General features: G+C 41.3%; 1 protein-coding gene across 1 annotated transcript; it reads right to left on the bottom strand.

The window, feature by feature from the left end:
• Window positions 1-40,348: 40,348 nt before the first annotated feature.
• Window positions 40,349-264,755, bottom strand: cadm2a (cell adhesion molecule 2a). Its single transcript, XM_071924623.1, has 10 exons — window positions 264,392-264,755; window positions 93,485-93,634; window positions 78,249-78,401; window positions 74,337-74,474; window positions 61,673-61,689; window positions 61,219-61,372; window positions 61,026-61,116; window positions 60,703-60,881; window positions 41,391-41,513; window positions 40,349-40,467 (listed from the first exon to the last, which is right to left on the bottom strand). The coding sequence occupies exons 1-10, from the start codon at window positions 264,450-264,452 to the stop codon at window positions 40,349-40,351; spliced, it is 1,185 nt and encodes a 394-aa protein (XP_071780724.1). The 5' UTR covers window positions 264,453-264,755.
• Between the last annotated feature and the right edge of the window lie 14,779 nt (window positions 264,756-279,534).

Genomic DNA, 279,534 nt, shown 5'->3' with positions numbered 1-279,534 from the left:
AGCATCCATCATCATCTGGCCTTGACCTTTTTAATAGCCATTGATCTGTTTGCCAGGCATAAATATTTATATTGAAGTCCCATTCTCTCACATGAGTTTTCACACTTGCACACCCACATAGACACGCATAGACTGCCTCAGACCTTATTGCTCATTATCTGCTTGATTAAGCAGTAGTGCAAATGTTATGAACTACAGTACAGTCTTGTGTGCAGCCTATTCATTTCACAATAATATGGGTCAATCCAAGCCAGAAGATGGCAGCATCGTCAAAAGACACTGCTATGACAAATAAAACTACCATTTGGGGAGATGTGTATATATTAATCTGAAAGAAAAGGTATTAATGGTTTAATCTATCCAGGGAGATTAAATTACCTAGATAGATAAAAGTTTGTTTTTAAAATTTCTGTCTCAGGATTTGAATAATGTGCTCCATGCTGCTTTTCAACCAAATATAGAGGGAATTTCCCCGTGGGGATCATTAATGTTTCATCTTTCATTACTTGAATGAATTTCAGGAATAAATTCAGTCACAATACTGGAACCTTACTGGCAGGACGGTTTGACGCCCTGCAGTTCAAATGTTGCAAGCCTCGTTCATTGGAAGGATATAAATAGTTGGAGCGATGCCAGTCAAGATGGCAATCATTAACTTGACCAAATCTGGATTTTAAAAACGTAATGTTAATCTGTATGCTCAAACATCCACATTTTGACAGTGCCTTTTTTAAACAGCCTTGATTAAATACTTTACTATCAGAGGGAACTGAATTCATTTCATAATTTAATATGGCCGAATGATCAGAAACCGTGTAGAGATTTAATGACTGCCTTGTGCAGAAACGGTGTCGAGCAACAGTGCGGGCGACGAAGAGAGATTTCATGAAGAAGAAAGAGAGAGCACAGGTCAGACGCGCCACGCTTCTCCCTCCTTTGAGCTGCAAGTGCCTGAGATGCTATCCATCCCATTAGCCATCATCCCACTCTGACCCACTTGCATGAGACTGCTCCTGTGGTACAAGCCTCATCAGCAGCCAGCCTGTCTACAGCCAGTCAGTTTACTGGCCTCGCTGGCCTTCCAACCTGATTGGTTACTTCAAAATTAGCCAGGCCTAGTTAGCTGCCATTCAGCTCATCCTGACCCATTTGTGAGCCTATTAGCATTCCAAGCCATTTGTAGGAGGCTGGTCCCATCCCAGTCACGCCACTCCTCAACACTGCAGGGTACTGCTCAGCTCTGGAAATGGCTTTGAATTGTGTGTGTGTGTGTGTGTGTGTGTGTGTGTGTGTGTGTGTGTTCATGCATGCGTGCCTCTCAGTATGACTTTGCTGATATTAGTTCTATTGAAATGAATCCCACACTGTCATTTTATCTGTTTCTCTGTGTAGCCGATCTCCCTAAGCTTCTCCAATTTCTCTCTGCAACTCTGTCCCATGTGTCCCATCATATAGCGTATGAAATTACAAACAGCATACAATCAATATTAGAATCTGAATGTAATCTTGGGAATTTATCGGGTTCATTTATCTGAAACTAGAACAGAGAACTTTACAATTCTATTGGGGCTATTTTCTCAACCGCATTCAACTCAAAAGCAAAATGATCAATTTTATTAACAGTCGCTGTTTTCCTATTATGAAGGTAATCAACAATAGACATGATTATTGATCCCAATCTATAGGCTCCTAGACATGCATTTGTACTGGTCATTATGGCTGGGGAAGGCTGCCTAGTCTGCCACAGTTTAAATCTACTGTTATTACTCTGTCATCACATATGGGCTTTTTATGGGTTTCTATTAAGGCTGCCATGTTATAGCAGGAATGGAGGACACCAAGGACCAGGTGGCTGAGTATGCTGTTTTCAAAAGACTCTGGCTGTGATTCAGAGTTGGGGTAAGCAGATTTAAAGAGAAGGTTGAAAATGTTTTAGAAGAGCATCCCTTTGATCGCTAATCAAGCCCCCTCTTGGGACATTCAGAATGTTGTCAGACTGATGTTTTGGTTCTGAGAAAGTGGCACCAGCCTTAACATTTGTTGCCAAAGCTAAATGCAAGTCAGTGGAGGATAAAAATGGTTCACTCAACTTCACATGCAAGTTGTACCGTTTTGACACATAAACGGTACCAATAATAAAAATAAGCAATAGTTATTACCTAACCCGAACACTCTGATTTTATTGAGAAATGGCTTTATTCCTCATAAAAAGGGGAAAATATACCCAAAACCAGTTGTATTTTTATGACATTTATTAAAAAACATTAACATTTTAACCGCAAATAGGCTAAATCCATCTAATATCATAGAATTAGAGGAATTTTTAAAGGGGATATACAAGATGCATTACAAACCCCATTGCCCCAAATCTTGCTCATAATAAAACCTATCAACCCAAGAGGCAGATCCTGGAGAAGGACTATTTAAGTATTCCTGATGCACCACCTAAGTTCAGAGTCAAGCACCTGCACAGCACAAGTCTGCCTACAAATAACTCTCGCTGTGTACTTTTTGTCTTATCTGAAGAACTTATGCACGTAGCTTCAGTCAGCCAACTCTGAATTGGGGCCATAGTCTAGATTAAAATAACAACACTTGAGGACTGTGGAAGGGATTTGAGCATGGCCAAGTCCTTGTGGATGCAACCAGGACAAACACATTATGAGTGGTACTTCCTTACTCTGAATATTTTAGGTTTAGTGTGTGTTAGCTTCTCCACATGAGCTAAATAGAGTGGCAGAGGAGGGGAATGAGGCTTTACACTTCCGGCTGTAGCTCAACGTGAGCTCACTCTGCAGCGTTATTATTACGTAAAGCAGCAGGGATGAATCTACTCTTCACTCTCTACCAATCGCAGAGGTAGTGATTAGAGTTCACGTCAGGCCTCTATCACATTCCCTATATCATTTAGAGAAACCCACAGGCGTGTACATATATTGTAGGAATGCTCTATACTGCGAGGCAGAGGGTAAGGAAATGGACTTTTATTCCCTTCAGCAACGTTTGATTTACTGTTCTCTTTAAATGGCCACACTGTTTGAGAGATGTTGGTGTTTTCATAGCAAAGCCCAGGGGTATTTAGATATATCATGCTGTAAAGTAATCAGACATTTAACATGCAGTATGGAGGGGCTAAGAGAGGGAAGGCACCAAGCTCAAACCAAAGCTATCATTCTCTCACCTTGACATCATGGTTGCCATCATTCAGACGGAGCCATTGTAGGGTGTTAAAGCTGCAATAAGCGACATTTTCTGACCACTAGAGGGTGACAGAAACTGCAACACACTGGTAAACAAGCTCACAGCAAAGCCACTGCACTACGGAGGCCAGCAAAGGACAAACGTTGCAAAGCACAGTGCATAAATGCTAACAGCAAGTGTCGTCCACAGTTACCAGAACTTTCTCCCTCTTACATGTCCCACAGTGACAAGTGAAGAGGTAGGTAGAGAGTTTACTAACAACTGTACTCGCTTGCTTCATTGATTCCGCCATTCCGAAAACAATTTTCAGGAATATGAGGGGGTGAGGGCCACTTTTAAACAGCGAGGGAGGTGCCACGCTGCTTTTAAATATTGAAAAGCTACTGAATGGAGCGGGAGGAGCTTTGTTCCAGACCAGAATTTGACAGCAAACTTTAGAAAAGAGGTGATAATAGCAACACAGCTGGCCCATGTGTGTGGATATTGGTTTATATCATTGTGTCTCAATGAAATCTCCACATAGCACCCATTAGTTTCAGAATTGGTTGTAAGGTCTGATATCGCTTACTGCAGGTTTAAGGTCAGTGTTATGGAAGTAGGACCCAAAGCAGGATGATGCTGGATGTCTGTTTCTGCTTCAGCTGTAGTATTTCCTTCAGCAAGAGATGACTATGGTGTGTATATCAAAATCCAGGCTGGTACTGCTTGTCTTCATCAATCTACAAAATAGCTCATGTGATTAACAAGTATACAATGTGATATGCCGTGCAGTAGTGTGAAGTGCAGTAGCACAAACTGAGTGAGAAAACATCAAATCCTTTACGTTTTACACAATTAGGTAAATCCTAATTGCCAATTACTCTGATTTGTAATCCTAAAGGAATTTAATGGGTTCATTTAATGGTGCCATGGAGCATGATGGAGTATGGTAATTGGTTTTTATAAGAAGTGTAAAAATCAAGGTGTGCTTGTGAGGTGGGCGGTGCCACTCATTCACCAAGCCGTTCTTTAGAGTTTGATATAGGACTCTAGTTTTAGGTTTTCGAAAAGAGAAGTTTCAGACAGAATCTCAAACCTCAGCTCTTTTCCTGCGGATAAAAATAGACACACATGGAATTTTGAAGTGAGATGTTTTGGAGCTGGCAGCTCTCCTCTTAATGATGATGCCCTGATGATGATGTGTTTATATACATCCATCTTCAAGGGTGAAACTGAGAGGTAAAGAAAAAAAAAAAGCCATACAATCGCCCTTGCAGCTTTTTCACAGCTGTGGAAGTGGACGTCTCACTCTCCCGTTCTAACAAGGTCGGAGCTGTCAGGGAAGAGTGAGGCCGGGGAGCTAATATACTCAGGCCAGGAGGAAGAGTCATCCCTCACACACACAGCAGACGAGGGCTGGAGGAGAGAAGAGGCAGAGGAGGAGGAAGAACAGTGTGAGACCGAGAGAAGAATGGAGATGAGCGAGCGGAAGGGGAGAGGGGGGAGATTAGGACGAGTCAGATGGGGAAGACGGAGAGAAGAGGCGGCAAGATAATGGAGAACGGGAGCAGGGAGAGGGGGATGACGAGGAGAGAGGAAAAGAGGGAAGCTGGCTGCCCTACCCTACAGCAGTGTTGATATGACAGTTGTCTGAGGCCAAATCTGAGGCCAACTCATTCCACTGATAAATGCCTCTGGCTTTACCAACCTTCACACCAACAGATGCATGCACAGAACTTTCTCCCTGCTTTTCCCTTTGTGAGAGAACAACTCTCTCTTCATACCTCAATTTCAGATTAGTTCTATCTGAACTATCATTATAAATTGCATATACAACGCAAATAGCAATAGCTGATCTGTAACATACATGATTCCCACGCTGCGTTCTTACAAGACCTTTATCTTTGTGACAGTAGTGCAATTCAGCCATGTTGGTAGCAGCCAGCAGCACTCGCATGCTCAGTTTATCATTTTTGTGTTGGATTGGATGTGTTCAGTTAATGGCTAATAAATAAAACCAATTAAGCTTATGATAATGGGATGATAATTGGACGAATTATAATTAGTCACTCACTGCGCAACCAGCACTCTGATATTTCACTGGCTCAAGAGCAGAGAGAAATGGGGAGAGAGAGTGAAAGAGAGAGAGAGAGAAAGAGAGAGAGAGCGAGAGCGAGAGAGCGCTACCTGAGCTTACCTATGTTGCCTATGGGTTAATACTCGCATTATGTCCACACTATCTCACTGTGCAATGGACCCATATCAAGGCTAGCAAAATAACAAGGTAATCAATTAAGTTAACCATGCAATTAAGTTAATTAATTGCTTGTATGCCCAGGAGTTTCCTAGGGCTTGTGCTGTGGACCACATTACTACACTGGCCAGTGATTAGATTACAGTGTTAGTAATGCCATTTGAGGCTTAAGTGTGAAAGCCGCAAAGTGGAGTCCCGCTGGTTGTTGTAAGCCTCTATCTCCAAATTAACAATATAATGCATCTGACTGTATCAGCAGCACTAGTGAGGTGGGTGTGGGTAAAGATGGGGGCTTCAAATGGAGTGAGATAATTTGTCAAAGCCAAGGTAACACAGAGGTTAATCTCTTTCGACAGAATCTTCATAAAAATAAAGATTATTTCTGCTTTTGGTTGCTAAAACGGAAGAGCTACCTTTTGAAGTAAAACAAAATTGCTTTGACATATCACAGCTGATGGAAACAACACAGCGGGACCTCAATATCCAATAGACCCGAGAAAAAATGGCAATGATTTTGAGAAATGTAGCAACGGTTCCAACCCTCTAATTTAATGAAAATGTCATTGTTGTGATACAGTGCGTCTGAGATAACGTTCTCGTCTTTCTCTTTTCTGCTGGTATCCAGATTGAAAAGGCAGTGGCCATGTGGTAAAGTGGAACACTTCCTTTTGTAAGCAGTGATACTGTATATCACTAGCATAATGCACATAGAGAGGATATGAATGGCGAAAGAATAAGAAGAAACACAAAATCTATACATCACTTATAGACTCATAGAAGTGCCATTGTTCTCTATGGTCCGATTGGGCAAGCGTTGTGTTGAAAGCATGGCGGTTTGAAGCTGTACTTGGACCTTGTTCACACATTCACCTCAATAACATTGCTGATTCTGCAACTCAGAACTTCATCGTTCATCTTGATTACCGAATCCCAAAGTAAACAATCACTCCAAACCCCTCATCTTGTCATTTCATCTGCCATTTAATTCATGACAAACTGAGATAAGGTGTGGATGTGCAACGCTGCCGAGAACCAAGGACACAACAGAAAATGTGAAGATGCCACATTGTAAGTGAGTGAACATCGACCAGTACCTACCATAGAAAGCTACAGCTTTGAAGATGAGCTGTGGATTTCACAATGCAATATTCTTGTGAGACAAGCCGATCACGTGCTGTAACTACAAAAAACTTGGTGTAAACACACTCTTTTACACAACAATAGAAAATAGGGTCCAGGTTGACAAATACCGAAGTTACCCTTTAAGGGTTCATGTGGGGCGTGAGGAGAGACATATTAAGAGTGCCTTCTTTATAGGGCTGGACAATTAATCGAAATTTTATCGAAATCGCAATATGGCCTACTGCAATTTTCAAATCGCAGGAGGCGCAATATTTGTTAAAGGCGAAATGTGTGTCAAAATACCATTTTAAATTAAATATTGTTGTGCTGCAGAGATGTCCTGGCCTACACATCATATTCTACAGACTTAAGAAAACATCTTTGTTTGGTACAGATCCCCGCAAAAATCTCACCATAATCATTTTAATACGTTTTTCAATGAAAATGAGAATAATGATGTAAAAATTATCATTCCCTCTAATATCGCAAATCATATCGCAATTATATTGCAATATCAGTCAAAATAATCGCAATTAGATATTTTTTCAAAATCGTTCAGCCCTACTTCTTAGAAAGCTACAGCTTTGAAGATGAGCTGTGGATTTCACAATGCAATATTCTTGTGAGACAAGCCGATCACGTGCTGTAACTACAAAAAACTTGGCGTAAACACACTCTTTTACACAACAATAGAGACAGCAAGAAAGTTTACAGACTGCAGAATCCGGGGGATTAACACTGTTGTGCTCTTTGTGTCATTAAGTTTGCCTTGACTGCCAAATGCATAAGAGAAAAGAAAATTGCACACTTCACAAAACGTCTGTTTGTTTGTGCATGTGCCAGAGAGGATATTTTCCCTCTCAGCACATCTAGGATTGCAACATTCCAACCGAATATGATTTGTGTCAAGGTGAGAAGTACAACACACACACACGCACACACACTACATAATCACTTGTTTTCTAGTGATTCAGATTTGTCCTCCTCTGTTGCACTGCCAGTAATCTTGTAGTATTTCTCCATGCAATACTCAAGATAAGAGGGCTTGTCATTACTGTAATGTGCTGTGTTTGAGCACCGTGCCACTGTACCAGACATCTTTGGTGTGTTTTAACAGAACAGAAGGTGTCTCTCTTTCCAGTTTTCCCCTGTATTATAATGAACATGCTGACAGTTGAATTAGCATGGTGTCACTGTGGCATGCTTCACAGTCACGGGTGCACAGCTGTCCCAGACTGATAGCACACCCCACTCTGTTGAAGGATCACATTACAGCCAGCGAAACATGTAGGCTGGTACACAGTGAAGTAGGCTAACTGCACCCTTATTTGGACTCGACTAGTGTTTGGAACGGCTCCTTCACTGTGTTTGTTTTCACTGAATACATTAAATGATTTTTTTTAGTGTTAGTTATGAAAAACAAAGCAAAAATGAGGATTGAGTGGGGGGGAGGGAGAGGGGAGAGTGGAGAGGAAGGGAAGAGTTTCGGAGCTGCTTTTCATAATAAGAGGAGAGATATCCCCTCAGTCCAGCTGCCTCTACAGAATTAGAAACGCTTTATTTGACAGAAAATGTGCAGGAATTTGTCTTGGTGACATTGGTGCAGAAACAACTGACAACTACAGTCAAATTGACAACTTACAGTGTGACATAAAAAGGGTTTAAGGGTCCACAGTACATACTGACACACATTGTAAAGGGATAATGTAAGGCATACTGTATGACAGTTAGCAGACAATCCCTCTACATTCAATACATTCTATATCTAAGTATGTTTGACATTACTTGCCTAAAGATTCTTCCACTGAGAGCTCCAGGTCCAATCCCGTACTGGGTCTTCTCTGTTCCAGTGAGCTACACACACACACACACACACACACACACACACACACACACACACACACACACACACACACACCACACACACACATACATGCTCCATGATTGGGGACTGCACCTTACTCCTAGTACGGCAGGTGAGGGAAGTGGAAAAAATGCTTGTTTTAATTGAGTCCCCATGAGTAAGCTGGGGAAGTTCGCCCATCACTCACTAACAGATGGTTCCTATTTTTAAACACACACACACACACACACAATGGTGAGAACTACTCTTTTAATAGGCTCCCTGGGGTTAAATGTTATTTTGTGTTATTCACATGTTAGCATACACAGACACACAGTGTGCACATGTATGCTTGAATGCATGAACAAAAGCAGAGACACAAGCAGACTCTCTCTCTCTCTCTCTCTCTCTCTCTCTCTCTCTCTCTCTCTCTCTTTCTCTCTCTCTCTCTCTCTCTCTCTGTCTCTCTCACACACACACACACATGCACACACATGCACAATTCCAACATCATTTCTCCCATGACCTCATCTAAAAACTTACAATGTGAGCAATGTCTTCCTAAATATGAACCAAATTTAATGGTGAATGTTCTACCCACCACACAAACATTTTGTGTAATAGCTGAGTTTACTGAAAAAAGATGTATGTAGTTGCTTAGTATGAGAGCTTGGACCATTTGCAACAAAGTGCCATATAGGGCTGAACTGTCAGAATTGGCTTAAATAAGAGCGAACTCAGAGAGAGTTCAGAGTGAGAGTCTTTTAGCGTGTGAGAGAGAAATCTTTTTTTTTGTTATTGTTTTTTTTTTTTTTCGCCAGGGTTAAATCAGTTCATCAGGAGTGGTTTAATGCAAGCGGTCCAAAATGTTCTACTTTTTAGGCACTTTATCTTGTCCACTCAGCATGCACTTAGTGAGGCAATAAAAAGCAAGTTTGTTGTTAGCATCTCTTCCCTCCTCGCCATCTGATTTACTGCGAGAGACATTTTTTTTATAGAGGAAAAGTGCATTTGTGTTAGTTGAATAAGGACATCCATACCATGCAGAATTTAAACAATTTTAATGTACAGTTTTAATGTATCTCTTAATACTTTCTTGTGTACATATTGTACTGAATACACTGTATACTCTTTGTATACATTGTCATTTTAGCTGAGTGCCAAAGATTCTCTGTGACCTTGTGTGTGATGTAGATGTCAATCATATTAAGTCCCAAAGAATGACTGAAAACGTTTTTGACACCAGTCCCAGCGCAGTGCACTGTACATACCACATATATATCATATTAAGTCGGGAAGATTGACTTTGAACATTTTTGACACCAGTCCTGCAGCAAAATGACTGAAAAATAAACTAGAAGAAAGTAAATAATTGTGAGTGCCTTCAAAAATTAGCCAGCTGACCAATCAACTGGCACAAGTCAACATCTTACTTTGAGCAATTCTTGTTGCTGCATCTTGATATACATGATTTAACTGATACCTGATTTTAGGCATCATCAGGACGGAGCCTAATTGCAAAGATTGATATTGTATTAAAGTAACTGTATGATGGGCAGACTACAGTTGGTTCAATGCATAGTTCAGCTGGATCAAATCTTCATCAAGACCAGTTTCATTCTGGTTTTTGACAACCCACTGGATCAATAATGGGTCTATTAGAGAAGGCACCACTTTAAAGGTAGCAGGTTTTGTGTTGCTGATATTGTAAAAGCGGTGAAAAGAAATTGAAATGATCACAGATACTCAGACATGACAGCCGGTGGTTGTCGGCTCAGTTTGACTTGACTCTGGGTGATTGTGCTTTGTGGGTGATTTATTCCCCCAAATTGCTAGTAGTTAAAATAGGCAACAGAACTTTGTTTCCACGTAGTTCCTAAAACACCTTCCATTACAGTTCATTAATTAATGATGATAATTGATGATAACGACTAACCACTGGGAAAAATGGGGAGAATGGTTGGACTTTTTTTGGTGTGTGTTACTCCAGAAAGGTCACTTGTGGTCACTGGTGGTTTTAAAAGGTCATGAAGTCCAGATAGATGATGCGGGTCAGACCTCCATCAGTTCTCTTCTCATATTTAGGCTAATGTGGAGGAAATTATACTATTATACTATTCTATTCGTTATGTAGTAAGCACTGTCTCATTCCTCCATTTGAATGCTCTCTCTAGTCAGTAATTTTCCACTGGCCTGAGACTAACCCCAGTGTCAAGGCGACCCTGGGAAGCCAGTGAAAACCGGTTTATGCACAAGAAATCTCTTATCTCCAGAACCTGGCCATTCTATTCATCATGTATCAAGCATGATACCATTTCTTGGTTGAATGGAGTCTCTGTCTTCAGTAATTGGGAAAACGGCCTAGACGATCTTGCTGAACTGGTCTTTTGTGAGACACCAAAACTGTTATCTTAGCACTTCTGATGAATGTGGTCCAGCCCCCTTTGCAGACTGGATTTCACCTCTTAATACTGCAGGCAAACTACTGTTTTGCGCCTTTTTGTTCCACACACTTGATGAGTGAACATCTTGTGCCTTGCTTGCAAGCAATAAAAACGACAGAAAGACAACTCTACTCTTAGGTCTCTTTTATTACAGAAAACTTCCACCACAGCTAACACTTGGAACTCTCAACATATATCAAGTGATCCACCTCTATGTTCATTTCCCCACCGTTATGTCCAGCAGTCTTTTATATTCATTGCCTGAAAGTTTGCAAATGTGTGCTTTGTATGCTCCCTCCATGTTGTGGCCTCAACAAACCACTTATTGCTGTTTATGTTCAAGTGTGTGTGCCCCGCATTATGAAGTGCTCCCATTTGCAGTCTGCGTTCACTACCCTCGATGGTTGTACAGTATGTCTTTGGAATATTAGGACTAAGTGACACCATGGTCTGCACCGCCAAATTCTTTCCTTGCTCATGTTCGACAATACAAACAAACAGTTTTCTCTGCTCCAGGTGCCAAATCCCATGACTGCACTGTTTAAAGAAAAGCTACCTTTTTACATTTACAAATGGATGCATTATAAAAGAGGAAGCCACCCGTGTTGATTTACCCTATCAGTGTCACTTGCACTGTCAACACAATGATCAGTTTGCGACAAAAGATACAAATTTTGAGAGGCACATTACACTTGTTTAACAGCAGCATACTACTTGGTATATACAGTATAACTGACAAATAACAGAAGGCACATTAGATTATTAGAGGAGGATTTGGTAGGGAAATGTGTTGGCTTATATATTATGCACTTGTAGGGAAGCTAACTGGTGGCCATTTGGTAATGGGGAAAAACATGGAAAATGCACAAAGTTTCCTTGTTGGTTTTGATGCTGTTAGGAATAAAATTGTATAAAGCATTTGGATGGAGGGGCTATATATGTCATGATAAATAGAGATAGTTTGAGACTGTAATCATAAAGAATAAAGAAAATATGACATTATCTGTGAGTCACCATTACCTCCAACGGGAACTGTACGGCTGCGACGAACCACATGATGTGGTAATGCAGAATCATGGCTGTAACTGTTCTGAAAAAATGTGATAGCAGTGGGACAGGAAACATGTTGTGTTTTTAGCAATAAAACCTCCAATTTCCACAATTCTCTCTGGATAACTAAAGTAAATACTTCAGTCATGTAAAAGGGATTATTACAGTTTATTCAATCATGTAAAAATCTTAATCAGACTATTGCCTCACTCGCAGGATTGGCATTAGTTGCATTACTGTGGGCATGTAAACACAGCCAATACTGACACTGAACGTAACCTTTTTAATCACTTAAGTAAAACGAACTACAGGCAATCGAAAAAATAATGGAAACACATTTTATTGTAGTCAATTGTATCTGCATGTGTGGCTATTGTGTGAATCATTGTCTTTCAACATATAATGGTCAGTGCGCATCATTACATGCAGAGAACATGATGACAAGGTTTTTAGTATCTCCAGAAATTAGAATTTAATTTAAAAAGTGACATTATCTGTCCTTGGTGGCTTTGGGGTGCCGTATATTCACGCCTTGTGACTCTGCACCTGCCGAACAAGGACATTTTCTCCCAACTTTACTCTTGGGAGAAGCCGGTCTGGACTCTCCTCTCCATTATGAAACTGTCAGCGTGCCATGGCAGGGAGCTCACTGCTTTTAAAGAGAATGAGAGGAACTGATTTGATTGGCCATGATCGACGCCAGCCCCTACCACACCTACTGGTAATTTATCCCTTCTAATCTAACCCCTTTAACAACTGCTCTGCAGGCATGCCACTGCTGCGCTAGCACTTCTTCTCAAAATTACCAAAAATCTGTTGGTCACACCCAAGTGTAATTGTGGTGTCAACTTACACCATTGCCTGTGCTTTGTTTCATGAAAACAGGGCCCATTGAGACAGTTTTTAGATTGGCCATCCTGTAATGTTTTCTTTACAGACCTTAAGATAACAGAAGTCAAATCCTGATACTTTGATTTCTGTGTTGGATCTGTGTTCACGAACAAAACTTTAAAAATGTACTCAAACAATAAGCTTTAGGTGTCTCTATAGACTTGACTAGAGTCCAATTTCCCTCACTTCATTAGTGGACAATATTCTTCAGAAAATCTTGAAGACTCATACTATAAACTCTATTGAGCACCCCCTTGACCCTCGGCAATTTGCATATCCCTCAGACAAAGGGCCGGATGATGTCATAATTTTACTCCTCAACTACTTTTACATGCATCTGGGGGGTCGTAAAACACATCTAAGATTTGCCTGCAGTCTTCTCATTAGTATTCAACACAATCCGCCCTATGTGTCTTGCTGAAAGAAGCTGATCATTCAGACTTTTTAACTGGAAGACCCCCAGAAGGAGATGTTCTGAAGCATGATCCATTGGCAAGTTACAAGGGGGTGTGCTGTCACCTCTGCTGTATATGTTACACATGGACATATGCTGCAGCAAACACCAGGTGCAGCTCTTCAACATGTTTGCCAATGAAACTGCTCTTGTCAGCCCCCTGGAGAAAGGATATCACACACGAGGCATCACATCTCAACCTCATGACGTTGAAGACTGGGGAACTAAACTCTGATATACAGTACATGACCCTTTCCCAAACAGAAGCTGTAAGAGGGGAGGACATTGAGATAGTGAATACCTACAAATACAGTATTTTTGCTTCCAAACATCAATATCATTATCAAATTAGTTATGATTCCTTGATATAATTACCGCAAACGAGACCATGATTGAGATGATTGGTAGCCTTAATCTCATGTCAGTGGTATTGTTATTGCTAGTGTTCCTCAAAATTAACACCACATTACTCATAAACCCCCCTGCTTCCCGTTGCAAAGAGAATCTTTGTTTCTTCAGTCAAAGCTTTTCTCTTTGGCTTTACTGAAGAGGTTAAACATATTCAAAGTGATTTTTCAAGAGGCGTCACTTGTTCCATCTGCCATTGTGAGAAACTCTAAAAGCTTTAGCTCTGTTTGCGCTGGACAGTGGCCCCTTGCTGTTTCATAAAGCAATCTGCCTTTGTGCTGTAAAGTAATCCAGCAGATGTCCTGTGAAATCTGACTTGTGGCACACATGCACTGAGGCAGGTGGAGGCTGACAGTGTTCTCAGTGATGGTTTTGTTTGTTTGCAGTAAATATCTAATGTCTCATTAATATGGTGATGCTTTATTGATGTTAAAATGCTACACATAGCACCTTTAATGATAAAATACACTGGGACCAGACCAGGAAAGACATAGCAAAGAATGTTGCTCCTCAGGAAAAATAGCTTTTTAAGGTTGATAACACAATTCTTGAACTGTTTTTAAGTCTTTCATTGAGAGGATTGTTTGTTACAAGACAATGTGTTGATTAGGTAATTACTAGATTGCACAGAAAAACAAATTAAGGAGGGTGCTTGAGACCTGTATGACACTCATTGGAGCCCCTCAGACTGATCTGTACATACTGTCTAACTGCTTGACTAACTATAAAAACTGACAAGGTCTACCTTGACAAATTTCTCCTTTTTGTCGAGGCAATTCCAGATTCCCAGAAGGTTCAGGGTTCCAAAAGCTTTGCTAAAAACCTGTTCAACCATATGGCATTTCAAAACTCATGCATCCCTATCACACAATTAAACATGGTGAAGCCTTATATAGTAGATATAAAATGTTATATGCCTTTTCACCTTATCTGGCACTGTACCATCCTATATGGAGTTTTGCACTGCTTACTTGAACAGAAATGTGTCTGATGCCTTGCCCTTTTGATCTCTATTGATCTTAAGTAGTGTTGCATGCCTTTCGATTTAAATTTAGCTTTAAATCTGTTTGCACTTACACATTTGCATTTGGATACCTGCCCTGTACTCTGCATAATTCTGTGTATTGACATATGGATTATACAGAAATAATCTGCCTGGCACTTTGACATCCCCTTTTTCACTTTTGAACTTTACTCCAAACAGCTTTTAACTTTACTCCCAGTCACTTCTCTGCACTTGAACCATGTCTGTCACTGCTGCTGTTTCATATTGTACTTCATGCTTTTAAACTGTAAATGTGTTTTTCTACTTCATTGCCACTTGAATTATCTCAAGTATTTAAGTTTCTAACATAAATTAAAATGTCTAACCTGACCTCTATAACCTAATCTAAACTGATCAGAATATGGAGGTTCACACACACACACACACACACACACACACACACACACACACACACACACACACACATATATATAGATGCACAGACAAAGGTGCTGTGGCACACACACAAACACACACACACATGCAGTGTAGAGGCTGATCTAAACTGGGCCAGGCAGGGCCTGGGAGGGAGAACTAAGCAGGACAGAAAGTACAGCAGCCAAATGGAGAGGTGGAGCGGCCGGAGGGCTGGTGTGAGTGGGGAGAAAGGGAAGAAATAGGAAAAAGTGAAGAGATATGGGAAAGAGGGACATGAGAAGGCAGAGAAGGAGAACAAAGGTTATGTAGCCCCTTCAGCTTTAAACCACCTTGACCTCAAGAGTTTCTTTCTCATTTCACTCCTTACAGAAGTATACATTTATATTCTTCTGTGGCTAAAATGTGCAGATACACCCTATGGCGTTGCCCCCTAAAATTCTGTTTACGTTTTAAGACGATCATCCTTACTTCACCAAAAATTTCAACTCGACATAAACTCTGGAGGGTCTTAATTTCTGTAAAAACTGCTGATGGTATTATTCCAGTCCAGTGCTGGAACATCGGTGTATTGAGGTGCCGCAAAACGAATCCATTGCTTTAAATAACTAAAATGTGTTTACCTTTCATTTAAGTTAAGTTCTAGTAATATTTATGTCTAGACATCTTGTCAAGATTATGTCTCCTGCATACATTTCCAAACATGATCATATTAAAAAAGGTATATTCCACAAACCAACAGGAACACCACTGCGCTGGGTTTTTCTCTTTTTACCCACAAATCTTCCATTTCTTTGTCTTGGCACAAAGCTTTGAGCATTGAATTGTTAAGTCAAAGGCAGTCATGACAAAGCTTATGGCTGTAAATGAGTAAAAATGTCTTCACATGATGCTGGGGCATGCCTGCTCTTTAACAGCGTTTGCAGTTTGGCTTCTTATCTGAAAGTGTATTACAGAAGTCAAACAATAGGTGTTTGCTTATGGTCTAGCACTGGGTCCTTTTTGGCTCATCTTAATGGCACATCTTTAATAAATATTTATAGGGGGCATTGGGGGATATTAAAAAACATGACTTTGAGACATGCTAAGATGGCTTTATTCCCACGGAGATAGGGATCTATGTAGAGTTAGCAAGGGAAGGAGAGGATGAAGACGAGGCAGTCATTTGTTTGGTGATGGCAGGCCAACAGATGACTTTGGCAAGGACATGTTTGATGGACAATTGACCTAGAGAGTGGGAATATTTATTTACTTACTTTAATTTACTATCTAAATGCTCTTATCTGTTTATGGTAAACAAATATTTTATCAGCATGCAAAATAACACAATCATGCTGCAAGAACAGAGGTATATTTTTTAAGTGCAAGGTAAATACAGATATGTAAAGGTGATTAATTTCCACACAATTTTGAGTGGAATCAGATTTATATTTATTTGCTAATAATATTACATGTACCAAAATATGACAAGATCATTGGTGCAGACAATAATTACAAACCCACACATGCAACAAATTCACAGATGAAGGTAGAATCAGAACCTGATCAGATGGTTAGGGAGTGCCTCTACTGAGATGTATCTCTAATGAATCACAAAAAGTTGAAAGAGAAAAAGAATAAAAATGGGAAGACACCTGCACACTGTGGTGGCAGTTTGAGGTCAATTAGTGTCTTATCATGGCTCTTCTTTTTGGAGTTGGATGTAGCCTACAGTAATCTTTTGAAGCCCTTTTCTTTGTCATGATGAAAAAGTAGCAAATGTGATGTGAAGTCAGATGTCATTACTGATTACCCAGACAGCAAATTGACATTGAATCAACCTAGCATCAGTGTTAGGGCTTCAATGTTAACATTAAAATCTGACATTGATTCAACTTCATATTGTTCATTGATCTGAAATCTATACAACATTGAAAATTCGCTGAAAACAGACACAAAAATCTACATACTTTCAATTAAATTCCAATCATCTTCAATAATGGTTGATCAAATATTGAATCAATGTGCAATCAATCCCACTTTATATACAGCAAGGATTTTAGGTGACATACCAGCAGAACACCATGACAATTTCAATTTCACCTTAAAAGATAAGAAAAAATACCTTCAACAGGACGCTGAAACATTTTATTTGCAAGTCAGTTGCACATTTTACATAAATAAATAAATAAATACATGAAATTAAATAAAACTAAATACTCATTTTCCTTGGGCCAGGATGTTGGGTTCAGCCCTGTTAGTCTGTTAATACCGCTCAGGAGCATGCCTTGCAATTTCTGTACAATATCTGCAAAGGTGTGTTGTGTGATTTCCTTCCTTCTCTAAGGGACAAAATCAATCAAAGAAAGAGAGAGGGCCATTTTTCATTCTCAAATTGTATAACAGAGCTATTGATAAAAAGGAATAGCATTATACTTTTCAAACTGTTCCGCACTTCATCACACAATTGTCACCAAAAAAGTGGGGAAAAAAGTTACTTAAAGGAGTTACTAAATTGACACTAGCGTTGACTGAGAAATGACTTGTTAGTATCCATTTTTTACAGTTTTCATTTTTGCCTGTAACTCTGTAACACGTGTGTGTGTGTGTGTGTGTGTGTGTGTGTGTGTGTGTGTGTGTGTGAGAGAGAGAGAGAGAGAGAGAGAGAGAGAGAGAGAGAGGGAGAGAGAGGTAAAATACTCTAAACTAACAAACATAGGCAACATATGCCATTTTCTATTAAATAGAAAATGTTTCTGATTTCGGGAAGGGTTTAGGCTTTTAATTTGGCAGCAGCAGTTGGACTCAGTTTCTGCAGGGCCTGGGGTGGCTTGGACTTAAATGTCAGACTTTTGCAAACTTTGTTGATGCAGCAGCTTTTCCATATATCATAAGTGCAGTAACATACCAAAAGTTGATGTCAGACTACGCCTTTAATGAGATACTAAATGTGCATAGCTGTGCAGAGTGTAACTTTAATGATGCGGTTGTATCAAAACTTTCCTTGCGTGCCTGCCTTCCATCAGCTGCCTTGACTCAGGCAATTCCATACTGATGAGAGACAATGTTATACGTGTTCAGCTTGAGTATTTTGTACTGTTTGTATCACCAGTGTCTTCTCTACACTACCTAGAATAAACAGTTTACTGGAAGTTGTTTCAAAACCATTTGGCTATGAGTGTCTCACTAATATCCCTTTAAAGAAGTAAAATACCTCACACAAAGTAGACCAAAGTCTATGTTGTACATCGTCAATATGCTGTATGTGTAAAGAGAGGGATTGACTCATTGTAGTGACACATTGGTTTTAGTAGTGATGGCACATTCTAATGTTAGGAAAAAAAGGATTTCTGCAATATGTGTGTGATGTGTGGGTTTGACTCTCAAAGTGGGTTGCAAAGATGCAGGATAAAAGAAACTGATCCAGATATTACTCATGGTGACTACATACCTCAACAATGGCAGAAGATAAACAATGATTTCAAATGGCAACTAGTACAAAGGCAAGACAGAAATATTATCCATTTGTCCTTTAAAGAGTCATTTTGCATCCAGTTTGAGCTTCTCTCCACCTACTGCGCGATTTAAAAAAATGCAAGAAAGTGAAGAGCGGGGGAGAGGAAGGGGGTTTGGTAATATCTTTTTTTTACCAAATGACAGAGGACAATTGTCCTTGGATGCAGCTGCATCTCCAACTGTACACTGGCTGCCCATTTTAACCACTGGAGGGCAAACTGAGCCAGGTTTAGTGAGATAAGTACGGCACCGGCACATTTGTGCTAAAATATTGACAATATGACCAGTGTTGTTGTATTTCATAACTACATAGTACTAAATATAACCTCAAAAAAAAAGTGTTTACTGTGGAGTTACTTTTTAAGCTTATCATAAAATCTGCTGGAGCTTGTGTAAAACGATTCTAAATGTAAAAACAAATAATATATTCAGCATGTACGTCTTGTGAAAGAGTCCATACAGCCTCTGTGCTATGACACTGCTATGATGCTCTCCTCTCTGTTGTGCTCTGGAGTTGAGTGGAGCAGACAAAGTGGCCGTTACTTCAAATTATGAAGCAAAAAGAAAAAGGCTGTTTCTTTCATCACAGAAGCGACAGTTTCCTTGGGTTGAAGTTGATGAACCGATTCTGCATGGTTTGTTGGTAATTAAAGCGGATCAAGCTTGCTTCTTTTTAGATGCACCGACAATTACCACAAACACACACTCGATGCCCATGATAAGAGCCGGCAGCACTTAGCCTACAAAGAAGGTGGTTGACAGCCCCTCAACGGGTCCGATTAATGTATTGGCAAGACAGATGAATGGAGAGACTTACCAGCCTCATGCGTTTCCCCTCTGGTTTTTGTTTTATGTTTTCCATGTTACTGTTGATTCCATTTACAGAAAAGCTTTTATCCGTTAGCTTTGAGGACTCATCTATGAATACTGTAAGTGCAACAAGGGCCAATTTATACTTTGGAATTCTACGTTACGAGTTGTATGGTGTGGCAATTATATGTACCCAGCAGGATTCATTAAATCAAGATGCAGTTCTGATGATGTTTCACCTGCATCTGTGTGTTTGTCTATCTGTCTGTCTGTCTATCCGTCTTTTAGCAGGATATCTCAGAAACTTTGGCACGGATTTGAACAAAACTTGGTATGAAGGTTGGTTTTGGGCCAAGGCAGAACTGATTAACTTTTCATGTCAATTGGCCAAAAGGGGGCGTGGTCTTCCACAAAAAGGTGCATTTTTGTGCATTTCAGAACAGATTCACATAATATTACAACTTTGACAAAAGGTTGTGCAGGGAAGAACCACTGGACCATGCCTTCCTACGGTTTTTGTAATGTCTCTGGGTGAAGCCTTGCGGGGTGTTGTCAGACATGGCGGAGGTCTGTGCTCTACTGAGCACATTTTCTAGTTAAGGTCTGTGCTCTACAATATGGCCTTTGAAAAAGGCTTCATTTTCATAATTCAGGATTTGTACGATAACCTCTCTGCAGCAGTGCTGACAGGCAATGCATACTTGCACAGGTTCCTATAGTCTCTAGACTCTCGCTCAAGAGAGAATCTTTCCCTTTATCTCCTCTGTTATTTGCCTTATCTCTGCAGCCCATTGCCCAAGCAGAAAGACTGTGGGCCACCAGCCAATCACCATTTATGATACTTTCCATTCTGTCTCTCTTTACGCTGATGACATCTCGATTTTCGTCCCCAAAGACATATACACCTACCCGGATGTGTGCTGTCATTGTTCAGTTGATCACACATACTCAGTATGCGTTGACTCAGGTACGAGGGGACTGACTGACGGAACCAACAGTCAGTGTTTTATTTGAGATCTATTGAGAAGAATTCCCCTCCCCGAGACTTTCCCCTTTGTAGTGGCCGTTTCAGCTCGGTCATTAATCAAGTCATATCAGTGAAATGTCTCAAAAGTTTGCTGAAGTTAAATGCGACTCATCCATCACATTACTGAGAGGCTTCATATGAAAGAGATGTAGACATTTTTCTTCTCTTTCCCTTGTCAATGGGGGATATGATGCAAAGTTAGGTTCTACCCACACTTGATTAGGTGGCGAGGTCCTCGAGAAAAGAGAGCGGGGGATGAGAGACAGAGGGAAGAGAGGAAGAGTAAAGAGAAAGGGACAGAGCGATAGCGAAAGGTACAGGGGGTAAAGAGGGGTAAAGCAGGAGAAACGGAGAGAGAGGTGGAGAGAAGAGGAGAGAAATAGAGGGAAAGACAGATGAGGGGGGTGAAAGGGAGACTGGGCTTTCTTGCAGATAACATCGCTGTGTGATAGATTCCTGTGGAGACTAAATTGGGCTCGTGGGCTGAGAGGGAATCAGGCAAAGTCCTGACTGACAGGCAAGGAGAACACTTATCAGTGACTAGTGAGAGGAAATTGGACAGCTCCTGAATGGCTACATGACAAAGCTGCTCGTTATTGTGTGTCTCTCACACAGTAATCGATAATTCAAAATGTAGCATTCACCTCCTTGCCTAATTTGTAGTTAGGTTGCAAAAGATACCATTATAACTACTAGGTAAAAACATTCTGAGCAGCCCCCTACCACTAGCACATGGAACCATAGTGTATAACATTTTTCCCTTGAGGTTGAGGAAGAAAGATTTAGTCCCACATCTGTAGTTAAGAACTCCACAAGCTTAAAAAGCATTAAAGGTAGAGAGAGATCGAGGCAATAAGGTTTGATGGCGTTAATAACAAGGTCACCAGAAAGTCACTGGTCAACTCTCATTCTCCTCCTATAGTCTCCTTCGAGCTAATGCACTCGTCCCCGTGTTCACCTTGCTCCCTCTCTCTGTCTCTTCTTGTCTTTCTAACAATGATCCACCTTCCACTGTCTTTGCTTGCTGTCCCACTTAACTGGCTTTAAAAGCTCCGACCAGATGGCTCAATGAAATGAATGGTTATGTGTGTGTGTGTGTGTGTGTGTGTGTGTGTGCGTGCATGCGTGTGTATATGCGTGTGTGCAGTGACACATTCAGGGATAAGAGGGACATTAGTGAGAAGTGATTTGACACCCCATCAGGGAAAGACATTTCTCAGTCCTTCACCTCATCTCTCTCTCGCCGTCTCCCCTTCACTCTTTCAATCTTGCCTTTCCTCTCTGTCTGTTGCATGAATATCTATTTAGTTTTCAAAAAGCGTTATTTAAGAGTACTATCTGGCATGTCTTAGTACTGCAAAGTACACTGCAGAGCTAGAGAGAACAGAAAGGACATTGCATGTGCCATCCTTTACTGACTGAAATGAAATGGAAGTGTTTCATATTCTATTTTATTGAGTGACTTATTTTTTTTTAATTGAGCAATATTATTGCAGTTTTTCAAGTAATGCAGTTTCTTTCAGGGTCATATTTCTACAGATGCTATACAGGCATAGTTAAAAGGCTGAGCTGAACTTAATTCTGAATAATGAATTATAACTGAATTGTGCTTCAACTCTTTTTGATGTTGTGAAGCATAAATCACAGAAAGATAGCAATTATGATGTCATTCTACTTAATCTTTTCTATAAGATGAAGGGAAAGATAGAACATTCCAGTAAAATGTAACCTTTACATTACCACATTGTTCCGTGAACATCATACCCCATTTGCAAGAGAGTCATTAGCATATCAAAAAAATAACATAAGTAGTAATATATCATTCTCCACAGAAAGTAGGCTAACTTGTTAAAAAGTAACTTATAATAAGTACATAATGTTACTTTCATGATGTCTCTCTAAAACTTTGGTTATCAGAGGACTACAAATCCTATTTCAAGCTGAGTCAATGTCTGACATCCAAAATACCTTGGTAGAGGAAGCGTGAATACATAACTGAAAGAGTCAATTTGCTTTGACTCTCCTGGTGTACCTGCATGTGTCCTGTGTCTGTGGTTTGTGCCTGGTATACAAAGTAAAATTTGCTGTGACCAGAGGTGTAATGAAAAATTTATCAAAATATATAAGCATACAATACATGATAAAGAGGATTCATGGAGCATACTTCTCCACAGGGAATTCACTTCCCTTCTATGTCACAGACATATTAATCACCTCAGGAAGGGAGAGTGACAGCATGATAGTCTCATGAATTAATAAAGCTCTTGCTATACAACAAAGCCTTCTGGTTAATTCAAATAAGGTCATAACTCAGTTGCTTTTGTTTGCAAGCAGTCTTACACTCACAAATGTGTGTGTGTGTGTGTGTGTGTGTGTGTGTGTGTGTGTGTGCATGCATTCATTCATGCATGCACCCCCCCCCCCCCCTCCCCACCACACACACACACACACACACACACACACACACAAACACACACACACAAAAACAGGAGCAACCACTGCAATTATGTAGCTTTTCTCAGGGAGGAGATACCACAATGTTAATACTTATTATTCAGAAACAGTGGGGAGTTGTAGAGCTCAGTGGTCTACCCATTTTTTAATAAACAGCCCACCGCTGAGCTAAATCATATCAGTGTGATTGTGTGTGCCTGTGTTTGTCAGCATGTGCATGAGTGTTTGTATATAAGAAACACATAAAAAAAAACAAAATAACATGCATTTTTCACTATAAAAAGAGAGACAAATTAATTGCATAAATGAACTCAACTATTATCTTAGTGAATTAAAATACATAACATCAAAACGCTTTTTGAATTATGAACATTTGAACAGTTGCACTGTATGTTTCCTGTGCCACGGAAGGAGCAACAAGAACTTTTCATTTGCAAAGTGTGGTGGAGGTCCCATAGATGGGAGCATTGAGCTAAACTTCACAAGTGAGGGGGAGAAAGCGAAAAAGCCTTGTGCCCCATGCTTAGCCAGTTGTATCACCCTCACTTCACTAAGCAGCCCATGTAGTTGGAATCCTAAATTGAATAACTGCCCAAGCCCAAGATCCAAGCCATGGCTGTACAGCACTCTCCACACTGTGACTAATGTATCCCGATTCTATTATTGTGATATTACTTAAATATACAGTGTATAACTTTTCACCAGTAGGGGAAACTCAGCAGCCCAGAACACAAAGTGTGTCTCAGTGCAAAGAAAATTTGTGTGGCATACATCGTCCTAGAGCCATTCCTAATTGGCTCTTGAGTCAGTGCATTCAAATTTGTGAGCATGTGACAGTCAACTGAATCATCTGCAAGGCCATGGTTGACATTTAGCAAATTCTAAATTGGTCAGCCCAAATTACAATAGCAGTACAGTTCTGTATCATGGTTCAACCTGCCTCAGGAAACACAAATGTATCTAAAATGTCTGGTATATCGCTCATCTCTCACTCTACTTCGGGTGGTGTTACAAGAACTGTTGTTAGAGTTGGTACTAATTTGGCACTGACTTGATTAATTGAGAAGATGGCTGAAACAAGAGGCAAGAAAAGGAGCTAGAGCTATGTTTCCATACATACAGTGAGGGAAACATTTGACCTCATTACAGTTTTTTTTACAAACATTTTGACATAATTTACATAGCCTAATAGTTACATTGTTGCTTATCTTTCAAAAGTGGATTTGAATGCAGCACAGTGTCAATCACCTCACTTGTAGGCTGACCAAATGTAGGTAGAGAAAAATGCTTTTACTAGCCACCATGATTCATTTCTAGATTAATCCATAATAGAATATTAACTGTTGTATATGTATAACTTTCTGGGGTGGATTCTCTACAGTATTTAGCCAAGAGGGAGTAACCTAATATTTCAGATATCTAACCTAATATTTAAGATACCCAGTAGATGGCAGTGGCCCCTGAGGAATCTAGTTTGCTTGTATGTAATGATGTGCTACATTTGAGGTCGTAAGTCATAAATTCCCAGCTGGTAGGTCATGATTAAAACCTCTGCACCTTACAGTGGTCCAGCTCTGAAAAACCAGGGAAGATGCAGATGAGATTTTCTTTCCCCATCGTAAAATAGGCTACTATTCCATATGCAACAGCTAATGTTATGTCAGTGCCAGCTAGCTAGAACGTTAGCGGTAACTGCAGAAGCAACCATCCTGATAGATACATCCTGCAGTTTGCAGATGATTCTGTCATAAGCCTGCTGCAAGATGGGGATATGGGTCATGGGCCAGTTGATGATTTTGTTCAGTGGTGTGACAACTGCTTCAGTTGTTTTAGGGAATGTGGCCAAAAGAAAATCATCCCCACCCAGACTGTCAAAGGGCAGGGCTGTATGGAGCAGCCTACTTAGGCACCATAATTGATAATAAGCTGACGTTTCATCAGATTGCCACTGCATTATGCGAAAAGGGTCAGCAATGAACGCCTTCAGGGTGTGTAGAATGAATCTTTTTTTTATTATTCAATGGTTGAGTCCGTTGTCACCTTTTCTATAATTGCTTAGTATGGAAATCTGTCCTTGGCCAACAAAAACAAACTGCAGAATAGAGTTGAGGTGGCTGTCAAAATCACTGGTGTCAAGCTGAAGCAGCCAGCTGCCATCTTTGACCAGCGGGCTGTCAGGAAAGCCACAGCCATACTGGAGTGGCCCCTTCATTCCCTTTATGGGGAAATTCAGTTTCTTCTCTCTCTCTCTTTTCCTCAACAAAAGAAAGTACTAGGCTTAGAGACTATTATTAGAGACAGGTCATTATTTAGTAAAGAAGTGCGCTGCTCAAATTTATACAGCTGCCTTTTTAAGCCTGTAGTCTAATAATATTACTGGTTTAGGCAGCTGATGTCAGATACTACTACTTCTAATAATAACAATAATAATAGGATATCTGGCTGAAAAAAACCCACACAAAACAATTACGTGCTTTATGAAAAAAATGAAATTTATAATAATAATTTTATAACATACCAGTAGGCTAATAGAATATACTGGTCATCAGACTTGCAAACAAAGCATCAGTGCATCAAAACAGAATGAAACAAAAACTGCCAAAGCCATAAAAGTGAATCGAAAAAAGCTCTGGCTACAAAAACAGGAGCAATGCATCAAAGCATTTATAGTTATGTTTGCGAAATGAATTTCAAGGCGTTCGCACCAGTACCTGTATCTATGGCAACGAGTTAACATGCCAGTGTGTTCCACTATATGCATGCCACCGACTCTTTTTGGTTATATATTTTGTGATGTCTAACTAATGGTATTTTAGGCCATAAATATTGTAGGAATGTAGTAATTCTGACATATTTCTTTTTATTGGGGACAGGCCTTTATTTGCACATGTACACAACAACAGTCCCTGGTTACTGTTGGAGACTATTTGACACCACATCTTTACTGGAACTTTTACAGTATAAATATGTTAAAAGTAAGCTGGGTAGCATTAACAGTGTATGCCAGAATTTAGTACGTGTCAAGTTAGTATTACTTAATTTAGCTGTTTGTCTTTCAACATATTATTTGATACAACATCTTGCAGAAAATTCACAGAATTCGCTTTGCTAAATGGTACATTTACCAATACAAACTATGAGTAAATGTACTGTAGTTTGCTTTAGTTAATCTTAAGTTGTCAATATGGTACTGACTGTATATTTGTCTCTACGAAGTTGTACTGAGATTTTACATTGTTAAGAAGACACTTTGCGGTAGTAGAGAAAACTGCTGTACATGGTCTTAGCTGGCAGCCATTCACCAACAGACTTGTCTGTGAGCAGCCATGCAGAGTAATTTGATGTCCTGCAGCTTTTTAAAAACGAGGGTTTTTAAAGCGAGGGTTTATCAAACAAGTATTGTACCATTTTTTGAGGCGGCTCCCTAAATGAATGTGTGTAAAGAGCTGTACTGAGATGCTACAGTATATTTTTTCTGGAAGACAACAGTCCTTTTGGGGGATATTTTACTCAAGTATTGATATTGTCCATTTATACTTAGCCGTTGCCTATAGAGCTGTTGGTGTGGCAAGTTTAACGATGTCTGTAAGACAAATAGAAGTCACCTTACTTAAGCAGGCAAGTTATTGTACTTTTTAGGAAAGCATTTGCTCACTGTCTTCTTTTCTGTCTTTGATGCTAGTATTTCTTATTGAATCTCCATAATTTTATTGCACTTGTATACACACTGCAGTGATCAATACATCATGGCCAAATTTGTCCTCAAATGATATCCTGAGTCAATCACAGTTCTTGCAAATGTATTACATCCAATATAATAATATTAGATTAGATACACACACAAACACACACACACACGCACACACACACACACACACACACACACACACACACACACACACACACACCTACACACACACACACACACACACACACACACACACACACACACACACACACACACACACACCATCATATTCTTGTTTCCTGTGATCTTCTTTTCCCAGGCTACACATAATATAGGATTGTGCTTCTTACTACCACAGTTGGAAAAAACAGTATGGAGACACTTAAAAAAACCTAGAATCTAATTGTCAGCAATTTGCTCAGCTAGATTCCATCACTTTAAGGCCAAACATATTGCAGCACAGCTACTATTGTTTTCTAACCATAACTATTACCCTACTAAGCTTAATTAGCCATTCATGTATTCTAGACAGTCAATAATAAGCTTAAACAGGCCTTCATATATTCTAGATAGTAAATACGACTGCTACAGTTAGGTTGACAGTTGCTGTCATTATGTAATATTCAAAAACCTAATTTGAAATGATTAAGTTGATGAGTTCAGAATTTCATGGGAATTATGTATTGCTCAGTTTTAACTGAGTGCAAAGAGGCATACTGCTGTGCTGTTTTACTGGAAATGCTCAGGATCAATTTAATTAGTTGTCATGGCCACAATTCCACCAAGATTACAGTGTTTCTGCATGTTAACATCCAGGGTGGAAGCACATTTCATTCCCTGCTATAAATGAGCAGCCATTTTTTAAAACTGTTTTCTGGTGGAGCCTAAATTGCAATCACAGGGTTTTACAGATAACAGAGATACAGTCCTCATTTGTACGTGTGTCTACTGTGTCTGGATGGGGTTCAGCTCTAACTAGACTTGGCTAACACACTTATAGGATCCTGATGTGATTGTGCGGTGTGTGTGTGTTTGCGTGTCTGTACTACAGTATATTTTGCTCATGCAGTAGGGAATTTCTGTCATTTTCTGTCACTCTGTCACAAAAGCAGATCAAAGGGCAACATGGGCAAAGGATGCATAATAGGGCAGAAAATAGGCACATGCTGTAACCGTAATAAAAGATAGGCTGATGTTAGCTGAATGAAGTAGAGAGGGTACTTTTCAGGATCCGACTGTGGTGTCTTACAACAATATCTCACAGCAGTCACACCTATAAAGATTCCTTAGAAACACCATGGCAACAACATAAAAGCTGGACCCCTGCTATCAGACTCACTAGCGGGGGGTCTCTTGACAGAGGTGGCAGCATTTAGTCAGCTCAAAGAGGATGTGACATGCTTATCCCTCCTGGTCCGCAACATCTGCTTAATACTGACCCGTGTCTCACCGCACTGGCAGCAGCCCCTGCCATAACATCTGTTTAAAGGTGACCCTGACCCCTGCCTGCTACCTCGGTGTAAAATCATACCTTACTCTCGACATAGATCATTACCTCTGGCCAAAACAAGGAGGTGGTGTGTGGATTGAGATGCATCAGGAGTCAAAGCTCAGTGCAAAAACATCTGGTTCACACTGACCCCGTTGCCTCCCACCTCTGCCAAAGCATCAGCTTTCTCATTGTTACAGCTGGGCAGAGAGAAGACTGTCTTCCTGCTAGACCTCTACGCAAGGTGAAATAATTGGTGTGATACAATGAGCTTTGGGATTTGTACAATGACTTTAAAAAGATCTGCTGTTGTCTTAAATTCTTCATTCTTTCGGGGACTTGTCATTTCAATGTGATTTCTGAGATCTGATTCTAAAGATCAGATTTTATGAGGTCACCTCGCTGTGTGTCCACAACTGGCCTGAAAATGTCTTTTACACATCTCCTGTATCTGTATTATTTAAATCTGTGTCCTCATTTTTCTTGCCCTCCCTCTCCATCTCTTTGCATTGCTTGTATGTGCATTGCTGCTAGATTGTGTCCAGATTATGTAGAATTCTGATCACAATGCTAGCCTGAACACTTCCATATCTGGTTTTGAAGATTTGATAGTGAGGTAGGCAAAACCCGACTTTTATGCATCTCGACCTGTCACAATGTGCCCCGGCATGGTCGGATGATAAAAGTTGCATTGAAATGACAAACGGAACCGTAACCTCGTTTGAGATTCTTCAGATTAAGATTGGATTAAAAGTGATAAGGATGTGAGGCATGTGGTATAGAGAAAAGAAATCTTGAAAGCCGGTGCAACATATTCAGCTCTAACACAGCGGGGTGAAGTTATCCTTCTATCACAGATCAAGGTTGTGCTGATAGACTGGATGTCAGCCTTTGGTCTAATGCTGAGGTTATGCTGTATTGACCTTGAGGTAGCAGGGAACTTGGGTTGGATTTTATGTGTTCTGCTTGGAAACGCCTGCCCATGTACATGGATTGAGGGTGAGCTGTGTAGCTTGATCAGCAGTTCACCACCTGTAGTCGTCAATGCTTGGTCAGAGACCCAGATTGCATTGCATGCGGGAGGCCAGATCTTAGTTTAACTAATGAGGCCACATAAGAATAAGACTTTGCAGAGGAAGGTTCTGTGGAAAATCAGTTTGGAATATGGAGGGACTGCCATTAGGTCGGGATCTGCATCTGGTGTCTTGAATATCAGATATCGGATAAAAGACAGAGTCAGTGATTACGTCCAGGTGGTGACCAGAGACATGAACAGTTTTGAGAGTAAAATGATTGCAGAGGGTGATCCAAGTGATGCAGTGAGCGAGGCGTTAAAGGCGCGGAGAGTGTGATCAACGCTTGTTTATGGCATGAATGCACAGAGGAGCAGTACATAGAGAAAAAAAAAAATGGAATCAGACTGTTGATGTTGAGAACATGTTTGGAGATGAGAGATCCATGATATGATACTTCATTCCTCAATATTTTCCCGGAAGCTCTTATTCAAGGGTTGATGCTGTAAGTAGAAAAGGGTGGAAAGGTGAGTGGACCAATCATATATTTGGAATCTAATCTAATTCTGAATTAATGAATCTACTATTTCTTGTTTTGCCAGAGTGGACTGGAAATGACCGTAAACCTAACCCTACACCTAAACCTAACCCTAATGACATGGAAAAAATCCTTTCCTAAGACCTGAACAGTCAACAAACTCTCTATTTGGATGTGATACCAGCACTTTCTCCATCTCAGACACTTATACAGGAGTTGTCCTCTACGCATGTGAAGCAGGATTTGGATCAGACCAGACCATCAATATGGCCTTGCTTGAGTGGGAGTGATTAATGGTAACACTGCATTGATGATATTGTTTGTCAGAATCTGTTCTGATGTAAATGTAAAAATACAGCACATATGGAGGTTCACTGAGAATGTCATGTTTGTCCAGCTCATACAGGAAAAACAAAAGGGAGAGACGCTGGAAGAGAGACAGATTGCTGCCAGCCTTCCTTTTGGTTTGTACTTGAATCGCTTACATAACACAAGCTGTGAGATCTGATAGCTATATGTGTGTGTGTGTGTGTGTGTGTGTGTGTGTGTGTGTTTGTGTGTTTGTGTGCGTGTGTGCATGTGCATGAAAGAGAAACAGAATTAGATAACAGATAATTTGTTAAGAAACTGCTCACTGGAGATTGTAATCTGTTCGCTAATGAATTATGATAACTCTGTGGCTATGAAATGAGGCATGTCTGGGCACTGGCTCACACAAACACTCAGAAACACACACATACCTACGTGCACACACACACACACACACACACACACACACACACACACACACACACACGCCTCAACTCCCACAAAACTCTCTCTTTCAGCAATGTGCTTCCTCATCACTTGGAGCTATGCCCTTCTAAAACACCCCACAGTCTGGAATGGACAAACCTGAGCCCTTTTATATCCTCCATTAGTTGTGCAGCAAGTATAAATTAGCTGTATTACTGTAACCATGTCTCCATCCAGCCCAAGGCTTGCTAATGCTGCTAATGCACTCCTCCATAAACCTCGCACTTCACCATGATATACTCCCACACTGGCATCTCTCAGACAATGAGCTCCATAAGCATTTGGACAGACACGCAGTGATGTTTTGGCTCCATACTGTTATTACTTTAGATGTGAAATGACACAGTTGCTATGAGGTTTAAGTGCAGACTGTCAGCTTTAATGGGTATTTTCAGCCAGATCAAATGAACGCTTGGAAAACTCTGGCACATTTTGTCCAGATTATCATGATATTCAGTAAAGCAACCATTTGTCATATGTAGTCAGAAATTATGTAAGTGCAATGACTTATAATGAATCTGCAACCCACAAGCATCACCAGACTCAACACCAGACTTTATAACTTGCTGGTGCCTCTTTCCAGCCTTGTGTGTTGGATTCATGTGACTGTGCCTGGCTGTGGATTGCTCTTACAGGATGGAGCAGGAGAATGACTCAGAGCTGGACGGATAACTAGACTCCTGTTTACTTGTTCTTATTTAAAGGAAATATCCACCCAAAAAAACACTTTATCACTGTTACAAAACAGCCACTGGCGATGTACCTTGCATTTTTTTGCATTATTTAGTTTCATTTTTGTGTATTTTTCTTGTTCTACAACTGTCCAAACGTAGATGTCGATACATCGTGTCAAGATATTTCCAGCAGCTCTACGATGGAGTTTGATAGCAGAAAATGTTTCGGCTATCTAAAAACATCAACGGTAAACGTCTTTGGTGTCAGTCCCTCAGAAGCAAAGAGCAAGGGATTTTTTTCTACACTGACCATTTTGCATCGACATTCAACAATCATACAGGGAGAAATCCGTCATAGAAGAGCCAGAGATACTCATTTCTCCACCCACAGTAGCCTCATAGAATGCAATGCAATGCAGCCACAAGACATGTTGCTTTTGAGGAAGGGACATGACTGCAATCACAGACACGTCCCAATGTCCCAAAATATAGTTGTCTAGCTATATTTATATGCCCAAAAGTAGTAGACAAGGCAGGTTTTATATAACATAGACTTACATAGGGTTTTCCAAACAATAAAACAACAATAAACAAGACAAATAATATACAGCAAATACCAAATATGAATTAATAACAGGGTTACAGGGAAACAAAACACAAATACATACAAACACAATATATAAAAGCATGCAGCATGTGTTGTAAGAAGTGTGTGAAAATCTGACAGTGATTTTACCAGCCTCAGCTCTCCAGACAGGACATCCCAAAGCCTAGGGACCCGGATGGGCAAAGGCCTGCTCACCTATAGTCTTTAACCTAGACTTCAGCGAGGTGAAAAGGGCCCTGCTGGAGGATCTGGAGTGTGTGCATGGGCTCATATGGGGAAAACACCCTCAAAGTAAAGCTGGTAGTATGCACTTTAACCTCAAAGTAATTGTGTCATTTCACATACAAAGTAATAAGAGTGTGGAGACAAAACATCAAAGCCGTGTTTCTGTACAAACACTTTTTGATGCCATCTTGAGGCACTGCAAACAGGACATTTTGTGTGTGTGTGTGTGTGTGTGTGTGTGTGTTTGGCTGCACAGAATTGAGTCAGCCATACAGGGTCAGCACAATGACTGGACATCAAAGGCTACTTCCTTTCATTCCTGGTCTGTGCAGTGAATCATCCAGCAAGGTAAATGGAGATCTGGCAAAACAGAGCAGTGCAGAGGAGGAGGGAGAGAGAGAGAGAGAGAGAGAGCGAGAGAGAGAGAGAGAGAGAGAGAGAGAGAGAGAGAGAGAGAGAGAGAGAGAGAGAGAGAGAGAAGGAGGCATGACAAGAGAGATGAGGAAGGGTCGAGGTGCTGTGCTGAAGACAGGCAATATGACAGAGGATAGCGGGATCAGGGAAAGATTGGGCTGGGAGAGGAACGGGTGAAAGAGGTTGTGTGTGCTTTAGAGATGGGCCAGGGGATCTCGCTTCTGTCAGTCAAAGCCCAGACAGAGGGAGACATGGAGGGACTGTTGAGGGGTTTGAGGGGGAGAAGAGCAGGGGCAGGATGGCGGGAAGTAGTGGATGTGGCCGAGGGAAGGAAGCGAGCACGTGGATCGCGACGACGACTTCACGGGGAAGGAGCGTATTTGCATATGGAGCAGCTCGTACCTCCGAGACAGCACTAGCTCACACAGCTGGCAGACTGACAGCGCTGGGCAGGTGTGAGGCACGGCGTCACGGCACGCTCAGAAAGTGACACTGTGTGTGTGCGTGTGTGTGTGTGTGTGTGGATGGGGGCACTATTCATCTTAAACACAGCCTCTTGTGCAGCAGCCTTCAAGAAATAGAGACGTACCGTATCTGTTCCCTCTCCCTTTCCCTTTCCCCACCTCATCTATCTGCTTCCCTCTTTTCTCCTCTCCATTCCCTGCTTCGTCCTCTCCCCTCATTTCCTCTTCTCTCCTTCTCCCAGATAAACTAAAGGGCGGTAAAGCGCTTTATCGACTGAACAGTGAACCTTCATGCAATTATACGACAACCTATGCTATGTGCTTTTATTGATGGTTTATTTATTTTAGGACGCTGTCTTGGGATCTCAGCCTTGCCATGTATCAAAATGGCCCCGACTGCATGAGCATGTTTAAAGTGTCACTGTTGTTTTGCCAGGAGGCGGGCTTTCCTTCACTCTGAAATGCTCTTGCAGCGACAAATCTAAAGGAATGCTTCGATCAATATCCACCCTTCTTGCATTGTCTGAACAGCATTGTAATTTCACATCAAATTTAGAATAGGCAGCACAAATTCACATGGGCAATATAGTCTGTGAACCTTCTACTGTAGAATGTGGTTTAATGTTTTTGCATCCTGTTTTGCTCTGGTCCATTTTGATTGACTGTCAAATTAGAAAATCACTTTGTAAAAACAGAAAAATTAGGTCATTAACATTATATCTTTGTAAGCTGTTGTCACAAATAATACTCAAGCAGCAACAAAGCACAGCAATAACTTTAGACTGATGGTGTCTCTTTATTAGATACAAAGTTATCATATATAATTTACATGAATATTCCTGTATGACGGTGGTTTTGCAAACCTTTCTATAAAAAAAAATTATTATTTGAGAATACTAGAACGTGGATAAGATGTTGTGGCTTTCAGTGGAGCCTCTTTCTGCCAGAACATGATTTCCATTGAGAAATGAATCCAGTATTTATTACAGAAAGTCCATTGTAAATCATGTGCTTGCCATTGGTTCTCCCTATCAGCCACTTGAGACAAAAATAAAAGACATCTTTGGGGTGATGGCAATGAGGTACTTGACTGGCTTTTGGGTTTCTCAATTAAAAATTTGAAGCATTCAATTGTTGCAGTGCACCTGATGAAGGGGCCACTAAAGGATTATGGCAAATTAATAAAATCCTGCTCTTTTCTGGGTAATACAAGTAGGGGGTATTAACATTCTCATTAGAATTACATTTAAAGTGTGATTGACCGTGCAGTATCATGCTGACAAGGTTTTGAGTAGGTGTACAAAAAATACAGTGGTAGATTTGGGTATGAAGGCTCATTGGGCTAAGTTGCATGCTATTTACTCATGGCATAATGGCTTCAAATCTGTTTCTTAACTTTTGTTGCCCGTCATCCCACCTGTCTCTCCCATCTGTCCCATCTCTTTTCACTGTATAACGAAGCAGAGATGCTATAAACAGTAACCTTTAAACAATATAGTGGTAGATTGAACTTCACCAGGAGCATTTAAAACCTGTGAAAAGTGTCGACTGCAAACTCTGCTTGACAAAGGCGGGGATGAAAGCAAAAAACGTTCATCAGTTTTGCATGAAGAAGCCGGGTCTGTCAGGCCTCCCTTGACCTCCTCGTCCCAGTTCACAAAACAGCTCTGATTGAGTGATAATTCTGTTTTTCACTGACGCCTCACTTTTCATCAGGACACTTCTCCTTAAAGGTTTGTATTTTTACCTTGACAGTTGGGCTGATTGCAGTTGCTTTCTTCGGACCAACGTGACATCTCATTGCCATTACTTAATTCTCCCTCAGGGTTGTCGTCTTCTACCTCATTGAGGAGGGTCGATACAGTGCCTCCCCCTCCTCTCTATCAAGCTCAATTGCTCTTTCAGTTTCTCTCCCTCTTTTTCATATTCTTTCATCCTGCACGTCCTTCACCTTCCTTTCTTTCTCAGATGTTAGATGAGCAAAGATGGAAGTCACACAGTCAAGACTCAAAGCTCATGCATAGAAGTGGTCAGTGGACTAATGAGGGGAAAGTACTGCTTGGATAGCTGAGAGGTTAGCTGATAGCTGTAAGGCTCCACACATCAACTTGAATGCCATCATCACACTGCCAGTACAGATAGGGGACCACATGAACACAACATGAATCATTCCTGTTAATAAAAATGCATGAAAATGTGCGTCCCTGCATGTGTTTGCTTGTGTGAGTGTGTGTATGCGCTCACTGGTGCTTGTGAGAACAAATTTAGATGTTTCCAAAGCAACAATATTTATAGTACATCATCAGTGGTTATCTCTAGGTTTACAGATACTGCAGCGAGAGGCTTTCAAAAGGCAAATGATGACTACTAAGAAATAAAGGCAGGCTGGTACAGATGTTTTGGCAACTATTTATTCAACAATTCCATTTCATACATGAGAATGAGCCTCTAAATTAAATATAATAAATCCCACGGACAATGGGGGAGAAACACCTCCATTATGGTGCTATATACCCAATCAAGCCTTCTCAGTACAGCTTGATACGAAACCCCTGATTTCAGGGACTCACCATGGTACATCAGAAGCTGAATTAACTAACAAGGTGTCTAGCTCTAAGCTTGATCTTGCTGAGCTATACTGTGAATACCTTTTATTTAAGTGAGCAATGGTGAGTTACAACTCCTTCCATCTTAAGACTGATATACATAAAGATGTGTGTTGCTACAGAGGAAAACATAAAGGTAGAGAGGACAAAAGCATTGAACTACTTACATACCATAAGCTAGAATTATCATAACATTGTGTATAAACACGACTTCTATCTTGTGTTCTTGAAACTCCTTGTTATTTGCAGCATATTTCTAAATATTTCTCAATATTTCAAGTCAGTGATCATATCAAAAACAGTTTCTTAAATCTAACGTCCCAATGACAGCAAGATGACAGAATTACTGAATAATCACTGAATAATTTTATTAACATTGTGATAATCTTAAACTCAACAAACACATGGCGTCAGCATACAGGGACTAGCAGAGTGAGAAGTGCTCACAAGTCCCCATTTTAAGACAGAAAACAGAACCAAATCTCTGAATGAAATATATTCCTGAGATGCAAAACGAAAGAAACAGATATATATATATAAAAAAAAAAAAAAACAACAACACTACATGCGATTGTGTTTACATGTTGTTGTCATCAGAGTGACAATATGGAGATTGGGCCAATTCTAGTGTCAATATTGCAGAGGAACAAAGAAGTGCACTGAAGCCAATTTGTACAGCGAAGACATATGAAGGGCCAGGGGAGGAGAGATAATACCGAACAGCCCATGTCATGCTATCATCACTGCTGTGGAAAACAAAACCGGTAAACCGTGAGTTCAAATAAAATGTAAACTGATGCAATCGAAGAAAAGAAGCATTCTTAGATGGATTATGACTAAAAGTGGCAATTACTTTCAAATGCTTGCCTTTTTTAATCGGGGACTGAGAGCTGATATTCGTCGCTGATATTGTCTATGGTGGATATTAACTGAGCCAGTATATGTTGGAAAGCAAGGAGGCAACAGGTTTAAAGCTTAGTTTCAACTGACAACAAAGGAATACAACTAATAACTGTGATCCCAAGATGTAACAGAGCTACAGTTGATTCTGTTATAGTAAAATAGTGCATGATGGTATGTGCCAGGCTGTTAAAATAAGAAATAATAATAATAAAAAAAAAAAACAAGATTCAGGTTTGGTCTAACTATTATAAAAAGCCATTTGCAACACATTAGCTCATTATTGTCATGTCAAAACAGATATTTACATGTGGTTTTCAGCAGAAAAAAACACCCAATTTTTACCATTTACTTAGAAATATCCATCAAATTAGTCAGAGTGCATAATTCAGGAAAATGGCACAAGTTCCATTTCAAACTCAAACACTAACTCTCATCACTGCAAACCTGGTTAATGAGTATTCGTCACATAATATAAAACGGCCTGTTTCTCTGACTTTAGGATGAGCAAATCCATTTTACCGTTCTCTTTCCTCTTAAATGGATGTAGATGTAATGTAACAGAGATGTTGATCGACACAATGTCATTGATTTAAGACACAATGAAAATAACTGAATAAGAAAAGTAAAAAAACAAGACATTACATTGCTGTGTTAAATTTCTCTATATATAAAACGTGATACAGAAGGTTTCTAAACACAAGGACCAGTCTAGAACACTTTGGCCTGGATCTACTAAAAGTTTGTGGTTCTGCCAGTAAAAAGTGATACTTCTGATTTACTAACATCGTGCACAAGCATTGCAAAATATGGAAACTGTGGCACAGACTTTTTGCCTTTTTAACCTAATTAATATGCATTAAAATGTATCCTAATTAACATGTCAAAGGTGACAGGCAAAAATTGAGGAAGTGATTAATCTAATGACTCCCAACCTGTGATTTACCAACAGTGCGCAAGTTAACACATAGAGAAAGCACATCGTAACCTAGCCATGTTTCAGCCAGTGGACAAGAAAAAGCCCCAGATGGTATCAAAATTGCGCTGACCTAATTTGCATAATATTGTAAATTGGCCACCGAATTGGAGACAGCTGGGCCCACTATTTTATTGCCCTTGGTAATAATTTGCCATCTCTTAGTAGATCCGTGCCTTGCCTTTAAGTCTTCAGTTCCAGAGGCCATAGTGTTTATCATTCTTTCACAAGACACTTATATCGGCCAAATGTATTCCTGCAAACTCATAACATGGACCAATGCCAGGGACATATGGAAACAACAAGAGTGTATGTAGCTCATTGGGATATGTTACACCTTTGTCTTACCAAAGACAGTATGCCATGAACTTTCACTGCCTCCAACATAAGGGTAATGTTGCTTTTAATGCATTTCCATTGGCAATTGAAGGATTCAGTAAAGACAGATGGACATTTCCCTCTGTCTCAGTGGACAAGAAGACCGATTTGTCTTGTCCCTAAAGGAAATGATGCAGAAAGCACCAGGCCAATGTACAGGACATTGTGAAAACGTTTGCTCAGATTCATTCAGTTTTTCATTGAGTTTTTCATTAATCATCTTTACTTCAACACCAAATCCTTCGGATCTGTAGCACCTTGGAGCATGCCACAAACACAAGAAGCCACTGCGCTCCAAAATTAAGGGACAAATACACTTTCATAGTGGTTCTCTGTTAAATAACTTCAGTTCAAATAAATTAAACATGAAAAGGAACCAAACAAAAACATGCCAATGTGTATTACCAAAGTGTAGTTCTCACACATTATATACATGCCTTGTGCTAAAACAAAATACATTTGTTTTAAAGTTTTCTAAAAAGGAATATGCAGTGACAAATGAAAAAAAAAAAAACTTTTCTTGTAAATAGATAAGGTGGCTAATATACAAATTTGAAGGAATACGGGAATCCAAAATCTAACAGCAATTTTCACAATTAACCACATTTTAGCAGACACAATATACAGCTGGGAGCTTAGAACCATATGAACAAAAAAATAAAAAAACGAAATTGATTTTTATAAAAACATGATTAAGCATACACTTTCAAAAAAGATGCACTGTACTTTCCAGGATTGAAGCAAAGACTGCCTTGTCATCTGTCCATAACTCATTTGAATAGATGAACCATTCCCAAGGCAATCTAGTTGTTGGCAAAGGAACACAGTTTCTCATTTAGACATTTTTGTGCTTCTCTATTTGTCTTCAGTATTTAGTTTTGGGAAGGAGGCCCCTGCAGAGCTATGACCCAGCACTCTCACAATTAATTTTTTGCTTGAAGACCCCATGAAATGGAAATCAGAGTTCAGTTCATGGTGTGTGGCTCAGATAAAAAGGAAATACAAGCAGGAGTTATGCAGTCTGAGGGGTGGGAGTGAACAACCTGTCAGTGACAGTGATAACTAAATGCTTAACAGTAGCAACTGGTTACACAGTAATTGTGGAGGTGGCAATAAAAACAAATAAGCAGAAATGATATATGACTGTAGTCAAACCGAATTTATCACCACTTTTGCAGTAAAGCACTGATATCTTTGCTAAGATGCTTATCTGTGGTAAAAAGTAACTGAACAGAACCTTGGAAAGCCCCCAGTACCTCAAGCTTACAAAGAGGTATCAATCAAAATGTCATTCCTCTGAGTTCAGGTATTCAACACAATACATGTACTGGAAGAGTGAAGAAAATGATTTAAGTGTACATTTCCAGTAGGCATATTTTTGTATTGTTTTGCCCTGTATTCACTCCTTACAGTTTGGTACATTGCTAGAAAACTCAGAAAAAATTAAGTAAATTTACATTTCATGGGGTCTTTCAGTCCTACTTGAACCAATTCTTTCAATGTCATGACATAAACTTAAATGAAATTATTCGAAAGTGAAAAGCTAAACTAACTAATTGCAATACAATTTATACAACTCCAGAGAGAGGTGATTGACTCTCTTTGTACACCAGAGCCCATGGTGTGAATAACAAACTACTGTAAGCTGTCAAGAGGACACTGAAAGCGTTGGTGTTTAGCTAAACTGCGGCCTGAACAGTGCAGGAATATACAGACAAAAGTACATAGAAACAGCAGATTTAGCAAATGGTTTTATATATTTGATTGTGTTTATTTGATGGAGTGCTTCATCTAGCATCTCTTTCATATATTTTTGGTGTGTATTAATCTTAGCTTCTCTGCTCTAAACAATACCATACTACCCTTTACCCTATAAACTAATAATGAAAATCATATTATACACATATCTGACAAACCTTGCTACAGTGTTACACAAAACCTTCTTCGTATCTTACAAGGGTCAACTTTTTAATTACAAGTCTATTTAGAGGATGGGGTGGGGGGGGTGGGGTGGATCATCTAAAAGTACCATATTCAGTGTGATAGACATTTATAAGGCGTAAACAGCACAGATCCTCATTCAAATAAAAAAGACGAAATGCATAATCAAGAGCTGTGAGCTAAGCGATGAAATGATGGTCAAGATAACCATCCACAAAGCATTTACATTGCTACTGACAGACGATACATGAAGGCATTGACAGAAGTTCAATGGGCGTCTGTATTTTTAGGCACCGTGTTAATGTGAGATATGATATGTGTTTGTGGATGTGTGCGAACAATGGGGGAATATGTGTTTGGGTATCTGTTTGGACGGGAACGGCGGAGAAGATGAATAAGGGGTTGTGTAATAAGCAGTCATGGTAGATATACAGATTTCCAGATATTCATGTCGAAGATGAAGAAGAATATGAGAAAGGGGAGAACTCCAGCAGCAAATGGCAAGCTGCCTGTGAAAACCGGCTGCCAAAAAGACGAAAAGGAAAATAAAAAAGAAATGAGGGACAGGATGAAATGACAGAAATGGGCTCAACAAAAGGCAATAATTGGAAAACATTTTGGGGAACTTCTCTGTCTATGGACTGCCTGGGGTTTCCTCGTCGACACAACAGGGGCAGTGGTCAGAGGTGGAGAGGAAAAGAGAGAGATAGAGACAGAGAGAAAAGGAAATATAGAGATAGAAAGAGGAGAAGGGGAGAGAGGGGGAGCCGCACAGCTCCCTCTGCAGTCTAAATGAAGTATTCTTTCTTTTCCTCTGCGTGTGCGTGGTTGCCCTCAGCGTTGATGATGGCCGTGTCAGCATCGGGCGCATCGTCCGCTCCTTTGGCCTCGTTTGTCAAGTATGTTCCTATGGAAACAAAAAAAGAGAAAACCGTTATCAAGGATCGACTAGAGAAAACAAACACTCAGCATGGTGTTTGTTGCCTGAGGCAGGAAACACATCTGAAGACTACATCAGTAATGCTGCCTCACTTATATAGGATTACAAGCTAGGCTAGTTCTGGATATGAAAATACAGCAATGAGTGACTGTATAAGTCTTCATACTTTATCTCATCTACTGTAAGTATCAGGATTGGGGGCATTGATGAATTGAATAGAGAATGCATGGTGAATTCCAATTCAATTCCTGGAGTTGGAATTGGAATTGGAATTGCACCCAGCTCTAAGAATTAGAATTGGATTGTAATGGCAGGAAACATAATTCCATGAAATTCCATGAAATTCCACTTCCAAGAGAGGTTGTCTTGACTTGCTCAATATTATCAAGTCAAACATTATAAATCAAATAAAATACAGTTAAACAAATGCATCAAATACCACCTGGAAGGTACCTTTAACATTTTATGACATTCAGTATTGATAATACACTCATAATCATTTCAGATATGTGGTAAGAAAAAAACAACAAAAAAACATTCAATTTCACAGAATGTCATTGAATTAAATTAAACTTCCTGAAATTCCAATTCAATTCCAATTCTGTTTCCTAGGTATTTTCAAATTCAAATTCCAATTCTTCTGTTGAATTGGAATTGGAGTCATATAGGATTAGAAGCTAGGCTAGTTCTGGATATGAAAATACAGCAGTGAGTGACTGCCTACGTCTTCATACTTTATCTCCTGTAGTGCAGGTGTATAGAAATGTCTGGCTCATACATGGACCTTGGGAGTTGGGAAAACGACTCTGCTGTCTAATGGGACAGGTAGGACACGCTCCACTAGGCCCCTGAGCCCCGAGAGACCCGGGTCTGGTCTACTGTGGTTTTACCTTTATGCCTGGCCAGGTATCTCCCCAGAACAATGATTAAACACAAGGTGACAAAGACCACTACGGCCACCACTCCTCCGATCAAGGCATGGTCAGTGCCGTGCTGCCCCAGGGCGTTGGGATCTGGAGGGGGAGAGAGAGAGAGAAAGACAAAGAGAGCAGATGAAGGCGCGGGTTGGAGAGGTGAGGGAGCGAGGGCAGCGGAACGGCGAGAGACAGACGATACAAAACAGAGCAAGAAGGAAGAGAAGATTATTTCCAGCTCATTCCTGCTCTAATGATCATTCTGAGCTGCTGTCATTCCTCTCTCCCTTCACATCATGCAGTCAGAGCAGAGCTGCCTGGCTCTCAGAGAATAATGAAATGGAAAGAGAGACTGACACCGCGTTGACACACAGAGCCGCCGCAGACAGACACACACATTCACCCTGCAAAATGAAGGAAAAAGAGAATGAAAGAGGGACCGGGAAAAAGAAGTGAATAATTCAGGACCACCCCCATGGTGCCGGAGGAGTCCCCGACATGCAAACCAGGGCAGCAGTGGAAGAGTAGTACACAGTAAATAAATCATCACATGGAAAAATAAAAGAACAAAAGATCAATCTTTTTCTGTGTCTTGGCAAGGAAGAGTTGTTGTTAGGAAAATGAATTAGGTGTTAGAGGGTTGGTGCCGGTCCCCAGCTGTTGGAAAACCAGTAGAAATGACGGTAGAGCCATGAAAGAGTGAAGGATCTGTAAGATGAGCCTGTTCGCACTTCATCCAAAAACCCATCAAAGGTTTCCTTTTCTTTCACAATGGCTTATTTCCTATTTTTTTTCACCTCGGTTTGTGCCGAAAACGCCGGGCTTGCGGGCTATTCAAGGTAAAAGAGAAAGGACGTGACACTGAAACTGTATGGATCGTGTTTCACTGTAGGTGAAGCTAAAAAAAAGTTGAGAGCCAGAGGGGCGGGGGAGATGGGTAACGGAATAGCCTGTATTATTCATATCAGTCCATGACACCTGAGAAATTAGCACTCATCTCATTATCCTTCACCGAGCGCCAGGACCTGCCATACACAACCCTGTCATTCTGCGTGTGTGTGTGTGTGTGTGTGAGTGAGTGTGAGTGTGTGTGTGTGTGTGTGTGTGTGTGTGTGCGCGCGGCCTCATGATAGCTAAAATATGGCAATGTCAGAGGAGGGTAAGCAGCGATAGAAGGATGGTCTGGATATACACGTCGAAATATTGACACTGTTTCTCTTCAACGCTCTCCTTCTCTTTCTGTGTCTGACCATGTGACCAAAATGAACAGCTGGCTTGCTCTCGCTCCATAACTCTCCATGGTCTGAGTGACCAGGCCGTCACACTTCACTGCCTCCCAGTGGACACACACAAACACACATACACACACAGACACACACACACGCAGCGTGGTCTCACTGTGCTGTGGTTATGCTTGGTCAGTGGAGCAGAGAGTAGAAGAATGTTCCCTTGGCATCACCCAGCAGGGCGAGGACTCGGGTGTTTAGTTACACACATGGCTGTGTCTCTTCACCTCTATCTGTCAGGATGGTGTCTGTTTGTTACCACGGTACACACTGACTGACTGTCTGACTGCTGCGCCTCATTCCGGCTGTTACAGCCCAGCACAGACGCAAACAAGGCATGACCGCGCTCCTTCTACCTATAGAGTGCTATACGCTTCGGAATGATGTCATGTGCGAGGGGGGCGGGCTGTCAAACCCCCTCACACGACCAAAACATGATAACGGGCGGAGACTACCGCACTCACTTTTGTATAAAGCTACGACCTGTACTTGATAAACTGGAACCAACAGAAGCCATTACTTTTTTTTTGTTTTTTGTTTTTGAAATGCCTGTGACTACATCAAATCATGGTAACCTACAAAGGATAAATGCCTTTCATCTGAGTGGCAGATGGACCTGATTCATCTGTTCTTTGAGGCACTGCTGTTCACGGAGGGAGAGGAAGAAAGTGAAGCAGTGAGGAAATGCATAAAAAAAGAGAGGTTGATGCAGAGGAAAAGAGCGAAAATTCAGTCGAGCCGAGACAGAAAAGGCAAGACGACAAGGAGGAGAGGGACGTGGGGTAGAGGGTTATACATTTTTATGGCTCCAGAACACATTATCTTTTAATAAGGGCACAGACATTCTTCTCTGTGTGATTTAATATTAGAGCGTGGCAGAGCAAACTCCTCTTTTAATATTTATAATGCTCTCCTTGTCGCCTGGCCTTGCGAGTTGGGCTTGTTTAATAAATTAAAGGGGTTCAGGGCTTCTGTGAGCCACTACTTGGCCCAGCCGAACAAAAAGTGTTACTCTTAAACTGCCCCAGTAACTCCTTATCTGATCCGTTTCACTTACGCTGGCTCCATATGGGGTTACCATGAAAGCAAAAGTGATATTGATTGAGAATTCAACTGTGTGGGCTTTCAACAGGATATGTAGGCTACAGGTTGTTGTTGGTCTGTGTGCGTGTGTGTGTGTGTGTGTGTGTGTGTGTGTGTGTGTGTGTGAATAAATGGGTGTTTGTAGTGGTGCCTGTTATAAATAGATAGCATTCACATCAGTAGAGAAACACAGTATCCAGGCTACTGCTTTCCTATATATTATTATATTATATATCATGTATATTAATACATTCATCTGTTTCACTGATTCTAAATCAATCAATTACTGAACCTAATTTCCATTACTCTATATCAAGACATCCACTCTCGTGCTCTGGAAATAAAAATATCCAGAGTTATATTATCCAGTCCAGTCCAGAAATGTAATGATATGGTTAATGGTAAATACCATTAACCATATCATTACATTTCTGGAGGGCAAGTGACATGTAAATCAAAACAAAAGCATATATGTATATATGTGGCATTTCAGATGAAACCATAAATGCGTCACCCTTCATGACCGAAATGTTAGAAAACCAAACACGTCATTAGCCACAGATTGGTTCCAAGAAGGTGGTACAGACATGGGATGTGGAAATTATGTCCATAGCAGTATTATTAGTTCAAGTAAAAGCTCAATTATCCCATGAAGAGCTCAGCCGGAGAGGGAGGATGACACTATATGATTATATGATGGGCCTGGCCCCTGCTAAAATCAAGTCAATACATCCATACTATATATAGGCTACACACATGCACACAAACAGCAGCCTGATCTCATGGTAATTTCTGGAAATCATACAAGCAGTGAACTCTAGTTCCGTAAGCTTCGCATAAAAATTTGAATAGGAAATCTATTACAGAATCTCTGGGTGCAAAGCGCCTAAGAGGAAGGTTGGCTGGAGTGCTTGAACAGTTGGAAATTATGCCTGCAAAACCAAAAGGTCCCACATCAGCAGCACTGCCTATCAGCAACCAAACATGTACCATTAACGACAGCTAAATGTCTCACCAACTAAAGGTCGAAATCTTCTACCACGGGGCTTTTTCTTATCCTCAACCAGAGCAACTTTTCTAACCTAATTCTGAACCCGTTGCTCTTGCCTCAACCTAAAAGTTGTTTCTCTAAGGCTAACTACAAGTCAGTGGTTTTGTTGGCAAGTAGTTTTTGTTGCTAAACTTAACACGAGAGAAAATGTGAGCACAAAATCTTATGCACGCAAGATTCAGGACTAGTGGCAGCGGCTTGTACATTTTCATTAATTCACGCTGAAACCCGGAACATACTTTGTTGTATGTATTCTACAAACGCAATTATGAAAAGACGTTACATGTGCACGCACACACACACACACACACACACACACCTACACACACACGCACACACACACACTTGCACTATTATATTTGTGAGGACAATCCATTGTCAATCCAACCCCCTACTGACATAGCTTCATTTGAAAATAAAAATGTAAAAATGTTGAAACATGTTTGTCACTTGTTATGACCAGTCCTATTTTTTATTGCAGCTGGCTTGAGACTGGCCCGTTCCTAGCAGACTTAGACTTTCCAACGTGTTTTGGATTTTGTAAATTTTAGTGATTGTATGCAAATGTTTATTTTCTGTTTCTTCAATAGATGGAAGTATTCACCAGTCAAAAATAGCTTTGCTTGGTTAGATTTGCAAGATTGTAAACTGTAAACAATTTGCTGTCTCAATAAAAGTTGTTGATAAAAGATTTGAGGTGTTGTCTGTATCCATGACAGTCGTCAAACCAAACACTTACAATTACATTACTCGCCAAGACATCCACAGCTGACAAGTATGTAACTAGCACTAAGCTAGTTTACACTTGTTTACAACGGTGTGCCTCCAACAGTAAATTTGTGAACATGCTCAAGGCCGCCAAATAATCAGATTCCAAACACGCAAGAGCTCTGTATGTGTGCAGCTAATATGGCTCATCATGTCTCAGAGAAAGCTTGTAATGGGCAACCAATGTTAAAGATATGCCCTTCTCTCATTCTTCAAACACGGTGTTCATTGTCAATATCTGAAGGGCTTCAGAGGAAGCATTTTCCATTCTGAAAAGTACTGTTACAGCAGCCCTTTTGCCTAGCAGTATATCATCTACTGCATTGACTTTCCTCTAAAGCCATCTTTTAAATTAACAATCTCAACTGATCATTTGCAGTGTCCTCAAATCCATCATATCAGCAGGCTGCTTAAATGGTCTTTACATAGCCTAACGCACATCTCTCTGTCTCTGTGTCTGTCTCTCTCTGTCTCAGTCTCCCCCTCACTATCATATCAGTTAATATTGAAATTCTTCCCTCAAAAGTATCGTTTTCTCCTTTGGGAAGAAAGTTTTTTTTCCTTTCACTATCTTACATATGGCCCCATGAAGCACCGGTCTTAGTTGCTCGGATCAATAAAGCAGCAGCGAGCTTAAGCATGGGCTTTTAGAGCTGCAGTGTCCTTGTGTCTGTGGTGTGGGTCAGGGTCTGAATCTTCTAGTGTGTGTGTGTGTGTGTGTGTGTGTGTGTGTGTGTGTCAGTGTGCTGAAAGAGACGGTACTGGCTTGCGTTAATAGGAGTTCTGATTTCTCGCAGTGTAGACGCTGTGAACAATAAATAGCTTAGCAAGAAATAACTACTCTCACATCAGTATTTGAAAATCCGACACATTACATGCAGCGTTGAATGTGGAACATGGAAAACTTCCATATTACTGTGAATGCATGAATGTAGTTCTTCTGATGAGAGTGAAAGAGACACAATAGAAAGAGCGCCTGCAAACAGAGAGAAAGAAAAGAAGAGAAGGAGCGCCTGCAGACTTCCCTTGTTCAATGAGTCAATTATGCCCAACTTTTTGGCTGAGACTAGAAATTCAGCAATTTGCATCTAATGCTGGCGCTACTGCCAAGATGAAAGAGTCCCTGGAGGGTCTAGCACAGGGCCGTGAGACACATGTGGGTGCACTCTGACTTTTACACATAGAGTTGAATACGCATACTCATGCATGTGCGAGAGTCAGAAAGAGAGAGAAGGAGGAGACTTTACTTAGACGTGTGTGTGTGTGTGTTTGTGTGTGTCTTTGCACACTATTTCATGCTGGGTCAGAGTGGATTAATTAGATTCTGAAAACAAATTACTTCTGCTAATCATTCAATAAAGCCCACCCGTGGACTTGGACACTATCTTGAATATTCAACCACCTCCCTCTCCCTCTCTCCCTCTCCCTCTCCCTCCCTCCCTCAGAATGAAAAAAAAATTGTGGTCAGCAGGGTAACAGCATGAAGTTATAAGCAAAGTGAGATAATTAATCATATGAATTCATTAAGTCGCATGCAAGAATCAATCTATCAAAGTGGCTTTGTATGTTCTACAAAATCCACAGCGTCTTCAAAAACGCAATGAAATACAATGAAGGACGGACATTGGATATTGGTCATAAATTGCGCTATGCTTCGGATTATTGTTGAAGGATTGCATTGTGGGAACCGATTGTAGGACAGCAGCAACAGGAACAGTAGTCTACACAGAAATAAGTGATCTTGGCGGAAACAAGTTGCCATCACCAGCCCAATAAAGATCAGTCCCCTAAGGGAGAGAAATGGAGAGAGCGAATATAGGCTCAAATAAATGTTCATCTCAACAAATTAGACTGCCTCATTTGTGTGTGAGTGTGTGTGTGTGTGTGTGTGTGTGTGTGTGTACGTGTGTGTGTCTATGAGTGCTTCTTCAGAATTGCTTAAAGTGTCCTCTGCCATTGAGATTTAATGAATAGAGGGGCTATTACATGTAATTCATAACACCAGCCTCAGGATCTAATGATTTCTCTTTTTCTGTTCTACGCTTTATTCCAAATTGTTGCTATAATTCTTCCCCAAAGCGAGTTAATGTGACAGGTCATCAATAAGCTCGCCCAGCGATAAGTGGAAAGACCTTTGCATTATGTTTTAATTCCTCCTGTGCTCCTCAGCTTTATGGTGTAAAGAGTGGAGAGCGGGGGGAGAAAATGGGGAGAGGAAGGCAGGTACTCAAGCCCTGTTCAATATTTAACCGTTTTCCCCAGGGGAAGCTGCAACCGGAACTTAGCCTTTACGGTTTAAACACAGCGACCGAGCGGCTGCCCTGGACACCGGCCCTCAAGAGAATGTCTCTTTGACTCATCTCATGGCCTAGCCTATGCCCTCCATTTACAACAAGATCAATAGCAATGGAAGGGAGCAGTTAAGAATCCCTCCCAGGAATAAAAATTGTTCCTCCACTTATTGAGTTTTAACAAAAGGTTTGTCCTCGGTCTAATGCAGCCTGAATAGGTGAATGCGGGGTTAAAGACATAAAGATTCAATACCTGTGAATTGCAGTGTGCCATTTCTATTTATGACTAATTCCCACGAGACTGAACTCTGGCTTGTAACAGTAGTAAAACAGAACTAATTGATAGAATTCAAAACTCAAAGTCTCCCTTAAACCTCAGAAAGTTCTTTATTAAGGAGCTCCAGTAATTTGTTTTCTCTGCTCTGTGGCAGAGAAAACAAATCACTTTCTATTTATTTTTTCTCTGCTTACACTTTCTATTTATTTTTTCTCTGCTCTAAGTTTGCTAGATAGATAATATAGATAGATCCCTTCTCACCACTGTGCTTTGTGCAGAATGTGCAATTTGGCAATTTCAACCAGTTTAAATTTAAAAATGGAAAGCTACATTATTAGGCATTTTACGCTATTTCTGTCATTTCAGTTTTGATTATTGTGTTATTTTGTGTTGTTTAATTGCACAGCCTGCCCAAACGAGTTTTGAGTTTGTGTTTATGGATAGCTAGACAAATTCAAACTTTTTATATGCATGCTAAGCTCTCCTAAATTTCAGCAAGATTCTACGATTTAATCTCTTGTTTATGTCCAGTGTTGTTACTTAAGATGCAGTGGGCTTTTCACAGGCATTGGCCGGCATACAAAAAGTATCATACTGGCATGATCAGAGCAATGTTTACTGCATACGAATCAACAGAATGTGTTGCCACTTGCCAGGCAACAGCCACTGCGTATAGCCATCAAGCATTTTGTATCAGAAACATTGAAGATTAGATCACATAGTGTGGCATTCATCCTCTTGGACAGCTCATTACATAGACAGGATTTCTGATATACACAGCTTTAAGCAATATTCTCACCACTGGTTTGCAGGCATTTTTCCCCAACTCTCTTCTGTCAATTGTAATTGCAAATAGGCAAAAATATCTCCAGAGAAAAATGTTTGTTTGTTTTGCTGCACTTTACTTTGTATATGATAGCAGTTTGATTTTCAGACCACTGGAAGGAAAACCTCAGCAGGTGATGTCATTACTGATTTCCCAGACAGACAGTGGATGATTGACTGCTCAAAATCTCCTATGAGGATGTAAGTAGTGAACATGATAGATGTGATTTCTATTAGCCAAGACATTTTTTAGAGTGGTTGATTTATGATCGGTGGACTGATGTCTGTGAGATGGGTTAGCAATCTCAGCATAGATCAGCTGGATCAAGTCTCAGGATTCAGGAACCCAAACAGGATAAGCTGGGTTGAACTCTCTGTCCGTCAAAACTATGGACACGTCATCAGCCTGTCTGGACAATGGACAGCTCTCATTCAAAATGAATTGAAATGAACGGAGACGGACAGACACAACGGATCAGTGTGGCCGCAGCCTAAGAGTGGTCCTGTTTTAATGTTTAACTTTTCTTATGCAGCACACTCGGCCAGGACTCACTTGAAAAGGGAGAAAGCTTAGAGTAATCCTGACTCTTGAACCCTGACCAATCCCTTGCCTCTGCTCTTAAGTTCTCCTCAAGTGTGTAGTCGCTGCTATCGACTAGAAAAAATGAAGAAAGGCTCTTTGTATTTGCTTTAGAGAATACAGCCAAGCATAAAGCACTCTGCTGTAGACCATGATGGTTATGGATTACCATGGTAACCTCCACTGACCTCCATTGACAGTTAAAACTCCAGGTGGCGACCAGTCTTCTGGTATCAAATTGGGACAATTTAGCAATATCTTCCAAGTTATAGCATACTCTTTGATTAAGAGTCTCAAGGTTGTTGGTCTATTTCTTTACTTTTCATCCTCCCTCTCTTCTGTTTCTCACAGGAAAGAACTAATGGACCTAACAAAAGAGACCTTTTTCTGTAGGAGCGGGTAAATGGGTTTTATTTTTGCTGTCTTCCCCCGCAGGCAGAGACACTAGGCATGACTAATCGCTGTCTTCTCTGCAGTGGGCCTTTTTTCTGGGGCAATATTGGCTATAGGGGCTGGAGTTGGCCATAGGAATGCTGATTATGAGAAGTGAATAGTAAATATTTTAAACACCAAAGAAACCCTTGCGCTTGATTCAACCTTTCGGCTTCGCAAGGTCAAAGCTAATTTGCAAACCATGAAAAAGCATTTGGCAGATTTTAGAGAGCTCAGTGGTGGTGGGGGGAGAGAGAGAGAGAGAGAGAGAGTGTGTGTGTGTGTGTGTGTGTGTGTGTATGTGTATGGAGGTGTCTGATGACATTGTATAGACCTCTGATACTTAGCGAAAGAGTTATTACAGCCATTAAGGTTGGCTGGGCTATCGGGGTGGTGTGTGTGTGTGTCTATGTGTGTGTGTGTGTGTGTGTGTGTGTGTGGGTGGGTGGGGGTGAGAGGTGGCGGGGTGTATGGTGAGGTATACCTGCCAGCTCTTCATTAATAAAGTGAATCACAGTTATGCATCAGTCTTGGCATTATACAGTGTGGATGATAAACGGAGGAATCCCTTGCACAGCCTGGCTACTCTCCAGAGGTCAACAGCAGTCAGAATCACAGGCGTGGGTCATTGTCACATTTTCATTTCCCACTAGGGCTACCCATATAAAAAATGTATGCACTCATGCAACTGTAAGGATGAATAAAAGCTTCCATAAAATGGTGTATGATTGTATTGGCCAAAAGCATCCCAGTAAATGGAATTGTCACAATCAGCCAAATTAGTGGAAGAATTGCTATTACTGTTATAAGATGGCTTCACCGCATGTTTTGTATCGCACATTTTATTAAATATAGAACTTTTAGGCCTGAAACTACTGAGGAGAAGAAAATATTGCGAGGCACAAAAAGAAAAGTGCAGGCAGTTGTTTTCAATTCTGTGCCCGTCTGGTGCCTGTCATGCAAATTCTGCTCCTCCCTCGGACTTGGATTGCACTTGAAACATGATAATGAGAGGAAGAAAAAAAAACAGAGGGTTGATATCTTGTTGGTGGATTAAAAGCAATTTATCAGCATGCCTGACGTGACAGTAGACCAAAAACAATGCTTTTAACAAGTGCAAAAGCACTGGGGCCCACATAGACTGTTATTCAGGCTTTTTCATGACCAAAAAAGGACAAAGGTGGTAATAAGCGAGACAGTGCAACATGACAATGTAATGCCATCGCTATAGATATTGTACTGTCACTATTCTAATCAATATGTGCAAAACTCTGTATCAGTTAAATAGTTCAGTTTCTCAATAGCTCAGTTCAATAACCCATTCTTCTTTATTTAGGGTATCATTGTTTAATGATCTTTTTTTTTTAAATATTGTGATGTGAATATTTGATATATTTGGTGAATTCAGGTTTAATTTATGCTAATTAACATAAATCTGGCAAGATTTTGAATTAACATTTTTTTCCAGTTTGATGACATTTATGCTAACCACCAATCCAAAATTGCCTCTGGGCCCAATGACAGGTCAGCTCTGTGTCTCCATCCTGGTGAATATGCAGTCCAGCAGCATCACCTTGCCATGGTTGTCATGGCTGCTAACAAGGCTTATTAAGATCAAAGGCATAAAGACCACACTCTCGACTCTCAAAGAGCGCTAAAATCAGGGGAGATCAATTAAGGCTGAGGCTTTAACACTGAAGGTCTGGGAGGTTTAATACATGAATGACAATAGTTTTTTTTTTTTTTTTAAAGAAAAAAGAAAAAAAAACCTTGTAAACTTAGTTTGAAGCTGCAGCGCTGAAAGTTAACTGAACCAGCTTCAGACTCTTTGTCTGTATGAACTGATTGTGATTGAGGGGCTGGAAAGACACTAACATAAATACACATATACACCATTTACTAGCATTCCTAACTAGATCCAGTGGAATCAGGGAAAAACAACTACCATTCTGTGTGACTTCTTCATTACTGAAATATGCCAAATGAATTCATATGAAGGTTTCAATTAGAGCATGCATGTGCTATTTGTCTAAGGTGGTGGAGAAAATCACTGAAGTGGCCACTGCAAAGTTGTCATAGGACGTAGGAAAAACATATAGCAGCATTTGTTCCAATTAAATCTACACTGTTGAAGTTGTTTGTACATTGAACGCGGGATATTCATCACACTGTCATCTGAAAACGTCGATAAGAATTTTTCACTGTCGTATTGGCCTTATACTGAAACTAGTTTAGTGGCCCATTCATAAATCAACACAGGAAACAGTCAGATTTTACTACATTTTAAAGAGCCTGTTGTAAAGCAGTACTTTACTTTGCAGAGCTTTTAGCCTGCACACATACTGCAATACCCAGCAAGCAACTATCTTACAGTTAGGATGAACAGGATTACAATCATACAATTACCTTACATGATAGTGTTGCGCCCCATTATAGTAAATGCTGTATGTGTGTGTTTGATTATGCACATGCATCTACATAAAATTACATATAACTTGTGCCATGTTGGACCTTTTACATAGCAGATATACAGTTTTATCAGCATGTACTGGAGGCTCCACGGCGATCCACAAAGCCATTAGTTTCAGGTTGAGTGTCATTAACTCTTTCTCTATAATTTTTTACAGCCTCTTGCACTGCTAGAACTAAAGTTTGCGATATAATCTATTTTCATCAAGCATTCATACTTTTAGAGTCCATAAAGTAAGCAATATGGAAATCACTTGCAGCTGAATTGTTGTTTTAGATGGGATCCTAATAACTGTATCACCTTTTTATTGCCTTGCTGTGTCACTGGATGAGTTATACCCAAGGTGTGAAAACATTAACATTTCTCAAGGACTGATACAAATCCCCATGCCTGCACCTAATATACTGTATAGTCTAACACCTTAACACCTCTCACAGAAAAAGTGAAGAAATATGTCCGACCAGTTCTGCAACATGATTAACTGTTCACATTACCTTTGACATCTACCAATCATTCAATTTAATTTACTAGTGAAAACCAATATATCTAAACAAGTTACAGTCCTTCCTATGTCCAGGTATTGCTGCCTTTTTCTTTATATGTCCTCTCTGCCTGAACTGTTTCTTGTTGGAAGATGCCCCTCCTTGGCTGTCTGGTGATGCATTAATATAAAATACTGATAACACAGAGCAAGAGAGGAGAGAAGCCAGAGTAGTGTGAGACAGAAGAGAGGAAGGTGCCGGAGAAAGAACTCATCAGGGATTTGGGTATGCTGCACGCTGGCTATGTGGCTCAACCCATGTATTTCCTCCGAGCAGGAAGAAAACTTTATTAAAAGACAAAGCGGTACAACAGCGCAGTTGTTTGCTTTCATCCAGAGCCCGTGGAAAGACCTGGTAATCAATCAACTAGACACACAAAAGCCGATAGTGTAGTATCTTGTGACTGGGGAGACAGTGAAGGAGTCTGGTATTTAGATTCCCTGAAGATACACCAAAAAGCTCAGCTGCTCTTGTGTCTCTACACTACACAAACAGACATCAGAGGAGGATAGAGACACACTGATGGGGAATATCCAACAACGTGTGGAAGCCTGTTATCTAAGAGGGTCTTCAGAGAAATGTCGAGGGTAGGAGAGAAGGGGGAGAGTGAGGGGAACTTGAAACAAATGCTTGAAGAGAAACCAAAGCAGCAGAGAAAGAGTAGAACAGGAGGCAAGGCTGCCGGAAGGCTTTAAAAATGGTAATTTAAAGAAAGCAGTGTTGATGAGACGAAATTATTCTGAAGTAGAAGGGACTGAGGAGCAATGTGAAGTTGAGGGGAGCTGAGGAGAGGGAGCAAAGGCAGAGGGAGGACAGAAGCTAGACCCTGCGACGTCTCTGTGGAGAGAGAGAGCACTGACACTTATAAGAGATAGAGTGAAGGGGAAGGAGAAGTGATAATGAAACGAGAGACTGCTGGTGAGAACTTGGATTGATAATTATGAACAGAGTGAAGTGGGAAGAACACAGTAAGGGTCAAATCCCAAAAATACCCACTACCTGATCCTCCCTCAAGTTGAGCTGAATGGATGTTATCTTATTTTAAAAACTCTGTATAGTGTCCCTTAAGTTGATTCCCTATCTTTGGGAACTTCCTCTTGCGATTAAGGAAGATATTTCTTCTGAAATCTTCAAATCCAAACTGAAATTTTCATTGTCTTATGACCAACCCTAGAGTGTCTATTTCAAGACCGACACAGTCGTCTCCTAGCTTGGTTTACCTTAGCTTTGACAGCATTATTATAGGAACCGGCCGTTGGGAGCTCAGTCTCGGTGCTGCCTCTTGGTCTGTCTGCATCATTATACTCGCTGCCTGTCTGCTGTCTGTATGAGTGTGTTCCTGGCTGAATACGTCTGCTCCGAGTGTGTGGGTTGTGCTTAGCACAGCTGAGTGTGTGTGTGTGTGTGTGTGAGTGGCTGTCTGTTTGACCTTCCTCTCTTTCAGACCCCTGTTTTGCAAGCAGTGTGTCTACCTGGCAGAGGGCGCGGGTGCTGCCCCGGCTTTTGTGGACGTTGGCGCTGGCCGAGGTCCCATCTTTCTGCCTCATCGTGTTTCTCTTTGTCTTATTTGGTTTCTTATCTCATCGTGATTGTCCATGTCATTGTCCATTTTGGCCACTGTGTTTGCATCTATTTGCACACTCAGCCGTCCTGGTGGGGGATCCCTCTTTGAATCGGCCCACCCAAGGTCCATTTTTTTTTTTCGAATCAGGTTTTCACTGAGGGTCTAATGTTGGTGGTTTCAGGTAGGCTAGGCTATTGCTTAGGTAGGCCTGTTATGTCTTTTCAACATGCTATTTTGTGTCTTCTGCTTTATTTTGTTTCCTTGTGTTTTATTTTGTTGCATATTATATAATTTTGTTCTGTAACTGATTGGTAATCAGTTAGATCTAGTTAGGCTCATTCTCTGTTAAATCCTTTGAGACATGCCTGCGATGAATGAAGCGCTCTATAAATAAACTTGACTTAAATGAGAATGTAACCTGACCACCACTCATTTGACATGGAAATCATTATATTGGGAGATGGGTTTTGTAAGTGACTTGCTAGGGATTTGAGAGATAACTCGTATAAGATTGTTTTGTGCCTCCCCAACATTTTTTTTATTCAGTGTTCCTTCAGTAATATCCCATGTGTACATTACAAGCTAACATAAGGGATGATGTCAACTGCATTGATGCCCAGGGAAGAAAATAAATATCAGAGCGAGATTCTCTTGAAAAAAACAAACATGTTGTCTTTGCAGTAAGGTGTCCATGTGGTTTCTACTATGTTAACTCTCTAACAAGGAGAGTTAAAAGTCAGGATTCTCTGAGCACTGAAGCAGTATTAGGAGTCATGATGAGAAGTCCCCAGTGGCCAGACATTTTCAGTTGGACATGACATTTGCTTCTTTGAGGTTTCAAGGCACAGAAGTACTGAAGCCTTTGAAATGGGGGAAAGGACGGTGGATTTCAGCAGATATAATCTTTTTGGATACATAACCCGGAGTACCCTAGAGACATAAATGAAGAATTCTGGCTGGGGCTTTTCTTGTAAATAAGACTTTTTTTTGTAAATAGGCAACATTTTTGGCCTTTAATGAAACTCAAAACTTATTCAGTTCACTCCATACTCACGGAAGCCATCGTCCATCTAAACAGCATACAGTTCATGTTTACAGCTTTAAAGGGGTTAGAAGAAAACGCTGGACATAATGGCCCACATCAGACTAAAGACAGGCAAAAATCAGGACCTAGGAAGTAACTATGGCATTTGACAGTTTTCAGTTCTCTGTGTTGCTTGAGTGACAGAAAGTCTGCATATGGCAGGAATACTGATGCTTAAGGCGGTGAAGTGGCCGAAGGAGAAATAATAAGACAGAGAAGGAGACATGGAAGTGAGAAGGAAGTGGAAATACACAATGCAGAGGGTTTTTTTAGCGCAGATGCGTGGGGTGGTACTGTACCTCTGTTGCCAGTGACTGTGGGGTCTGAAGCGTGGGTGTCTAAGAGAGCGGTAGGATCTGGAGGAGTGGGGTGTGGGGGGGGAGTGGTGGATGGAGGCAGGGTGGTGGGGGCGTCTGGTGGAGGGGACAGACACACACACACATACACAAACACAAAAACAATACGACAACAAAAAAAACACACAGTTTACACATAGGGACAGTTAGATAAAACAATGACACAAACAGATCAGAGGCAAACAATTATATATAATAATGGGAAAACTGAAAATGGCAAAATAATGACACAATTAAAATGGTTAACGTAAAATGACGTAAAACATACACCTCCTGCAGTATAAACATTTCTATTCAGACATCGCTGATCCCTTATTTCAAAACGGATTAGATCGTTTCAAGGACCACCGGTGTACCTCGGTATTTCTTAACCAGCTGTTTTGTTGTGTAGTTCATGCACCTTGAATGACCCTGTCGCATCAGAATTGGGAAGTTGTCTCTGCTGAACTCTTTCAGGTGATTGACTATTAATGAATCTGTCTGGGTCAAAGTTCACACAAGTCGGGACAAGTTTAAGAAAACAAACACATGGCTATGTAGCTGAACTTCTAATGATTTATTCATCGATGGCAGACAACTGTTTTTTTTTTTTTTTTGTGTGTGTGTGTGTCTTAGCCTTTTACCGTATCTGCTGTAAAACTGCAGGCTATGGCTAGAGTTTTCTCAAGCAATGTTCAGAAAGGGAAAACACAGGCGCTAAGTTGGACGATATTCAAAGACTGTTTCCTCCATTGGTGAGAGTAGATTGTGGGTGTTGCTTGGGAGAAGTGCAAAATTTAGAACTGTGAAAAGATAACACTGTAAACACAATAATGGGTTGAGTGTGTTGTTCGATAGTCTTAGGCACGCCTTAAACCAAACAGACAACTGACAGGCTTTTCAGCTCCTGTTGATACAGTAATAGGAAAATAGTAATGCAGTATGTATCTATGAGTGTAAATGGAGCAAAATGTTGTCACTTGTGAGGACATCTCCATACTGCTTTTGAGTATTCCTACTTCTCTATATTTTCCCCGTCGCTGTGATTTAATTTGTCCCGTCTTTGAGTGTATGGGTGATTTCTGCAGCAAGAGGCCAGGATTAGAGTTGAATCGGCTGATGTCTGTGAGCCCTGAGGCAGATCCTGCACTGGGGACCTCGCACCGTATGAAAGTTAAGAAAGTTGAATAACACCAAATGAACAAAGGAATCTGGCATTTGCAAACGATCTATGCTAATGTCCATGCGGTCTAATTTTGAATAGATGTCTGCTAACAACCAGTGAGTTGAAACGAAAAACATCCCTATGCAAGTAAAAGTGGAGATTAATTTGACAAATTATATTGTATTTGACATTGTCCTCAACCTCAGCGCATTATTAAAATACATTTAATAAAAAAGCTTGGGAGTAGAGAAATTGGGTCTGTGTGTGTGTGTGTGTGTGTGTGTTTGTACCACTTTTTAACAACCTAAATAGTGGAACTATATGCACATTTATAGATCTAAAGCAAAGCGATTTGTATTCTCATACTACACAAATACATTGATCATATTTTTGGTGGAGGTTAGTGGACATCTGCTCTGAAAGACAGGGAACTATTATCCACTGGAGGGTAGTAATTAGCAGTGTTAGTTCTAAATGTTGTTAGATTGTCTGCCACCTTGTTTGCAGGGTTGATTTCAGGATTAAACAAAAAAGGGCAGCCAAGCTATCAGTGTCACGCTCTGTTTTTCACTTTGGTCTTCTCACTGGAGGATAGTGGTAAAGCTCCTTCATCCAAGGCGATGTGTCTTACTGTCGTGCATTGAAGCAACAGGAAAAATGGAATTGAAACATTGTGTGACAAAGTTAATGAGGTTACAGTACCACCTTGGGTTTTATGTTTATGTCATTCTGCTTTTTATGTTGGGGTAGAGGCTTTTAATTGGCTGTGGTACTCTTTCACGGGGCCCACTGTCCTGTGTGTCTGGGTGACATTTCAGCCTTAGCGTGAATCACTAAGCAGCTAAGTGCATGTCTTGAGGAGAGAGGCAAGAGAGAAAATGTCTCTTCGTTGGAGAGGAACTATTAAAAAGGCATTTTCCAAGAATTATGGCAGCAATTGTGAAAGGCTAAAAGGTGTGCTAATCACTGATGAAGGGTAGGAACAGACTGGGTGCCATTTTAGAAGAACAAGTAATGAATCTGGATAGGACTCTTTGACCCTCCCATACCCAATTACCTTTTTTGTGGCGCAGAATTTGTCAGTTTTATAGCATCACTGTCATTAAGTGCATTGGTTATTCTTGTTGTTACATTGGGCTGGCATTTGAAGGAATTGTTAGGTGGACACAAAGACCTTGGCACGTGGAACACGCACACTAATTAAACCTTCACAAGACTTGCTACTGGAGATTAGGCAAGGAGGTAGAGGTGGGTGAATAGGAAGTGCAAAATCTCAGAAAAAGTTCTGAAACTTCTCCTGTTTTAAGTGATAAAGAGCTGGGCTAGGGCTATTTAAATGGACTCATGAATTATAAAAGGACAGAATTGTGTATTTCTTGCAAGCTGCCAAATTGGTGATCTAAGTCAATATATTGCTATATCTCAGTGCAAGTTTTCCCTCAGATCACATTGTGCCTCTCACTTACCAAGGTCTTGTGTAAGCTCTGAGTTACTTAATATGATGTATTACATTTTACTGGTTACCTTTTCCAATCAGTAACAAGATCTGCTGGATACTCAAACACAGCAATATAACCTAATTACTTCAACTTACATTTAAGTTACATCAAAACACAATATGCAGTTAAATGGTAAATTAATTCCACTGACTGTAATCTGAATTAGTGCCATCATCATCCACAATCATTACCAAAACTATTTCAAGATGTACAAAATTATCATTGTGACTATAATTAATTTTTCTACCTCTTATTTCTCCCTTAAAAATATTTCTTTAAAAGTATCTGCAGCCTACAAAGGTATTTTCATTGGATTAAGATCAACTTGCAACCCATGAAGAGATATTTTGGGTAGATACAATTATTATTATGTGACTATTCTAGTCTTGTTTTGATCTGTGGTAAAAGTGTGCTGATAGTAGCAAGGAGTGTTGCTGTATCCATCATAGTTAATTGGTACACGGTTTAAAATCTATGCCACAAATGACATAAGCCCTACATAAACATGCAATCTAAGCTACCACAAGAATTGAATCAGCATCCATGAAAGTACTAATTGACTGTCTTCACGTTCGCATTTGAGTTATGAGTGCGCTATAAGCAAGAAGCCTCCTGAAGGTTTCTTGGTGTTGTAAAAAATATTCATAACCTCTAAATTGGTTATCTCCATTTTGTAATCTGTAGCCAGTCAACCGTCCTCCGTGGCTAGTACACAATTTATGTATGTGTTTATATTTCGCTCATACAGAATAATGAAAATTAATGAAACGTGCAGCATATGTATCAATGTCAGCATTCATTAACTGGAATAAATAACAGAGCACTTGGAATACAGTCTCATTAAATAATCAAATGTAACTTCATGTTAATTCATGATTTTCCTCTACCAGTGAGGCATCTGTTCTGTTGTTCGGAGCACAATTAGAGAAGAAGAAAACCTAGTTGATGCTTCTAGCGTTCCCCTACCTCTACTCCTGGGTTTTAAGTGTTACTGTAGCCTTGGCTATGTCCAGCAACAAAAACTTCATGAACTATTGATACTAACCTTGGTTGCATCCTTCACTTGCTCTACATCTTGTTATCACCATGGAAAGTAAAGAGAACACATTTAAAAACACTAGCTCTCGCAAAACATAGCTGTTGGTACCTGAGAGGTTTATTCTCTGACTTTTTTTTAGCAGATTAGATCTTCCTTTAAACAAGAAAACAAACTAAACATCCCCAAGCCGCATGCAATAATAATAATGCGATACTTTTATTGATCCGTTTCTATTTTGCCTCCAGTTGAAGGACGGTCTCGCTGAATAGCTGTCTGCCTTTTTTCGTCCCTCATCACACACTGTCTAAGTTCCTAAAACAGAGGGAAGAGAGAAGTCTCACTGCTCTGCTCTCTTTTTTAAGCATTATTACTTAATGCCAAAAGACAAATGCTATCTCTGGCTGTGGAGAAACGGAAGAGAGGAAGAGCTATCTGTTTTCCCTGACACTGAGTCCCTTTATCCTCCACCTCCTCTGGCGTTACTAGGAATTACTTATCCTTCCTGGTGATATTCCTGACAACGCAGCACTAAATTCTGCCTCCCTCACACATTTGCCTCCTTGTGTGTGTGTACTTGTGTGTGTGTGTGTGTGTGTGTGGAGGATCTGGGACGCAGGTTTATTTAAGGAAAGGCGTTGGTGGCATTTGTGTCACCTGAGGCCCTTATTCTCCCTGCGAGAGATAGTACCACTAATCACTCTTAGCACTGATACAGTATGCAGATCAGGAGGTGATACAATACTGGTTGTTGTGACGGAGTTTGGTGCTTGTGGATTAAAGGTTCAGGCAATTAACTGCATATGTAGCTCTATTAAATAAAGAAACACAGCTGAAGTAGAGTCTTATTATAGATCCTTCATCTGTCTTTAATCAGTGCTGGCAATATGAGTAACCTGTAAAGCCTCCCTGTTCCTTTCCCTTTGCTTTGCTACACTGCATGTGAAAATAACCATATGAAACGTGTTTACCCACATATCAGCCTCTCCTCTGAACTCACCGTAGACGTAGAGTACATATTCGGCACTGCTGGTCCCTAGGTGGTTGCTGGCTTCGCAGCGGTAGGTGCCGTTGTCTGTCTTGTTGAGAGAAGTGAAGGTGAGCTCCCTCCCCTCTACAATCATCCTCTCCATGTCCGGAAGCTCACCGCCATCCTTTGTCCACATCACAGGATCTGGCCTAGGAGGTAAGAGAACGGGTAAGACGATACCAGGCTGAGTAGCAACAACTGCTCTTCTAGTGAAAGCGAGGCGTTCTACTTGTACCTGACTGATGCATTAGATAAACAATTGATATTATTGATGCATGTTTGGGGTGACTTACGAGGGGTTTCCTTTGGACACACACTCCAGCTTCAGGTACTGACCCTCTTGAGGGACTGCAAGGGAGTGGATGATCTCCACACGAGGGGCATCTAGGAAAGACAGTCGTGATTTAAAAGAATTGCATGCTAACATATGTCCATGCGCACATTCAATGTGTGTGTGTGCGCACATGTCTATGTGTGCATACTCACAGTGGACCTCCAGTACTTCGGTGGCTTGCTGTGGTGTCTGTGCGAGTGCCACATGGTCCACTTTGCAGGTGTAGGCCACTCCGTCATCATTCCTGTCCACGTGCAGCTGCAGAGAGCTCCGTACTGTAAATGTCCTCCCACTTGCATTCACCTCCTTGGCACCTTGGGAGAGAGTTGCATGCTGTCACTGATGCAACACATTCATCCTGTAGGCTGTGATGGCCACACTTGACCCTGACGGCTCTGTGTTCAACATCAGATTTACTCCTGCTTTACAGCCAGAGGAAGACTTCATAGGAGTCACTGATTAGCAATCAACAACATGTTGATTGTTGCATCATGTTGCAACATGCACCCAAGTGAAATATACGGATGATAAGTATGATTATATATTCAATACACAACAATTCTGCAAAACACCACGGTGGGCTATTGAATATTTGACACGTGACACAAGTAGGTGTTTCTCATCTGGAGAAGAGATCACAGCCCTTTATGCATGATTGGAGTGAGTCTAACTACGCTGTCTTTAAATATTCCACCTGATAACACCAAAGTGCTATAGTAGCACAGTGTTGTTGTAACTAAGAGAATCGCCGAACAAAATATTTAATTTGTGTGTTGACTTGGCCCCTGTAGACAGAAAATCATCCAGCCTCAAGTTGGTTGATGCTTGCTTGGCTTCTGCCATACTGCCTGGTGTACGAGCGCAAATTGTATTTCCCTCATGCAGGGCTGTTGGGGCTCTGTGCCGCTTAACAGTGCATACCGTAATTCCCCTAAGCACTGTGCATGGCAAAAAGTGTTACACACGAACAAACAAACAAACGAACAAACGAACAAATGCATGAATGAACGCCCACACAAAGCCCGGCTCTTAATAAGTGTCAAGACATAACAGCTCTATTTAGGGGTGAACTGACTCCTTCAGAATTCTTGCCCTAACTCTAATACTGCATGGGGAAGAGGGACTACAACCACTGTTCACACACACACACACATACCTACACACACACACACACACACACACACACACACACACACACACAAACAGTTCTTAAACAGTTCGTACTCATTGCTCTCAAATAGCTATTTTTTTAATTTTTTATTCTCCTGGTCTAATTAATGGAGTTAATTAATTAACTGGAGTTCAGGAGCAGGACAACACTGGAATGCTTCCCTCTCTCCCACTCTCTAAAAGAATCTAGCGTTGTTCATTAATATTCCTCCAAAAAGACACCTACGCTCAATTTCAATGATCATTAAACTAGCAGTATGAAAGCCCTTACTGAAAAACATGTCTCCAGTTCATTTGCAATCACATACAGCTATGCATCGCACAAAAAGTTGAGAATTGGAAATTGCAGCCACCTGATGGGGATATTTTTCTGGAGACAAATGCTCTCCAAATGACTCTGTTTCTCCCCCAATTTATGCTTCATCAGATTCACTCAGTCTGTGTACCTCAGCACGCATCTTCATCATCTCTTAGATGCTGCTTTGGCATCTCGGTCCACTGACAATTCTGGTCAGGGCCGTAATCAAACCCAGCCACCTCACTGCAAGGCTGGGGCTCCTTGAAGGTGATGTCCATCTTTACACCGTAGGCCTTTTCAACTACCTCTGACCCACAAGACCATCTATGCCTGTGGCTGCCCGAATCCACTGCGCCCACACACTGTCCAAATCCCACAACACACTCTCATGCCAGATTTCTGCCTCTCCCCCTCATCCTCCTACTACCTGACAACCAGCAGCCTCATCGGGACAAAAGGATTACCATGGCCAAGCATCCTTTTCTGTGGCAATCAGATGTTTGGCAGTAACTTCAGTCAGCCTGGTTGCAAAGCATCATCATGCACAGTCCTCTACATCTGCACAATCTGCTCTCGGAGCTTTGCCTGCAACACCTGTGCTGTAAACCCAAGCAAACAGCTGACTGCTGGTCCACCTCTCTATCCCCATCAACACCCCATATCCTTGCCAATGCATCAGAGAACTCCCCCCAACACAGCTTTCTCCCATTATCTAGATGATGACCTGAATTTTGGTTAACATCCCGATCCAATCATTCCCCTTTCAGCTTCCTATGTCTCCACAAGCCTGATGTCTGCTTTAGATGAGCCCAAAGATGTTTGATCTCTCTTTGACCAAGGATTAAAAAAAGTTTCATGACCAGCCCTTTTGATCACCTACCTTTTCCCATCCAGCACATTAGCTCCCTTGAAATTGTGCCCTTGGACTAATCTTATCGGCCCCTCACAAACCCTCAGCTCTCCACATCAACCCTGAGTGGCAGTGTGGCCCGCTGGTTAGAGAGGCCCCCGTTTTTCACCACCTCAGCTCAGAAGATCAAGAGCCTTGACCAAGACATATTACCTATGAAGTACAGTAAAAACTATCAACTTGGCAGAACTAAGGCTCTTTCATCTTTGGGTAAACCAAAAAAGAAAGAGAACCAGAAGAATGAAAAAAGTAGCTGAATTATTTTCATTCTTCTACCTCTTCCATCTCCCATCTGCACGTAGCCTTGAACCCCTCAATCAGGGTTTGGTTTTATAGCTTCACAACATGGGCCCCATTTCCACCTGAAATGAGTCTTGACCCTATTAGGCTTTAAATTTCTGGGCCACTCCCTCTGTATTGGCACAGCATCCGGCAATTCAAATTTAGGTGTCCCAGACCAAAACCCACTGCTGCTACATTCGCTCCAACGTTCGCACCCACCAGTTTGCCCACAACTTCATTGCCAGCACATAACCATCTACAAGCAAGTATTTCGTGGTGTGCTCTTCTTCTGTATCACATTCACTCAACCACGCCAGTGTTTCGGAGTTGGTTGTTCTGCCCACATCGTGCCAGCAGCCAATCTTTTAAACGATATCAAGCCCACACATTCACAGTTGTCCCTGGGTTGTACTTCAAAAATATATTCAGTTGCCCTGCTTTGTGAAATTGTATTTTGGCCCAACATGTCTCTCTCTTGTTCTGTATTCTCATCATAGCAAACTTAAGAGAGCATCAGTGTATGTACAGTCTCTCTTACGTTGGTCGCCTTTGTTTGTATCTCCTGAAGAGATTGTTTACGCTCCATATCCTCCTCTCCTCTGCTCTCATCTGCTCCACTTTCTACGCATCCCACCCCACAATCTCCTCTCTCTCTCTCCACTCTGCCAATCATCCATTCTGCTCAGTCACTTCCCCCAAGTGAGGCAATGAGCCCGCCTCCCCTAGAGATGAATGATTGACAGGTCTGCAGTGTTAGCAACACCCAAACAGACAACAGGAGAGAGGGAAAATGGCAGGATTTCCTCACAAAGAAAAGAACTGTAGAAGACATAACAGAGAGAAAAAGAGGGGAGGATTGGAGAGAAGCCATGCCACTCTCTCTTCCTCAACAGTTGAGAAAGATCAGTTCACACCAGCTGGGTTCGCAAAACTTGACAAGAGGAGGGCAGAGGAACGCAAGGGGATAAGTACACAAGAGGCCATCATATTTAGAATACCATGGCTTGCTTTTGCAGTTGGAAACATTCTCCTACCATTTCTATCAGTTATGCCAAGTCCTCATGGTCCCCCCCCCCTCCCCACCACCCACCCCCCACCCTCTCTCTCTCCATTAGTCAACTTATCTCTTTTCTCTACTCCTTACTGCTCTCCTTCTCTTCAATAATCCTCTTCTCTCTCTGCAGTGGCGTCACCTCTAGCAGCGCTGGAAGGCTCAGTCCATAGATATGCTGGTTTCAAGATCTGTATACAGAACACACTGAGAACAGCAGTCTGATCCCAATACCTCCTACATCTCCAGATTTTCATCCTCACCCCATCCTGTTCCTTCTTTTTGTCTGTTTCCTCTCTTCTCTAATATTTGTATCTCAGGGTTAGGGTTAGTGCCACTAATGTCAGTTCAGCTGACATTGTGTAAATGAAAAAGTTGAAAACTCACATTTGCCTGTTCTCCTGATAATAAATACTTTGTTTCATGACATGCAGTTTCTTTGGTAAAGAGCCAAAAGCACTTTGCTTGAAGTAGATCTAGTGTCCTCATCTTACAACCTTGCATCACATTGCCCTTGCTTCAACTGGATTGTAGATTTAAACACTGCCTTATCTAGAAGATATAGTGATCTGAGCTTTCCTTCCAAATCAACACTTTTTACCTCCGCCAAAGAGGTTATGTTTTCAGTGCCGTTTGTTTGTTTGTTTGTTTGTCTGTTTGTTTGTCTGTTAGCAGGATTACGGAAAAACTACTGGCCCGATTTTCATGAAACTTCGTGGAAGGGTGTAGCATGGGCCAAGGAAGAACCCATTAAATTTTGGAGCGGATCCGGATCCGACTCACGAACAAGCAATAATAGCACAAACCTTGGCGCAGGTCTGCGCTCTCCGAGTACCCTTCTAGTTTAATTAAGCGATCAAACTTGGAGCCAAAAAGGTTGTTAAATCAGATCTTTCACCAAACGACCGTTAATAAAGTCTTGTTCATATTTTTGCCTCAGCACTATTCTCAAGAGATGATTTGAGCTTGAAGTGTTTTATTTCAAAAATGTGTTGATTCAACATAATCGCTTTTTGTGATTGCCATAGGATTTACATTACTGCTGCTGATAGATACAGTATAATTAATCCATGTATTTACAACATCTGTGTGTGTGTGTGTGTGTGAGAGAGAGAGACAGAGAGCAAAATGGAAAGCATACAAGAAAGTTTCTGAGCACAAATCTTTAGCGGATACTAAAATGTTTCCAAGATTTTGTCTGAATGGGCTCAATTAATCCCCCTTGTGTGAGTTTTTGACTGCGCTCACATGTTATGCTGTTCAAGACCAGAATTCAAGGTCTACCTCAATAGATGTGATTGGCACTCAGGGGTGCTCCTGTAGCAGCGACGGGGCCCAGTGTACTTTACCCCCCATGGAAAACCTTTACTGTTTATTGTTGTAAATTAACTTTCAGCAAAAATCAAGATTATTTAGTTTCATGAGATTTCGACCTCAGAAGTTTTGTACTCCAAATGCTTTCTGAACTAAAACAGTACTGGTCTGATTAGATGATGAACTCACTCCAAATATAGTGCCCAGATTCAACTGTGTGACATAAGTGTCTAGAGCCATTTAAAGTCTTTTAGACCACTTATGACTATTTGAATGCACTCTGATTGCCTTTGTGTGAGTTAGGGTAAGAGCTCTACAAAAACTGACTTTCTAGCACAAAGTTTGAGTTCATCAATACAGTATCATCATCTGTGCCAAAGTCTTCTAAGACCCTCTTAGAGAATATAATAACAGTTGTCTACCAGCAACTAATACGTCATTGTTAAAGTATGTCAATCCATCTACCATCTACATGCTCCTGTATGACTGTGCATGTGTGTGCATGAATGTGTGTGTGTGTGTGTGTGTGTGTGTATGTGTGAATGTGTGGAGAGAGGTTTAATTGGTCCATAAATATCCTATCACATTTTAAGCACAACTTAGATGAGCAGCTGACATCTTAGCTGTCATTAGAGCTCAGGCTTGTCAATCAAAATGAGTCAACCTGCCAGTCTTGTATACACACGATGTCTGTACATATGCGCGTCATTACCAAACCTATTCTTAGTTCATCACACCCGATCACAGCACAATAAAAACTATTCATTGTGCATTATTAATAGAAATGTTTTTTCACAATACATTTATTGTTACAACAACTGTTCAAAACATCTATATTTGGGCAAATGTCTTTGTAATATGACATCAATGAACTGCCCATTTTTTAACCTCAATGTCTTCTTGCTGGTGGATGTAGAGATCATGCAGAGTTTTAGTTTTGATTTGTCATTTCCTTTGAATGAAGATTTCCCACCTGTGCCAACATCGGACACCAAAATTTCATTTGGGCAAGTAAGGCAAATCTCCGACGTCTCAATTAGGGAGGATGGCTCTTCTCTGTTGCAGCCCTACTTTGTTATTTAGGATAATGGGATGGGTGTATTTTTACATAAAAACCATGCCTAGCATAGCAAAATAAATCAATGAATAAAAAAGTGTTCTAAGGTGCAAATGTGCATATTTTACACAAGATCTTGCTTAAACGCATGATAATTACAAACTTTTCAAAGCTCACTATACAAAAAAATGTTTGCCGTGTGGATTTCAAACTGGTAATGTTTCTTTCTGATAGGAATAAAAAAGGTTCCCTTCCCTCCCATTCACTTGTGGTACCTCTCCTTAACCTAAAGCCTGGCAGGACTTGTCTGTCACGCGGTCTCACTGTTGTGATCTGTGGGTGGGGACTCAGCGCTCAGCATCCTCGGTGTGAGCCAAGATAGAGCCTTAGAGGATTAGAAATGGAAATGACAGGCGTAAAGATGTGGGGATCTGACCCTTTTATGTCATTTCACATGGAGAGACGGACAACCCAAGAAAGAAGGAAGGAGGGTGAGACGGGGAGACAGAGGAGGACTGCTGGGTTGGAGGAGACATCAACGACAACAGCTACAGAGCTGACTAATCCTGGCAGCAGGGTTCTGAGGGCTGACTCAACATTATCATCTCTCTTTCTCTCTCTCTCACTTTCTCTCTCTCTCTCTCTCTTCCCCTCTCTGAATCGCATCCCATGTAAGATTTAAAACAATTTTTGCATGGAAGAACAATGGAAAATTGCCTGTGGGTGGGCGTGAAGCTCATTAAAAACATTTAATAGTGGAAAATACTCATTAGAATAAAATAAGATGCACAATACAAATAGCACCACAATATATCATGTCTAAAGTGCTGTGCGCTTTCCTTTGCCTGTCAGTGGAGCTGCATAGCAATAGGTACGACTACACTTTTAAAACACTCTGGATCTAATGCACAGAAGGCTTCGGCTGCAGTGAGGTGTGGAGGTGATGCGTTGTGTCCTCCACCATCTTCTCACTTATTCTGCCTACTGCTTTTGTGCGCTGTTGAGGGAGCTGGACTTGTCGGCAGCCTGTAAGCATCCTCCCTCCTGACCTGTCTTAGCAGTTCTGCTCTGCTCTTAACTGACGGGTGACTACAACCAGGAAACGGTGTTAAATGTTAGGAGACTTTCTATCAGCGCCGGGCAGACCCTTATCAGAATGTCCTTTCTGACATGGAAATCCCTGAGCAGTCGCAGCTAAGGAGTCTCTGTTGTGCCTCGATGTAGACAGTTTCCACTTGCCCTCAAAAGCAGAGGGTCTGGTCAATCTCAACGCCCCGGCATTTGAAACCGGACATGCGCTCCACCTCCTGGATACTGATCTTAATGGGCGTGGGCAGTGGGCAGAGCGATCTGTTTCCGTCGCTGCTAAAGCGCATCTCCTTGGTTTCTGCCACAGTGAGTCCGCTTGAATTGGACAAGTCTGTTAACCTTACGACCGCGCTCCTTCCACGCTGCGAGAGACTGAGGATCAGTGAGATGCACCGCTACATAGGCATACTTAATCACGGTGACATAACTGTTATGAAAGAAAGAAAAGGTGGTGGGCTGTCTACAGGAGTGTGTTTAATAAAAGATACATTTTCCTTTGCTGTGCAGAGAGCTTTTCTGCTTCTCACGCTGGCACTTTCTTGGTCGGGGCGTTAGACAGTTGGTGAGCTCGACTAGCAGCGCAGGAGCTTCAAAGTGTGATACCACAAAGAGAAGAGAGCCAGAGAGTTTTACCTCATCCAAACTTAGTGCCTTGATGTTAATTAATATACCAATAGATCTAATAATCCTAGAACAAAATGTGTTTACTGGTGATTGCTACAGATCTGATTTCAGACAGCGGCTGTGTGTGTGTGTGTGTGTGTGTTTCTGTGTGTGTGTTCATGTGCACATGCGAGATAGAGAGCGAATATGTGTTTTTGTGTGTGTGAGTTAGGCATCTTTTATTCATGCCAGCACTGTGACTTGCAGGAGCCATCTTGAAATTACATCTTTAATGACCATTGATCCACTCCACCCTTGGGAGCTGGATAATATAAATGTGGTCCCAATGCAGACTTTTAAAGCAGTGTGCAAGGTTGTCTAACAGCGTTCAAACGACTGAAAATGTATGAACTAGAAAACTTTTTTTTTTAAAAATTCCTGAACTTAATTCTTACTCCGGCGTTCACAATGGTTCTAACCTCAACATCATCCTCTTTGAAATAAGCTCCAGGAACTATTTCGCCTCTTCAGCTCCCACAAAAGCTCCTTCCAGGGCCAACCTTAGAATAATGATGGTCACCTTATTCTGTTCTCAGTCATTGTAGTCAAGGACAATTACCCATAACCGAAGAAATAGCCTGCGCTATTTCAAAAGGTTCTTCAGTCACCGTTCAACTCTTCAATGAACTAGCGGACTTGAGTGATAGCATATTGAAAAGTCAGCACACAACCTCCTAAGATAGTGCAGGGTATGTCTTCAGTAATGGTTCCTTGTCCTTGACTAACAAGATTGACAATAGAATAGGGGTGTGACCCCTGAGAGAATTTGAATCAAATCCATTTTTTTTTGTTTTTTTTTCCCTTAAGCCGCCTTGGAATAGAGCTATCGAGTAACATGATGAAGCAATAACCTCTACAGTTTAGGTCAGAGAGGATGATAATACTAGTCCGATAGCGAACAGCCCCCCACCCTTATTTGAAATAAATATTCATTTCATCTCTGCCTTGCCTGGTCTCCACACAGCTCCCTCTGGTTCAGTGGTGTGTAAACAAGTGCTACATGTGGTGATATTGGCAGAGGTCTCCCTGGGTTACTGTGTGTAACTGAGATAGAAATATATCATTACTGGGTGGGGACTGAGGGGATCTGAGGGACAAAGAGACTGAGAAATAAGAATATTGGATTCCCTTCCACACACACACACACACACACAAGCATATGTCCTTACATGCAGGCTGTCTGCTCCATCTGTCTATTTTCCTCACACAGATGCACAGACATGTAGACAGACAGACAGACACAGACACACACACACTTAGCATAGGGTGTCCGTTAACTGCATGTGGATGGGTGATGGACTGCTCCAGCGGCTCTGCTGGTAATATAATCTTCTCTATTCCCCCAGATCCCACACCAATATGTCACAATTGTCATTTATTCCCAGCATGGAAGCCCACAATCAGATGGCTTTTCACATCGCACACATCCTGATCCTGTCAGGATGATGAACAGTTGAAGTGCTCGCATGCACCTACACGTATGCATACATTGCACATTAACACTTGTTTGCATGCTGTGCGCATTCTTTTCATGTTTTTTTATTTTTTATTTTTTTTAATGGTGTGAACCAGTAGAGAACCAGAACAGACAGAAGAAGAAGAAAATAGATTTGAGTGTCTTGCTGAGTGGGGTCTAGTGAAGCCAGTAGGAAATCTGGAAATAATTGATGTCATGTTCTTCTGCAAATGTTTTTCTCCATTTAAATGCAATGAAGCACACACACGCACACGCACACACACACACACACACACACACACACACACACACACACACACTTCCTCGTGGTCCTACTTAGCAGATTAGTCTATGCCCAGATAATGCTTCACACCTTCTCATAACCACAAGAAAGTTAACCAATCAGTAGAAGAAAAGCGTTCATGGTGTGACAAAGAAGCACTAAATGTGTACATGCCAATCATTGAGCTGCATGTCCTCAAACCGTCTCGAACATGCATCACACTTATTGGCCAAAGAATTGCTAATTAAACACAGACACCTAGTTGTAAGGACAGACAAGATGTAATAAAAGCCCAGAATATAATTAACTATGTTGACAAGGGCAGCCACTGAGGGAAAAAAGCATAGCAAAAAAGCATTTTGATTAGAGGTTGAATTTAACTATTTCTAGATCCTGTTTGAGTCGAGAAGCTAAGCGTGACATTCAGAGGTGTTAAAATTAGATTGTGAATTTGTCTTTGCTCAGTCCAGAGCAAAGACAAGCCTGTGAAACCTGATGACATTGATCCAGTATCATCCCCAAACTACTACTCAACTAACACTTAAACAGAAAGTTACAATGATATCTGCTTAAAACTGTTAAAACTGTGAGGAAAGCTAGCATTGATTTGTGTTTATCTGCTTGCTCATCTGGACCCTGGGAAACCCTAATGCTAGACAGCAGGCTGAGCTGTCTGGGCTTAAGCCGGGGTAGAAAGGGTAGAAGGCTGGGCAGGGAGAGCTTTTCAGGGAATTCAGTGAAGGCCTAAAATCAACTCTGATAGAAATTCTTGACAAGTTCAACAGCAGATCTTACAAGAATCTTCTAATCTGACATTTGTATAAAGTCTCAAAGCTCACTGCATTCAGTTCTGGGACAATATTGCAAAAAATACTTTTAGAGAGAGAAGAACGAATACATAACATGATTTTCTTTCTGAGAATGATTTCCTGATTTTATTCTGGCCTCTTCAGCGATTTAAGGTGCTTACAAAATGTCTCGCGTTTGTGATTGATTTCAGCAATTTCAGCACCGGCTGACTGGTTTTTCTGTTGTAATCTTTATGCAATACCGAATAAATTTATACACAGGGAGGATCAGACCCAGAACGCACCTCTCTAAATGTCCTTCCTGGGTAAGAGACTGAACACTGGCACCGTGATTAACTGATGCAATGTTGTAAAAGGTCCAAATTAAAACTACACGTGTGCCAAGTTGAAGAGAGAATTATAGCATCTGACCTTAATGAGAAATCATTTCCACTAGAGACCACCATCACTTCAAACCACCAAGGATATCTTCTGTACCTGTTAACTTTCTCTGGTAAATTAGAAGAGCATTATGTCTGGGCTACATTACCATTTGCCTTCCAGGTACCTCTTCTCTCAGTAGTGGGCCACTGGGAGACACAATAATCAGCCATGGAGACACAATAAGCCTGAGAGGAAAATACTCGCTGTGCTAATTGGTACATATTCTATTTCTATAAGCTTCAGTTTCATCAGAAGGAGTTGTTTCAGGGAACAGGGCTGAAACACTGCCGCAGAGTTGGGGAGTAACAAATTAAATCGGCCACTATAGTACATTACATTAACACAGCAATTAGATTATAAATACTTTCAAGATAATATGTACTACTTGTGGGTTTACTCAGAAATATGGCATTTTGATTGTGAGCGCATGGTTGCAAACATTATTTTATACTGTACATCTTACACTAATGCTTGATAACAGATACAGATAATAAGTAATGCATAATATCTGAAGAGGTGTAGGTTAACGATTTGAATGGATGATGTGGGAGCCAAGAGCCACCTGTGAAGTGAAGTTAGCCAGTGTTGGTGAACATAAGGCTGGATCGTCATTATTGTTATTGCTATTATTAGCTCACTGGCTCACCACTTATTGAGGTTAGAATGAAGTAAAAATCGTTAACAAGGTTTGTCCAAGTTTAGTAACATTTTTATAGCAAAATAATCTCATAAAATGGGACTAAATGTGTTGCAGGGTGCAGTCAGAGCTTCAAGTGTTACCAGGGGAGAAAAGAAACCGACAGCTAAAAGTTTTAATTTGCAAAACTAATAGGCCAAGACCATGCATGTTTTTGCTGAAATTATTTTTGTCGTTGTGTAAGCAGGGAAATGAACTCAGGTTTGTGCACTGTGCATCCCAAATGCCCCTCATAAAGGGAACTATACTACATTCAAATTGGGCATTTAGGATGCAAAACACCTGGCCGCTTATTATTCTCATTACTGAGTTTAAGTGATCTGTTGGATTATACAAAGATCATGACAGCGCCTTCACAGCACTGCATTGTGTTTTGGCAGTTTTTCAAAAAAATATCAACCTCTAATTCTCTATTCTATCTCTTTGTTTACAGTTGCAGTCATTTAAATTGGAAGCGGGTGATTTGCATTTTGTTACATCATGCCTTAATCTGCCTCAAGAAACACCATAGAGACCTTTGAAATAGTTGTGCAACTGTTGTGATGATCACATCCCAACATCTGATGGGACACAATCTGTCCTGCTGGGTTCCACATTTTATTTGATACAGTACTGCATCTGTTCCTCTCTTTCTCAAAAACCATTCCAACTCCATCACTCCATTTGCTCCTAGCCTTCTTTTCCTCCATGTCCCTCCTCTCTCTCTCTGCATCTCTCTCTCTCTTCCTTTGAAGCAATTACAAAGTGGATGGTTCATCAAATAGAGGAGAGCGGAGCAGAGCAGAACAGAAGCAGAGTGGAAATGAGGTGTGTAGTCCAGTCAGTGTGATTTAGAGCAGCCCTCTGATAACAAGGGAGGTTAATGTATCGGTCTCAGGCCAGAGGACACATGCTGAATCTGCTCTATTAGAAACAAGTTGTTTGGAATAAAACTCACAAAATACACTGTTTGGACGTCTGCTGCAGCAGGTTTCACAGTGTCAGTTTTATGAATACGAGTTCATTCAGCTCATAAAGGCAATTGTTTTTAAAGTATTTTCTGAAGCGTTATGCTCCCCATGTACTTGTCATTTACATAGCGAATCATATCATATCATTCAGCGCTAAGCCACGTTGAAATGTCAATGTCAATGTTTGACTACACAGTGAAGACGGGGCTGATTCTGGGAAGATAGGATTTAAAGTTGTGGGCCTAACTATCCGCCATTTGAAAATGTAAACTGTAACGATGTGATTGATAGCATAGAATGACACAACATTATGATACTTTTTAAAGGATATTAGGTAACCAAAGTGCTTGGTTGACAAAATGCTAAAAGATTATATGGATTGGGTCCAATATATTTTTGAAACATTGAATGAGCAACATCAAATAATGTTTTTTTTTCTCAAAATACATATACAGTTTTAGAATATAAGGCTTCAATTCAACAAAGCATGAGTGATGGAAGGCACCCGCTTGAAAATGCCAAGGCCAAACCAGCACTCAGCCCTTTCCTAAAGCAAGGTTTCTAAGTAAGCATTCACCCAAGATTATGGCATAAGGGATAATTACATCTGATCCTGTGTAATGATAATTGTTTCCAAAAAAGCTTTGCTATTCACCATAAACGGGTCGCTCTGACAAAACCTTTGACATACAATTATTATGATGACATAATAACACTCCACACTATATTTCATATTCAGTGTGGAGGCGCAATGCATCAGACTCCAGCCACAATGCTCTGTATCATAGGAATAAGGTGTAGACACAGATGCTATGTACCTTTGACCTCCTTTTCATTCCTGAACCAGCGCAGGTCTGCGGCGGGCTTGCTGCCCTGGGTGATGCAGGTCAGAGTGATCTGGTCTCCCTCCAGGGCGGGCTTTGTCAGGCCGTCGATCTCCGGCTTCTCTGGCACTCCTAGAGGATGGGAGGGAAATATTACAATGCATAATATACACATACTAATAATGCGATGCCTTATTGGTCCCCATGGGGAAATTCTCTTTTCTCCTGAGCCCCCTGAGGTCAGAGCTCAGGGTCAGCTACAGTGCTGAACCCCTGGAGCTGGTAAGGGTTCGGAGTCTTGTTCAAGGACACTTCAGCAGGGCGGACATGGAGGCTTGAGCATGAGTCATTCAGTTGAAGGGCAGGCTACTAACCACTCGGCCATCCTGCCACCCCCTTCTTTAAGCGTAAGATAATAGTGGTTCTCTTTCTTTTTGTGATGACTAACCTTGCTTTAGAACTTATGCAGCGTAGGCTGATTATGTGTGTGTGTGTGTGTGTGTGTGACTGTCTGTGTAGTGGCATGCGGCAACCTTCATAACTAGGTTTTCGATTAGAAATTAATTTGCACTTGAAGACACAATAATCAGAGCTGCTGCTTCACATCACATCATTGGTTGTGCAAAAACTTTTTACAAAATCTCTTTCCCATTAATATTGATAAATACTAAGAGAAGCCTTGGTAAAATAAAACATTTATTTATTGATATTCAAAATGATGGATGTGTTTCTAGTTGAAACAAAAAAAGATTAGTCCTTTTTGTTGGGTTTACAGTGCATACTAGACAAAGGCTAGACAGTACGCCACTATGTGTGTGTGTGTGTGTGTGTGTGTGTGTGTGTGTGGGCGGGCGGGCAAGCAAAGGCTTGTTCCGGCACGAGTGTGACCAAAGGAGAGGCCATGAGGTTGTGCAGAAAACGTTAACTATTGACCTTTCCCATAATGAGTGTTTTAAGTGTGTGGTGTCTGCCCATCCAACGTCAATGAGCAATAAGTCTGCCTGAGGCGTACTGACTGAAAGGTCTATCAGTCAATGACATTGACTGACTCTGGCCTTGCCTTTCTCACCACCTCCTGCAAGGGTTATTACCAGCATTGAAGATCCTTCTTTTTTGTTTTCAAGCCTGTGTAGGAAAACAGTACATACATAATCCTAGCAGAAAGTACTATCCATACTACCCACACTGTATACTGTATATATGTTAATAGCTGCTGCTTGGTACTGTAGATATATGGAGTGCCAAATAGCTATGTCTATCTCCATCTCACTAAATATTCCACTGTACATGGCAATTTCAGTGTGCCGTGTGTGTAGTGAGCGAAATAGGGTCAACGTATCACGTTTGTAAGTGTGTGAAGTGCAAGTGTCACTATATCTAACTAAATATAAGTATTGTAGTGTGTGCATAGAAAAGTGTTTAATGGTTTTTCTCCCAGATTGAATGAGAGCAGATCAAATACAATATTCCTCTTATACAATCACGTTCCCCTTGGGTGGCTAGAGGCTGCAAAGCTTTAATCCTGCTGCCTGTTTGTGTGTGTGTGTGTGTAAGTGAATGTGTGTGTGTGCATGTTTGTGTGCTTATTTGTGCATCATGGACTTGTCTGTGCAGTTGTGTGTTTGCCTGTGAAACGAGTGTGTTTAAGCACAACCAGTGGCATTTGCAAGACATCATGAAACAGAAATGAGAGCTCAATTTCTGATAAGAAAAGAAAACTGATCATACTGCTTTATGCTAATCTAATCTAATCCACTTTTTAAATCTACCTTTTCCAAAAGGTTTTTTTGGGAATACTACTTTATAACAAACACATTTGTTATTTTCTCTTTCTGTGTCACTTCAGTGAGTGGCTTCATGAAAAACAGGTTCTGGACCAGACTGTGGACCAGGGCAACATATGAAACCTACCATCAGTGACTGATATCCACTGTTCATCATAATGCTTAAGCATACCAGACATTTCTAATAAAATTTATATTTGGAGTAATTTGTACCATTCCTAAGTAGTATCTGAAAAACAGTGACACTTGCATTTGCAAAAAACGAAATTGCATAATGATACCTTTTAAAGATATATTTTTTCTATAATAGATAAGTGCCATGTCTACTTACTTAGCTAAGTATTCAGAAAAGACTTTTGGTGCCACAAAGTGAAGCGGATTTCATTGCATATAGCATTCAATTTAGCAGTTTGGCATTTTGTCCAATTCATTTTCTATTGACTTTTTCTTGTGCTTTCTCCCAGGACTCCCCGTCCTGAAAGAGTGGCAGAAAAACCAGGCCATTCCCCGGCCATTTTATGTGTTTATTAAATCTTCCTCTCTGTTTCTTCCACCATTGACTATTGTTCAGTATTGTAAAATTATTTTCTCCATATCCTTATTGAGCAGTAATCTTTAATGCTTCTAATGCTCGGAATGCTTGTTAACACAGAGAGCCAGCTAATGGTCCTGGAGAGCCTAGCACATCCATTAACATTAGTGAAAACTAATTGGCGAGATAATAAGCCCAGCGGCAGGAAATGAGACAATATTTGTGTGAGGCGATGATCAGAACACAAACATCGCTGAGGAGAGGGAGGGGCCTAAGAGTATGTTTTTATTTGCCTGTGTGCATGCAGGCATAACCAAAAGGCCGGCGGGTTTTAACCACGGCCAGTCGGTGAACATGTGTGTGTATGTGGTGTCTTAAAGAAAAACTCCACCCTAAAACGCTGTTATATGCTGTTAAAAAACAACATATAACTTATTCTTATTCCCATGTGTAACTTGCCAAATGTAAATGATGTGACTTTTTTTTTAGCTATCTAAAACATCTAACCCTAACCCTAACCCAGAATCAAAGAGCAGGAGCTTTGTTCTAGATTCACCATTTTACACCGACATTCAACAATCACACAGCGAGAAATCCATTGCAGAAGAGGCAGAGAGATTTCTCCACTGACAGTATAGCCTAAACAGACCAGAATGCAATGCAGCCACAAGACAAGCTGCGTTTTGAGCGAGGGGCGCGACTCACGCTTTTTCCTCGATAGGAAAAACTCTCACTGTCTTGCTCTTACAACACTGTCGCTACTGCTCTCTCCGCCTTCATGTATGATCCACAGCTGAAAGCAGCAAGTTCACACCTGTTGTCTGGGCGTTGTTGAAAGTCTCTCTGAGAAATGTAGGAAAGCACCGACTGAAGTAGAGGTAGACGAGGCTGGTTGAGGGAAAGTGTATACACCAAAGAAACACCACATGTTGATCCATCAGCATAAGGATATCTGAGGGTGGATTTTCCCCTTAAAGCAATATTCCACTTAGTTTTAACATGGGGGTTATTCGGCACTTAACCGCCATGAAAACCAGAATACAAAGTACTACAAGATCGGATGCAGCTGGACGAGTTCGTAGCTTTCAGACTTTTTCTTCCAATTTATTTGAATGAGGCCACGAAAATAGCCTGAAAACTGACATTTAACACGTTGGTGAACAGATTCAACAACTGTGATTTTCAATTGACAGTGGGTCCAACGTTGTAGAACTTAATTTCGCCAAATAGCATATAAGATAAAATAGCGGACGAATACCATCTAGCAGAGATAGTTCCTGCTAGGGAGACCGGATCTACTTTTATTTTTAAATACACATTTTTGTGTAAACCAAGAATAGAAATGCAAAATGACTTAAAAGCAGCATCTGTTGTTGAATCTGTTCATGAACGTGTTAAATGTCAGTTTTCAGGCTATTTTCGTGGCCTCATTCAAACGCTACAAACTCGTCCCAGCTGCATCCGATCTTGGTGAGTAGTTTATATTCTGGTTTTCATGGCGCTCAAGTGCCAAATAACCCCCCCATGTTAAAACCAAGTGGAATATTGCTTTAAGTGGGTGTGGGATGTTTGTGCAGCTCCTGTACTTACCTAGAACAGTCAGGTAGGCTTTGGCTGTTCTGACAGGCATGGTGAAGAGCGAACAGGTGTACATGCCTTCGTCCGTCAGCGTGACGTCACTGATGCTGATGGTCAGCTCCGACCACGACGCATGCACCAGCTCAATCCTGTTGTCCCTCAAGGCTAATCGGAGAGAGAGAGAGAGAGAGAGAGAGAGAGAGAGTTAGTGACGAGGGCTTACTGTATATCAGCAGCAATATTAGGAGGCATCATTCAAACACTTATTCCACACTCTAGATATAGTCCGCTCTACTGTAAACCCTCTCAGCCATTTTAGATATATGAAAATGTAATCTCCCAAAAGGCATGATAGGAATGAAAATCAATAGCACAATAACAGGCTGAGAGAGAGAGCCCTAATGAGAATTTGGCAAGACGTGAGAGTTGAAATGGATTTGTAGAAATTGGAAGGCTGAAAGACACTCCATGGTCTTGAAACTAGACGGCGTATTTTGACTGCTTCATGGCTGTGATACAGTAGGAATACACACACACACACACACACACACACACACACACACACTGAGATTTCAGCTTGTGGTGATGACTTGAAAATGACATGATATGTTCATGCCTGGCGTCTGGATTATGCTATATGGAAAAAAACAAGAAAATCACACAAAGGATTGGCTGCAACATGAAAAAGGACCGTGTGGATTTTACCGTTGAGCACGCTAAATATTTTATTCATTCTGTTTCTGTGGCCTCGGCTTCTCTTGAGATTTATTCAAGCCTTCCTTTCGCAAGTGCGACGCCCTTCTACAAACTTTATTCAATAAGAGCAGCCAAGGCTACTTAGCTTAGCCTTTCACTCTCCATCAAAGTGGCTCGGAGCACAACCCGTTCAAGTGTGTGGGAGATTGTATGTGTGCGTGGAGAGGACGAGAAAGAGGCATGGTTGTTTGTGTACAGAATGTGTGGCCACATGGAGGAATATCCTTATCTTATGGTAATTTGTAGGAAATCGTACAAAAAGCACTACACCCTGGTTTTGTAACCCGTCTACAAAGATTTGAAAAGTAAAGGCCATTACGCAGCTGTTTGTAGAGTACTTTGAAGACTGGCTGGCTGAATAGTTAGAAACGATGCCCAAAGTATCTGAAGGCCCAGCTTACAGAAACTGCTTGTCGACATCCAGAAGCCTTAAGCCAACCTCAACAACTAATTTTCAGTTTCAGTCACAGTCAGGGTGTCTTGATGGGTTGATCCCCTTATCATAAATATTGTATTCATTCTTTTCTGACAGAAAAGGAAGCATCTATATGGTTTTATGTGGGTTGAATGAGAAATTTTGGCATTTATTCTATTAATATATTTATTTATTCATCTCTTTACAGTGTTTACTCAGAACTGTGTGCTCTCTTTAAAAAAACAGCAAGGGAAAGGCTATTCTATATTGAGCAAACCAAAAGTAAGAAGAGACTAGTCTCTCCTGCTGTTTGTTGTTGTTAAAAAGACTGACTCAATAAATTGATGCAGTGCTGTACAAATGTGTGTCTGACATTGTTTTTTTTTAAGATAAGTTCAAAAACAGGTAGTGAAAACCCTTCCTTATACAGCCCTCCTAAACACTAGGCATCTACTAGGCTAATAGATGGTAAGAATAGAACAATAACAGGTACAATAAGTAACTACAGCTGTAACTAAGTAGGTAAATACTGAATGACCTAAAAACACTTCTGGTATTACAGATCAGTTCAAGTAACTACATTGTAGTTGTCACAGGTTTAGGATGGTAACAGCCTGAGTTTAACAGCTTAATTTCCAGGGAGTTGGGCTGCATTTTCTTCAAAACACCTTCTCAATTACCAAACTATGAAACTGTCTATATGTAAGATGTGACAATTATATCAATAATGACCTTGCCCAAACTCTGACAGACCACATAGTTTTCCTCTAGTTTTGTGGTACATTTTCTTAAATACTGGGAACATTCATACTGGTCTGCTCTAGTTTTCTGCGCTGAGATTCATCTCTGCTGAATGGCTGCCATGTATTTATCTGTATCTGTGTGGTGTAGTTCTCAGAAATACCAGATTTTTACCAGGTACTGTCTAATTTGTTGTTTCTTTTTCAGGTCTATTGCATGTTCTGCAAAGGTACCAGGTAAAACATTCCAGTTTACTCAGAAAGTAAGCTGGAACTGGACTGTGAAAGGAAGCATTGTTTGTTAGTAGTTTTACCTATTTAGTATTTACCTACTTAGTTGCAACTGTAATAACTTGGTTATTTACTGTTCTTACAATGTATTTACCTGGTAAATACCAAGTCCTTTAGGTGGCTGACAAAGGAACATTTACTCAGGTAGCGAGCTACATATTTTTATGGCGTGTGTGTTTGTGTGTGCGCTGCCATGATCACAGCACTGACAAACGTAGAGAAATGTCACTAAGCACACTATCTCATGTCATTTGGTTTGCCAAGGGATGGATGGTTTTGCTTGGCTGGCTCCAGGCTAAACAACTACAGTAAATGGCAGTAGTGCTACAATCAGTTTGGCTAAACGACAGCTGCTCTCTCGTTTATTATTGCATTTGTTCTGTCCCTTTCCATCCCTCACAGCACTGGTTATCTCTACATGCTGTATACGCTGGGCCTGAGCAGGCGTGACATGTTGATATGTGCACATGACATATCTTTAGGCTTGGCTGTGGTGTGAGTGCATCCCATTTTGTGTGTGTGTGTGTGTGTGTGTCTGTGTACACATGGGAAACAATGCAAGACCGCCGTATCAGTTTTACTCTAACGCACTGCCAGTTCGGCTAATGGGGAAACCTGTCCTGATAGGATAGTTGTAATGTTTCATGCAGTATGTATACAGACAAAAGTATACAGCTTGTCTGTTCAAAGAATAGACTGATTCTCGTTCCTTCTGTCTCTCTCTCTCTCCGTCAATCTCTCCTTCTCTCTCCCTCTCTCATCTACACAACCACCAACCCACCCACCCATAGACCTCATTCTGTCGACTCAGTCAGCACCACTAACCCTTGAATGTGTACAAGTTAAACAATGCTTCTATTTAACTGTTGTCTTATTTGCTTTGGGCAAGAAAGTATGAGGAAAGCAAATGTCAGAAAATACATTAAGCTGGTTCTGTCTGGATGAGGCTGTGCTGTTCCTTCCTTCTCCTCAGCAGCCCATTTTGGGGATTTAGGTGTTTGTTAGTGTGTGTGTGTGTGTGTGTGTGTGTGTGAGAGAGAGAGAGAGAGAGAGAGAGAGAGAGAGAGAGAGAGAGACAGACAGAAGGAAAGACAGACAAACAAGAGACAGAGAGAGAATTAACTAAACAATACATTTAGAGGTCACAAAAAGGAATGCAAATAGAAAAACTGTGATGAAACTGCATGTGAATTTAAAAAGAGAGGTAGCCCATATTGTTAAGTGACTTGATGAATTCAAAGGCAATTTGATTAAATAACTGGTGATATCACATTTTCTCTTCATTCATCACTTGCAATCGCCATTTAATGTTTCATGCGTGCAGCGTCAGGGTCGTTTATCGTTCAGCGCGAGGAATTTCTGTTACTTCCGCCAGTTTATCGTTTAACGTGAGTATTTTTTGTTGCATCCGCTCTCGTACCTAAATGTCAGTCAAAAACCGTGGCCACTGACAAACCTCCTTAGATGAGTCTGTTGTAGACGGGAGCAGTCGAGAGGGGAGCAATTTGCAGAGCTGCAGTGAGAGTGGCTTTTGATTGGCATTTAGGCATGACAGCCAAAGTAACAAAAATTACTCGCGCTAAATGATGAACAACCTGAATCGGAATTCTGTGGCGCAAGTGATGAATGAAAGGAAAATTTGAAATTATGAGTTATTTAATCAAATCACCTTTGAATTTATCGCGTCGCTTAACAAATTTTCAGTCCCTTTTTAAATTCACGAGCAATTTCATCACAGTTTTTCGATTCACATTCGTCTCTACACCTCTACATTTATCATTTAATTTTTGTACCTTTCATCCCTCATAAAAAAATAACAAACTACTGACAGTTACTTTCCCTATTTATGTAGGATGTGAATGTGCTGGGCAACGGGAGACTGAGTACAGCTATAAATCACAGTGCAGTGAATGAATATTGCTCACATTTCACAGTTGCTGACATTTCATTTTAAAATTTTATGAAACTACTGGCCATATAATAAAATACATTAACAACTTTTATTGTTCAAAGGTCAGTTTTCCTACTTTGGATAATAGTTGCCTACAATCACTCAACTCAACTTGTATGCTAAAGCTTGGAGCACCGGAGTGAATGATCTACTGTGGACACATGGATGATTTTGGTGCCTATATTCTCATTACTTAGTGCAACGGGTAAGCTGACCAACAATTTCCACAAAACTTGTAGTGTATTCCTTTAAGTAGTCAGTTGCTGCTCTGCTGATGCCTTCCAACAGCAGCATCACCCTTGGGCTCAGTTTTTCAAAACATATCTGATATTTATTTTTTGATCATTTAGATTGGGATTTGGATTCTACTTTTAATCAAGCTTAAATGTTGTTTCTGCTTTTTTTTTTCAAAACTCAAAAGGCAGAGATCAGGATTGTTTTGATGCCAAATATCAGGATCATCTTGATCCCACTGGAAGGGTGGATTCAGGGTGGATTTAGAGACATGAAAGGCATTATATATAACCATGAAATTATGATGTAACTTGTGAGGATGGGATAATGGAGCCATGAATATATTTTAAAAATAGTGTTTAATGTTTACATTTAATTAAATGAGCAAAACCTTCAAAACATGCTCTTGTCAACCTTTAAGGTTTTGTGTTTTATTAAGGATCCGTGAGTTAATGAATGCAAACAGAGAAATGGCAGAAATGGTAGAAAAAAATGTTTGAATTATTTTTTCCATTAAATGAGAAATTTGTTTTTAAGTTTTTCTCATGCCATGTATACTTGTGCAGATAAGTGAATAATAGTAACATGCAAACTTTAATGAATAACAGTAACATGCATCTTGCAATCATCTAGTTTTTCTGGCCTGCATGTAACATTTGTCCAACAGAAAATGAGATAGAGGTCTATTTAAAGACTGCAAATCTGGATTCTGTCATCTTGATCTTGTGGTTTCTGGAGCAGAATGATCTTATCTGATTTTTCTTGAAAAACGGACTCAAAATTAGCAACGTCAGTCTGATCCTGGATTGCAGGGGATTACAAAATCTGTATAACTGTGATCCAGATTAAACATTTTGGAAGTGGACACTGTAATGTACGTAGCCCTTGGAGAAAGGTCATGTATATACATTAATGGGAGGCACACACACACACACACACACACACACACACACACACACACACACACACACTAGTAATACTTGAGTTTCTCTATTCCACACACAACAAAATACAGTCCACTCCCACTGTTTTCTCTCATTTCCTTCTCTTTTGTTCTCCCGCCTTCCTCAAATACTTTCCTCCTCCCCAGCATTGTAACCTCCTCTTTCCTCCGTCTCTCTCTCCAACTTTAAAGTACGCCCCGTGGGAAAGGTTGGATATCGACAAGAAAAGTAGAAGAAAAGAATTCATCCTTTCCTTTCCTTCTGTGAAGGTGCTGCAGCTGTCTGCCGCCATCCATTAGAGACCATTAGTGCCGATAGAACTGACTGTGTTCGCATTGCATGGTGTTGTCGGCATCAAAGAGCGATTGATTTGTATTCAGCAGTAAGCGGTTAATGCGCGTGCATCCAGTTTTTTGCTTGTTTAGTACACAGGGCTTACATTGTGTGTGTGTGTGTGTGTGTGTGTGTGTGTGTGTGTGTGTGTGAGTGAGAGAGAGAGAGAGAGAGAGAGCTGCCTGTTTCGTGGACCTGATTGCCTTATTCTCACCAGAACTAACACAGATTACCTTGGGAGGTGAAAATGTTATAAGTTTGTAAAAGCAGATGCAGTTTGACATTCAGAAACCCAGTGAAGGGGGGAATATTGCTCAGCTGAATCCTAGTGCTGATGACGACTGGCCCAAATGAGCCGAACATGTTGAGGTGCACACTGAAACACAACTTTGCATATAATGCATCCATGAACGGTAAGATGTCAGGCAGTAACTGGCCATTCCACCAACAAGATTCAGATTCAGAGAGGGATATAACAGAGGCAGAAAGTGCCAGATATCTCTTTTAAAATAACTGAGGAAGAGGTAAAGAAAGATACCCCTTTGAGAAGAGAAAGTGAGACAGATAGATGTAGAGAGACAAGGTCAAAGATGTCTTGTTTCCTTGAAATGAGAACTGACTTTCATCTTCTCAGGGAAGGCAGTCAGTTGACCAGAGAAATTCTGACTGAAACTCCCTGTACTGTGTTTGCTATGGTGTTTATCATTTGCAGCTTACATTCATGTTTATAATCTTTTATCCATGTAGAATATATATATACATACAATTAACACACAGTGGATGAAAGAGGTTTTTGTCTAACAACCACAAATCTATGGCTGCATATGTGGCAGTTATCCAAGGCCACTGTCTCCCACCATGAAGAGCAGTAGGTGAGTAAACAGGGTGTGTGTGTGTGTGTGTGTGTGTGTGTGTGTGTGTGTGTGTGGAAAATAATTACATTTGCACATTAGAGGGGTGTTTATTGTATAGGCATACAGGGTGCATGCATAAGCAAACAGTCATGACTTTAAACTCACTCACTTTAAGCCTATTATGTTTGCACATTTCCCTTCCTTCCTTTATTTTCCTCTCCTCTCCTCTTCTCCCCCCTGCCATGTCCTCTCCTCTCCTCTCCTCTGCCTCCCCCCCTCCCACACTCCTCCCTTCCCCTCCCTTCATCTATCCAGGGACAGTATGTATTAGTATAGAGCCCTGGCAGGTGTTTGCTCATTCAAGTGACACAGTTTTATAATGAGAAAAGTGCAAATTTTAGAATATACATTCAGCTGCCTGTGTCTGGATGTGACTGTTCTCTTTTCCTTGTCAACAGCCCATCTGGGGACTTGAGTTTGCATGCGTGTGTGTGTGTGTGTGTGTGAGCAAGAGAAAGAGAGAGAGAGGGAGAGAGAGAGAGACAGAGAGAGAGAGAGAGTACAATGTTTATTGAAGTGCATAATGTATATTCTGTATCTCAGCCATTCCTCAACCTCCATTACCTGTTACACCTTTCCGAGGCACACCACCTTTTTAAAATGTGCCACACTCCATACAGTAATTGGCTTGCTGAGATTCTTCCTGTGACAGGAATGATTTTCTTTCATCAGTTTCTACCTGCCACGCCGAGTTCAGTGGGACACCTCCACCAGCCCCACTTCATTAAGTCCTTCTGAGAAGCGGGTCGGCGAGGAGACAGCCCTCGCCTATACACCCTATTGTATTTTGCCGAGGGATACATTTTTTCCCCTCCAGCTCAAGAAGAGAAAAGCGAGCACCTCGGTCTATAAGGAGGCACCTGTTCTTTCTAGGGTATCCGTTCAAGCTATTCTTAAAAAAAAAAAGGCGTTGTAAAAAAGCTCTGTAAGGGAAACGGACAGTGTTTGGAACGACACCTCTTCTTTTTAATGATGTTAAAAAAAAGGCCGTATTATCCTCGCAATCAATTCTTGGCATTACATTTTGTTATAAAATAGGCTTCTTTTTTCCCCCCAACTCTGCTGCTCCAGAACTTTCTCAGTGAGGAGAGAAACATGTGGTTTTGCCACTCAGTATGTGCTAATTATTCCCCTCTGTATTGTCTACACCTAGCAAGTGATAAGTGGCCGACTTCACTTATAATGGCAGTAATAATTAAATCTACTGCTCCATTGAACAAAGTAGAGTCTCATTTTCCCACTTTGCTGTTTCAGAGGAAATGGAGCTGACATTTGTGTGACACCTGTTTCTCTGAATACACAGAATCAATGACAACACATCTCTCCCTTTAATTGGAACAAGCTGCCTCCACCTCTAAATGTACTGCAAAAACAAGTAACTGTATAAAGTTTTTATTTTTATTTTTTTATTTTTTTCTTACAAAGGCTGAATATTTTATGAGACACAGACATGCACAAGGTCAAAGAGAAAGTTTGGCTTTGTCCTTCAGAGGTGATAACAGGGTCTGAAAGCCCTCATAAAATGCCTCCTTAATTCCTCTCCTTTATCCCACCAAGGCCTACATTCCCTTTCCTTTCCCTCCTTTTCTTCCCCTCATGTTTTATGGCCCTTGTCTTGGAGAGAGGGGACTTGTTAGGGATCTTTGGAGATTTACAGTCAAGTTTTTTTCTATCAGAGAGAACACCGTACCAATCTTCAGGCCGATATGAAAGGATGTTTCACAGAGGCAGTCTTCCAGGAAATAAAAAAAGACACAGCTGTCTCAAAGTTTAACTTCCTCGCTAAGATTGAGTTTTTTGAGAGAAGGTTCAGCTATCTGTTTAATACAAAGTCTGTCAGGCATTTCTTATTTTGATATTTACTTTGGAAAACTTTTAAAAGCCTATCCCCTAAATTGCTCAGGCACAGATACTCTGAATGCATCAAAGCTTTCATGGCTGCATATTGGGGAGGTGGAATACTTGACATTCCACATGCACACACGCATATGTGCGCTTGCAAGCATGCACACACACACACACGCACACACACACACATGCACACACACACACACACACACACACACACACACACACACACACGTGCGCACACACACACCCACACACACACAAACACCCAGCAAATTGATTCAGACAGCTGAATATTTGACATCTGAGGACCTGCATAGTTTCATATTCAGCAGTTTGGGGGCCCAAAAAGGACCAGTTGGCCCTTAGCTGTTCACCCATAACACTAATCTTAATGTTTAAACAGATTCAATCAATCCACAGATGGCATGGTATGAGCAGAGATGGGTACAGAAGGTATGCACCTTGGCAGCATCGTGACATCGACATTGCAAGTATAGATCAAAATGCCAGAGAGATATATTTGGCGTATACATAATATATAATCATGGTGAAATAACGCACCAATGCATAGATGTGCTGCAGTGCTCAGGTGAGACTATGAGTCCAGACCTTAGGCAAGGCTGAGTCAAGACCAAGACCAGAACTTATCATGTCTGAGTCAAGACTAAGGGGGCGATCACACCGAGAAGCGTCGCTACAGGCGCAGCCGCGTCAAAAACGCCTCGGCAGACTGCGTCAGGCAAAACAGCTTGGTGCGCCTGTGGAGCAGGGCTGTGTGTGCGACCGGGTTAAAGACCGTTAATATCAGCTTTTCATCTGTGTTTTCCTCTGTCCCACCGTTCCCACCACATCAAACCGCATCAAAACAGGAAGGAAAGCCCGCCTTCTGCTTGATTTGATTGGCTGCCTGGCCCAAATGTGACATTGACGACCGGTGCGACTCCGCGCCTTGTGCTGAAAAGTTGAGAATATTTTAACTTTTATGCGCGCCTAAAAACCGCCAGAAAAACGCGATGCGCGTCGCAAGAGAAGAGCACGCGCCAGGCGCGCCGTACCATAGGAAAACAATGGTTTTGGTGGCGACGCGTTTCTAGCGACGCTTCTCGGTGTGATCACCCCCTAAGACCAGAACTTATCAAATCTGAGTCAAGACTAAGACTTTCAGGGAGCGACACTGAGTCAAGACCAAGACCAGAACAATGCAAGTCCAATTTAAGATCATGACTGTATAGTTGGTAATTGTGTTGGTCTGCCATCATAGCGAGGGCTCAACATTTACATCAGTTTCTCTGCTAATATTTCATAACAAAAAACAAACTACTACATGACACTTTATTGCCCCTAACTTATTCATTATTTGTCATTATTTATTTGCCAAATTCTCACATCAGTCACGGTCGGGGAAATTATAATACAGTATAATAACCTGTATGCAAGAATATTGATGTAAATGAAGTGAATCATGCACTAGGCAATGTAATGGTTATGTTGAAGAATATCCATTTGAAAATAATTTCTCTACATAAGAAATATGCAGAAAGAAAGATGCAGCGACTGCTGTTAACTTTCACCACTGCTTTTGTTTACTTACAGCTATTCTGCCATTGCTGTCACATCAGTTGTGTTTTGGATAATGTCATAATGTATTCAGCACTACCAATCATGTGGCACATGCAGGAGAATATGATACTCATAGATAAACCAAGATCCTGCCAGAGTGTGTAAGTTTGGCCCCGGGAAGCAGAGGAGGAGGCAAACATGGAGAGAAGAGAGGGGGATGAAGGGAGTGAAAGGGATAAGGGAAGAAGAGGCAAATACAGATATGGGGAATGGAAAAGAAATGAGATGAAAAAGGCCTAGCATATTAACAGTGTTGAATAAATGATTTACATGTCATACTCCAGCCAGCGCTCACACACGACGGACAGAGTCCACTAAATGGGCCTGTGAATTTAGAATGGAAAGTAATTACACATAGGTCCCTTCTAGTGTGGGAATAAGGAATAAATTGTAATTATGCCTCATTTCAAAATTTCTCCATTGCAGGAAAAAAAAAGCTATTAACAAGTGCTGAATTACATGAAACCTAAAGAGCAATTTGTAAAGAGATATTACCCTCCTTTGAATCTTATAAAAGAGAGAATCCCTCTTGCCCAGTGCTCATCTCTCTCTTGCCTGCCAAGCACGGCTTAAGTCCCTCAGTGGTAAGTGATGGAAAGGACAAAATTGGCTACTTTTGGGACAATGACTCATTTGAAATTCAAACAATTCTTCACAGCCATCGGGACACCTTTGAGAGGAAAGGGAGACAAGAGGAGCCTCTTTCATCCGACTAAACGTCTTAGAGGTGAGCCTCGGCCTTGACATCAAACAACAATAACACCAAGACCCGCACCACTCAAAGGCCTGTAATGGAGTCAGCTGCTACAGTTGTCTTTGAAAAAGCAATATGTTTATGCTAATGCTCTGTGGCTGGCTTTAATAGAGGATGCTCTGTAAGTGACTCTTTTTAAGAACTCGCAGGAGAGAGACAACAAACACACATTCACAGAACACACACAAATACGTTAACAATTAACACATACACAAATACGTTAACAATTAACACATACACAAATACGTTAACAATTAACACATACACATATACGTTAACAATCGAGATGAATAATGCTGATGAATGAGACAAAGGACAGTATTTCTACCATTTCTACCAGAGATTTCTTAGGCAGTTACTTACATATAGTTGGTATAATAATCATCTTATCCCTTATGATATAAGTGGAAATTTTAGGTGTGCTTCTTGCTAGGTAGACTGCAATGCAACAGGCTTGTTCTTTCCTGCTGAAAGAGACATTTTCTGCAGACATTTCACATGGTGATGACTGCACTCCTGCATTCACCCTAAATTAAAAAATCTTTGGGGAGTGGTACATTTCTCCATTGACTTCCATAGCAAAGTTGTACAGGAAAACTCACTGAAATTTCACCATCTATATGTTCACATATAGTGAAATAAGTGAACCATGTTCCATATTGTGATTACAGGTTCTGGTTGAGTCAACCCCGTACCTTCAAATCCAACTAAGCTGCACTGAAGGAACCTGGTCTCAGATTTATTATCAAGAATGACAAAATTCAAACAATTCTGGAAGGAAAACATTGTTCAAAATCCCCAAAGTGCAATCTAAAGATAATGTCTGTGAAATGTTTGCCAAATGTTATGTGCCAATTGATGAAAAGTGGAGTACGTGGGGTTTACAAAAGAATTTCTTGGATATTTGAAGTTTGTAAGTTCACCTAAATTTCCTTCCTCCTTTGATTGAATACGGTACTTTGCACAGAACAAAAAGAAAAAATCTTTTTCAACTAACTGCAGCAGAGCAAAGTGTGCAAAAAGGCAAAAAGTTGGCAGGTTGGGGTTGTATTTTTGAGCAACTGTATGCTTGCCCTAATCCCCACCCTCTTCCTCCCTCTCCCAGCAGGCAGCAGGGGAAATTAATCTGAAACCTACTGTGCTCAAAGGTGTCTGCAGCTGAGACATCTTTCCTTTCTCACACTGCCAGTGGCACTTTGGAAACACTCACCATCTCAGTGCTCCCATCAGCATGTGCATCTGAATTTGCCACATTCAGCAAGACATCTCCCAAAGCACACACACACACACACACACACACACACACACACACACACACACACACACGTACACACACAAGCAAACAAACACATGACACATCAAAACAACACAATGCTAACCCAAAACAACACAATTCTGGGGTCCCGCTAGTCTCCTTTTGCTTTTCTGATGGTAATAAGAGAGTCCTTGGCTGCTTTTTCATTTCCAATCTCGGGGCTCTGCACTGGAAATGCCATGAAATAGACCCCCAAGCCTGACCCCTGGAGTGATGTGGAATAACCTGCAGAGAACACCAACTGTTGAATTTGATGTTCAGTACAGCTCTTTACTGCTGGTCTTTCAGAAAAAGGTAGGTAGGTGAAAATGTGAATAGAAGTGAAACGCTTTGCACACGCCTGCATTCACTGATACATACAAACATATAGCCACAGACACACACACACACACACACACACACAAGCGAACAAGGCAGCCCACTGGGCAGAAGGATAATGGAAGAAGACTGTGTAAATCCCATATGTGCTTAATCCAGACACTTACAAGAGAGTGTGATTCATACTCTATTACACTCTACTAATACAGCTGAGAGAGGCAGAGGGCACAATAATTTCAGCAGGCATGAACCAACAAAATAACAGCCATGAATCCTCTTTATGGAGACTTTAAAGAAGAGGGTGGGAAAGGTCAGGAATAAACCCTTTATGCTGATTAGCCATTAAAACATTGGTCTGTATGTCGGTGTGTGTATATTGTGTGTGTGTGAGTGTGTGTTGTGTGTGTACTTCGCTGTGCCCACGAGTGTGTGCAAAGATAACAAGGGTTTGCTTCCTTTTAATAGAAGACATTTCATTGTGGGACTGTGCTGGTCTCCAGTTTATATACTGCATATTATACAGAGCTTGGAGTGTTTTCTGCAGATCGCATTATTCTCAGGCTGTTTTCTCCCCGGATATGGGACGGCTGGCTGCTTCTCTATAATCCTGTTGATGAATATCATCCAGCGCAACACAGTTATGGCACTAAAGTCCCATATTGTAGGAACCCTTTTTTTCTCCATTTATATACATATATGATCAAAGATGTTAAAATGTGATTTTGTTTGAATAGTTTCAATTAAAGTTATTGCATTTTCAAAAGTACACACTTTTTTTACAGGCAGTTTCAGACTCCAGTAAACGCATCACAACTGGAATTGGTCTTGATTGGCTCCCCCTGAAATCCTTCCCATCAGGCCAGTTTGCAGCAGCTGAACTGGAAAGCCTCCACTCAGCTTTACCTCATTTGAACTAGAAAAGCTGCTGTTTGTCGGCCAATCAGGGTCCAGCATTGAGACTGTTCTGCCTATCCGATTCATTCAGTTTAACTAATTCAATTCAACTTTTAAACTACATGTCTTTGCTAAACATTATGAAGAGAAGTTAGCCTCATCCTGAGCTATAGTATGTTTGAAAACAAAATCCTGAAAACTGAATAATATAGAATCTTCAAGACAAACAGCCAAACAGTCTGCAGCATCCTCAAAAGCCAAACAGTGTTTGCATTTAAAAGAAAATCCCACCCTTAGATACTGTTACACTGTCAGATATCGATTTCTGAATTTCTAAATATAGCTAGTTAGCCAACTAGTTTGTGAGCATTGGGATGTGCCTATGCAACATGTCTTGTGACTGCATTGCATTATGGTCTATTGAGCTACTGTCAGTGGAACCTGGTGTCTCTTCGTCTTCTACGATGAATTTCTCTATGTATGATTGTTGAACATCGATGCACAATGACACCAAAATGACGTTTACTGTCGATGATTTAGACTGTTGAAAATTTTTCTGCTATCAAACTCTACTGTAGCTGTGCTGGAAATATCTCACTTTGACATTATATCTTCTACATCCACGGCAATAAGAAAATACACCACCAAACAACAACATGGGCCCAGAAATGCAATGTAAATTGCAAATAGCTGGTTTTAACAGTGTTCAAGTGCTTTAGGGTGGATTTTTCCTTTAAGTGAACACCAGCACAAGACAGCTCACTGTGAAGTATTCATGCTTTACCAAGCAGCACAAAATGACAACCTGTTAGAGGCTCTTTGATTATTTTCAACCACTGTAATGCACTGGCAGCATCACTCATTGAGCAGTAGCCTTGAATGTCTATTTTTCACATATATTTGCTGTGTATGTGCTCAAGGAGAAAGGCATTGCATCAAAACAGTTTTTTGATCAACCGCTTCTTGCCGCATGGGATGCGGTCCAGATTTCCTCCAAGGTTTTACATTGATCGGGTCCAGATTCGACATGAAGGTAAATACAAATGAATGGCAGCTACATCTCGGCGGTTTGGACAAATTTTTGGACTAATCCCAGCAGATCCTTCACTCCAGTGTCTCGCGCTCTACTACCAAGTATCCAAATGAACACAAATCTGAAAGTGAATGGACCTCCCACTCCTTTTTTTTAAATAAAAGATTCAAAACCCCCAAATGATTCATGACAGCTGGTGTTCACCGCTTATTAGCCTGTTCTAGACTAAACAGGGCACAAGGCAGAAACAGAGCTTCCACATACAGACTAATCTATTCTCGCTACCAACTGTTCTCCTTAGCGGAGGGGCATGGCTTGTGTGTGTGTGTGTGTGTGTGTGTGTGTGTGTGTGTGTGCGTTTGTGTATGTGGAAGGTTGACAGAGAAAGTAAGCAAGTAAATAATAACAACCATATATGTACCTGCCCCTGTTCCCATCCCCAGAGGACAGGTTTTAAACACTCTATGAATAAAGGCTTCGGTGTGTGTTATCTGTCTGTCTCTGTGCACTGTGCATATGCACTTACTGTGTAAATGGAACAGTTACAGGATAACACACACACACAGACATGAAATGTGGGACAGGTGCTACGATGCTGCAGAGGCAGCAGCTCGTACAAGTGACACACACACAGGGATATGAGGGGGAGACGATTTAAGGCTCACATTCCGGTTCCTATACCACACTACTCATGCAGAGGAATAGAAAGCAGCTCAAAACACCTATTCGCTCTCCCTTCTCAACTTCAAACCTGAAAAGTTGCATTTGTTGGTGTCTCAGCGGAAATTGCGCTTCACAGCCAACACAGACCTAACATAGGTGACACTTTCTAAGGCTGCATCTGTTGTGTGAACGCAGGTGTCACTCTGTCTGCCTCCAACTCACCCTTCTTGTCCCCGAAGAAGAGGGTCTGCTGTGCCGGGTTTGACCACTGGAGGGAGGTGTTGTCATTGTACTCCACACGGCAGGTCATGTTCGCCGTCCCGCCCTCTGTCACGGTCACATTCTGGACCAGAGGGTACTGACCGCTGATGCCTGCCACAAAACACACAAGAGAGAAAGAGGATATGAGTGTGCATCAGGACAGAGAGAGAGAGGGGGAGAGAGAGAGAGAGACAGAGACAGAGAAAGAGAGAGACAGACAGAGCAAGGTAGATGATATAATTTTGATTGATCGTTCGATTGATTTGTTAGTTGGTTGCTTGGTTGATTGAATTTAAGTAATAAATAAAAATGCACTATAACAATGAGCATACAGAATTAAAGCGATCAAGGTAACACAAACAGGCATGTGACTTATTTCCATTTTGGTTCATGACGATTTCTCTAAAAAAATCATGTTAAGGAAACTGCTATTCTGTCGTCGGAGGAGCAAATCGGCTCCACACACTGCAGGACCGAGGAGAAAGCAGGTTTATGTCTCTGGGAAAGCTAAACAGCCTAATTACCGAGCAAATGTTTAGTCAGGATGGCCAGTCACTACTGTGTGCTAAATTGGACCCTAACATAGAACACACAGGGGGCATTTAGCCCGCGGTACCAACCCTGAAACCTCAGCTACACAGGGAAGACCAATTAAAAACCATTCTCCATGGACGTGTGTGCATGTGTGGATGTTTGTGTGTGTGTGATGCCTGCATCCAACGAGAAAAATAGGAAGATGAATGACGTTATACAGGACTGTGCGACCTCCAAACCAAGTACAGCTAGTTTTCAGCACCATGGATAGGTCACTTTTGCAACCGCTTTTGTCAATAGCTGGCTGCCATTTTTCAGAACCATGGACAGCTCACACTGCTCTTTCCACCTCCTCTTTGTGTGTGTGTGTGTGTGTGTGTGTGTGTGTGTGTAAGGCTGAGGGAGCAAGTGAGCAAGTAAATAATAATAACCATAAATCTATCCCTGTCCCCATCCCCAGAGGACAGGTTTTAAAGACTGTGTGAATAAAGGCTTAGGTAAGACAGATTATTCATCCCCAGCTAACTCTCCCGTCTTCCCTATAAGCTTAAACCACCATCCCCCCTGGAAAGGATCATAAAAAAACAAACATATAAAAGCAAAGAGAGAAATGAGGAGTATTTAGAAATAAAGAATATTTAAATGGGCCCATCTTCCATTCCCGTACGATTCTGTTTGATCCCATTCCACCCAAGAGCTGCTCTAAATGTATTAAATCACGTTCCCCATGTAATTATCAACGGCCAATTTTGTGGTTTCCTTCCAATAGCTGATGATTGCGCTGGTAAGATAAACTGATCCTGGAACAGGATGCAGGGTGAGGTGAGGCCAACCCCATCATTGACGGACCTGGAGTGAAGGACGTGCTGAGAGAAGAGAAGATGAGGTGAAGGAGGAGAGGAGAGGTAGAGAGAGGTAAGTCAAGGAGCACGGGTCATTTCCAGTGTTGATTAAGGCCTCCCGAGGTTAATCATGCGTGTGAGAGATAGAGGGGGAAGAGGAGGGAAATGGAGGAAAAATGGATCTGAGCTATGGGAGGCGAGAAATATGTTTTATTCATGGAAGTTTTGCATGAGGCATGATCTGCCAACGATTTACCGTTCTCCCGCGCCTGCCCCTCGCTCTCTTTATTACTTCCTCTCTTTAAATCACTTACTTTTTCTCATTTTTCTCGCTCACACAGTTAGGCTACACGCAGCCCCTGTGTGATAGATTTTATTTCTTTTGTGCTGACCACAATGGGAAGTTAATGGTTAACTGCAGGACAGAATGGTCGCACTGATGATTTTCATGAGTCAAGTGTGGCACAATATGACACAATCCTAGTGTATAATTTAGGTTCATTATTGTAGTGGATGTGTCACTTTGCAAAATGTCAATGTGAATGGAAACACTCTGGCGACATGCTAGTCACTCTATTGTCAACTTTGTAATCATCAGTGATTTAAAAATAATCTGCTAGCTTGTTCTCCAAATGATCTGCCTTTGACAAACAAGGAAACATGGGAAATTACATTTAAATGATTTGATGCCAAGAGCAGAATGCTACACTTGCCTCCAGTGATGATGGGAGCCTCCAAAATGTATTTTATCTATTACAATTTCCCTTGAACACTAAAAAAAAACAAAAGAATATCATTACATGGCATTTGAACTGAAATGAAAAATAAAAAGAAGAAATAAATGGAAAGCTTGTCTACAGGACTTAAGAAAATGCTGTAAATGGTCAGTGTGGCAAGTGTACACTTCCTGATGCAACACACTATAGATGTGTTTTGACATACATTTCCGTTGAGTGTTTGGATTTCTAGATAGTGGAAGACATGGGAAAACAGCAAGCTGAAATTGAGTTGACTGAGTAGGTGCTGCAGAGAGAATCTATAATGCCACTGGAAGGATTTCCTCACAGCACTCAATTGCTTATTCTACTTATTCAATACTCCATACATTATAGGCATCACTCTGAACCTGCTCTCACTTTGTACTCTAGGTCTATTGTCAGGGATGAAAACAAAAGGTTAGAGTATTAGCTGGGAGAATACCATCATGCAATAATTTCCCTTTGACAGTTTCATTTTTAATCTTTTTCCATAGTCTCCTTGCGTTGTTGTCCTTCCCCTTCCTTTATTTTAATGTCCTGTCCTGACCCCTCATGTCCTGTCCTGTCCTGTCCCCTCCTGTCCTGTCCTGTCCCCTCCTGTCCTCTCCTTTCCTTTCCTGTCCTGTCCTCTCCTCTCCCCTCCTTTGGTACCAGTGACTACACAAGGTTACAATAGTCTAGGGATCTCTGTGCCTAAGCCTTGCTTCAGTGTCTGGTGCTACACGTCCAGAGGGACTGAAAGGGCCAAAGGGGCCACAGTGATGGTTATATTAGAACAGTGCAGCGCTCTCTGTGCTTAATTGGCCAGTGGAGTAGGTCCTTCCATTCTTCCCTCTGGCCACCCAGACCTGATTGAAATGTATCTCCTGAGGGAAGCAGGCAGCTGTTCTCTCCTGATTTCCATGTCTAAAATTAGCTCCTTACCTCACTTCTCCTCCTTTTCTCTGTTCTTGCGCTATCGTCTCCAGTCCGTATCCATTCCATTCACTTCCCTCCTTTCTTTTCTTCCCTCTCTGTCTCTTTTCCTCCTACATTTGATCCCTGAAGGGTGGCATTTCTATCACTTGCTTTGTCTCTCATTTCCATATTTCCTGTGTCTCTCAATGCTCCCTACTCTTTCAAATTTATCTTGATCCCCCCCTTCTTTCTTGTTCTTCAACTTCTCTATCTCTCATGGAGAGCGGGGTCAGTTTAATTGCCCTCCACTTTGACTGACATGCCAGGGCTAAGCCAGGTCAACAACTTCCCTATCTGCATGGCATTATGAAGTAATGACATAATGAAATTAGTTTTGCTGTATATTTAGCTTGGGCTGGATAATACATATGTGACCATAAAGGCATTTAAATGGCATGTATAGAGCAATGCAAGACCTGACTCGAAGTGATGAGCTAACTGCAGCGACACTGTTTGACAAAGCAAGGATAAAGTGAAATGGTGACTACTGCAATGCGAGTTACAGCTGCTTTACAGTGACATCTCACTCGCAGAAAAATTAGCAAATCATTATGTATTTCCCCTAGAGACACGGAACCAGAGCTCATTCACATACTTTACCCTCCTGTCCACACAGCTGTCTCCCTGGATGAGCTGAATCTTAAGTATGAGTGGGACCTCTCACTGCCCCTCCATCCCCCGTCCCCCCTGCGGATCTACATACGCACAAGGTTGGCCGCGGAGCTTCCCACATTCTTCTGGGTATAATAAGTGCAATCCTGCTGGGCAGATGTGCCTCCCTCCACACACTCTACTGCATCAAATAAGCTGGCGAAACATTCTATTATTTCTCAAAAGACCAAACTATTACTAATCCAAAGGTTTATACCTGTGCTCCCTGTAGAGCTATTCACAGCACACACATGCGCACACACATACAGTATCTCTCGCCAAAGCAAACTCCTGGACAAATAGTACTGATAAGAGTATCCAGGATGCTTCCGGTCTGCTCTCCGACATGACCTTTACAGCGAGAGCAGCTGAGTCTACTAACCTTTCTTACTTAGGCATTCAAGAAGCGGAGAGAGAGAGAGAAATGCAGACAGACAGACGGACAGCCTGGAGCTACTGACCTTTATACCAGGACTGGAGCTCAACTGAGCTGTGGCGCTACGCTGTATGGCTAGGAATACAGAGGATTCTAAAATGGATAGACCCCGTCGTCGGCTCTGATTGGCTGAGTCACCTTTGAAGCCACTGTAACATACCCGACAAATGCACACCTGTGACCGCATCACTGGAAATTTAATAGAAATAGAAATGCACGTACTGAAAATCACCACTCACACCTGAATTAGAACTGCATTGCTTGGTAGAAGAATAACATTTAATCATTATTTCTGCTTAATTATTATTGATTAAAGATAAAATACTTATTGAACATTTGTGTTTTTTTATTATAATGGTGTGTTAATGCCAAGGATGCGCGTTACTGTGATTTTAAAACATTGTTGGGCAAAACACTAAGTGAAGCTTTGTCTTAGCTGGTCTGAAATCACTGTAAAGCTTGACCTCGACTGGCTTATTGCTTAAATTGCCTCCTACTCAGGGGGTCAGGAATGACACACAGGAGATTGCATGGGACATGGCAGCTTGGCCATGTCCAGCCAGTGTCTGTAAGGTTACACAGGTGGCTACACAGCTGGATACACAGCTGGATACTCAAGCCTCTCAGACTGACTGATTCTGAGAGTCCGGGGCAGCAGGGTGGCCTAGTGATTGGAGAGACCGACCAAGGTCACAGGTTCGATCCTCACAACAGCCAATATGCATTCATCAGCCAGCCATGTATCCTGTCATAGTGTCCTTGAGCAAGAAACAGATCCCAGTTCAGTTGTTTTCAGCTGGATAAGAGCATCAGCTAAATGCCCAAAATATAAATGTAAAAAACAGAATTGTAAGTGTTAGCCAGACAGGAGAGTTTTGTCTGGGTAAGAAACAGTTTAAGCTGATAAAAAAATGTTTTTTATTGTTTTTTTGGCAAAAAAGCCTAACACATCAGAGAAGTATATCATCACTCCCTGCCCTCTCTCCTGGACTCCTCACCCACTGTGACAACTATCTCACTAACTCCTTCCTTTTTCCCATATACACACAATTTTGTTTATTTCTCTTTCTCTCTTCAATTTTGTTTCTTTTGCCTTTTTGCACCTTCCATTAACATGCATCTCATATCCACATTGCGTCCAGATGTAATTTATCCAGATTTCATAACATTTACACCTCACCTTACCACCTTCCCTTGCAGAAATGAGAAACGTAACGACAACAAGACAATAAACAATAAAAATACAAAACTATGCATCAGTCTTTTTAAACAAGAAGGCAATAGGGGGGTGCAACACTGTATGCACTTTATCTTTTAAGCCTCTTGAAAGCAGAGGAGAAAGCATATCACACAGCATGTTAGGCATGTGCATGGTCAGTGTATACGTTCTCTTTATTCTGGTTCTTACAATGAAAGTGATCGTGCGTGTGTGTGCATGTGTGTGTGAGAGAGAGAGATAGTGTGTGTGTGTGTGTGTGTGTGTGTGTGTGTGTGTGTGTGTGCGCGTGCGCATTCGTGATCCAAACAGATTTACTGTTTTGACAGTGAACGGTTTCCTGCTGTGAACAAATTGAATGCAACCCCTGCAGAGAGTGGAGTTACCTTTGTATTCAGCACTGGGATACAAACACCTCAGGACAGTCATTTCTGATCTGGAGATATGAAATTAATTATCCTGCACCAGACAGGCTGGGTATGGCAGTGCTGTTGTCATTTACATAATTAGACTGGGCAGCTGTTGGTGCTGCCATCACAAACTTGACGTCCAAATCAACCCCTGATGCCAGATCAACAAAATATCTCCTGTTTCTCCGGGGTGCTATCAAGTGTTGTTGTTTAAATGTGATATGTAGCGACAGAGAGACGTAGATGTGGAGGGGAGGGTGTGTGTTTTCTGGTGTGTGTTTGCGTCGGGGGAGGATGTGGGTGTGTGCCGTTTCCAGTGGCATCTGGGGTGTGAATGGTGTTGACAGAATTGTTCAGGTAGTGACAGAACATCCTGGAAGAATGTCTCCCATGATAGCACCTCCATGTGCGCACACGGCACTATAGAACACACACACACACACGCGCACACACACACACACACACACACACACACGCAACCACATATTCTCTCTGACAGTCCATTCATTTTCTTTAAACCAAGACAACTTTCTTAATCATTTGGTCAAGTTCAAACATGTCACAGATGAACTTTTGGGTGGTGTTGCCTTTCAGCAGCCAATCACATTTTAGCATTGCAATATATCATGCCTATTGCTGCAATGCTGTAGCTAGCAGTTAGCTCTAAATCTAAATACAGACTCACTCTCTACTGAATTCAGGGATGCTCAACCAAGGAGGACACATAACAGATATGGGAAAAACCTACATGTCAACATTTATATAAACCCACACAGTAATTTCAATTTGGTGACCAGACTCACTTCCAGACACCAATATTCTTTGCCCAGTATTCCTGCCCTTGATTCAGCCACATCCATTTAAAGGGCAAATATATGAACCTCTGCCCATTCTCCGCGTGTAAGCTGCTTGAGTTCAAGCTCACTCCGTCCAGAGTGGCCAGGGATCTCACTATCCTTTCTGAGCCAAGGGCAGGCATTTCATGGTTTTATGACAGAGGTAAACCTGGCCCTCATAAATACTTCACACACTGCTTTCTTCCATCTGGCAAAAGCAGGGAGAAGGAGCTGAGAGCAAGAGGTGAGCTAGGTAAGGACAGAGGCAGATATTTTGACAGAAAAGTGAAAGCAAGGAAGGAGGGAAGGGAGTAAGAAACTGAGATAACGTGCAAAAACAAAAGAGCAAGATCTCAAACACTTCATTCTTTCCAAAGAGAACCTGTTTCTCACACACATCTCGTTCTCTGAGTTGTTATGCAGCTGTGTGGGAAACAGGCTCTGAAATTATGCTGCCCAGACATGAAGGCATCTGATTTATGCACCCGTCTTAACAGTGATTAAGTGTGTTTCGCTATGTGTTTGTGTTTGGATGTATGCGTTTAAGTGCTTCTGTGTGTATGTGTGTGTGTGGGTGTGGATACTGCACAGGTTTGCAACTGCAATGTTACTAGTGAGAAGCGCTGGCTGAGAATGAGCAGGGCACTATAAACTTTAATATTATTTACAGTTAAGTCTTTTTAGAAATAATAAAAGCAGAGTTTTCGCTTTATTCACTGCTGCAAGGACACAGAAGGCAGGGATCTGGCTATGTAAGTTTGGCATCAAATATTCCTCTCAAGTCCCCTTTCAAATATTAGGCCAAGAAATGGCAAACCAATGTTAGCATTCAGACACACGTTTACAGAACTTGCCCAGTAGGTTTTATAAATTAAATGTCATAACAGAATAAAGTCAGGGAAATCAGACTTATTTCGGCCATTGAAATTCTCAAATTCTCTCAAATAGATGTGGAGGAGAAATGTGCTTGACTTCTGCTTCTTTTTCTCTCAGGAAGCAATTCACTTCTTATGCTTTCATATGGGAAAGAGAGGGATGATAGCAGGCTAGGGTGGCATTCATGAGGGAAATCAGACTAATCATTGCTGCCACCAAAACTCCCAAAGTCCCAAAATCAACATGACACAGTGTGATTTTCTAATGTTTGGTGATGTGTTGACAGATACAGTTCATTTAAGAGTGATCTGGGGAAATGCTTTCCCCCCCGGGGGGATCTGGGAGATTCGGAGGACAGAAAGTGCTGGTTTTAAAAGACGGCTCTTATCATTTGGCTTGTGTGACAGACTAACTTTGCCGTGACGTTCTTTTACCACAACTTGCAGTCGGGGCCCACAGTGTCAGGGTTGACACTGAAGATCTCGTCTCAAAGCTAAGCTCAGACTGGTCTAAACCAGCATGAGCACGCTGAATATATCATCTCCGGTGTGACTACTGTAAGAAATAAAATGTATACTGTGTCTTTTTAATGAATATTATACTCTGTTCTTTGTTCCCTTTGTCCTGCATAGTGGAGTGCCCTTTGTCCTACATACCATAATGATGTAATCAGTGCCTGAATGTATGCATGTTCACTATATATGGTCATGTGTGGTTTTGAGTGATCCTATAGGTGGACACATAGTTAAGAAGCCCGAACTTGTGGGTTGTCTTTGAGCCAAGTGGGTTTGGCTCTGTGCCGAGATTTTGTTTACTCTAATCTATATAAGTGAATTCTCTCCATTCCTTTCTTTGTCACTTTTTTGTTACTTGTCTGAAACACTGAACTGAACCATGCATGTTTGAATAAAGAATCCACGGAAGACTCTTGAACCTTTGCTTCTTCATTTTTTACCCACAACGGGTGAAGTTTATTTTGCTCTTACACTACCAAAGCTGATGAAACTAGGGATTGTGCTTTTAAATAGCATGCTACCCTTTTCACACCTTTTACTCCACCAATTACAGAAAATATGGTGTAAAATATAAGATAATTGCTATTTCCTCTATCTGTCTGAAACATTATATTCCCTAAATATCCGACACTCACTCAGCTACAGGAAATTAACCCATGATTTAAGGATTTGTGCTGCGCAGCGCAACGCAGTACAATTGACCTCAGATAACATGCATACTACAGATTCAGATTCAGAGCAATTTAAAGGGGTCCAGAAACTGTGCGTGCATGTGTGTCTGCGCGCCCCCGCGTGAGCACACACACACACATACTGTACAGGTGCCATACATGTGTGTGTGTTATGCTTAATGAGGTGCTTTTTCATGCTCATTTGCATGCCTGACAGGAACGCCATTATGTCGTCACATTTTCTAAAAATAGCCCCGGCTCCATCTTCCACCGGCACAAAATGTGTAGGACAGGAAAATTCATCTTAGTTGCTGTATAATGGGCTCCAGTCGGATGAGCGCTATATATGCTTTTACAAATGAGCACATACATGCAAGGCACCCTCACTCTGTCCCTCAGTCATTCAGTCACACACACACACACACACACACACACACACACACACACACACACACACAAACACACACAGATTGATGAGCTGGCACCATTAGGTGAACTGAGCCTTTATCTGCCCGCTGATCAGCATGAATCTTATCTGGCTTGTGTATGTGTTCCTGCCAATAGCCTCATTATAGGGGTGAGAGAGGCAAGCGGGAGACATGTGCTTGACTCTGATCTACGCAGCCTCTGTTTGCCCATTAAGGGTGCAATGGATTTCCTATATTGTCACACGTAGGCAGAAAGGGATGATGGCAGGGTGGGGTGGCCTTTGAGAGAGGATGGGTCACCAGTGAATTAGACAGAGATATTACGGGTGTATTGAAAGAGTGGAATCACATGGAGCTGGAGTTAGGCGCAGCGAGAGCGGGCTCAAATTATATAGAGACACATTAAGAAGCAGCAAGTGTATGGAGGAAAAGGATAAAATGGAGTTCCGGGTTTGGCGAGCGTAGGGAGAAAAATGTATACTGGTGTTGATGCTGTTGCCATTGCTGCTGCTGCTGCTGCTGATGATGATGATAGTGATGATGATGGTGATGATGATGATGATGATGGTAATGATGATGAGGAGGAGTAGGAAAAGGAGGAGGAGGACAAAGATAATATAAATTGATAAGTAAGGAGATAATGAGGAGATAGACAGACAAAGATCGGCACAGATATTTTGATGCTGTACAACAATTCTTCTATGTTGTGTTTGTGTGTGAGAGACAAAAAGAGATGGGGAAAGAGAAATAAGTAGTAGCCGTAGCCCCAAACACAATCCACTATTCATCAATATTAAGTACGAGTCATGAGTGATAATGCTGTTTGTTTTAGAAAAATGACACTTATCAAGTCCACATGATGGAAAAGGGAAAAGACTCCTCTCCATGTGCTTACCATTAATAATTCCTTTAATAACATTTGCTTCTTTGGTATGCTTCTTTGATTTGATGACTATTGTGTCATTTGGCTTATCATCACATCTCTGCTCAGGCAGTGTCTGTATTCAAGTCCTATGCTTCTTAGTCATTAGCCAATGATGGTAGCAGATGCTAAACAGATGAAAATTATAGTCCTGTTCGGCTAAATCCTCAGTTTTGAGAAGCGTATCTGCTGTAGCATACGGCTGAATGAAATCAGGTTATCTCCTCTCAAAGAAACACTCTGCCTCTCCTCTCTGTCTCTCTCTGATCTGTAATCTGTTCTCGCTGCCATCTTGCAGGCACAGTGGATTGATGCAAAAGATTTTGATCATTGTAGTTTACTGCCACCGTTTCTGTGCTTGGAGATGCTAAAGGGGAATATCACACAATTAAATACTTTGCTTATTATTCTCATGACCTAGAACTGTCCCCTTCAGTATTTGTGAACCTGAATAATTCACAACCAAAGACCGTATCTGTGAATCTTGACATCCAAATGAGTTTTATATTGTGGGAGTGCTATCTTTGCCAAACCAGAAAAGGTGTTCTGATCCCAAGCAAACCATTCTGTCACAGTCACCTTGTCCACTGTTTGCTATTCACTCTTTACATCACTGGCATCACAGATTAAGGGGCTATGGGTAAGTGAATAGTAAACAGCATCTGTTCACTAAAACACACTGAACAAAAACATAATAACTTATTTAAAAGCTAAATTGAAAGCTGACTCTCTGCCTTACATACAACTACAATAATGACGACTGCTCACTAGAAACTGAACAAATACAGCACAGCCAAACAAACTAAAACATTACTCTTTTGTTTAAAATGAAAAAGCCATTCTTTTTCAGTTTCTGAAGGTATCTGAGTTGAGTCAGAGGTACAGCAGCGAAACACAGCCACAACTCACCTCGCACTTTGCCTTTTGAAGCCATCACTGGAATCCCCAAGGCAGACAGGAGGGGTAGGATGGACAGCAAGAGAGGAAGAGGTGGAGAACGGAGAGGGAAAAGGACAAAGAAAGAGGACAGAACAAGTGATTAGATCACTGCAGGCAGGACAGCGTGCCAGTGTCTGATGCATATCTGCTGTAACGGCATCGTCTTTATCTTCATTGTCAATCACCCTGCATGAGTGCTGCTGATCGTTCCGCCCTGCGCGGGAATGTCCTGATTTAGCTCATCAACAAATTGAGACCTTATAGTATGGCACCTTTTAATTAGCCGTGTCACATTATCTGGATCTTGCGTGGAAACCCTTTGCTTCCTAACGAGCTTGCAAGACCCACATGGATATGGACGTAGCTATATCATGCTGTTGATTAGTGTATGCCGTGCTTCATTTGATTCCTGGTGGAAATTACATGCTTTATGAACATTTTACAGTAGATGAACAATTTTATCGCTGATGTCTCCATGGCTCTCGTTTTATGTGGACATAAGTGAATGATTTGTCTGTGTTTCAGCGTGTGTGCGCGTGTGTGTGTGCATGAGGATTTATGCATGCACGCACACACCGGCGCAGCATCATATTAGCTTGTGACTGACAGCACCGTAATCAGCGTGGTGTAGCAGAGACACGACCGTCGTCAGGCAGGGAATATGCCATGATATCAGAGGATTCAATGAACAGCGTGGCGAAAACCTTACAGGCCCGTTCTCCGCCATATATAAAAACAAGGAGAACCAGAAAACAAGAGACCTAACCAACAACACAGGCATCACCTCAGAGACATCCTGCTGGTGAAAACACAGAGGACAGAGAAATAAACAGCATAGATTTTCTGTTGGTGTGTGTGTGCGCGAGCATGTCTGTGTATTTGCGTGTGTATCCCGAGGGAATGACTCTTACGCTTCACACACACTGCTTTGCCAAATTGATGGATCTATTGGAATGCCTCCAGTGAGCCTGAAAACCTGCGCAGCTCTAAGAGACAGCGCCTGAAAAAGAATGAGAGAGGGAGAACAAATAGAGAATCCGACCGCAGGTGGCGAGTCTGCGGGTTATGAAAAGTATTGTGCTTTCTTTTCGATTACAAGCCCAAGTTTATAGTTCACTTCCAGTTGTGCACAACAGATATAGAATTTGTCATTATGGCTGATCGATATGCTGTAAATCGGTTTAAACGGAGTATCATGAAGTGGGCAGAAACTGAGCCTGAAGCCTCAACTACAGACACAAACCAACTCCTGGACTCTTCCACCTCTCTTTCAACACTCATATACATATTTCTTTTATTTATATTTGAGTGTCTGTCAAACCCACACTGCCGATCTCCTCTGGCTGACTGAGCTGATTTTTGTTAGTACTATTTCACTGTGTGCCAAAGTGAGTGGCATAGACAGATAGATATTGACAGAGAGAGAGAGAGAGAGAGAGAGAGAGAGAGAGAGAGAGAGAGAGAGAGAGAGAGACGCTTTCTGATCATTTCCTGTGATTTGCAATGGTTTACAATGCAACTCGACAATTTGCACACATCTTAAGCACTACAGTATATTCAGTGGCACACCACAGAAGCAAAACGAGAGAAGAATGCAAAGCAAAAACAATCATATAAAGCAAAAATGCTTGCGAGCACAAAACTTAAATACCCCCATCTTTCTATTTCTCTCTTACACACACACACACATGCACACACACACACACACGCACAGGCAACTCATGCAATTTTCACACCTTGCTGCTGTGTCACTGGTCAAGGGGGACAGGGACCAACAGAGAAGCAGGGCAGCAAATGTTACATCTCTCCTAACACTCCCTTCTACATGAGACTGATGGCTTGGTGAAATATTCACTCAGTAAAGTCTGACCTCGCTCTATTCCTGCCTTTCATCCCTGCTGTCTAGATATGAGTTCCCTGTCACAACTATGGCTCTGTGATCTCCCAGTTGATAGCCATATAAAAAAACCATAGAGCCTTGGTGGAGATGATGGTGGGGCGAAATATACCCATTACATTTTTTTATTTTTTTTACCTTTAGTCCTCAACAACAGCTTGAAGAGAGAAAAGGAAGGCCAGGAAGAAAATGATGGAGTGAAATGGAGGGAGAGCAGAAAAGATGGAGCATTGAGCAGAGAGAGAGAGAGAGAGAGAGAGAGAGAGAGAGAGAGAGAGAGAGAGAGGAGAGAGAGAGAGAGAGAGAGAGAGAGAGAGAGGGAGAGAGAGAGAGCATGCAGCGACGAAAGAGAGAGGAGAGAAAAATGGTGGGAGTCTTATTCACTACACTCTCTGCACTTGTATCTCTGAGTATTACAGTTACCAGGCAACCAACACAACAGTTCGGTAGGTCCTGGCAAGCTGAAATTGAATAAAACACTTTTCATTCCACTCTCTCATTCCCCCATTTTACCATGCCATGAGCAGAGTATTCCCAATCGATTACACAATGGCCGGCTCACACATGCTTTATTCCTGACTCAATGGGATATGCTTAAGATACATTAGAAAATGGCACCTTTATATTCGCACCTGTGAATATAAAGGTTCAAATTTGGTTTTAATCTATGTTGCATTCTAATCCCACCTCCTCTCTAATACCATTCCCGTTTCCCACTGTCTACTATCCAATAAAGAAATGCCATTGAAAAAAGAAGAAGATTCATCAGAAACTAAAGCTCTATAACTCCTTCAAACTGTGGTGTATAGTATACCCGCATTCATACAGTTGAGAGCAGGGGTAAGAAATTGTTTTTCATAGAGGGCTGCATGAAGAATTCACCATATCAATCCGTCCCCTTGCTTTTTTTAAATTTCAACTATGACTAAACTGAAATTCAGTGTTATGCTAGAAATATAAAACTGAGATTGAAGTACTTAAAAATACTTATTGCACTGCTTTTCTGGTCTGTTATTTCTGTTTCACATCTAATCAGTCAAGACGTCCGGTCGATTTTGTTGATTTCTAATCAAAGTTATTCCTTGGTTAATGCAGACAAACTACAACTAACTTCCTAGGTTAGAAACATGGAAAAGCTTTCCAATATCACTTTTAATTTATTTGGAGAGAACAAAGCTTTTGATTGAATGCCAATTTTACCGGATTTGTTTGCGTTGCTATGGTTGCAGTTCTGCTATAGTGTAGCCTATGGATGTTAGTTATAGACGTTTCTATGGCTGCTATTTTTGGCAGAAGCTTGGACTTATATTATATATATATGTATATTAGTATAATATTAGCTTGTAATAAAAGCATTTTACATCAGTATTTCAGAAGTAGCCGTATAATAAGTGGGATAATTTTGCAATTATGACCAGCTTGCTGTACGTTATCCCTTACTTAACTAATAACTGCATAATCATTATAAACAATAATAATTTCTTTGATTGAAGTACTGTATCTTGATTACTCAAAACTGTAACCTAAAGAGTAACAATGTGATTCTCTGATGGGCATACAGCAATAAAATCTTGGAAGAAGGCATTGAAGACAACGGCGACTGGGATTTTGTTCTGTGCGTTAGACTTGTCGGACATCCATCACGTGTGCTAATAACAGTGTCTAGTGACCGCTACACAGCACTTTTACTTTAAAAATCTGTGCTCTGAGGGTGAAAACTCACTGACATTTACAGGAGTATAAAAGAATTTGTAACCGGAGGACAGGCTTGATCTGTCCTGCAGGTCAAATATCGTCTGAATCTGCATTAGAGAAACTTGAGTGAGTACAGTTTCTGTTTCTAGACTCTCACCTAAAGACGCTTCTACTGTACATGTCATACACCTGGTCACGCATACCTGTTGGTATCAGCCAGGATACTGAGGTACGCGTACATCCAATTTGCTAATTTAAGTTTTGTTTCCATGGTAACACTCAGTACTTTCCGTGTATTCTTATGTACAGGAATATTTGTGATTGGAATATGAAGATGCATATAAACGGCTAATCCCAAATACGTACCTTAACCGCGATTGGACACACTCTACATAAGACAAATGAAAAGTCAGTGGCTGTAAGGTGGTGGAACAGAAAAGCCTTGAGCAGGTTGGGCTCTGTCTCTGTAAGTGTCAGTGGGGAGCCGTCATAAATAAACTGTGTGATAGTTCATACGGGCACCACCTACTGTGGCGCGTACACACACACACACACACACACACACACGCAACAGTGATCATGATATTCCCTTAGGGTATCGCTCTCCCGGGAGGACATGCGTTCTGTTGCAAGATCCATCTTTTTTTCTTCTCCTCTCGCTATTCAAACTATTCAACATGGTGCATGCTACTTTCTCTCTTTTACCTTCTTGCTCTCTATCACCTGCCTTTTCATAGCAATGCTCTATCTTCATATTAACCCTTCCTCCACCCACCTCTCTCTCTCTCTCTGTCTCTCTCTCTCTCACGCTTTGCCTCTCCTTGTATTTCTTTCCCCCTCAGGCGACCCTTTTACAGTAGCAGATATATTCGGAGTCTGACACGCAGTGAAAAGCCTATGGAGATCTATGTGTGCAGCGTGGCTCTCGGAGCTGTCACATGGCATGATGGAGAGTTTAGCTTATCTTTCGTACAGCAGCAGCTGTTTTCCCGTATGTTTGATGTACTCCAGGCCCTTGGATTCCCACCAACATTCCACCGGTGAGCAGATTGCTGTAAAATCTTAACACACTCTTTGTCACCTTATGACTTGGCTGTACATGGTGTAATCAATCTATGCATCCACGAGAACATAAAAAACACTGAGGGGAAGCGTACATCGTGACACAGATTGATGGCAATCCCGACAACACGTTTTTGGCTATTTCAATTTCAAGGGAATCGTCGGCGTAAAAAATTAGCTCTGACTGAATGTAAGCAAATGTATTTAAATCTTATTTGATTTAACACCATTTCGCTAAGGGCTGCAATTCATCTCAGGGTAATAAAGGAGATGGTAAACAGTGTTAATAAATGGAATCAAGCTTACTTAACGCAGCTTATTGCCACCATACTGCCTGCTTTATTAGATCTGTCTACCACGTCCTCGTTGTCTCACATTACAGGGAGACACACATCTGTTTGTTTTGTCATTTAATCCAGCATATTTGATTTCCACTGCTTAATGCAATTACACATACACACCATTTCCATGGTAGAGTCATCTGCTCATAAGCTAAACACACACATACACACACGCAAGTACATAAGCGCACACACACACACACACACGCATACACACACACACACACACACACACACACACACACACACACACACACACACACACACACACAGATAACACATATAAACACGTCAAAACATTCATTTCATCATAACTGAAGATGGTGACAGCAGCTATAGCAATGTTTATGATCTGAGAGAGACCTCTTTCCAGATTCTCTTCCTCTGGAAATGCCATCTGGTAAAATACAGACGTGCACGAAGCCTTCAGAGACGGCAATCTGGACCCCCAGCCTTATTTACAATTTCTCTCTTTTCAGTTAAACAGTACAATAATCTACTCTTGTATATTATATGTAAAACACAATATCAGTTTAATAATAGTCATTCGTTGAATACCAATTTCAATAAAATAATACGTATTCTGAGTGTTTCAGATGGAGTCTAATTTGCCCCATAGAATTTAATGGAAAAATTGCTATCTCTCTGAACTTTTCACTCTCAAAATAACCTAATAGCCTATGTTGTTTGTTAATAGTGGAATTTATTTTTTGCTATGAAACTGTGTGGAGCCTTCATCCACACAGCTCAATTTGCACAGAAGCAAGCCAAGTGATGCCAATGCCAATCACAAGTTTTGGTGGAACTTTATGTTAGTCATCTGCAGAGGTGAACTCTGTCAGTTGGTACATTTATAAAAAAGTACATTCATTAGGCAACAGGGATCTATTTATTTTCACAAAAGGTGAAAGCTTGATGAAAGCTTGATGAAATGATGATTTGCCAGACTTCCAGTTCTCCCAAAGTAGAAATGAATTTGCACTGCAGTATGTATAACAGAAAATAAGGCTTACTAGTTTTGTTCAACACAGTGTAGGTGTTGAAACTTCTTGATAACTGTAAAGGTAAGTGGTAACAAAAGGTTCAGTAGCAGTAGCTGAGCTGAAGCAGTGCCATAGTTAACAAGCTAGAACCCAGGTTGGCAGGTCCATGTGACATAGTAGGCTGAAGTTCAGATGATGGAGGCAGTCACCACGGAGAACAGAAAATGACTGATGCTTACACATGAATACAGAGAAAATAAAGTAACCCCCTTCAAATTAGGGGGCCTGAAAATAGTTTTAGCCTTTTGGGTTTTTCTTGTCTTGGTTTCCCTTCTCAAGAGATATATTTCCATCAAACAGATTGTATGCCTAAAATATATCCAGCTTGTATGTTACCCTGAGCCCCTTTAACCAAAAACCACAGACAAATATAGTGAAAATAGAGCAAGCCTGTGGTAACACCGCCAAAAGCAGCGGTTAGCAACAGCAGACTCCATGGTCAAGTGTTTCCAGTGGTTGTGTGGCATATGAGCAGATTTTCATTAACTTGTGCCAGAGTGGACCTGATTAGTTCTGCTTGGATGATGAGGGAGCCCCACTGTGTGTGGTTTGTGCCAAAGTCTTCTACTGACCACCTTCATCCAGGAATTATGGAGCTCCCCGTAAACAATGTGATGACCCCTTCTACAGTTTGTAGTATCCAAGCCAGACTGAGGAAGCACAGGGCCGGTCCCAATCCAAGATCTGATTTGGCAGAGGGAAAGCAGGATTACTGGCTCTATGCATCTGCTCCCAGCACAAGCCAGCGACTTTCAGGAACAGTACGGACATTTTAATAGATTCAAAACTCTGTTGTCAAAGCTGTTGTCAGAAAGCATTATCCATTTCATAATGAATCAGAAAATGTTTGTTTACCTCTGTGTTAACAGCTGCGTTGTTGTGCTGTGTATATTTTAGAGATGGGCTGTGACCATCAGGGCATGGCCTGGAGGCAATACACACAGATCATGTCTCAAGGGTATGGCAGTTTATTGCTGCTGGTCAATGGCCTCCAGCTAAACATGCAGCGAACACAAAAGGGCACCACACCTGATGGACTACCACCACTTTATATTGCTGTGGTGCTGAAGCGTGTGAAGTGAATGTAATAAACAGTAATGTCAAATTTCAAGTAATTTTAGAGCATTCCTATTGCTGAATTTACACACAGTGTATTTGGAGCAGGTAGGAGTTCATTGTCCCCTGCTCAAGGAAACTTTGCAACCGGCAGCCAATGAAAATCAACATTAATAAAATGTTACATATTAACAGCCATCTGATAATCCGGGGCTAAAGATGGCCAGAAAAAGACATGAAGTAAGGCCATTTTGCCTTCAAAATAAAGGCATGAAATTTGCCACTACAGGAAAAAGGAATAATTACGTATTAGGGTGTACAGAATAATATTACAATGAATATGGACTGGAACTCTAGATAAAAAGATGTTTTTTGCAAAACTGTATATTTTTGGCAGCCCTGTATATATGACATTGTGCAGAGGCTCATATACTGTAGCTATTAATACAAGCTGTGAAACTCCAATTCTATCGCTTTTAGGAACAACTGTACGACTGAAATAGGTTAAATAGACTTTTATGGGATTGTAGACAGTGTGTATGGCATCTGGACTAACCCTATATGATTATTAATACATGCTGTGAAAAGGACATTTTGATCAATAAAAAAAAGTATGCTGTATTTTCATTTACTAGTACATATCCCTCCTTAAATACATTCTTTATTTTCTCTTCCTGTTCTTTGTATTAGAAAAAGTTGAAGCACATGTTCATCAATATTATATTTCAAAGGTTTTGACCAGGAGAACTACTTTTTTATTCTAGCTGGCTTGACACTGGTGCCTCTGCACAACTTCAATGGGCTGCATACTAGATATGGCAGAATAGCAGAGAATGCTAAAAAAAAAAAAAAAACCTCCACAGCAGAACTCTGTATTTTAAGAGAAGAGGTAGAAGCACATAATATAAAAATTATTTGGAAAAAGAATATAAGGGGTTTTGTCATAAAGCTCACAAGGTTAGTGTGACATTATGGGCTGAGGCAAATCACAAAATCAAATCACAAAACCCTAAGCTATGGCAAAGTCCTTACATCTAATATAATTTACCACCAAAACATCCAAACATATCGACTACATTTCTGGAGACCAAGTGGAGCAATGACTGATGACTGACAAGGTATTATTATTTGGTCAGTGTGATAATTATTAGACACACAGCTTAGGGGGAACATTGCTCCTGAATGCTCCCCTGATGTGATTTGTTTAGATACGGCTTCCAAATATATTTCTGGCAATTTCTGCTTAATCTTTGCTCCCTATTATAATGATAAAAACTCCAACATCAAATATGGTCTCATTTAAGCTAAGGTATGACAAGTGTCGCACCTTGCCATATCCAATTCATGCCCATACTGCCATCATGGAAGAGTGTTTTCTCCATAAACATAATTCATAAATCTGAATTATTGGGTCAGTCTAAATATACCGTCTGACGAGAGCAGGTGGTAATTTTTTGCGCTGTGGTGTGCTTTTATGAATTGCTTACACAACATGCAAATGATCAAACGGTGGTGGATTTGTGGTGCTGCAAAAATGCAAATGGTAAAACCGGCCCGGTAATTCACGTTTATGAATAAGGAAACACTGTGCCGTGTCAGAACATATCGTCACTGTGACCCTGCTGGTGAGTTTCATGAATAACTCTGATTGGCTGTTGCAGGGACTGAACATGTAAGAGTCTGGTTACAGGATGGTCTTACAAAATCTCCTGTCTATGTACATCTAAGAGAGTGGGTTAGAGTAGAAGTGACGGATACTACTACTGCCAGTGATACTTACCCCAAACACTGAGTGCTGTGAATTTGATATGTTGTGGACAGAAGCGTTTTCACTCAAAAGATTCCACCTGACAACGCTTTTGTTATTACAAGAGGAATGAACACTTGACACGGGATATGAACGCGGTGTTTATTCTCTTCTCTAGGCCTCTTGATGATAATCCTTTTTCTGATATTTCAATCCAATTTTTTTTGAAGCAGGATGCTGTTTGCATGGAACAAATTTCCCACAGATCAGCGTGTTCATTGCTTTCTATCACTTCAAAGAGCATCAGATGTTATTATCCATCAGGTGAACATTTTTGCAGAGGAAAAAAACAAAAAACCTGATATTTGGACTGCAGGTTATTAAAGTATTAACTGACCTAATACTGGCTGGTTTTCTTACAAAGAAACTGATGATCATATTATGTGAAAAAGATTGCATTCTTAACTTTTTTAAGTTAGTCATGGCTTTGGCTTGCGAGTTGCATTGTCTGAGAGTTAAACTACAATAGACACAAAACTGGAAAAACTGTTAAAGTGTGTGTTGGCTGTGATCTTAATAAAATCGTCTGTCTTATGGTTGGAGTGCGTCGGGGAAGTGAGTGGCTTTAATGTCAGGACATTTCAGTTTACAGCCGCTCTGTCACCTTACTCCACAGCTGTTCTATATGAAAGGTCACAGCATGCACGGCTACACACAAACAAACGCACCTGCACATGCAAAAACATCCACACACACACACATACACAGCTACGCACAAATGCAGCGAATAAAACAAAAGACCCGATCCCACCAAACACATCGGCACACCTCGCAGGTCTTATTCGCGTGACATACATGCAGCGCTGCTATATATCACAGCCACCCATGCACCCAGCAGACCTCATCAGAAACACCTCACACTACGCAGCACATAAAATATCCTGCATAGCTGCTGTCCCCACGGTTAGCACGGCCTCATATATCACGCTAATTAACTAGGACTTCGTTAGACAAATCGTGAGCTTGGAATTATAAGGTTCTGTCTGGGTGGAGCGCAGTCGTGAGATACTGAGCGTGAAAGATGTGACATCCCAGGTGGGCAAAACTGTTATGTTCTTTCTATCTTTTTTTTTTAAGTATTTAACCCCAAAAGTTGTTTTTTTTTTAATGACACCGCTCAAGCCGAAGCTGCCCTAGCTGTTGTGGATGTTAGTGCTGGCCGTCGTCCCGTCTCTCCGCCTCATCATGTTTCTCTTTGCCTCATCTGTTTTCTTATTTCATTGTCATTGTCCATGTTATTGTCCATTTTATCGTTTTGTCCCGGCACCTACTGCACACTCAGCCGTCCCCGGTGAGGGATCCCTCTTTGACTTGGCCCGCCCAAGATTTCTTCCATTTATTTTTCCTCATCAGGTTTTCCTGGGAGTTTTCCCTTGTCTTCACTGAGGGTCGTGGTGCCGGCTAGGCTAGGGTAGGCAGATTAGGTAGGCTTGTTATGTCTCTCCAAGATGCTGTTTGGTGTCTTGTTGTTCTTTGATTTTGTTGCATACTGTATTGCATCATTTTCTTCTCTGATATTTGATTAGATAGATCTAGGTAGACTCATTCTCTGTTAAGCCCTTTGAGACATGCTTGCGATGAAGGGCTATATAAATAAATGAACTTGAACTTGACAAGCATATAGTAACATTCAAAGATGATGAATATGTGGATATGTTGATTAAAAAGAGTCAGATGGAACCTTGGAATTTCAAGCTTACAAAATGTCTTTGAGCTGCACCTTGCCGTTTTAACCTGTAGGCTTTGGTGCTTACCTCCAACAATATGTCAATGATAACTACTATGCTGATAGTAATGATTACTGCTGCGACTTTAAAATGGCCTATTGTAGGAGTTGTGTTGTTCTTCCATTTCTCCATTTCTCCATTCTCACAGACAGGAGACGACAAGTGAATTGTCCCAAAAGACAAAGAGAGCTGTTTTGCGGAGGATTGCTAAACATCTCTGCCACGGTCTGTACAGCCTTTCGTGAAATGGGGATATGTACATAAGGCAGAAAAGGGCCTAGGTCACATTTGGACTTATTTATGACGACGATTTGCAGTCAGTCAAATGCATGTATTTTTATAACTCACTGACCCTTTTAGTATGAAAGTATGAAATGCTTTACTGTTTGATGTTTTTGATTGCTGATTTTTGCCAGAAAGACATGCCTTGTATTACATTATCACCTCTGTGTGTATGTTGTGAGCAGAGCTGCATGATGGCTGTTGAGGTCTACATACGTCCGGAAGCTCGCTCTCTCTCTCTCTCTCTCTCTCTCTCTCTCTCACTCTCTCTCTCTCACTCGCTCTCTCTCTCCCTCTCTCCCTCTCTTGCTCTCTCTACTGGCAGGGAAACCTTCAGTAGCATGTAACAAGCTCTAGCCTGACAAACAAACAAACTCTCCCCAAACAGAATACATACTGTAAAGAAAAGAGTCGACATGAATTATGACCCTTGGGAAAATTTAGAATTCTGTGCTTCTGCATCAGGGTCCATGATATGTAAACTTATCAATGAATATTTATTATTTCCTTAGCTACTTGACGCATTCATGATCAATATGTTCTGGGCTGAGAACTGACAAGAGAGAAGCACCAAACACATCCCATGAATCCCCATAAGACGCTGTCTGTGCTGTAACTATAGCAGCAAACCATCTCCAAATCCCAAATCCACTCTTACCATGTTACTTTGGGTAACATAGCACATGACATTTTTATTCGCCATAGCGCAGTGGCTGGTGTAAGAGAAAGAGAGGAGAGGAGAGAAGAGGATCGGAGCTTAGAGGGGAAGATAAAAGAGGAGGGAGGAGAGGTTTGAATTAGCTCCTTCACGTAGACGTGTCATTACTTGACATCTATAAGACTCTACAATCGGGTCATCTCATAAAAACTGCCCTTTGGCTTCCCTATGATCAGGAAAAACAAACACACACACACACACACACACACACACACACACACACACACACACACGCATGTGCATACACACACGCACACTGGCCATAAAATTTTGCCATTTAAGGCCTTAAAGAAATTCCCCACGGGCTCGAGAAGCACATTTCAATTTCCACAAAGCACCCGAGGGATATCGAAATCATGAATCTCCCCAACGAGAAAAGTCAAACAGGAATTGCTATAGGATGATGGACACACACGGATGCGTACACGTGCGCACACGTACGCATACACACACGCTGTCAAACAGGTACTGCTGTTGGATGATGGACAGTCCAGGTACAGCCCATAACTCAGCAGATGCTTTTTGTTTCCACTGCTTCTTCAAATGAATAGTTTAGAAGGTGAAGTTATATTGTGATAGATGCCTTGGGGGTAACAAATGGCTTCCTCCAGACAAAGCTTTGAAGTGGATGCGTATGCCTGGTCACCAACCTGTAATCTCCAGCCATTCGTCACAGGGTGAAGGGACAGGAGGTTTCCAAGGAAAACCTCCAGATGATACAAGCTTCATTTTTTACCCTGTGCAGAAGTCAAATCCCTATGGGATAAGGAGTTATACTAGAGTTATGCTTTATTCAGCATGGGATGCTGTCTTTCATTCAAACATACGGTTTGTCATATATTTCTAAAGGGATTTTCTACTTTGTGGCCATATCCTTAGTGTTATTCAGAGAACGTGTTGAGGTGGGAAGCTTTTATCCTCAGTGGAGAGCAACACACTGCGTCTGGAAAATGCCTCCTCCCCTTGATAGTGAGACTTTGATCAAAAATGTGTCATAGCGTTTTGCTCAGGCTGAATTATTCAAAGGTCAGTGAACAAAGGCATGTTTGGGCTGTGTTGCATTACAAAGGCTAAAATGGTGGTAAATTGGCAAAATGTTCACTGTGTCTCTGTAGGGAGCTGACCGGTGAGCCCCACCCTCAAGGGACCATTTGGCATCAAACAGCACCCGCTCCCTGCTATTGTTACTGCTTCAATCATGACCAAACTGTTACCGCACATTTTCAAACTATCGCCTTCATCTCACTTTCTATTTAGGGCATTGTGTTTCTGTGACTTCCTGGCAGGTAGAGAAGCGAATAAAGACTTCTGAGCAGAGTGACTGAATGCTTAGGACCTGTGGGGGACTCAGCACCCTCTGTGAATGGTGCACGTGTGTGTGTGTGTGTGTGTGTGTGTGTGTGTGTGTGTGTGTGAATGTGTGTTTGTGAGTATATGAGCTTGTTAGGAAACTAAATTATTTTGTGTACATGCTGACATGCATGTACATGCAGATACGTGTGAAAGGCAATAACGGTAAGTGTGTGTGTGTGTGTGTGTGTGTGTGTGTGTGTGTGTGTGGGAGGGGGGCTTTTAATGATGGCAATGGGCCATCTAGGTGATAAGGACCAGAGCCTGTCTCAGTGGGCAGCCTCTCACTGGAGACTACACAGGATAAAGGCGAAGAAGAAAAGGCTCCAAGACAAGTGTGGTTTTATCCCCCTTTCAAGTGCATATGCCTAGTTTTCTCTCTTTTGTTTTGCATTCTCCGCCCTTTTTTCCCTATATCCAAAAGCTTTCTATTCTAATGAGTTTTTCAGTGTTTTTTTTTTTTTTTCCCAAAAACAATCAACAATACACCATACTCATGTTCTATCCCTGGGCGGGCCAGTGGAGAAGATGAGAGTGAGGAGAGGAGTGGAGGAGGAAAAAGTGGGGGAGGAGAGGGCAGAAGTAGAAGAGAATGGCTAACCTTGCATCTTTATTTGTGTGTGTGTGTGTGTGTGTGTGTGTGTGTGTGTGTGCGCGTGTGTGTGTGTGTGTGTGTTAAAGCATTCATTCCACTTCAATAGCTTGCATTATTCATACAGTGTTTGGTAAGAACACTCAAGCAAGTGTGTGGGTGATGTGCATTCACACAAATAAAAAAAAATAAAAAAGAGTACACACATATACCAACACACAGAGAGAGAGGGAAAGAGAGAGAGAGAGAGAGAGAGAGAGAGAGAGAGAGAGAGAGAGAGAGAGAGAGAGAGAGAGAGAGAGAGGGAAAGAGAGAGGGAAAGAGAGAGAGAGAGCGAGCAGTGCAGCAGGGTCTCTAATGAAGCTGGTGAGGTGAACAGCGCTGAAAACACATAGGTTTCCCCTGGGACTTGGAAACCAGCTCCAGCTATCCAGGTCAGCCAGGCCTCCTGCATGGATCCATTGCTCTGACATCCCCTGCTCTCGCTTCTCAGCTTCTCCAACACTTACAAATCAAAGTTCTTAAGGAACATGGCAAGGAATTAGCGGCTCAGCAGTGGGCCGTTTTCCACAAATCATCACGAATCATCTTTTCCACTTCCATTTTTTTTCGCCATGTTGTTTTTACTCTTCCCCTCTCTCCATCTCATCTTTTTCTATCACAGATCAATACAGGATACTCTCTCATTCCACTCTCCTATCCCTATGTAAAACTGTTATTCTGGCATGACAAGCTGTTATACACAGAAATTACATCCACTGTTGATTCAGCTATATAGGAGACACAGCTATAAGTCCATGAATGTTGGCTCTCAGTTTCTCTACCTGTGGAGTGGGTGTGAATGAAAACAACTTGGCAATAATCCTTATTTCTCCACAAGAGGCATCTTATGTTACTCATAGTCATAATGCCTTTCCAAATCAGTATAATACGTGAGGCGGGTATCTCCTGGATATACTTTTATTTTACTAGGCCAAATATCACTCTACATAATTTTCCATACTGGTACAACAGTGTATATTAACTGTGATCTGATTAGTATTCAATTAGGTTAGTTGGTTAGGTTAATTGTTTTGGTTTATTAAAAGCTTAACAAAATAAAGACAACATGAATTTGTGCTAAACTAAATGCCCAAGCTGTCCTGTAGATATAGGACTGATTAACCTTCCAGTCCTCAAACATACTGCATCTGATGTTACATTTTTCAGGTATTCAGACTGTATAAGGGGCGTAAAGTAACCATGTTCATAAATAAAATGAATGCAAGAGACAAATCAGCTGTAAAATGTCACTAGCAGACTAACTTTTGTTTTGGCCTAGCCTCAATTATATTCCAAAGGACATATTAATACCTTTGAGAGCTGTTTTGGTTTTATATATTCATGCTAGGTCTCAGTGATGGAGGCTCAGAGTTTTATGTTTGCCAAGAGACTAATCCCAAAATTTTGATCTGGTTTTGTGTGGTGGATTGTGGCCATTTTATCAAAAAGGTCTGATGTAGTTTGAGTCAATGTTCTCCCAGGTGTGCTGTTCTCCTCTACTGGCTATCCTCAAAGCTGCATCCTTTCCTGCATGCCGTTTGAGTCAATGACTCAATAGATGTATTATGTATGCAGATTAATCTGTTATGCAGTCTGTTACATTTCATACAAACAGAATATGGTGAAATTTTAGATGATTCCCTTGCTTGGTGTGACAAATATCTTCTTAATTAATGTCAATAAAAATAAAACAGGTTTTGTTTATTCCTGATTTTCATTGAGACCAAGTTACACAAGTGAAGACTGTCATTGCAGACAAATATGTTGAAATTAATCCCAATTATATATATCTAAGAATCATTGTTGGCCAGTAATCGGCTGACTGAGTGGGGCGGGACTATATGGCTCTCATTGATTGACAAAACATAAACGATAACACAAACTACTACTACGTATTAGTCTAAATTATAAATTCACTCTTAGTTTAATATAGTGAAATTAAGTCATATTTCCTAATTGGTGATTTTTATAGGAAAACTCTTAACATATATTTTAAATAAATGATGGAGGCAATAAATCAATGGAAGCACATATCCACAGGTGCGAGTGGGCTGCCACCAAACCATCTAGCAATCTAACCAAGGGCTGGGCAGACAGTGTAGGCTACTTTTTACAAAATTAAAAAAAGACAGTCCTCAACCTGTCACCTTGGCCATCAGCAGAGGAATGGAAACAAAACGCTGCATTGCGAATGGAGCAGCCACACATGATTAGTTAGTAACGGATTTGTAAACAACAGCAACCTGATAGCTCGTCTGCTGCCCTACACACTTTAACAGTAGGTAACGTTTTTACCTTGTGGTATTTAAGTAACATTAGTGGAATTATTTATCCGATAACAGTGTCGCAGTGCTTCAGTGCATTTAACTGAATTGAACTGAGTTGAATTGTACACGCGCGTCGTGGGTCTGTACAGGATCTGTGCTTGTTTTCATACCCGCTTCTGCAGAATACTCAGGTGCAGCTCTCCCTCTGTCTGTCACCAGAGTGCTGTTTCATGCTGATATTGGGTCTGTCCGGGCCAAGCTGCTTGGTATGAAGCTTTTCCTGTAGTTATATTAATGGCGGGTGTGAACATGAAAGATAGCGTCGAGAATTGTCCAATCACATTAGATCAAAAAACATAAAAACAATACCAATTCGCTGCCAATAAAAGTGGGAGTGTCTGGGGCGCAGAGAGCTGCGTCCCGTGGAAAATCTGAAGCAACCAATTAGAGAGCAGCCTCAGGTCACCTGCTTGCCAAAAGTTGAAGGACTTACATACACACTCATTTGGCCGGCGACCTTCACCCAGAAAGTATATGTATTCACACAGATACAATTTGGAACCAATTTTTAATGGATGCTGACAGGCGCTGACAGACTACCAGGCACATTGTATGAGTAAACAATTTTTATTTTATAATTATTTCACATTATCTAATTAATTTATGTTTAACATGTTTAAGTTGTTAGTCTAGTTGGAGGGGGGCGGTGCCCAAGCGCCCTGCATTAATGAACCGCCACTGCTAGGAATGATCATTGGCGACAAGATGCTTGTGAGAAAAACATAATTCAATCTATTCTGAGGTATAATAAAGAGTACTGTATTTTTGTTGAGAACTTTTGACACTGAAGTCTTGCATGCATCTAGCTTCATCCATTACCCTTTACACAAGGCTGGGAGACATGAATAAATTCCATTTCATGTCTCAACTTAATCTGTTAAGTTTACAGTTGAAACAGAAAAAATTTGTTCAATTACCAAAGACAAATTTGAACTCACCTGGGTCATTTTGAACAAATTGAACTGGAACTAATTCCTTCAGAGTGTTATAGTTGAACTAAATAAATAAAGAAAATGTAGACACGTTTGCCGCTTTTTTTTTCCCCCATCAAATTAAAGTTGACCTCAACATGCTCCTATTATAGCTATCCACAGGCTAGAGCCCAAGGGAGCTGTGTAAGGACAGGAGGAGGAGGAGGAGGAGGAGGAGGAGGAGGGGTGGGGTGGGGGGGGGGTGGGCACCGTAGTGCTAAAACGTGACTACTGGCTCCTGAGGAGGATACACACACACACTGCTTGTCAAAAAACACCATATCGCTGTCACACACACGCACACACACCCACGCACGCACAGACACACACACACACACACACACACACATCTCCTGTCTGTCTGTCTGTCTGTCTGTCTCCCCCTCTCTGCACAGTGGCTCTCAGCGCTGCACATTTATACCACCTCTCTCTCTCACTTTTCTCTCTCCCTCTCTTTCTCACCCATTACAAAGGTGTAAATTGGACACAGATAATTGAACATTACTATCCTGGGAGGTAGCTGGTGCCATCTGTTAAATGTCCGCCCCCAACATCACAGTGCACCACACGATGCACCCAAACATCCCAATGCACCATGCTGCACATTTGTGTGTGTGTGTGTGTGTGCGCGCGCGTGTGTGACTGTGTGTTTTAGAGACTCCCTTCTCCTTCATTTCACAAATACAGGAGAAAATACCCCCAGCTCACTGGTACTACGCTCTGCTTCAGACATGTATTTTAGCCCCTTTTGTTATAATAGCTGTGTGGGAAGTGCTTAATTTGTAAATCAGGAGGTCTGGCAACATCAAGAAGTGGGTGATCTGTAATACTATGTATTACAATAGTATTACAAGAAATGCTATTATATATTATATAACAGTATTTTGTAATTGCCCACAGAGGTGGAAATCAAATAGGTGCTAAAACAGAAGGGACAGATGCTTTATCCTATTCTTACAGAATGTGGCACTATGTAAGTCCCATATACAGTATATGATTACATTGTGTTTGGTAGCATTAGAAAGAGGAGAGTTTCTAGTTTTGTTTGATATCAAGCATGCCATTGCGTCGTAACGAGAAAATTATCCCAGCGCCAACACGCCTGGCCCTTGTATTTACAAAGCTTATATTTTCACAACACTATTATTCAAACCCTTTGTAATCAGACAAAGTTTGGACAAAATACAACATTTGGTTTACTGATTCTGAAAGCCCAAGTCCACCTCTTTCCAAAACAGTACAACACTCATCAATAATTAACTCCCGGTACCGGGACTGTCGGGTACAAGTGCCATAAAGATTATACTGTATGTCATCTGCCCAAGTTTCAGATCAAGCTTGTGATCTCACTAACTTGACAAAACAACAAATTAGTACAGCTTTGCAATGTCAAATTCTTTTTTTCCTCTCAACTCATCATCATCACACATTGCCTCAAATGATTATAAACCACAACAATGTACCTACAAAACTAGAACCACTGACTTAGGGTTAGGCAGAATACTTAAGCTTACAGTTTGCGTCATGGTTAAAAACTTTGTCGATAAAAAACAACTTTCTTCATGGTTATACCATTGGCTGGAATTTGTTACCTTTGGTGTCACCAATTACCCACTAATAGTGTCACACTATTTGTCTAATGGCTGGTATTGTTCATTTTTTTTGTAGAGAGTTTACACAAATACAGCCGCTGCATTCCATAGGATTCCCAACAACAACCCAATTATTGGAATGGCTAGAATATGATAGGCTATCCACACAAATAATGAGGGAGATTCTCTCTGTGAATTTTTGAAGAGCCCTTAATGGCCTCTCTCTCTCTCTCTCTCTCTCTCTCTCTCTCTCTCTCTCTCTCTCTCTGTCCCTCTCTCTCTCTCTCTCTCCCTCTCTCTCCCACACACTTGGCTGATTAGCAGTTGGCATTTTGTCTTGGCTATGTGCTAAATGAGAGCAGCAACATTACCATCTCAAAGATGCTCTCCTCGCCTAGCTAATGGTCAGGACACAATGGCTGCTCAAACACTTGATGGATCATTGAAGGATTATGCCATTTGGCTTCATGCCTTTATGCTCACCTCATCTATTGGTATGTGTGTGTGTGCGTGCGTGTGTGTGTGCGTGTGCGTGTGTGTGTGAGAGAAAGAGACAGACAGAGAGAGGGAGCTCCTGTAGGTGTGGACTCCTATGGATCTCTCAGTGGGAGCAATAATGCCAGGGAGCTGCAATGTCATATCCATCAGAGCTGACTTTCTGTCAGGGCCAGACAAAGGTGTTGACACCTCAACACCACGCAGTGAGTGAGGAGGCCATTCAAATGTCAGTTACCTGACACATAGCCATGCTCTCATAGATGGGTGGTAACCAGTGATTGTCAGTTGGTAACTCAGGGAAAAGGCCACTGCATATATAAAGCCCGAGAGGAGGAATCCACTGAGATTAAATGAATGAATATGTTTTCATCATCTAAAGCAAATATTCAATTGGCACAATCACACCTGTCAACTCTGGCAAATCAGTACTTATGGAAATGAGAAGGCTATCGCTATAGCAGCATGGTCATCAAGAGACAAATTCAGGTTGGCCAGTCAGGTGTGAGACACTTCACTCCTCTATCAAACTTTGTCACGGTTTACAGCGCTTGAGAAAATGCTGTTCATCTTTCAACAGTATGTAAGTAAAGTAAAAGTGAAGTTCTATTATTGTGAAAGTTTAAGTTAACTATGAAGCTTCACACCTTATACCTGCAAATTTTCACACAACTCCAACAACTTTTTAAAAATAACTATACCTCATCACCACGAATGCACCATGGGACTGTACAGAATCTGTAATTGTTTCATTTTTCACAGCTGATGGAAGAGCAAGATTAGATCTACAAAATTATGTTACCGCTTGTTGAATGGTGTTAGGCTGTTAGGCAACATTTTGAAGAAATTGGTTTCTAAGCTTTAAAAGGCTTTGCCCCACTCTTTCAATGGAGTTGTACAGTATGTTGCAATTCGAAAAAAACAGAAACTCACCATATGCTGAAAATGTGATTAAAGTAAATATAAATGACTCTATATTAAGAAGAAACATGATTAGAACAGCAGTGGGTTTTGGCTTGTCCTTCAACTTAAAATGGCAACCTGACAAGTTGATAATTGTCCAATTACTGAAACCATATGAAGCACTTGCAGTACATGTATTGTTTTATACTATGGAGAAGTAAGCTACGCCTATGATTAATTATCTTAACAATAAGCATGATAACCATGATAACCATGATAAACACACAGGAATTCAGCTTCACAGAATTTAGCCAGCTAATTAGGCCCTTTATTACTTAAATACACACACAAACACAATATTAACTAACTCAGGTAATATCACTGAAGCTTGATAATCTTATATAATAGAATAATAAATTCATACTTTGCATGGACCATGTCATTTAGTGATCTCTGTCTCTTTGGCATGATAAGGGTTTTGAAACCATTTTTAGAAGGTTAATGTTTATAGATTGCGAACAAACTTGCAAGTAGGACTAGGTCATCGTTTATATCTTGATGACTGCTTTACTGACAAAAAGTGAGAAATGACCACCTGCATGGTCATAAAAATGCAATGAAAGCCTTGGTGAGCTGGAGCATATCACATTTGAGATTGCAGCCATCACTTTGTCACCAGTTAATGTATATGCTGACATTATAGGGAGGCAACAATCAATTTAAGAGAACAAAGAAGGTGTTAAAAGGGCAAATTATGTGATATTTTGTGCACTTCTCAGCTTTCGGCTATACCTAATCCAGTTGCCTTTACTTTGGACCTTCTTGGGTAATTTAGAAAGGTAAATAATTCTTCTCATCTCTCAACAATGTTGATAGCTTGATGTATATTCTATGCTTTTTTGTCCAAAGACCGGTTGACTTTGCCTCTGTATCTTCTTCGCTGTCTTCAGAATAGGGCTTCCCACCCCATAAATATGCTGCCTTGTGAATAAAGCAAATTGATGCATACTTGGCCTGATGGAGGACAGAGGTAGGCAGAGTGGTGGAGAGAGAGAGAGAGAGATAGAGAGAGAGAGAGAGAGAGAGAGAGAGAGAGAGAGAGAGAGAGAGAGGGAGAGCGAGAGAGAGAGAGAGAGAGAGAGAGAAAAGCCGGTACTGTCTGCCAAGGGTCAGGGTCCAGGATTGTGACTGTTCTGCCATTGAGGACATCGTCTTCAAATTCAATCAATGAATACCCTTTTAACTAAACTACAGGGAAACTGAATAATATAGGACCTTTAAATACCTCTGAGTTTGTCTAAATTATACTTGGCCCTGGGTGGAAACACAATTCTGATTGGCTAGAGGGTCTTCATTACTTTTGTGTGACCAGACACCTCCACCAATGCTTTGATCATCTTTGAATTGATGTACTTGCAACATGTGGGCACTCTCCTTTCTCCTCCATCTACCTCCACCCCCTGAGTCACTCACTCTGTGCAGAACCCCAACAAATCTGTCTTAAAATCTCTCTCTCATCCAGTGAAGCCCTAAAACCTGTCTCTGCCAGCAGCCCTGCCTCCTGCCTGTTTGCCATCCTCTCCTCCATGCTCCAGATCATTGCTCCTGATCTGCTCTGTGTCCTGGTTACCATTATCAACTCCTTCCTGACATCTGGCCATCTGCCTTCAAATCAGCTAGCAGTGATGGATCGATTCAAGAATGAATTGTTCATCTGAACAACCCTTTAAAGTGAACAAGCTGAATCAGTTCGCCAACGGAAATCAGTTCAGTGACCGTGGTTGTACTGTGCTACGTACAGTTCTAAACAAGCTGACATGCTTGTAAACAAAAACAATGTTCAGTTGGTTCAGCGGTTCAGTTACCAGGAGTATCTAATTTCTTTCCAAAACTCTTGAATGTGATACTAACCAACTTTCTCAATATCTCTCACAGAATAGTCTGCTGCTAATGTTGCTTCAAGGCAGACCATTCTACTGAGACTTCACTACAGCGCTCCACTCCACTAGAGCTGCTCATCCTCCTATACCTGCCTGCTGCCTCTGACACTGTCAACCACCAGAAGCTCCTTGCTGCCTTCACTGACCTGGGGATCTCTTGGTCTGCACTCTCATGGTTTGCCTCCTACCCGTCTGAACTCAATTATAAGGTATTGTGGAAGGGGTGACTCTCTTGACTGCATCTCCACTGAGGTCCTGGGCCCCCTCCTCTTTTCTCTCCACACCCAATTGCTTGCCTCTGTCATCTCATCTCAAAAACTTCTACCACTGCTATGTCGACAGCGCTGAATTCCCTGTCCTCTGACACTCAGGTTTAGGTGCACATTTCTGCTTGCAGCTGGATGTCTGCCCACCACCTCAAGCTCAACTTTGACAAGACTGAGCTCCTCTTTTTCCCTGGGAAATCCAATCTAATCACCTCTGACATCACGGTGACTCCTGCCCAAACTACCGAGCATCTTGTAGAGATTCTACACAAACTGTTGTGCACGGCCCACATCGCACCCACAACCTGGTCCTGCAGCTTTGCACTCTACAATGTCCAACGACTCATATCCGTTCACAATAAGGACGCTGCCCAGGTCTTTCTTTCAAGCTTAAGTCATCTCCCTTCAGACCGGTCTCCTGAAGTACTCTCTTCATCGCCAACAATGCCTCCAAGGCTATTTCTATCATTCCTTGCAAGAAATGCTTTGTCTCTCCCTCCAATATTTTCCTCCTCTACTTGCTCTGATCTGCTCTCTTCTAAAGTTTAAAAATATCTATCTCACTTGCTGGTTCTTATTTCTTTTACCATTACTATTAGCACTTCTCTGTCTACAATGGTTATTGGAGAGTGACAGGAATAATTTGTTATGTCTGTTGTCAGGGTGCTATGACAAGGACTTTTGCACTCCTTTGCAATTCAAGGAGCCTTTATTGGCATGAACGTTATACAACAATATTGCCAAAGCATTGAAATTGGAACATCATCCTCCCCTCCCTGAATCCGTGTATGTGAGTGTGAGTGTTTCGAAACCTCGTTAGCGAAGGAGGGTTGCTGCGTATTCAGCTCCCATAGCCAGACCCTCCACTGCGGAGGGAGTATCAATTCGTCTATGTGTATGTAATTAGTTTGTTCAGATAATAAAACAAGATGTGTAGGCCTATATAGAGAAAAAAAGAAATAAAAAAGAAAATGACCTTATGGTAGATGGAATAAATAAGTGAACGTACATAAAGAGAAAATAGAAAGAGGATAAATATGAGTAATACAGGTTAATATACATTCACTAAATAACAGATATGATGTGACAAGGATAAAAAAGAATAAACAAACAAATAGCAAACAGAAGTAAAAAAAAATCTGCTAAGCTTAACATGTAAACTAATTTACTGTTGCACTCATTGTAAGTCTCTCTGGATAAGGCTACTTGTCTAAAATGTAATGTAAATGTAATTCCCTTTCATCATACACTTGCATATAATAACTTGAATAAGTGGGTGCCCATTTTAGCAATCAAGGTCTTGTGATTATGAATTTGAACTGCACAACTGTAGTGTACCTAAAAAATCTAATAAATTACAAAATTGGTGTTTTTTTCCAGTGAATGTCTTAGTTGCAGTTGTTCATTGGTGCAAGATTTGTTCAGTTTGAGAATACCCACAAAATATTTTGATTAATATACATTAGCTCATCGGCTGGTGTTCAGCTGAATCAGCAAATGCAGGTTGTGAAACACTGCAGGGAGAAATTTACATATAGTCAAAAAGGACTGACTTGCTAGTTATCATAGGTTCTAGTAACATTTTCCTCAAAAAACAATGAATGAACTGCCCTTATTTTTTCTATCAGTGGCATGAGGCCACAATTTAAGTGGGATTTTAAGGTACTCCATGGACACAACAACACTTCTACATGTCTGCATAATCCATTAAAATCATTTAACAGACACCTCAATGTGTTTTATCCTATAACAGTCCTGGCATTATAGAATCACATCTGACTTTCCTCTTAGCACTAACCATGTACAGCAACACAAAGTTCCTCTTTTATGTTTTTCCACCACCTTTTTTTGGCTTCTTATTTTTGGCAAGTTCCCATAATTTCAGGTCAATAACTATGATTATTCCTCTTGGTTTTTTCTCTCCTGACAGGAACTTTCAGGCTGCTCTATGTCTAACCCTAACAGACTATATCAGATAATAATACTCCACTAGCTGAAGGCAAGAAATTAGCCTTTTCTTCCAAATGTATTAAGTTGAGGCCATACGAAGCAATCAGATTGCTTACTTGAGAGAGAGAAATAAGAAAAAAATTAACTGTGCATAAATAAGATGAGTTTATTGGAACTGTACTAAAATGAGAGCCCACCTCCATGCCTGACCCACACCTACACAGTACCTGATAGCTTCTTAACAGTGAAAGTGCTTTGATTACATCACTCTGTGAAAATCTGATAATTTCTCTTCTTCAAAAACAACTTTCTGGTAGGTAGGAACAACACATATTTATCCTTCTTATCTGGAAAACTCTTCTCTCTGTACTCTGGAATACATTACCCAAGAGTTTATAAAGGTTCAATGCTCTGTCAAACCCGGTGCTAATGAGTTCTAGACACATACAGCGCTTTAAGTGCAGGATAGTTAATCAAGGTTGAATTTGATATGACACATGCTAATATCACAAGGCTTATAACAGGCTGATAATGACTTATGTGTGCATATACATGTGTGTAAGTATGCATGCATGTGTGTGTGTGTGTGTGTGTGTGTGTGATAACATGAACAAGTCCTGCAGCAGACATGCAGATAATGCAGATAAGTCTAGACACCTTATGATGTCTATGGTGTCATATAAAATAGAGAGTAATTGTGCGCGAAGGGGAGGGAAATTCTAATTAGAGTTATAAATAATGGAAGTCTGTATCAATTATCAATGATGTAAATCAGACACATAAACAGGCACATGCATGCGCACGTGCACACACACACACACACCAGGCCCACATATTATCTTTCTCTTTGGCTTCTCTCTCTTACACACACGCACACACACGCACACACACACACACACACACACACACACACACACACACACACACACATACTTGCTGGTAAACATGCACTTCCTTAAGACAAAGGCACTCAAAACTATTCCAGGATTTGTGTGACAATGTGAGAGGAGGGATTGGGGTGTTGAGAAAAAGAAGAGAGAGATGGAGAGAAAAAGGAGGGCAGATCTAGAATTAAAAAACTTGACAGTGTTGTTGCTAAAACTCATGCTATGAAGATTCAGAACTATTCAGAACATATAAAGGCACCTCGTATGCTCTGTAAGGACACCTTGTCTGCCTTGTTTGGTGCAGCTGAACCGACCACCCCAATCGAACTCAGGTGTGCACAAAACATTTGCTCTCTGGTCCACCGGAGAGAGATGATCTTGGGCCGTTTCCAAGTGAACGCTGGAGTGGTTGTTTGAAGTCGGCCCAAACACAGGAAAACAGCCAGGAAATCAAGCATTTAGTGAAGTTAAATGTCTGATTTTTGTTGACATTCTCCCACACTCCTCTGATGTCCTGTCGTAAACAGCCAAATGACTTCATAATACTAAGCAAACAAATGGCATACCAAATTGATTTATAATCAATCGCTGACAAAATTTTACTATTTTTCCCACAGTGCAAGACATGAGCCTCAGAAGCCAAATTCAGGTCAGACAATTGTTGTTGTTTTTTTTCTTCTTTGGTTGATTGAGTAGTATCTAATTAAGAAAAATAAAATAAAACAGTTCAATTATTGTGAACATTTAACACAGTTCTGAATTTTCACACAACCTTATTGGAGTTTTTGTTACACTCCCACAATCCTTCCTTGTATTCAGTCAACAAGATGATCATCTGATTGGCCGATCACTGATGTGATGCCCAATTGAAATTATGCATTTTATGGGTTTAATTTAAGTGTGGTTCTACATTATTGGGAAAGAAACTTTTTTTTCAAACAGGCTACTATGTTATGATACTGAACGACAGCTAACCTACCGGAGTGTAGCAATGTAATAGAGTGGATCTATTCTTCTTGATAATACATAAATGTAAATGATGTGGTTATCCTGATTATTCCAGGACTGTAGTAACTTCACCTACATGCTGCACTAGGCGCTGTGGCGACTTGTTTTAGCTTAAAAATTAAGTTGTTCACACAGGAAAGGGCACGCATGTTCTTTTTTTTTATTAACTGTGCTATATTTCTTTACCTGTTACTTATTCAGGGAAAACAAATCTTCTGATTCAGCCAAATTCTAGTTAACTATAGGTGAGAAAGCAAGATCAAACAGAAACACAACAGTCTTTTTAATTTCATGATGCAAACGCACACAAACCTAATTTGGGTGATTTTCAGTTTTTCACTTCGATTGAAGGATTACATGCTCTTCTATGCACTGAGAAAAAGATCTAAGATCTATTCACCAAGCTAAAAAACAAGGCTGTTTTTCTTAGTTCCTGAAAAGCTGACATTTTGGAGATACAAGGTTTTCACAGGACAGCGACGATATACAAAAAGTGAAAGGTGATTAGGTTGCAGTCAGTTCAAGACACCCAAGCTATTTAATTCCTGCAGACTGGGGTTTTGGCTTTCAGATATTTCAGAGAGAATGTAAATGATCCGAACTCTTGTGGTTCTCCACCACTGAACAGACAAATAGGCTACCTGTGGATAGACAAACACTCTGGCTCTGTCTCTACTGACATTTATAGTGCTATTGTCCTGGAAGCAAGAGAACTAGACACCATGATCAAACATCTCTCCTGTTTTAAATGGGATGTAGTAACCCCCCACATCAGCACACTTCCACTTAGACCTGCCTGTTAGTCTCAGCTGGCTGCTCTTTCCTCCCCTTAAGAGAACCTCTGTAAAAGACAAGTTATTTATTTTGTCCAATACACACATGCATGCAGCCATGCATGCCAAAACACACACACACACACATGTGAATGTACAGTACATGGACATGGAGACATGGAGAGAAACACTTGTGACCCTTCAACCCATTTGCCATTAGACCTGAGCAGGAGCAGAGAGGTTCAGAGAACTGATGCTGTTTGGTGTGTAATGCCAGCTGCTGGTGAGATTATGTTGGACTTGTACAGTATATATAATACATATTTATACTATGCAGTGGCACTGGAAGGGAGAGACAGAAGGTTAAACTTTTAGATAAGCACTAAGCTGTACAGGCCGGATGGTTAGAATTTGTTAGATCGCACACTTTTTGCCAATGAGCCACTGAGCTTTGAGAAAAAACTAAGAGGCAGCGCCTTGGACACACGAAGAGGCAGGGGAAATTCGCAGAAATAAACAGTTTTCATTGTTAATTTGTTTTCTAATTAGTTGTTAGTTCCAAAAAGAGAGAGAGAAAAAAAAACATCAACGGAGAGAAAGGAGACATCTTGATGTTTTTGCGAGGCATGGTTGATGTGAAACAATGCAAAATGTCTACAAACCAAGAACAAACAAAAGGAAAAAAAACACCTTCACAAAATTGTATCTTGCAGTGTGTCTGCTGCACAGAAAGTGTGATGCAGGATGGTCTTGGGTGTGCAATGTAAATGCAGAGAAAAATCTTGCCTCTGAAGTCTATTGATTCCAGTCTTCTGGCCCGCTGTGTGCATGTGTGTGCGTACAACTAGGTGATTGTTTATATCGTTGTGTGTGTGTGTGTGTGTGTGCGTGTGTGTGTGTGTGTGCATGTGTGTGTGTGTATGTGTGTGTGTGTGTGTGTGTGTGTGCCCTCTGCATCGATCTCCCACTTTGTTCCAATTATCAGTAAGGCTATGGGGCCTAATACTGCCATTCACACAAGCATTAGAGCAACAGAGGCAAACACATCTGAGAAAGCAGGCCAAGGAGAGGAGGGGAAGAGAGAGGAGGAAGAGGCGGAGGATGCAGAGCGGAGGGACAGGAGAGAAAAGGAGAAAAGGAGATGATACAAAGAAGGAAAAGAACGGTGCAAACAGGAAAGGTGACAGGAAAATGTAAGAAAAACATAAGAGATAAAGGAGGAGCTGGGAGAGGAGGGCAGAAGAGAGCAAAGGAAAGACAACAAGAGAATATCAGGAACAGACTGACAAAAAAAATGTGTGTGTGTGTGTGTGTTACGGTAAATCGATAGTTCAGAATCATGTTGCCTACTCACAGAGCCTCTGTTGTCCAGGATTACAGACTCCTGGATGCTTCTGGATGCTTCTACACCCCCCTCCTCCCCGCCACAGCTTTTTTTGGGGCAGGCGATTGGGAGGTGTAGGAGCCATCAGTCAAGGTAGAGCAGGATCACACTGTGTCTACAGCAGTGCCCGACCAATGATATATCTTATCTGGTCTTATGCCAATTTTGTTAATTAGAGAATACAAGCCTCTGATTCTGGCCATACATGTAAAGATAATTATTTTGTAAAAAGGGTGAATATAAAATAATTTCTTGCAATTGACCCTCACGTTTACACGCCAAAGGGCATTTGGCAAGATGCAATTAAAGCTTTTGAAACAATTTTTGGGCACTTCATGCACAGCTAAAGGAAAAAGTGGACGCGTGCTTGCAGTATTGGCTAATAATTAAGACCAAACACCAAGCAGTCAATACTTTACATCAAACGTTAAAGCTTTTGGATAATTTTGAATAAGTAAGCCAACAACACTGCAGTGACAAGTGTTAGATGGACTTAACGACTATCCAGACAGCATTCAATGATGACATATAGCATTAGCCTCTGCTAATATTTCTATAACAGAAGATCATGAAATCTAACTCTTTATGCTGGTGTGTTCAACAAATAGTCAGTTGATCGTTATAACCATAACTCTATGAACATGCAGTAGGTAAACCCTGTCACACACATGTCAAACACATGGTGAGGTGGGTCTAGGAGGGGAAAAAAATGCTTAAGCCAGGTTCACAACTGTATCCATAAGAATAAAATAATGCCATATGATCAAGCGGTTTTTGATCTAATCAGCAACTGAGTTTTTTGTGGGCTTGTCAGCATACTTAATGTACATGTTGTGACATGTATATGTGGTTGCCAGAGCTGTCAAAATATGAAAACCCATTAATCTTTTAGGACAAAAACCCAGACTACATTTTTTTAAAGGCTATTTGAAATCTGACTGATGTCTTAATTTTCATATGTTCAGGTCACTAGTACAATTGAGGTGAGTTAGTTAAAAAACAAACAAAAAAACAAAGATGGTGGCATTTGAAAACTCATTTTCTACAGAGCTACTAACTAGTAGCTCTGTAGAAACTGGAACAATAGTGTTGGTAGGTAGTAGATAGGAAACACATGATGCGGGCTAGAGAGATCAGTAAGAAAAAACAGACAGATGTGTTGCAGTGTACAAACCCCAAGATTTGTATTGCATTTCCCCTTTTATTCCCATGTGGTAGAATTTGTAACCTACAGTAATTTGGGGAAGATCAACCCCATTTCCTTTAGATGCAGTAAATGATCAACTGAAAAGGAGGACTGAGCAGACTTAAGAGGTTTTATAACATAACACAGCACAGAGATTATCTTCAAATTGGTTCTATATTGTTGCTGCAAGACATTAAATATTAATGCACATGTGCATTAATACACGCTGGCTGGCCTTTTCTCAGGGTTATCGCTGGACACCCACAGCGCAGATTAAAAGATTTATTGTTGTTATGGATCGATTTTTTTATTCCGCTTCGACACACAGTCCTGTTTGTGTGTGTTTGTATGTGTGCGAGTTGGTATGTGTGTACCAATGCCATGCAGCTACTTAGCAAAAATATTATGGGTAGTAAACCCTGGTTGGAGGTCATCACTGACTCATATTGGAGCGATTATTGATCAATCTATCCAGTAGGTCATCTGAGTTTACAACAACGTACGGGGCTATAAAGACTTGGTGAGAACCCTGAGCTGAATCCATAAGTGTTACGGCCGTGGCCGTACCCCCAGAAGATTCCCTAGTGTTTCCTTGTGTTTCCCCTTCCCTGTGTTCCCAGTGCTCCTGTCTGTCTGTCTCTCTCTCTCTGTCTATGTTTTGTTTGTGTGTGTATTGGCGTGGGCGTGGTCTCCCTTCCTCATTCTCCTTGCTCCTGGCTCTGCTCATCCTGCACACCTGTCTGCAATCGGCTCATCACCTCTCCCAGTCTGCTCACCTGCCTCTCATCAGCTCATCTGCCTGCAGTATATCTACCCCGGCTCTTCAACCATTCGTCGCCAGATTGTTGGTTCAACCACAGTGGTAGTTACGCTTCAAGGCCAATCTAGTTAGAAATCCCAGTGATTTTGTCTCTTTGTGTTTCCTGTGACTAACCAGCCTCTCTTATCCCAGGACCATCACCCGCCTGCCTGTCTTCCTGCTTGTCTCCCTGCCTGCCTGCCAGCAACCTCCTAGCCTCCAAGCTACCCCTGCCTGCCACGCTTCCCCTCATCCCACGTTCACGCCAAGCCCCGCTCCTCCCTTACAATAAAACCTTTTCCTTACCCACACCACCCTGTCCGTGTCCTGCGTTTGGGTCCCACCTGTGATCTTAACAATAAGATTAATACAATACAGACTAATATCATTCAGTGGCCAATATCAACAAGTATTGTAGACACTGATGAGGGAAGGGGAGTATAAAAAGAAAAAGGAGAAGCCACAATGCTCTAGAAAAGGAAAATGAGATGTGTGTGTGTGTTTGCTAGTGTGGATGAAAATCTCTCTTGTGGTTTGAGCCACATTGTTTGATTCCACTGATTCCACAGTAAGAGTCGCTGGGGGCTTGTTGCCAAGATTCAGCCAATTGAATTAGGGATTTGCCGTTCCCTCCTCAGTCCAACCCTCCTGACCATTTCCTGTTTCCAGGGATCCCAGAGGACCCCTCCTCTCCATTCAGCTGTGGACTGTAATTGTATTTAGGATGCCTGTGCAGAGCCCAATGGAATACACCAGAATGAGAGAAAGAGGAAGGGAGAGACAGAGAGAGATAGAAACAGAGTTGAAGGGATGACTAAACACGACAGGGGGAATAAAAAAAGAAGATAAAGAAAGGAGGAAATTCTTAAAGATGGAGGTCCTGAGAGAGAGAGAGACAGACAGAGAGAGAGACAGAAAGAGACAGACTATCCATCCATCCACATGGAACACAAGGTCATTGTTCTCATTAGGTTTCCAAGGCTGAATAACCTAGGGTGGTTGGAGACAGTTTGGTGTAAGTACTGCAGTATCCATGCTATAAAGCAGGAATCTAATAGGCTATTATAGTCAAAGACATTAGGGTGGGAGCAAAATGATTTTCCTTCACCCTCCATCCAATTTAGCAGCAGCCATGGAATTATATCTCATAGCTACTATTACATTTCAAGTCTATAGCATTAAAAATAGCTCTGGGTATGCCATTAGGACATATATTTTTAGATGCATGGCCTTGCATTAAATTACAACCAAAACAGCCATTTTAATCCTAATACATTGGGTTTTTTTTTTCATCCTAGTTCATGGACGAGATGTCTCCTGATAGTCTGGATGACAAGGTTACAGTTGAAATAATTGCATGAATTCACATCATGAGAAATGTAGAAATATCTCATCCACTGAGCTTGTACATGTAGAACGAGCACAGCCAATTCAAATCATCATGTCAGAACGGTTAGACAGCAGCCATTTTTAGGGGAATGCAACCAACAGAAAGACTTATGGTTAGTCTGTCCCTGAAGTGTCCCTTAGATTACCTGACAATGCAGCCTTCTGCCATGTCTGTACATCATCAGAGTATATGGCTGATGAAGAATCTACTGCAGTGAACAAAAACACAACCATTTCCATGCTATCCATTAAATTATATATAATGCAATCCTAATATTTACGTATTTTATACTTATTCAGCTCAGTATCACCTCACCTGCCTGAAGCCCTCTTGCTTATGATGCCTTGAAATTTTACCCTTAACCTATGTGGCAGTGTGTGAGTAGCTTCCAATACATTGATATGCATCCACGCAAGTATCAAGCATCTCATGGAGTTTGTGTTGCTATCACACATTTTATTTTTTGTCTTGCACGGGCCTTTTTTTGTCAGCATAGCAGTGGTAACTCTTCCAATTCTATAATTGCAGCTGCATTTCTATCCATGTTCTATGATTTCCACCAACATTCCCACAGTAAGGCGGAGCTATTGATTTGTGCTTTCTCTATCAGTGCAGCTTCTGTGACTCAAAACCTTCCTCTCTTTCTATGTGTGTGTGTGTGGGTCTACCTCCCTCTATGCTTTCACCCCCTGGCCCATATCCAAGGAGACCATAACGCTATCTTTGGTGGTGCCCAACAGTTTTGTCTGACATGTGTTGGTCAGTGTCTGTCCTTCTGTTGCGCTGCTTGGATCAAAGGGGGAAGCTACTCCACCCATCTGTGTCACATTTAATTTATCACAGGCAGGACCGGCCCTGCTTGCCTTGATGGTGAGGGCGTGACGCAGATATACATGCACGCGCGCACACACACACACACACACACATGGGAGAGGGATGGAGATGTGAGATGGCAGGAAGAGATGAAAGGAGAGGAGAAGATGCAGGTAAACTGACAGATTATGAAGAAAAGAATCAGGCATCAATATAGAGTTGCAACGTCCAAAGGTGAGAGCATATGGCATCAGCGCTCTTCCCCTCCTTCCTCCATTGCTCCAAATCTTTCTCTCTCTACTAAAGATGAGAGTCCTTCTTGGTCTTGCTTTGATGACCAGGTGCTGGGCAGGTGGTGTAGAGTGACAGGAGGTAGCTCTGCATGTGTGTGTGTGTGTGTGTGTGTGTGTGAGAGAGAGAGAGAGAGAGAGAGAGAGTGAGTGTGTGTTCGTGTGCGTGCGTGTGTGTGTGTGTGTTGTTGCGATAGAGGAAAATCCATTCCCACAGTAATGAGAGAGGTGCCAACTGCTCTTCCATCTGGCATTGAGAAAACTTTCTCTCTCACTCTCTCGTTCTCTCCTTCCTTTCTCACCCCCTACACTTCTTATCATCTGTTCATTTGCTTCTACTTCAGTATCATCTGTTTTGACATTTTCAGAAGATGTAAACACTCAACTACCCACACACACACTTCATCCTAGCCCAACACATTAGACCTGAGGAAATGAAGCTACACCTCCCACTGAATTTGAAATTGGTACACTGGCTATTTACAAATAGAGCCAATTGGCAAAAAACCTCTGGTTAAGAAATAACTCCCACTAAATTATAGTTGTGTGTGGGGATCTTATCTCTCAGGCCACACTATATTCCTGACAAAATTATGGGAAATTGGTGAATTTCTGCCTATCCATTTAACAGCCGGCTTGCCTATATATATATCTTAGGACCCCCTTGAAAACGAGATGGTACATCTCAAGGGGTTATTCCTAATAAAGAATTTCCATATATATACACTACCAGTCAAAAGTGTGGACGATTGAATGTATTATGTTTTTCATTATCATTATTAAAGCCATTTTGATCTAAAGGCTTATGCTTGAAATTTGTGCTTGAAATGCTTGTTTTATGAGAAAAATACAAATAGTGAAGTTGATGCCTATGTATGAATTGCTTTCCAAAGCCTTTGCCTTTCCATGGCAAAGAGCGGCTACTTTAAAGAATCTAAAATATAAGATAGTTTTGATTTGTTTAACACTTTTTTGGTCACTGCATAATTCCATTTGTGTTATTTCATAGTTTCAATGTCTTTACTATTATTCTAAAATGTGCAAAATAGTAAAAATAAAGAAAAATGTGTGTGTCCAAACGTTTGACTGGTAGTGTAAGCAAACCTCACATGCACGGAAGCTCACCGCCAAACCAGAAACAATATCAGTCAGACAACTGTCAACATGGGTTACCAAAGCGCTGAGCTTGTCAGTGCACATAATGTATGGGGAGCTTTATTCTGAAGTCGAGCTTGGGTGCCCCAAAATAGGTGCTGCATCATTCATCAGGGCAAAACGTTTACTGTAGTCTTGTGTTACTCAGGATTCCCCTTAGTCAGCCCCCGATAAAAATGAATGCCTTTACAATAGTTATTCTACCAGCAATAGCGTCTAAGAATAGACAAACACATAAATACATACGACTCACAGGATGGGAAGCATTCACGTACAGTACTGAATACATACCATACTCAGACCTTATTTACTCTGTTTTCCACTTCACATACCCCTCTCTCTCTCTCTCTCTCTCTCTCTCTCTCTCTCTCACGCTCACACACACACACACACACACACACACACACACACACACACACACACACACACACAGGCAGGCAGACAGGCAGACAGACATCCATGCATACGACACACATTAATTGACTTTCCAGCTTCCTCCCAGGCAGTTTGAGTGACAGGGGCCGCCAGGGGAGATGGGTAATGATGAGGCAGCTGGCAAATGGGCTGATGGGTAATGAGGGACCCGGTGCTGGCAGCCGATGGTTAGATGCTGAATTAAACAGTGTCTACTGTGTGCTAACCATGCTACATACATTCAATATGCTAGAATGTGACAATTTCAATACACGAAAATGAAACCATAATAAGGACTAAACACAAATTTACATCAGTTGCCACATTGTTGTTGTATTATATGAATGGCTAATCACTATTACTAATGGTTAACTACCATCACTCTTGTCACACAGTAATATTTACTTTTAGGCTCCTATTTCCTGGACAGCATTTTCTTAATATCCACTCAATCTATCCACTCAATCACAGAAATAAATATATCAACCTGGCATTCTAAATATAATGATGTTCACAAAATAGTCTCCTACTGAAAATTCACTATACTGAAAAGGGCTACCAACCAGCACTTACTGCACAATGTAGTCTGTTGCATGTGAACACACACACACACACACGCATGCACACAAACTTTCCATTCCCATCTTTCCAACATGACCTTCCGTCACACCATCTGGTCTTCTATCCTTCTCTCACTCATTATCATGTTTCACAACACTCATTCAACATCCGCCTCTTCTCTCTCAAATCTTCCTCCTCAGTTACACATTTCGCTCATGCATCCACTGTCAACATCATAGTTTATCACGGATTATCCATTTTTACATATTACTGATTGCCAGCAATTTAACCATAAATGCCACATTCTTTCTTCAACCAACAAAATAGTGGAAACTCTCACGTTGTTGGTAGCACTCCTTGGGTGTGAGTGTTTTGAGATACTGAAATGGTGCACTGAGTTACTCTTTGCTGTTACTTTTTACCTCTCCATACGTTTACATCTTCCTTGGCAGGACAGGTTTTTGCAGGAGTAGCAGAGTAGCCCTACCTAAAGCCTGATAAGCTTAAATAGCTCTCTTGGGAATGGAGGATTCCCCTTTAGCTGACTGGTAGATGTTCGGTATCTTCAGCGCAGGAAACTGGGATTTGGACAGGTCAAGTACAAAGAACATTATCAGTTGTCAGAGTGCACTAGGATTATTTTCTGGCCTACATACAGAAGTGCCAGCACAGATATGAGAAGACAGCGGTAATGACCACTATCTTCTCATAGGCCTGGGCCCATCATACATGATTGTGGGCCTTGGCCATACAATGATTTGCCATGAGTCATGCATGTCTTTAGATGACATGTTTTCTGTGTGCACATACTGCATTTGTGCATGTGAGTGTGTCTCTGTGTGAGTGCATATCTGCGTGCATGCATGTGTGTGCATGTGTGTGTGTGCACATTCAAATGACCACAATGCTGCACAATCTCCCCCGAGCATGTAACACTGTTGTGCTGACCCTGAATGAAACTCTTTTTCAGCTGGGGTCAGCACGAGTTGAAGTTAATGATACTCACCCAAACTTTTAGTAGAACTTTATTGGTTTTATATTCATATGGGTATCATATGGTTTATTACATTGATAAGTGTTAAGTGGTTCTAATTCCATTTGTTGAAAAGTTGAGTATATCATGACTCATGCAATGGCATAGAAATAATATATCTATCAAATACCCCCATGTAAGTGTAATGATGTGAAACTAGGCCTATGTTGGTAGGTTCAGCGCCGGTAGATAATGGCTCCAGAGTGGAAGGCAGATTTACTGCTTGGCTCTTCACACTCTGGTCTCATCCAACACCAAAGCAAGCCAGTTAGACCAGCAGCGCAGAGCCAATATTAAACCTTTCCATTGGACTGAATTTTATAGTGGTGGATGGTAAGATCTTATGAGGTACCACAAAGTATATTTCTCCTGGCGTTGGGTAGTTAAAGAGATAAAGGGGTGGTAGCTGTTCTTGCCTTGGGTGGTTAGAGATAGTGGTGGACATTGTCCATTGAAGATGCCCATTAGAATGATGAAGGGTTGAGCTTTCTGCTGACAATAGCAGAGACCTTCTATGTTCTCTGTTTATTATTGGCCATTATAGATATTTACTGCAGCCACCATCAGTGGCCTGACCCCTGAAAGCTTCCCACTAACCTCTAACTCCTAACTAGGGCCCTGTCTCCACATAACACCTATTTTTTAGCTACCACTAAACAGATGCTTGAGCTACCGCTGGTCAGGGCTTCTGCTGTGGGACAATCCAAACAGCTTTGAAGGGTGACGCTTTTTTGCTTAAACTTCTATGGTTTTTAATTTCTACTGCTTGGCACTCTGAACACTAAACACAGGCTCGACGTCAGAAAATATGCAGCAGTGCATCGTTTCCATTGTAAATGATGAGAAAAAGAAGCCAGCACTGCAAAGAGAGGCTCTCAGTGGACACACAGCCTTATCGCTCTATCTCAGATTTACAGTACAATAAAAAATCCTCATTAGGAAAGGCATAACAAGCAACTGACTAGAATGAGGCAAAGAATGGTTATCTAGATATACATATGCCACAATGGGCACCAGAAAGTTCGGATTGGGAGTGAAGTGCGGCTCCTTTCCCAGAAATCCTAATTCTTTGATATTCAGTGAGAAAAATATCATTTTCAATTTTCACTCCAGAGGACTGTTGAGTGTAAGTAGCATCACTTATGTCCAGTTACTTGTCAAGTAGAATGTTTTGATCAAGTGGGGGACAAATGGAGCTGGAGAGTAAGAGTAAGATAACAGACTTGGGTCAAGGCATACAGGAAATTGTGTGCTTACCTGTGGATGAAAGAGCAGTCAGGTAACAGCCAGGCCAGCAGGGAGAGGAAATGAAAGACAAGATGAGAAGAGAGGGGTTATAGTCACGAAACAAGCGTGCAAATGTGTACAGTAATCCATTTATTCCTGTTGTGATGGCTATTGGTGAAGAGGTAGAGGCTATCTCTATCATCACAAGGCGAAGCTGGACCATGATTATGTCTGTGTGTGTGTGTGTGTGTGTGTGTCCTGACACAGTATTGTAAGTGTTGACATCAAGGCACCAATGAGGGAAAAGATTAAATGTTGGGACCAGAAAACTGCAATGACTCCCCAGCCTTGATTGGCTCCTTTGATTGACTGGAGTGTGTCATAAGCTGGCAACAGCTGTTGCGTTTAAGTCCATTAGTTTTGGGGGAATAATACATCTTAAATGAATTATGTTCTGTAAATGACTTGCTGATCTCCCCCGGATTCAAGAGGAGAGGGATGATAATCCTCTCCGCCTCTCCCTTTCTTCCCCCTCTCTCCCTTTGTTTACACTAAGCTGTGCCCCCAGAGGAAGGATAAGAGGGTTTAGTGAGGGGTTGCTGTGTGTAATGTCACATACACACGCACGGACGCGGGCAAACACGCACGCACGCACACACACATTATACAGGATGAATGATTAGGACGTTACGGTATGGTCAAAGAATAAAGGAAATAAATGAGCGTACTGAAAATAGGCAGTTTGTGGGCAGTTTTTTCAACCGACATATCCTTATATATACAAGGACATTGCGTCTACATTACAAGTTCCTAATACAAGTCATCCCATCTGTGCTGTGTACTGATAGCCAAAGGACAAGCATCAACAACCATCTTAGCAGTGCTCCTCAACCCTATTTCCTCCAGAGAGAAACAGTCCTACTTAACAGATAATGTCATTTCCTTGTGTCTCACAGGGCTATTGATAGGCTGAGTGGTCACAGCCAATTTCGTGACGGGATCACAGTGTTCCTAGTTACGGTTAGACCCCACTGTGTGGCTTTTAAACCAGCATCGCTCACTGCCAGTGTCGAGGTGGGAGGGCGTGTGTGTGAGAGAGTGTGTGTGTGCAGAGTGCGGTATATGCATGTGGCAGGTACAGTCGATCAATACTCAGGTTGTCACAATCAGCTGACAGGAAAGAGGACCAATTGGCTATTGATGAGGCTGGACTAATCAAAGGAAGCCGGACATTACTTCCCAAAGAACAGAAGCCAACAGGGCCACAGGACAGACAGCCAAGTAGAACTTTTCTAAGCAGGCTGTATCTCTACTGCCTGTCTTTTCTACCGGTCTGTCTGCTTCCTCGGTGGAGAAAGGAGGCCAGCAGACAGACACATCGCCCGGCTGAGAGGAAACGCGGCTCATCAGGGACCCGGTGCGGGGCAGACCGCAAGGGCAGCGACGTGACTGCTGCACCCTTGGCTGAAACATGACTTTGAACCTGAGGCACGTTTAATAGCTGTCAAACTGCGTAAATCCCCGTTCAACATCAAAAGCGGTCTCTTGCGCCAGTTCTTACTTCTCCCCAGACCACATACTTTAGTCTCCTCTCAGAAGCCATGGGAGCGTGAGAGATTCTGACACACACACTCTTTTCTTCTACACCGCACAAATCTTACTCAATAGGCAATTTGGTATTTCGTACACAGTATAAAGTCAACAATGATGAATATTTAAAATATTTTCACAGATGAACCGATGCATGAAGTAATGACCTGATGTGCATTTCTTTTAACATTTTAAGGAGAATCTTACTCTATTAACTATAAGCTAATGAGGCTAGCATTGGCTAATATGCCACTGCAACATTAGCTGATGATTATCACTAGTTTTGTGAATCAAGTTCAACATATGGCTACTAACAAATAGTTTACTCTCCTCTGCATACAACATTATTCATAACATAACATAACATAACATCATTGGACTATGTTTTAAAACTTGCCTCTGTTCACTTTGTATCAGTACACACCGCAACTCGAAGGAACACTAACTGTCTGACCAACACCATGCGCTCAGTGTTGCCAGCTCTCTTCAAGGAAAGTAGCTATTGGCCACTCAAAAAGTTGTCACACTCTAATTTGCATATGAATATATTTCATAGGGGACAGGGGATGGAGGAGACTCCACTGTGTACGGGAAGCGCTGTGATCATCGGACCTGTCTGGATTAGCTAGTAGCGCAAATCTGAATCAGCTGTACCAATTTGCTGTAAAATATATTATTTAACCAATTTATTGAAAACTCTGTACTGCTATCTATCCCATAACAGCAATGGTCTTATGCAGTATTAAGAGTTTAATGTTGTAAGCTCTCAACAATTTTTCAGACATTGGGTGATAGTCTAAAAGAAAAGAATGAAACAAACTTACAGTATAGTTTGAAACACATCAAATCTCACTTAGCCTATTTATTATTTCACATTTTGCATTGATTGTCTGATCTACAACGTCCCAGAATTCCTCCATGTTTTCATGATCATATATAAAAAAATATATAATCAATTAACAAAACATCAAATAATAGAAGTAATAGATGAAAGGTGGAGATAAATTCTGTTTCAATTACTGGAAAGATTGATTGATTGGGCTCACCTCTATGAAATTGCTTTGGTTAGGCTACTGTGGTTCGTCTAACAGAAGGTAGGGAAGGTGTTGGTACTTATGTTTTGAAATACTGGCTACTAATACTAAGTGAAAATGTGACATTCATTAAATAATGATTCCTATATTGATGTTTCACAACATCTGTTGTGTTTGCTCATCAAGCCTAAGTGGAAGTTTGGTATTAAGTATAATCAATAGCTTCTTAATTAGAAATCAACCAGGAGACAGCTGTTACTCACTTAAAAGGCAAATAGGATATAACCACCAGATGTTTGACCGTGTGCGTATGTGTGTATGTGTGTGTGTGTATGTGCGTTTGTAGTTTTGAGGCAATAAATACAATAATATTTTTTTCTACTTTATTTGTGCTTGTTGTTTTTCTTCAGAGGTAATTTTGCCAATTTTTAAGAGGTAAAACTAAATGCTAGTAAAAAAACAGGCTATGTATTCCAGAGGCAAATATTGTGTGCGGTTATTGTGTTGGAGTCTTGTTGAGGTTTAGCAGACAAGAAAATGAAAATGTTGTAACTAAGTGAAATACTGCGTTAAATTGTTTTCCTACTCACATATACGGTATGTTCAGTGCAGTCAGGTATGCAATGTCTGCCCATGGATAATGAAAGAAAAATGGGATTTTTCATATAATTACAAATGTTTTTCATTGATCTAACTCATTGAGTCACTTCCAAACAATGAATCGCATTTATACACAGCACATTTTAGGCTTAGAGTGTGTTGCTACCCAGGACTAAAGGCTTAATCAATTTACTTGCTTGCTCCCTCTCTTGTTTTCTACGTTGAGTAGCTACCATTCGCAGGCCATACAAGCACAGGTGAAGGCAGCAGCAGCTAATGACTTTTTCCCCACACTTCAGCAAATGTCACACAGACTTATTTAGACTGTAGTTATTAGTTTTGAGCAATACTTTTCTATAAAAGTTTCTAATTCTGCCTTTCAAAAAGCAAGTCCCCTAGGGGTGTGGGATGGAGTCTAATTCAATGGATTTATAATTCAGAAAACCTGAGCAGTGTGTGGAAGGAATAGCATTCACTTAATAAAGGGATAATATTCAAAGGTTTCAAAGAAAAAACAGATTACTATGTGAAAATGCACACTGTAAGTGTACTGGGCATCATTTATAGGATACCAGCTGTAAATTCCAATCTGACTCTCATCAGTTTACATTCTTCCAATCTGATTCATAATCTAACTGCCTCTCTTTGGCACAATTAACAAGCAATATATTGGCTAATAATTTAGCATTTGGCTGATTATTTGTTGACATTCTTCATGAATCACCTCTACCGCCACAACAACAACAATTTAATAGATTCCCTTTTCTAAGTGTTGTTATCAAAAGGGTAATACGGAGTTAATGACAGCTAAGGAAATTAAAACAAATTAAAATCATCGTGTCCAGATGCTTCTGCTCAACTGAATGAGCCCCAAATTAGTCATTTTATATAAACGTGCGTGCACACACACACACACGCGCGCGCACACACGCACACACATACACAGAAATACACACAGGCACACACACTAATATGCACAGATACACACTGATACACGCATGCACACACTCACATGTAGTACACACATAAACAGTACATGCACACGTACATGCATGTGAAGACACACACAGCTGTGATATAACTAACTGTGTTTGTGTAGTTTCTGCAGCATCCCTAAAAACAAGAAGTATGTTGTGAAGGAAGATTTCCATGGAAGAAATCAGATATTGAATGAAATTGCTATTAGATGTCCATAATAAAGCAATAACAAATGAGAGGCAGTGCTATATGTGATTATTGGAACTGGTCAGGCAGGACTGAGGCTGCATGTGGGGATCTGTATCTTGCATTTACAGTAAATCACTGTATACTGGTCTCTCATGCGTTTCCTTGGGAATGCAAGAATTAATGCCTTTTTTATTTTCTAGCAGACGTTTGTTTTGCTGTTGAATTTATTGCTTTTATTGACACTTCTGCAGTGGCCATTAAAGCTGCATTATGTAACCTTTTCATGAATAAATATTGCCTTATTTTCCATCTAAGTAATGTGTTTGGGCTGAACAAGAGAAAACCCATTCATTAGCATGAGACCTAACTAATTGCAAGTTAGCATCTGCATGTAACAACCGTCAAGGTTTGGCTCAACTCAGCTCCCAGCCAGGTGTGCAAAGCTCTATGGGTTTGAACGTCGCAGGAGCCCCGCTAGTTGCTCCCAATGAGCAAACTCCAACCAGCACTAGTCAGCACCTCATAACATTTGTAAACTAACCATAGCCAGCAAATGGCCAGCTACAGAAATCCTTTGAACCAGCTCCGAGAACAAGTGCTATTTTTACAGCTTTGCAATGCTCACATTTTAGTCCATATGGGCATTTCACCATGTGGATCTATCTAACTGTGGAATCTATTTGTGGAGTAGCATGTGATTAAAACATTTATGGACATTTAGCACGTGATTAGAACATTTATCTAAAACTAAATGGTGCAAAGTGCAGTAGTTCTTGTTTTCACATCTTTAACCAACTGAACATACTGTATATATTTACACATACTGTATACTGTATATATTTAGAAAATGAAAGAGATGAGGTCCCTGTTCATATATAGTTTATTGGCACTTTTGGAATGCCTTTTGGCCAATCAAAATGCACAGCAGGAAGTACTTATTGTACAATGTTCCAAAAACTTTCAATGTGGCAACAATAAAACAAGGAAGGAAATACCAAATAGGATTGTATTTCATTGAACATGACCATAGATAGGGTTTATATTCCCAATAAAAAAAACAACTAAAAAACAAATAAATAAATTCATATTAGAGGAACCCTCAAAAACAAAAATAATCAAGATTAGCATTGGACATAGATAAAGGCAATCATTTTACTCCTCATTTTCTGAAAGGGGGCGGGATCCTGAATCCCTTATTTGGGCCGAAAAATGATGTCATGCTTGAGAGGTCTATTGTGACACTTGATGATCCATTAATAAATCTGTAATGGACAATTAAACAGTTTTAATTCTATTGTGTAGCCTGCTAATTCTCTATAATAACAGCTTTAATCTCTGTATTCAATTAGCTAATTAATTGTTGGGAACCAATTATTTAACAATATTGAATAATATTGTGGCAGGGCTGCATGTGTCTGAAGCCATGGTGAAATTGGAGCAGTATTTTCTGAGCAGAGTGGCAGGAGCTGGAGAGAGCCTTGACTACACACTGTCTCCCATGGATCAATCACTCTCACATCTTACAAAAGAGCAAAACAAGTCACAAAGGGCAATTTCTTACTATCATAAGGAGTGTCTTTTTATACTTTTTAAACTGCTAAGTCAATGTTTGTGATGCTGTATCGGCAACAAATTGTGGTTCTGTACCAACAAAGACTGGATGAACACTTTTTCATTCTTGGACTTGGGTTTGGTGTGCAGATGGCCTGGCTCTAGATTTCTCATTCATACATTTTGCAGTGACTTTCAAGAGAGTAGGACTGCCAATATCCACCCAAGCTGAGCTAAAGGGAATCAATTAAATTAAAGATTTGTTGTTCTAAAAATAGAATTTGGTGTGAATTTGGTGAGTCAAACGATGCATAATATATTCCAGTCCTCTCAAAATGAAGTCTGTGTACAAGACGCATGGTTGCAGCAGTCGTACAGTACACACCCTGACAAACACACACACTCAAATGTGCCAATATTGTGGTCTAAGATGACAGAAATCAGTTGAAATTTTGACAGCGCTATCCTTTTGTTCTGCCTGCTGCGGCTGTATCCGTTGATTCACCTCAGTTAACTACTCCTAATGGATAATGGCTTGAATGAGTCCATTAATCCTCTGATTCATGTCCTTCTGTCTGGCAGCATCAAATCCGGCATCATTACCTCCCATTACAGCCAATACTGACATTAGTAGCTGGTATACAGCAGCTATCTAATCACATTAAGAGTTTATGTAATTACAACCCTAAAAGACTTGATCTAATGGATGCTGCGGAAAACACGATTTGGGGGGATGAAGAATGCTTGCTGGAACTTACAGAGTTATTTTCATGGTATAAACTGAACAGGTGATGTTTGGCAAATGTAAAATGTTTAAAGGTTGGTGCTGCACGTAGGACTTTCACATTGTGTATACTTCATTTTTTGAGTGTTACATAATCGTTATATATGAATAAGATTGCTTTGAAAAAAACAGTAGCCTCTAGTGCTGCTCTATATGCTGCATTTGGGGTTTAACAGAGGCTCTCGCAAAAACTTTTGTATTGAAGGACATACAGGAAATCAATCAAAACTAAGGAAGAATAGTACACAAGTGTTGCTACAGGCTAGGCTGGCTGAGAATTGATCTCTTTGTGTGAGAAACAATACACTTTTTTTTTTTTTTACTTTCATCATTTTGATTTCATAAGTACCCTTTTTCTTTCCGCCTGTGAAAATATTTTATTGTTATTCTTTGGCATGAGTTGCCTTGCTTGTTCTTGAATGAGTAAACAAATGCAAAAGGAGAGGCAAGGCAGGGAAAAAAAACTCCAACACTCTGCTGCCCAATCTCACCCACCAACTGGGCTACTGCTCTGTTTTCTGGACAAAATCACTTGTCTGTGGGGAGTGGGGGAACTTAATTTCATGCCTTGTATGTTAGGTGAACATTAGACATTGGATGAAAGAAATACAAAAGAACACTGACCTAACCTGTCTGTTGTCTGTTGATGAAAAGTTTTACATTTCAGTTACTTGAATAGAACAGATCTAATGACAAATCTCCTAATGACAAATAATCATATGACCCTATGATTATCACAATTATCACACAAGCATCTCACAATTTCTAATAAATGAGTTAGGTTTAGGCAAGAACAGAAACTGTAATCAAGATAACGATTAATGTTAAAGACGGATACTTCTAGGTTAGGTAACGCCTGGGGTTGTGGGGTTGAGACAGGTTCTATCTTTGTTTTGATTTAGATTCCTTCCCCATCTTTGCGCCTACGGAGAACTATGAAACTCATAGTTCATGTTTATGTTTAATTGATAAAGCACTGCTCGCCACAATTCAGTCTGATTTCCTACAGATACGGCTCCTCTTCTTGCCAGATGGACAGGTGGGGCTTTCATCCAAGGCTCTGGTACAAAGATTCATGTACTGTATGTTGGACTTCAGCGGGGAATAAAAGTGCACTAGTGTGTTTGTGTTTTGTTTGGACCGCTTCTTTCTCTTTCATCACTGGAGAAGAATTTGCAGGGAGTGGTGCATCACATCCACATGAGTGTGCACACACGGAGCTGCCTGTAGGCTGGAAATAGGTACACTGTGCTGTCGATTTTCCCAGCATGACCTGCATTTATCTCAGTTGGTACGTTGCATTCAGGTGCACTTTGCTACTACGGAGACAGGAGTGAACTGACGCGTGCTCACAAACACACATACATATGCAGAGGCAGGCACACAAACATGCACAAGCACAGTAATTTACTCTGTCTTCATATCTCCCCTTTCATATCCATTGTGTCTGGACAGACTCCGCAGTGAATGACTGACAACTTAAAAATGCCTCAAACAACAGAGGAAGGGAATGTTTTATACCATAACCATCTGTGCCATACAAACGTCAATCAAAATAATTGAGGCATTTGATTTAAGATTTGTTATAGGTGCTAGTTTGCTTTGTGATTACGGGCTGAAAGGTAATAATTAGTGTCTGTGGTGCTGTCGTGGTACACAGGAAGGGGTTGGCAAAATTGCATATTTGGACACAACAGGGAACCTCATACCACATTAAATTTTGTGTTTTTCTTGAAGTGAGTGAAAATTTTTGTTTGCTTGTGTGAGACTACATGGAGCAGGTATGTTCCCTGCTTATTCCAGCTATGCAAGAGCTACAGTAGATGTAGATGCAACAGCAAACTGCAATATTTATAGAGCGTATAGAGACGATTTTTATGGAAAACAAATACAGTGACCTCCATTAATACACTTGAATCAATCTTCACTGAAATGTCTATGCTCTCAGATCCTCTCCATCTCCCTCGCTCTGCTGATATTAAGGAATATCAAACAAAACATCTGAAGTTCAGAGTTACAGGAACGGTGAGACAACTGGCTTTTAATTGGATGACTTGGCAGTCGGTTCATTATTTCACATTATGTACTATCAAATCTTATGGTACATAGAATGATCTACACTCACAGCGTTCATGCTGCAGCTTGCATTCTGGAGTGTAAAGTAGCTAAACAGAGCGTTGAAAAGCCACGACCTACTGTACTGCACTGAAGCACGCCTTGGGGATACATGGTTTTGACATTAGCACACACTCGAAAACGCAAGACTAGGCGTGTATGAGTGTACACACACACATAGACAGACATAAAGACACACACACACGCACGCACACACAAAATGATCATATTACAGTTATGAGCAGATTGTCATCTTCACGTGAGAGAGAGAGAGAGAGAGAGAGAGAGAGAGAGAGAGAGAAAGAGAGAGAGAGAGAGAGAGCCCAAGGAGCATCTATAACTGGCCTATTATTCGCAAAAAACTACAATCATTTTTGTTGCCTTCAAATTCAGAGTGTTCACTTTAATACTCTAATACAATAAAAATTCATTCATCCAAAACATCAGACTCAAACTGCAAACCTCAGTCAACTGTTTGGCCTGACAAATACAGAGAGAATTGTGTTGTGTTTTGCTGCCACAGTATCTGCCGCCTCCCAGCCATGGGGTGGTGTTGATGTGACGATGGGCTTGAGATAGTGTGAGGCTGTGTGCAGCTGCTGGAGAGTGACTCAGCAAGAGTTTAATGAAGGGAGAGAGAATAGAGCGATACACTACTAGAGCTGCAAAGCCACCGTGACCCGCATTCCCCTCTGTTAGTGCGTATATGGATGAATTTATGTGTGTGTGCGTGTGTGAAAGAGAGAGACAAATAAACAGAAAGAGATAGAAGCCCTGCCTGCAGTCCATTATCAGTTTCCATATCCCTCCTGCCATTCTCATCTCTTAGCCTTTCCTCCAACCACACGCTCTGCGGTTCTTTGCTTTCACCCACATCCCCTCTCTTTTTGCCCCATCCATAGTGCTTTTCCCTCTCCATTTTCTGCATCCACAACTATTCCTCCCTTCCAGCACTCACCCTCCCCTACTTCTGACAAGACAAGCATCTCAGTGCCTTGTCTGTTCAATATTTCACCACCGGTAGGAGGATGTTTTATTTACCATGCCTGGGACGCCTGTGGTGACTCACAACAGACAGGCAGTGCACAGTACAGTAGTTTGGGAGCAGAGGTCAAGGGGTTACAGCTGGGAGATCCGAAGTCATAGAAGACACCTGCAGTGATGCCAGGGGCAGCGTGTGTGTGTGTGTGTGTGTGTGTGTGTGTCACGCTGGTCATACAGAGAGGTCACAGCAAAACAACATCACAATTAGGTGAACACAAAAACTTTACCTGTCAGCCAGGATGAGAATGGAATATGAGAGACTCCTGTGTTGAAAACAGACCATGGAAGTATATGTGTGAGCTCAGATAAAAACAACCTCCCCCCTGATTTTTAGAATAGAAAAATCAGCAGCTGCTGCAGCTGTGACAGGTGGTACGGCATCGCTTCCCATTATAATGTTTCTTCTCTGGGTAAAGTAGGTAATTGATTTGGGAGGCATATCCATAATTCCATTATGTGAACAGACATACACATGTATCTGTTGAGCTGCAGTGTCTGGTAGTTAAGAATTACCAGTTGAAGTAAAAGTGTTCAGGGTCAGACAGACACAGATATTCCCAGTAATTGGCGGTATTTAAATGGCACCTTTCTCAGAAAGGAAGAATGGCTTTATTTTATTCCATGAAAACACCACATCTGTTGCTATAGTTACAGCAACACAAAGAACACTAACCTAGCAGCTGTGAAAAGAGGCTTTAATTTGCATTTCGAGAGAGATCGACATAGACACAAAGTTTATCAAAACAATGGAGGAGGCAACAAATCAAATGGGATACATCACACTGCATTTTCATTCTGCGCCTGGAAGCTGAAGCAGCATTTGGGGGGATAGGGCAGGAGGAGCAAAAACCTTTTGGAATTGACTCAATCAATTACTTTGAAATGGTAGAGAGATAGAGGAGAGAGCGAGAAAGATGGGTAAGAGAGAGAGAGAGAGAGAGAGAGAGAGAGAGAGAGAGAGAGAGAGAGAGAGAGTCTCAATGTGAAGGACCATCTATAACTGACCTATTATTCACACAAATATGTAATGATTTTGTTCATTTTTTGTGTTGTCCATCATTTATCCAAAACATTGGACTCAAACCACAAACCTCAGTCAACTGTTTGGCCTGACAAATACAATGAGCAAAATATGTGGCCATATATTCAGTTTATTGCATTCAGAGTATTACTGAATTCAATCTGAATGTGAGATTCCACAGAGCACTTCAGAATTTGTGTGTATTTTATACGCTTTTGTCTGGGGAAAAAAACATTTTGGTGGTCTTAAAATGTAATTTTCCTGAAAAATAAAGTGGACCCGCAACACTATGCACCACTGCAGCTTTATTCAGAAATATATAAACTAGAATAGACAACGTTTCAGCCACAATCAGCCTTTATCGAGTCTGTCAACAGAACCCATTATATACCTCTCCTGGTAGTATAACACACTTCCTCCCCCGAGTTTTGAAAAACCTTGACAAATAATCTTTGGGTGTCATGTCTTGTACCAAATTACTACCAGGGCCATCTCATACCATTGACATACACAAGTAAATACACACACAATAATAATAAATAATAAAAATGTATACCCATTCAAAACAAATTCTGAAATGTTACTTCAAGGCTTTTGTTGAAACCGCCAGCAGACAAGTTTTACATTAATTGTAGAAAGTAGAATCTGATTGAAATTGAAAAAGGGTATATATACGATCCAGGTGTCTTTTGTACATCTGGGGGGGGGGAAAGCAATTAAGGAGAATATGAGAAAACCCTGAGGAACTTGAGAGCCACCTTTAGAAACCTGACGCTGACACAGAAACCCAAGAGACCCAAGACTCAACTAGTTTAACAGAAAGCCCATGAGAATCTGGTAGATGTGCAGGAGGAGGAGGTAGAAAAAATGTGGAAAAGTAGAATGTAAGCAAAAAGGATAATTTAAACAATTTAAGATAAACAAAGAACTTGAACTACGGCTAGAACAGATGAACAGGACATTCAATTAATAGAGAAAGCTGTAACCTGTAATCTCAGATGTCAGTCACACCTAAACCTCCAACATTGTTCTATGTTGGGTTGGATGGAAACTATTAAGTGGAAGTCTGATAACGTTTCTGGCCCTGTTGCCAGTGGAGTGAGGTTAGCCAGCCTGCAAGAGTTTCTTTCTAGACTCGCCATTTTGTACCGACGTTCAACCATCAAACAGGGAGAAATCCATTGTAGAAGAGGCAGAGAGACCAATTTCTCAAAGTTGAGTGAGTTGGTAGAGCCTATGAAAGAAAGCACTTAGTGAGCAGACGACAGATACCTAACTCTCCACTCTGTTGAGAGATGAGGACCTTGTTGACGTACCGGAGTTGCTTCAATAATGGTGACATTCTGATGAGGAAACAATTCTTTTGCCTCTAAGAAAGATGAAAAGCTCAGTGCATCTCAAATTGTCATTGCGGTGACTCATGACGCTAGAAGAGTTTGCATTAACCAGTAATTGCCAGATCTAAAATTAAAGTGCCCTAGATGTTGTTCAGAAGAAGAAAATGATTGGTTCCTAGAGTTGGATTTGATCTTGTATCTGTAAAGGACACTTTGACTGATCACTGGATGATAATCAGAGTTAAAAAAAAAATCAGACCTGTTTAGACTTAACATCCGCTTTCCGCATATTCCTTCTATAAGCTATAAGTGAGCATGAATGTCTGAACATGAGCTGGCATCTTATGATGTTCTGTCCCCTAAAGGATGTTACAGTTTACTTTCATTTTCAGTCTTGAGCTGGTTCATATTCTGCGGAAAATAAAAAACAAAGGTGATAATTATTATATTTTACCTGTAACTATGCTCGACAAACTACCCACTGACTGACTTGAAAGTAGAGAAATAAGATATTGTACATTTGCAGCTGTGTTTTTTTTTTTGCATTTCCTCTATTCAATTTGTTTTCTGAGTCATGCCTATTTTGTGACATGCTATGAGCAATCAGGGCATATCTGGTGGATTACTTTTCGATGGAGCCATTCAACATAGGAATGTATAGATATACATTTTTTTTTACATTTGTTAGAAAAGCAATCTTGGAAATATAAACTATCAGGTGACGCTTATTTAAAATCCAAACAATCTATATGTAAAATAAGCTCCACAAATAATCTGATGTTGGTCACCCAATATTTTAGGAAACTTGATCTAGGCTAGGCTGCTCACCAGTTTAAATATAGATCGGTGAGGAATTTAAGAAAAACATAATTAAGTTTGGGATCTTTTGTTCCAGTTTGCTTCAGTTTAGAGAGTTGCTGCTGGGGAGGCACACACATTATGTGCTTTCTTTCAAATTCACAGTTTTCTCCTATGGTTTGTTTTTCTTTTTTTTTTATCTGTCTCACTTTGAACTAATAGGCTGCCATATACATGCTGTGCAGAAACCATTTTTAGCCCTATTGTTTGTATTATTTGGATGCTGAGTAACTATTCTGTTCCCTTATTCTGGTACATTTGTTTTGTTCTAGCATTTATAGGCAAAGCAACGCTGGCCAAGGACTCCTCTATTCCCACAAGGATTTTACAGAACCTTGTTTATATCCGGTGACCAGACCCGTAAAGAAGGCACTCTTAATATGTCCCTCCTCACGCCCCACATGAACCCTTAAAGGGTAACTTCGGTATTTTTCAACCTGGACCCTATTTTCCCATCTTTTTGTGTCTAAGTGACTAAAGGGGACAACAATTTTTGAAATTGGTCCAGCATTGAGCGAGATCGCTTCAGCCAGCAGCCGCGAGCTGCAATGTAATCCGACGGGGCAAATCGCACCGTCAATGTACGTCCACTAAAAGTGCTTGTTTTTGCCACTGACAGGCTCAGATTGTTATTATAAGTGTCTGACAACATTATGGAAAGAACCCTACAGAGAAATGAAATGTTTTTCTTTACCTTTCGCTTGATCCGGTCTGTGTGTAACTTCCTGCAACAACTCAACTCTCGCGAGACTTGAGCGAGACTTGGTTACACACAGACCGGTTCAAGCGAAAGGTAAAGAAAAACGTTTCATTTCTCTGTAGGGTCCTTTCCATAATGTTGTCAGACACTTATAATAACAATCTGAGCCTGTCAGTGGCACAAAAAGATGGGAAAATAGGGTCCAGGTTGAAAAATACCAAAGTTACCCTTTAACTGTGGCTCCTCGCCTAGAATGATCTTTACATACCTGTTAACGAGGCCCTCTTAGCCCTCCTTCAGACGCAAGGGGCGCTGAGAAGTGATGAAAAATCAAAGCTTTATCATGAGTCAATCAGGGCCGGTCTCCTCAGAGATCAGGACGTGATAGGTCAGCTGGTCCACGTAGGGAGGAAGGATCATTTGGTGTTGGAGCCCAACAAGACAAGTCTTTTCAGGCTCACGTCTGGGTATCAAGGCCTCTCTCCGCTTCTACTGACCAGACACACTCCGCCAGCTAATTACCAAGCCCATTGAGCTGAATAAGAGGGAAGGACAAAACCTGTCTGGTCTGGCTTAAGACATATAAAAGCCGCCAACGCTCAACCCACCATCGATTATATGGAGGCCAAAATTACTAAGCAGGTATGGAGCTCAGCACTGATTAGAAAAGAAAAGTTTGATAAGTGCACAGTACTTATGAGCCACAATGTTTTTCACATTTGTTTGAGAGCCATTACAATGATTCATTAATCAAGACATCAACTCATGCTACTTGAAACAAGTGCGCTTGCGCTTTTCAGGTGCCCGGGGGGGTGGGAGGGGTATGCATGATTGGAGTGAGTGAAACAATGCTGATTTTAAAAACCTGCTCACATAAGAGAATCACTGAACAACATATTTAATCCATGCATTGACCTCTAAAGCACCTCAAAATCACCTCTAATCACAAAATCACCTTCCTGGTATGTGGCTGTGCAGCGCACCAACCTACAGCTGGCTGATGCTTGTGTGACTTCTACCGTACTGCCTGGTGTGTGAGCACACACTGTATTTCCCTTATACAGGCCTCGTTGGGCTCTGGCAGCTTAAACAGCACATATTATAATTCCCCCCCAAGTACCACGCATTGCAGAAAGTGTTACACACAAACAAACAAATTAACGCACAAACTAATCAAGTCAAGGTACTAGAAATTCAGTGCAGTGCCTTGTAATGATATGAGAAGTTCTCTCCTGCAATGACTGACCTTAGAAAGTAACTGTACCAAATGCACAGAGAGTAAATATGCTATTTAATTGTTACTGCAACAAAATACCTGCAGCATATTAACATGCTTAACCACCAGGATGCAACATCATGGAGTGATTTGTGCCTTGCCATCTTTTCCTATTAAGTGTCCTTTTTTATAGTGTGCTGATAAACAGTGAGTCCAGCTCCAGTATGGAATGAGAGGCAAAGTGGAACAAAGGCTGCTAATGAGATCAAAGAGGAGAGCCGTTTCCTCCCAGCTTGATTCATTCATGACACCCAACAGTCTATGTGTGATATCACTTTCAAAGAGCTAGCCACATGTCACAAATTAGCTAGTGACATGCCTCAAATTAGCCTTTGTTTTCCGTTGAACCACACTGACTCTGAGTAATTGGGAGACTATGATGCAGCACCAGGGAAGATGAGATGAGTGTGTGGCAGATACAGTGTGTGCAGTGTGTGTGCGTGTGTGTGTATGTGTGTGTGTGTGTGTGTGTGTGTGTGTGTGAGAGAGAGCGAGAGAGAGAGAGAGAGCGAGAGCGAGAGTGAGAGAGAGAGAGAGAGAGAGAGAGTGAGAGTAGGAGAAGATGGGGTATTGGGCAATGATAACAAATAAAAGCATTGTGCTCATAAAATGTCATTTTAGTGAAAGCCTTTACGAGATAACTGAGAGATCATAGATAAGTGAAGGGCTGACTGAATGCTATTTCCAAAAGCAATTAATACTATAGAATGCCAAATACAGCACAGGCTATACGGTAAATATAGGTGCATTGGCCCATTAGAACAGCAGACAGTAGTCAATATTACCACAGGATAATTGGCAGGCTTGACTGACGCTCCTTCCAGTGTATATATTTATTTCTCAAATCAAAACAGCCTCTTCAGTATGATTCTATCTTTGTTCTGCTCTGTTTTCATGTATCCTTTTGTTACTTTGTTCTCCCACTTGCATTTTCTTCCGTAAGATCCCCCTCTCCGCTGTGTTGTTTCGCTGCAAAGAAGACACTGCAAAACCGAGCACAAACCTCGAGGTATTCTACTTAAAAAGGAATTTGCACACCACCACACAAATGCACAATAAACCACACAGGCCAACTCCGCATAAGCTACTCTCAAAAGAGCAGAGATCCGAGCCAAAAATTCAAACAGCACAACAAACACAAACAGCATGCAGATCCAGATGTGCAAGTGCCAAGGATGCAATGACAATGCAGATGTATTCGCTAGAAACACAAAAAGCAAAAGTAAGAAAGCCAACCACTACTGAAAGAAACAAGTTAGAGAGAACGTCTTGCTGCTATTGTCCAAGTATTGACCATTTTAATATCTAAAGCTACAGTACATTCAATATGAAATCACAAAGGCTCTTTTAACACTTCACGTAAAGGCAAAATCCACACTAAAATACTTTAACACTTAAAACATATACCTTGCATTTCTGGCCTATTTTATTGTTAAGTGTTGTATTTTTCTTATTCCCACTGAAAACTGGCCAAACGTAGACAACGTGACGTCACGTTAAGATATTACAGCGCAGCTACAATGGGGTTTAATAGCAGAAAATGTTTCAACTGTCTCAAATATCAACGGTAAATGTCAGGTTTTGGTGTCAGTCCCTCAGAATCAAGAGCTTGAAGGGCTTTCTCATCCAGACTGTACAATAAATCCTTCAGTTTGTGCAGTGGTTGGCTGCCAAATGCAGTTAAGGACAGTGCATTCAAATCAACCATGACATTTATTTTATGTAATATCTTGCGGTATTGTGACCGCTAGCTTGCAATGCAGTCCAGTGAAATTCAAACAAATCCAGGGAAATTCAAACAAAATAGACAATCTGTCTCCAATTCTGTTCAGTGTCAGCAACGTAAACACTTACTGGTGTTGCTTTTGCTAACTTGCACTGAGCTATTGGGAGGAAATTTCCAACTAAATGCGCACTCATTCATTCGTGACTGCATTCCATTGCTGTGACAGAGGTGGAGTGAGTTAGGGTCGCTGGTTTTGCGAGGGATTTGAGCAGGCTGCAGGCTGGAGAGGGACGCTGTGAGAGGACTGATGGGGGTACAGAGCCCCTAATGCACTTCCTTTTAAACATGAAGCTGCACATTAAGCTTTCATAGGCTTCCCACTGCTCCTCATATCTGGCATGCTAGCCGGGCGAGCTGCACGCACACACACACGCAAGTAAAGACAAACACGCTTACACGCCCATACACACACTACACACACATGCACATATGCACAAAAAACTGCATTTTTACAGACATTTTAAACAACAGTACAAGTGGACAGGGTATGAGCTCATGATTCTTCAGATAGTGACCACTTCTCCAAAATAAAAGCAATTTCTTAAGAAACGAAAGAAATCCTCTGTACATTTTTGGGGAGATGCTCACGTTGGAGTGATGAAATATGATGGCACTGACTAGCTCTTTGTGGTTTTACAATTGCATGATATGATCAATCAATAATAGACCTGATTTGTTTTAATATCCTCGATTATCACAAATACCTTTGCCCCCTGCAAATAGATTAGTATTCGATTTTCAGGGTTTGTTACTTGGATGTTAACTTGGCAATATTGTCTAATGTGTTCAAAGACTTTCTTTACAAAATGTGAAATACCCATTACCTTAAATTCATCATTCAGTTTTTCTAAAATATAGATGATTCAATTTGTCAACCAAGGACTTATGTTGCCTACTGTCCTTTAAAAGTATGCAATTTGTTTTTACTTTTTTCTATCAATCATACTGTACGAGTGGGTGTCACTTCTTGCAAATGGTGGATATCTCATTTTGGAATGAAGCTCTTCATTTGGGCCCTTTGGGAATTGAGGTCGTTCAGGAGAATCAAATATTAAGAGCACCGAGAGGCACTGCATTTTTTCGCATTCCGCATTCCATTTGTTTACGGGGAGTGAAATAACATCGTGGTGGCATTCATTTCTTTTCAGGAGGCGTTTTTCAGGGTCAGAGGTTCAGTCAGCTGAGTCTTCAGAATTCATAACAGCTTCACTAGCAGGGCAAAAAAACCCTGGAGATTTGGAAGTATTGATTGGGAGACTAGCTAAGAGAGCAAGCAGGTAGACACACAGTTGCACACAGACATCGACACATAGGCACACACACACACACACACACACACACAGGCCTGACCAATACAGGCTGTTTCAGTCCAATACTGATGTACTATTTTTTTTTTTTTTTTTTTGGCATATCATTTCTGATGCATCTGTCGATACAGAATTTCTTAGTGTGACAATGAGCAAATCTGAAGGCTATGTGACCACTGCACTGCTAAACTACTAAATAAATCACACAGCTCATTTATAGCCATTCAGCATAACCCACTAATTCACTATCACCCTATAAACACCCTTTTCTAGACCCGAATAGGTTTTTAAATTGCACTCATATTCCTGAGTTTTATAGAAATGTAGCCCACACACAGAGCAGAAGGGGCTGCTGTGGTTTATTGTGAGGATAGTCATTTTTATTCTAGTGTTGAGTCATATAATCGTGTTTTTTTTCTTAGAACAAGTGAAAAACTCATATAATGTCACTTGATTCAAGAAAATTATAGTGGAAACATTATACTGGAAGTGAAATGATGTCATCCCAATCTTATTTTAAGGAAAAATACGATTTTAAGACTCAAATCTAAATGACTTGTTAGGACGGGGAATTTTTTTGCAGTTTGTAGGAAGTGTATTGTGTGCCAGGGAGTGTGTAGTGTGTAGCAGGTATGTGTGTGTGTGTGTGCGTGCGCGCGTGTGTTTGTACAGACTTGGTAGCAAAGGAGTGTGTATTCTCAAAGCAGACAGCATCCAAGAGAGAGCTAATCCTGTAAGTCCAGACACGGAGATTGTGGCACGAACACACTGCCACTGCTGCAGAGAGATCTGCCAGTACGCCCCATGTCTCTCACTGCTTCTCACCGAGTCTCTGCACTCCTGTTTTATTCATGCTCCTTCTGGAAAGCAGAGACGCAAGATCAGGTGTCTACATGTGTGTGTGTGTGTGTGTGTGTGAGTGTGCCTCTGCGCGCATGTAGTGTGTGTGTGTGTGCGTTCGTGTGAAAGTGTTTTCTGCTTTTGGAGTATGCCTGCGCGCATCACCAGAGGAATCCATCCTGCTTTTGAGAGAGTACTGTATAATCAATGGTCAAAGAAAAAAAAAAAACATGGATTCTGCAGTAGGTTCACATGTACTGTATATATGTACTCCCACTGAACCTAGCCAAGCATGCACGCACCAGCATACCCTCCACACACACACACACACACACATATATAGACACACACACCTCCGCCGCCACCACACATACACACAAACACCCACGCAGAGTACAGCCTAAGTCATCTTCGACAAATGAGGTTGTTTTAAGTAGGATTGGTTTCCCGTGGCGCTGGGTGATTGCTCCGGTGTTAAACCAAAGTGTCGCTGCATCAGTGTGGAGGAGGGAGGAGGAAGAGAGAGAGAGAGGGCAAGGAGGCACGGACAGAACGAATGAGGGAGACAGAGGGAGAGGTCCCTACTGAGCAGTGGCTGTTGAGTGAATTTATTTGAGCTGTGGCCTCTCAAGTGAATCCCCTGAATGGGAGTAAATAGACAGCAGGCACTACAAGGCAGCCTTGCCTCATGTCAGCTGGTGAATGAAAGAGAGGAGGAGGAAGGCAACAATAGAGGAGGGCTAACAGGTTCACTACAGTATGTAGACATAACAAGGCAAGGCAAGGCAAATTTATTTATATAGCACATTTCATACCCAAAGACAACCCAAAGTGCTTTACAGAGTACACAGGTAAAAGCACAAGAAACAAATGATAAAAACAATAAAAGCAAGCAAGCAAAAGCACATAGAATAAAAACAATAAAAGCAAATAGGCAAAAGCACACAGAGTAAAAACAATAAAAACAATGAAACATAAAACAAACAATCAAAAGCACACAGAATAAAAAAAACAATAAAACAAATCAACAAATAAATTTGATTTAAAAGAAAAGTTATTAAAAGCAATGGTAAATAGGTAGGTCTTTAGCTTGGATTTAAAAGTAGTCAGCATTGTCTCAAGTCTTAGCTCTAGTGGCAATTTGTTCCACATTTGAGCAGCATGGAAGCTAAAGGCAGCTTCACCATGTTTAGTTTTGACTCTGGGAACAGCCAGTAATCCAGAACCAGCTGACCTGAGAGGTCTGCAAGGTTCGTACTGGATCAGGAGATCTAAGTATCTTGGACCTAAACCGTTCAGTAATTTATGGACAAGCAATAGAATTTTGAAATTGATTCTGTGAGAAACTGGTAGCCAATGTAGTGATCTGAGAACTGGAATTATATGCTGAGCTTTTTTGGTCCTTGTTACAACCCTGGCAGCAGCATTCTGGATCAGCTGAAGCTGTCTGATTGCTGTCTTAGACAGACCTGTGAACAGTACATTGCAGTAGTCCAGCCTGCTAGAGATAAAAGCATGCAAGTTTCTCTAGGTCATGTTTTGACATCAAGTTTCTGATCCTTACGATATTTTTAAGGTGATAGAAGGCTGATTTTGTTATTGATTTAATGTGACTACTGAAATTTAGGTCTGAATCCAGGATCACCAAGGTTTCTAGCTTGATTTTTACTCTTCAAGGACAGACTATTAAGGTGAGCACAGACTTTAAGTCTTTCTTCTTTGGCCCCAAAAACAATGACTTCAGTTTTGTCCTCATTTAACTGGAGAAAATTTTGGAACATCCAGCTACTAATTTGTTTAATGCACTGTCCCAGGGAGTCTATTGAACTGTATTCGTTTGGTGACACAGCTATATATATTTGCGTGTCATCTGCGTACATGTGATATGAAACCTTAAAATTTTGAATAATTTCAGCTGATGGGAGTATGTAAAGATTAAATAACAGAGGTCAGAGAATCGACCCTTGCGGAACTCCACACGTTGTTGGGAGACGCTCTGATGTACAGCTACCGATTGATACAAAATAGTCTCTGTCTTGAAGGTAGGACTTGAACCAATTTAGGACCATGTTAGAGAGACCAAACCAGTGTTCAAGTCTGTCTATTAATATACTGTGATCAACCGTATCAAATGCAGCAGTAAGGTCCAATAACACAAGGACAGAGACTTTACCAGAATCTATGTTGAGATTAATGTCATTCAGAACCTTGATAAGAGCAGTCTCGGTACTGTGGTGGGGCCTAAATCCAGACTGGAAAATGTCAAGGTAGTTATTTACTGCCAGAAAGTTGCTGAGTTGTCTAAAGACAACTTTCTCAATAATTTTACTAATAAATGGCAGGTTTGATATGGGCCTGTAGTAGTTTAGTACAGATGCATCCAGATTAGCTTTTTTTAAAAGTGGCTTGATTACTGCAGTTTTCAGGGCTTTGCGGAAGACCCCTGAAAGCAGGGAACTGTTGACTATCTGTAATAAATCTGTTGCCAGGCGACTAAAAACCTTTTTAAAAAACACTGAAGGCAGCAAATCAAGGCAGCACGTGGAGGGTTTGAGATGTAAAACAATTTCTTGCGAGTTGTGAGGTTTATGACATCAAAATGAGTCATCTTTACCAGATTAGTTCTAGTTGATTGATTGCTGAGGCGTATTATTTAACTTAAAGGAACATTTTGCCGATTTTCAACCATATCTCTATCTATCCGAAATCGGGATATAGTGTGAAAAACAACAACAGGTTTTTTTAATTCTCTGTGTCTCTGGGGCGCAGCTTCGAAATCTGTTGTACTTCCACGAACCAGTGACGTCATTGGTTCTCGGAAGAACGACAGATTTTGAAGCTGTGCTGGCTCGCATGGCTGTTATTCGAAGTACTTACTCATTTTTGTATGCCCGCATCTACAGACAGTCGGTTCGAGAGCCATACGAGCCGGCAAAACTCTGCCGGGTTTCTGCTGGCAAATGAACGGGGAGCTCTCGGTGCAGGCAACATGGAGGGAAGGTAAACATTGTTCATTTGCATATACTACCGACATTGTAATGATACAAAGCTGGCTGAAAATCGGCAAAATGTTCCTTTAAGTGAGGAAGCACTGATAGTTTGCCTAGCAAAAGTCATTACACGACTTTGTAGAATTGAATTCAGGAGGCATTGGTACTCGTGGGTTGGTGAGTTTATCCACAGTGGCAAACAGTGTGCGTGCATTATTATTCTCTGTATTAATGATCTGAGACAGGAATGATCGTCTTGCATTTTTCAGCTCTAAATAGTATTTGTGGAGACTCTCTTTGTAGAGATCATAGTGAATTTGGAATTCAGTTTTCCACCATTTACGCTCAGCTTTTCGACACATTCTTTTTTGAGTTTGGCCTGAGGGGTGTTCCTCCACGGTGCATTTGCTTACCAGAAGTGACTTTGACTCTCACTGGTGCAATTTCATCAATGAAATTCAAGATTTTAGAATTAAAATTGTCCAGAAGACCATCGACTGACTAATATATCGCTTTTTGACTGTTTCAGACCTAGTGCGAGTGTCCACTATGACAGTCATATCAAACAAAACACAGAAATGATCCGATAAGGCAGCATCAAGGACCATGACACTGGAGATATTAAGACCTTTGGAGATAACCAGGTCCAGTATATGGCCTTTGTTGTGAGTAGGCTCTTTTACATGCTGAGAGAGTCCAAAGTTTTCCAGGATAAAGGAAAGTTCTTGAGCATTCCTATCATTTGGGTTATCAGCATGAATATTAAAATCACCAGTAATAATTACACGGTTAAAGTCAGTTACAATAATGGAAATCAATTCTGCAAAGTCATCAAAAAATGTAGCTGAATATTTCGGTGGCCTATACAGTAGATATTTAATAGAATAGTTTTAGCATAAAGTATAACAGAGAGATATTCAAAGGAGTTGTATGTACCAAATGATTTTGCACAAGAACACATCTTTGAATGTAACGGCTACTCCACCTCCTCTTCTTCCTGCTCTAACTACATCCAGAAAGTTAAAGTTGGGGGGCGCTGACTCAATAAGAGCTGCTGCCCTGTTGTTTTCATCCAACCATGTTTCAGTAAAAAACATAACATCAAGTTCATGATCTGTAATAAAATCATTAATCAAAAAGGATTTGCCTGCCAGGGATCTTACATTCAGCAAAGCCAAATGTATTGTGTCAGGGTCAGGTTCTGAGATTATTGTCTGTTGGCGAGGAATAACAATTAGGTTTGATAATTGTGAAAACTGAGTTGGATACACCCTGTTACCTCTATCTCTAATCATGGCAGGAATTTTCGATATCACATGATCAGGGCTGATCTCACATGGATTGGTGCTTTGTGAGGGACAACTGATGGGATAAAATCTAGAATTACCGGTAGTTTTGTAAACAGAGTGAAACACTGAATGAAAAAAGTTGACATTTTTCAAACAGGAACCTGAGAGTCAGGAGATTTTACTTGATTGTACAGCAAGATCAATGTTCATAGATAGCAGCACTACACAAAAAAAAAACATTATGGCAGCACAGAAAGAAAATCATCAAGTTATTTATTATGATGAATAATATTTAATAGAAATACTTGGAGAAGCATGGGAAGAAAGGACCTTCACATAACACTTTAGCACTTGCAGTTCCCCATTAAACAATTCAGAAAATTGGTAAACTGAATCTGAGTGTTTGTTTGAATTACATTATGTCATTTTTTTTACATTGTCATTTAGCAGACGCTTTTGTCCAAAGCGACTTACAATAAGTACATTTTGTCAACAGTAGTCAAACGGACCATATATCTCAGTCTTCATCAGCTAAGCCTTCAACAGGAATAAGCAGCATTCATAGAATCAGTTTAATTTAATTATCCTGTCTTACTTTCACATATTTACCTGTCAACAGACTGAAGAATGGTAAGAATGAATAACTTGCTATAATGCTAACAGGCATTAAGAGGGATTCAGCCATACCCTCAACTACAGTTAGATCGCCTGCGTTAGTGTTGATCTTCTCTTCCCCATGTTGAGCAGCACCAAACATGCTATGCAGCAATCCTGGTATGTAATCATGGTTCTTTCCCTCTTTTCTTCACCCAAATTGTGTTTTTCTGATGTCTTTTAATCAACCGATATTGAAGGATAACGGTATCTTATAGGCTTTGTTTAACCTTCATTCATCCAGGGAAAGTAGACTGAACACACCTGCTCTTTTCCAGCAAGGAAAGGGGATATGGAAAAGTGAAAAAAGTAAACAAAGGGATAAGTACCCTACTGATCACTAATCAAGCCACCGCTTAGGACAGTCGAAAAGTTTTCACGCCACTGTTTTTGTTTCTGAGAAGTCGACACCAGTCTCCTGCTAGTGTTTCTTTAAGCTCTGCTGTGTGTTTTGTTCTCTAACCCTCTGTCTCTCTCTCTCTGTACTGCCCCTTCCACCCCTGCCATGCCTCTCTATCCTTGTCGTCTCTCTGTATATAAACGTGCTCTGTACAAGGTGGCTGTCCACGCCTCTGTGACTAAGTGACTGGCAGTGACAAGCGACAGCTTCTCTCTCTCTTTTGGTGTGTGTTTGTGTGTGTGTGCATGAGCGAGTGTGAGTGACAAAGAGCACGCGTGTGTGTATGTGTGTACTCCCGGCCCTATTCTCACTTTTGCTCTCTCTATCTCTGTTTCTGCCTCCTTTTATCAGTCTACCTGTCTCGCAACGTTCCAGCATCACATCCAAACACACACACACAAAAAAAAAAACAGACCCTAAAGCTGAAATGGCGGAGAATAAAAAAAGAAAAGGATACGCCCACAAGCCCCCATTCTTTCACTCTTCATAACTGCCTCCACAGACGTAACGATAATCTCAAACCTCTGGTATATACAGCTGCTGGATGTGTGTATGCACGTGTGTGTGTGTGTGTATGTGTGTGTGTATGTGTGCACGTGTGCGCGCGCACGTGTGTGTAACTTCTAATACTGTTCTCTAATGCGATAGATGAGTGATGACCGCTGGATGACACCGTGGTGGATGACAAAGAAAAGAGGAGAAACCTACAAAATCCAATGAATGTGTTATCTGTGTCAGGAAATACAGCATGTAAGAGGCTATAGGGATGTGCATGAGTGTGTGTGTGTGTGTGTGTGTGTGTGTGTGTGTGTGAGTGAGTGTACGCATGGTGTTTGTGTCAGTGAGTCTGGTTCTATGTCAGCTGGCACAGACAAGCATGGCATTAGGATTTTCAGATTTAGCTAATCTCAGAGCAGCCATTCTCTCTACCTGCCAGTTCAGCAATACAGCGACACAGCGGAGCTTCACAGCTGCCTTCTGCGACACACTGCATTTCTGGTACAGTTTGTTTACTGCTGAAATTGTTTAAAAAGTGTCGAAAAAACCCCACAAAAGAGCGGTATACCTGAACGAAAGAGAGAGAGAGAGAGACACAGAGAGTGTATGTGTGTGTGTGTGTGTGTGTGTGTGTGTGTGAATATTTTCCTTGCTCTGGGGCAGAGTGTACCCTGGCTAGTGGACAGCTCCTTGTGTAGCCATCTCATCCATCTTCGTCAAGAGTCATCGTCTCGGACAGCTGTTTCACAGCCCAACACTCACAGGAGACTCCACTCACCCACCTGCTCTCCCAACACACACACATACGCACACACACACACATACACGGGGGATAGGACAGCTATTTGTTCTACAGTACCGAAGCAACAGAACCTCGCTGAGCCAACAGGCTGCACTGCTGAGCCAACAGGCCTCCTAACCTCCTCCTAACTCTCCCAATGGGTGTGAGCGCCAGTGTGCTGCAGCAAGGAGATCCAACTGTGTCTCTGCTTATCACAGCGATTGCAGAAAAAACACACACATAACTGCATATTTGATGTTTTTTTGATATCTTGATTTTTACAGTTATGCTGACCTCACACTAGACGATATTTGAAGCGATTTCATAGTTTTAGACACATTTTCAAAGTCGGAGTAAAATCACTGCAGTTGCTGTGCGCTCCCATCACAACAAACTCAGTCAGAGCGTCTTAATGCAGTCTTTTTCTCTCGTCTTGACCGTTACGACAAAATCAAACATGTTTAATATTATCTTAAGTCTTTAGTCTTGGTTCAAAAGGTGTGTGATGGTCAGCGTGTTGTGTATGTGTGTGCGTGTAGATGGTGGAGGAGGGATATGCTGTACCTTCACTCACACTCAAACATCATAGTCCATTATCAGTGTTTTGAGCCTGTATAATCCTTCACATGCACTGAAAATCTGCATGATGCAAGCAAGGGACTACTACCAAATCTCTTAATGTGTGATGCTGCATGATTCTCAGTCTTAACAGAATCTTAAAATGTGAGCAGCTCTAGGACTAAAAACTCACAATTTAAGACAGATTGTTGTTAAATGTGAAAGTGTGTCAGACTAAATGTCTTCTAATGTATGGTAGGCATTACTTGGTCTATATGTTGAGAGAGTTTCAGAGACCTCGAGCCCTTGAAACCTCCACATCTTAAAAAACGCTACTGTACGATTTCAATAATGCAGTGGTGTCAATGAGAGAGTAAGCGTTCTTTTGTTCATTTCTGGAAAATAATAAGCATTATGCTGTGTAAGATACCACAGGTGTTTGCTTTAATGTTATCCTCCACCCCGGCGCAACCATGTTCCTCATCCTAAACAGATAATAAAGTCTCTGGATACAACCTGGAGCCTCTATCTCCCCCTCCATTCTCTCTCTCTTTCTCTCTCTCTATCTCCCTCTCTCTCTCGTTCATCCTTTATTGCTATCTCTAGTGTGCTGATGCTACAAAAGGGTAATCTGGACCATTAGGCCATGCAATATGAGCAAATTACTGTAGGAGAAATCAATTTGGGGAGAACGAAAAGAAGCAAAATGTTTGCATGTGTGTATGTCTTTGGAGAGAAGGAAAAAGAGAGAGGGGTGGGGTTGGGTTGGGCATGGTATGTAACATTCATTGGAGAAAGATTAGTCTAGGTCTATAAGTGTTGAATAAAGAGATTGAATAAAGAATAAACAGAGTCAGTGGATTAAGGCCCGGCAGCCAGACGGGCAAACTGAGATTAGCCCACACTTAAAGGTCGCACAGCTTTACAGGAAAGGGGGATGATTCCTAGGAGGAAAAAAAAAATGGCAAAACACAGGGAACATAATCCGTGACATTTTTCTCTCTTTGCTAGTTCAGCATGTGAATGTCATTACGAGAAGATATTTAAGGACCGTTGCCTAATCTTTGTCATTGAAGCCAAAGTGACACTGATCTGTTTTGACATGTTGTGATTTTGAAACGCCTAATCTTCCAGTAAGCATAGTGAGAGCTGGAGTGAGATAGAGGTGACTGACAGCTCTCTTTCTCTTTTCTCTCTCCCTCTCTTTCCTCTTTCTCACCCATCCCTATAAAACGAGTTCTCCAATTAGAGAGCGGTGCAGTAATGTCTCCTTCCCCAGGCCCTGGCTATCTTTAGAGAGAGATTAGACAATTGTGCTCTTCCCTGCATGCACACACACATACACACACACACACAAGCACTTTTCACACGTGGAATACAGAACTTTGCCAGATTAACTTTTTCCTGCAAAGGTAGAAGATCTGGCTTGTTCAAACAACTAATGACTGCTTTCCCGAGACAGACTGGTGGAGATGGAAATAGGAAACAGCTTATTCTGTCATTCTGTGGTGGTGGTCATTTATATTTTTACACAAATTAGCTCTAAGGCAAGGGATTTCAGTTTGCTAATTATCTGGGATTTTCCTCTGTCTGCTTAGGAAGCTGTTTTTTGTAATAACTGCATCTTTAACAGTCGCTGACAGCTGCCGACAAATTTCTTCTCATGCCTGGATGCTCAGGAGCTTGCTTTTTTTTCCCGGCATCAGTCCAATTTGGAGGCTTTTTTTTTTTTTGCCAACGAACACAACACTTTAAATGCTTAGGTCATGCATGCTTGATCCGATAATATGAGGGTTTTGTTCTCACATATGTCAATACGAGACTTTTATGGAAATTTTCACTAAGTCTCGACACGGCAAATTGCCAAAGCTGATTTTCCAGAATTTTGACTTTGGCTCTTATTCACTTATTGATGCCTGCATGGAAATGCTGTGAAACATTTACAGATGAGGGTGCATGTGTGAAAGGGGTGGCAAGACTGACAGACAAAGAGAAATGAATCATGGGTTATGTTGGGTCGCTGGAATCCATCATACTGCTCTCACGTTTTTGAAATTATTTAAAGTTTAGATGATGAAAAGTCAAATACAATGCAGTAATTCCTCATAGATAGCCTCAGACATAATTGCACAACCACATTCCCTGATGTAGCTTTCTCTTTTTAATATCATACATGTGAGGTGATGCAAATACTCCAGTATTTCTCAAGAAACACACTGCGTAGCCACTTATTGTCGCTCATGGGCCCGAAAAAGATGCTCTGAAGGGAGAGAGTACATTCTATGAGATTATTGCTTGGTGGAACACTTTTGCTGCTTTTAGCTTTAAATCACATTGCTGCGTCTGGAGAGCAGCTCGCTCCCTGCAGTTAGGCAGCAAAATGTGACAACAGCACTTGTAAGTTGAAGTTTCTATCGCAGAGACACTTTCCTGAAACTACTGACTGGTGGACAGCATTACCGTTTGATGTGGGGCCTGCCTCATGTGGCAAAAGGGACCTTTTGTGTGCATTCTTCAACAAAGGTGTTTGTGAACTGCGTCTCTGCAATTCACAAACTGCAGAGTTTTTAAATAAATGTGAATGAATCTCTCTTGGCAATCATTTCATATGGACTAGGTTTGGGGGAAAAATGAAAACCAGACACAAAGAGAAGGGCATCTAATAAGCTTAGAGTATTGGACACGAATATAGATGTTATGCGGGTGTTTCACCATTGATAATGTACTTCAGATAACTGTTCCACTGACAGACTGTCACTGAATAAGAGGGATCTTCTTGAAACACTGCTGTTGAAATGAAGAGTGGGAGAACTAGTGTCTATATATCAGTTTGAAACAAATGCGTTTGTCCTTCCTGTAGGACAGTGCCCTTTACTTAGAAACCTGTCCATGACTGCTAATGCCACGTGTGTTGTCTACTTGCTTGTGTGTGTGTGTGTGTGTGTGTTTGTTGTTCGTGCTATCTGCACGCTGAAAATTGCACTTCTGTTGGGATGTATCGCAATCAGAGCTCCCAGACAGCTACATGGGAAGTATGGAGGAAAACCATCAGATTATACCTAATGATTGATTACCTCATTCTTGTGGTGATTGCTTTCAGCAGTGTGCGTGTGTGTGCGTGCGTGTGTGTGTGTATGAGTGTGTATTTTTCTTTTGTCTACCTCATTTTAGACAGTTCTCGGAGCAACACGGGGATTATATCGCAAGTGACATTGTACGTTTGACTTGTCCTGCTTTTGCAGAAAAGGATAAACCAATGAAGGAAGTATTAATATTTATTTATTTCTGCTAAACAATGTTAGCTTATCAGAAAATAGCCTATGGGCATTACACCATGTCTTTGCACTGTGTGTGTCTGCGTGTGTGTGTGTGTGTGTGTGTGTACCCCAGCACAACTGTGCGTGCTTGCCATTATGTCAGCTGTCAGTGAGTGCAGTGCTGGGTAAGAATTCAATCACCATCACTTCAATCACCATTGCCAACACGATCACTTCTTCATTACGCCATGCCACTCCTGTCAGTCATAAGAAACTGCTCCTGGTAAAAATGAACATATTCCCACTTTGCCTTCCTTCTCTGTTCTCCCTTCTCCCTCCAACCGCTCACTCTTTCTACTTCTCATTCTCTCCCCTCCTCCATCTTTTAACCTTCAACCTTCTCCTGACTTATACTGCTTTCCTTATTTATATGAAAATGTACTTTCACCTCTAACCCACCACAGTCTGCCAACACTTAAACTGATTTGACTTGGTGTAGAAGTTACAGCCTTTCAAAGTTTGAAATATTGACCTTTAATTATAGCGCCTCAATCAGGCCAATAACTGTAATGTTTTTAAACTCCAGAGCGCTGTGCCAAAATGCATCATCCCTCCAAGTTTCATCAAAATTGCACCAGTGGTGTCTGAGATATTACATTTTGAGTTAAAAATTTTGCCCTTTAATTAAAGTACCCCCATTAGCCCAATCGTTGTAATCTGTAAGGACAGCTGGATGTGTGTAACAAGTTTTGTATCAATCAGACTAGCGGTGTAGGAGTTAGGGCCTTTCAAAGTTAGAAATGTTGACCTTTAATTACATCGCCCCCATCTGGCCAATTAGAGTATTTTTTAAACGCCAGAACACAGTGCCAAAATGTATCATCCCTCCAAGTTTCATCAAAATCAGACCAGCGGTGTCTGAGAGACCACCTGAGGTTTGACAGACAGACGGATGGACGGATCCGATGCCCGATCCATAGTCCCCCCGCCTCGATTTCATGGCTTTGGGGACAATTAACCTGCCAAAAATGCTACTAGGCCAAAACCATAGGCTGTTATCAATCTCAATTGCAAAATGCAGCTTTGACAGGTCAGGTCATCACGAAACATTATAGTACTAAGGATTGTTCATTGTTATCATTTTCTAGGCCATTTTCTGGGAAATGTAGGACATTTGCCCTGTAGTTTCCACATGTATTGTCAGAGGTTACACATAACGTTACACATACTAATGTAAATTCAGTATGATGTAGGCAGAACAAATTACAAAAAGCTAAAGCAAAAAAAGGGTTAGTATTTATTTTATTTATGTCACTTTATATTCTTCAATTTGGCTGTTAACACAATGACTATACAGCAGCTAAACAGCAACGGCTTATCACAAATCACAGTGTGTGAGAAAAGGGTGTGTGGGGGGGAAGCAGAGAGAGCAGAGAGAAAGACAGAGAGAGAAAGACAGAGAGAGAGAGAGAGAGAGAGAGAGAGAGAGACAGACAGACAGACAGACAGAGATAGAGAAAGACAGAGTGTGAGAGAGAGAGAGAGAGAGAGAGAGAGAGAGAGAGAGAGAGAATGTGCAACATGCTTTATGCCTCACGAGAGATGAGAAGAACACATTTCGTGCCCCGAGGAAAGATGGGAAAGAGAGAGGATAGAGAATGAGAAGTCTGAAAATCAGTTGAAGTGCAACACTTTGAAGAGTGCTGAACATAGATAATTATACATAATGTATGCTAACGTAAAGAGCTTGTACTTACATGGCTATTGAAACGTGCAAGAAGGGACATTAAAAAGCTTACATATGGGATGGGGGATGGAGAGCCATTCGTTTGAACAGCATCCTCCACCACACCATAACGCAGAGTATTGTACTATGTAATGCACTGCAATTACATATCGCTATTACAGACAACATATGCACGAGCCAAAATGATTCTTGCTGCCTGCCCATTGGACGGGAACAGATAATCACACATGCACACAGGCATAAAGACACGGACGCACACACACAAAAGCATGCAAGCTCTCACACACAGACACACACACACAAACACACACACACAGTGGGAAGCCCCCTGGTGGATCTAATTGAAGAGATTAGATGTTATCCTGTTATATCCCAGCCAATTTCAGCCCATAGCCAAAAGTAATGCCTGAGAATTCAGGGGTTACGGCAACCTCCACACACATCCTAGCTGTTCCCTTGGAAACAACAGCAAGACAGTCTATACCAACCTGCCTAATAAACTCTCTTCCTCGCTATCTCTCTCTCATTTATTTTTTTAAACCTTTTTTTTTTTTCCTCTGTCAATTCCTTATGTCTACAGTGTATGTCTCACTCTTTTTCATTTACCCATGTTTCATCCTCTTATTCCTTCATCTTTCTATCCTCAGAAATGAACTGCAATTTTTTGCTTAACACTCTGCTTCCAGACAAGCCGCAATCAGACACGCTAGAACTTTTTCCATGAAAGGATCCATAGCTTATAGCGCACAGAACTGACACTGTTTTGGGTCGGGGTTTGATTCTCACTGGGCTCACCCACACAAAACGTGTATTTCCTGTAAGTCACTTTGGAAAATGTCATGCAAACAAAAGCTGAATGTGACGGCATTTTCTGTGTCTGTAGCATGAATTGTTGTGAAAATCAGCCTGCCTAAAAGCAAGCACACACACACACACACACACACACACACACACACAGCTTCTTTTGAACGGAACAAAAGAAAGAGAGGGGGAAAAAAGCAAAAAAAATACAAATAAAAAAATATAAAAAAAACACACAGCAGGGTGAAAGATAGTTATAGAGAGCGCTTGAGTCACGTATCCCAGTCGTTGAGTGGTGTGTGACATGCTGTGCTCTCTCTGCAGGACCAGCGTTTAATTAGAGTCTAAAAATATGTCCACTATTAATGATTACTTCATGTTTATCACTAATGACTCCTCTGGTCTCCACTGGGGTGAACTGTGTGTGTGTCTATGTGTGTGTGTGTGTGTGGGTGCTGTGCATGGATAAGTAGAATGCAGTATGTACTCACCCATGACCTCTGAATGAAGAGCGAGAGAAACTAGTGTGAAGCACATAGTGAATGGAGGGATACAAGTGGGACTGAAAGCTTTGGTTCATGTTCAGCATCATCAGAAAGGTGTATGTTGGTTTCTATACAACACACACCAATACCTTATGTGTTTACGAATGTATGACCCCGTGTGTGTGGGTGTAGGCATGTGTAATTTGTCTTAATGTAAGTCCCATGTTGCCTGCATAGATGTCCGGCACAGCAGGAGTCTAGCGAGGCAAAGCTTGTGCTGTGCTTCGAATCCCGGTTTAATCAATGTGCATAAATTGAAAAAAATGAGCAAAATGACCAATTAGGCTAATGTTCTCACCATAATGCTCTTATTTGTGTGCTGCAATAACAAAGGTTACGATAACCTTGACACCACACACGCACACACACACACACACACTTGTACAAATCTGCTACGCACAGCAGGGTTGTGTTTGTTCACCCAACAGCTTGGCCTAACCTTCATACACCCTCTCCATTCTTCCATGACCTGGTAAAGGTCTCGCTTTGTTCTTTTTTTTGCACATGTTCAAGGATCTTTTTGGAGATTAAACTGGTAGATGGGTAGAGGTTGTTTTATGCTCAGTGATTTTGCCCAAAATCTTAACAAAACAGGGGAGATTTATACATGGCTGCTACTTCATTAGTTGAGAGCAGGGTTTTCTCTCTTCAACACGCTCTTCTTTTTCTTTGTGGGATGATTCATCATTAGTTAGACAAGATGTGAGCTGGAAAATCATTTGTCATATCACCGTAAAGATGGGCATACTTCAAGAATAGAATGACCTTTCCTCCACTACCAAATAGACTGAATGTGAACGGTAGGTGTGAAGTGGTCAATCACAATGATGTTCATTGGAGGAAGGCAAACGCATTAGAAAAAAAAAATGTGTGTACTATAGCCTACAGAAATGACAAATCAAACTGACTAAAAAAGATATGGCAAATGTTACTTTTCTTCAGACAAAGTACGACTTTATGTACTGTAATTTCAGCCAAACATTAGCACTGTAGGGCAGAGTTGAAAAGGTGATATTTCTTGGCAACGAGAGAGCATTTTTGCCAAAGGCGAAAATGACCATGGAGCGTAAGAGAGGTAGGAAAAAATCTTGCATGAAAACGGAGTCATGATCATCAGCTTGTTAGAGGAGAGAAATGGAGGCAGACGTGGAACATCAGGATTTTGGGCTCTGGTAGAGTGAAATTTAGTATTTACTAGCCCGGACAAATGATTACTAGCCCAGTATAGATAATGTAATATTCAAGTTTAACAAGGCAGGTCATGCTCTAAAATTATATACATGCATAAAAAAAAGTTTGTGTTCTGAGTTCTGATAGGCCGGCTGAGGCAGAGCCTTGTCACAGGTCTGTGCAGGGGTTTTTTGTTTCTTTTTGACCCTGGTCTGCTCATAGTAATTTATCCCATACGTAAATCAAACTGACCCCAAAACCATGCTTGTTTGGCACACGTGACAACATGAACATAATCCTTCACTTGTCTAACAAATTTGTAGCACCCCCTTCGGCCAAATGGCAGAATGGAGAAATGAGATGCATCATTCTCTTAAGTTTTGTGAAAATCCGATCAGCGGCATCCGGGATATTGTGTGTGAAGTACAGACAATTAAACAAAATGTTAAAGCCCCTCAGGCCTCAGACTGTAATTTTGAAAATGCTGGAACAGACCAATGACACGCATCATTCTCAGACATTTCGGCAAAATCTGATCAGTGGCATCAGAGATATTTTGTGTGACGGACTGGACGGACGGACCGGGGCAGATCCATAGTCCCTCTCCCAATTTCCCATTGTGGGGCACTAAAATGACCATGGTTTTGGGGTCAGTTTGATATGTATTGATTGACGTCTATGAGCAGAACAGGACTGCGTATGGGTCAAAAACACACTACAACACCCTGCGCAGTCCTGTGACAGAGCCCATGGAATTTAACGTGGAACCAAATACATCACTGACTGAGAAGCATTGAAATTTCTTTGACACCTTAACTAAATGTTGGTGTATATTCATGCATGGGATTAAGAACTTGCTGCCCAGCGTCACTCGCTCACCGGGCTAGTGTCCCGTTTCTGGCCTCAGGTGAGTGGACAAGCTTAATTTCATGCCCTGAATGGAGGGATAATTGCCAAAATCATACACTGACAAAGAGTTCACAGCAAGTGAGAAAGTCGGATGACATGTCACCAAGTTAAACAATGAATTAAAATAATACTGGACAACAATAAGGTCTGTCAATTGAAAGCTCTCTTTATATGATCAGCAGATTCAGAATTGAGAAGAAGCACTTTTTGCCAGTTAGTTAATATGCAGCAAGTTCAGCTGTTTTAAAAAATGGTAGCTGCCTTGGAAAATGTTGCTGCAAATTGATAATTAGCAATATTATATCAGACAAGTGCAACTGATATCAATATGCAAAATGAATGAACACGAAACAGTCCATAATGTGCATGATCGAACAGCATTTCCAAACAATTGTACTATGAATAAGAAGTAATGAGTAATGGATTTCAAATTTCAGTAATCATTAAGTGATTATTTTTACAGACATTTGTAAGCAACCCAGAGCATTTTCTGAATAATCCGCCCAACAATGTATCATGCGGCCGCACCATCCTTCCTGGTCTGAGTTTAGCTATAAGCTATCAGGCTGGCCTGTAATGAGGGCAAAAAGGCATATAAATCCATCACCGTCACGGCAAATTCTATGATTACTATTGATGCTGCTCATCAGGGATCTCATTGCCTCACCGAGAATGATTGGTTCTGTCTGGCAGGAGTTGCCTGGATATGCATGTGGCTGAAGACTCCTGTTAGACGATGTCTGAGTGTGTGTGTGTATGTGTGTACTGTGATGGTGGTGATGGGAGTGGGGAGTGGTGGTGGTGGTGGGGGGTTGTCTTGTGATTAATACTCCTATTTGCCATTGCCACTCCCTCCCCAGCCCTTCCTCGGTCCAAGGTTAGTTGGCAATATCTCATGTGATTCCATAAGAATATTGGACCGAGACCCGTAATATACCATGGCACAACATTGCAACTCATGAGCTTCAAGCTGCATTTTTTTAGTGTCTAAACTGCACACTAGATTTTTAAGTGTTCTGCGAGGTTAAGTGGTTTCCGATGATGGCACTCCATTCACAGAGGAACCTCAAAAATCGATCCATCTTGATTCAGGACAACATTTTAGAGATATTTCAATACTTAAATTCAATACATAATTTAAAGAAACATTTTATGATACGTCATAATAAAATAATAAATATTAACCTCTTATCCCACATGGTTTTCAAATAGCTTCTGGTAAAAGACTGAAATGATTTCTCCTAGCAATAATTTCCTTATAGCTGGTGCTCCTCACACATCACATATGCATATATCAGCATACATACACATGAATGCGTTCACAGCATCCATTACTTACAAAAGGCTATGGCCCATACGACCTATGCTGTCTTGTATGAACGTCTCAAGGTTAATTGCTATAGTATGTGTCAGTTCCAGACCCATAAGCTGTGGCTTTAAAAACACTTGGGAAGAGGAGATAATAAACAGTCTAGGGCAGAAGCAAGACAGAGACACAGAGAGCTCAATACCTCAAACTGTGACATGAATCCAATAATAGATTATGGACCGGTTGTGTAGCCACCTAGTTTGACATCATTAGCTTTTTTTTTTTTTTTTACAATGAGCATACTCATCCCTCATAGCAAAGTAACATCATCATCCATTTCTACCATTTTAGACAAGGAGAAAAATGTGGAGCAAATCACTGCTGTCGGGTGAAAACCTTGAATCTCCAAAATGCGATACGATCAACCTTGTTTTCAGCTTGATCACCATGCATTTTTCAGTTCATCCAATGGGTTTTGAAGGGTTTTCATAAGCCCATGGGGTTCTAAAACATCCTTAACCTTTAGACGACCATGTAATCCTTCAATTTAAGGTAAAACATGAAAAACTGGAGTTACGAGGTTTTTACCTGACAACGACGAAATGCTCAAGTCATTATGTAAGTGAGTTTCAGGGCAGCCTCAGCCTCTCCAGTAGCCTTAGGCAACATTTTACTTGGTAGTCCAACACCTGAGCCACTCCATGCAGTCTTGCCATTCAAATTTGTCAATAATTATTGATAAACAATGTTTAAACAACAATATCAAAATAAGTATTGTTTTCTAAGGAAAACCATAACCTATACATCTATAACTTATTTTATCCTGTAAAATAAGTTGTTTTCTCAACTTTAGATGAATGTTTTATTTTCCCAGACTTGGATTGCTTGCATATTCATAAATGCCTCTCACCATATCGGCCTAATGGACCTTATAGCATTAATCAATGTAGCATAATTTGTACCTCCAGAAGCCAGAAAAAGTTAATTTTCCAATAATTATTGCTTAAATGATAATGAAGTGTAAGAACTGTATCTGCGGTAGTTACATTGTGCTTAAAGTGGGCACAGGCATGGGATCACTGTGCCTACTTACAAGACTGTCACTACAATTCAAGGAAATCCTGAACAAACCCTTAAAAAGCCAAAACACACATTACCCCATTTCAAACACTTTCAAAAGTTAACCTTAAGTTTAATTTCAGTAAAAGAAGTACAAATCCCACTGCAATATCCAACAAAATACTGCCTGCATTAATTACCCTGTGATTAAGTTGCCTATCATCTGTCATCTGTCACACGGAGCTGTATTTTTTCCGCCACATTATCATGTAAATTAACGACTCTTCAATCAATTAACACACTGATCCTTCTCAGTTAGTGCTTTAGCTAATCAGAGATAATAAGAATTATGAAAAAAGAGATGCACAAATGGGTCTTCTCTTCTTTGAAAGCATTTGAATTTTCTCTCCTAGCTGGGTTTAAGCTTTCCTCCATCTTACTAACGACAAGTATCTGCTCCAACTATCTGTCTGTAAACATATTGTACATATCCTATTAAATCATATTCTAAACCAGTTTTAATGAGTACACTTATGCGCTCTCTCTCTCACACACACACACACACACACACACACACACACACACACACACACGGTGGAGGTACTTCTCAAACTCCTGACAGACTCCTTGCAGTGTCGGGCTCAGTTACTGTGCAGAACAAATTGAAGAGTAATACATTTTCCCTGAGGATTCAACTGTTTTTCTCGCTTTTTTTTCTTTCCTTTTCTCCCTCCCCACTCTCTCTTTCTCTCTCTCTCTCTCTCTCTCTCTCTCTCTCTGTCCTCCCTATCTCTATATTTCTGCCTGATGACAGCTTGATTAGGCAGAAACTGTAGGAAAGACGAGAGCTTGAGAATAAATTGATATTAATAACTGTGATTTGGCTGGCAGCATCTTGCCCAGCTATTTTCACATTTTGTTTATATTTGTGACATCATTCAGGAAAATGAATACTTGCCCAGGGGGAGAAAAAACAAAAAAGACTCTGGAATACAACTATGGTTGTGCATGATAATCAGGGGTAATTCTGTCTGCAATTCACAGCTGAACAATGATTTAAATGAATATACATCACCAGGGGACTGAGTCAGTATAGATTCACCAACATGCCACACATTCAGACAGGTGTGCCAAGGCAGCCAATTGAGGGAAGCCTGACCCTTGATCCCTATTTAAATGGACAATTACACAGTAGAGGAATATTCCCTCGATCAGGCTGTAGTTTACTGGCATTTGATCCGGAGCAGTGATCTGGCTGGTGGGTCATGGTGTGAGGATCAGACAGGCAGAGAGGAAGGAAGTCTAAATATAAATATGACATAAGGGCAAGAGACAGACGGACAGAAATAAAGACCCTGCTGACCTTAGACAGTACGTCTTGTTCTTTTTGTTGGACTGTATTCTTTCTAAGCATGCTCTCTTAGAGTCCGGTCTGGGTTTGGGCCTCCGCTGTGCGGACATCTGGACCAGGTTAGTATGATGCATCATCAATTCTGGCTCAGCGCCGGTACCGATACTTAACATTGTGTAAATCATTCTCAATGACGCACAAACACACACACACACACACACACACACTCACATATGCAGGCACCAACAGTGTCACACAATGGGCATGTAACAGCATCGACAAAGACACCAACACTCATTAATACTCATGAATACACATGCACACAGATTGACATGCACTTGAAGCTGTGCAAAAAAAAAGAAAGCTCACAAAATTCTCACAAAAGCCGATTCAAAGCCTCGCCAGGCGGGACCTCAAAGTTATGGCACAGACAAGCCGTGGACACGGCAGGTAATTAAGAAAACAAATGAGTTTAGCAGCATGCTTCACTCTCAAGGCATTTCACTTCATTTTAGCAAAAAAGCAAAAAAAGTCTACACTGGGAATCACAAATGGACTGAAAAATAACACCGAGGATAAGCACACGACTGTAGCTGCTGCACACGTGCATGCATTCGCAAACACACACACACACACACACATACAGGCATAGCAGAATGTAAATGAGTAGATAAGATGATAAATACTGGGAGCAGGGAGGCGTCATTAATCTTTGAGGAGATGAGGTGTAGTAATTAAGTTTGCTGACACATGGCAGACTCCCATAGGGAGGCTGTGACAGAGTCAGACAGGGGAACAGCGAGCCTCTCTACCCTTGCCCAACACCCTCTTAGTGGGGCGCTGAGGTGAACCTTCGCTGTCTGGCAACATGGCCGACTCCTCTCCTCCAATCTGCTCTCCTCGCCTTCCCCCACCCCTCCAATGTGTATTTGGACTTCTTCCGCAGCCCTTCTCTGTAACCCCTCTCACCAGTCTTGCAGCCCTTCTCTCTTTTGTGAATATCCTTGTCAGTTCTTAAGAGGCAGCCGATAATTTAACAAAGAGAGAGAAATCTTCTTTAAATATGCAGCAGAAAACCACTTCTAGGCTGTGAGACACCAGTACTAATGCAGCACACAGGGCAATAAAAAAAACGAGCGACACTTGACAGATGGTATAATAAAGATATAGAAACTGTGAAAGCCTGAAGCGAAAAGGGATATACTGTATATGATTCTCTTCCGCTACAATCAACTACAGAAAAACTGAAACTGTTCTGACATGATTCACAGTAACTGTGTGTGTATGTGTGTGTAAAAAAAAAAAAAAAAGTGTGAAAAAAGCTTATTTTATTTCAGCTTGAATGAGGACAAATCGACTGCTTGGCTGAAAGCATTGACATTCTCTGGCATTATCCTTAGTTCTCCACTTTCCCCTGTCAAAAGCATAAATATTCATATGATAAGAATTACCCCACACATTACAGAGAAAGAACAAACAGATTTAGATAAAGCTTACATCTAGGCACTCTTCTTTGTGTCTGTGTGTATTTGCACCTCTGCCTCTTTTCACTTTCTCTCTCTTACACAATACAGACGCATACATCCACCCAGATGTATATAAATCTTATATCTAGACACCCTCTGAGTCTTTAATGTATTTGTCTCTCTGCATATCTTTCTTTTCACTTTCTTGCTCGCACACACACACACACCAACAGGGTATTCGTGTTTGTCTTCTATTTCTATGGTAAATTTTGGTTTGGTTTTAGTCCTAATAGGGCAGCTAGCATATGATATAGTATTGAGAGACGATCTTCTAAGAGTTTCTGTTCTCTTATATGTGTTACTGCAGAACTACACTGCGAAAGAATGGCAAACCATCTCAAACAGAAACCAGGACATGAAATGAGTCCACTGGGTTCTGTTGGGTTGGGGCGTGAAAGTCAAGCTCAAGTACAGACCATATTGTTACCAGTCTGTGACACGGCCTATAACAACACACAGTTTGCTGCTACTGACCCAGCTAGCTTTTAATCACCCACCTGTACCCACAAACCCAACTAGCTATGTTTCCCCCAAGGCTGATTTCAGCACCTGATCATGTTGCGTCTCCATCTTCATCAGAGACGTCAGGATCGAAGGACTCCGACCTCTTTGTTCTCCGTCTTTAAGTTATTATTTTCAAGTTTTCGTCAAACTACACTGAAGTATGTAGAAATGTTTGCTATAGCTGGCTAGCTTGCTGAACACGCTTTCGTCAATTTGTGCGGCTAGCTAAGTTAATGTTTCAATCGTTGTAAGCTAATGGCTGTGGTCAGTTTCTTTCTGGTGGATATTCAACTGTCCTCTTTATTTGCTGTTCATGAACGATTTAGAAAGAAAAAAGCATAGAAAAAGCAATCTGTCTTTCCTGTCCCTCTGTGACTATCAAATAAAGCAGAAATGACGAAAAACAAACAAAGAAAAAAATAACTTATTTCTCTCAAAAGTGAAGTGAAACTTTGCGTTGGTATTTTTGTTGTACAGATGGCAACAAATCCTACAATTTAATCATCAGCTTTACTTGTGAAAAGTATTTTTGTCCACAATATTATCACAAAAGAACCATCGAATACAATAATTTACACAGAGCAGTGCAAAATAACATTGTTTAAAAATATATTCCATTTTAGTATTGAACATCCTTTTCATTGGGAGCCTGTGACTGACATATGCAATTTGATTTGCACTTCCTGTAAGCCAAACAAGTGTGACTTGCTTGTTATTCACTGGATAAATGCACACAGTGCCAACACAGCATCAAAAGTGCCTGCTGGAGTCCACTCAAACAGAGGAAATAATCTGCATGTTTTTACTGGCGCTATGTTGATTGGCAAATGCTTCGCTTGAGTTATTCAGTGATGTTGGCTTGTCAGCGTCGGAAATGTTGCATTTATGTTGTATTATCAAATTCAAAACAACAAAAACAGTCTGGCTTTGTGGAGGTGTGCTGTTGCAATACATTTTGAATCGTATGACTCCCCACAGCTCAGGATAGGCTTCTACCTCGTATCGCGCTCAGATCAAGGTGTATGGAATCAATGGTAGTATTGGTACAATTAAGTTAAAAATGTAAAAAAATAAAAGCTGTAAGAAGCTCCAAGTGTGATGACACCCCAGTTCTGTGCCCTTCTCCACTCTGTTTGGAATTTAAGCAAACTCAGTTGACTGCTGTTGATTATGGAATTCCACGACAATATCTTAGTTTGAAAGCTCAAGATGAAGGCTTTCATATACAGTACATATATCATCTCTTTAATCCATATAATGTAGTTTTCTATATCTTTGAATGGTGAAACTAGCACAAGATTCTGACTTGCTTGTCCCCCAGAACCCCACCGCACTCGAACTGTCAAATATATTTCAACAAATTGAATAACAATACTGAAGTAGCAGCAGGTTTTTGTTTCCTTTCCTTCATTTTTGGGTTTCCCGCTCCACCCAGCTAACCCACCAGTGCACAGCGTCTAATTGTCTTAACCCTCCATGATCCACTAACACATCTTCAAGAAACCCTTCAGGGGTATTTTTCTAGCGAGGAACCCTGAGGTGCTTACTGGCTCCATTTGTGTCTTAGAAAAACTCCTCCAAAAAACTAAAATAAATTCCTAATTTTTAGAGTGTGCATGATCTTCCAATATGACTTGGTCCCCCTGGCCAACTTATATAGAATCACATGCCTGATACGGGGAGTGGTTGAGGTTAGAAGTGTATCTTAACACCGTAGTTAATTAGCTAGCCAACCGACTAACAATGTTATCTAGATCAGTTAGGTGCTAGTTAGCTTTTGGCTTCTCTTTGGGGAGCTGGCATCTATCAGACATGAAACCAAGGTGTGAGAGTGAGAGGGGCGTGGGCACAAAGTGTAACTAAAGAGGGTTGATTATGCTAACCCGTCAGCCAAGGAATCCTCTCACCGACAACTGATTAGGAAGCAATTTGTTGAAGGAGAAAATGTTAGCAGAGGAGTTAATACCAGCTTTCAAATGTGGCTGGTACAGTGTGAACTGGGGGTCCAGCTTGTTCATTTTGTAACACCTAGGTGTGCTAACCTGTGTTTGAGTCAAATATTGCCTTTTATTTATTGTTAGCACAATACAGGACATTCTGATGGCTTCAGTAAGATATTTGCACAGAGCAGAGCCGTTGAATTTAGAAACACATCTCAACACTAAGTTAGCTAACCAACTATGTTATTTATTTAAATTTGCATGTCATCAGTGCATACCATGTGTCACATGTAACTTGGCATATGTACCATAGCTGCAAGAGCAAAGAAAAGTCACAACTGGACCAGAGTTGAAAATTTGGGTCTGATCTTGAGGTGAATGGCACTTTCAAGTGCAATTTGAGCTGATGGTCCTTTCCCAAAGGAAATTACACAATATTAGCCAACAAACTCGGGGATGTCAATTCAGACAGGATGAGTTTTACCTGAGGTTATTTGCTGGGCATTTTACAGGAGATAACAGAGGACAGAATTTGTCCTCCTGCTGTAAAACTAATTCTGTCCAAATACGGCTTAAGAGAGACAACGTCCACCTCAAGACTGTCATCTGACATGGATTTTTACAAAAGGTTTATGCCCAGATTCAAAGAGAGAGTTTTGAACTGCTGCACAGAGGGAGGATTGAGCTGCAGTTTACTGATGAAGTGACTAAATCATCAGATATGTACTGAATTGTTTAGATTTTCACAACTGCGCCCATTTTGATCTAACTGAAAATATGTTTGTGTGTAATTCCCCTTTAAAAGGAGTACATAGGAACCAGAATCACTGCAGCTCCCTGGGACTATTATTTGAGCACTCCATCTGTGTCCATCCATTCCTCATCCCAATAGAGGAACATGGCCTGCCTTGTCTAGGTGCTGCAGCATATTCATCTTAATAAAGGATGCAATCCTATGCAGAAATAAGCCATAAGAATGCATGGCTCAGAGGTGTGACTGACATTAATGCTCCACTAGTAATGGCAGTGACTCACACCAATGCAACAAGGCAGATGCCAGGTAATAAAACACACAGATACACACATACACACAGGCTGGGGATGTGTGTGAGGTGACAAACAGAGGGACTGACAGCATCTAGAGAAAACCCAGCGAATACTGATTACCTTGTCATCTTCTGATTGGTTAGTTACAGTGCCCATTGTTCTGCAAGCTGAAGAAAACAATTCTTTCCAGAGAGACGGAATAGGAAGAGAATGACGTAAACTCCTTCACAGCATACGAACACACTAAGGATTCTTTAAGCAAATGCGACTGAGTGGTCCTGCACTTAGTCTTTAGTTACCATATCACTTATTTAGTTGATGGATTGGAGAATGGAAGGGTTGGCCAACATGAATGAGCTGAACTGCAAAAGCACGGATATATCCTACACTGTGAAATTGCATTGCATGACACTGCACACGCACTGGAACGCACTGGAATGCTGGAATAATGAGAAAAGTCCTACTGTCCCACGAAACATGTCACAATTCCCTTGCCCCCCTTCACTAGTTTCATGCTCAGAGAAATCCAATCTATCATAATTACATGGATGTCTGCCTTTATTGATCACATGTTAGTCAGGCAAGACTGACAGTCAGCAGCGAAATTAAAATAGATGTGTGAGTACCAGGCATGAGCTCAGGGACTTCTACTCCACTTTGGCTGAGTGGCTGAGGAGTCTGCGAGCCTCTAAGTGTCACTTTGATAGATCTCTCTCTCTCAAACACACACACACACACACACTCACACACACACACTGATTCATTTGTATATGCAACCAGACATACAGATGTAGTAGATATGGTAGAAGTATGTTATTTTTTGTTGCATGTGTTATATGTAACGATGCAGCTGTATGTCCATTACTACTGTGTGTGAGGCTTCAGCTGTCAGCAGGCAAATGAAATTGTCAAGGAACAAATTGTTTGAATGTTAGGTACCTAGACACTTAGATGCTAGATGCATACGGGATACCTCATGATACCCCCCCCCCCCTCCCCCCTCCCCTCCCCACGCACACACGCACACACACACACACACACAAATCCCTAACACTAACCCTCCTAGCCTACAGTATGCGTTTCACCCTAATGATACATCACAGGCTTAAGATTAACTCTGAAGCACATGCATCATTATCATCATCATTCTCATCGTCATCATTACCTTCATTGTTTTCCTCCTTTTCATCATCGTCCAATTCATCATCACCACTATAATCATTCTGAAAACAGGCCTACACTTTTGCCACGCTCTCATGCGTCACCTGCATCTTCCTGGCTTGCCTTGGCGTTATCCAGAACATATTTTAATATATATTTTGTTTTATTTTGATTCATTTCATTTTGATTCATTAGCTCTTTTCATCTCCATCTCTTATTTGCTCCCTTCCTCAATAGGCTACCTCCCACCTAATTTCTCCATTCAAGGTGTCAGAGTGACTTCGTCATTCTGTCCGCAACAGCTGAAGTGAAGAGTGTACAGTGAAGGTGGACACATGAGTGAAGAGAGGAGGGAAACTGATAGATGGGGCTGCGATGAAGAGGTGAGAAAACATCGGAGGGAAAGAACGACTGAGAACGGCTGGAGAGAATGGGATGATGGGATTAAAGTGAATGTGAAGGAGGAGAGGAAACAGGGAGGGCGGGGGTTGGCAAAGGGAACTGGTAAGGTTAGCATAGCAAATAGAAACAGACAAACTGAGTGATAGAGAGATAGATATCAAGAAACAAATGACCCATAAAAGGATCCGGAGATGGTAAAAATTGAGGTTTTTATAGGTCGAACACAGCTGCGGTAACTCGGCTATAACTGCTCCTGCACAATAGCAGACAGGAGAGAGGAAGCGGGGGTGACTCTCTCCCAAGTGTGAAAGTGTTGCCATCCGACCAACAGGCAGATAGGCAACAGCCAGCTGGCCAGCCATGGCAGGATCCCCACACCCAGCTCTCACCTCAGCAGCATACTGATGGCTGAGAGAGACAAACAAAGTGTAAATGCTCCAGGTGTATGCGTGATCACACATTGCATACTGGCCAATACACACACATGCAACTGCACCCTGTTCACACACACACACTGATGAGTGAGAAACACAGTCAAAATTAACAAATTTGTGTATTCAGCATCTGTCAAACTATAGCTCAGAGGGGAAGCCAGCAGGATAGAGAGAGAAAGCGAAAGAGGGAGGGAGGGAGCGAGAGAGAAAGAGAAACTAAGCAAGTGGGGTACAGCTTGTCTCTGTCCATCTTTCATCTCCCGGGTTAGCAATGGACAGTGGCTCATCATTTAGTATGGGAGTCACACACAGACACAGGCAGGGAGGGAAGGGGGGGGGGAGAATAAGGGCCTATTTTTTTAAAATTGCTGCTTGGTAGGGGAAAGTGTTGTGCAGCAGCGCAGAGTAAAAACTGAGTAAAAACACATAAGATTTTGGAATCAGATATCATGAAAAAACAGAAGGGGTTTGAAACTGAGAAAAATAACGAGGCACACACAGGAGCAAGGACCTGATAAAGTTAAAGAATGGAGAGCGAAAAAAAACAAAACAGAAACGTCTGTGGATTCAGTGCTCAGTAGTTCTCTTTTCTCTCTAGATACAGCTGACATGATCTCTGTCGATATAAGGTCATTTAAATACAGAATGGTTTGCTCAAAAGTCCACACATACCCACACACTCCTACGAGGGAAAAACGAGAACAACGAAAATGTTTCAGATGATGTAAAAACTAGCCAGCTTAGTCACACACCCCTAGACACACACACACGCAGTGAAAAAGGTGAGAGAGTGAATAAAGAAGCGCGGGCAGAAAAAAAAGGCCTCTGACAAATTCAATTTGCCGGGGCTAGAGCCAGTGCATGCAGACAGGCCTATATTAGTATTACTCATATGATAGAGCAGCCCATCCATCACACACACACACACACACAGACACACACACACATACGCACACAACAGAATGTAGAGGAGAAAAGAGGAGATGAGAGGAAGGAGGGAGAGAGGAGAGAGTGGAGACAAGAATAGAGAGAACAATGCATCTAAAAAGCAACTTGCGATGACTGAACAGTGACTATGTGTTTATTTCTGCTCTGAATCCAGTTTTCTATTGTCCTCTGTATGTATGACTGTCTCAACGTAGCCTCTTTGTTGCAAATACGATATGTGTGTGTGTGTGTGTGTGTTTGCGAGCATGTGTGTGTTTGTTACCACTGACCTCAGGGGAAGCAAGATTATTAGAGCCTATTGTTTTGTGAAGGACAAAGCAGAAGGTTGCGCTCCCGTCTGTCTCCACCTTCCTATCCCTTCTGGGGAAGACGGTGACGTAACAAGCAAGGACGGATGCAGTATGAAACACGCACTTTACTGTATACCGCCATGTAGGTCACTACTACCCAGCCAAGCTTCTCCTTTCTCTCTCTCCTTCGTACAGTCTCTCTCACGAACAACTTGAGACAAAAAGGAGGAAAACGTGCGGAAAATGTGCTTTGCATTAAGAACTGAAAACCACAGACGCAGAAACACACAGTATTGTGGAACTGTAAAGGCCAGTAGGCATCATCACTGACAAAATGGCTTTGTGCTGGCTGAGGCATTGTTTTCCCAGGGAAAGAGCTGAGTCGTTTTTTTTGAACTTTGACCCAGTCTGCGGCTGACCTTTCAAAGCGCTTCCAGTCAGATTACAACATTATCATATATGTGTTGATTTACAAAGATGGAGTCTGTCTGTGTGTGTCTGAGTTTCCAGAACTGTACAATAAGAGCAATTACCAAGGCTTTTTTTTTATCTAAGCTCAGGTACATTGTACAAATGTAAACGAATCTTTGACCAGTGTCTTAGAAGTAAGTTTTTTTAATATCCCTTTCCACTACCATATGCACTTCTGTGACGATGTGCCTACACCCTACTTGAGCGAGTGCAGACACTTGTCATGTGTGAGCGCCTCAAGGGTGTGCATGTGTGCATTTGTGCATGTGTGTGTGTGTGAGAGAGAGAGAGAGAGAGTGAGTGTGTGTGTTTTCCTGTCCCCCTATCCTACTTTTAGATCTGGTTCTCTTTCTCATGCATGCACACTCATGTGTCCTTAAATACCGCCACCCCCCCACCTTACCTAGAATCTTTACAGTCTATACATTTCCATAATCTGTTTGCAAGATGAGATCTTTAATAAACATTACACACAATTTGCTGTCACACCATTCTGACCTGCTTAGGTACACACACACAACATCACACACAGAGAGAGAGGGAATCAGAGAAAGAGAAAGAGAAAGACTCTTTACTCTGTGCATCACTATAACCTGTACACACGCACCCCCCCCCCCCCCCCCCCACACACACACACACACACACACACACACACACACACACCCCCACTCCAACAGGCACAATTGCTTGGACACACAAATGTCAAGGTCACCTTCTGAGTTCAAAAACCATCACTTTGTTTCTAAACCAGTCTTCAAATGAATCCTGATAGAAGTCACTAATGCAATCAACCTTTTAACCTCAATCCCACACCTCCATTCTCCATGCGGGGTGAAGTGGACTGCGATGGGGCAAAGGACACTAACATGCCCCCTTAGCGATTTATGAGCGCACAAAGCTAAAAATCAATAGACTAACCATGGGTGTGTAGAATGACGTGCTTTCACACACACGCACACACACACACACACACACACACACACCCTTGTGTTGTTATACTTGGAGACAATTGTTTAACTTTCGTTCATTTTCCAAGCCCTAACACTCCTTAACCTCAACCATTAAATGCTTACTCCTAGCTCTATCTCTAACCCGATCTGTTTTTCCATAGCAACGTCTGGTAAATGCTGACAATTTTCTAGGTTCTCTGATCTTGAGGTGTCACATGACATTTTGGACCCAGCGAAATAGTGCACACTCACCCACACACACACACATACACACACACACATCTCTGTCTGTTCGGTGTCATCACACTGTTTGAATGGAGTGTTTATTGGCTCTCCGTGGTCTACAGTAAATCCTCCCTAGAGAGTCCCTGCCCCCTTCAGGTCAAACTCATATCACTGCTGTGTTTGATCTCAGCTGCGGACCCACAGCACAAAAGAAAAAGAGAAAGACCAGCACTACCTGTGCGCCGGTATTGGTATCAGAACCGTTCAGAGGTTCATACTGTGTTTGTTTATGTTTTGTAGATAGCTGTGTCTGGTTCTGGGAAGTTCAATTGTGGCAGGAGAAGTAATTAAAGCAAAACACAGATGACGCAGTCTGACTTTTTGAGGACACAGGAGGACAATGGTGGCAAGCTAAAAAGATGCCGCCCTGAAATTATATCGTAAAACAAACACCATATGAAAACCTCAAGTGAAGCCAGAAGATACTGTAGATCTACTCTCCGCAAAAAGCTCCAAGGCTCAGCCAATTCTCTTTTTCAATGGATTGCGAGATCTTCTCCAATCTTCTTGGATGTTTGAAGTGTCTATTTGCTGCACGTGTATTTGTGTGCGTGTGTGAGAGAGAAAAAAAACAGAGTGTATGTGCACAAATGTGTACCTACGATATATATATATTGTGTGTGTGTATATAACTGTGTGTTTCTCATTAAGTGTGTTTGTGCCAAGGGGCCCCAGAATGATCTAATATAGCGGCCGGGCTCTCAATTTGTGGTGTTTCTCAAGCCTATATTTAACAGCAACAAAGCCAAGACCCCAGACCACAGTTCCCTCCCACTCAATCTAACTCCATTTTACATCCACCAAAAGCCTCCACTTTTATCTCCAGCTATTCATCTGGGACACATATGGGGACCTTTCTGGAAAATAAATGACTTGAGGAATAGGCTTTGTACCCCCTCCCTCTCTGGCCTAGTACACAAAGGAATGAAGCGGCCAAGCTCTTTTTCATAACACCCTGCACAATAAAAATAGAGTCTACATACAAACCTTAAACCACACTGCGTGGTGCTTTGTTTGATTTGTTTCTAAGGAGAAATAATATTGAAATTCGCAATAGTAAAATAGAGGGACTAGGCGTATTGTAAGAACTTCTATTGGAGATGGTAGCTGGCAGTTTTAAAAGCTACATGACAGCTCATGCTTTTGATTGAACTCAAATCAAAAGGATTCAGATGTCTCGTACAGAGATTTCCTCATAAGCTTTGGCTGCTAAATAAGTAACAAGCTGATGTCGCCGCATCTCAGTTCACCGTGCCATCTCTTAACGAGTGGTAACTCACTTTTCTGTCACCGGTGCCCCCACTCTTGTCTTTGGCATGTGATTAGCCCAGTACCGTCACTGATGCCGGGAGACAGAGTCATCATGACAGTATGAACCCACTTTTGGTGAGTCAGGTCTGCCTAGCAGGGACGGCCATAAACACACAGGAAGACGTGCAGTCTCTGAGACTCTGAGACTGTGAGACTGTGCTACAGAACGCATTTAGAAGCCGTTACAGCTGTGTCCATGAACGTTACTTCTGTTCAATTTACCTTTTACATCTTAGACGTTCCAGCTGATGCTCTTATCCAGAGAGACACATCATTATTATTGAGTGGTCAAAATATGTGGAATAAGAGGCAATTACTACCCAAAATTTGAAAAAATAAAATAAATAAATTGTTCCGTATTTTTCTCTTTTCTCCAATGTCATAAAACTCACAGTAGTGCTTGGTGAAGAGGAAAAGACTGTGTTGCTACAGTTGTGTTTGTCTACAAAGTGAGAAATAATTGTTGATTTATTTCATTAATTTCTGATTTCATTTTTTTTACTGTATCTATAGATAATAGGAACATAATTTAACTTAGCATATAAAGTTTGATTTCTTCAATTTGTACCACTTGAAGCCTTGTATTCACTGTATTGTTTTTTGTTACTCACTTTTTTATCTATACAATGTACTTCTAAGGTAAATGTAAAGTACTGATTGTTTTGCACTGAAATGCTTTGATGATATTGGTTCCCTTCCATTCATGCTAATAAAGCTTTAATTTGAATTTGAAGTGAACTAAACTTAAATAGTGAGCAGGTACAGGGTTTGGTGAGCAGGTAGGGGTTGAGTTTGGCTGTTGCGGGGATCAAATCTGTGACCTTTCGGCTACGGGACGCTCTCTCTAGCTGCTACTCCACCCCGCCACGTCATGACTCAACTGTCTTTGCCCTGCAGAGTTCCCTGACTTTACTGATGCCCAGGTTTATTTTGGCTATTAGTGCAGCTAACATTGCAGTGTGGGTTTCTGTGAGCTCTGTTATTGCTGGCTCCTTCCACTAGCTTGAGGTTTACCCTAGAGCTACAATAACAGAAACGTGGCCTCGCTCGTACATACACACACTTTTCCTCTTCCCTTCCCTCTCTATCTTTTTCTCTCTTTTCTTTAAACTTATCTCTCTTAGTCAGTCACACACACACACGCACACACACACACACACACACTTGTGAGCACGTACAGACACCGTGACTGAATCACAGTTTCCTTAGGCCTGGATAGGTAGCTGAAGTTATAGCAATGTGATCTGCAGGGCATGGTGTGAGGTGTGTTTAGATAGGGAGGAGAGACTGTGTGTGTGTGTGTGTGTGTGTGTGTGTGTGTGTGTGTGTGTGTGTGTGTGTGTGTGTATAAGCAAGTTATGAGCAAACACAGTCTAGTAGAGAGGATGATAGGAGCCTGGGCTATAAGAGTATAGTAGATAGAATATATCTTGATTTACAAACTGATTCAAGTAGCCTATGGCCCACCACTCATATTGAGCTAACTTTTGCACACTGACATACAGCTTTACTGAACTATTTCAGTAAAATTAGTGTTCTAATAAAATTAAGTGAATGAAGTGAATTTGAGTATGTTGGTCAATTCTCAGGTTTACATTGTATGTAATCTGAATGGACTCCCTTGTTCAAACAGCTCTGAAACTGGAATGGCCTAATTATGAGAATTATTCAAAATTGTGTTGTGTCTTTTAGTACAACTGATGCCTTGGTGTTTGCCTATCCAGTCACAGATTTGGGTCTATTTGATGTGTTTGTTGGTGTTTTGATGTGTTTGTTGGTAGAGCCTAGACAAGCCAACTGCTCCATAGGCTTAGGCCTTTCCAATAACCTGAGGGCTGTGTGGGCTTGAGAAGTGTGTGTCCGTGTGTCCGTGTCCATGTGCGTCCGTGTGTGTGTGTGTGTGTGCTCGGTCTAATGTGGTTTCTAAAGGGATGTGACAGCTCCTGGTGTCTGCAATGAGAGGCCAGGCTAATCTAAGCCAGTGTGGAGGTTGTTTACACACTGAATTGTGATAAATCACACAAGGATGCAAGGTTGGAAGGAAACTGGCACAGACGGTGATGAGATTTGACAGCTTGCAAGTGTGTTGTATGTTTGTGTGATTCTATTCTATTCATAAGATGCAAAAGAAAAGTGTGACTCTGTTCATGAGTCTCTCAATGACTTCTGAGCACAATATTGGCCCTTAAAGAAATGGCAGTGTTCAGTGGCCTGTGTAACTGAACACAGACTGGTGCATCTCTCAGTGCAAAGGGCAGAGGCAACACAAGAAAGGAGCTGTACTGTCATTGGTCAGAAATGATGTCCCACAGCCTCAAGGGAATTCCCTTACATGCACATACGAACGCTACGCACGTCTATTCAAGCATTTAAATTAAATCACATGATGATAAAGCGAGAAGACTATAAGTACCACATCATGTAGAGTCTATCATCTCTGTTCCCTGGACTCTTTGACCAAGGAGACCACAATGCATAAGATCCCACATGGCATTATATGCAAAAATCTAGAAGAATAAGAAGAAAATAGTTTGCAGATGTGCCACAAGATTCATTGTGGGGTGTTTTGAAAAATGGATAGTCGATACAGTTTCAGAGATTGCATCATGGTAGGACAACAGCTTGTGTTAGATTTCTGTCTTTCTTTCTTTGCGTTTTCTCTTTCCCTCTTTCTCTTTTTTTTTTTACTTCATCATGAGCCAAACCAGTAGTTCATGGTTCCAGTAACCACTTAAAGAAAGAGAAAATAGAGAGTAGTCTCCACTGCAGGAGCAGACACATATCCCAGATGAGTAGAGCCAGACTAACGTGGACCAGATGCATGTATTTTGCTACAGTGCGGGTTTATTGCACCCCACCCTTGTTATGCATGGTAGAGTGCCCACTATATTATCCAATCAAAGCACACCCAGAGTGGGGACAATAGTATCACTTTTTCTGCTGGTTCATTTGTTACTATTCCTGTACTGAGGCTTGTTGTACATGATCAAAAGTCTGGGTGCTAAATGTTTTACCAGAGACAGCTGGGAGGGTGTGTGTGTGTGTGTGTTTGTGTGAGTGCCTGTGTGTGTGTAGGGAGGACAGAGGACACTGGGAGGGGCTGTGTTGTCTGTGTCCTCGTGGAGGAATGAAGGGTAGAACGAGGTTATGGAGGGTGAGTTGAGTTCAGCCCAGCAGCTTCATTAAACTGGGGTTAGGGGAGAAAGCAGAGGATGGGGAGGAGAAGAGGAGATAGACAGAGCAAATAGGAATGCCTTTAAAGCAAAAACACACAGGAATACCAACTGAAGCAATGTGTGTATGGCGGTGTGAGTGTGTGTGGGGGAGTCAGGTATGGGGCAGTGCCAATAAGTGAGGGCTCTGATAAAGTTTATCTTCATCTCTCTCCCATTATTACCTCAGTCTCACGGAGAAGACACTGGAGTGAAAACTCTCTCCTCCCTCCTTTTGCTCTCGGTTTCTCTGCTCACTCTCAGCTTTTCCTTGTTTTAACTCTTTTGCTCTTTATATCTTTTTTCTTTTGCTTTTTCATGGTGGGGTCTTAGAGTGAGTTTGAGTGATTTAGCAGAATCTAGGAACAAAAATGCTTTGTTTGGACGAGAGAGGAGATGTTGTTGTGCCATGGCATCGGTACATGCCAAGCAGCAATGATTCAGTAACCGTGTACTGACTCAGCAAGCAGAATATGCTGATGAAAATCTGGAGTTTGATTTGTGGAAAAACAAAGCAATTCTGGTGTTCTTGAGAGAGAATTTGGTAAGTCATCTAATTGTAAGCTATATTCAAAGCAATTGCCTTTAGCTAGGTAATGTTGCTACGAATTCAAGCACCGATGTGTCTCAAAAGCGCTGCCCACATACTGAGTGTAAATTTTCATGTGATATATAAGCAATGTTTCTAATGACATAACAGACATGGCTTGCTAATTGCATTAACTGTGTACATGAGGAGAACAAACAAGGGCTACTGTGAGCTCAGAGGGCGATGGGAGTGGTGCCGGTGGGGGAGGAGGGGAGTCGGACACTGGAGCCGAGCCAAGATGAGGATGTGCTCATTTAAAACCTCAATAATGTAAGACAAGAGGCAGCGCCAACCACTTCCTCACTCTGCCCCGCCAACCGAGCTGCATTAATCAGCATCTTTGCTGGTCAGAGTGAAAGCTGCCTGGTGCAGATAATCTAAAGCTAGCTTGGAAACAAAAACACTGTATTTAGATTTCAGCTGGCAACAATATTCAAAGATAAAAGTTATCTCGAAAAGCTATTTTGAGTTAAAGACACTGCCTATGAGGTGCTAGTGGACTGGAGAGAAGAGATGTGGGCTTGTGGCAACTGATAATTTAACTGTCAGATAATGTCATAACTTATCAAAATGTAATACAATGTCCCTCTAAACAGGTTGAAAATGTAATACAACCTGTTAATGTAATATATTAAATTGCATTATTACATTAAGCAGCGATTTCTACTTCTAAATGGCTGTAGTATATTTTTAACTGATGATGTAACAATAACATTGACTATTAATGGAACAACTCAAGTTATCGCGTTCTTATTCTTAGGGAGTTATTGTATTGTTAGTCAATATTATTATTACATCAGTTAAAATTACACATTTTACACATTTAGAATAATGTGTAATAATGTGACGTTATTACATTATTCAGCAATTTATTACATTGATGGGTTGTATTACATTTTCAACCCATTTAGAGAGACGTTTTATTACATTTTTACAAGTTATTACATTATCCAAAAGTGATTACATTATCAGTTGCTACAGGTCTAGTCAGGCAGCAGGCAGAGAAGTTCTATTTTTTTGAAGATGTTTGAATCTATTTATTTTGGCTTCCAATGTTTTGCTCTCTAGTTGAACCACATGCCTTTGTATATATGTGTGTGTACTCATAAGAGACAAGCAAATTAAAGTCAATTTTGTAACATTACTAACAAAGGCTATTCATTATCCAATAATATCCATAACCACAGTCTATCAACAACATTGTCATAATCAGTGTTTAATATTTCCAAACTCAGATTATGATCTTTTCAGTCTTGAAGTCAAGTAATTAGCAAAGCTCCTCCACACAAAGACAGACATACTGGACTGTAGCTACAGTACTGGCCTTGTAAAAAGATACTTTCCATCTACACCTGTCAACAGGACACAGTAATAACTGGGCTCACTAGATACCTAATGGTTAGGCATGGCCTGGGGTCTTTTCCTGTTCCTCTCCTTCACACGCCTACAAAAGGTGACACAGATGGTACAAACATGTCTAATATTAATGGAACCAGGGAAAAAGAGAAGGGGCTCTAGCTGAGTATTTAAGAAGAGGAATAAGAAATGCATCGTAATGAGGGGAATAAAGTAGACTGATGAGGTTTGGTGGAAAACAGCGAAGGTGTTGAGCTACATCACTAATGTTGGTGCAGGTTTAGCATTATCTGCATGCAAAGGCTCTTATTGATGCTCCCTGGTAAGACAAGATGATGTGCAGATATGCCGTATTTACTAATAGCCGCGCCAATTACACGCAGCTTTCTCCAGTTTTTTAAGACCTCTTATGCAAATCAAGTCAGTTTAAATGATGAAAGATCAGCGCGGCCAGGTAGCTCACGTCATCACTACCACCGAGCTCCTTGCAAACAATCCATCTTAACAAGTCACTTAGTCCCATATTCAGCCTTCAAATCGTATTTTTTCTTTAACTAAGAGAAAAATTCTGCCAATTAGCTGAGATAACTAACTTTTAGGAATTTTCAAGAATTGAGTATCTTGAAACAAGGCAGATCAGTACTATCAAGAACTTGATTCTACAAAATTCTTGAAACAATTTGATTTGAATTGGAAACAAGTGAAATTATCTAACGCCACTGGCAGAGTTTTTCACAAAAATTACGATTTTAGGACTCAATAATAGACTAAATGACAGAGTTTTTTGCTGTACTGGCTGCAGTGTTTCAGCTAACTGTTACCTGCTAAGTGCTAGCCTAAAATAGCCAATTATTTTAATTTCCATTGGTGCCTGGCAGTACATTTTAAAAGTGACACCTCACTTTGCACTGCAATATTGACAATTTATTGTTTTTAAGTTATATGGGTTTTTTTTAACAGTTTATTAAAATAATACAAGAATGCAAATGGTTTAGCTCTTGGCTGGAGTTACTCACTCACATGTTCATCTCTAACTGAATACAGTGTACTGAACAGGACATTTTTTTGACATATACCATTACACCCCTGGCGGGAACCTACAAGTTTACCTCCCGGAGCAGGCAAAATGGATTCTTGGTAGGACAAGAAAAAGGAGGGGAATAGTGCATTGTTTATGCCTTGCCGTTGGGTAGATAACATCAGGGGTGAGAGAAATGCAGGAGGGGGCTGTTAGGTTTTACAAGGGTTTATATGCTGCTGAGATGTGGGACTGTGTGCTCTGAAACATTGCCTGGTGATCTCCCCTGGTTAACACATGTTCAAAGAACTGAAATGGACTCTCCCATTTCTTTTCAGAAACTGAGTGAAAATGTCTCTCTGATGGCTCTCAGCCAGACAACCTGCCGGAAGCCTTTTAAAAAAGTTCTTGGCACAGGACAGGTTTTGAGTGTTTTTTACATCCTTGCCTACATAAATCGATTTGAGATGCTTGGAGAAGTTGAGACAGCATGATCTACTCCAAAAGTCTTGCAAACAGGCTCAAGGTGGACATAATTAACGTTATCACTGCATGGGTCTCGACAGATTAACAGCGTGTATGTGTTCACATCACTCACAAATCCATACAAATCCATGGCCCTTCAGAGTGCAAGGTTTCTCCATACAGTATTGACTCACCTAGAGAGAGAGAAAGAGAGAGAGAGAGAGAGAGAACAAACAATAGAGAGAGAGAAACAGACAGAATAGAGAGAGAATTAAACAGTTATCATTTACATGTATCTTATTCCAGATTATCTCACAAACTGCAATGATGAACATTTAACCACAGAATGTTTTTCCACATAATTGTTTTACTCTATGGAATTAACACTAGTAAGAACTGTTTTACAAAATATGTGCATTGCAATAATTTGTAAAACAGAATTGTAATTGTTGTGAATTATGTGCACATGTGCACTGCACCTACAAACAGATGCATCAATATATGTACACACACACACACACACACACACACACACACACACACACACACACACACACACACACGCCAATAATGGAAGTTCTTCTCTCCTTCATAATGGAGAGTAAACAATGGAGAAGATCAGAGGAGAGGCCATCCATCTTTTCCTACTGAGTGACTGATTTAGATTGTAGAGAAGGTGGAGAATGTGTGTATTAGAAAAGAAAGAATGTATGTGTGTGTAAAGGTGTGTGTGTGTGAACGTGCGTGTGTGTGGATGAGCTCCTGGCAGCTTGCAAAACATTGTGAGATATGGTTCAGTGTCAACTATCATTGGCAGCTCCAAATTATGGATGAGGCACCGCTTTCTGCTTATTTTGCATTGTATATATTTATTGTATTTGCAGCTGTTGACGGAGGATTGAGCAGTATGTAAATGGCAGGTCTAATAAATCCTTTAACGACAATTTTTACATTTCATATCCCGGTTCCACTTGTTGTAGAAATTACTTGTGTGTGTTTGTGTGTGTGTGTGTGTGTGTGTGTGTGTGTGTGTGTGTGTGTGAGAGAGTAAGAGAAAGGGAGAGGAAAAGAGGTAAGCATGGAGGGTGAGTGAGAGTGGAGGGGTAATGAGCCTTGGTCTGAAGTCAAAAGCAAAGTAGAGGCTCATCTCCTCCAATCAGACGATAGCAAAGCTAATGAAGCACAGAGAGAGAGAGCCTTAAGAAACCTTGCTCCAACTAGTGTGCCAACTCAGAGCCCACATATTGGCTTTGGCCATTCACATTAAACCTAACATTAGACAGCCGCGCTCACCTCAACGAACAAAGTGAACATTGGCAGGCGGAAAATACAGTCACATTTCTTCAGTAAACACATTAATGTCTGTGTGAATTGACTTTATGTCATCATGAGCAAACGTCCAGGCGCAGCTCCCCTCTCTAATGTTGCTGCTGGACACTGAGCTCAGTTGTACCTGCTGCAGAGAGGCGGGGGGAGCAGAGTGGATGGAGTACAGTCCCGAGGTTTGCAGCTGCACTGACATGGATAAAAACGCACTAATGTGTTAATGGACGCTTTACCCATCACTGTGCATCTGGAGCAAGTGCTGACAAGGTGAAAGTGTGTGTGTCTTTGTGTGTGTGTGTTCATGCGTGTATCTCATCGCATGTGCTTGTCACGTGTCGTTGTATTGCGAGCAGAACAGACATTATTAAGATGAGATGTTGTGTTGTCCCTGTGGAAGCACTTTGGTAAGCATAATGAAGGATCCATATATTTAGAAGAGGCTGATATATGGTCATAAAGGCTTATCCATTGATTTTAATTCCGTTATAAAATCTAGAATGCACGCATACTGTAGATTGCAGTGAATTGTATGAATTGCAATAATTAAAATAACAATTAGGGTTGGGCTGATCACTTCATAGTCGGAATTGGATCTGTATTCATAAAATAAGACCCAATACTCGTAATGGACTCGGAAAAAACAGAAGTTGCCGAAGTAGCTGCTGCTGACCAAAGCTACCTGTGTGTTTTCGGCTGCTCATAGGCCTAAAAGGCAATTTAGTATGGATGTGATTGCTTGAAATTATAGTACATAATTGTACATGGTATTGGTTGATTTACTATAGACAATTTCATCCAAATGCTTTCACGCTGCTAGGAGACGAGTGAAAACCCTTGTACACACGTCAGCTGTTTACACTAGGAAGTGGCAAGCTCTGAAGTTGAAAACAACTTCAGATTGCAGGAGATCATAGATGAAATATCCTGTAGCTCGTGCTGTTTTTGTTCGGGTGTTCTCTAAGGACTGGGACACGCATTCTCAAAAATAAGAATGTTTACATTCCCTAAGGACGATGAAAGGCGGCGTGTATTGGATCAATGCACTGAAGAGAGAGGGATGGGAGATCAGAAACCCTCACATTTACAGCACTCACTTTGTCACAGGTAAAGTTACAAAACCAGATCATTATACACTTACTTACAGTGAAGTTCACAACACATGGCTGCCTAAATATTCATATTGTGCCTAGCTAGCTACGTAAGCCTCCAATTTAGCAACCGCACAACCACCGTAACGCTATGCTACATCGTTATTATCATCAATACAAAACACACCAAAACATCATCACATAATCAAGCTATTCTAATTACACAGAGGTTATAGCTGTGTTATTGTTGACAACCTGAGACTGTGTACAAATCAAGCTGTCTGTATGTGTTTTGCCTCGCCTTGTTCTGTCCCCACTTCAGTTTTTATCTCGGTAATAGTGTGTTGTGTTTTTTTCACACTAATTTTGCATGACAAAGTATCAGACAGCGGAGGCGTCCAATGAGACCAAATGAAAACATATAATTTCTCCAGTGACGGAAGTCCAAACTAGATAACATGCTGAATATTTGTGCACAGAACATTTTCACGATGGTGGGAACATAAAGAAGCACAAAAACTTATTGTTAATTATAACGTATTGGCTTTGGGAAACCGCTGGTGTTTCCCAAAAGTTCAGCTGCGGTGGATAGCTGCTAAATCGCTGTATTTACACTGTGAGGCTAATGTACAGCCTCGCAGTGTGTTGTGTAGTCACTGTCCATTATCTTCCTCTACTAACGTTTCCGTGGAACCTTGACGGCGACGCTTTGGACAGAGCAGGGAACTCAGACAAAGCATATGACTAATAAATCTATTACCTTGGAGTACATCGCTGTTGTCAAACATATTCACAGCCTTGCCCTCGCAGAAAATAATATCTGAAGTCATGTTTTTGTCTGGACGCAATCCGTAGAGAGCCTGTGACTGCCTGTAAAACGTCTAGATGGTGAGAGAGTTGTGTTTTCTATGCCTCAATGTAAGCACTGAGGCACAGGGAGACAGTGAAGAAAAAGTGTGTGTGTGTGTGTGTGTGTGTGTGTGTGTGTGTGTGTGATTAATGAGAGAGAAACTGTAACCAAATAATTATTATTAGTAGTAGTAGTAGTTTCCCATAGGCTCGTCTGTGACACGGTGCCACAATATTGGCAATACTGACAAAATCAAAAGTTGGTCAATGTATAGAAATGGATCTAAATCGATCCCTAATGCACCTGATGTGCACATCACGCCATGTTTGTCAATTGGCTATGCGACGACCAGTAGCTCAATCCGATAGTCTTTGCTCCAAACTCGCATGTGTTAGTAAAAGGATTTGTAAACATTAACACTTCTTTAATCAGAGATGTGTCAAACTGCTCAGCACTCAGATAGAGATAGGCATATTGCCGCTGTTTATCATTGGATTCCACTGGACACTGCTGTCACTGTAGGTACGGACAAGTAATTAATCCTACTGAAATTAAAATTCACTCCCTGACAGACTGTGTTCCCCACCGGCTGTTTTTGTTTTTAGATTGCTGCGGACTACTGGGGAGTCTAACACTGATATGACAACAAACAAGAAGTACAGTTCTAAAAAAGCTGCTAGAGGCTAGCATGCTTAATATTAATGGTACAAACGGTTAAGGGGGATACTGAGTACATACAGAAGAGGAGTGTCATTGTGCTATTTAGATTTATATTAAACACAGTGAATGTCATTGAGCCCCATACAGGAAGAGGGTTTGTCTGAGACATTGATGGAGGAGTTCTTCCTCATAGCACAAGATGATGTGATTGTTTTGTCTCGGCTATTACTGGATGTAGAACTCTTCATGTAGCGCTCTTCAGAAAATACCAAAATATTTAACAATTTCATCGGTACTTTAAGCAACTTAATAAAATACTGCTGTCGAACAAAAATTATAGTGGGTACTATAATTTGAAACGGTCTCAACCACAAGACCATGCAGTAAAATCATTCCAGAAAGGCTCTGAGCAGCTGCAGGTTTGATAGCCTGAATCCTAATTTTAGTGATGGTTGCAGTCTGTATGCTTTTCACTTAAGGATTCTACTCGTCTTATGTAGTAGAAAAGATGAAGATTAGAAAAGTGTTCGGATGCTGTTCCATTCAGCAATCTAATTGAAGGCAGCCACTGCCTGAGGTTGGCTTCAGATACAGTATATTATGGTCTCTTTGGTCTATGGGACAGTAAAAATGTTAATTATTGCTTATGAATCTTACTTATTCCTTTGAGTTCATTAACAGCTTTCTCAATTACTTTAATTAGGAATGGAATACAAGATTTACTAGGGATTGAATGGTCTTGGTTACATTTCTTTGGCCATTTCAGTGGGAAATTTAAAATCACTGGGGCAGGTGCCAAAAAGCATACTGATTAAAAACTAAAAAAACATTTTCTAAAACTATTTGGCTGTTGGAAGTCAGCAGTGAGGAGACTGGTCATTTAATTAGCACCGCAACTTAAACCAAGATGGCCTTTGAGTTCAAATGAATCCATGACTGTGCCACTTGATAAATAAGGAAGTTCAAAATCGATTGTTGAAATCTTTGATGAGATCTCAGCCCTAATAACATAATTCTTACTTTGGAGAGTCATGGCAAATTCACTACACCTAATTACAGAGCGGAACTCAGCCAAAGATTTTCTGACCATTAGAGATTTGTTGAAATGATCAATATTCAACAAAAGTCAATATATAACCTGCATATTTCTAATCTCATATTCGAGACACCCATCACCTTTGGAGACGTGTGCACTGTCCTATTATTTTAAATGCCAAATTGTCTCATTTCCCACATTTCCTTGTTTTATGAAATGCAGAGGTAAGAGAGAAAGCATATTTCTTGTTGTGATCACAGAGCAAATGGACCATTTTTCAACATTTACAAAATTGCAAAATGGAATAGTGAGGAACCTCCTGCTGTGACACATGTCTCTGTTTTTTATTAAAATGATACATGCACTTTGATTGTGTAATCAGTATTTTCATAAATATTATGTGACAATATGCTTGGCTAACAGTTTTCAGAACTGTTATATCATGAGCAAACCTCATTGTGAATTTTCAGTTTAGTTTTTTCAGTTTACATTCTGCTTTCTGGTAGTTTCTTTTAAACTGGCGAAGCTTTTTTCCATGGTGCCTGTGTATGTGTGTGTGTGTGTGTGTGTGTGTGTGTGTGTGTGTGTGTGTTTGCGTGTGCCTTTGTGTCTGCACACACCCACATATGTTTACACATGTGTACACAGAAGCATGGGTGAGTATGTGCCCACCCATATGTTGTAAACTGCGTCTGAAAGACTTTTTGGATCTCACTGTCCGTGGAAGCAGCCTGAAAAGCTCGGCTCTACTCCAATCAACTCTGTCAGCAGCCAAAGACTAAACTCTGTACATTTCCACACTTTGTAGTTCGCGGAATGTTTCTCTGCTCTTCCCTACAAAAGCATCGTCCCTTTTGCCCTGACACAGACAATAGAAAATAATTGAATCCCTGAAACCTTGTTTGATGTCAAAAGAAAAAGGGACAGCAAAGCAAATATTTTTGTTTCTTTCAATTTAACTTATTCTTTCCGCCTGAAATGTTCTGCTAATAATGGCATGGAGAAAAAGTATGTCTTTCAAAAACGACTCGCAGTATGTGTGAATACCACAGAGTGAAATGACGCATTTATGGGCTATACAAGGACACTCAGTGCTTGGACATGCAGTCACTCAAAAAAAGTTTTCACTCACTTCTACTTTTGCCATTTTGTTGCATTAAAAATGTTTATTTGGACTTCTTGTCATCAATTAATTCTATCAAACTTGAGAGGATATGGTAAAATGTATGTGAAGTAAATTTCAAACAAAAACCTAGTTAAAAGTAAACGTATGTTAAACTAGTAAACATATTCACACGTTTTTTTTTTTTTTGTTTGTTTGTTTTCATTTAGGCTTAATTTATTTATTGGAAAAAATGTTGTATCTTATAATTACTCCCACCCATGCATAGTAGCTGGTAAATGCCGTAAGCATTATCACTTTGTGTTTGGTGTGCTGTGAGTGTGTGTGTGTGTTTGTGAGCATCAGTGTGTGTTGTTGCAGGGACAGGAAATCACACACTGATAAATTGTGGGAACTCTAGGGTCGCAATGAACAGATGGGGCCTGAATGTCACGCGCAGTCTAGGGCTTAGATTTCAGTCCCATGCAGACCACAGGCAGCACCGCTCCCCGTGTCATGCATCTTCATGCCTTTCCACATTCTCATTAAGGCTCTGATTCATGGGTTCCTGACTTAAAACACATATCTCGGTTTTATAGATATGTCAGGAGGAACGCAAGGAAAGCTATTTACATCCAGACTTGGGCTGCGCTGATCCTCAACTTTTATTTCCGAGATGCCAAGTTTTGACATCAGAAAGTTTTTTGGGGGAATGGGATTTTCAATTCATTTCACAGGTCTCCTTTTTAAGAAGAGCACTTGCTTCTGATTCAAAGAAATGTGTGTTTGCTGTTAAAATAGCCAAGCATGTAAGCTTCATAAAAGAGGGGACTTGGCGTATTTGGCTGTTTGATTAATGCCATTTAAAAAGTCAACTAGGCTACTCAAAGGCATATTAGCCTAATTGCAACTGCAGTATGACTAGACTACTGATGGAGTATGAATGATGTGAGAGGATATATGATTTTAATTTCTGACTGTGGTGTATTTCATCTTGAATTAGGCTTATCTTCTGCAGAAATTGGGTGTCAAATGTGTCAAAATGAAACTTTAGGCTGTAAGAGGTTTTGATGAATCATGAAGCCTTTGTATTAACCTGCCTAGCTTGTTCAATTATACAATAAGTAGGTTAATTTTGATAAGTTTCTATTGGGTTTAGGCGAAGGACCTGGCTATCAGCTAATCTCAGTTTCACATAGAAACACTGCTGACATCTTCAGCCCATGCAGAGCCAAACACAATGCAGATATACAGATCAACAGCGTAATTAATTTAATTTTACATTTCACTGTCAGAATCTATCTTCAGCGATCTGCTCCTGGCTACCACTCTTCTGGATAGCCTTAGGTTGCTATTAACATAACTATTTGTAAGGATATTTACTGCAATATCAGTAGATCTCACCCAGAGTGACATTCAATGTCTGTATTAAAGTGTGTAAGAACAACATTATCATTTGTGGTGCTTGATAGGTCAGGCCATGTGTCGTTTATAGATCACATGACAATAAATTAAATGACAGAGGAATTTGCTGTGAGTTTAATTATTATGAAAGAAATAGAAGTCAAAACTTGTTTAAAAAGTGGGTCTATTATTACACAGAAAAGATACTGTTGTTCTCTTCAAAATACCATTAGTTTTGCGAGATTTATTCCATCCTCAGGCATCGCAGATCCCAAAAGAAATTAAGCCAGGGTCGCAATCAGGAAAATCTAAGGACACATCTGTATTTTGGGTACAAGCCACCCCATACACATACCTGTCCAAGAGACACTTAATGCCAAAGATGAGAGGTCTGAATACCAACACATGCCGTTTTTGTATTAAATCCCTGCTGCGCTGAATTAAGTCAGCTCTGATTCACAGCATAAATGCCCTTTCAGGAATGTGCCTCCCCACCCACAATGCCATCAAATCAGATGCCTCTCACCCCTTGTACTGTAGCTACAATTAAACAACCAACTCACCCCCCACCCCCACTCTTCTTTCTCTCTCTCCCTCTCACACACACACAGCTACAGACAGTTAAACAGAGAGTGTTGGGTTACTGATAACAGCTCTAATATATTTCTAATGAGGCACCTGCCAGGCTGTAGAGCTGCTAATTCAGTGGTAGATTCAGCTGAACAGCTAGACTCTCTTCTGCTCAGCAGGAGACACAGACACGCACAGAGAGAGAGGAAAGCGAGAAGGAGAGAGAGAGAGAGAGAGGGATAGAGAAAGATTATAGAATTTCTACCTGCCAAACGGTAATACAGCTAATAAAACAATAATTAGGTCAAATAAAAAGAAAATGTGATTTGTACAGCGGCGTTCTTTGGCAGCATGACCAGCATTACAACACACATACACTGCCACAGACAACTACACACACACACACACACACACACACAAAACAACCACAATACTAATACACACACACACACAGTTCTAAGCCTCATTTAAAATGCGATCTGTATCCAGATTATTCTAGCGGGATAATGAACAATCCGATCACACCCTTTGCATTTACACCTGGTAATTATATGCGTTCTTGTTGTCTGTATTCTGTCCGCATTGTGATCAGATGTCATTTTTCGCACGCACTATGCAAAACAGGCGAGTAGGTGGGGAGGTGGCACCGACAACAAAAACAAACATGGTGGGCGCAGGGTCATTAGACACGATACTGTACAGTTTGTATCTACAGTGATAGGTCTTTTTTGACGCAATAGTGTTTGCAAACTTTGCAGCTGCTGTGAACGCCACTACAGCGATTCCTTCACTATGTACGGATGAAGGAGCGACGGCTGGTGGGAGCAGGTCACGCTGGAGTCCTTCGTTGAGGCTGAGTGGATGACAAACTTCAGAGTGAGTCATGACATTTCTACACCGTGGGTGGTACCGTACTCTCTCACAAATGCGACCACACTGTACGGATTGCATTTACACCTGGCTGACTCCGGCTGAGATCCGATCGCGACGTGAGCCAGACCACCGCCTTCAGACTGGCTCCGTTTTCCAGGCGGCCAGAAACAAACAGGTAAAAGCTGCTTCACACAATCACACAATGACACAATCACCGTAGGGCTGTGACTACAGTGTGGAAGATGACCAAGACCTGATATAATGTTTAGCTACAGGCATGTAGCAGAAATGATACGGGGGTTATGGTGTGCGACTGACACAATAGAAATGATAGGGGTGCAAAATATGACCTTCCAACACAATGATGAACAGAGGCCTATAGCAGGAATTACAGGTATAGATATGACTGAGGCTTCATAAAGGCAGGGGCATGAAGTCCGACTGCGAACTATAGCCCTTTCACACATGCAGCCTGTTCCGTAAATGTAACGGCACGCTGTCATGTGTGAAAAGGAGCCGGTGTCGAAATGCCAGTAAATCAGTTCTGCCAATTTCACTGCTCAAGACGTTGTAACGTTACCGGTAAAGTTCCGTATCGACTGTATGTGTGAACGATTAACGGCACGAGCAAGTGCAACGTTTGGACGCTCTGTTGTCGAACTGTAGGAGGGAAATACAAACCTTTACAAACCAAAGTAGCTTTACTTTTTTTGATGAAAAGTAGTGACAAGAGTATAGATGGTCTAGAGTATGACTGGCTCCTGGGAATGACAAGAGCATTGAATGTAACAACAGGACTCAGTGAGATCTATGACTCATTTGTGATCTGTACAACCTATGGGTCACATGTGTATTTTGCTTGTCTTTTGAGCATTTTATTTGTGTTATGCTGTCTCCCTCCTAGCTGGGCTTTTGCTTTCATTTCTGCTTCTGTTTTCCAATTCAGCTGTGTTCTTGATGTTTTTTAATTGTTGTTGTTGTTGTTTGTTTCTTTGTTCTTCCCCTGGGGTTATATTAGGGCACAATCAGTATTTTTCCTCTCTTCTTCCAGTGTTTAATCATTTTATACGTGCAAACAAATAAAGTCAACTTAACTAACACTGACTCGGGCCTAATTTGGATGCTGTGCAACACACAGATCCCCCCTCACTTCTTGCATTCCCTCCATCTTCCCCTCCTTTCTTCTCTACTCTTCCTTCGTCTTCACAGATTCTCTCTTGTCTGTACTATGTCGTGCATTTCATGTCATTCAGAGGGATTTCTTTCCATCCTTGCTACCTTTCTCTCCCCCCCCCCCCCCCCCGAAACACAGGTGTCATTATGAATGGCCTCACAGAAAACATCACCAGAGGCACAGGTGTGAATCCAGCATCTTTCTGCAAGGATTATATCAGTCACCCTAACACCTTATACACATCCAGAGACGCTTGTGTGTGTGTGAGTGTGTGTGTGTGTGTGTGTGAGTGAGAGAGAGAGAGGGAGAGAGAGAGAGGGAGGGAGAGAGAGTGAGGACAGCAGTGAAAAGAGCCGGGGTAAGAGTTATGTTGTTGTACCCAGAAGGGTGAGGTGACAGCAGGTTGCTAAAGAATTGATGAGTAGAGAGGGGACATGTTTCACCTAAGACATCTCCTACTGCGATACATGTCCTCCATGATGACTCGCTGTCATCAATATCATTACGTCCTGCTGAGGTGAGGTGACAAAGGTATCCGGTCTGTATCTGTCCTTCACGATCGTCTGCCAACGAACCGTGCGCATGAGTTTGCAAGGCGCAACGTGTGTGTGTGTGTGTGTGTGTGTGTGTGTGTGTGTGTGTGTGTGTGTGTGTGAAGGGCATGCGAGGATTTCATTTGGATGGTACAGTAAATTATTCAATTCATAATGGGCTTCTCCCTACTTATAGTCCATGCGTAACTGTCTCGCATGTATCTCAGCGCGACTCTCCTGCTGCTTATTGCGTCAGCCGAGTTCATCAGTTCGTCAACCTTGACTATCGACTTGAAGACTAAAACTCCACGTATAAACAAGAGACGACGCACAGCCATACCGGTGTGCATTTTAAAGCAGGCAAAAGACCTGGAACAAACACGCATAAAATAAAGATGGGAAATATGAATCATAACATCACCTTGAGTTCAGGAGATGGGGAGAGAGAGAGAGAGAGTTGGAAAACAGTTACAGAGTAGGAAGGCCCTCCGATAAAGACAACACCACTGAATTTCAGATATGAAACATGTTTAAACTGTTTCTATATACCATGCAATACTGTCTCCTGTAACCGGAACCAAGAAAAGGTTTCTATTAGTCAAATTCATGGATATTTTCTCAGGATGACAGTACGAGTGCTAGCTGTGTCTATAAATACAATGAAATGTTCAGCTGGTATTAGCATAGGTGCACACAAATTCTCAATTTTAGGTATTTAGGTATTTGATAGTGTATAAATGGCACATCAACTGAGCAATATGATTGTTGACAGGCATTTCACTCGTGAATTTATCCGGTGTCACCAGTGTCAGAGGTACCTCATTATTGCAAAATGTATTCATACATTGTTAACGCTGTGAAAAGACTAAAACAATTTTAGGCAAAATAAACCAAAACACTTCCATTTAGTAGGAATAAGACTTCAGGTGGAATGCCTCTTGGCCGATCATATCTCTGGTCAAAAATAGCTGTTGTGTAAAGCTCCCTACAATCTGTCAAAACATTGTATCAGCAGTCGCTCCGTGATGTAGCAAATCTTATTTCAGTGGTTGGCTGGAGGAGAGCTATTCCAATACTACTCCACTGTCCTGTCAAATCACTGGATACTCAGCAATAACAAGACCCCTTTGGCTGGAAACCTATGAATCAAACTCAAATCTAATAGTTCAGACACAAACCAAATCACAGCTGAAGGAAAGAGCCTAGTGGGGAACCTCGGTGGCTAGTGAGGGATATTTCTGGCTGGGGTTCAACTCTAACCCTCTGGCACGTGACGGCAACAGTGACTGCGCAAAGTGATAGAAGCTGAAAAAGATATACAAAATGGAAATAACAGAGAGCAGTTTGAAAAGGTGAGGCAGGAGGATTTGACATTATCCCGCTCTATCATTTTCTGTACTTCCCACCATTTCTTTTGCGCGCTCGTTCCCTCCGTCTCCACTATTCCTTTCTCTGGTAATGACAGCTTTAAAGGCTTTTTATTTCCTAAAAAAATACCTTTATTTCTCATCATAGATTCTCAGAGAAAGTGGATTTGGAGTGTTCCCTGGGTACCGACAGGTACGGTAAGTTTGTATCAAGGCCATTTAAATTATTCCTGATGAGTACCATGAAATTACAATACACTGGTTATCTAACACAGTGGTTCTCAACCTGTGGGTTAGGATCCCCCAGTGGGTCACAAGATACATTTTGGGGGTCCGCAAGATGATTTACGGAATAGGAAAAAAAACATATTTCTACTATACAAATGTATTATCATATTTTTTCAGATTTGTTTCTCAAATTTTTGCTTTGTTCTTGCTAAATATTGAATAGTTTTCAGCCTCACTGCCTCCTCTGATAATTAAGCGAAATGAGCTGAAAAGGGAAAATCATTCTTTGGTTGAACTGTTCATCACTCTGACACTTCTCACTCAAGTGGGCCAGGTACGCACTCTTCTCACAACAGGCTACCTTGAATAAAAAAAGAGAAGAGACCTCAGAGGCTTTGTACCTTTTCAGCTATCTACACTTGCGCATTCAATCAGTATCTCCAACTGGGACCCTTAAGGCCGTTTGAAAGGAGGGCAGTCCAGTTGGAAATTGTATGCTTGGCACTGAGTCTAAATAGGAGAAAGATTTGAAGTGTATATTCAACTTCTACCTGCTGCTTACAATCCTCAGTAACCATGGAAACAGAGAGGATTGAGAGAGGAAAGGTTGCTGTAATCTCTATATCACATCAGCACTAAGAAGACTGAACACTGGTACAGTTGAGATGTATGATGTATGTATGGATGGATCAACAAGAAAACCAATTACTAGAAGCCAGAATACACACAACATGTGCTTAACAAAACTAGACCCTCCCCTAACATCACCTGAAAGACCTGAATTCTTCACTCAAAGAGACGCTGAAGAGTTTGCAAGTTATCACTTGTGGAGCTGTGCAGGCTCACAGGTGTGGTTTTTCATGATTTATTCAAAAGAAAGATAATTAATATAATTATAATTAAATGATGTATATTAAGCTTCATTTAGAAAGTAGAAGTCACAGTTCGAGGAATGTTGCTGTGCCATGAGTTTTGATAACCTCAAGGGAATTGTATGGTAGCCATGCATTGAGAACACCAGGAACTCCAAAATGAATGCCAATTGATAATGCTTACCATGTTTACTCAATGCTGAAAACAGCTATAAAAAAATTAAATAATAATAATTTGTACAATAGGTTTGTGGCTTGGTCTTTATAAGCCCTTATAAGCATTACCTTTGATTTCCATTTCTAAGAAACAATGAAGCTGTTTTGTGATGTTCTCAATGGTGCAGTGGAAAAAGTTGAATCAGCAAACGTCTGGCCTCTGAACTCTTTCAACATCATCATTAAATACTGTATTTTTATTCTAGCGTTTCATCATGAATCAGTACTCCTAATAATTTGGAGTAGCTCAGCCTGTCAACATTATCCTCTTGAATGCTGATGAGGCTCTTTATATCTTCATTTCCTTAAGTCAGCAGTGATGTTTTTGGTTGGACCTCCAAAATATCCCTCAAACACACACACACACACACACACACACACACACACACACACACACACACACACACACACACATACACACACACAAACACACACACACACACGTTTGTAAGGCAGGAATGGCACCCATGGGGCAGGAATGGGGCAGGAATGGGGCAGGCCCATTTACATTTTAGACATTTAGCTGATGCTCTCATCCAGAGCAATTAAAGTGAGTACAACAGCATTTACCAATACACAGGATGTAATGTAACAATCCTTTGTGCCATAACCCCTGGCCAGCTTCCACAGAGAAGCCCTATTCAGATGTTAAAAACAATGATGTACTACTAACCCACAAATTATTTTAAATGGTTACCAGAGAGGACATCAGGCTACACTGTGACCGATCACCAGCACCATCAGACAACCAGCACCATTCACTAACCACTGAATCTAAATCTTTCCTTCAGTTGTAGAATAAACTGAAATTCCTAGATTGCCAACATTAAAAGCAACCAGTAAGGACTATTAGGGTCAAAGCAACAGCACCCAAACAACTGCTTTAATAAATACTCCTGTGTCCCTAGAAAGTTCAGGGATAATGGACAGGACAAATAAGATAAGGCAAAATCAAGTGCAAGCAGAGGAGCAAGGTAGGGGTGAGGGGAATGTGATTTAAGGGGGAGAGGAAGGTGAGGCTTTAGTGTCTTATTCAAGGACAAAAAATTCTGTCCTCTAGCTCCTCTACCACCCCATGTCAACATTGCTCTGCTTACATGCACCAAATGATCTAATGCAGTATTTTTCAAACTTTTTGGTTTACCACCTCCAACCTACTTGCAACCCCCAGCACAGGCTGCATATGCAGTGTAGTGAACAGTTCCACCAAAGAAATAGAATTTTTTTTTTTTCCTATCCCATAAATCATCTCAGGACCCCCAGGTTTGAGAACCGCTCATGTAATGATTGCCCTGACTTTGATTATGAGAGCAATATGCCAAGCCATTCAAATGCGCAGCAGAAAAATGTTCTGTTAATATCCTTATTTTCATGCAATCTTGTATATCGCACTTATTGATTGGATAGATTGTCGTGTGCCTCCTCCCCTATAGGCAGGCAACGTCAGTTATTTCCCTCCTACCATAAACTGCAGTTATATTCCTCCCAAGGTATTTCTGCTGCTCCCATGTAACTTTCCCGCAATTAATCAAGAGCGAAGAATCAAGGCATTAACACCGGATGCAACCATGGTAGTTGTAGATATTAACACCTCAAGCTGTGCTGGGCAAGTGTTGCTCTGATTGACAGGCTTACTACTGTAGGAGTTGGGGGTTGGGAAGGTTATTGATATTACAGCAGATATTACATTTTTTTTCATTATTATTGTTGTTTGCTTTCCACTTATTATTGCAGGTAAACATAACCATGAGCTGAACACTGCCACATAACTTGAAATAATCATAACTGTTTCCATTACACTTTGGACTATTTGAATTGGAGCAGTCAATAGGAGATTGGTGTTTACATTTCCAAACAACCCTCCAATAAAGCCACTGACATTGCAAAACTACTCATGTCTGCATCATAGTATCAATGCTAGCATATAATGACAAATAGCTTAAGGTGTTCAGACGACACTTCAGCATTCTGGTTACAGCAGGTTACTGTAACCGGTATATCACCCATTACTGCCAACAAAAAAGAGATGGCAGGACAGGAAAACACAGCCACGTTTTCGAACTTTAGCTCCTCTTGGGAACGGAGAGGATACAAAGCGCTGTACAAAATGGCAGCTGACATGATCCTCCACTTAAGGTCCACGGTGTGACGGCCTCAGTCTCACATCGTGTTGCTATTTTCTGACACGCCTTCAATACCTACAACTGCGTCGCTTCTATATTCCCACCATAATTACTCAAGGGCAGTGGTGGTGAAAGCAAGCCTCAAATGAAAAGAGCATGATAACGTCAAAGAAGGTCAGTGGTTCAGGGAGGACAGGGAGGGCTTGAATGTCATCGAGATCCTCAAGGGGACTGAAGTATTTTATCATTGTGTTGTGTCTTTCAAAAGCTTCGCAAGGCGGCGATACAGCAGAACAAAATCGACCTTGTGCGAAATCGGACTGCTGTCGAACACGGCGGTGTGAGCAAAATATGTCTGTGTACTCGCTACGACTTGAGTTCTGTTCTTTTAATGGCACTCCACATCAGATGGAGTATTTAGAGGCCCTGCTCACGCAGTCATACATATAAGTGTCACAACTTCAGTAAGCCTCGTCTCAAACTGATTCATCTTGGAAATGCGAAGAGGAAAGAGGAATGTGATGTAAGCAAAGGAAATAAACGGGAAACACGCGGCCCAAAAGAAGCGCATAAAAAACACAACCAATTATGTGACATAGTTGACCACTTGCAGGCGATGGTGTATTGGGAGGCAGTGAATGAAGCTGTGTGGAAATTTTGAGTGCTTCGGGTGGCGAGCCTGTGCACACTGCGGCGATCAAAGCCAATCCTACCCTTTGTTTTGTTTGCCATTTTGCCTGTCCGAACACGGCAAATTTTGATTTTGTTTGTACAATACTGCCGCCTTTACATTGTGTTTTTCTCATTTTAAAGCCGCAATAATGATACAAAGGCTTCAGCTGTTTTTTATACATGTCTCTATATATTGAAAATAACAATATAATGGGCAAATGCTAAGAACAATACCGATACTGAGCAATTTGCCACTTGAAATGGAATTACAAAATGTAATATGCAGGACCAAATTGAATTTGGTTTTTCAGTGGGGCTAACTTAATATGCAACAGACACACAAAACTGCTCTTGAATTAGAAATAAGCATAAACAACTGACACAAGCAGAGGGCTGGAAGACAGATAGGGATATTATCAGTTTTCTCCTTCACCCCTTCAACCTACTTTAGAGGTTAACTATGGCAGGGATATAATGACTGTACTGTATGTGTGTGTGTGTGTGTGTGTGTGTGTATGCTGTGTGTGTGTGTGTGTGTGTGTGTGTGTGTGTGTGTGTGTGTGTGTGTGTGTGTGTGTGTGTTTGTGTGTGGGCAAAAATCCATCCCAGAGTTTTTGTATTCCACAACTGTTTGCTGATTAAGGCATTTAGAGAAAATTAGCCCCACAGCCACCACAAATCTCTCTGCTCTTCTTTAATGGATGTTGCAAATCTCGCATTTCATTTCTCATTTGCATATGAAAAGCGTCACCTTCACTTTTCAATATCTCTACATTGCACATTCTGAATTTCAATTTAGTAAACGAGGGAGAGAAAACATTTAAGTACTGATATGTAGCATATTTTGTGTCAACATCTGCATATGAATTCCTACCCCAAAGTAGACTCTGAGTTTGGTGCGGAGCAGCCCATTCAAACCCTTGTGAACTCTCCCTCTGATTACAAATGAGGAGACAATAGATAGTTATGATGCTCGATCATCACGGATGATCCCTACGAACTTGTAGTATCATTCATCACTTCACTTTCTAACAAAATATGATGTTTAATGAGAAAAGGAAGGCATTATCAACAGAAGATGACATAGCCGGTGTTTCAGTCTGATGAATATTTGGCTTTCTGGGAGTAAACAATCATGCCTCAGATGGCTGCTGAGGCAGGAGGGAGGAATAGAGCAACTTCTGTATGGCATTCACAAAGGCCCCAACTTAATGGAAGTTTGAATTACCATTTAAATGGGATTTCTTTTGGGGGAAGGGGAGGCGTCATAGAGAAAGATAAATTACATTGTAAACAATGTCAAAACAGTTTAATGACACATATGAAATGAAAGTACACACCCCGTGCTTTCTTAGCTACTGAGTGATATAAAGAGTGGATTGAATAAATAACGAGACAGCCCGAGGAGAAAAGCGACTACGCAGACTTGTTTTGTCTCTAGCTGGGCCTGCACTTTTAATTGACTTGAATAAAAAACTCAATTACAGCATTCTGGCCACCGGAGGGAGAGAGAGAGAGAGACTGAGAGATAGAGAGAGAGAAAGAGAGGATAAGAGGGAGGGGAGGAAGCAGAAAGAGGAGTGAATGAAGCATGAGAGAGGAATGGAGGAGTTATTGGGTCAGAATGGCACCTCAGGGGGGAATCAGGGCAGCAGACAAGCTTTTATACAGGCCAGTCTGTCTGTGGGAATTACACCTCACTGAGAAGAGGAGAGAGAGAGACTAAAAAAAGAAAAGACAAGAAATATATAGAGGGGGAGAAGGTAAGGTGCTTTGTCAGAGTACTACCAAGGCTTTTTATGCATTTATTGTCATCCATCCTCTCTGTTATTCCATTGAGGCAGACTAAGATACTGATTGAAGGTGAGGGGCACTGAATCATGCGAAATCAGTAAGCAGTCCCACTCAGCTGCAGCGCTGATTTAGCTCCCAAAGAAGAAGAAGTCGACAGGCCTCGTACTAAGAAAGTATCGAAGTGAAGAACATCAATAGATAAGGAGGAAACAGAACAAATGGGAAGCGTGATGCAAGGAGAAAGAAATGGAAGATTCTTTGCAAAAAAAAAACATCTGGTAGTGATAATGTTAGTCTGATAATGCATGACTGATTGTGGGTCTATTGGCAGACTGGCAGTACGAGTGTATGTGTATGTGTGTATGAGCACATGCATGTGTACATTTGTATGTGAGGGTGGGGGGGGTGTGTGGGTGGGGGTGGGGTTGCGGAAGTGTGAGTCTTCCAGGTATCCCCGAAATCAGAAAACAACAGATTCTTTGTCAGCCTACAGCAGCCAAGGTAATATTTGTGGACAGTGAGCCAATATTTCCGTGGTGTGTGTGTGTGTGTGTGTGTGTGTGTGTGTGTGTGTGTGTGTGTGTGGACAGCGAGCTGCTGTTCCCATGGTTGTGTGTTATTGATTAGTCATCTCTGTGGGCAATAGGAGCTGTTATCAGGCCTGACATGGAGACAGACGGGGGTGGATGATGCATGGGACGGGAAAACTGCTCAGACGCACAGATAATGGAGCTACACACACACACACACACACACACACACACACACACACACACACACACACACGCATACACACACATGCTGCAAGCATGGACGGGTACACACTAGCACATGCTCCCACAGATTCTTGTGTACACAATGGACGTAATACACAATTGAGTGCAAATGTATTTGCGGGGATAGATTTGTTTTCAGCACCATGGACAGCACTCTAAATCTTGAACAATGCCAATACACAATGCACATGGCTAATGATTATCTATTGTAGGGCCCGCACCTAATATCAGCTTTTGGTCATGGGAGTTAAGTGTGGATGCCCTCAAGAATTGCTGTATGACTACCATGTGCCTCTAGGGGAAGGAGACAAAGTTGATAAATTAAAATGAGATAGTGTCCATACTGTGCTCACAAACTCATTGCTTCTCACAGTCATGACATAATGCTTCCAGGCCCGGTGCACTCACCTAGGAGAGAGAGAGAGAGACAGAGAAAGAGAGTATTAGAGTACTTAATGGTGTGAATCACTGTTGAAATATTATACTGGTCAATCTTGTTTTGATTGATCGGGATGCGCATCAACACACTGCATTTCAGTGATATCTGTAAACAGACAGATCCGCTGTGGCAAAACCAGAGAAAACATTCAAATCAAAACTGTATAATTCACAATTATCGTCAGTCTTAAATTTGTGTAAGAAGAATCTTGCATCGTTTGAAATGCAATTTCAGGTGTAATAAGCCTATCTCATTTAAGGATTGCAAAATCTCACGCTCTCTCTTTTCACATGAACACACACACACGCACACACACACACACACACACACACACATTTATAATAACATTTACATTTACACATGTTGTTTATTACATACCTAATTCCACAAATGAATTGCTTATTGCTTGCACTTAAGATTAAGCTGAAGTAGGAGCAAAAATTTTGCTTAAGGTTAGACTTAAGTTTGGGGTAAAAGTGACTTTGGTTAAGTGAGTATAGGGCAAAATAACAACAGCCATTAACTCAGGGTTTGCAAAAGAAAAACAAATTTGGTAAGAGTTGGGAAATATTTGAGTAACAATAAGACAATAAGACATTTGATTGTTACAAAACAGCTTTGGCCTTGCTGTTTGTGGTTGAAGAGCAATATTCCTGGCATTATGCTGAGCCTAACCCTAAATTACTGGGAACCTTTGCTTCTGACCATCTGACCACCCAGACCCCCACCACAGTGCATTGCACAATCAGATTGTGCAACAGATTTTCCAGTTCAAAAAGGAAACAAGGGTTTACTAAAGTAATATTTGACATACAGTACTCTGTAAGCAATATTTCACATACATTGTACTTTCTTATAGACACTATTACTAGACAGATTAACCAATTTCTCTTTAAAAGTGTAACTTAAGATGTAAGTTAATGGATCCTCTTATATACCTGCTGACCCATCATGTTTGTCCCCTCACTGACAGATGTGTGATGTGTGTGTAAATGTCAGCAGTGGAGCTGGCTGTCCTAGAGGGGCCGGCCATGAGCACACAGGGAATAGATTGCCATGGCCTGCACTCTACAATCCCCTCTCTCTCCACAGGGACAGGTAGACTCGTGTTTTTTTCCAGCCAACCATGAAAATACACAGAGGTCAAGCTTCCCACCATGCCCTCTGCTCTCCCTGATGGGATGGGCAGCGTTAGGTAAGGCCATGGACCAGCCGCAGAGAAACTGATCCACGATAAGGAATTTCAGCAGCACTTCAGCACAAAGCGCTGAAAACACGTGGGCGTCAAGTCATTTTTGCAACAGCTCAGCAATTTGCAGGTGTTATGTGGTAATGAGTAATAGTCATATCGTAGGTATTCACAGTAGGGCTGTACAATTATTTGTGCAAAATAATATGGAGCAATTTTAGTTTCCACAATTAATAATAACAAAATTCTGCCATACAGACGCACATAATCTTGTTTCATTTCACTTAGAATGCCTGCTGTTGTTGAAAATGGTCAACATGCTGATGAAGATGCAAACTAGTAACTGTGATTAATAATTGTGTAACCCTTCAAAACCAAGCAAAACAAAGTGTCATGTAGAAGGGAACAGAACAAAAAACCCATTCAGACAACCCACAAAACCAAACAAAATGTACATGCCAACTGATAGTGGGGAAACAAAAACTTTACTACTTCAAAACTTTTACACTTTGAAGGGCAACAATACTTTTCAGTACAAAAAACTGAGAAAGTGACTCTCCTGGAAAAAAACACACATGGCTCTAGAGGTTCATGTTATGTGGTACATGTTATCACAGATTAAATCTACAAAATGTGACGCATCTTGCAGTTAAACTGGAGAAAAATAAGGAAACTATGGCTTGAAACCAAGTTTCGAGATGACACATCTAAAGATTTGCTCTTCCAAACCCTCTCAGTGGAGTTCTACACTGACAACAAAGAAACTAAGAAATAGTCAGGAATTACTCAGTGACAAATATTTGGCTGATTAATCTATACAACTTAAATCGAAAAGAAAAATGTGATGTGTGTGCCAGTAGGGATTGGCTTGGCCAAAAAGAATGACGTGTCTCTTCCCTGATTTCTGCTGGTCAAGTTGCAGTCAGTCTGTCTGACAGTTTGAGTAGACAGTTTGAGTTCCTGTACCTGTGACATTTATACCCATGGAGCTCCTCATTTTCTAACACATAACAGGCTTGAAGAGAATATACTATAGAAATACCGTGAATCTTCACTCAAATAATGGTATTTCTTGCCACTTTTCTCAACACTGCTGAGATATTGTGAGATTGTCTCTGTGCCTAAATCTGGTACCTTGTATGTCTCACCTCTTCTCCCTCTCACTGGGGCCTAGCCTGCAGTCAAAACATTCCCTCTCCCATATTTAAAAAAAAAAAATCTCTCTCCTCCTTCCTCCACTGTCTCTTCTTATCTCAGCGGGGGCTCAGAGCTTTGGTTTGGGGCTGGCTGACTGCAGGATGGATCATCACTGAGCAGAAACCCTCCTTCGCTCCTCAGCTACGACAGGATGGAGCTCATTTTGCATCAACTTGTTTTTCAGAGAATTCAGTGGAAATTAAACAGTTTAAATGCATCCAGATAGCACAAAACACTGAGATGGAAGATGTGAGAGAATACAGAAATACAAAGAAAAAGACAGAGGAGGGAGAAAGAAATAAGAAAGACACATAGTCAATAAACTGCACATACTAGTGTGTGCATATGTTTTGTGTGTCTATAAGAGAGAGAGAGGGAGAGAATAGAGTAATTGAGAAAATGCTTTTCTATGTGGACAAAACAATCTATGCACATACTGGCAAAGTGAACTCCAGTTTTTGGTTTTACTGTTAATACACTTAAAATAACACTGTATTGTAAAATAATACTGCACTGTATTGTATATAACACTGGAGAAGCTCTTGATCGGTGGAGAAATGTGAAGTTAGAGAAAGCATTTTGTGCCGATGCGGACGTAGAATTATTCTTTCTCGACTGGTAAGTTAGCTTCCTAGCTAGTCTAGCTATGTTACTTATGTTACAATCCTATATGATATACAGTGTATTCTACTAAATGATGTGTCGATGGGCTGGTACCAGGTATGGTTTCCTGAAACGCCTGCAACTTAGGCCATCAATCAAATGAAGGAGCTGGAGATTCCTCTCCAATCCAATCTGAGATCTGGATGTAAACATTGCAGCCTTGTAATCATTAAAACTTTCCACACGTCTTTGAAGGTAATACATTTATTCAGCATGGTCATTGGGGTCTAAAAACATACTGTCTATAGAGTGGAATTGTGAATGTAAACAACTTCATGTTGTTTACAGGGAAAACTTTAAGTTGTCATAATTCTCATCTTACCCCAGAGGGTGAAGAAGTGGCTAAATATTTGGTCTGAGCATCAGCTTGTTACTCTAATTTATTCCTCTCATCACTAAATGTCATTTCTGCTGAACCAATATGTAATCAATAGAACAACAGACGACCTTATGTGAACTGCTGTCTATTGAACTCCCCTATTTCGTTTATTTATTTATCTGTGTCTGTCTACAAATGCCAATTAGGGAAAAAGGCTGGCAAGCGCCAATGCTCTAACCTTTCCCTTTTCAGTAGGCTAGACAGCCCTGCTGGAGGACAGGCTATTGTTTAGATAACACAGCACACACACACATACACACACACAGACACACACGCACACAGACATATGCACACACACAATGAGAGAGGTGGTAGAGAGAGAACAAGCGAGGGAGAGAGAGACAGAAAGAGAGAGAGAGAGAGACACAGGCGGACAGAAAAAGGGACGGGGAGACAAAGAAGCAGAGACTGATCTGGCTGTCTCTTTGGGCATAAACAAAGACTTCGGAAGGCTGTATCTGCTTGAAAATGCAATACGGACTGACACCAAGCTGACCCCACTGTCTCCCCTCATTATAACCTAAAGGAAAACAAACCAAAGAACCAGACTGGGGGAAAAAACACAAAAATGAGGAAAACAGGAAAGAGCTCATCACAACATTAGTATCGAAAAACAATAAGCCAGAATATTATGTAAGTGCCCAATTTTAATTTTCACCCAATGGAAACATTATTAAAATAACAGCCCAACTCTCTATCTCCCCCAATAATTAGTATGTCTGGCACTGGCAGTGAATGCATTCATCAGATTACATAAGCACACATGCACCCGCATGCACATGCACATGTGGATGTGCACGCACACATACCAAATTGTGTTAATGGCTAAATTAAGAGAATAATGAGTTTTAATGGAGAGGAAGATGGAGCAAGATATTGCATAACACTGTTTTGAATCGAGTCAACCAATCAATAGAGGGTCTGTTCTGCCTGCTTAGTCTGCGCCGCTCCTACCCAGAAATGTTGACTCACTCATGTTTTCGACTAAGAAAAGGTACTGGTTTCTGGGAGCTGTTGACAGCAGGGTTGTGTGTGTGTGTGTGTGTGTGTGTGTGTGTGCTTGTCCTACTAATGAGGAAATGAGGGAGAATGAGATGAAACAACACTGTGACGGGGAATAGCCAAGCCATTGTATTCCTCTTGTTTCGCCTTCTTTCATCCTGTGTTGATTCCCACAGTTACTCATCCCTAACAAGGCAACAGGCGCACCACTGACAGGTGATGAAAGGGTTTGACTGACAGCCGAGGTCTGATGCACAAAACGACGCACAGCCGTTCCATGGGGAGCACCCAGTTGCAGCAGAGCAGCAGGTCGTGAGCTAAGTAACCTCCATGGACAGTAAACACGATGCCTCTGCCGCCTGAGTAACAATAACCCTGAACCCTGACCGTTACACCATACGGTGAGTGACCTCGTGGCCCCCAACAGCATGGATGCTAATGGGACAGACTGTGTTGGTCAAAACACATTAGCAGTAGGAATCAAGGTCAAAAAGTCCCTTAGAGAAAGAAGCCGTTTTGAGTCTCCTTTCCTTTCACAGGTAGTGACACCATTGTGTTTGGAGAGACCTCAGACTGAAGTTCTGTTCTTCTTGCAATGTTATTGTATAGTGGTAAATGGTTGCTTTGGAAGTAAGGCTCATCCATAAAACACATGCCCTGCTGTCTGTGTGTGTGTGTGTGTGTGTGCGTGCGCGCAACACGTGCACGCAGGTGTATTGATTTTCCTCCCCTCCCCTTTCTCATCTTTACTTCTCTAGCATACCTTTATTTTTCTATTTGTTTGTGGACATTTTCTCAGTGTTCACTCTGATGGAAAATGCAATCTTGTCCTGTCCCCTTTCTTTCTTGCTTTTTTCATTCTTTTTTTCTGACTAATAGAAATTCTGTTAGTATGTTTGTATGGGATGAGAGATGAAAATGATTTTGTGGAGAGGGAGAAAGATGGCAATGGGAGGGAGGGAGTGGGCGATAAAAAAAATGGCAGAGGAAAGAAAATCGATGAGAGATGAAATATATCAGAACTCCTAGAGCAAGGTCAAGAGGATATGATCTCTCACGACGCACAGTTGTGCCTCACTGAGCCAGAGGGAGCGAGCGAGATGGAGAGAGAGGAGGGAGACAAAGAGGTGGGGGGGGAGGGGGGGGGCTGAGGGAAAGAGGGAATGACTAAGAAAGAGAAACGAGGGCGGGCGGCAGACAGACATACAACTTTTCATGAGAGGAGCCAATGTCCATTTATCAAAAGCAGCCTCAGCCGTCCTACTCAAAAACCTGTGTTTGTCTGGAAGGGCAGGGGCACTGTTACCACAAGCAGTGGACGGTTTGCTGATGTTGGCACAATAGGCCCGGTGTAATATGTGGAAATTAATCTTCCCTCAGTCAACTTTCTTCCCACACTAAGTAATTCAGCTGCTAAGTAGCTAAAGGGGCCAGATCAGCAGGCTGCATTTGCACCCGAGGCCCAAACCCAGGTTCCATATGCACAGACCATTAGAGTCCCACTCTCACCTCCTACAGAGAGCAGGGCCAGATAACATCTGTCTACAGCTACCTCCCTGCAAACACTCAACCAATTAAAGAGCCATTAGTGCATAGGCTGGGCAGGCGGTGTGTGGGTGTGTGTGTGTGTGTGTATATACGTATGATAGATGTGGACTTTATACGGTATGTGCACATTTACACATCCATTCAAGGGTGAGTGCATACGTACAACACACACACACACACACACACACATACACACACATATTTATTTACATGTAACCTTTGTCTGCCCCCTCCCCACCCACATGCTCAGTACCACCCAGTTGGCCCCACTCCCACCATGTATCATTCATTAGCCGCCCCAGTCTCCATCATACAATTTTAATTCATAATCGGGACAGAAGTAGGTCATTTGACAAACATGTCACATCTGCTCCGATCAAGGCTGCACCTCCTTTTAGCATCAATGTTTCATCCCTGTTTAGACATGAGAGGATAGGCTCGAGGTAGCAGCGGGCTGGAGCCACACCTGAAACAAAGGAGGTTGATGTTGATGTTGATGCAGTGATGACGCGCCGTCAGCATCTCACTAGTACAACCCTGCTGAGGATGTTATTATTACAGACAGTCCTGTCTTGTACTCCGGGCCTATTTTATGATGTGTGATATAGAGTTATGGTAGATGGCATCTCAATTATCTCCGGCATGTATACAGTTCCGTATGACAAAAACATAATCTTGACAAACCAACAACAATCATCACAACCTACGGCGGTGTCATCATGCCGAACAAAAGACCTTAATCATCAAATACAATATGGAAGATTAGATCCTCATCTCACAGTCCTGTTGTCTCGCCTCAGTGATTTACTGTGTATGAAATCTAGAGTATCTGCACAAGCATAAAGCTGGGTTAAAAGGTGCATGCAAATAATTCTTAGTGTTTGTTTTAAACTGTGTGGGATACCAGATGGTTAGGACTTACTGAATCAGCACAATTCAGATGTGAAGTTGCCACTCACGGAAAAGTATACTAAAATGACTTACAAACTCATACAAACTGTCTAAACAGTGTAGCAAGAACCAAAAAAAAGGGAAATCCGCACTTTCAAACAGATATCTTGATCATCAATCAATGACCTGACGAAGCCTACGGGCGAAACCTTGTCTTCTCAGTTTGCCAAGCTGGGGAAACATGTACAGTAAAATAAATCAATCAAGATATATTTTTGAGAGTGAAGTTTTCCCCTTTTTTTGGTTCTTGAATTAAGCCTATTTGAAATTGACGCACCAGAGAAGCCTTATTTTATGTCCATTTTCTTACCCAGACTTTCTTAGTTATAGACATTGTAGCACACATTGCATTGTCCTATATGACAAATCCCACCCATTTGGTAGTCCAAGGAGAGTAAACCAAATGCTTAGAATTATTTGCAGTTACTACCTAGCCTAAGTCTGAGCGTGTTTGCATGGTTGCATGTAGACACACAAGCATGGAAGCTATGGAATTGAAAAACATCAACTAAACACTAGATACCAATGTAGAAATGGCATTGACAGGATGAGTAGAGAAGCCATGGAGAGGAGTAAAGTGAAACAAAGAGCAGGGGCCAGATGAGGTGCAGACGCTCTCAGAGTGACCCAGGTGTCAGCTGGCCCCCTGTGGTGTCCCTGTCCCCCGTCACCCACCCAGGGGAGCCCGAGTGTCTGCTGTCCCCCCACTGCCCTGCCCGTCTGTCTATCCAATTGCAATGGCAACCCAGACACAATAACACGCACACAAACGCATACATGTACAAATGGTGTACGAAACGTGGCGGCTGCAACACCCTGGCTGTACCGCACGCTAGAGTCCCTGGAATATTTTACTCCAAGGTGCTTCACAATGTATAACAATGGTTCAGTGGTTTTCATTATAAGAGGTTTACATATTTGGCTAAAGGCTCATGAAGTGTTTCATGACATATATACACACGAAACATAGCAGCATGTTTGTAACACTTCATGTACTGTGATAACAGCACATTTTAAAATTAAATTTACAGGACCACTACAGTACAAAAATTGATAAGAAAAATTCAAATGAGTCACTGGCAGAATGCTTCCAGCTTATTCCTCTATTTATAGAGATGCTGATATTGTGCTCAACATATAGGACCATTAAAACGCTTATAATTCAGTATAAGAGTGGGATATGTGTTTTATATCGTGTAATATATTTGTCTTTATATTATAAGGGCATTTAGTATTAGAGTATTAGTAGTAGAGTATTTTTAGTGTGTTTTTCTATCTCAACTTCCCTATAGAGAAGTAAAGCCTTTTCCCTCTGAGCTTTAAATGCAACCACCAGTGGACATCATGCTGGCTTTCCACCACCATGTTCAACAAGAGCCACTCACTTTACTTCCAGACTGCTCCTAGCTGGTAATTTGTAGCTAACCTAACAATCTACAATGACTGCAGCATGACTATATCCTCTGAGTTTTAATTGTCAGAGGAATTATCAATGCCTGTGTGTTCGCTCCACTAAAAGGAACTTGTGAAATCGGCAATAAAATTGTCACTAACACTACTAACTGGAGAAAGCTGACATCCAACAATGTTGCTCTTGCTCTCTCTCTGTAAGTGAATAGTCTAGAGACCGAGGAGAGGGAATTGGGACTCTCTGCTTTAGCTCAGCAACAGAGCTCAGGGCTAATAGGCTCATACATGGGGACTAGGTGCAATAGTGACCATATCAGCTAATAGGAGGTAGGAGACACCCCTAATAGCCACAATTAAAGGAAACATTTTCGCATTAAAAAGGTGAGCAAGTGCCGGCTGCTTTAAAGGTTCACTTGAAACTAGATATGCAGCAAAAATATACAGATATCAATTCCAATTATAGTTTTTTCTGCTCCACGTCTTCATTCTAATGTGACTAGTTTGAGAACTAACTGACAGTTATTGCCAGAAAGGAACAAAAAAGCTCTTTCCCTGCAGACACTGAACACCACTTCTGCAACCCACAGTGGGTCCTCCTGACCCGGATTGTGAAAGACAGAGGAGAGGAGAGGAGAGAAGAGAAGAGAAGAGAAGAGAAGAGGAGAGAAGAGAAGAGAAGAGAAGAGAAGAGAAGAGAAGAGAAGAGAAGAGAAGAGAAGAGAGAAGAGGAAAGAAGAGAAGAGAACAGAAGAGAACAGAAGAGAATAGAGGAAAGGAAAGGAAAGGAAAGGAAAGGAAAGTAGGAAAGGAGGTACACTCAGACAACCTCTGTCTCTTCCACTTATTGTACCAAGTGGAATGTTTATCCATGCCTCAGTGCCCAACAAGAAAACAGCGGCAGTCATTCTCTCTCCCTCTCTCCTCTCTCTCTTTCTCTTTCTCCCTCTCTCTCTCTCTCTCTCTCTCTCTCTCTCTCTCTCTCTCTCTCTCTCTCTCTCTCTCGCCCTTTCATGCATGCATACATGCAAATACACACAAAAGAAGGGGACCTGAAAATTGAGTCCGGGTTTGCAGGAGGACACAGAGTGTGTGTGAGCACTTTCTACAGTCTGCCAATGTTGTTCACACTGATTTCTCATTCAAACAAAAATGTTATGTAAAAAGTAGGGCTGCTCACTTAAGCAAAACAAACCAAACAAGATATTGTCCCCGCATGGCACTGCATTTCACTTTTTTCTCTGTGTGCGTATGCATGCATGTTAATTGAGAGTTTAGTGGTCATGAAAGTAGCACTATTAAGTTCCTTCCTCATAACATCTTCCTTATCAACAACTTGTAACGCAGAAAACAAAACAATTACAGCTCCACTTGATGACAGCAACCAGGATTATGAGTGCTAATGAGCACAATCAACTTCCTCCACTTCAAGCGTATGCGTGTGTGTGTGTGTGTGTGTGTGTGTGCGTGTATACATGTGCATGTGTAAACATTCTGTTTCGTCTCTGCACTAACAGGTAGGTGGGTGTGTAAGATGACGCTGTATGTATGCATATGTAAATATCTTTACACCATATTGAACCTCTAGAACATTTGATCCATGCAGTGAATGCAAACAGAGCTTTGTGAATTATGTGTGCACACATAGGCCTATACAGTAGCTTTGTTGATGTTCAATGCAGCCGCAACCGCAGTGTGCTGTTGTGTGTGTGTGTGTGTGTGTGTGTGTGTGTGTGTGTGTGTGTGTGTGTAAGGGTGTTTGTGTATGTGAGCTCCAGACCATCACATTATGTCATGGTCCTGACTCCTGCGCTCTCCCAATAATGTCAAACACCATTGTAGACGTCAAATCCATTTGACTGAGACACAATGTTGATGAGGTGGCGTCTGAGTCTGAATTAGCAGTCATGCCTGTCTGCTCCAAGGGACATGGCACAGGCCATCACTCAGAGAGCATATTTCTCATTCACAATACCAACTGAGAATATTCAGCGGTGGATTATCTGAAGCAAGAGAGGCACAGAGCAAGTGACGCTTTTGATTATACAACAAGAGCCAGGCCAACTTGCTGGCACACCTTTAGCATGAACCCATATTGAGGATGTCATTACTCAACGTGTAAAAAGGAAAAAAAAAAGGCTAGAGATACTAACAACACATATTTCTCCTCCAAACACGAACAATCAAATCCCTTAGCTACTCTCTCCTTTGTTCCCCATTTAGTAGTGACAAGCCCAGACGGCGGAGGGAGGTGGATAGAGGAAGGGGAGCTGCCTGCCTGTGTCCTATTTGTAGCGGTTGCCAGACTCTATAAAATCCCCCTCTAGTTGTGGAGAATGTGTCGCCCACCCACTGACAGCCTCCTCAGCTTGACACACTCTGCATCGCCAGTGGGAGATAGTGGGAAGAGATATGCAACCCAGCTGGGTTAATCCTGTTACACAGTTATGCACAGACCACAAACTCACCTAGAGAACACATGCATGCATAAATCACACAGCAACACCATAAATAGTATAGCAGTTTTCCATGTTTTAAGCCTAAACTGCCGCAGTATTTCTTACCTGTTTACAACTGTAAACTGTACAGTGTTATGATAGGTGCAGACATGAAGTATTCTGTAGATGTTCTGTAAGATTTCAACGTTGATAATGTAGAACAACACTTATTATTCTCCTAGATGAAGATGAGTTGCCATGTTATATAATTAGTTGAAATATAAACTCAGGATGGCGTGAGTGAGCCCACATTACCGAATCCCCATTTATCACTCAGAACGGCTGATTCTGATGCAAATACATCAATCTCTTTAAAATTACGTGTGCTTGATTAATAAAAAATACCAATTAAAATTCAGAAACAGTCCTCTCTAAACCTGCGATGTGTTCAACCTCTTAAAATTGGCTGCAAGTTAGACATTAATATTCTTCAAGCACATGTTTTTATATTGAAAAAGAATGAAGTCTATTTAGAAAAGCAAGTGAGTTGGAAACAAAAATTAATGGGGAGAAAGTGACCATACACATACAATGAATTTCAATTACCTTCCTTTGCTGTCTAAGCTGAGGCGCAAACTCCCATTGCACAACCATGTACACACACCATTACTGGGTTTTGAAACCAAGAAGAACAGCACAATACAAACCGGGGAGCTGAAGATATACATGTGTGATGATACACTAAATGAGATTTAAATCTTCTCAGTATGAACTCATAACTCTCATTATCCCATAATTAGAGATTTTAAATTTATAACTCATAATCTCACAATTAGAAATTAAGAAGCATTGTATGTTATATGAAACTTAAGTAGGCAAAACAGCTCTAAAATAAATGATTATAGCTCTATTATTACAGTTCTAATGCGTTTTAAACCATACAATTTATTGGTGTTCTGAAAATCCAAACGTTTATCTTATGTGACTCAATGCACCACCTGTGCGTCAGGAGTCGCTCAGCAAGGCCAGCGGTCTGTCAACATCAGCAAAGTGAAATATTTGATCTCCTCCACTTCCTTTTAACATGTAAAATGCAGAGCAGGCGCAGACCTACGGTTTCTTCACCCCATGTGAATCCCTTTCTGGTTCTGTGACTCACTGTTGCCATGTGTGACCTGACACAAAGAACTTCTCCTCACTGTTTACAATAGAAACGACGCACTGCCGCCGAATGCTCCCAACAGCACTGGGAGCTTAGCGTGCGATTAGGGCTCGCAGTGCTGAGAACTATAAAGAAGAGCTAAAAAAAAATATTCCAACTTTTAGCAAAAGAGAAGCCAGCTTCATACGGGATTTCAGTAGTCGCACAGGAACAGCAGGAGCCATCACCACACGCTCCCTGTCCTTTGCTTTCACTTGACAACTCAATACCATTCTGCAACAATTTTGGCCTAGTACATTTACATTTTAGGCATTTAGCTGATGCTCTAAACCAGAGCGACCTAAATGAGTACAGCAGCAGAATAAGCTTAAATTCAGTCATTTTAATTCAGCTGCACATGTGAAAGGGTACAAGTGAAAGCATCCTATAAGCAGATGCTCACTATACAACTCACAGCCCTATACTAGCCCTTTCACCATCAGCAGTGGAGGTGCACACAGTGTCAGCTCCCTGTCACTCTGTCAGCTAGCCAAGTGTCCCAGTCCATGTTAACATGCAAGTCCCCATCCAGTAGGCATTAACATGCAGGGCCAGCAGCCGCTAGGTGGGCCTGAGCAGAGCCCAAGGCAGGTGGCAGATAGTCAATGTGCATGCTCCTAAATCATTCATGTAGCTGGGTGGAGGGGATTGTGTGTGCGTGTGTGTGTGTGTGTGTGTGTGTGTGTGTGTGTGTGTGTGTGTGGAGTGGAGTGGAGAGGGGGGAGGCTTCTATTGATGACACACTATAAGAATAGAACAAGTGAGAGGGAGATCATTGGATGAAATGATATTCCATAGCCTTGGTGGGATTCCATGACTGGATGTAATTCATTTGTATATTCCTTATTACCATATGGGTCCCTAGGCCAGGGCAAGGAAAAATGGGAGAAAGAAAGATAAAAAAAAAAAAAAATGCGGGAAAAGAAAAGAAAAGGAGGAGGGAGTAGGGAGGGGGGCTGGAGGAGGAGGAGGAGGAGGAGTGATGGGATTGGAAAGATGAGAGGAAAGAGGGAAGGTGAAACTGACATTCTTGAGAAGCAGCAGGCCAGGTTGTGTTAATGAATTAGTATGCATGGCTGATACCATACAATGACCTAGAGCGAGGGGCTGACACGCCACAGACACTAGACTGAAACCAACACTAACACCACAAATTATTACCTTTTCATTATGGAAATTAGCCCTTCCCTCTCATTCCTCCCACTCCCTCCCTCTCCCTCTCTCTCCCTTTCCTCACTTGCTCTTTTTCTATTCCTCACCTCTCTTCGCTGGCTCTAATATATTGGAGGAAGAACGGTGTTGACTCAGAAAAGCAATTACCTGTCATTTACCTGTCTCTCTCCCCCTCTGATAATGAATTTCAAGTGAAAGGTGAAATAATTATCTTTTCTCTCACAAAATCAAAGCTGTGGGCGGGGTAGCCCCTGTCACAATATGTGGCATGTCACGCGGGATTAAAGGATTCTCTATAACGCACACACACCCACATACACACACACACACACATTATGCAGTTGCTCGTTGAAATACCAAGAGCATGAAAAAAAAGTCATCTCAGCGCTACCTGATGGAGCGTATGATCTGAGAGTTTAGCTTTAGAAGAAACGCATCTGAATGTGTAGTGTACCTGTGACCATCTGATTGCCTTTTCAAAGCTTTTTCACGTACTAACAATAGGGGAGTGCAAAGCAATACATTTTACTTGTTGTGAAGAAACCAACCATGAATCTGTGTGTTTAAAACTGAATATACACCTCAATGTGACAGATTGTAAGTGAGATTTTAAGGTAAGTAAGGTATAGTTTTCAAGTGAGCCCAATGATTTAAGAGTTCATAATAAGTGAATGGAGTGCAACAGATGGACATGACTGATCCAATGCATAATTCCTCTCCTGGTGATTTCAGTCTCACATCTTCTTCTATATGCTAATTAGACAAAGACATATACTGATCTAAATATAGTACAATCAGTTGACTTTGTCGTTTCCTGTTCTCTCCTCCCTCCTCCTTCCCTTTTTCTTTTCCTCATCTACCATTTTAAAACTTCCAGTTTCCTTTCCTTCCTCATAATGGAGTTTTGCATCAACAAATGTAATGTGTTCTGAGACACCGAGTTGGTCATATCGAAACTCAGCACTCGTAATGACACGTAATGACTTGAAGAACTTCTTCTCATATAGTGTGTAGTGTGTACACCACACGGTGCTATTATCCGTCTCTAGTTACAGTTTATCCCCTGGACAGAAAACTAATCTGTTGGAGGGCCTCTTGTCGTGCATCTCTGCACGACAAATTCTTAGAGAAGATACTTTTACACAAAGCCACTATTAAGCCACATTCTTTAAATATGAATATTATTCATTAAAGGTACATCCGCACAAGAGAAAAAAAGGAAAGTAAAAAAACATGAATATGGGATATTCACATAGCGTCAACAACTACGCATCAGGCACTTCCGGGTTCATGTTTGGGAAGAGGCCAAAAAACAAAACACGCACAAAGAGAGGCCTTGGTGAAAAACTTTAAGTGAGAAGAGGATCTGGTGTAATAAAGTGCTGCTGGCCTGATATGTTTACTGAAGGGGCTGATTCACATTGGAATTGGGAAAGACTGCTAGCCATCAAATCAAATCACTGTGTTTGTGGAAGACACTTTGTCACACATAAGTAGATAATTTACTTACTTTTCTCACAGATTGCAGCTAACAGGAATTTAGCTACGTTAGCTATGTCTGCTTTTGCCATTGTATCGGTGTTAACCGAGCAAGCTGAATGGCACTTCATCTTACCTGGATGGATGGCAAAATAGTAACTTCAGTCAGCTATATACATTAGGTTAGGTGGAATTCAGTTAACATGGTAGCTAATGTGAGTCATAGCGAAATTAACTAACATGGCACAAAAAGTTTTGTGTTATCTTGCTAAGTTAACACCATTAGGATGGCTAAAGCAGAACATAGCTAAGTTCCTTTTAGCTACAATCTGAGTTTATAAACATAAGAAAATGATCTACTTGTGACAAAGTGTTTCTCACTTTTCACCCAGTCCTCTCCTTGTTTTTTTTACTACTAATTTGATACCTGGTATGTAGCTGTTTACACTACATGAATATCACATATTGCTTCTTTTCAGACATAAAACGTTGAAGTGTTTTTGCACGTTTAGTTCAGGAGGTTTTTCATTCAGGTATCAGACACTTGAGTGAGGATAGAAAAGATAATAGAGAAATGTAACAACATGACATGAGCTCGATATACACCTATGCCAGCACAGTGCATGTGCTTTTTCCCAGGAGAAATTATTTGACCACTCAACCACCTGATTGTGTCCCTTTCCAGCTAATCAAATATCTGGCCTGGTGTCAAGTCATGCCACTTCTTAATGCTGAAAGAAAACAAAACAATGAAAATTATGTAAATATTACATGGGCAGATTTATTAATAATTTGTTTTCACAGAGAACTGCTCAGTAAACTTTGTTTCATTGCTCTGATGTTGGTTCAAACACAATTATGGTGTGTGAACCACTCTCTTCCAGCAGTGTGTGCCAAGAAGAAAAATCCTCTCATCTCCTCTTCTTCTCCTCTTCTGCTCTCTCTCTCTCTCTCTCTCTCTCTCTCCCTCTCTCCCTCTCTCCCTCTCACCCTCTCACCCTCTCTGTTTTTCCTGCCACCGTGCAAGAAATTGATATTTGTGTATGTGACTGCGTCTGCACTCGCATTTCTGTGCACGTGTACGCGTGTGTGTGCATGTGCATGTGCGTGTGTGTGTGTGTGCTTGTGTGTGGCAGAGGATGTTGCATAAGCTTTCACAGCGGGTAGTGCCTTCAGCTCTTAGCAAAAAAAAAAAACCAAAAAAAAATAGGGAGATAGGGAAGAAAAAGAAAAAGATGAGGGGGAGGAGGTGAATGAGGAGAAGCAGGCAGGAGCAGCAGAGAGGCAACGGAGCAGGAGGAGGGGGGGTATCGGTAAAAGATGCTTGGTTCCTTGTTACAGGTTTCTCTGTGTGGCTACTTCTGGAAAAAAGCTTTTAGGAGGAAGTGAAAGAAACGGCTTCGAAATAAAAACTGTTGCACCTGGACCATTATCTATTCTCCCTCTGTCTGCACCACAGAGAGTGAGAAAGTGAGTGAGTGAGTGAGTGAGGGAGTGAGGAAGGAAGCGAGTGAGCAAGTGAGTGGATAGATGAAAGATTATCACTGGAATGTTTTCAGTTTTTTTTTTTCCCATTTAGAAAACGTATTATGCAAACCATGTCCTTATCTATTAATAATCGACACAGCTTTGTGTATCTGATGATGTTTAAATATCCATGGTTAACATGCATTATCTATTGTATGTGTGTGTGTGTGTGTGTGAATGTGTAAGTGTGTATGATCTACTTACAGCCCAGAGCATGATGCCTCTGTCGATATCCAATCACTGTGAAAAACTACACTCTGCGAACTAAAAGCGAACCCCAGGGAGCATCAGACATTTATCTGTGCCTAACAGGCTTCCTCAGAGCAGGCTAGGACACACACACACACACACACACACACACACACACAAACACACACGCACACACACAAAGAGGGAAATGCGTATAAAATGTGGATATTTAAAAAAAACAAAAAAACGGATATTTCAATTCTTAAATAGGAAAAGCTATGTAGATCATTATTAGATTAAGGAGAAGGTTGGGATAATACATTTTCTAATTATGCAAAAAGACTGAAAACAAGTCGTCCATCCCGCCCTCACTCACTCTTCAATGTGGGCTACCATTAGGCCATATAAGGCTATATAATATGAGATTGGCGATTAGTGTACTCTGATAGTCCAATCTGATTTTGTGAAGCATAAAATGTAGGCCGTGCAAACATAGCCATCAGTCAGCGTGCTGCAATCTATTTCATCTTCTATCAGCAAAACATAAAAAAACAACAACTCAGTAACATATTTCAGCACACATATTCTAATCACATCAATTCAAAGTAAGCTTTTAGTCATTGTTTCTGTTCACTTCAACTTAAAATCAGCAAAATCACATAAAAAAAACATGCTGAGATGAAGAGGAACTAAAAAAAGAAATTTGGTTTGTTTCTCTGGATTTTTCTTCCCAATTAACTGTTGTTAATGCCCTTTTCACCCCTTACACTTATTTCATAGGGAGAGAGAGAGAATATACAATAGAGGGACAAAGAGAGAAAGAGCCACATGCAGAGAGAGAGAGAGAGAGAGAAAGAGAGAGAGAGAGAGCAACATAAGAGAGCAATAGAGAGGTGCAGGGTGGAATCTCAACGCCTGATCCAGCAGCAAGCTAGTTAGAGGCAGGCTCTTTGATCTGTAGAGAAAGGCTTGGTTTATGGAAGGCTGATTTGGGGAGAAATGCGTGTTATACACACACACACATACACACACACACACACACAAACCCACACACACACGCACACAAACACACGTGAGGGATGTATGGTTTCATTTCTCTCTTAATGACAGTGTCTGTCAATGCACCTAGCATCGTGGCCAGTGTGGCTTATTTCTCATAAAAATTAACCAGGGGAAACCAGAAACTTCTGTGCCAGGAAAACAAAGACATTCAACTAACTACATTGTCCATCATGGTGGACTGAGCGTGTTGCAGCCCAATAAACACTGACAGCATCCACTGCCCCTGCTACAGACCACACAGACACATTTCTTTTAAAGGAGTGAGTGTTTTTCACACAGTATATTGCAAAGCTTCGTCAAAAACTCTTGCTCTATCTTTCTCCTTAAGCTCCCTACTTTCTTTTCAGAATTTTCCTTCAGAATTCCACTCTTTCTTTTCAAACCCACATTCTCTCTCTCTCTCTCTCTCTCTTGTGTCCCACTTTTCCACCAGCAAAAGTTGATATTATGCAAATGCTCAATAATGCTAATGTTTGAAGGCTGGCACAGGCTTCATTTGCATATGGCAGCACACTCAGCCAGTGAAATAGTATGACATGCTGACCCTGGTCAGGTTGCCAGGGAAACACACACAGTCACACACACACACACACACACACACACACACACAAACTGAGTCCCACAACTGCACAGGCTTTTAAAGTGACTACAACAATGTTGGTCAAGTCCGACGTAGTGCACCAATTCCCAGCTAAGGGCCCACAACTTTATCAAGTAGCGGGCCGCGCGAGGTTCAGCCCTCGACTAGATGAACACCCTGGAGCTGAAAGGCAACATGGTTAACATGGTTCTGTGTTCCAGCAGGCACAAAATGACAGTGGTAATGGGCTGCTTTTGTGTCCATCACAGGCACTTAGCTCTGCCTTTGAAATGGAAATAGTTGGATTACTGACAACAATGGGCTCAGTCCTCTTTTGGTTAATTTCACAATAGAGTGACGGGGAACTATGTTAAGCTTCTCTTCCTCTTGCCTCCATCTAAATAAAGACATATTTCCATGTTTCAAAGGACTATTATTCCCTTCCTAGTGACACACAAAGACACACGCACACACACACACAGACACACAGACACACATTTGCAGCACAGTCAGACAGAGGAGTGTGACAAACAATGATACATGAAAGCGCGGACGGGCAGGCACCCTCGTCCATATGTATGCGCCATGCATGCACGCACACGCACACACACACACACATACACACACTACTGAGGCTATTCATTTCCCCAAACAGAACAATGGTTGACGGGGATGGATGTTTTGGATTCCAGCTGCTGAAGGATTATGTGAATGGGTCTTCTCACTATGCGATAAGCCAATAAGATCTTTTCCTGGACAGCATATGCGGGCTGCTGGGATGCTGCGACTTTTCGGGAATCCTCCCCTCGCCGGAGCTTCTACATGAAAAGTAATATTTTCTGTAATTTGCCGTTCAGAAAAAGAAGAGATAGAGCGAATGAGTGAGGGCGAAAGGGAAAGACAGAGAGAGAGTGAGTGGGAGGGAGGGAGGGAGCGAAGGAGGGAGGAGTGGGTGGGTGGATGTGATTTACAGTCAGGCTGGTTCCACGTGTCTGACCGCTCGGGTTCATAAGCCACACCAGCAAGCCCTCCTGCTTCTATCTGTTTATCTGTTTACACCAACACAAACGGGAGGCAGGCACTTTCCGTAGCGGCCTGACATCTCAATGCAGCATCATAATATTCTCTCTTCTCCATTATCTGCAGCCGTGTCACACGCTCACACAGTCTTTCCCTATCGCTTCACTCTCATCTCGTCTCGTCTCCTCCGCTCTCTCCTCGTGTCACACACTTGCATTACCCTTCTTTCTCCAACTCTGCTCTGCCCCCTCTCTCCACATGATCTTTTGCCTCTCCTGGACCTTGACAGGATGCCATCCATCGCTCCATTAGTTCCCTCCTATGCCAAAAAGTGGACATGTGCATTTAATGATCGGTTCCTGAAGTTATCCGGTTCCTGTTTCTAATTTAGGGGCTACATTGAGACAGATTCTGTTTAGATTTGACCTAGACATCACTACCAGACTCTGTCTGTTAGTAATGAGTCATCTCATAATGCGTCTGGATATTTCATATCCCCTTTATAAAAGAAGTCTGCCATCACAAGGTCTATGGAGACACGTTCTACAGGCATATTTGAAACCTTTACACTTATATTTTAGACATTTGGCTGACACTCTTATCCAGAGAGATTTACAGTGAGTGCAACAGTAGAATAAGCTTCAATTCCTAGATCATTACAAGCAACCGATGGTAAGAGGTGCAACGCAAACAGCAAGACAATATTCTTGTGACCACAGAGTGATCATGGAGGAGAAGCGTGCTAGGAGAATAAATAATATAAGAGCTAATGAGAGAGATAGAAGGGCAAACTAAATGAAGCAAAACACAAAACACTGTAACATCATAACCAGGTTATTGTGAATTGTGTTAGTGCTGCATGTGGTAGGATGACTGTTATATCGGCTCTAGATGAATACTCTCCCTGGGTATGAGTGCTGTAGGGCAGGCGTGGGCAACTTTGATGGTGTTGGGGTCAAAAACACTCTGACTCTATGATGGAGCTGGAGTGTGCATCTGTGCGCTTGTGTTTTTCACATATATAAACCCATGTATAAACTCATATATGGTATAAAAAGCAGAATCACAGCTGCATTGCCCAGATACCAGATAAAATGATTCCTCTCTTGATTCATTCCTATCTTTGCCTAGGCAGTTTTAAAAGTGGAAGTCAATGTACTGTGTGAGAAGAGAGAGAACGTCGCAGGACATGAACCGCACTGTTCGAAGTAGAAATGGATCCAGACTGCTGACTGATCGCTGGTCTGCCTGTTTGTTAGTTTAAGTTTTCTTTCGCTTGCAAGCCAAACCATAAAAACTGTAAAAATAACTTGAACAAACCCCCAAAATGCTGGCTGCTCAAGGGGAACAAAACTTGGTCTGGCTTCGTCTACAGTGAGCTCTGTGTTACAAGCAGGAAAACACTTCCTCAGCCAGCTGTCTTTGTATTCTGCACACACACCTGCACACACACACACACCTTTTGTTAGAGAGCAGGCGATTGGTGTTTCCCCCTAGGCAGCCCTTTTGCAGTCCCCTCTTGTAACACCTGTTTAATACGATTTACAGCTGGTAAGACTGTAGTTGTGCATTTAATTGTGTACAAACACACAACTCACACAATCCAAAACAATATTCAAGTTGTGAAAGTATGTGTTAATTCTTACAGATATTCACAAGACCTGTGGTCAAAAGACCACAGATAATACTGAGGAAATCATTATGAGTCAGGCAATATTATGACTTTTATGACAGTGGCATCTTGAATTACATTTCCATAGACTTCAGGCAGCCAAGACATCTCCCTACTGTGTCTGCATGGCTCCTCATATACTTTGAATAATTATGGCCTTGAAAGTAATTTTCCTACAATACCAAAAGTATGCATATTAGAAGTTTATACGAGTCCCCAAATTGTAGTTAAAATTGAGATGCTGGCACATATTAGTGCACACGTAGGTAAGAAATTGAGGTGAAGGGTCCAGATTTAAGAGCTGCAGTGGCCAGATGAAGCCCATGGGCGTAAGTTGCCCATCATCACTTTAGATGCCCATAAGCCTTTCTCACCCACGCCCCAAATGTAAATGAATTTCACAGATTCATTACACCTGGGGACCAAGGTTAATCAGCTCACCATTTGGAGTCAAGTGATATGTGATGTTTCTGCAGAAATTTCTAACAAAACATAGGAAAAAATACCATCTCTGAAGTTGCCTTAAATGCTGTTCTAAAATGTGAAACTGTAAATTGTAAAACTGGCAAACTGTATCTTACTATCTTAGGGAGCATCCCAATGATGGAATATTTTAGCTTTACCATCCCGAGATGCTTGAGCAAGCACAGAAAAGATGACATGGTTTCAAACTTTCAAACAGATATCAAACACCATTTAGAAAGTGCTAAAAAAAAAAAGTCCCAAAGCTCCTAAATGTAGTCTCCAAGATGTTGATGGCATCTTTAATTTTAGGCACCTGATTAAGCCCCTGGGAACGCACTACAGTTACAATTATAGTGAGTATGGCCAGGGGCATTGAGTATGATTCTGCATTGCCACGCACTTCTAGGTTTTCCTGCGCTGTACAGTACATCTACTTATTTGTCGCATCTCTAATTCAAGATTGCAGCGTATGCACTTTTTCCATTCTTTTACCCCTGTTTCATGTTTATGAGTTTTCTTTCATTAGAGTGGCTTTTTAATTACTGCTCCCTCTCTCTTTATGGCCTTGTTTTTTTTATTTTATCAAAGTACTTCTTTGATAGTTTTATAAGTTGCACCAGTGGCTGTGTGGTAAGCAAATTAATAGAAGAGTAATGTCATTAAAATGGTAATTCGTAGACTTGGGCGAGATGCTGAAAACAATAATACTCCACTTGATTAATGACACCCTTAAAACATGAGCATGCACAATAAATGTAGGCATGCGCACACACACACACAGACAAAGCAAAAAGTACCTAGTCTTGTACTTTTATGAATTAAACCAAACTTTCTGATTCCTTTCAAAATCCAGTAGTCATTTTTGTGTACTTATATTGTTAGTAAAACCATAAAGATATTTAAAGGACAGTAAAACAAAGAATATCCACTTTATGGTTTAAATATGTCATTAAAATACTTGATCAACGCAGAGAGAGTGTGAGAAAAAGAGAGAGAAAGAGAGAAAGAGAACAAACACACACACACACACCCACACACATGCATAACGATGCAAACAAACACACTTGGGCATGGAGATGACATTATCCAGTGTTATTGTGTAGGGCTTTCTAATGAATTCTGGCGGTGTCTGTTTGCCATATGCCACTCGTGGTTTCCAACCACAAAGACAGAGAGGGTGAAAATAAAACAAAAGAGAGAGAGAGAGAGAGAGAGAGAGAGAGAGAGAGAGAGAGAGAGAGAGAGAGAGAGAGAGAGAGAGAGAGAGAGAGAGAGAGAGAGAGAAAGAGAGAGAAAGAGAGGTTCTGGTAAATAGAAATTGGTACATTATGGACTTCTGGCCACCTTTGGTCATCCAGGCCATCATACCATCATGGAACTGATAAAGGATAATTACAAATTTGGCCGGGCAGACAAAATTGAGTAGAACACCCTGTAACAGTTCCCTGTTTACAAGGCTGAAAGCTTTGGAGAGGTTGATGAATAGGCTGTAGTGTTGTTCACAAAACCTCTCCTGGAGATGCTGTGCCATGAAAATCTTGCTGATCGCTGGAGCTCTGAGATCCAAGTTAACCCGAGGCCATGAAAGGCTTCCAGTGACCATGTGTCGCCATGAGGAGGAATGGCAGGAGTCTCAGTGAAGGAGAGGCTGCGTACTGGCAAAGTAAGGCTCATATACGGCTGCTTCCCGGCTCACAACAAGAGCTAGCCAGTGGCAGCGACCTGTATGTGTGTGTGTGTGTCCTCTGTGCCTGCGTATCTGTGCTTACATACTTGATGATGTGAAACAGTTGGCAAATGGTCAAATAATGACCAACGGTGACAGAGACAGAGGCTCTGAGGGTCTGAATTTGCTGTTTCTCTCAAGCTCTCAGCATGCAAACACAGATTCGCACAGCCATGCCTGCTCAAAATGGCTCTGCAGGAATAAATCTAGCTCCTGCGCTACTGCACTAGATGCTGCACAACACCCTGTGGGCTAACGCACACACACACACACACACACACACACGTGCTCTCTCTCTCTCTCTCTCTCTCTCTCTCTCTCTGACACACACACACACATTTTCTGGATGAGTAGTACACACGGATGATGGTGCTCAGTCTCACTTTATTGCATTACCGGGGCATATAGGGACCTTTTGAATATGACTGTCATACAAGCTAAAGCGCATACACGCTTTAATCAGCAATTAAAAAATAAAACAAAATGTGCTCAAACACATACATTTTACACACACATGCACACACTCACACACACACACACACACACACACGCACGTGCTCTCTCTCTCTCTCTCTCTCTCTCTCTCTCTCTCTCTGACATACACACACACACATTTTCTGGATGAGTAGTACACAAGGATGATGGTGCTCAGTCTCACTTTATTGCATTACCGAGGCATATAGGGACCTTTTGAATATGACTGTCATACAAGCTAAAGCGCATACACACTTTAATCAGCAATTAAAAAATAAGACAAAATGTGCTCAAACACATACATTTTACACACACATGCACACACTCTCACACACACACACACACACACACACCTCTGGGCCAGTCTCCAGGAGGGAGTTGCGGCCTCTCAGCCAGCACGGCGTCAGGGGAACGCAGCCTCTGATCATTTAATAGGCCTGGCCCCTGACAGACAGCGCTCGCTTCGTCAGCCTGTCAGGGGGCCAAAGCTGACCCTGCAGAGCCATTTTGAGCCAGCATGGCTGGCTGCATGCTGAGAGGCTGAGAAAAACAGCAAATCCAGAGCGTCAAAGCTTCTGTCTCTGTCACTACTGGTCATTATTTAACCATTCACCAACTGTTTTCACACTATAGGGACACACAAGCAAGCGCACACACACACACACACACACACACACACACACACACACAGGCACACAGACACAAACACACTCAGAGAAAGACAGAGAGGAATAAAAGATAAATCCATTAGATTTCTGCTGGTGCTGAATCATTTACTTACACATCTTGTGCAACAGTGGGTTTTCATTGATTGGAGACGTACACACATACGCAAACATAAACAAAGACATAACACAAATCCTGAGCGCTGGCATTCTGTTACTTTGCACTATGCGGTGCCGCGGGCTAAAAGTTACGCTGCATTTGAGGCTCAACAAAAATAGAATGTGACTAAAAGAAAGCCAAACAATATCAGCCTCCAAACCACAACTGTGCCTGTAGCAAGGGAAAATGACAGCATGTCTGAGTGCTTATACACACACAAAAAGACACACACACAGACACACACACGCACACACATGTACACACAAAATTAACAGTGAGAACAGGAAGTAAGCTGGAAAGAGCGGGGATAGGCAACATCAGCAAACACACCTCAGCATACCGAATGAGTTTCACATGACCTTGGTGTGTGTGCGTACGTGTGTGTGACAGAGAGAGAGAGAGAACGAGTGTGTGTGTACGTGTGTGTGTGTGTACATATGTGTGTGTGAGTGTGTGTGTGTGTGACAGCCAAACTGATTAGATCTGACCTGCAACGTGACTGAGACACAGACATGAGGCTGAGATCAGAAAGGCAGGACCACCACCTGACAGCGTGGGACAGAGTGTGTGTGCATGTGTGTGTGTTTGACTGTGTGTGTGTGCGTGCGTGTGTGTGGCGGGCAGGTATGTAATGGATCACATACCCAAGGCCAGATGCTTGGTGAATATTCTTAGGGAAAGCAAATGTCTAGTATATGTTTTGCGCACCCTGTTTAAGTCACCATTAAACTGAACCAAAGCCTTGTCGTAACTTAAAATTAATGAATTTGGGCTGAGTGCATGCACATATCTTACATGTATATTACATTAAACATCAGGCCCACACGTACCTTCCAAATCATATTTATATAACGTAATGTTCTGCTTGCATTTAAGCACCTAGCATGTGACTGCCTGCTTACAGCCAGCCAGCAAGCCACACACACACACACACACACACACACAGACACACAATACCAGATCAGGTCATCTCAGAGTCAAATCTACCCTGTGTCGTCTTGTTGTACTGGGTCAATTTCTGCCCAAGTAATCTGTTATGACAGTAATGGACTTCTGTGCCATGTCCCTGTTAGCTAGGGGAAGCGAGAACTTGGAAAGTAGCGAGGGAAGGAGCAGAAACAGAGAGGGAAAAAGGTTTCAAAGATCAGGTTTCTGCTGGACTTTGCTGATATAAAGAATAGAATAGAATAGAATAGAAGACAGGAAAGGAAAGGAATGGACAGGAAAGGGCAATGACCCCGGAGCAGTGTGCAGTTACTGCATAATGACTAAAGCATGATAAGAGCCGCCCTTCAAAGCCCCATTCTGCAACTGCAGCATGACACCCCCTGTTTTTTTCTTCCCTCTCAAACTGGTAAACTGAGCTCTTGACACAAGGATTGACAATGTGTGACAGCCAAACATGAATGTTTTGAATGCCTCGAGGCAGTAAACAATCGCTTGTAAATGCTGAAGTATCACTGTAAGTAAAATTGAAGACAGTAATTGAAGATTCAAAAAAGCGTGTTATGCATGCAAGTCCAACTCTTCAAGAATGCACGTCGTGAATATGCCATAAAATATATATGGCCAAATTAACTCAGGCAACAACAATCAAGGAATATGGTTCAATCATGTATTGGCAGTGTACGCTCCTGCTGTTGACAATTGTCTGCACTGGCACAAATGATGTACTGAAAACCAAACAGAGTGCAGCTTTCTAGAGCGACGCCAAGATATGCTGGACGAAAGCAGCCGTGATAAAAACCCAAACCAAGCCAAATGACAACGTGACATACGGGCCGTTCATCTCCTGCTTTCCTAGATCAACACAGATTGGACTAATGTATCTCCATAATCCTCACAACACTGAATCCGAACTGCTGCCTAGTCCAACAGCAAAATGATCTCTCACTGGTGGGGAAAATCATCGTGCATTGATTTCCACTGACTGAGTCAGGTTTGTCTTGGCTTGGTGTGTCCACGATGAAAACGGCTAACTGCAAGCTGTTCCCGTATGAAATTGTACTTGATAATGTGCGTTTTATTGTTAATGCCTCTGCTACAGATGGGTTATGTGTGGAAATGGGGGGGCAAGGTGCTGTAGGACGGAGTGGGTGTAGTCATAACAGATTTACAGTGAGCAGGAGAAGCGTGTTTCTAATCAGTGCAGAGGTGTGTGTGTGTGTGTGTGTGTGTTCGTGCATGTGTGATAGCTGAGGCGCAGAGGGGCACTTAGGGCCACTGCATAACCACTAGGTTTCTAAGGGGCAGAAAACTAGAGAATACACACACTCTCTCTCTCACACACACACGCACGCACGCACACACACACACTGATTCAGTGGGGCCCCTTGTTACTCATGCATGACCGGACCATAATGCACTTCTGCGCTTTCACTCACCGTTGGCAGGACAACAGAATCACTGAAAAAAAGGATTTGGGAAGGGCGGATTTGCCAAGACTGTGGGAACAGCCAGATTCCTCCTTACACCACAAAAGATGGAGGAAGAGCGGCCTAACTCTCTCACTCTCTCACACACACATTCAGAACAGAGGAAGTGTTATCCCTGAGTGTATCACCTACTCTCTCTGGGCCTCATGCTCTTAAGCAGGCGTGTGCACAGTCTCTCAAGAGCGGAGCTGAAAATCTTTTTTAAGGGAAAGACTGTTATTTTCCACCATTACCTGAAAAACAGTGCAAAGTCCCAATCTTTAACCTAAACACGAACAAAAGGATTGAGGAAAATAAATTATGTGATGATTGGCAGCGCCTGGAACAAAAGGGCTGACAGTATGTGGCAGCTCAACCTGAGTTTTAAAAGTATTTTGAAGCTGTAAACGTATTTTTCCTCTTGAGTTTCTTGTAAAACATTTGCACATAAAAAAAACTATGTAGTGAAAACACTGGAGTAAGATAAATCTGTATTTTCAGTATGGAAGAAAGAAAATGTGGCAAAAATATTGCATTTGCAAGTCATATACTTTACGAGTAGTGTATATCCTCAAATGTGTGTGTGTGTGTGTGTGTGTGTGTGCGTGTGTGTGTGTGTGTGTGTGTATGAATCCGCACACTAGAATAATGCTCCCCAGTACCCCATTATGTCTTCATCAGGATGGGACTGTGTGGATTCTTTGTCTTTGTTCAAGTTTCCACTTCTTAGTCCAGCACCTGATAAATGAATTTTTGTGGATGCAAACTACAGGCTATTTTACACGTACATATACCCAAAGCTACACAAAGCTTTCTCCTCTATGAAGAGGAAAAACAGGTAAACATGTCGTCCTCCACAAATGATGCAGGCACCCCTTCGAGATTCGATAAGAGATTCATTAGACTCCGAGCTTAATGAATGTGGGTATTTTACCAACTTGGAACTGGTTCCAAAATGGAGCCGGCTAATGGAACCAAACCCTACCAATCACTGAATGAAGCAATGGGATGCATCATTCCCTTAAGTTTAGTGATCAGCGGTCAGATTTTCCAAGATACTGTGTGACAGACGGAGGGGCTTTGGCCGATCCACAGTCCCTCCCAACAATTTGTGAAAAGGTAAGAATGGGGGCTGCAGCAGACTAGAGGTTAGAGAAGGGGGCTTGTGACTGGAATGTCACCAGTTCGAATCCCTGGGCCAGCTGGGCAAATGTGGGTGGGGAAAATAAATGAGTCAACACTCCCCCCCTCCTCCAACAACTACTGGCAAGGGGCTCTTTAGCAAGGCACTGAACCCCCATCTGCTCCAGTGGAGCTGCTCAAATCGGGCCTGATTTTATGCTGATGAGTTTGCAAAGCCTTACAAACATTAAATTTAAACTGGAACAGTGATTAGCCAGCATGGGTGCAAGGGCCACATCGTGAAGGAAAAACAAGCACAGAAGGACGAAATCACAGGCCAGGACCTAACATGCAGCGCAAGAAATCTGTGAGACAGTAAACATATCATTGCAGATCATGCAGATACATATCTTTCTGTAGAAACACATTTGAAGTTATGACCTCCGGTATGATTTCAACACACAACTGTTGGATCTGCAGTCACGTGAGCTGCCTCTGCACCACGAGGTCAGCTCATGCTCCAACATGACAACTTTCACAGCACGTTAACTCCCTCCAACATACTGGTTCTGGTTTAATTTTCTAATGGAATAATGTATGTCCTCAGTGTATAAAAGTCAATTCCTTACACATATCAGATGTCAGGGGAGCATTGGAAGTGACCAGTGAATTCTTGATAGAAGCAAAGTTTGACCATAACTATAACAAGACACATACTTCATTTTCCTTTCCACGATCATTGGCAGCTCCTCATTTTTTGTTACACTTTTACACTTTGAGATGCACAATAAATCATTAAGTAGCTGATGGAACTGTGTTAAATAATTTCTGATGCTACCACAGTACTATATCAGCACCATTACACCATTCAACACTACTCTGTGTGTGTGTGTCTGTCTGTGTACGTAAGTGTCCAATTCTGGCTGAGCATTGATCGGTCTGAGTCCCTATAAGCACATCTGAGCAGACAACTAATGGAAGAGCTAGTCTCAATTAGCCCACTGACTGATGGGAAATGTGATTTCATTTAGTTGCCGCTATAGAGACTGTAAACAACTCATGTTTCCCCTCCAGGAGACAGAGCACAAGAGAAGACAGACAGACAGACAGACAGACAGACAGGCAGAGAGAGAGAGAGAGAGAGGGGGGGGGGCAAAGACAGAGCGATGAGAGATGTTAGTTCCTTGCAGCTGTTCAGAAGCTTCCAGTATGTAAATCATTGACTGTCCTGAAAGTTTTATGCAATCTCATTACGTTAAATGTGTGTGTGTGTGTGTGTGTGTGTGTGTGTGTCACCTGTGGCATGGAGTCCAATGAGGCACACGATAGTGCACTAACTGCTCCTGTGTTGAATTAATGGAATCTCTTTTTTTTTCTGTCTTTAAATAATTGAAACTGTGAAATGAGCCTGCTGAATGGCGGGAACAATAGCAAGCCCTCTTCTTTATACCCACCTCAAACCTTTCTTCTTGCTAGCACATCCTGCAGATTCAATTAACAGCAGCAGCAAAAGAGCACACCTAATGAACTCTGTAGCATCTGTGAACAAACCCTTTTCAGCACCCGCTTTAACTTCAAATAACCACGGCCGGTAGGAAAAGAGAAAGAAATTGCAGTAGTACTGTTGTCTTGTCATGCTATATGTTGTTTTATGCATTTAGCATTAGAAAACCTTTATTGGATTGGCACCATTATTTCCATGTTTAGATTTAACATTATATTGCCACAAAAAAAAACTTTTTGCTCTCTTTTCAATAGAATTTGGCAGTTTAAATTCAGTTAATACAAGTTAGAGTGGAGCAATTATTTATCGATGGATAGCTCTTCATTAAGGGACAAATCATTTTGAGTCCTGTCCTGTAACACAATAGCAGGACACTATACCATGAATAAATTCTGCTCAATTATATAATTTATATGATAAATGGTGATCAAAATGCATTGAAATTAAGACAAATGATATGTCAGACTCCATGCATTTTTAAAGAGTTTGCTGTAGTCTATCTAAGCAATAGACTAGGCTACATTCACAACCTTGGTAAATTTACACAAAACTGTGGAAAGGAAAGACAAAATAATAGCCATCTAATGGTACAAGATTGTTACATAGTACAAGACACTCAATTACCCAGGACAGGACACTGCACAGGACAAGACACAAAATGATCTAACCCTCTCTCAGAAATTGTGCATTCACTGTGTATATTGTACTCACATAACCTTTATTCAGCTGAATTGCCCTCATATTGAGATAAAATCGAAGTTCTCATTTAGGGCGATACAGAGACAGAAAGAGAGAGAGAGATAGAGTAAAGGACATAAGCAAAGAGAATGAAACCAAGAGAATGTAGCTTGCTAGCGTAACAGTTTCATCAGTGCAGCCTGAGTGCATTCTGATGGAAACAGAGCACTGTACATTTCATTCTGAAGAGAGGAAATTATATGTCATGGTCTATAAAGCCAGCACTTCATATACTTGCGGAGACAGTATCCTTGTGGCTTAGATCAGTGTACGGTGGATGTAGAGCACTCAGTTTTGATGATGTCACCTCCTTAGACCCAATATGTTTCTCTACTGTAGGTGACTGCGAAAGATTGGACTACTTTAGGGATGGAGTTTCCCAAAAGTTATGACCATATTTTGACCAGGACAGCAACCCAAAATACAGTTGGAGCAACATGATATGCACTACCAGTCAAAAGTTTGGACACACCTGATTGAATGTACTATGTTTTTCATTATCTTAAAGTCATTTTTATCTAAAGGCTTATGCTTAAATGTTTGAAATTTGTTTCTTAGACAAATATAAACAGTGAAGTTGATGCCTATGTATGATTTTCTTTCCGAAGCCTTCGCCTTTCCATCAAGGCAAAGGGCGGCTACTTTAAAGAATCTGAAATATAAGACAGTTTTGATCTGTTAACACGTTTGGTCACTGCATAATTCCATTTGTGTTATTTCATAGTTTTGATGTCTTTACTATTATTCTAAAATGTGGTAAATAGTAAAAATAAAGAATGTGGTGTGTTAAAAGTTTCAACTGGCAGTGTATAATGTTTCCTAACATTGGTAACACGCATACTCAAATCCCAACACCACAAGCTCAAAAAGCAACCTTTCGTTATTTCAACCCATAACGTCTGCAGGTGCAATGCTTCTACCAGAACATGCCCAGCCCCTCCTGAAGCTCGATCCCAGCAGACACTCGATTTACATGGTTACCTTACCAGCCCCTGCTGGGTGTTTCTGTCCACACACCACAGCTGATAGACTGATGGATAAATGGCCACTGTGGCCTCTCCCTCTTTCTCTCTGCTGCTCACTCTCTCTGTCTTCCTGTTGGCCGCCTGCCCTGCCCTCCCAGACACCACTCTGTGTAGGTTTTAGAGGAGCTGGACAGTTAGAATATACTGTTCCTGATCATACAGCATGTGCATAAGAAGTATCTGAATGCCAAATGGATGACAGTGTGGTGACAACAAGGTTTAGGTCAAGACATAGTGCCTTAGTTAACCCAAGAAAATCTAATTCAGAAAATCCGATACTGTATCAGATTGAGTTAACTCTCCTTTGCTGCATTTCTTAGTCCCATTTCTTTGAGGATTTCGGGTATAGCAACGTTTCCTCACATTTCCACAGACTGACTACCTCGGGCCCAGTGTTCACTGCATCTTTGAGTCTGGCCTGCTACAATGAAACTTTAATGTCAGACAAGGGCATCACCATAACTGGCTCCGAACTCCGCTGCCTCTTAGTTTTAATTTGGTCACAGGATCTGCATTGTCATTGGTATGCAGCTTCCGCCGCACCGCAAAACTCAGTGGTGCTTGTTAAAACACTTTTCATATCTATGCAAGTGCAATGAATGGTGTCTGACAAGGGCGCTTGTCTGCCAATTGGAGAATTCTCATAAAGGAAGCACCCTGCCAAGATGAAAGCCTCAGGTGACGATGGAGAGAGAGGTGTCGGGTATACGAGAGAAATGAAACAGGCAGATAGGAGGAAGAGAGAGGGAGGGGAGGGATGGAAAGGGGGAGATAGAGAGAGAGAGATAGGCAAACAGACAGGCAGAGAGAGAGAGAGAGAGAGAAGTTAGGAGCAATGAAAAAGCAGCTTCCTTTTACGACTGAAGGAATGTTGATAAAGACATGACTTTCTAGAGGGCCATTTGTCTTTCTATGTGGAGGCAAATCCAACAGTCACACACTCATCACATTATATTATATCGCATACTGTATTTCTACCATGAAAGGAAAAAATGGGCATCAATACAAACAAATATTTTTTCTCCTATACCATTTACTCACCATCCAGAATTGTCTTGAAAGGTTCTCAAGAAAGGACAAGACAGGTGATATTTTTAGAAAGAGCTAAGAGCACTGACTCTGTGGGAAGTGGTTCGCATTGTGTGTGTGCGTGTGTGTGTGTGTGTGTGTTTCCCTATCATTTTTATTGCATGCATTGTACTGCGTGTCAAAGAGCAGAATGTAAGGACCTTATAAAATGTCATCTCTTCATTTTTACTGTTTACGTCTTTGTAACTGTATCTACATAAATAATAAATGATTCAAACTCGTGCGCGCGTTTACTATTCGCATCTGCGAGACCGTGCGTGCGAGTGCATGTGTGTGAACACTAGATACAAACTGCGTCATGGCTCATTTCCTGAATATCTCATGCATGGCTGCTGTTCTTTTTTTGGCTCTGTCATTTTTTTTCCCCTGCTCTGTTTTCTTTTTCTTTTCTTCTTTTTTGTTTTTTTCCCCCCGATTCTCCTTGTTAATCTGTCTCTGCTCCAAATTCCCGCCTGTATGTGGTGGAGGAACAGATGCGATATAGGAATTCCTCTCTTCTCCCCTCCCTCTCATCTTGTCTCCCCTCCATCCGTCTCATTCTGTCATCCCCCTCACCCCCCAACCCATTAACCACACACAGACACACACACTCACACACACACACACACACACACACGCACAATGTTTTGCTGTTACCCCCACCCCTGTCTCTTCTCATCTCATCACAGTGGGGCTTTAAGAGACCGTTGGCACAGCAGTGGCCAGTGACTCCAGACATGACAGTCAGGATGTCAGCCCAGCCACAGGCGCACCATAACATCTCACAACACCCATCACCACAGCAGTGTGCATCTTACTGCCGTCTTTGTCTCCTCGTGCCAGTTTCTATCTCTCTACTACCCTTTTTCCCCGTTCCTCGCTCCCACCTTGTATCTACATCCAAGCTGCTCCCCTTCGACTGAAAACTATCACTCCTATCTACATATCACCAAAAATGCTGAGACTTCAGAGCATACGCGGTTAATTCCGCTGATGGAGCTGGCAACTGATGAAAGCACTGCCAAGTAGTTAAAGCAATATTTCTCTTCATCTTTTAAAACATCTATTTTGTTACAACTTAGGCAGTAAATGTCTAAATTAGTTGCTCCTGAAGTAGATTCACCACTGGCATTCTGCATTTTCTTTTTCCTGATTCTTCCTTAAATGGTGCTGATACGGCTTAGGGCTTAATTTATTGTGGTTAAGCATCTTATATTTGAATGTAACATCTCCTAGCTTCCTTAATGAAGGGTTCAGACATCTTTATATATCGACCAATATCACTATATAGACTTAAATGTACCAAAAAGTGATGAAATTGAGCACTGGAATTACCGCATTCCACAAAGTCCAACAGAACAGAACAGAAAGGCTGGCAATCGGGTTTTATGAGGCAACAGGGCAAGGATGTGATCAATCAATCTCAGCTTTATCTCTTACTGATCGATTCCCATTTTATATTTACAAGTAGACATCAAACAACATTGTGTGGGACATAAAGATTACACGAAAGAAAGAAGAAGGTCCGCACATTGTAGCTCCCTTTAGTTCATTTTATTGAACATCCCACCTGTGACGTTTCGAGCTACTGCTCTTCTTCAGACATAAAACATAAAGATTACACAACACATTCCAACATGAACCTTGGTGTCAGGGACATATATAAAATGATAGCTTTCGATTCTATTAAAGACCGGATGAATATGCAAGATCAGGAAAATGGTTATCATCCTTACGATCTCAGCATGTGGTTTAAAGATATGAAGAGTGTAATTTAACTGCTGACACGTGTCAAATTATTTCTAGCTGCCATATGCAATTTGATACTGTGCAAGACTTTATGCTTGACTCTCTAGGTTTAATTCCAGCTTCATCCTGAATGTTTGCCATCCTTCCTTGAAATTCTATTTTCTGTGATTTTCTGCAATCTTCTTCGAATTCATTTTATTTTTAATAAATGCTATCAATTAGGGATGGGACAATGTACTTACCTCACGATACGATTCGATACATGATATGGGGTTCACGATTCGATACAGACTGTGCAGAATTATGTTTATTTCTGAGCCACAAATCAAATAAAATCAAATTCTAGCAATGGCATTGGCTTGATAGAACGTAAACAACAATTTAAAAATGTCGTTACAAAGTGCAAATAATATCATTTGGATGGAGCGCTTGAGAAATTGTGATGGACAAGCCGTCTCATTTGTGATTACTACAGCAGAATAAAATTTAGCTTATATCGCGATTAATTTTTCTGCCCTGGAATATGTATTGTCACATTATTGTGTTCCGATGTATTGAATTTCAATATATCGGCCCATCCCTACTATCAATTGAGTTGATTCATCAGAAATCCACAATGAAACTCGACTGACTCCGGCCCCGGGACCATAATGCCTATACCGGTCAAAGGTGACTCCAGGATTAGACGGTGTGAAGGTCACCTCAACTGAAGCAGGCTGGACAACGGCCAGCTGTATTGAGGAACTCCTTGGGTCTCAGGATATGGCTCAGTTTTTTGTTGGAGCCTCACTTTTAATAAGGTCAGGATTAGGGTGACCAGAGCATTACGACAGGGGCTTAGGATCAGCGCTTAGTCCTAGAGAGTAGGCTACTATTTAACAGCTCAGCGCAACTGTGGTTAACACTGTCTCATTATTACTGCCGTGCCTGGAGATTTTGTGCCTATATCTATGATAGCTGGTGTCTGTGGGTGCGTTTGTGTGTGTGTGTGTGTGTGTGTGTGTGTGTGTGTGTGTGTGAGAGGAAGTAGAAGGGGTGTTGGAAGACATATGTAGGTGTGAGGATTTGTGAGTGTGCAGTTATGATCTAATATTTGCTCAGTCAAAGTCCCTCCATTCACCAGTTTCTTGTCCCCTCCCATCTCTGCCTCTCCACTATCCATCTGAACTACAGAGTAGTATGATAATGTTGCTCTGAGGGCGCTTCTCAGAGGATTAGCACAGATTAGCATTAGCTGGTCCATTTGAACTGGATACACATACATCAGCATTAGCATGTTGGCAAACTGGGAACGTGGCCATAGCATGAATTTACAAAGGGGGATAAACACGGAATGAGAGAGAGAGAGAGAGAGAGTCGTACAGTTTCAAAAGAGAGTAGAATAAAACCCCTTCATTGTCTTTTGAATCAAGAAAAGCACCAAACAAAATCCCAAAAGAAGAGTTTGCAAAATCAATTCCATAAAAAAGTTTTGGTGCACCTAATAGACAACATAAGAAAAATAGAAACAGACAGCTTGTTTCAGAGTTTTCGAAAATAATTACTTATAATTCATCATTTTAACTGTATTGACATTATACTTGCACAGAACCATTTTAGTCCTATTACTTTGGATATGAAATGGATATGAACTGTTATAGGGAATAGCCACACACTCATCAGGTGTTATAGGGAAACCATCAGAAAGTCTCTCCCCTGCCACACACACACACACACACACCCAAAACAAACCAATGTTGACAAATTATCTACCGATCATAAAAAGCTGAAAAAATACATTAAAATGTCATAAAATGAAGAAAAAAAAAATCATTACTGCCGAATAGCCCCAAGGTTACATCTGAAATCTAATCCATCAAATCTAATCCAGTGGTGGTGAGTTCACTTCGCAGGTGGGTCACAGCTTAACACTTAACATTATAAAACTGCCACAGCAGCAAGGCTCTCCAGCAGACTAGTGGTGTACAAGTTATAGGAGTAACACCATACAGCATGTAGCCAATTGAAAAGGCAGTATCTCTAATTTTATAAATCACATTTCTGATCAGTGTATCAAAGCACACGATTTGATGGTGTTCTGACACACCACTTCATGGGTTGAAACTGTTTATGCAGAGTGTCTCAGTACGCCATTTTTGTGTCAAAATACTCACAAAAGGAGTTTATTGGACCCGACCGATATAAGAGTTTTGACTCACTTCAGTGGCAGCTTTTGACATTGTGGGTAAGAGAGTGATGGGCTGAGTGATTAATTCAGAGCACTCCGAGACAAACTCTAATGAGAAAGATAAAGAAGGAATTGGGTTAACTGTGTTACCCATTTCTAACTATAAGCGGCGAGGAGGGACAGAGAGGGAGTGGAAAGAGAGGCCGACCGTTCTGCTTTCCAAAGGAATGCATCTACTGTGTGTCTCACTTGTCTACTCACTGTTTTTGCAAAGCACAATGCTTGCTCTACCCAACCGGAGCAAAGTGAGAGAAAAGCAAATAGCTTTAAGATAGGCAGTGAAATTACCCGTAATTGGAGGCCATTTAAAAACATAATAACTTCTTTGTTTCCTCAGCAGGAGGGCCAGGGCTGGGGAAGCTTTTTGATTAGAACTGGAGATGAGTTAGCTATAAAACTACTGAGCCCAACCTTAAAGAGTTTCACGCTGTGTGTGTGTGTGTGTGTGTGTGTGTGTGTGTGTGTGGTTTGCATGCTAAAAGGCAGAAATTAGTGAGAAATAATTTTGGGGGAGGCAGCATTATTAAAGGAAAAGTTCATCTAGAAATGTCATTATCTACCCTGAGGTCAGTCGAAACACCGAAGTTTGCATGTCAATGTAACACACAGCGAGTTAGCTGGTGCACCTTCGTATCAGCCTTCTCAAAACAACAGAAGTGACCAGGACTTTATTCTTTAGAGTTCCAAAAAGAGCAAAAAATGACCACAAAATGACTCCAAACAGCCCGTAAAGCATAATCCAAATGTTCCGAAGCCAAACAATTGCACTGTAGGTCCAAAAGTCCAATATTCACCTCATTATCTCTTACATTTTCTGCACTTATTCTGCATCTCCTACATTTTCTGCACTTGTTTAGCAGCAAGCAGATTCTGCCTTCACATGCTGTCGGAAATACTGTTATTACGGGTAGAACTACGGCTTAAACCACCCAATAAAGTGGTAAAAACAAATGGGAAAGTCAAATTTTACATGATACCTAAGGTATGACATTCTCACTCTTTGTTTAACTTTTAGGTGTCAATAAACTTAAAATATCAATTACATAATTGATGTAATTTTTCTCCTCTTCTTTCTGCCATTGAAGCACAAAGTAGCTCTGTACCACTTGGTTTCTAAAATAGTCACCAAAAAAGCTACTTTTGTTTCAGGGTCCATTTTGTTGTTTCTGACTAAAAGGTACTTGAATACAGATCATTGTAGGGCGACCAGAGCTCTGTGAGTACAGAAAATCTAGGAGATAATGAGGTAAATATTGGATATTTGGACCCAACGTGCAATCATTTGGGTTCAGGGCACTTGGATTATGCTGCACGAGCTGTTAGGAGCCATGTTATGGTCATTTTCTGCCCTTTTTGGAACTTTAAAGAATAAAGCCCCAGCCAGTTTTGGAGAAGGCTGACACGGAGCTGTGCCAGTAAACTTGCAGTGTGTTAAAACTTCACCTGTGTTTCGACTTACATGAGGGTGAGCAGATAATGACAGAATTTTCAGTTTTGGATGAACTATTCCTTTAAAGTCAGTCAATTCAACATGGTGCCAATTCAAAAGGGACCGGTTGAAATATCATACACATTCTCACATTAAGTTGCAGGAACAGGCAAACAGCCTTTTTCAATCTCAACTCATCAATGCTGAACACCAATTCAGACATGTTTGGAAAAAAAAAAGATAAATGGAGTATGAAAATATGTATATAATCCAGCTGGAAAACATATCTTGGTGTCTTTTACAGAGACGTGTTTGAGGTAGCGGATTGTGACCGTTTCACTGTGTAGGACAGTGGAAGTAAGCTTAGGGGTGTGTGCCACTTAGGATGGGGGGGAATAAAGTTGTGTAGCATATAATGGATTTGCAATGTGGCAAAGAGAGACAGATGGCGGAGGGGGCTGTGTGTTTCTGTGTGCTATGTGGTTGATACACACACACACACACACACATACACACGGTGCACGGCACAACAGCACAATGCGTGAAGAAGAAATCCCTAAGGCGCATTATGTATGCTGCCGCTCGCTCACCCAAGCCAAGGGTCTCAGTTCATTTGGTTTTTAACTGTTATAAATTGTCTCACTTGACTCCATCTTCCCTCCCCTCTACAACAGCCCCGGAGCAACCTCCACACAGTGCAGGGCTAGACTCCAAACCTACAGCCAAGATAATATTTCTTTTTGGAATATTAAATATGATCCATATATGTCTCAAAAATATGCAAGAGACGAAGCCCAATTAAGGAACACAAGACATACGACAGTAGAACCGTGTTTATCTGAACCCTGCAGGAATACAGTCATTTGGGGGCATAAAACGCTACAATGTATTGACATTTCCAAGCAAAGCTTATTCAAAACATGAAATATGTAGGCACACACATCCTTAAATGTTCTGTATAGTGTAATTTGCAGTTTAAATGCTTTTATTTGCGCGTATCAAAGGGAAAAATTCAAACGCAGCCAATAGAATATATTCTGATTATTATATTTTAGGTATTTTTCACATTTACTGGATGTACCACAGTCAGTTTGTAAATCTGACGTTCACAGCAGAGTTTCTGTTTACAGGGAGAATGGGTGTGTGGTGTGAAACCTTTTCAATGGGATGGAATTTCAAACCTGCAGTTTTCAAGAAGCAATCACTTAATTACAACCTTTAAATACGATGTGCCTAACCCAACTCCAGTTCTCTTGTTTTCTCTCTCTCTCTCTCTCTCACACACACACACACACACACACACACACACACACACACACACACACATACTTGTGAATATACTGCACAATCCTCCACTTGCTTATTGTTCTGTCTCTTAGCTATATTCATTACCACTTATCTGAGGTGTTGGAGCTGCAACAACACAGCAGTGGAAAAACCGCTTTGATTTACAGTGCACACCAACTTTTTAAGACTACATCAGTGGATTCTAACTGCATAATTTTACCATATTAGATATGCTTAGAAATGGTGCTTGTGCAAGAGAGTGTCTAATAGCTTTCAAAGACTGAATTAAGATGTAGGGGGACCCTAGAGCTGATGATTAGACAAGGGACTCCAAAGTGACTTCTGGCCATTAATATGAATACAAAAAACACGCACATACACACTCAAGCACATGCGCACAACGCACACGCACACACCCAAATACAGGCACACACAAAGTCAATTAACATGAACATGTGTCTCTGGGGAATTCTGTTTCAATTAGCTTTAGCTACTTCTAGGCTTCCTTTGAGACCGTGCCGCTAAAACAAGTACACAGTATTTATGAAAGAGGTAAATCACGCTTTCGTTTAGTATCTCGCCGTAATTCCATATTGTTATTGTATATTCACAAGCGAAGCAATTAAGCACAAAATCAATGTTTCGCACTTTAAAATGGAACAATAAATTCACAGCAAGAGTTATGTGGATATAGCATATAGGATATAGCTGCATTTTAAGGCATTTATTTCAAGGCTTATCTACTTGTGAGAAACATGCAACTAAGCAAATATGTAATGACTACAACTCATTTTTAGGCATAGCTATGGCCAGTGATTTGGAAAAAACGGGAAAGGTGACTGGGGGAGCACCCAGGGGGATTTCTGGGGATATGGGTACATTTTCTGTTTTGCTCGGTTATACAAACAAACATTATATGGGTCCGCAAAATCTCTCATTCATTGCCTTTATACCTAATGACATCACACAACAGTCACAGTTCTCTGTTTTCTGGCTTCAGAAGAGAGTTATTCATCTTCACAAATAGTGTATTCAGTATTTATTGGACTGTCTTGCACAACGGTAATGACGTATATGAATTGTTAAATTGAGCGGACTTCCCCTTTAATGGGGCTTTACCTATGTAGACAGTAAGGGCCTGTGCAGTGTGACTGTACTTGTAATCTATAAGAGAAGGGAAGAGAAGAGAGGGGGAGAGCATTATAGATTCTGCTCTTGGTATTTTCCTATCTTGGCCCCAAATCGTAGGGCCTGGAGATAGCAATGTGTATCTTCCTTCCTCATTCTGTTTTTCTCCACATAATGTTTTCCGATATCGTATCTTTTTCAACATTTTTCAATATATTCCCCCTGAATTCACTCTTCCTATCAACACTCTGACTTGACTGGAAACTCTTTCTCAGTGTCTGTCGGTGTCGGTGTGTGTGTGTGTTTGTGTCTGTGTCTGTGTGTGTGTGGACAGAGCAAGTAATTCTCTTTGAAATCTGAATCATCGAAACAGCAACAACAGAGTCACAAAATGCTACAATTTCTTAGCTTCATCCTATTTCTATCAAGTCCACAGTATCAGAACAACCGTCGTCCTTGGAGACAGAAGATTTCTCATCTGTTTTCCCACTGCCATATCTTTCCACTGCTGGGAATGTGTGTGTGTGTGTGGTGTGTGTAAGTGTGCATGTGTGAATGTGCGTGTGAGTGTATGTGTGCATAACGTGTATGTTTTGGTGTACACATATGACTCTGAGTGTCTCTGTACACAATATACTTTGCTTTGGTTGAATTCATTTCTGTCAAGAACAGACACAAAGTCCCCAAACAATATCAGAGTTGGGGCAGGAGAGCAGAGGGAGTAGGCACAGTCACGGCTGTCCATATCTTTATCTCTGTTGAAGAAAATGATTACTGTAACATCTACTACCAACTCTCCAGACTGCGGCCCTCAGGGAATTATAAGAAAGAGAGCTATCAGATGAAAGGGCACATAACATAAAAAGAACATTATCTAGGCTAAGAGCTGTTAAGAGAGCAGAAGAAGCATGAACCTGTACATCACATTAGGTTCAACTAAAAGTGCATTCGGGTAAATGAATTCACTTTGTTTTCTCTATATGCAAGAGAATGTGTGTGTGTGTGTGTGTGTGTGTGTGTGTGGTGATAGTGAAGGAGTATTTGTGTGGGAGAGACAGCAAATTATGCCATTATCTAAGGTTTTCTTGATTTTCTCTTTTTATCGTCGTTTTTGGTCTTCTTTTACCACTTCCTGGTTTGACTGAAAGACTACAACAAACTCTATATAGAGTGTTTTAATCCAAAAGGTGACTGTCTGTGTGTCTCTTTATTCCAGAGTGTTTGAGATTAGTGACACATGGTTTGTCAAAGACTGGAGCTTCAGATTAGCCACTGACTAATCCTTTGGAATTCAATGCTAATACAGACATCACAAATGCGCGCACACAAACACACACACACACACACACACACACACACACACACACACACACACACACACACGCCATAACACACTCTATGTCTTTCTAAATATGCATTCTTGTGGGTTCTTGTGTCCTCCATGACACGTTTGACGTAATATCTAACGGCCGAAGGACGATTCCAAAACACAAGAATGCCAGACTGTTGTCTTGCCAAGGAAGGATGCACCAGATGGTGACTTGACCAAGGTGAATGAATGGGAAGCCCCAGGATTCATAGCGAGAGCAATGCATCACATCCAAACAATGCTATAGCCTCTAGTGCAGACCTGGCTGAATCAATTGGGAAAGTACAGTATAAACCTGTATCTCTAATTAATTGCGTGACCTCAAGCACACAGCCCATCTCAAACTCTAAAGATTCATTCTCTGTTCTCGCATTGATGAGACAACTTGGGAAGAACGATCTCCACAACGACACAAGTATCGACTTGGCATTCTTGGATTCGATAATCACCTATTATTCATTTAGTCTATTATTACATTAATAATTCTCATGTTGGTAGGTGCACGCTAGTTGCCACAATGTTAAAACCCTCAAATTTCATCAGCAACAAGGTCAAATATAGGCACAAAAGGTTGCTGAATTGGAAAACTGGTTGACAAGTTCTGTATTTGCAACAAGGAAGTCATTAGCCTACAGCTTCATCAACATAATAGCTTAATAACTTTCACCTTTGCTAAACCAGCATATCATTTATTATAATTAAATTACTGGCTTAGAGCATAGGAATAGATATGTTCTTGAATTTAAGCCTGATAACAAAACTATACTGTACATTGTTGCTTATTTGTACCCTTGAAAGGAGCAGTGATTAAAGTAACCATCCATGATTGTGGTCAGTGACCCATGTTTCTGGTGCGCTGCTTGTGTTGTGCTGTGTGGTATTGCCACCACACAGTACAGTATATTGCTGCTTTATCTTTTCAAGAGATAGTTCTCACTAACACCAAAGCCCTATACCATACAGCAAGCTTATGTAATGTTAAGCTGAATGCCTGCTACAAGACCCAGGTGCAACTTTTGTACGCACATAATGGCATGAGTTGGAAAGTTGGAAACAAATATGGAAGTTAAACTTCAGCCTTTGACATAAAGCCATACTCCCATCAGGCACATTCTTCACAGGACTGCGTCTGTGCTTTAGCTAGTCACGGCTCTGCAGCCCCAAGCAAAGAATCTGCCCCGAATGCACCAGTTTACTGATATATGAAAGAGGTGGGACAGGTGGCAGGATCAACTGTAAGTGTTTCTGGAGGAATTCTGGAGAGGCATAATCCTGCTCTGCCGTGAAGAGGTTGTAAGCTCTGAATCCTGCCACTTCTCCCTGCAGCCTCCTCCTCCTTTCTGTTTTAACTTTTTTAACACCTGGACTAACAAAAGACTGGCTTTGATCACGGGAAATCCCTTGGCAGAGCAGCAATGAACCCACAGTGGAGCAGTGTGTGTATATGTGTGTGCGTGTGTGTGTATGCTGGTCTGCACACGGAGCCAATGATGCTCTACTGAGGATTCTTAGCATTGAGGCATCACAGCATCAGTGTAAGGAACAGAGCACCACACATGTTCTCCCCTTGAAAACACACATGAAAACGCACGCACACGCAAGGAAGAAGGGAGGGAGAGAGTGAGAGAGCGAGAAAGAGAGAACATCTTGTTTCTCCAGTGTAATCAGTGGCTCTGCAAACACACACACACACACACACACACACACACACACACACACACACACACACACACAAGGCTGCTTGTTATCAGAAGCTTTCCCACGCTGCAGTGGTACAAAGCTCCACACCAGGATGGGAGGATGAAGGGAGGGAGGAATGGAAGGAAGTACAGAGGGATGGAGGGTCAGCCTTCTGCAGCTTAGACTCACTGCGGGGATAAACACATCCCTCAGCGGGGGTTTGTACTTAGGCTAGCAAGATCAGAGTTCAAAACAGACAGACTACCAGGCAGGCAGAGCGACAGAAAACAGACAGAGCAGCCGAGATAAACAGGCACCTAAACAGCAAACAACAACCGGAGCACATATCAAGCACTTTAGTTGAGGAGATTGTACATTCCTCCTCCACACCTCTCCACCCACATTACTCTCAGATGAACTCCTCTATTCTAGAACATCTCTCTCTCTCTCCATCTCTCTCTCTCTCTCTCTCTCTCTCTCTCTCTCCCCTCGCCCGCCGCTCAGCCCTGGGGTCTTACGTAAGAGCCCCATTTGCATAACAGGCTGTTTTTCTCCGGCTTCCAGCATGGGCACATGAGACACACCGGATAATGTGTTAACAACTCAGGCTGTTGGTAAACAACAACCTCCATCACAACACGTCATGTTCGCGCTATACACTGCGCAGGTCTAGTCGCTGACAGAGATTCAGTGTCTCTCGGATCTCTCGATGCCAGCTGGCGCGGGGCCAGAGGGGCTGAAACAGCTGTCATTTACAGAGTGCGCGGATGTGGCTTCGGCTAGATAGACTTCATTCAGGAGGAGGCTGACCTGCCTGCTGTGTGGAACCTATACAATAATAGGTCTCGCGCCGAGAGATGACTGTTCACATCAAGCAGCCTAGCATTATCCTCTTCAGGGTTAGGGAGAGAGAGAGAGAGATAGAGAGAGGGAGAGACAGGGAGGGAGAGAAAGTGAGAGAGAGAGAGAGAGAGAGTGAGAGAGAGAGAGATATGGGCTTAGAGAGCGGGCGTGATGGTATAGAATGAGCTCAACGTGCAGTCTGCTATAATCATCCTCTTTAGGTCTTTGCTGAGGCCTCTTCAAACATAAAGGTATGCTACATAAACAAGCCACACACACGCAGGAATATGCAAACACACCCACAAACACACATACACACACAGATGCACACACTCACAATGAGTGTGCCACCGCTGGGAGAATAAAGAGGCAAAGGGAGGCTTGGGGACGTCAATAAATGCCTCAGTGCGAACTGTCAGATACCAGATACCCTCAGATACCTCATTACATACCAATTCATTAAGTCAAGAATGGCCTTTATCATGTCTGGTTATTAAGGAAGGACTACCTCCCAACCACCACAATCTCTCTATCTGTCTTTGTCTATCTCTCTCTCTCTCTCTCTCTCTCTCTCTCTCTCTCTCTCTCTCTCTCTCTCCCTCTCTCTCTCTCTCACACACACACACACTTCTAAAGAGAGACAGTAACTCACAACTGGCCTCTCATTTGGGCTTGATCACATTGGCAAGGAAAATGGCGGTTTAAGATGTTGTGTCATATGTTGCTCATACTCCATCCTCAGGCTGTAGTTATGGGTTTTCATCAACATCTTCCCTCAAGATGTTTCTAATTATGTCTTTCTTGCTAACAAATGTGTTATCAAATGTTTTCCCACACATCTTAATATGATTTGGTGGCTGAAGAGGGGACTTTGCATTCAAATACTCAAGCACAGTGCGGTTCGCTTATGGATTCCATTCGATTCCAGTTCCTGGTGGTTGTAGAGAAAAAAAAATCCATCACTCTGCTGCCACTATTATGCAAAATACAGAGGGTGCACTTTCAGTTCACCTTCACTAGTCCAGAAACTCACGGAAAAGTACACCCTCTTCATTTTCACACATAACAGGGAGATAATTTTTTTTTTTTCTTTGATACCTCTGGACTTGAATGCCACCCATTACTGAATCATATATTCAACACTGCGCTTGAGTACTTTTCATGGAAAGTTCACCGCATGCACCCTAAAATTCCATTGCGATGTACTGATGCGACTTGATATCAGGTTTGTTTACAAAATGTCTGAATTGGAACTATTCTGAAAGGTAAATATTGTTCAGAATATTTAACTACTACTGCTAGACAGCAGATTGCAACATCCTGAATAGGCACAAATGCTGAAGCCCTTTAGCTTATGTATGAGATTTGGTATGCATGCTCAAAATAGAAGTTCTGATGTGTACACCAAGTTTTATAATCATAGTCAAAATCTGCCACACTCACATGCAGCACCATCAAAGCAAGATTTTAATTAATAGTTGGCCCCAGAACATGTAGCCTACCAAATTGGAATGAAATCCAATTGATCAGACTGAGAAAAATGTTTTTGCATTTATGGATCTTCTAATAGTCTAGGTCAAAAAGCATTTCCAGACACAGTCCCTTATATATCCTCAACATAGATACCAATCTTCATAACGATTACACAAATTATCATGTAATTATGATAGCCTACTTTGTGATAGGCCACGCCCTCAAGCTCATTAGGGCAACCATATTGTGCATCCAATTGTGCTTGTTTATTATTATGTATATAAAAACTAAAAATGGTAGAAAATCCATCTTTGGGGGCTTTGATAGCCCAATGTATAAATATAAATCAACATTAGCTATAGGCTATATGTACACCAGGTTTCGTAATTATGGGAGACATTGTGTGTGAGTTATGGCTTTTTTTTTAGACTGTTTGTTTAATTTTAAGGCCATCTTCAGGCCAACTGGGGTATAGGGTCATTGATTTGTTTTGCCTCACCGCCCTGCTAATCATTATGCGTTTTGCTTCATGGCTCTATCTTAAACAGTTTGGCGGAGTGATACAGAAAACATACGCACACACACAGACACACACACTCATACAATAAACACATTACATCTCCACTGATGTGGGATGTAATAAAATGTATGCACTGCTCTACATGTTTTGGTCTTTGGGCTAATTTGGTCCACATTAAAGCAGGCATGAAACAAGGTTTTTACTGTTATCTGTTTTTTTCTTTCAAGTCCTTTGTAGTCAGGTGGAACTGAGCACTTTGTGAATTAGAAATATTTATAACATAAAAATGTGCAAAATCCCAAAGGTGGCGTGATGAGTAATTTTCAGTCGCTTTTTTCCCCCCATTTTATTTGATTTCACTGCTTTATTCATGCTCTTTTCAATGTGCTATTATGTCTACTTCGGTGCATGTGAATCACTGAGGCATTGAACCGTTTAACAAATACACACGCAAGCGCACGCGCACAATCTCACTGTGACCTTGACCCCCAATGTCACGCTACTCTCCCGTTAACCGTCAGGTAGCAGAGCGCGCTGCCGCTCCTCTGCTGCCGAAACACCAGTCCGAATTTACCAGCTGTCAATCTTATCAATATCACCGAGAGGCGATAGTGTTTCGTGATCCTGAACAGAATATTATTCATATTCAACTCAGCAGCCGCGCTAAATTTTCAGGATTTCCATCTTCTAAACTTGAAGGTAAATGTCCAGTGAGTTGGGCTAAAATCCATTTCACATAATATCACAGGCAACAGCAAATATCGGCTACTGAAGCTTAATCTAAAATGAAGATCAACATTAACATTATCTGCCGCTCTTAGGCTATTACTGGGAAATATAAGCTATGGAGACTTTATTGAATCATAATTAATGGAGAACCCTTTGATCCAGTGTTTAACCAATCCAAAGTAGGCCTATTCACTTGTTCTTTCAACTAGATAGACTATTAGTGGTTATCCTATTGAGGATAGCCTTGTTTTAACCGAGCACACAGTACGCCGGAGTTGGCGGTGCGCAGCAGCCCCCAAAGGCGCTTGTCACATCACTGCACTTGAACAAGAAGTCACAGAAGTCAAATCATGAAAGAAACAAATATTCTCAATCGGAAAGCTCCCCAACTACAAGACTGTGAGCTTTTAACACTGCCGCGATCAGCAGCATCAAACAATTCGGTGCGTAAAACGCTGCCTGTGTCTCCGTGACTCATCCAAGTGCTGCAAGACAAAAACAACCGTGGGGTTGGTTGTTTTATAGTGAGGTGTGTCTTCCTCCGGGCTCATTTTTTTTTCATAGCCGCTCATGCACAAGACATGAAGCGCGATGGTGAACGCAGGAGACGCACCCGGCTATAGCCCACAGACGTGCTCAGGTCGCGTCCTATGCATACAATTATGTAAATAGGATCTCCCTCATTCCTCAACATAAACACGCAGGCTACAGAGACCCCGATCGTTACAGGGCAAGCTCTCTCTCCTTCTCTCTGTCTCTCAGTCTCTCTCCCCCTCTCTCTATCTGCCTCTCTCTCTCTCTCACTCACACACACACACACACACACACACACACACACACACACACACACACACGCACACACACACACCTGTGCATGAGAGGGAGAAAGCTTGGAGAGGGCTGAGCAGCTTTGTGCCAAGACCCATGTGTGACCGCGCGTTCTGCCCCTCTCTCCATCGTGACCTACTGTTGGCCTGTAACACGCGCGCATACACAAACGCACGCTCTCTCTCTCTCTCTCTCTCTCTCTCTCTCTCTCTCTCACACACACACACACACACACAAACGCACCCCCCGTCCCGCGCTCACCTTTCAGAAGAATCCCATAAATAGTGCAGAGGGTGAAAATCAAATGACGCTTGAGAATCATCCTGTCTTCTCTCTTTCTTGCTCTTGTCTTCCGCGCTAATTTCTCCTCTCCGTTTCTCCCCGGTGGACCTCGAACCGGACCGGACGGGTTAGTCAGCTATCCAGGTGGACTTGGGAGTGCGTCTTTTGTGCGTTCTGTGGTGGAAAAGGGCTTGACACCACCGACTTCACGACCCGCGGACTATGTTGCTTTTGAAAAAAACGGGAATTTTCTCGCTCCAAAAAAAAATATATATAATCTTGCTCGGGTGGATATTTGCACGGATGTACAGGCAGCGGGCTGCAGCCTCAGTTCATGGGACTCTGAACAACAGCAGTGAGCCTCGGGGAATGAGAACGGCCGTCCTCCGGTAACAAGGTAGATGCTGCCGCTGCTGCACTCCGGTCTGCCCCACTCTTGGTCTGCTGTGGCGCACAGAGTCCACAGCGCAGGGAACACGAGTGGATTTTGGAGTTTGAGTCCCGCCCACACCGCTTTGACAGACGTGAGTGGTGAACCAATCACAAGGCCCCGAGGATAAGCGGAATTGGGGGGAAGGGGGAGGGGGAGGTAGCGGGATAGTCAGCCAGCCCGCGAGACACTGCAAAAAAATATCCAGCCAAGTCATTTTACAAGAGCTTGGACTTTTAAAATACTTTTTTTTTTGAAAAAGCAAACTGCCAATGAAGTGAGATAACATCACTTGTGTTTCTCCGGCATGAACAACTTGTTTAGAGAATTTTCTTGAATCAAGTTTCTTGATTTGAGAGGTCTGCCTCATTCTGCCTTGTTGCAATAGCCTGTACTGACACTTGTTTCTGTAGAATTTCTGAAACAACTACAACTGTATCCTAAACAAATGTGATTATCTCATCCCAGTGGCGGATTTTTTCACTTGTTTTAATAAAATTAAGATTTTTAAGACTGAGTATGAGACTATAACTGACTTGAAGATACAGTAGACATTTTTTTGCAGTGCAGATGTAGCATGAGCACAGAATTCAAAACAGACAAGGGCATGCAGACTTGCCTCTTGGTATGAGTTGCATCCTTTCATATGTACTGGGTAACTTATGACAGGAGGTGTTTCATCATTGCATGCTGCTCTGTTTGATGGTGATGATGATGTAGGCTGGAGTATACAGAGTGACCTGCAGGCCTGCAATGGGAGAGCGGGAGATTGTGTTGCACGGACAGCGATGGCGCAGAACAAGTGGAGACATCCTGGATGAATAGATAGGGGGAAGAGGGTGAGGTGGAATGGGATAGGGGAAGGCGTCTGGAGCCCTTTCATAAAGCTGTTAAGACTATGGGAATATATATAGAGAGGGAGCAGGTTCTACAATACAGGGATTCATGTGAGAACAGTGTGGGCAGAGAGGTGTGGAGGAGGAGGGTGCAGTCTGTGGCTAAGGTGTGTGATGTTTGTTTATGATGTTTATTTGGACGCCTGTTCCGTCTGCTGCTCCATATATCTTGTTCAGTGACTGAGAACCAGGGATGGACTGTGTTTTTTGGACTTCATCCCGCAAGCTGACTCACCATCAAAGCCAACAGCCACAAAAGTGCTTTAAACTACTAATTTCACATAAAGGAATCTCAAACATCACAAGACTGTTCTCTTGAAGGACCTCAGGCGGCCTACAACAGAGGACTTCTGAGTTAGAGAAATTAATAAGAAGAATTTTGTGGAATGGTGGCAAATTAAGGGGATAAAGACTTTTAAAAAGTGTGATTTGTTTCATTGAAATCGTCTAGTGGTCCTCAATCCTGGTCCTCAGGATCCAGAGTCCTGCAGGTTTTCATTGTAGCCATCTAATCAGGGACTGATTTACACCTGGAACAGCAGGTGAATGTAAGGAACTAGCTGGTAGGACAGAAAACCAGCAGTACTAAGGACCAGGATAGAGAACCAGTTCAGTTCAGTCTTTATTTCATTTCCCCAGGAGGGCAATTTGTTTGCAGCAACTAAGTCACCAAACTACAATACAGCAGGGTAGACACAAAACATAGATGCACACATGCATACATAAACCCATGGTAGAAAGAAAGTGCAATTTGTGAAGTGCTTGGGTGCCTGTGCAAAAATGTAAGATTAAAATTGATCTTGACTGCCCATTGAGTAGTCTGATAGCTGAGAGAATGAATGAGTATTTATATCTGTTTGTATTGATCTTGGGTAGCCTGAAACAGGAGCCAGGGGGAAGGATAAAGAATTCGGGATACAAAAGATGGCCACAGTCTAAAGGATGGACTGAGCTTCACGCAGGGCCTGTCTGTTAAACTGCCAGACAAACACTCTGCTGGACTCTTGTCATGTTGCTGCATTGGTCAACAATGTCCTTCAGTGCAGTCATTTTTGACATTTAAATGTGAAAACCAGCATATTATTGAAAAACACAGTAATAAATGATTTGTGAAACAGTGTCATTGGGGACTTCATTAAAGCATCTGAGCTTTCTCAAACAGAATAACTGCTGTTGACCCTTTTTACAAAGTGCCTCAGCATTTTGAGCAAAGGACAGCTTGTTGTCAATAATAGCACCTAAGTACTTATAGTTATCAACACATTCAACCACTTGACCCTTGATAATTGCTGGCTGGGTGGAATGCGTTGTGTGACTAAAATCAATCGTCATGTCCCCAGTTTTAAAAACATTAAGCTGTAAAAAGCTAAGTGAAATTAAAAAAAAATAAAAAAAGGATTGGAAGCAGCTTGGATCCCCCATTTGTTCCGTCTAATAAAAGGCTTTTGGCAACAATGCAATCACATACTGTATCACTAGTCTAATCTTGCGTGACATGGTAGCGCTCAGGCATAGGCATGGGGTCTCATTCTTACTTAGATTTCATCTTCAGCTTGATTATAAGACGGCTTCTCAAAATACCCTATGCATTATTTATAAAATTAGCTTCACTCATTTAAAGTCGCCTCTTATCTAGTCTGCCTATTGTATTAATAACAAACCAGCAGCTATTTAGCTGGGAATGCCCTCCATCAGAATCACTGACATAAATAAATATACACTGATAGGGAAGGAGGTCTTGACAGAGCAGTCTTTGCAGAGGAAAACAAAACGCCCAACCTTATCGCCCTAATACACAACAAAAGAAAGTAGTGTAAGTTTGCATTCAGCTTACTCCTCTACCAAGATATAAAAAACAAAAAAAAAGCACAAAAAAACAATGTTCGACCTTACAGTCATTTTCTTTTTTCATCCTATTTTTATAGTTCATTTGATGGCTACCAAAGTGGTAAGAACTGACTCTCACTTCTGCTGCTTTGAACTTGATGACAACGTATTAAAATCCACACTAGTCTAGATCCATTTATTCAGTGCTGCCTACAGCCTTCCTTAACTCTCAGTTGGAGTCTGTCATTCACTTACTTCTCCAGCGGGCTGCCTCATGGTATTACCTGGTGCTCCCATACCCACTCACACATACGTATGCGTGTGGGCATGCACAGGCTCTTACAACATACACGTCACACATACACACACACACACACACACACAATCTGTGTATGTTACATGTTTTTGTATCCCTTGTTTTCTGTAAAGCACTTGGTGACAAATCTGTCAAAAGCACTTTATAAATAAACTTGACTTGACTTGGGTCAATCCATTTTGAGAGGGAGTGCTGCACACCTTGTAATGGCCCATTTCACACTGGTGTGGTCCATCATCACAGGCATAGTCAGGAACCATGGGGGCTCCTCTAAAAGTTTTTTTTTTTTTTTTTTGATCCTGGAAGAGAGGCCAGCGGACTGTTAGAACCAGCCCACACACACTTTCCACCTCACCTGGGATTATCCTGCTGCTCCAGATGGCAGATAGAAGAATCGCTCTCTCGCTCCTTCTATTTCTCTCTTTCTCGCTCTCTCTCTTTCACACACACACACACACACATACAGACACACACACACACATGCACGCAACACTAATGCACACCCTCCTTTCAGAGTTTCAAGTAACCACCACCTGCTCCTAGCTGGGACCATTGTTCACTGGTCCACCTAATGTAGGCTGACACATGTTGCCAAGCTGAGGACCAAACACTGTGGCTTGGATGAAACAGGGCGGGGCACAACATAAATCACCTCACCATTTATATTGAAATTTTCTTCTTCTTTCTCATTGTGTCTGCATGTGTGCGTATGTGTGTGTGTGTGTGTGTGTGTGTGTGTGTGCAATAGAACAAGCTACTTTGTCCAATTCTGAACAAAGGCGATAACAATCCCAATGAATAAAAGAAGGAATGAAAATTAAATGAAGAATTGCACAGGCTTGTGTCAGGAATTAGAATTTTTTTATTTTGAAGCTTGAAGCTTTTTATTTTGAAGAGTGTGAAAAACATGATGCCTCTTTCTTTTTTTACATGTTCAATTGCATCGCCCATTAAAGAATAAAATGCAAACCATTTGATCTTCATATATTTGCTGGCCTGTGACATATATACGCCACTGACTAAAAGTCTATTAAGTTTTTCAACTATCCAGCAGTTTTTAGGGCCATGTGAAGTAAATATTTTGAAATAAAATAAACATTACAAGGTACTGCCAGTAAAGAAGATGACGCCAATTTTTAAGTTGTAATTGTGCAAAATCAAGCTTTGTTTTCCATTTAATTTTACAATTGCTGATGGAAGCATCTTGCTTTGGTTTGCCTGTTGGCTTGAATGCATTGTGATTAACAGAAAGCAGGTCGTAACATGACCACAGAGAATGTTAGCCATTGATTTAAAGCATTGGTTTAAGTAAGTATATGTTTTAAAAATATCTTTAATTGTGGCGCATGCATGTAAAAACTGTCACAACTAACATTTAAGCGACGGAAAATGTAAAAAAAAAAAAAAAAGAGCAAAAACCCTAATCACGATGGAATTGTATTCTAAACTCTTGCAAAGAGGGCAAACTGTGAGGATGGAGATGGTAAATGTTTAATACAAAGCCCCAGTAGCTGAAAAGCAGTCACATCCCAACAGCGACTGTACTGTGTCCAAACTGGAGATGCACTTCAGTGTGAAACAGGCAGCTTCCCCTGCAGACACCTGAGCGTTACTCTCCCTCGCTGACGCCAGCATAAATGACCATTCCCTCTGATTTTGGCAACCAGGGAGTGCCACAGAGACCAGAGCCAGTGCAGGCTGCCACACCACCAGTGGAGACTGACCGCCAAATATCACCAGCTCCACAGCTCAGCAGCAAAGTTGAGATTAGAGTGGCACGGGCACAATTGTTTCAGTCCCGCTCACTCGGAAAGTGTTCCTAGACCCGTCTCCGAGTACAAAGACTGTAGGGAGGCTCTTATTCTGAATGGCAGCAGTCCACTTCATTCAGAGGTGTAAAAGAAGCCTGACACACAGTCTGGAAAACTTACATTCTCACACTTCGACTCTTAAAAAAAATCACACCCCAAGTTATGTGTCTGTAAATATGTTGCTCATAACAGTTTGATTTGTAGTGGATATCAGACAGGAAATGAAGAATGTGTTGGATGGGTTGCTTGGTAACCAAGGGCAAGTTCATATCCTGGGGTTCTCTGGAACAGAACATCTACTGTTGGGGCTCCAAGGCTGTGTGCTTGTTGGCTGAATGTGTGCTTTAAATTACTTCAGAAGTTTCTGAAAGTTTCTTTATGCATGACTAGTATAGATAGTCAAATTGTCTAATACTGTCTGAAAAATATGACACTTTTTTTTTGCATCTTTTCTAAACATTGTTTTTGGTAGTAGGAAGCTGAAAGTATTTCTTAGTTTCTAATCTAACATCGACTAGAGTGTATAAGCCAGTTACATACTCAATCTTGAGGGTAAAAAAAACTACCATCAGTCACAGCATGGGTAATCCACCACTAAGACTGCAGGTTAAAGGGAAAAAAGAAAAAAAAAAAAGAAAAAGGCAATTTATGTCTGTTATTAAAAGGTCAGAAAAACACAGAAAATACAAAAATCACAGAAAGAAAAATCTTCAACAAATTCATCCACTTCCTATTTCCCATTGTTGAAGAAAACTGAATGAGAGACTTGGCAGTTTGACGGTTTAGCCAAGTTGCAGTTTGGGAGCTAAGAAACTCAAACTCTGAAAGGAATACACAGAATTTTATAATGGTGAATATTACCATTGGATACATGTTACTTCCTCATTATGCCACCCAATAATACTTGTTAACTGTACACTTTAAGACAAAGGTCAACTCTTTCTTTTCTGGTCATAAACACTCATTACTTTCCAAGGACCCCTAGCCTCCCATTATCTAAGAGACAGGGACACCTGCACATCTGAACTCCGCCATGCTAACACTTCAGCCTCAGAAAAGAAATGACTCTTATGCTCGTAAATATGTCAATTAAATCAAAAGGCATCTTGAGTTACATAATCTTTAAATGGTATAGCAAGCATATAATACTGGGTGGCAGTCTTGTGCTAAGCAACCACAGTCTCAAAACTGGGTAATATAGATATAAGGTCAAAGGTACAAAATGAAGAAAGTTGTTATCACATCTGTAGTCGTTGGCAGTCCATCTCTCCAGCACTTCTGCTTCCACACTATTCACCAGTGACATCAAAGACATGCAGTCAGCAATGAAATATCTACCTACCCTTTCCAGTTTGAGTTTTCCAAGTTGATGTTTTATTCTAGCATTTTGTTCGCATTTAAAGAGAAAGCCCCACTGAGATTTCTAAACTAAATTCTGTGAAAAGATTACCTCCGGATATGACAAATTTACAGCAAACCCGATAAATGGAAAAATTCAAATTTCAGAATGACTGTTTCTCATTACCTTGGAAATGAGCACATTTCTTTGTAACTTGTATGAGGTGAAAAAAAGGACATGTTTTTTGTCAGTCATGTTGTGTATATACTGTATGTGCATGAGGGTGTGTCAGAGAGAATGAGAGGGAGAGAGAGAGAGAGAGAGAGAGAGAGAGAGAGAGAGAGAGTGTGTGTGTGTGTGTGTGTGTGTGTGTGTGCACAGGCTTCGGTTTGAGTCATAAATTCAAACTTCAAAAGGTCAGAATCCTCTTCCTGTATGTTTTGTTGGCTGTGAAATGTCACATTATGTCTTGCTGCTGGTTCAACACAGCTACTGTGCTACAGCAATTTCAGAGAGACAACAACAACTGTACCAGAACCAATGTGGGGATTTTTTTTTTTTTTTTTTTTCACACTCAGATCTGTATGTTCAAACTGGAATGGAAGTAAGTGTGAGGAAAGTAGTGATAAGCCTAACAGTAGCTAATGTTAACCAGCAAACTTAAGAAAACATTAGCTTTCCTGGTACAGTCCTACACAATATTACAGATCAAGAGTCATACCTGCTACATCTTAATAACTAAGTTGTTGATCATTTTGGGATCAATGTGTGTATGTGCTGCTGTATATGTGTTATGCTATCTAGACAAATGGGTTATTAACAGGTTTATCGTTACTAGTGAAATAAACTTTTCATGAAGATGTGTACTAACCCATAGCACATTAAGAATAAAACAAAAACGTGGAAAACATAGCCTAACAATAAATTAGTTTCCATGACTTATCATGAGTGATAGTCCATGTCTCTTATGAGAAACAACTCAAAAAGTTTCTTTTCATTTTCCCATACCTAAAATACAATGAACAAAAAGATTATCCAATTTGTATATGCAAGAGCTGACCTCGCCCCAACTAAGCATCTTGGCAGCATAAGATGCTGTTGCTGCCACTGGCACATAGGTCACTGTTACTATAAGTCAGTGTGAGCCATTGCTGTGAGCCAGTGTGTCAGGTGTATGTGAGGTGCTGCAGCCTCGGGCGGCGAGCGGCTTTCTGTTCCAGGTCTCTTGCTCTCCTGATTCATAGTAACAATGCATCACTGTACGTCCATAGCACCGGTGAGACCTTTGGCAGCATCTTTGTTCCTTTCCTTTGCTGAGAGCAAAGGGAGTGTGAAAGATAAAGTTGTGTTTTTTGTTAAGTGGGAAATGTTCATTTTTGTTTACACAGTCGACAGAACCTTGAAGGGAAAAGCCTGATGTGTCCATTAGACAAAGCAGGATTGCAACCGAGTCTGTATGCTTGTTTTTGTGTCTGCCTGTTTGCCTTATCTGTGTCTTTTTGTCTTTCTGCCTGCCTGCCTGCTTGCCTGTCTATGTGTTAGGACATAAGGGAATCAGCTCATTCAGACGCAGCCAGCGACGGTCTGGAGGGAGGTGACCAGAGCTGAGTACACCAACTGTTTCCTGGCAGTCGGGGATAGATTATTAGCCAGTCCATTTAAGTTACATTTCCATGTTTGATTGCCATATTCAGCTAAGCAGCTTTAGTGATGCCAAATCAGTGGAAGCCAAACTAAGATCAAGTCCTAAAAAGAGGCTCTTGATGCTTCAATTTTCCAACCTCACTCTATGATGGTGGCAGAAAAACTGATTAAGGCTGCTGAAAGAAGAGTTCTGAATGTAATATGATGAATAGTTGTGGTATTTATTTGAAACAAATGGATAAAAATAGTTCATTGGTACATTATCTATAGCAAAAAATGAAAAGACCATTTACCCAGTAGACATGTGCATGATCCATGAACAACTGAGGAATTTAATTCCAAAATGATTATCTACCATTTGAAAAAACGACGCCTACACTTATAAAATGATTGTGGGCATAAAATTAAAGCACGTTATGGGTTACTATTGAAGTCATCTTAAGACCTTCGCTTACAAAATAGGTTTTAATGTTTTTGAGGAGAGAACCAGTAGGTTTTTGAAATATTGATCAAAGAATTTCACGTCACATTTAAAAAAAATTCCAGAATGGATATATAGCGTTTTGGAACCAAACTCTTTAAATGGACCTTTCAGTTCTGAGCAATATAGGCAGATGGCAAACACTGAACACAGATGATTTCATATTTAATAGTATGATCACCAAACAGGATCAGTGAGTCTGTTCCTCTGCTGTGGCTGGAAATGATGAACTTGGGCAAAGCAAAGCCTATGTTTGGATATCAGAGGCTTGCATCCATCCCCTCCCTCCTCCCACTCACACACACCCCTAATACTCTCTATCATTTGTCATTTATATGTAATATGACTGTGACTGTCCACAGCTGAGGTATCTAGTTCGGCCAGAGTCCTCTCGCTCACGCCGAAACTCACACAAGTGCCCATGTGCACACAAACATGCACACAAGCATACACACATGAACATACACTGAGCCCGGGTGTCGACTGAAACCCAACAGACCAGAACTTGCACACTTTCCGGGATGATTCAGTGGATAGGTGGGCCTTCAGTGCACACTCACATGCACACACACACACACACACACACGCACAAACTCTCTCACTCACCAGCTCTAGCCTCTAGGTGAGGGAAGGCTCGCGAAATTGAGTTCACGGTGGTCGCTTAGCAATGTTGAGCAGAGGGTGTGCTATCAGGCCAAATTGTTCCGGTTCCTCTCGGCTCCCCTCAATTCCATCTGAGTGTTCAGGGGTGGAACGACGGCACAGTGATCTGGCGGCACTGACATTTAGAAAGGGGGGGAAGGGAAAAATAAAAGGCCGAAAGTGAGAGTTTATCAGTTCCCCAACATAAAAGAAGCTGTAACGCGGACAAAAGGAAAACGTGCCGGATCTTTTCTCTATAGAGGAAATGATTTTGAATTAGATTTATATGACAGGTACACTTGTTCCAGGAATTTGATCTGGTGGTTGGCAAAGACAATCTTCATATACAAGCAAAAACTGTTTGTGCACAGGCTTTATGTTCGTGCTGTGCCTCCAGTCTTATGGTGATATAATATGAAACCTGGAACCAGAACGTTGCCACATATTGGCACATGCTAACATGGAGTTTAAAAGCCTTCAAGAGCGAGAATATGGCCAATTAGCAGTTTCCATTTTCAAAACCTCACTTAGCACTTTTTAACCATTTTCTTGTTCTAAACCGTTTGATTTTAAAGCTATAGAGGTAAGTGTAGGTAAATTAATAATTTGACAGCTAGTCTATCACTGTTTCATTTCTTTCAAGCATAGTGAAGAATAAAAAGCATAGTGAAGAATAAAAAGCATAGTGAAGAATAAAAATCACAGGCACAGTTTGAACTTTAAGCTTGTGGAGACAAAGCTCTGTGTACAATCGACTAAATGCTTGGCTAAATGTACAAATCTCTGCTAAATTACCTCTCACTTCCTAATTGTCACCTTCACACTGTGTACTAAAAGGCAGTTCTATCTCTTCTGGAGAGCACTTGTTTCAACAACTTTGCACAGAAACACAGATGTAGGGTTTTTGTTTTTTTTACCGCTGCTGGAGGCTGTGGGAAAGCTTGGCTGCTACTGATCCAGATGTTTGACTCTGCTTGTGGCTCCCTGGCTGCATGTAGACTAAGGGTGCTGAAGATGTTGCATGTGTTTTAAGCTTCTTGGATAGCGTTTTCAAATCCTGCACACCTGTCCTCATAAACATGTCTTGCATTTTCCTTACAAAACAGCAGCAGCAACAGCTAAAACTCTAGCTATGCAAGCTTGTAGAAAACAGACAAAACTTGATTAGTATTGCCAGATTTTATGTTCAGGAAATATGGGAAGCCTTGATTGCTTGGACCCTGTGTCTTTTCCTCAATGAGACTTTTTCTATTTTTGGTACCGAGAAATGGAGGAGCCGATCCTTCATACCCGATTGTTCCAACAGTGACTCATTGGTCTGTTGATGAGGTCCACTCTGTGGTTCAGTGGTGATTTTGTTTTTATCGGGATGAAACCCATTGATAGCATGATAGCCACAAGCATGTCCCAAAGTAATGGAAATAACGTTTACTTTTTCCAAGTAAATCATGAGCAGCCACACTGATGTCTAGTAAAGCCTTCCACTATTCTTAGCTCAGATTAAAATCATTCAAGAGTCAAATATAAATGAGTACACTCAAGTCAGCACCCAGAGTTGCCAACTGTCTTCCAAGGAAAGTAGCCATTTGGCTGCAAGAGTCACTAGAAGTCATCAGATGATGTCATGTGTTAATTTGCATATGAGTGCTACATCGATGGAGAGGAAAGTGAGGGAGAGCTTGTCGACGGGTCCTTTCCCTTCTCCCATTCACTCACCCACCCTAACCCTTTCATGAAAATGTGCTGAGTTTTGCAGAAAATGTATTTTTCTAGCTGCAGATTTTTGACCGGTGATTATGATTTTGTAAAACTGGGGGGACTTGGACATTAGACATTACACACACATACATTGGAATACAATGTCGGCACTCGTTTCAGGTGCCTTGGGTTGCGGGGACTAGCTCTGGGGCTGGGAGGAGTCAGATACTGCAGCTGCAGCAGTCTCAGTGACATTGCCAACACTGGCTTAGCTAGCATTAGTAACTGCAATGGTGTCACCTTCAGCTGAATCCTCTTCAGTGAAGCCATTTGCTGGAAGAGGGTCTGTGTTTGATTCAGTCTCTGCACAAGGAGCAACATGAACATTCACTGAGGATCTAGCTGCTGTTTTCATTTTAGCAAAAAAATTGTGAATATCTATCATCCATCATCAATCAGCTAACCTATCTGTCGATGTCATGTTGATGAGGAGGTCAAATGCAATGTCAAGGACGAGTCACCATATCATGACCTGGCTGACATGACGTGTCAGCCAGTCTAATGATCCCACAGGCAGCAGTTATGATAGTTTTATGTTCTTCAAAAACCACGACTAGAAAGAAAGGAACCACATGTATTTTATTTATTGTAATAGAACAATACAGTTTACAATAAATAATGCATTAAATATAGGTCTACATTTGCAGTTCAGGGTGCTGTGGGTGCAGTGGACCAGTGAAAGCCATCAAATTCCATCAAACGATCCGATGGAGGATGGGAGCAACCAGTGTGAACTAGTTTTAAAAGTAGAGATTTTGTTGAAATAAGTGGTAGGTTGGATGTATGCCAAATTGAAGAGTGGGTCCTAAAAATCCACAAAAAGTCCTGAGTCATGTTCTACAAAGTAAGCATGCCAGTGAGCAGAGAAACATTAAACTGACAAATTTTGGACAGATATTGGATACGGTACAGTTTTTTATACAGGGACATTTTGCTACAATTCTCTTTACAAACAGCCATGTTCTTTAGACAACACAAAACCAAAATACAATAAAAGACACTTGGAGCAAAACATAACAAAGCAAGTAATTAGACAAACCAAGAGCAGGATTTATGTTTGTTGGCAATTTCTCAATACTTAAAATGTGCTCAAATTCTAGCTCACAAGCCATTTCAGGTCACTTCACAACCATAATAACAGAGCTTCTTGATGGGGAAATACATGAAATGTAGTGTATCTGTTTGATTATTTTGCAATAAGTGAAGAATAGCCTTTCATGTCCTTATACCTGGCCTTCCATCCCTCTTTGTTTTTAGCTTCAAGGAATGTGTTATTATCTGCTGGAAACTGATCATTTGTTGCAGGCAGAATGAAGGTTCATTCATTCTTGAATCAATCAGCAGTTGCACTTCTAAAGAATGCCAGATAGCTAGCAGCACACCTACCTGTGTGTTGTCTTTCTAATACCAGCCAGAGCTCTAGCTCATTCATTAAAACCAGTCTGCTGCTATTGATCGTGATTTTAACAGAACCAACCTCCTCAGTTGTTCTGTGTGAACTGTAGGCAGCTTTTACCACAGCAATCTGGCTGCCTGCACAGACTGATGAAGGAGCCAGGTCCATATAAGCCTGACCCAGTGACCCAACTTGTGCCCACTAAACCCCACATCAGACTGTATACGGGTTTTCTTTAAGATGCTGGTGCTGCTGTGTGTGGATGTGCACACCCCATTAAGCTGAATCTGCCTCTGAGCTACGCCCTGCTGTGCACCACAACTCCTTCTCTTCAGCCAAAGCAGCATGAACAGTATTGTTTGATTACAGTTAAGTGATTGCTCAGTAAAACTCAGCCTTTGAGTTCAGTAGCAAGCCTTACATTCAAGTTTCCTATGAGGCCATATATCCATTCCCCATTGTTACCAGTAATTCGATATATAGTCATTGCTTGTCTAGCGATCAAAAGCTCCAATTATTACAGTTATTGTAAGATGTAATTGTGTATTTATCTTACACCGCCAGTTGATTACCATTACAATCCCTCTGTCTGTATTCTTGTCAAGAACTCCCTCCCTCCGCTGTACAGTGAAGAAAACCAGTCCTGTGATATTTCTGAAAGCTTTGGGTCACTTCACAATTTACTCAGTCTTAAAATTGAACTCTTTGCAGAGGCGTAAGAAAATTGTGCATTCCTATGTTTCTCTCTCTCCTGTTTTATTGCAATATCATGTGCTGTGTCAATATTGTTGCCTTTACTGAGTTAGCAATAAATTGTCGCGTCTGCACTTAAAGACGAGACATTTATTTCTGAGCTGTCTGTAATGTAACCAATCAGGACCTAAGTCTGAACATCTTTAGCTTTAACCTGTGCTGTGTTTGTTTTTCCATGAATAGCATCGAGAGCTCAGAAGCGTGCAATGGATTAGTTCTCTCTTGATTCTAAATCTTTCAGAAAGGGCGCACTGATTCAACATGGAGATGAAAAATAACTTTTAATTACTGACTCACCATCAGGAATATAAAAACACCTGACTATTTAAATTTAGACTTGAATTGCAATTTCTCTATGGAAATAACAAGTGAAACGACGCATATTGTTAAATAACCAAAAGGCGAAAACTTGCTCCTTACACACATACACACACACACACACACACACACAATCCTCCACTTACTCTACTCTAAACTCTTATTGTTCTGTCTGTTAGCTTTATTCATTACCACTTATCAGAGGTGTTGGAGCTGCAACAACACAGCAGTGAAAACCGCTTTGATTTACAGTGCACACCAACCACTCTGGATTAGAATGGACCAGTTCACCCTGCTTTTAAGACTACATCAGTGAATTCCAACTGCATAATTTTCCCATATTAGATATGCTTAGAAACAGGCGCTCTTGTGTAAGAGAGTGTCTAATAGCTTTCAAGGGCCAAATTAAGATGTGGAGGCAGATGATTAGACAAGGGACCGGAAGGTGACTTCTGGCAAATTCATATGAACACACACACAGACTTACGCAGACAAACACACCTACGTTTAACTTGAGATGATGACGGCACGGTTGGGATATACTGAGTTCATTTGTTCATTCATTCATACAGTGACATCAATGCAACCAGGCTTATGAATCACAACACCAGGGTTTCAGAATAGCTGGCAGTCCTGTCACAGGCGTCGCTGTACTGTAGCCTACACATCCGACATGAATAAACAGCCTGTACGCATGCAGTGAGGTCAACAATTTGCGGATGGCCTGCGTTTCTAGCAGCTTTGTGAGTAGAAAAACTTTGCTCCCCTCTCTCTCGCCTCAGCAGCAGAGCCTCTGTAATTTGTGCTCTCTTTCTCTGCCTGTGCTGCATAAATATTACCTAACTTTGATTTGTTGGGCTGTACCTGCCTGACATCGCTCCATAGAAAACACTAGCGCCATGCCTATATTTAATATCCAACAACCTTCAGATATAAAAGGTTTTTATTTTTTTCTTCCTTTTATTTGTAGCATTTATTTATGATGATTCTAGCTGTATCATAGCTCATACCTTGGTAAACAACTCCCCCACCTTCCTCATGCCATTCCTCCCACAAGATAGTTGTATTTAAAAATTCAGTGATTGCCAAGTTGGCAAGTAGCCCTATAATATGCGCTTTTCATACATGCCCGCTAAATTTGGATGTACTACATTTCCGTACCTGATGGGGTAATGAGGCACTTTGAGTAATTTGTCAACACAATTGAAAATCATAGTGGCATCTCCATTTTTCCATGGTGCAAACGTGTTTTCCACAGAGCAGTCACTGTCATGAACTTGACCAAGGATAAACACTGAAATAGGAAGACGGACATCATCTACAGGACCATAAAAATCTATTATTATTATTTATTTTATTGTCTTTTTATTTCCTGTTGCAATGTTGATTTGTCCTTTTTCTCTTTCTTTCTCTCCTTCTGTCTCTCTCTCTCTTTCTCTTGTTGTTGTTGATGATGTTGATGTATTATATGTGTTGTTTTGAAAATGATGGAAGAAATCTTGGAAGAAATC

Source organism: Centroberyx gerrardi, chromosome 11, assembly GCF_048128805.1.
Source record: "Centroberyx gerrardi isolate f3 chromosome 11, fCenGer3.hap1.cur.20231027, whole genome shotgun sequence".
Taxonomy (NCBI): domain Eukaryota; kingdom Metazoa; phylum Chordata; class Actinopteri; order Beryciformes; family Berycidae; genus Centroberyx; species Centroberyx gerrardi.
Note: the sequence above shows the minus strand (reverse complement) of the source record. Positions and strands in the feature narration are given on the sequence as shown.

Excerpts from the sequence above, each read along its gene's own strand:
- cadm2a (XM_071924623.1), bottom strand. The coding sequence starts at position 264,452 with ATGATTCTCAAGCGTCATTTGATTTTCACCCTCTGCACTATTTATGGG. Across the intron at positions 61,117-61,218 it reads CGAAGTACTGGAGGTCCACT|ATGCCCCTCGTGTGGAGATC; the intron begins GTGAGTATGCAC and ends TGTCTTTCCTAG. Across the intron at positions 60,882-61,025 it reads GTGTCCAAAGGAAACCCCTC|GCCAGATCCTGTGATGTGGA; the intron begins GTAAGTCACCCC and ends CTTACCTCCTAG.